The sequence below is a fragment of the Anolis carolinensis genome, chromosome 1 (assembly GCF_035594765.1).
Source record: "Anolis carolinensis isolate JA03-04 chromosome 1, rAnoCar3.1.pri, whole genome shotgun sequence".
Lineage (NCBI taxonomy): Eukaryota > Metazoa > Chordata > Lepidosauria > Squamata > Dactyloidae > Anolis > Anolis carolinensis.
In genome coordinates, this window is record NC_085841.1 from 303,389,380 (window position 1) to 303,674,682 (window position 285,303).

The window sequence follows — 285,303 nt, forward strand, 5'->3', positions numbered from 1 at the left end:
ACCCTGCCAGTATGCGCAGTTGGTCATGTTGGGTCTGTGTGCCAACTTTGGTCCAGATCCCTCCACAGCTGGGTTTAGGGCTCTCTGGATAAGGGTGAACTAAAACTCCCAGAGTCCCAGAGCAATCACCCCCAAACTCTGCCAGTATTCGCAGTTGGCCATGTTGGGTCTGTGTACCAAGTTTGGTCCAGATCTGTCAACAGCTGGGTTTAGGGCTGTCTGGAGAAGGGTGAACTACAACTCCCAGGTTCCCAGAGCAATCACCCCCAAACCCTGCCAGTATGTGCAGTTGGTCATGTTGGGTCTGTGTGCCAAGTTTGGTCCAGATCCTTCCACGGCTGGGTTTAGGGCTCTCTGGATATGGGTGAACTACAACTCCCAGATTCCCAAAGCAATCACCCCCAAACCCTGCCAGTATTCACAGTTAGCCATGTTGGGTCTGTGTGCTAAGTTTGGTCCCAGTCCATTGTTGGTGGGAGTCATATATCAGTGAAGGTACTGCAAGTCCCATCATCCGTAGCAAATCTGGTCAGATCCATCATGGCTGGGTTCACAGTGCTCTCTGGATGTACATCAAGTACAACTTCTGTAAATCATGATGAATTCTCCCCAAACCTCTTGGTCAGTTGCTGATCAATTCCTCTGTTAACTGTGTGCCATAGGAGAGGGTAGGAAAGGGTTAAGGTAGAGGCAATGGGCAGGGTCATGCAAATTAAGGAACCCTGGGATGTCCATTCTGGAGGAAAAACAGAACATCTAGGATGAAATTGTCCCACATGAAAGCCTTCACTTGGGTGGGGGGTAGTATGGTGGGCTGTATGGTGTTTGTGGAGGGCATTGTCAGGGGTCTTGTACATGTACACGGCACTCTCTATAACCTGCAGTGTCATTGGAGGGAGGGCCATTGGTGTCTCCTGAGTAGTGGGAACTATAGCTATTTGTGGAAGTGGGAATGTGTCTATGTAAGTGAGCACTCCAGCCACACACATACATACATATTTTCACTTTTATTATGTTATGTATAGATGTATAGATTATATGTATAGATATAATATAATATACTCTATTACATTACATTACATTACATTACATTACATTACATTACATTACATTGTGTTCTCCTTTTCCCCAGCTGGGCTGTGGGGAAAATGTTCACACTTCTCTATGGAATGCCTTCCTTTCCTTCAAAGAGTATGGCAGTTTTAGAGTTGGAAGAGACCTCAAAAGTCATCCAGTCCAACCCCCTGCCATGCACAGTCAAAGCACCCCCGAGAGATAGCCAGCCACCCTCTGTTTGAAATCCTCCAAATCTGAGGCAGAGAGTTCCACTGTTCTTATGACACCCTTTCACATATTTATACATGGCAATCATGTCTCCTCTCACCCTTCTCCTCTCCAGGCTAAACATACCCAGCTCTTCAAGACGCTCATAGGGCATGGTCTCCAGACCTTGGATCACTTTAGTTGCCCTCTTCTGGATACCTTCCCACTTTTCAATATCCCTCTTGAATTGTGGTGCCTAGAATTGGACGCAGTATTCTTTGACATCACGTGAACTGCCAGGGCTCAGTGGTATGAGATCATGGGATTTGTCATTTGGTGAGACACCCTCACCTCTTTGGTGGAAGGGTTTCTGATCTTTCCTTGCACAGTAACCCCTTCTGAAACTTTAAAAAAATCTGAATGCAGTTTGACATCACTTGAACTATGAACTTGGCTGTGGAGCCCTAAGAGTTGCAATTTTAGAAGGCTTTTAGCCTTTTCTGCAGAAGAGTCTTGGTGCCTCATGAAAACTACAACTCTCCATCGCTCCATAGCTTTGAGCCGTGGAAGTTCAAGTGGTGTCAAACTGCATTAATTCTGCAGTGTAGATGTACTTTGAGACAGATAAAAATTCTTTTTCATTTAAGGTGCCAAATATGTTTGCTACAGGTGACTCCTTTTCAACTTGTCTTTCCTAACCTGTCTTGGATTTCTCCCAAATGTACACATATCTGCCATCTATTTTCTCTAATGTAGTATGGGTGAGAATCAAGAAGTGCTCCAGAAATGGTTAAACTGCAAATCCCAGCAGCATAGCAAATGATGAGGACAACAACTGGAGGACCACACCATTCCTACCCACTTCCTGAAAGGCTCCAGAAAAAGGATGAGATGTAGCACAAAGGTATGCAAGTGACAAACAAAATAGAAGGGAATTTATGTCACCTGCCCTGCCTTAAACAGAAGACTAAATACTCTTTTTCATTTAAGGTGCCAAATATGTTTGCTACAGGTGACTCCTTTTCAACTTGTCTTTCCTAACCTGTCTTGGATTTCTCCCAAATGTACACATATCTGCCATCTATTTTCTCTAATGTAGTATGGGTGAGAATCAAGAAGTGCTCCAGAAATGGTTAAACTGCAAATCCCAGCAGCATAGCAAATGATGAGGACAACAACTGGAGGACCACACCATTCCTACCCACTTCCTGAAAGGCTCCAGAAAAAGGATGAGATGTAGCACAAAGGTATGCAAGTGACAAACAAAATAGAAGGGAATTTATGTCACCTGCCCTGCCTTAAACAGAAGACTAAATACTCTTCGTCGTCCCAGCTAGAGGGCACCCAGTCTGCCAAGGAGATTTACTTAAAAATGTTGACATATCAAGTTTTAATTGATTCACTTGGGTCTTTTGCAGCTGGGATTAACAATATTGGATTTAGGCCTGAAGCGGCATTAGAAGGATTTGGGGAGATCATCCAGTCTTTGTCTAGTAGCCCCTTGTTCAGTGCAGTATCTGCAGTGTAAGATGTACCACAACAACTTGCCCACACAGTGCTATTGTAGCTTCCAGGGCACTGCACTTAAAAATACTACACAAAAGCAGAAATTAGTAATTTGGACACTGATTTGAGATTCTCAAGAAAGCTCCAGCAGCCCCAGTCATCAAAGGCCAGTTAACATATCATCCCTGGTGTATCTTAGATATTCTAAAAATTATTTCATCTGTATAGCAGTCCCACTACATTTGCAGTTTTGACTTTTGCAGATTTGATTTAAAATGCTGTTTTTAGATATCTCTAGATCCTTCAATGCACCTTGATAGTCATGCGCCAGATAGACCTGGAGATTTCAAGAGAGAACAACTCTTTAATAATCTCTAGGTCAGTGATTCTCAACCTGTGGGTCCCCAGATGTTTTTGGCCTTCAACACCCAGAAATCCTAACAGTAGGTAAATTAGTTAGGATTTCTGGGAGTTGTAGGCCAAAAACACCTGGCGACCCCAGGTTGAGAACCACTGCTCTAGGTCGTCAAATGTACTTCTATGGTCATCTTCCAGTGGAAGATGACTATATGGCCATGCTGGAAGACACAGAAATTCCTAGAAATGTGTTCTCCAGGTGAAAAAAAAATGTGATTTGTTTGGGTTGCTGTGAGTTTTCTGGGCTGTATGGCTATGTTTCAGAAGCATTCTCTCCTGATGTTTCTCTCACATCTTTGGCAGGCATCTTCAGAGGTTGTGTGGTCTGTTGGAAATTGGCAATTGGAGTTTATATATCTGTGGAAAGTCCAGGGTAGGAGAAAGAACTCTTGTCCATTTGAGGCAAGTGTGAGTGTTGCAGTTGGCCATCTTGATTAGAATGGAAAAGCCTTGCAGCTTCAGTCTGGCTGCTCCTTGCCTAGGGGAATCCTTTGTTGGGAGGTGGTGATTTGTTTACAGTATTTGTGTTTTTTCACTTTCATAGTGGAGGTGGCTTTGTCCCAGCTACTGCAAACATGGAGAGCCAACTGTATAATTATATTTCAGAACTGACAAAACGTCTTCTGAGTATTCCTTGCTTTTAAAAACCCTACTAAATTAATGGTGCCATCAGAAGTCAGCAAAAAAATTGCAGGTGTCCACAGAGCCACAAAATATGTGAATAACGGTGAAGACTCAGGACAAGTTCTTCAACTTTTTGCTGCTGGCAGAATGACAGAGATGAGGAGTCCCTTATAACAAAGCCAGCTGTTGCCTCTGAAATCTAGCATCACACAATGGTTTATTGCACTTATGAAACCATAGCTTCCATGCTACAGTGTTTAGGGTGTTAGGATTCAGAGGGACCTAGATTCAAACACTGATAAATTATTAAAATCCTGTATGATTACCTTGATTTCATCAATCTCTTTTTTCTGCTGCGTCTCTCTTATAGAATTGTAAAAAATCGTTGGTTTAAGTTTTTGGTAAGGAGAGAAATGGAATAGAAATGTAATAAACAAATTCAACGTGATAAACATCAGTGCTGGAGAAGCCAAAATTCCCTTTAAGAAGCTGCATTTTATTAGTGGAGACTTCTGGTCTGCATTTATAATAACAAAAGAGCATGTCTGCATGTGCGTAACTGTCTGTTGCAGCCATAACTCATTTAGAGATCATACTAGATGCTACAAAATTTGACAGAGTATTATTGGTTTCACTCTGAATTGCAGTGCTAAATTTCATATAAACATTCTAACTGGGGGGCTTACAAAAAAGAGTGAGCAGTTATAAATCATAATGAAATCATTTCAGAAAACACCACAATGGCATTTTGTTGTCATCCAAGTGGCAATGCCAAAAGGGCAATATTTTTTGAAGCCAAAAGGGCAATATTCCAAAGGAAGAAAGCTTCCTGTAATAAAAAAATGAAAGGGGTGCTGCTATAACTAATTAGGATATATAATTGTTAAAAAAGGATTAGAAAACAGAAAAAAAGTCTCTCTGAATCATTTCTGCTAAGCCTCTTGAGACAAGTGTGGGTGGGAAAGGAGGGAAGCTGAAGAGAGCTATGCCCCCCCCCACAAGATTCTTGACCTTTTTTTTAAAAAAAAAAGTGTGAGAAAATGGGAGAGGATCTTTTGAGGTATTGCTGGTGAGAGTCCTGAGATTTTTGTGTGTGTGTGTCAGGAGTGACTTTAGAAACTGCAAGTCACTTCTGGTGTGAGAGAATTGGCCGTCTGCAAGGATGTTGCCCAGGGGATGCCCGGATGTTGGATGTTTTACCAACCTTGTGAGAGGCTTCTCTCATGTCCCCACATAGGGAGCTGGAACTGACAGGGGGAGCTCACCCGCTCTCCCTGCATTCAAACCGCCAGCCTGTCAGTCAGCAATCCTGTTAAACCCACAAGGGTTTAACAGGAAAACAGGAGGCTCAATTTACCCTTCTGAAGTGCTGGGTATGGATTCAGGCACCACTACAGTATTTATGTTTCAGATAGTCCCAAATACACAAAACAGGAAATTTATTTGCTGGAAGTATTTCTGTGAGGAAAGTATCCTGGGAGACCCAAATGAGATAAATGGAAGCTGGAATGACATTAAGACTTTCCACCTGTTTGAATTCTAGCATCTTTCAAAACAGAAGTAAAATGCAAGTGTGTTAATGTGTTCTTGATTTTTTTTTTTACTTAAAATTCCTTGATATTTAGAGTACTTAGTAGACAACTGAAAAAACTGGTTCCAGACAGTGGGATTAATCATAGATTGACTGACTGGCACAGTAATAGGCAACTTTGAATACTCTTAATAGCTAGTTAGCCACAGAGAGAAGCAGTTCAATTGCCATAATCCATGTAGATTCTCCCTCACATACAACAGCACTCCATGTTCATGGAAAAACAAACATTCATTTTTCAAAACAAAAAGCAATCCTATACCACTGCAAAGATTGACAGATTTATTGTGACATAAAGGTTTTTTTTTATAGATTAGAGCCTACTTAATCAGATACACACAATTTTATCTTCAGTTGACAGATTTACCTGGTTACCAGGCAAGGAAAATATTTTGTAAACAGTGGGTTCAAAAGGACACGAAATCTGTGCCAAGATCTCTTTGTGAAATTTCTGTGCTAATGGACCCAAGATAAGAACAGGTGACCCATTCACAACAGTGGTGATAATGTTATCTTTTAGACTTCAATGTGTGAAGTTAGCACCTACAGAAGTTACAGTAAAGTTTGAATATAGTAAAAACACTTTTTGCTGAAGAATTCTTCTTAGGCACATTTATTTATTTATTTACGTTTATTGTTGATATATGTCGATTCTAACGTTCGTAGCAAAGTATAAAGGGAGTTTCAAATTTCGCTCTTTAAAATTATTTATCCTTTTTTCATGTTAGTGTTGTGTCCCTTCATTCTCTCATGTAATGACTGACTACAGGCAGCACGGTGTATTAATTTGAACACTAATGCACTATGACCCTGGAAACTAGGGTTCAAATCCCTGCTCAGCTATAGAAACCCATTGGCTAACTTTGAGCAAGTCACACTCTCTCAGCTTCAGAGGATGGCAAAGGCAAACCCTTTCTGAACAAATCTTGCCAAGAAAACCCTATAATAGTTGTCATAACACGGAAACTCCTTGAAGGTAGTTCAACAAAAAAAACAACAGTGACTTACTATGTTTTGTATGAATTGCAGAAGGGCGTTTATAGTATACAGTGGCTTATTATCACACAAGGCCAGGTCCAATGTAACATATGTAGTATAATATCTGAGCTGCATTACCAACCAAACACTGATTGATGCTGTGTCAGTGAGTCCTATATGTGCACTATCTGCCCATTCTTTTACTCTTTGGTTTCTTCCCTCACTTCCAATTTAGTTGCAAGCCATAGTTTATGAGTAAATTCAGAGTATTTTGGTGAGACAGTCTGCAAACTAGCTCACAAACGAGTGCAACTAAGTTTCAAATGGACTTGTTATTTATTTGTGAGCACAAACCATAGTTTCCCCACCCTATGTATTCAGGTGTGATGGCAAATTTGTAAGGGAGGGAAGAAGAGTTCACCAGCATGGAACACTCATTCATGCTGATGTTTGATCTTTATTGTATTTACTTTTACATCTGAATCAACCCACAAAAGAATGAGCAGATAAGTGAATGTTATGGCTGATGTTATTAAGTCCTGTAACAGTATTCCCTGAATGTGATGTGGGCAGAGCTAACCTCAAGATGTGTTGCAGGGCCCAGCTGCTAGGTTTAGGGCTCCTTTATACATACCAGGTGTTGCTGGTGAGTAATTTTAGATTTGGCATCTGCCTATAAACAAGGGCAAGGATGGCTGAGATGATTGATAATCTACTAAAGGGGTTTGGCCTGGGCACTATCTGATGTTGAGTACTCACATTGCTTTGACACACAGCTGATCACTGCCAGGAGTTCCACAGGCTTATAGAAAACCCTGAATTTCCACTCCAAATAAGCTCTAGTCACTCAGAAACATTGTATCTCCTCTTCAAAGCAACCACAATAGCAGAAAACCCTCAGGCAGCCGCTCTCAATCAAGGCTCCATTGTCCTTTGCTACATTTTAACCAAGGGTAATAAATTGTATCTGCTTTCTGCTTTCACTTCCTGCCTGCAAAAGAGCTCCTTTCGTAGGCTCTTTCTGCAGCCCAAAAACCAACAATAAACTCCTTCCCAAGCCGCGGATCTCCGCCAGCTTGACCAAGGCGGTCAAGAACTGCCTTGGGAACAAGGGAACACAGTTTTTCCCACTGCGGATATGGAAACCCACCGGGCCCCCGTATCCAGGCCTTCACGGTTTTGAATCGGACCAATTCCATTTCACTCTGAAACACTTTCTGAACTAAACTGCTATCTTGCTTTTTGCCGCAAAGGCCCCGATTCCCCTCCTGACAGATGAATTGGCTCTCCTTTATGAATGAGCTGCCCTTTATGAATGAGCATGGGCAACGCGATCTGAAATGTTATTTTTGCGCCTTCCTATGAACTCCCAAGGTATCAGGGACCCCTTTCCCCCCTCCTGCATGAACCCCTTTGTATCCCTTGTGCCATCTCCCAGTTCTAGGGGAACCCCAAAAAGCCTTTTGCCTGCTGGGCTGCTGGGGAACCTCTGGGATCCCTTGCTTTGTCCCCCATAGGAAACACAGGGGAGATTGAAGCCCCCCGAAAGTCCCATGGATGAAACTTGCGTTTGTCTCCCAACACAATGGGGATGCTGGATCTCCTTTCTTTCCCCCATTGTGAGTCCCACATGTGTCTCCTATCAATTATATATATTTTTATTATTGCATTTTATGATATCTTGCCCACATATAAAATGAAGCACAGTGACCCCATTGTGAACTTTGGGGCCAGCATTCCAACCTGACCTGGGTGCCACCAGCCTGCCCCAGGCCCATATCCTGATTCAATGGACTTCATAATGATCATCATCTGGAAATTAACAATGGACTCTTTCTTAAGCCTCAGAGGGCAAAGCCAGACCACTTGAGAATGGAGTAACCTTTGGACATTCTAATCACTTCACGTAAATGACATATCTCCTTTGCGGAGAAGCAAGGTATGTCACAGCTGTCAAGACAATGCCATTTCCCCTTCCCAGATTCTGAATCATATAATTCCATCAAGACTGCCGATGTTGCTGCCTTTTGGACAATGGAACTGATATCCAGGTGTCAGACCCCTATTCAAGGGACTTGTTGCTTCAATCATTGTATCAATAGAACAGGTCTGGCTGGCAGGGCCCTGGGGCTCTTGCTGGACCACTTGACAATAGACCCAGTATAGGGTCACTCATTAATCCCTTCATCAACATATTATTGCCTATGTTTCTCCTGCTGCCGCACCTCCATCTCCCCCATTGGCCAGCCAGGGAGAGATGTTACAGGCGGGGGTTGCGCTCTCATTGGCTGAGGCATGTGAGCCCCCGGACCGCTCCTCCCAGCCTCTGACATCAGGGATATCCCTGACCAATCAGCACCGAGCCAGTCAGGTGAGCAGGAGCGGTAAATTCAAAATTTAAAAAGTATAAAATGTGGATTTTCTTGTATTATGGTATGCCGGTTCTTCTTGCATCCTATTGCGACCGTCATCCTGCTCCAGCTGGACCAGATTAAACTCGATAGCCTTTGCTTCAAACTTGGTGAGCCATTTTATTGGGGAATAGAGAAATCTTTATTTGCTTCTCGCAAGCTCGCCAGGTGTTGTGCAACCCTCCTTCTGGAGTCTTGTGCTGGTCTCCATTTCTGGCGAGACCCCCAAATCTTTGATCTCTATATCAGTATTTGACAACATCAGCATTTTGTCAGTTTTTCTCCTGAACCTGCCTATTAATAGACAACAGATACAGATCTGGCTTTGGTGACTGGTTTCTTTGCTTAATTGGGTGAGTATTGTGGCCTCAAGAATATTTAATGTAAATCTTTCAAACTGGAACAAATATGATATCATAGCGTTTGGCTGTACATCTGGAGTGGGGAATCCCCAGGCCTCAGCACATCGGCTATATCCAGCTCATGGATTTCATCCAGGTCACAGCATCAGTCTCTGACAGCTCTGTCCCTTTAATATGCTTCAGCAGGAATCAGACCAGGAACACAAATCCCAGAATGAAGCTGATGCCTTACCTGGAAAGCAATGGAGGTAGAGAAGAAAACCTGTCCTTGGCAATGATCAGGCCCTTGCTACTTCTCCTGAATGATGGAAGGATGGGATGGCAGTCAAAGTTAGTCCCAGGCAGATCCCTAACATATGCTGACCTCCTTGGAAGAAGTGGCACCAAGAAGGAGTTGAAGCTAAAGGGCTTTCAACTCCCTATTTCAAGTCAGTGAGTGAGTGAGAAAACATTTTAAAAACATTGGGGTGTGTTCACCTGATGAGCTCTTACCTTAAACAGCCTAACTGGAGGAGGTTAAACTGGCTGTGTTTAGACACCCCAGGTTAATATTAGGAGGTGGTTGGGAAGAACAATCCCCATATTTTAAATGTGAATATAGAAATATTTATCTCACTGTTCAGGGCTTCATGACTATCATGACCATGATGGAGATAGGGATGCCCCAAAATATGATAAGTTATATTCTTTGTTTTCTGTCCTGAGTAGATTTGCTCATGTATGGATCCTTTCCTGGTGTGACTTGTATTTCCAGATTCTCTCACTTTCCACAAAGCTGATACACAGGATTGCCAGTTTTGTCACATAGACTCATAAAATTCGAAGAGGTCTTGAGGATCATTGAGACCATCAAGTTCAACCCATTGCCCAGTGCAAGATCTCCAGTTAAAGCATCCCTAGTAGATAGCTGCCCAGCCTTTTTTGAAGACCTCACCACTTCTTTAGATAATTTGTTGTATTGCCAAAGCACACCTAGTGTCAAGACGTTCTTTCACATTTTCAGTTTTTCAACCTATCTCCTGTGATCTAAAACCACTAGCCCTGGTTTTTCTCTGCGGGGAAGCAGAAAACCAGAATGCCTTCTCTTCTCTGTGTCAGTCCTTGATGACAATTCTTTAAACATGATTTTTCAACCAATTATGGACCCAATGGATAGTGTTTCCATCTGTTTCATATTTAATACCCACAATTTAATATTATGGGGAATCTTGTAAATACTTTGCTAAGATTTTATGGGGGGGGGGGGCTTTATCAAATGCTTTACAGAAATCCAGATAAATTATGTACACAGCATTCCCACCATCTAATAAAGTAGGGATCTGATAAAAAGATATAACATTAGTTGGGCAGGATTTGCTCTTTTAAAACCAACATTGAATCCTATTGTGATGCCTCATGGGCCTTGCAGTCCTGTTCCTAGTACTATTGTGGCAGATGAAGATGAAAACATGGGGTTTTCGCCAGTTCAACAAGAGCCGGAGTCCCTTCACCTGCCGGATGTTGATGTTTGCCCTCAAGAATTCAGTAAAACAGGCCTTGGGCATTACTCCCCTCCATTTCCCAGGAAAGAATCTTATTCTAGAGACAGAGGAATCAGAGAAGCAAATCGGAGGAGTTTACGGATCGCTGCCAAACAACAGGCTGATTAGGCCTGCTTCCCTTGGGAAATTCTAAGGAGTCTTGCATCTGGACAGAGTTGGGTTTCGCTTCTTGTTCTCTAGGGAAAGAGTTCTGTTGGCGGGAAAACGAGACCCAATATAGGTGTTTGACGCGGGAGATTCTTTGCGGAGTCAATTGATCAGCTTCAGGAGAGAGATCGTGTGTGGACTTCGTAACCCCAGTTCCTTGCTTCCCGGATCAAGCATTCAAGCCTTTGCCTTGCCTTGCTGTTTAACCACGGACCTTGTTCCACGCTTCACGTTTTGCCTTGTTTGTAGTCACGGACCTAGTCAAGTACCAAGTTTATTTCCAGCCTTGTTGTCAAGCTTCATTGGACTTCTAAGACTCTGACATTTCCCCACACTATTGCTTGGCAAAAGTGTGTGTTTCAGTCAAGTGGATTAAAACTTTGAACTCTAATATCATTTATTGGACAATACATTTTTGGACTATATTTGACCTCATTTGAAAGGTCTGCTTCTGAACTATATTCTTCACTTGTTTTTATTGCTTTTATATATTTCCTTAATAAAGATATTAGATAGAGATTGGCCTCCGTGTAAGGTTTTTGGTGCCCAGCGGCCAGGGACCTGACACCTATTGATCACTGCATTGTCATCAAGATCTTTGCACACAGACTCCTGAACAATTCATTCTAATATTGTTCCCAGTATTGAGATCAGGCTGATTGGCCTGGAATTTTCTGAATCGTATTTTTTGCCTTAAAAAAAAAAAAAGGGGGGGGGGACCCAATATTTGCTGGTCCTCTGGCACTTTTCTCATTCTCTAAGATTTTGCAAAAATGATGGAGTACATGAGCTAGCTCCTTCATTCCTCTGTGACACAGTTCATCTAACACTGCAGATTTGAACTCATTTAAATTAATTACGTGATTCCTGACTAACACCTTATTTATCTTGCTTTGCAATCTGGATTCCTTGCCAATGTCTATGCTGATACATGGAAGCACAGTGCTCTTTTGGGAAAAACTAAAGCAAAATAAGTATTGAGCAGTTGTGTTTTTCCTTTGCTAGCATTTTATCATGCTCACTGAGTAAAGGCCCCACCATTTGTTTAGCCATTCACTTGCAGCCACTTAAACAGATACTTTCCTTTTCCTCAGTAGAAGGCAGAGTTCAGAGAGCTACAGTTTTCAATGGAAAACAGCAGCTTGTCTGATTTGTTTCTCAGAACCTAATCTATAATTTAAGTACTATCAGTGAAGTGTCCTGCGTTCCCAGCATGGAGTAACTTCTTTATTAAATATGTACCTAGAAAGGCGGGGACATACGACATTTAGCAGTATGACAAAGTGCCTCCAGATTGTGTTGTTGAAGGCTTTCATGACTGGAATCACTGGGTTGCTGTGAGTTTTCTGGGCTGTATGGCCATGTATTTCTTCATATTGTTTGAAATCTCAGAAAGGACCTAAACTCTCAAGTTAATGCTGTTTTGATTGTACCTGCATACTTGTACAGGATCTTTCTGGAAAAACCATGGTTTTCTTTCCCTTATGTCCTTCCCCCAATCTCATGTCACATCCAATCTGATGCAACATTTCAAAATTAATTTCCACCAGTTTAATCCTCCTTCTCCTTCAGGTCATAGCTTTAACAATAGTACACTAATTAAGATGTAGGATCATTTTGTTTCAGTGCTAATATTCCTCTCTCACACTCACTTGTGCCCCTGTTTCATCTGTGTCCAGGAAACACTAGCTGTTTTTACTGGGAGTGAAAAACATAGGAAAGTATAGATATATTTCATTTTGGAAAGCACAGAATTAATTTAAACTGATCAGTAGAATGGGAATAAAAATGCTGGGAGCACTCGGGAAATATGGTACTCTGGAATGAGGAAAATACCATATGTATCTCAAAAATTGCTTTGTACATAAACAAAACCTGATATTTCCAAATATGCCTTTCCTAAGGGCATATCCAGATGTGAGCGTAGATATATCATCTGAAGTTAAATTCCGGAACTCTGTTGTGTTTTGTAAACTGGGTATGCAGAAGCTCTGGGACTGCGATCCTGATAATATTATTTTTCTGCTTCTTAAAGTGTTGCTGTACATTAACCAGATCTAGTGTACTGTTTATATTACCTATTGAAAGTTATAGGCACTTGTGTCTATACTGTATTATTTAAAGTGGATAAAATCCGTATGAGGTAAACAGAACTAAAAGTGAAGCTAATTTGTCCCCATTTTAAAAGCCAATTTTAATGCTACAACTCAGTCACAGAATATACACAAAATGCTTTCCTGAGAAAAAGGCACATGCACCTAAAATACGTTTAGGATTACATAATTAGAGTTATAATGAAATCAATGGGTCCTATGCCCATTCAGTATTTTGAGAAAAAACTGACAATATGTTTTTCTATAAAATTAAAATTTTTGTTTCTATTTGTGGTTTCACAATTTCATTATATGAAAAATTACAATGTACATTTCCTTAGCATGTAAGAAAACCAATACTATTCCTCACTGAAAAGCATAACATTTGGCAACACTTGAGTTAGTCTTTTTGATACAAAAGGCTGCTAAACAGGAAACGCTAGGATGCTATCAGCAGTTTCTTCCCGTAATTGGAGCCCTATGGAACTGGGCAGATGGGTATGGCATGCATTTTGGCTCTACTGATTCAGAACAAACACATTCATAGGAGCTTTGAGGGAAATCAGCAGTGTCAGCATGCAGAAGAGTGTGTCAAGTGTCTGGCTTTTTACCATCATCTGACTGAGTCAGAGACATCTTTTCACACATCTTTCCTTCTTCATATTACTCTTGATTTAAAAAAAGGATAATTGCTTCTTACTTGCTTTAAATCATAGCTCCACAAAGAATACTGGGAAAACAACTTTAACAACCCCACCCAATTCTCCAAAATGTCTCTATATCTAGGCTTGCTGAATGCTGGCACTGCACTTAGGGCAACTTGTGTGATTGCCTCCTTGCCTAAATTTAAGAACACATACGGCCATTCTCTGGTCTGCTGAGATGTAATGTACTGTTTGCATTTTTATTGTCTAGGGCCCCATAGGGCTGGGTCCTGTAGGGCCACAGGGATTTCCCCACCCTGGATATATCAGCCACAGGTTTAATTGCACTCACTAGATTTTCTGCCACCAAGCACTTTCTTCCAAATGTAAGGTTTTCTTTGCATGTTGATTTAATTGTTTAAAACTGCCAGCCTACACATGTTAACCCAGAAATATGACATACTAAATTAAACAGGGCATCTTTCCTTGAAAGTATGCATAGGATTGCTTCTGGATAGATTGCTTCTTGGTAGAGAAATCATATGTGGGAAGAGGAAGGAGAATCCATGGAAAGGAACCCCTACCACTTTGGTGTGCATTTTGAGGAAGGGGATTTTTTCCTTTATTGTTCTGTCAGTCATTTTGACATGTTGCACTTTCCCTCCCAACAGATATGCCAGTTTTCGGACAGATGTTGTGTCACTCTTTAACAGGGGTGTATGTGTGGTCAGAATATTAAATAAATATCAGCTCTGATAGCGAAGGAAGAATGATAGCAGAAAGAGGCTTGTGACAACAGATTTACTTCACAGGCAGTGCCTGAGTTACAAACATCAGACTTACAAATGAGTCATAGTTAAGAGGGGGGGGGGGCACTGGGAAGTGAGAGACAGCTTCCCATAGGAATGGAAATTTATCCTGAAAGAGTTATCATAGGGAAAAGGTATCCACTGAAACTTTATCGCCAATCCTTTTTTCCCAACAAGCCAAATGGGACAGAAAGTGAGGTGAAATCTTCTGAACAGGGCACAGACAGAAAAACAAACACCACAGAGGTGTTAACCCTTCCCTATGCTTATCCAAAGCTAAAACATATATACTTTTGGCTGGAGTTACACGAAAAATGTACCTGTTCTGGCTTACAAACAAATTCAACTTAAGAACAAGCTTACAGAACCTATCTTGTTCATAACTTGGGGACTGTTTGTATTAGCAGGAAGCCACTGACATGATTATGACTACAGGACAGGAATAACATGGTGCAAGTTGCCATGCCAGCAGCATCCTGTTCCCTTAATCTGCCATTAAAAGGAACACAAAGAAGGAATTGTCCTAGCTTCCCTAGGGAAGGAGCTCCAAAGTTTGGGAGCAGCCACAGAGAAGGCCTTCCCCTATATTCCCAACAACAGTGTTTGCAGATAGAGAGCAGTGCCTCCTCTGCAGGTCTTAAAGCTCAGACAGGCTCATAGGAGGAGATATGTTCCTTCAAATAGCCAGAGCCTAAGGGCCCTTCCACACAGCCATATAACCCAGAATATCAAGGCAGATAATTCACAATATCCACTTTGAACTGGGTTATTTGAGTCCACACTGCCTTATAATCCAGTTCAATGTGGATTTTATGCAGCTGTGTGGGAGGGGCCATAGAAAGCTTTATCAGTCATAACCAGCAGTTTGACGTGGCCAGAAATAGACTGGCAGTCAGCAGAGCTGTTGCAACAACAGAGTCGTGTGCTCCTTGTAGGCAGTCCCAGTTCATAACTTAGCTGCCACTCTGTGGACCAGTCAACAGTTCTGAACACTCTTCAAAGGCAGCTCCACAAAGAGTGCATCACAATAATTCAAATGAGATGTAATTAAAGCTTGTAACACCATGATTAAAACAGGAGCATGAGGCACAACCTTGATCAGTGTTTGAGCCATTTGATATTCCTCTTCCACCATTTAGTGAAGCCATGGCCTTATTAATACAACTAACTAAACATTACCATTGTGGTACTAAAATCAGTTGTTATTGCAAACCGATTTACAATCATAATGTAACTTTACTGTGCTCTTACTTATTGTGAGAACAAAAAGGGTGAGGGAAAATAATTACTTACTGTGGTCAACTAGCTGTTTGTATTTATTTGATTCTAGAAGTAGTATTAAAGGAACCTTTAAGCAAGAAGTCTCTGGTTCCAACTAGATTTTTAAAAAGGTGACATCTAGTTTATTTTTTATGACCAACTGGCAATTGTATTCAGATCTTACTTCCATCCAAACATTGGAGGCCTAATTTTTTTCCTTTGATGAAGGTGTCAGGATAGGAGGCAATGAGTCACTGTTGCTTAGTAAATGCCTTCAGTTTCTTTTTATTACTATGTACTTTTCCTGTTTTATCTTACTCTTATCTGGCACATTTTATAGCCATAATTTTACTGTTACATTGCGTTTTATGTTTGTACTCTAAGAAGAGAACTTTGATTACTGAACAGTTTAAAACCATAATAAACTATATTTTTTGATGTGAATTGAGTCTTTGAGGTAAATATACTGTATTGCATTGTATATCATCGTTGTGGCGGAATGCTTTGTAATGTACCGTTGGAGGTGTGTACATTTTATCTCTACCCAATAAAATTTATTTCATTCTTATCTATATATTTTTGTTTCTGGACAGAAACTCTGCATAATCCTTATGAAGTTTTCTCCGACACTGTAATATTACTTTTAAACTAGTCAGCTCTCCGCATTCACTGGGATTAGAAGTGTAGGAGCCCCATGAAAGTGGGAAAACCAAGAAGTAAAAAACACATATTCTTTAACTTGAGAAACCACTAGGGGCACGTTTATACTGGAGTATGTTACACTAACTATTCAATGCAGCTTGAAGCCATCAGTGTTCCAACATTTACAGAAATGACCAGCCACTGCCAGAAGGGACATGGAGTTTCATCTATGCCGCCCAAGCAGGGAGCTTTGAAATGGTTGAACAGAAGCTCTACACAGCTTTAGGTGCTCTTACTGCCTATTACAGGGAAAACCAACGGATTCCTAATCTAAAATGTAGACATGTGCTTTTCATCTTAAGAACAGACAAGCATCTCGAGCTTTGAGGATTACCCAGGAAGGAATCCCACTGGAGCATTGCAGCACACCAAAATACCTGGGAGTTACTCTGGACCATGCTCTGACTTATAAAAAGCATTGCTTGAATATCAAGCAAAATGTGAGTGCTAGAAATAATATCATATGAAAGCTGATTAGCACAACCTGGGGATCACAACCAGATACAGTGAAGACAGCTACCCTTGTGCTTTGCTACTTTGCTGTTGAATATGCATGCCCAATGTGGAATACATCTCACTACATTAAAACAGTGGATGTGGCCCTTAATGAGACATGCCAAATTACAGGATGACTACACCCAACACAACTGAAGAAATTATACTGTTTACCTGATATTGCACCACCTGACATCCATCGGGAAGTAACAGCCAGCAATGAAAGGACCAAGGCATTGACATCTCAGGAATGTGGAGAAGAGCAAAGACCATAAACCACTTATAACCTGCCCCCTGCCCCGTGCACAATGGAGGACCTTCTCACAGTGACACCAGAGGCACTCCAAGTGGCCAGCTTCTGTTCAAAGGAAATCTAGTATAATGCCAAGTTTTTAACTTTGTATTTTTCACTGCATTATAAGTGTTCTCTCGCTACTTCGCAGTTTGCTTTTCGCGGACTCGCTGTTTAGCGGTTTTTAAATAAATACTAAAATAATAGTATAAATCATAAAATAATATTATAAATTCCTCTTTCTACTTCCTTCCTAAGGAGAAGCCTAAGGAAGGAAGGAAGGAAGGAAGGAAGGAAGGAAGGAAGGAAGGAAGGAAGGAAGGAAGGAAGGAAGGAAGGAAGGAAGGAGAAGCTGAAGGGAGAGAAAAGGAGGCTGAAGCAGTTTTGTTTTCGCCTCACAATGCAGTGGCAGAAACGCTACCTGCCAGTGAGATTGTAAACAACACCAATATAGCGTCCCTACTTCACGGATTTTCACTTTTCGCAGGTGGTCTTGGAACATAACCCCCGTGATAAGTGAGGGAACACTGTATCTTCAGTTCTCTCCAGGCACAATGAATAAATAAATAGCCTGAAGCCAACTTAAAATTGCATCAGCTACAAAACACATGCTGCCAAAGCGCGGTGCAGTGCAAATCAAGACGAGTAAAGTGTGTTAAGCAAAGTCAGGGAAAGTCTTATTAAAGCCCCTTAATGTGCATAAGTGAGCCCTAAATCTACATCACCTCATATGGCAAAATTTATTTATTGCATTTATATACCACTTTTCTCACTCCTGAAGGGACTCAAAAAGTGAAGTGCCTATAGACACCTGCCCCATGGTGAAAGAGTACTGGATTACCTCCACTACTGTAACTTTCCTATTCCCCCCCCCCCCCCATCCCCACTCACATGCCTCTGAAGTGCTGGTGTGAATCTCTCTGGGAAAGGAGTCAGAAAGGCATTGGGGTCTGAAGCCAGGTTCAATGATAATCACTTTCTGACCTTGAGAATCTGTTCCAGGTATGTCGGTCTAATCACTTGCACAGCAAAACTGGTTTTTGCTGAATTGATTCCAAACTGACCTATGTGGTCATTGTAGATGTGTCCTAGGAATCTCTTGGTCCACCAGCACAGTTCTATGATCATATTCCAGTTGAAGTGACATTGGAGAACCTAGATATTCTTACAGAGAACATTATAAAATCTGTGAATAATGAAGTCTGCAGAAGGCAAACCTTCAAATGTGAAGGTCTGATTGTATGGTATTTATATTACTTGCTACTCTGTACTCCCAACAGATCAATACTTGTTACACTTATGGTTAACTCATAGCAACTTACTGCTAACTAGTTGCTATTTCTAATGTGCCACGGAGCACCCAGACCAACAAGCCAGTTCAACACCCCTCTTTCCGTGCACTCACATTGATATTTTTCTCTTTCTAGAAGCAGCTTGCTGTCTGTTTTTCTCTGCTGCTCACTAGCTGCTGCTCACAGGCACAGTGAGGAAACTTTGAATTCAGTCATTTTGAGTATGATGTAAGCATTTGAAAGTGTTTTACATCCACAGGGTCCTGCATCCTCCTCTTCCTCTCACCATTGCTTAGAATTGCCCCATAATGCCTCAAATGCCCCCCCTCCCCCCCGGATCTTGGACACACTTTCTGCACAGTTTTGGTCCCTTGGGATATTTTAGGTCCAGGACCAACCTTTTGCCAACAGGAAGGATACCATAAGTTTTCATCCAGACAACCTTTGTTGGAAAAAAGATCTCTCCTGGTCTTAAAAAGGACCAGAGAATGTTAAAAACTAGGGCAAATTGCCCCCGTCTCCCCCAAGGAGTACTCTGAGGGCAATCAAAAATTAAAATATGGCATATTGTTGGGAGTGCAGCCTTTCAGGACTCCATGAAATAGATTCCTACTCTATTTATGCATTCAGGTTGTTATCCTGTCAAGTATCATGCAATCTTAAGATGTATTTAAAAAGGAAACTATGAATTTAAGTGTGCCCCTTCTCGTACCACAAGTACTGGTATAATGCTACTGCACTATTCCCCCCCCCCTTCCTTCCTTCCTTCCTTCCTTCCTTCCTTCCTTCCTTCCTTCCTTCCTTCCTTCCTCCCTCCCTCCCTCCCTCCCTCCCTCCCTCCTTCCCTTCCCTTCCCTTCCCTTCTTTTACAGTATGATCCCTTTATCCATGGACTGAATATATACCATTTCACTTACACTCCCCAAAATACCCCCTTGAAGTGTTTGTGGTCCTCTCTAGATCCTTCAGTACAATTCTATGGTATGCTTCTGGCCCACGTTTAGCCAAAATATAGGATTTGTAATTATCCATGATTTCAAATATCTATAGGGGTGTGTGTGTGTCTTAGAACAGATCTCTCACAGATACTGTATTGGCTCTCTGCCAAAATGAAATTAATTGCTTCCGAGTCCTGATTTTTTTCTAACAAAGTGCTTTTTCCTTCTTTCTCTGTCTCCCCAGAGGCTAACCTTGAGTCCTCTTCCCATTATAAAATCTGTCTGTGTGCCTTATTGTAATATTCCACCAAATGTCTGTGTTTTGCATTTAATCTATAGGATATATCTACTTCTCTTTCAGTTTCCACAATTTAGGTAAGCAAATAAGTAGAGGAAAATCTATCTCATGTTTTGCTCATTGCATGCCAATAAATCTTTTGCCATGGATTTATTTATTTAGCAAACTGAAGAAACCTCTTCACATTTGTATCTTCCCCTGTGGTCTTTCTAATATTTATTTGCTTTCTCTATAACATTTCATTTATAGTTTACTGAAGTGGGATAATGGACTAAACTGTAAATATACAAGTCATCAACCCCTTTGCTATTAAGTCCTCCCAAATGAGGATGTACAAACAACTTATGGAAGCATTATGATAGTTTCTATAGTCCACTCATTTCCTAAATATCCCTCAGATTACATATCATTACTCTTCTATCCACAGCACTTTAAACTAATGTCCACAGGAAGTTTTCTACAAATATTAATTTTTTGTGTGGAAAGATAACGGGAACAGGAAATTATGCTGGAATTCAATGTTAAACAAATTGCGATTGCTCTGCTGAAATTCACCACTTTGCACTGATAAGCTTTGAATTTCATCAGTCAATTTGAATCCATTCTCCCTGTACGAAGATGTTATTCAGAGGTGGTTTAGAGGCCAACCTTTACTCTGATTCCTAAGCATAGTTACATAATGTTGTCAACGCATTAGTGCATAAGATCTCAGCTTGATTGAGGTGAATCATCTAAACCATTAAAGGGATTTAATATTCCCTACCATTTACCTCTTTTCCCTTTCCCAGTGAGATTTCAGCAGATATACATACCCTAGCATTCAGACTTGCAAATTATGCCAGTCTTTACCTTCCAATGACTCATGGCAAAGGAAAATATGCTACATTCAAAATAACTACTTGGGAAAGCACTTCTGTAAAAATTATCTCCTGATCTAGTTTGATTCCAGTTCATCACAGTTAATTATTTCTGAAGGGAGCTGACTTTATTGCATCTTTTGCTTTGACTGCAAAGACATTGATCTGGTTTAGTTTAGCATTACGTATGTGATTTTGGGCACCTGTGTTTCCCCTTACCTTGTCTTCTTAGGCACAGCTGCGAGAAGGAGACTGATAACTTCAATTTCCATTTCCAATTAAATGTGGCTTATTGTTATGTCTTTTCCAGAACAGTGATTAATATTAACTATGATTTAGGGCTGTGAGCCAGGAACATAACTCACGTTTGAATAGTTTTTTAAAACTACTTTTTCCATCTTGCCTGCGGAGACTTCTTTCCATACCCACAAGGTCTCAATCTCTTCAAATGCAGCCCCATATTTTAAAATCATTCTTTGATGGCACAGCTTCAAAGCTAAACACTGGCAAGGTTCCAGCTGCCCATCTTTTTAATTTCTTGGTGAGCCCAGTGGTGTACTTTGGAAATGGAATATAAGAGCAGCTGGAACTTCGCTGGCGTTTAGCTTTGAGGCATATTCAGATGACCTGTAACAATCTTCTTGAGAAAGAAACAGAAAAAGGAACTAGTACCATACCACTGGGTAAGTAAGTGGACAGGAAAGTAGTGTAGAGACAGGTTAGAATAGCAATAAAAGAAAGCAACTCAAAATCAATAGGTCACTTCTGTGTCCATAAGGTAAAGGTAAAGGTAAAGGTAAAGGTAAAGGTAAAGGTAAAGGTAAAGGTAAAGGTTTTCCCCTGACATTAAGTCCAGCCATGTTCGACTCTGGGGGTTGGTGCTCATCTCCATTTCTAAGCCGAAGAGCCTCCAAGGTCATGTGGCCGGCATGACTGCATGGAGGGCCATCTGTGTCCATATATTATGTGATTTGGTTATAGGTGTGCACATTAAAATTGTGTAGATTCATTATTATATATATATTGGTTTAATTTACTTGATACAACTAAAAACCTGCTCTATAACAGCGATTTTTGGAGGAACCAAGTTATGGACTCTGGCTCACAACCAGACTTATTATTAACCATGGGTTATTTAGCACTGGGAAGGATAACAAGCAATCCCTGTTGGTTTGAACTGGTAGTTAATATTTCCAGTTACCTAACAGCCATTTTAGAGAATGAGCAGGAAACTCATTAGTTGGAGGCCTAATCATGTTATATTACAGCCAGATACAGCCATGGAGAAAAGAACAAGTTGCTTGGCTCCAAATGAATAGAATCATCTGTAAAAACAACTCCTTCATCTTTATAATCAAGTAAGGCAGAAGAATTCTCATCCTTAATTTGGGAAAGATTACATTTTATACACCCCCCATCTTATACATTTGGGAGATGGGATGACTTTCTCTCCAGGTGGAGCTCTTCTTTACTAGGGTTATCTCCCCAAATAAATATTGATAGATGACCATCACAAAATAATTCTCATCCAAACACCCAAATCTGTCAGCCTGGGGATTTCTTCTGTTGTTGCATATCACTACCAAAATATGAAAATAAATGTCTTTCTGCAATGTTTGTCCCATTATTCAATAATCATTAATATACTTTTCTTGAACATGGGAGCACATTTAGCCATTATGAACAGCAGTTGTTGATACAGCTGTCCCTTGGGATTTTGTTTAATTCTCCTCATTGAAGGCATTTAAACCAATAGCAGCCATCACATCTTATTACTTAATGTCCTGTTGTGAAATTGTGCTTCTGAAAAATGTATGCCATGTTTGTCTTCTCAAAGTGCAACAGTGCCTTTAAAATCTAATATGTGTCTAATATCTTTGTATTAGTAATCTCAGACTGACAATTCTGGAGTGGTTGCTTCTTCAATATGGGTCTCTTTGAAGGCCTGGTCTTAATCCTTTCTCACACTGCCATTCCCTTTCCTACTGTGTCATATGTTATTTACCATAGATTGTAAGCCCAAAGAAAATAAATTTTCACATCAACAATTTGTAAACCACTCTAAGAGCTTTTGTGGTTGAATGGAAAGGTACATATACTCTAAATATACAAATAAAGAGCCCTTGGAGGGAGGGAGGGAGAGGGAAGGAAAAGCACAAGTACCATACCCCTCATATGCAGGCTTAACTTTTGTGAATTTGGTTATTAGCAGATTTGGTTAATATGTTCTCTTTAGGAACCTCAAAGTGCTCCAGGATGATTCTATGATCAGCTTCTACCACAAGTTGTCCGAAGAGTTGTTCTGGAGGATGTAGAGATTCCTCAAAAGGTGTTATCTCTGGTTTAAAAATAGTAAGTTTTTATTTGCAGTTTTCCTACTTTTGCAGGAGCCTTGCACCCCTAACCCCCATAAAAGTGGGGGGTCAATTTTAGTTTTTAGAAGACAAATAAAAATACATTATAGCTTCTTGACTTGATCTACTCCATTGTGAATTTGCTTTGGCCATGCATGCACTAGCACTCATATATAATCATCTATAACATTCTCCACGGTGCATATATATTGAACAGTATCCCAGTATTTAATTTCGTACATATGGCTGGAGCTTGGTGAATAACATTTTGGTGGCGTACGCATGACAGAGCATTTGCAAGTGGTTATCTGGCTTTTCATCTATTTGTTGAATGCAACAGCCTTGTGGTCCTTTAGTTTTGGCATCTGATGGCAATATATTTCCTGCTGTTGTGTGGAGTTTGCATTAGAATAATTGTTGACATCTTGCATGCAGTCTAAGGATTAACTGGGAGTACAAACATCCTGGCTATATATATATGGTGGGTAAACAAATTAAAAAGGCCGGAGAATCTAGAAGCTTTTTGGTAAATGCTGCCCATTACATTTTATAGAGTTGAAACAGCATATTTAGGATGGAGGTTTTTATATTCTTAACGCCTAGAGCCTTCTGCACACATCTGCTGCATTTTTAAATATGCAGATTGTCTGATCTCAGTGAAGAGGTTGTGTCATTTTTGCTTTGTTCTATACAGAGCTTATCAGTGTGCTGGTAAATAATAAATATGGTTTCAAGTCACACCATTTAGATTTGTATTTGATTTCTATCACCAAAGATGAGAGCTCATAATTAATTTTCAAAAAGATTTCCCCCCTAACTGTCATTAACATTTTGTGGTGTTAGTGAGATTTTAAAATTCTGGATAGATTTTGTCCAGGATTTGCTTTGTTGTTAAAAACTTAAAAGGCAATTTGATTTTGATAACAGAACCCGGACTAGGCAATTTAAACCAGCTTTTCCCAGCCTGCAAGTCTTCAACTACAGTCTCCATTAGCCACAGCCATCATGGATGTTATAGGCTAATACATCTCTAGGGAACCTAGTAGGGATCTTTTGGTTGTTATGTGCAGCAAAATCCACACATGAGAAGACTTAAATTCAGAACTAAAATCAAAAACAAAAGATTTTCCTTTTGGTTTTGGGGTGAGGATAAGGTAGGGGCTGTAGCCAACAGAAATATTAAAAACATCTCATTGTTTGACATCTTCTAGAAATACCCTTGAAAATTCCCCATGGTTTTGACGCTCCTCCCCATTTACTTTGCTTTCTTCTTTGTTATTGATTCTCATTTTGACCACCATCTTCTCATCTTACTCTCTAGCCTCAGATAATGCTCCAAACCTTCTAGCCTTCACATTTTGTACAGCTAACACCATAAACATTCTTAAAAGTGTCCCTAGCTGCAACTTACCCTAAAGGAAAGGACAGAGGAAACTACTTTTCTGTATTTAATCTGAAATAATGTTTTAGGGGTGAAAAATTACAACAAACATGTAGTTGATCCTGCTACTGTAGTTCAAGTAGTCCTGACATACTGGTAGTACTTATACTTCAGCCACTTATTAGAGCAGGGCTTCTTTAAACCTTTTCCACTTGGAACCCCTTTTGGCCAGGTAATTTTTACCTGACCCCAGGTATATATAATAGGTATAAAAATTAGACATTTACTGAAAACAAATGAGCACTTGCAAGGCTTGCTAAACAGGGTGATTTTCTTTTTATGAAGTACAGCCAAAGCATTTTCTGCAGTCCGTTTCAGATTGTTGCTAACAGATTTGTGTAAATGGCAGGCATTCAAAAACTTTTTACTGTTGCCAACTTTTTCATGACCCTGCAGAGTCCAAACATGGGGTTCAAATTCAGAATAGCCTTATCAACTCCAACATTGGGGCCAACAGAGCACTTAAAATACTCTTTTTACACTTCTCTTGCTTCAACACTCTTTTCCCCTTCTCTGATCCTAAATATTTCCCATGGCTTTTTTCATACCCTCCAGTTGTCCCAATTTAGCAAGGACAGGCAGCAAAATCTTGACTTTGACAAAGTACTCTAGTGAGAGCAAACTCCAACTCTCTCTCTTTCCGATGTGTTCTTCTTCATTAATAACTTTTGCCACCTTGGCCTTACTCTTATGTTGCATGGCCACACGTGTCCTAGGTTGCATCTACCTTAGGTTTAATGCACTTTTAATACCATTTTAATTACAATGGTTGGGTGCTATGGAATACTAGAAGTTGTACATTTTACAAGATTTTTAGCCTTATCTGCTGAATAATGCTCGTGCTTCAAATAACTACAAATCCCAGGATTCCATAGCATTGAGGCAAGCCAGTTAAAGTGGAGTCAAACTGCATTAATTCTACAGTGTAACTGCACCTTTAGTTTCCATTCTATGGAACAATGGAAGCTATGCTTTTACCTGTCTGCAATACTGTATCTTCTGTGTTTTTCTCTGAAGACTTCACAGCTACACAACTTGTTTTAGCACATAATTAATTTTTAAAGACTTTGCATATTGAAAACATGCTTCTGTTTGAATATTATTATTTAGGATACCAGTGGATATATCTAAAAGGATACAGTAGCTTTCATATTTGCTATGTTTCCCCCCCTTCCTCATCTTATAGGCAGAAACATCCATGTCCACACATCTGGACAAGAAGACAGACACAGTGCTGGACTACAAGGGATTTTCAGCAAACTGGGATGAGAAGCCCAAGACTTCCTGACATGCCCCTCAAGATGAGCTCAGGTTTGGCTGTCAGATAAGCTTTCTATGCCCGGATTTCCAAGCAATATTTATTTTGACCAAGCATTTAAAAACTTTTAGTCTGGCAGAAATGGCTGTTTTTCTTCTCTGCATCATTAGTGAGGCAGCCTTCCAACAGGAAAGGGTCATTTGCTCATACTCAAGTACTTTTAAAGATGTGTCCTTTTCCATGCTGAAGAGATAATTTCAACAGAACCCACCAAGAGACCTCGCGTTGTTTTTTTCCTCTAAAAAATTGGCTTTCATCTGTGATGGTTTGGACTCAAAATGGCCATAATATGACCATAATATGACCTCCCCTGAGTTTAATGTAATCACCAGCCAGCACTGGATGATTTTGTATATACAACCTGCCTTTATATGAACTATGTGACTTGGCAGTTTACATCTTCCTATCCTGAACCCAGCACAACGATTTTAAACTCTGCATTGCAGCGAATGCATAGTACCGACATATTTGTTTCTGTATTAGATGTAAGGGAAAGGCTAGTTTGTGGGGTAAAGATTACCAGAAAATTTCAAATATTTATTGCTAAATCAGGATGTGTTCAGTCTCAATATTCATGGAGGCTAAATGTTTCTTTCCTCATAGGGCTGCCAGAGTGAAGGATTATGTAGAAGAGGGGAGTTTTGTAGGTATTTCTTGTTACCTGTTTGAATGCCAAGTCGTATCTGCTGAAACCCCTTCTTCAACCCAGCCACTAAAGATACATGAGCCATATCCAGTTTTCAATCTGGCCATTTAAGTCCAAAAACATCCTTTAGTTTCCAACAGAATTTGAATGCTTCCGTCATGAAATATACTGCAGTCATAAGTAAAACCTTGTTTATACACAGTCTAGGCTTTTGAGGAATAATAATAAATATTAAAAACAGCTATATGGACTTTTTCTTAAGAAATAAAGTAAGCAGAGTCTTCTGCAGTGGTTCTCAACCTGTGGGTCCCCAGGTGTTTTGGCCTTCAACTCCCAGAAATCCCAGCCAGTTTACCCTCTGTTAGGATTTCTGGGAGTTGAAGGCCAAAACATTTGGGGACCCACAGGTTGAGAACTAATGGTCTAGTGGATGCTGTGGCTGTAGCATTTCATGAATTCAGGATAGCAGAGCTTTTCAAACATTTCATGTTGGTGACACGCTGTTTAGACATGTATCATTTCGCGACATAGTAATTCAGTTTTACTAGCAAGCTGGAGGTTAAATAAATCCCTTGAAAGAAATATGAACACACACTTAAACTGTAATGACAAAATGTATGGAGGGACAACATGTCTCATTAAATCCTTCCATTTATATATTTAAAATATAAGATTTGTAAGATAATCACATATATTTTCAAGATTTGGGTCCTTTATAAATAACAATTTGTTTCTAATATTAATAATGTTACAAATACTAATCGGCACCTTTGCTGTGTTAAAATGCATGCAAAATGTATAGCCTATTTCAGATAGACTCAGAGGTTTCTTGTTACATGACACACCTACAGATTGTAGCCATGATGCCGAGCACACAAGCCCCTGCATTCACATTGCTTTGACACCCAGCTGATCACTGCCAGGAGTTCCCCAGGTTTAAAGAAACACTGTATTCCCACTTCAAAATAGCTTCAGCAGCTCAGAAACCTCAGGCAGCCGCTTTCATTGTCTCAATGAATTGCATCCACTTTCCGCTTTCATTTCCCCAGCCTACATGCTCCCTTTTGCACCATACCCTGTGCAACCTTAAAACCTCCAGAAAACCCCTTTTCGAGCTGTGGATTCCCACCGGCTTGGCGGAGGCGGCTCAGGGCCAGCTCGGAAACTAGGAGATGCAGTCCGCAAATCGCAGATACGGAGTCCCCACAATAAACCCCCATATCTGCATCTCACAGATTCGCACCAGACCAGCGCAATTTCACTCTTTTAAAAACAAACTGCTATCTCACTATTTGCTGCAAAGACCCCAGCTCCCCTCCCTCAAAATAAATTGATTCCCCTTCCATGAATGAAATTCTCTTTATAAATGAGCATGGGCAACACAATCCAAATGGTCCCCTTGCACCCTTTATGAACTCCCAAGGAATCAGGGACCCCCTTTCCCTCTCCTGCATGAACCCCTTGTTTTCCTTGCACCGTGTCCCAGTTCTAGGGGAACCCCAGAAGCCTCCTGCCTGTCAGGCTGCGGGGGACCCCTGGGATCCCTCACTTTGCCCCCCCCCCATGGGAAGCGCAGGGGAGCTTGAAGGCCCCGGTAGCACCTTGGATGAAACTTGCATATGTCTCCCACCATGATGGAGATGCTGAATACCCTTTCTTCTGCATTATGAACCCTATATGTGTCTTCTATCAATTTTATTATGTTTTTATTATATTTTATGATTTCTTATAAAGTGAAGCAAGTGACCTCGTTGTGAACTCTAGCCAGCATTCCTTTGACCTGGGTGCCACCAGCCAGCCCCAGGTCCACATTCTTGCTTAATGGACTTATCATGATCACCTTCTGCAATAGCTCAATGGACTCTTTCTTAAGTTTTGGAGGGCAAAGCCAGACCACTTAAGAATTGAGCAACCTTTGGACATTTTAATCATCTTTCATGAATGGCATATCCCATCTGCAGATAGGCTGCAGCTGTTCCAAGACAATACCATTTTCCTTTCCTTGGATCCTGAATCACCTAATCCCACCAAGATCTTCGATACTGCTGACTCTGGAACAATGGAACTGACACCGAGGTGTCAGACCCCATTCAAGGGACTTGTTATTCCAATCTTCTTATCAATAGGGCTGGTCCGGCTTGTAGAGCCCGAAGGCTTTTGCCGGGCCACTTGACAATGGACCAGGATAGGGTCACTCATCATTCATTCATAAACATAATCTCCTTTGTTTTCCCTGCTGCCACGCCTCTATCTTCCCCATTGGCTAGCCAGGGAGAGACGTCACAGGCGAGGCTCGTGCTCTCATTGGCTGAGGCGCGCAAGCCCCCTGGCTGCTCCTCCTGGCCTCTGACATTAGGGATTCCCCTGACCAATCAGCATGAAGTCGGTTGGGTGGGTGGGAGCAGGAAATTCAAAAGGAAAAATGTATAAAATGCAGATTCTGTTGTATGTGGATATGCTGGTTCTTCTTACATCTTATTGCAACTGTCATCCTGCTCTAACTGGACCAGAAATAAACTCGGTGGCCTCTGCTTCGATGCTTGGTGAGACTTTTTATTGGAGAATAGGAAAATCTCTATTTTGCTACTCAGGAGCTCGCCAGGTGTTGCACACCCCTCCTTTTGAGGTAGTATGCTTGTCTCCGCTTCAGGCGAGACCCCTAAATCTTTGATCTCGACTTCAGCCGACACACTAACCTGTTGCGACACAGAGTTTGGAAAGCTCTGCAGTAAGGCCTTTGACAAAGTCCCACATGACATTCTTGCAAACAAGCTAGTAAAATGTAAGTTAGACAATGCTGCTGTTAGGTGGGTTGGGAATTGGTTAACTGGCCAAACTCAAAGGGTGCTCAACAATGGGTTCTCTATTTCTCTCCAGGATGAAATTTGTGGGGTGCTCCTGGATGCTGTCCTGAGCCCAGTGGTGTTCAACATCTTTATCAATGACATGGACAATGGAATAGAAGACATGCTTATCAAATCTGCAGAATTAGGGGGGGCAAGTAATACTCCAGAATACAGGATCAGAATTCCAAATGACCTGAACAGATTAGAGAGTTGACCCAAAAATAACCAAATGCATTTTATATTCTGGGTTCATTTTGATTGTATGTTATTGTGCAATATTCATTTTCATCTTATTCTTTGAGTTATAAAAGATTCTCTAAAATTAGATTAAGAATACTCAATTTTGATTCACTTACCAACCTCTGCAGTAGATCAGTACATTCTAACTGAGATTAATCATTATTTATTGGTCTTTATCAAAGAAAGCATTTGAAGAGTAAATGAAAATATATGTTGGTGGAAAGAAAAGGAAAATGCTGATAAGTTATACACTTAACTGAAGAGTCTGTAAGATTAGATTCCATGCTTTGAGGCAGTCTTCCCCAATCCAATTTCTATCATTTCCAAGCAACAATCATATTATTTTCACCATTCTCAAGCAACAGTAATGTCATGGGCTTTGTAGTCCATGTGGCGAAAATTCAGCGTTGGAGGAAAGCAACATTAAAAAGTCCAAAAGAATCATTTTGAAGGAGCCAATATTAAAATGTGCTCCCTAAGATAAACAGTGACTACATTCCATCCCATTTCCTGTCAATTTAATGATTTGGCCCAATAGCAAAGTTTTGGTCAACAATAGTTAATAATTTTCTGTCTTCAGTAATTATGTTACTGAATTAATTTTCCATTTCCTAAGGTTTACCAATATCAAATTAATTTTCAAATTGAATATACCAAGCTGTCCTTGATATCCCCTTCCAGTCTTGCAGGTGATTTCAATAAGACAGAAACGTGTGTTGCATTTTGTGCAACCAAGACGTACAGAGTGATGAGAAGGGCTGTGTAGTCTGAAGCTCTAATAGAACTAATTTATGACAATTTTAGAACTTGAATAAGTTGCTGAGGAAAAAAAAAAGCTAATGTATTCTTCTGTATGTGCCTTATTGTGGAGGAAGATAAGGTATAACCTTTTTCATCTAGATTCGTCTTCATGTGCCACCAATTTATGTTTATTTAATAAGGTTCAGATCACCTGCCAACATTGTTTCTACCCTTTAAATTTATTTCTGGGATGCTGTTTGCAAAAACATATTTTTGAATTTGGCCCAAGTAATTATTCTTATGTGATTTATTTTTCTTGTTGGCTTTCCAATTAGAACAATAAATCTTTCCATTGTGTCCCTTTTAATTTTTCTATCAAAAAGTATTGCTAATAATATTGTTTCCTCCATTATTTGGAACTACTGAGCCATTAAAATATTTCCTCTATTCCTAGAGGACCAATAAGTTTTAAGTTTTTTTGAAAGAGGGAAATGAGTGTCTTAAAGAAATATAGGATCAGGTTTTTGTTTTTAATTTCCCTTAAATTATTTTCCTTTCCACTTGTATTCACAACATTCATATTAAATTAAAATATGCTTTTCTCTGACATTTAATAACAACATGCTCTGTACCAGGGACTATAGGATTGCACTTTAAGTGATGTTTTGGCAAATTGATTTGGAACTGGGAAAAAGTGGTAACCTGCGTTCTAAATCTGAATCATTCAAAAAAAACAAAAAAACAACAACATGTGATTTATAAATGTAGTAATTAAAAGTAGAAATGCTTGGCTGATTCCAGAGCATTTCCTTTGTGTAGCAAAAATTAAAAAAAGGGAAAAAAAAGAAAAAGAAAAAAAGAAGAAAAAAAAGAAAAAGAAAAAGAAGGAGGAGGAGGAGGAGGAGGGGGGGGTCTAACTGAAAAGCAAAAGGCGCAGGTAAAATCTCAGAGTGCTGCCCAAAATTAAAGTGTAATATAATATTTTTTACTTCTACTTCATTTTTCTCCGGCGCTAAAACTCATGAAAGGTTACAGAAATACTGGAAAAAATCCTTTAAAAATCCCAGTAATAAAAAGCTAACACACAATTAAGCAATCATAATATAAAAGTTATATTAAAGTTCTATTAAATGTTAAAGTTAAAGCACAGTTAAATAAGTTCTCATATGAAAGTCATAGAACAGTCTTATTAAAAATTTTAAAGGGTAAAATAATTTAGGAATGCAACAGTAAAGTTAAAAATATAGGATATACTGCCACGAAAACCACTCTCAGCAATCAATTAATCTCTGTTTGAATAGAGAAGTATTTGCCTGCACTTGGTTAAAGGGGAGTAGGGATGAGGTTAGTAAATCTGTAAATTGTGAGCATCACATAGGAAGTTATAGCAGATCATATTATTTATCTATCTATCTATTGTAGTGTATCATCTATTCTGACAGTGCCTCTGCAGTTTTAAAAAAGATGCTTTCTCTATCACCTCCTTTTAGCTAGAGATGGTAGGAATTGAACCTGGGGCTTTCTTCATATAAACCATGTTAGTAAAGGTAAAGGTTTCCCCCTGACATTAAGTCTAGTTGTGTCCGACTCTGGGGGTGTCACTCATCTCCATTTCTAAGCTGAAGAGCCAGCATTGTCCATAGACAACTCAAAGGTCATATGGCAGGTATGACTGCATGGAATGTCGTTACTTTCCTGCCAGAGTGGTACCTATAGATCTACTCATATTTGTATGTTTTCGAACTGTTAGATTGGCAGAAGCTGGGGCTAACAGCGGGAGTGCACTCCACTGCCTGGATTGGAACCACCAACTTTTCAGTCAGCAAGTTCAGCAACTGAACAGTTTAACCCGCTGTGCCACCGAGGGCTCCTATAAACCACACTACCGTTTCTAATCCCATAATTTCTCATCTGTTTTAGCTGTTGCACAAAGGGTCTTTTGTACCTAGAATCATAGAGTTGAAAGAGACCACAAGGGTCACCTAGTTCAACCCCCTACCGTATACGGTACAGTCAAAGCGTTCCTGAGAGATGGCCATGCAGATTCTGATTAAAAACCTCCAGAGAAGGAGACTCCTACACAGAAGCATCATATTCCATTGTCAAACAGCTCTTAACATTAGGAAGTTTTTTCTCATGTTTAGGTAGAATGTCTGAAAAAGAAAATAGCATTTGAAACTTATTCGGCGCATTAATAGATTTTCAGGGTGAGTAGCCATCTCGTGTCTCCCTTTTTTTGAGTATTACTCTGAGCCACCTGCATTTTCCATAATTGTACTAATGGGATAGTTTAGTGCTTGCTTAAACTGAAAAATCTCTGGGACAAATGTCTTCCCATCCTTTACTGGAAGCCTCTAATTATAGAAATTCAAGAACTTTCTTAAATATTTTTCTTTCATTTATTTGTTTTAGCATATAGAATTCTCCTTTCACTCCCACTTTACATTCATGCATATATGTGCTGCTACATCTCATTTGCACTCATGTTTATCTATGCTGCTGCATCCCATTTAGTGTGCTTACTACAAAGCTTTACAACAATAGTTTGTGGTTAGATGTTCTGAGTCACCAAGGCTGCAATATGTGCTTACCAGAATTTCTCCAAAAAGCCACAAAAGTAAAAAGTGGGAATTGCAGGCCCAATTTAGTTCACTGTGGTTAGCATGGGTACAGCAAACACTGACTGTGAGATTGGCCTAAGAAACCAGAACCTTAATTATGGTTCTTCTAGAATACAATATCCCTCATGGAAGGCATGACAGAGCAAGGTCAAAAGGGTATAATGCCCCTTGTTTCAGGACTTTTGTCAACCTAAGCAACATCTGAATACCTTCAAGCTGCTCCACTGCATTATGGTGCCTCTATCATTTATTGCATACATAGGAAACTACGTAGTACACATCCAAGGGTTGTAATATTTGACTCCCTCAAACCCAGGTATATAATTTGCAAATTTGCACTATGTTTCAAACTTCATAACATCCGTATATAGTTACAATGGATCTGAGGGAATTAGTAAAATATTTAAAGACTTGGAAGAGGAAGACTCAAATTCAAATCTCTACTTAGTTGTCATGAGCCAGGACTCAGACTTGGAATCTGAAAAGAGCCCTGAGCTCTCCCTGTTGAAGGATAGCCTTAGGAAACACAAAGCAAAGATCTACAAGGAGGTGACTTATCAGAGGAATCAGCCGAGGAAGCCTCCAAGTCCACAGATGCAGCAGGTGGAGAAGAGAGCCGGGCAGAGATAGTCAGTAAGGCTCCTTGCCAGGCACCATGACAAGTGCTCTTGATTAGGAGGATCTGGTTGCAAGTGGAAGTGACTTGTCTAGTTTCGGCCTGGCATTCTTGTTTCATGACTTCTGTGACTTTGATCCTTGGATTGCCTTCCAACCCTGCTGGATTCCTAGAACCTTGATTGCCTGACAATGCTGCTTACTTTTCTGTATCCAGATCAGTCCTGCCTACACTTTTACCAAACAGACTCCCGCCAGCAAAAATTATTTTTGAGCCCTGTTGACATATCACCCTTGCTTGAGTTATCTCTGAACTCTATGCTAATTGCTTCCACTCTCATTTGGTCTGTGGGTGGGTACAAGCCAAGCCAGGACATTAATCGTGAATTCAGCCACCACTCCCCCCACCCCACAATAAACCTGCCTTACTGTACAGATTAACAAGGCAATGGGAACCATGTAACGTGAGCAAACACATTTCTAGTGTAATATAAATAAAAGAACAATAATATTAACGTTATGCCTTGCACATACACTTTTAGTGGGATCACCTTTTTTCCATCAGTGTTTCGTTCATGGCAAAAAAAATAATAACTGATCTATAAAAACACCACAATAAGCCATCAATAGCCGGGGATGGGTTTTCACAGGGAGGTGTCAGAACGGCAACAAGTTGCGTGTAATGTGATAGCTGTCCTGCTTCAATGCCAATTAGCCACCTTCATGCAAGAATGTTTTTCAGTGTAGGCATTGTTGCCTATATACGTGTAACACAGCTACCTCCTAGGAAATAATAAAAGGTATTAGTTGGTGGAAGAACAAAAGTAAAAACAAGTACTAATCTAGTGTGACAGATGTGTGTTGGCTTGGGATAAGTGCTAAAGTACCTATATACTTGAGTATAAACCAAGTTTTTCAGCCCTTTTTAGGCTGAAAAAGCTCCCCTCGGCTTCTACTCGAGTGAGGGTCCTGGCTGGCTAATATTCGGGTCAGCTTATACTCGAGTATATAGGTAATTAAAGTTGGACAGTCTTATCTCATTAAAGTCTTATTATTATCTTAAAATAAGTTTTATATAAATATTCAAAAACATTTAACCTACTGATACCTCAATTAATGTAATTTTATTGGGATCTATTTTTATTTTTGAAATTTACCAGTAGCTGCTGCATTTTCCACCGTTGTCTTACACTGAAGTCTATAGGTTTTCCCATTTTTTGTGGTAAAATTAGGTGCCTCAACTTATATTCGGGTCAACTTATACTCAAGTATATATGGTAATTTTAACTGGTTAAATCTTATTGTTGGCATTAAGGTTTTCACTACAATGCATGTGGTAGTTATCACTAGGATGATTCTCCATGATGGTATGCTTGCGGTTATCATTGTCACCCATACTCCAGATCTCTCCCTCTCCGCCCTTCCTCAATCTGGGCATGAGGCATGACATGATCTCTGTGTAATGGCATGGCAAAATGAGTGTAGCAGGCATTGCATTTGCCACTTAGCCAGACACCTGCTGATACCATCCCCTCACTTCTACTGACCCAAATTATGCCAATAGCTGCAGTATAAAAATAGCACTGTTCTCCACATCAGTGCTAATTACCTCATTTCAATATTCAATATGAGATTGAAAATATATCTTTGTTATGGTTAACATAATCAGTAAACAGGTTTACAAACTGTTGCATTCTGTTGGTTTTTTAAACAGTCTAGTTAATATTGAGGGAAGAGCATGTCAGGAACTTTAAATGTCATGGGCTAAAATGAATGGAAAAGTTTAATTATCGTGACACACACACACAAGGGCAGAGAAGTCCTTGTGCTTTAAAGATGGGAAAGGAAAGGAAAGCTAGGGAGCCGGTCAAGGAGACCATCCAAGAAGAGTTGCAGGTGGGTGGTAAGATTGACTGAAAACAAAGAAAGCTACTGATTGAAAAGATTATATGAATGGATTTGGTTCCAGGACCAGAATCCAGGGGTACCAAAATCTAGGAACATTAGAGTTTCATTATAAACAATAGCATAGTGAAATTGTGCACTTACATACAATGATAATACAAGTTCTGCTTTTTGGATTAATTTTTTTTTTGAAAATGCAGATGTTTGAATATGTGAATGCAGAATCCGTGGATCTGGAGAGTGACTCTATACAATGAGAAGGGGGTAAAAAGAACAGCAGTTACTGTTGTGTAATACAGTGAACACATGAACAAGTAAAATGCTATTTTGTACTGTGGTAACTTCAGGGAAAGGGTCCCATATGGTTGTCCAAACGGATCTCAGATTTAAACTGATGTGTGAGGCAGTATAGGAGTCAAACTGGGGCATGCTACTGTGCAATGGAACTGGGTTACAGTCCCCGTGTGTCGCTCACATTTCTACTCTGTTAAAAATTTCAATGCATTTGTTTTGTTGCAAGTCCCCTATGAGGTCAATAACTATTTCTTTGCTGCCAGTTGCTATGCGCAAGGTTGGGTTGGATTTTGAGCATGGATCTCCTAGTTTTAGCATTCCTTCCTGTTACTGATCTATGGGACAGTTCACTCAAATCTTTTGGGATGTCAGGAAATCAGTTGTCAAGATCCAGGCTGCCATTCTGTTTCTGAAGAAGTTAGCAGGCTGAGAACTTCATAATAAGCAAAGACTGCAAGTCAGCCTGCAGTTGCTAAATCTTCTTTCGGAGGATTAGTGATGGCACATTGATCAGCATTCTGTGTTCTTGCTGTGGAAACACGTGGAGACAATATACAAACAATCAACTTTCTAGGAGCCACTTGAAATTCCTGAGCAGATTTGATTGATGTCCTTGGCCAACTTGTGGGGCGAAGTCACCACTACAGTAGTCCTAAACTCTCTTTGCCATGATGGACAACTAATATGTATTTATACAATTCTGTGGCAAATGTTTCATCTTGGTTGTGACTGGTTGGTCACAGGCAGAGAGTCAATAAACAGAAGAGTTTGAAGTGATAGTATGAACTTGCTAAACAATTAACACGAATTTGATGGACAGGCAATGTGAAATGGCAATCTAGATAGCTTCAACAGTCTTCCTAACACTCTTAAAATGGCATATCAAGTGAATTTGCCCTGAAATGCAGAGCACGTATCCTTTCTTGTGTCTTGATTTGTAGTCAGTATTTTTGAGAGACAGGATTATGAAACAACAACATAAGTGCTGTAGATCCATGACAGCCTTAGGAAGGAAAAGCTCCTAAAACTCGGATAAACCTCTTAACTTGCAGAAGGGCAGGTGGTTTTGGCAGTCAATTTTGTAATAACTAATGTGAGGCTCTGGGAGACCAAAGGGAAGTGATAATAAGCAGAGTAAAATGTGTTAAGGGCTCCAGAAGCAACATCTTGTTTTTATTTGGGGTTTTTAAGAGTCATTAACAGTCAGGCGCCAGTAGTGCTGAAACTTGTCATTATTACAACCACAAATGGGCTTTGCATCCCAAAAGAAGACTTTAGCTTGTTTTAAGAGGGAAATAAAACCCTCATATTAGCAAACCATACATTTTTGGGGAAATGGCAGAAAGAAAAGTAACTGTAAATACCCAAACATGACTTTTAAATCTAGATCTAGAACTTACAAAATATCTTTTTTGGGCTTAATGGAACTCCTAGTTTGGGGATTCTAGGAACTGTAGTCCAGAAATAACTTTTCCAACTTCAAGATATAATACAGTGTGCATTTTGAACAATCTACGTCATGTAAACAGGAATATAATGTTCAGAACACAGGTCTGTGGTTTGCTTTGTGTAGTATGAAATCATTAAATGGAATGGGGTATGAAAGTCACTGGGTCATCTCATTGGTGCTATTGTCCCAACTGTCTAGTACTGTGGTGTCAACATGGCCCATAAATACCTATGTCAATCAGAAAATTATTAGGAAGTCAGCAGTGTGATAAAGTAGCTACAAAAGCCAATATGATTCTAGGCTGCATCAACAGGAGTATAATGTCTAGACTGAGGAAAGTCATAGCCCCATTCTACTTTGCTTTGGTGATACCTACTTGGAATAACACCATGTCCAGTTCTGGGCAACACAATTCAAGAAAGATATTAATAAGCTGGAAGAAGGGCGACCAAAATGATAAAAGATCTGGAAGCAAAGGCTCATGAGGAGTTGTTTAGAGAGCTTGGTATGTTTAACTTGAAGAAAAGAAGGTTGAGAGAGGACATGATAGTCATGTTCAAATATCTGAAATGATGTCATATCGAGGAGGAGGAGGGTCAAGCTTGTTTTCTGCTGTTTTAGAGAGTGGGGCATGGATTCCTAGACATTAGGAAAAACTTCCTGATGGCAAGAACTGTTTGTCAGTGGTATATGTCTCAGAGCGTGGTGGAGTCTTCTTCTCTGGAGGTTTTTATAAAGCAGCTGTATGGCCATCTGTCGAGAGTGCGTTGATGGCGTATTAATGCATGGCAGAATGGGCTTGCACTGGATGGTCCTTGTGGTCTCTCCAAATCTATGATCCTTTGAGGAACTCTGAAGGAGTCCACAGAGTTGTATCTCGGAGATATATATAGAAGTAAGTATTGCATATGGCCAAGCTGCTTCCTCCAGGTGCACATTTTTAGCAAACAATGACAGTAATCTCTTTTAAATGTTTGCTTTACTGGTAGCCTAATTTTGAAAAGCTGCTTACAGTGCAGCAACTCACAGTATTCTGTTGAAAGCAGAGAGCTGCACAGCATTTTTGAAAATAAAGCAAAACAACCACCCTTAATCAGGGATTAAGATTTTGACAGTATGATTGACAATTACAGACCAAGCGAGGAATCTCTTGACTTAAAACAGCTCTGCAGGGTAGAAGTGAATAGATTTGCTGTGACCAAGGGTTCTTTCATACTGTGTAATTGCAGCAGAATAATAGAAAATAAAACTTCTTCTGAAAGGTTCAATGACCAAAAACGTTTGGGAACGCCTGCAGTAGAGTATAAGGACAACCTCTGCCATAGATGTAGGCCAAACGTCAGGAGAGAATGCTTCTGGAACATGGCCATACAGCCCGGAAAACTCATAGCAACCCAGCCCTCCAGTTGTTTAGGATTTCACCTTGATCAAGTACCAGGGATTTGGCGGGGATGAAATCCAGAACATCTGGAGGACCAAAGTTTGGGCATCACTGAACTACCGCTGTGTCTTGGCTCCCCAGGTGTTTTGAACTTCAACACTCAGAATCCCCGATAGCTGACCAAGATCGCTGGGGGTCTGGGAGTCGAAATTCCCCCCAAAACCTGGAAGATGAGAGGTTGGGGATCACTGGACTGCAGGATATCAGTTGCACCAACATTTCAAGGGACAGCAAATGAATGCAGGGAGGTTGGGGTGGCTCTTGGGTGCTTTGCCAGGGCCGTGCAATCAAAGTAAACCAAGGCACCGGTGACTGCAAGGTGCCTGGAACAATAGAAGGGGAACCATTTCCGGGTGCACCCCAGATGCGCCTTCGCTGCCAGGAACCTAGCTGCGTGGGGGAGTGTTTCCGGCAGGAAGCCATTTCCCCGGACGCAGCGTCTGGTGTCCTAGAGACCAGAAGAAGAGGCGGCAGCGCATTGGCTTTGCTGAGAGGATGCTGAGCGCAGATCGCCTCTCGCAGTCAGGGCTGGAATATCTGGGTGAGGCTTTGGCCGGAGCGGGGTGCGAGGCCTCTCTTTCCTCCCGGCCTTTCTCCAGAGGGGCCCGGGGTTTGTGCTTGAATGCTCCCCTCCCCTCCTTGCCCATGTCGAGCCCGGCCCTCTCCTGGCTGAGCCAAAGCACAGAGGCCCTCCTTACTCTATGGCCCAATTTAGGGAAGGGGTCTCGGAAAAAAGACTATTACTCTTCCTCACAGAGGGTCTGGGGATAATGGGAGATATGAGCTCTGAGCCCACCTTGGCAATCACTGGGTGACTTTCATGGGGAAGTCATAGGCATTGAAAGCCTAATATATGGTGTTATATAAATAAATGAATAATAATAATAATGGAAAGATGAAACCATGCTGCTCTGGCTTTGAAAGCCTAATACATGGTGCTATATAAATAAATGGATAATAATAATAATAATAATGGAATGATGAAACTATGTTGCTCTGGCTATGAAAGCCTAATACATGGTGCTATATAAATAAATGGATAATAATAATAATGATAATAATGGAAAGATGAAACCATGCTGCTCTGGTTTTGAAAGCCTAATACATGGTGCTATATAAATAAATGAATAATAATAATAAGGGAAACCATGCTGCTCTGGCTTTGGAAGCCTAATACATGGTGCTATATAAATAAATGGATAATAATAATAATAATAATAATAATGGAATGATGAAACTATGTTGCTCTGGTATTGAAAGCCTAATACAGTAGAGTCTCACTTATCCAACACTCACTTATCCAACGTTCTGGATTATCCAACGCATTTTTGTAGTCTTTTTTTTTTTTAAATAAATTTTTATTTTTTAAAACACAAAAAATACATACCGTAGACATACAAAACATTTACAATTCCCACCACCAACACGAGGATTGTTTTCTTTTTACATATTCGTTTCTTTATGAGACAATTTTTATATCTTTATCTTAATCCATTTCCAACCTATATACTATATAACATTTGTATCTTATTTCTTAGGGCTTGATCTCCAGATTGATTCATGATATAGTTCTTTACCATTGTTAATCTTTCTTCCATTTCTCTTGTTCTATTTTCATTAGTTTTTACAACATTTAGTTTCACATTCATAATTTCAAATTCCATTTGCTCCACCATATATTGGTACCATTTATTTACTGTCCATTTTGATTTATCTTTCCACCCTAATACTATTACTGCTTGTGCACATTCAATTATTGCTTCTTTTATTTCCCTTTTATTTCCCATTTCCTCTCTTTTCCCTAATACCGCTATTTCCTTTGTTATGACCCACTCATTTCCTAGTATTTGATTTGACTCATTTTGTATAGTCTGCCAAAAATATTGTACATGTTCACATTCCCACATCATGTGCATAAACCGCCCTTTCTGATGACATCCATGCCAGCACTGACTACTCCCCTTTTTATAATAGTATGCTGATTGGCAGGGTGTACGATACCATTTGTGCAATATTTTCCTCCTCATTTCTCGTACTCTGGTATTCCTTTTCACCCCTATTGTCTCTACCACATTTCTCATCTCTTGTTCTGTGATTTGCAGCTCCGTTTCCCACATACTTTTCAGATCCCGTATTATACATCCATCAGCCTCTATGAGCATTGTATATATTTTGCTGGCCTGTGCCTTCTTTCCTTCCCCCTTTTCTCTTATTATCTTTTCAAAGGCGTTATCTTCTCTCTTAACCATATTAATATTTTCTTTTATTTTGCAATATGCACAGATTGCTCTTATCTGTAACCAATTTTCTTCTCCAAGCCATTGTTTAATTTTATTTTCTCTTACCGTTCCCTCTCTGTCATATAGTTGTTCTAGTCTCTCTATTCCTTTTTCCTTCAATGTTTGAATATTTCTATTCATATTTGATTCCTTATCCTTATTGATTATCCATACTGTTGACATTTTAGATTTTAAGCTACTTATTCTCCCTTGCCATTTCTTCCACACTTGCATTGTTCCTTTCATTGGTCCTATTAATTTATCTATATTTCTCTTATCCCATTTTCTAAAGATTATTTCTTCACAATTAACTCCATTCATTTCCTTTTCAAATCTCACCCATTTTTTATTTGTCACTTGTAATTCTATTGCTCTTTCAATTTGGAAGGCATCACTATATAGCTCTAGGCATGGACAGCCCCATCCCCCTTTCATTTCTTTTGCAATTATCAATTTTTTCCTTACTCTTGGTCTTTTCCCTCCTTCAACCCAATAATTTAGTTTCCTATCCCATTCCTTTAATTTTGCCATGGGAGGAATTCCTGGGAGAGCCTGAAATAAATACATCATTTTTGGAATTATCAATATTTTCAATGCCCTTATCCTAGACATCTGTCTCAAATTTTTATTCTTCCACCTACTCATTTGTTTTAACATGCCATTCTATAATTTCTTCCATGCCATTCTATAATTTCCATCTATTATTTTATCAAGTGTCTTAAATATCCAAATTCCCAAATACTTCATCTTTTTAATACCCAATTTTAATCCTGATTCCTTCCTTATCTCTAATTGTTCCTTCGGTGGCGTATTAATAAATAATATCTCTGATTTCTCCATATTTACTGATAGCCCTGATACTTTTTAAAACTCCCTCAATATTATTTTCATTGATTTAATCATTTCCCTTGGTCTCTGTGTTAAAATTATTGCATCGTCCGCATACAGGTTCAATCTCAACTCCTCCTTCCTCCCAATCTTATACCCTTCCCATGTTTCATCCATCCTTATTTTATATGCTAGGGGTTCTATTACCAGAGCAAATAACATTGGGGATAATGGACAACCTTGTTTGGTCCCATTCTCAATTTGAATGTTTTCCGTTCTTTGTCCATTCACTCTAATACACTCTAATACGCATTTTTGTAGTCAATGTTTTCAATTCATTGTGATATTTTGGTGCTAAATTCGTAAATACAGTAATTACTACATAGAATTAATGTGTAATGGACTACTTTTTCTGTCAAATTTGTTATATAACATGATGTTTTGGTGCTTAATTTGTAAAATCATAATCTATTTTGATGTTTAATAGGCTTTTCCTTAATCTCTCCTTATTATCCAACCTATTCGCTTATCCAACGTTCTGCCGGCCCGTTTATGTTGGATAAGTGAGACTCTACTGTACATGGTTCTATATAAATAAATGGATAATAATAATAATAATAATAATAATAATAATAATGATGATGATGAAATGATGAAACTATGTTGCTCTGGTATTGAAAGCCTAATATATGGGTGGAGATATATAGGAAATATTCCAGTTAGGCCAGTCGAGGAAGGAACCTTACAGTGCAATCTTAAATACTGTTACTTGGGGAAATGTGCACTGATGTATAGGACTGGTATTTTATCAAAACTTAGGAAATTGCATTTTTTTTTGGTAGCATGTGTTGTTATCTGAGGAACTAAAAAAAACCCTAGAAAAAAGCAACATGAAGCAGATCAGGCTTCTCTCTATTCTCAAAAGATTAGAAGTGCCCTACTACCTTTGAGGTATTAGGAAACACTGTCTGGCATTTGTTTCAGTAATGTTGTTCTTGTTTTTTCTTGTGATGGGACATTGAGGCTATTAAATAGCAGCTTGCCTAAAGGCAGATACCAAGTGCAAGACAAGTGAGCTTTAAGATATTATTAACCTGCACTCTTTTCAATCTTAGCAAATAAAGCTGATTGTGAGGAATGCTTGAGATTGCAGTCAAGAAACAGTTGGAAGACCTCTGACTGCTTATTCTTGCACAATAAATTAAAAAATAAATAGATATTTTCAATTGTACACATTGCTTTGTGTTATCTTTTTTCTTGATGGAAATCCACCAAAGCTGTTGAGTTATATATATTTCTGAAGGAAGATGTGCTTTGACCGACTGTCAGTCATAGGATGTATGAATCTGATTATTCAAAAATGCAAATTCAACCCAAGCTTTTTTATTCTTGGCCCTAGGAAAGTGGGGAGGAAGAGCCTTATCCAAGAGTGTTCTCAGTTCAAATACTTGTCTCTTTAGGCACAGGTGGGAGAAGATTTCTTGCTTGGGCTTTCTCATTACTTTAGAATAAAAGATGCCATTTTATGACACCACTTTGGTGGTCAGGCTTTCCAGCATATAAACTATTGTCCCTTATCTCCAACCTGTTTTCTTCCCATAATGTAAGCTGGGGATAAACTAGTGGATAGGTTTGGTGCGCTCATCTGTTTAGGTGGTTATTGTTGTTACTCTTGTGCGTATATTCAAAGAATATTGATTAAGGAACAAGCTGAAAAAATGAGCTGTAACTATTCTGTTCCGTTTTGCATGGAGCAGAGAAACTTATGAAGTGGGCCTCTAGTATAATAAGTAAAATGGTGATTATATAAATGGTTCTGCCTCCATTCTTGTCCTGTTTCTGTATTTTATGCTCACATGCTATATACATCTCTCTCTACATATGCATGCACATGCACATTTTTATATAAAATGACCCAACTATCTGTCTATGATGTGCTTGATCACAAAGAAGGGAAATTCTGTGTATTTTTCACAAAAGCTGTTGACTAAGACTTTGTTTGATTAGTAGGAATCCAGTGAAAAGCACTCCTGAATCTCTTTCTGTGTTAACCTGCGTTTATTTAAACACAATAAATCAACTTCCCTCCAGGTGCTTTATTGTGCTTCTCAAGGTCTAATAGCATTATCTGGCTGTGAGGCTACAAGTAATTGTGATTAGAGAAACCAAATCATATTAATCTCATTCAGATGTCTGTTTGTTGCCCCAGGCTGTCATATCAGGTGCTCTTTGAAGAGGCTCTTAGCTCAGCTTTCTCTATTTTGAGATTGGCAAATTATTGCCAAACTCAGGCACGTCTACTAAAGGCCAGTCAATCCTTTTAGGGGATGCTTTCAAGGAGCTTTTCAGCATCTCCTAATGTGTGTTGGTGAATATGCCTGTGTCAGTTTGTTCCACACTATTATAGTGGTTTGAATGTTGGACAGTGAATATGGGAATCATGAAATGAATGCACACTCAGGCATAGCTACCTATCAGATTATCTTGGGCAAGTCAATCTCAGCCTCAAATGAAAGCTAAGTTAAATCCCCTTTGCCATGGTTGCCATAAAAAAGAACTTGAAGGCACACAGCAGCAAATTTTCTATGCAAGGTCTGATAATAATGGTGACATATTTCTAGGACTAGGTAGAAAGGTTGTATTTTTAGACCCTTGAACAGCAAGTACTTTCCTCAATATTTAGACATTTCTCTTTGTCATTATTGACATTTATCTTCCAATATACCATATATGAAGCGAGAAGCTGCTGTTGCAGTTATACAGCTAGTTGTATGGCTGGACAAGGAATAGGGCAAGTTGAACTTTCTTTCTCCTTCTTGATATACATTTTATTTACAGCATTTCTACATATGTTCTTGGCCAACATTTTTATGTTGAAACTCTCCCTCTCAACATGAACATTATTAAGAATAGAATAGACCCAGAAAATTAAGACAGTTCAAGATAGAAGAGAAACACAAAGCAAACATGAATGAAAACTGAAAACTGATTATTTTGAAATAGAAGCTGGATGGATTTGACATGCCTAATTCAACTTGAAGATGCTCTTTCTCAGAGTAAAATATCTAGATCAGTGGTTCTCAACCTGGGATCCCCAGATATTTTTGGCCCACAGCTCCCAGAAATCCCAGCCAGTTTACCAGCTGTTAGGATTTCTGGGAGTTGAAGGCCAAAAACATCAGGGGACCCCAGGTTGAGAACCACTGATCTAGATCCTTTCTGAGGTGAAGACGGAAACTGTAGTCTAGGAAAAGGGTACTTGTAATATTACTAGGTTTGTTAAAAGTGCTTTCCACAATATGTTCAGTAATACTTACAATACTCTGTCAGGTTAGTCAGCATTATCTCTGTGTTATAGGTTTTAGGCTAGTGGTTGTTCTAAGGCCATTTTGTGACTTTGTAGCTGTTTAGCAAGAAACTTCTCAGCTCAAAGCTTGCTTTCTTAGCAACTATATCAGGACCAATTATGTGTCTCAGCCGTAATTTCTTGGTTCCTTTGACAAAAAGCTGCCCTTTCAGTGAAGTTCTTTCCATATTCCAGCTCTAATTGAGGGCTTACTGTTTTAGAGCAATTTTGAAACTTTTAATTATTTTTTCTCTTGAGTTACATTCTTCTCTTTCCCCTTTCTAGCCAAACCCTTTCCCCTTCATCTTGTGCCAACTGAGGACATGTGAGAACATGAGCCTCCCTGCCAGGGAAACTGCATTTTCTAAAACCAGGACACACTGATGCCACAGATGTTATGCTCTCTTATGAAAGGGAGGTATAGAGGATTGGGATGATTTTACTATTACCAGATAGAGATTCCTTTCCTTTTAGTGCATGAAAATGAGCTGCTGGAGCACTGCAGATGTGTTTGATGCACTATAACAGCTGCAGTTACAATGTCCTTCAGGACCAGCTGTTTGCCTTCCTAACAGTTAATAATTTAGTAGGCAACAAAGGTACATGGACTGGATCCTTATTTTAGTTAAAGAAAGTTAGTAATTCACGTTTCTGTTTCAGTTACATTTAGAGACTGGATTGCAGCTGGGCCAGTTTACTTATTCACATGGCATAGTGGTTTCAATGTTGGACTAGGATGGTGGGTGAACAGGGTTTGAAATTCTGTTTGTCTGTGGAAATCTTCTGTGTGAGTAAGTCACACACACAGCCGTAGAGGAGGGCAAAGGCAAACCCCCGAACAAATTCTGCCAAGAAAAGCCCATGATAAGGGTCACCACAAGTCAGAAACATCTTGAAGGCACACAACGTTTTAGTCACAGTTAAGTCACTACTAGCACTATGCATTATTTTCAGTTGTATATAAGTAAAATTAACATAGCTTGTAAACCTGAAATGTTTGAGACTAAAAAACTAAGAAAACCCCCCTCAGCCTAAAAGAATAATTTGAATAGAAAAGACAAGAGAAAGCAAAGGTAGCTACACTGTATTGCAAACCGCCAGTACATGTGAAAAAGATCCAGAACAAGGATAAGTGTAGCCATTCAGAGGTTAGGCTGCAACTCCCATCTGGTTGTATAGTCTTTGTTAATGAAGAAAGAGAATGGGAGTTGCAGTCCATCAACATCTGGAAGTCTGGCATGTTCCCTCTGCTTGAACACAGTATGATTGGTAGAATTTTAGATTGCATAAAAGTATCCAGATCATGAAATGTATGAATTGTAATCTGCTTTGCTTAGGAATACTGTGTCTCATTTCTCAGCTCCATAGCTGTAGGGTGTTTTCAGCTCTGAGTCGTGATTTTATAAAGACTGATGAGTGCATAACAAGAGCCAGTTTATTAGAAAATAAGGCATAGCATAAAGTGTTCTGTCACAGCAATACAAAATATTACTGTGACTACCAATGTACATATTATGTTACTTCTCTTCTCTTGCTGTCATGAAGGAGAACATTCTACAGGCATACCTCTGTTAAGAAAGCGTCTAGACAACAAAGTTCCAAAGAACTTTTGGTTTGTTGTTATTTTGTTCACCTAGCTCTTTATTTTTCTTACTTTTTTTCCTTTGTCTAGTTGGATTTTTTAAAAACAACATTAGAATTGAGGAGACCGGCTCTTCTTTTTGAGTTACAGAAATAAACAATGCAATAAAACTTCAGCTGAAAAAGAATAGGATTTTACCCTAGTCAGTGTTACTGTAGCTATGTATTCTTGGCATACAACAGGCAAGGTAAGCAACAGTTGCCTCTAGACTCCCTTACTGAGTATGTGAAAACAGCAAATCAAAGAAAAAGGGACAAGCAGACCTCACCAACTCTCCCAAGGATGTTAATTAACCAGATCTAGTATATACGTTTGGCCACCAAAATGGAAATCATAAGAAAATTGGGGGCTGGTGAAAGGAAAATACCCTGTGCATTTTTGAAGAAACCTTTAAATATTCTCTAGTGGGTTCAAAATGTTTTTGTCTCTTCTGCAAGGCTTATCTGACTTGGTTGTCTCATTTTATATGCGCAGTTTTGAATAAAAAACCTTTCTGAAAATGTACAAGTGATCTGTTTTGCACTGTAGGAAATTATCTTTATTCTTTCAATGTTATTTCTGCCTCTAGTACCAGGAACATATCTAGTTTGTTAACCAGTGTCTACCTATATTTTGTATGTAACACTAAACAAAAAAAGAGAGAGAGAGAGACACTAAAAGATGGTGGTGTTCTCAAAATGGTCTGTCTGCAAAGGTTGCTCTTTCTTAATGCTAAACTTGGAGCCCCCAGATGGCGTAGTGGACTAAGTGACTTGAAGGTTGGGTTGCTGACCTGAAAGCTGCCAGGTTCGAATCCCACCTGGGGAGAGTGTGGATGAGCTCCCTCTATCAGCTCCAGCTCCATGCGGGGACACGAGAGAAGCCTCCCACAAGGATGGTAAAAACATCAAAACATCCGGGCGTCCCCTGGGCAACGTCCTTGCAGACGGCCAATTCTCTCACTCCAGAAGCAACTCCGGTTGCTCCTGACACGAAAAAAAAAATGCTAAACTAGTTTAACACAAAAATGCTTGTTTTCAGTTTAACTCAAGGCTGAGAAATGTTTTTGTTCTTAATTTAGATTCCATTTGACCCATGTTGTCCTTAGTGGTAAAACTCTGCCAGATTGTATAGTCTTACAACACATGTCGTAGATCAGCAACATGTACTCTGCATAGTAACACTATCTGTGGAATGACATGCCAGACCAGTGCATTTTTCCAAAGTATATAGAAGCCCCCTGTAAATAGTTATAGTGGGGTTAATAAAGTGTTACAGTTACAAAATCAAACAAGACAAAATTATGTTGGCAGGAAACTAGATATGTTTTGTTTGTCTTGGTTAGTTACTTGCTTTGCCTTCCTTACTCTTTCCAATAAATATAAAAGACAGTGCCAAAAATCAGTTGTATTGAAGAGACAAAAGTTATGTTTGTGTATCTGATATTTTAATTTCTGGAATTGGGACATTTTAATCAGTTGTAGCAAAAAACGACAAAGTGTCCTGGGGAGACTTAGAGGCTAGCAACTTTTATTTGACAAGAGTCCATCTGATGAAATGGCTGTAGTACACAAAAACATATGCTTAAATACCTTCCCCCCCCCCCCAAGAAGTTAGTTATTAAGTTGCCACAAGTTTCTTTGTGTCAGAAATTTTAAGTGATTTAAAATGATAGTTTTAAAAACAATGTGAGAAATGTGATATTAATGTGATATATTTCAGTATAACTCTGCCCACCATTTGATTGGAATGAGCAGAGTTAATCAGCAGGAGCCTATCCATAGCTGAAAATGGGGTTTTGACACTGAAGCCTTCTGTATAGCTAATACCTTGTGGATTATAGCAAATTGCAAACGCTTGTTGGGGTGGCCAGTTTCCCATAGATCACAGGAACAAACTTAAAATTAAAGAAATTGAACTATAAAGCTTAGTATTTCATCCTAGGAGCATATTAACCTAACTTTTAAAAACACCTCTAATTGTGGCTTTTGTTTTCCAATCATCTGATGCTAGCCAGATTTCAGTGGGTTCTGAAACAAAAACATGGTGAATCTTATACATTTCTACCGTGTCTAATAGTTGTATTTTTAGACCTTTCAAGGCAATGCTAGAAGTCTTTTCATAAGTAATTTTCATTGAATTCACCAAGGCTTATTCCCAGCTAAGTGGTTTTAGAATCATAGCCTCAGTTAGTGAAGCATACAACCAACAAAGATTGCTCTTATTATTCAAGGCAGCTTGTTCCTGACTATCAGCACCTTCAGCTTTGCCAGCATGGGATCATCTGCCAAGACAGAACTGCCCTCACGCGCACGTCTCCCTCTCGTTCCCTCTTGGCTGACAGCTTGAATAGTTCAGTGGACTGTAGCTGTTGTGGCAGGACATGTTTTTTGAGTGTCAGCCAGAATAGCCTGGCTACAGGCATTTGAAGATAAGGTCTGAAACCTTGAAACAGAGGGGGGAAATCAGCACTAAGAAAATGAACCGTAGCAATAATGTGCTCCTGGCAGGCTGTAATGTCAACCAAATGTAATGCTCAGCTAACCTTCGCACTTGCTAAAGAACAGTTTAAGCTTTTGGCACCAAAGCTGCAAAATATTACAGCAGTGGGAAAAGGAAAACATTTTGTGCTAAACTGTTAGCATGGAGGCTTTGTGTGTATTGAGGCACGTTGATGTGATCTGATAATGATACAGCACACAAAAACTAAGTTTTCTATAATATGCGACATTGTTGTCTGAATTCGCATACATACAACTATTTGCTTGTTTTGTTTTGATTAGTTTTTTAAGGTGGCACCTTCTATTGAACTTAAAATAGTCTGGTGTTAGTAAACGTTATCTGCCTACTGCAAGATAACAGGAAGTGTATTTACTAAATTAGTTGAGAAACTTTTCAAAAGATCTCTGATCCATGTGCAGTGGTCTTTTTCATCTGTATTTACATTGTAGAATTAATGCAGTTTGACAGTACATTAACTGCCAAGGTTCAGTGCTGTGGAATCCTGGAGTTTGTAGTTTGGTGAGGCACCAGCACTCTTTGACTGAGAAGTCTATGTATGTTGTAAAACTACAATTCTCATGATTCTATGGCAGTAAACCTGATGCCAAACTGCATAAATTCTAACAGTGTAGATCCACCCTCAGATAAGGGCAGTAATATCAGGAGACAGAAAGGAATGGTGAAGTGTAAAACAATGGCCAGCTACATAAGGCAGAGTATGCTGTAACACCTTTCTTTCTTACTGCTGCCACCATGCCTGGATTTTATATCTGGATCTTGGCGTAAAACAATTGAATGTATTCAGAATGTATTCAAGTTTCTAAGATCAAATGAATTACATCTAAGAATATAAAAAGAACTTGCAGAAATAATTCCAGAACCAATGGCAAGCATCTTTCTAATTCCTGGAGAACAGGAGAAATCCCAGAAGACTAGAGGAGGACAAATGGTTTTGTGGTCTCTTCCAACTCCATGATATGCTAAACTCAGGAATGTGGGTTTAGTACTAGAAATTAATTTGCATTTCTTTCTCATGGGATCCATACCTACATTCTTAGTATTTTGCATTTCATCAGACTCTTTGGGGTTGGGGATGGGAGTTTCAATCTTTTTCTTGTTGCTGTTGTTGAACCACAGATCTGGAAACCTTGTGGAACTATGCGAGATTATGTGGTTACCTTCCAAATTGTCTTCTGTCTCTAGATACAGTATAAAAAGGGTTTGCTGGCTGTGATTTCTTCCCCCAAGCCTGCCACTGGATTTGACATGTTTTCTTTTAAAATGCATTTCTAAAAAATAGAGTTCAAGTTTGAGTCTTTCTGTCCTATAATGGAAGCAGGAAAACAGCTATTAAAAGATTGGGGAGAACTTATCTTTAGTATGTTCAACTGGAATTGAATAGTGGTTGATTGTCCCAGCTTTATTGCTTCATCTACTTGGTTACTTATTTATCTCAGATCAACAGACCCTTTTAATCATTTTATATCATAGATCAGTGTCGTAATAATCACATCCTCTCAGTTTTCTGAGAAATATCAACATTGCTCCTAAATAACTTTATCAGTAACAAAACCATATAAAAGGAACAGTTGAACTATAAAATGTTGATTAGAATTTCCCCAAATCAGATCAATCACTTAACTGGTAAATCTCTATTATTGCCTGGGAGACTTCCAAGAAATAAGGTGTTGATTAAAAATTGGGGTTACAAGAAGCCATTGACTTTCCCAGAATCTAAACAAGAGAAGCAGTTGCTTCGTCTTCCTCAGTTTTTTTTCTCAAAGCTAAATACAACCATATCCCATTTGCTCCTATCTGTCCCCTCATTCTTTAGATATCTATGCCTGAATGTGTTATCTGCTGTGGTTGATGTATTAGTTAACACGGTGTCGGCCATCAGCTTAAAAGAAAAAGGAGGGATGGGGATACAAAAAAGATGGGTAGAAAATTTTCAGAAGGAATTAATTATTCAAAATGTTCTGCAAAGCAAAACAGTTTATTTAAACAGGTGACTTAAATACATTTTTGCTGTGATCTGCATGAATGATGATTGATTACGAAGTTGTTACTGAGCAGATACCTTTACATCAATCTGTAACTAAAGAATGGATTGTGCCTTCAGTTTTCTTGAAAGGTTAGCCTTCTTGCCTCCAAGTACTTATACAGGGATATGTTCTGTAGGTTTGTTCTTAAGTTGAATTTGTATGTAAGTCTGAACAGGTACATTTTAAAGTGTAGCTCCAGGCGAATATATATTAGCTTTGGATAACATAGGGAAGGGTTAACACAACCTTGGTGTTTATTTTGCTGTCTGTGCTCTGTTTGGAAGATTTCACTTCACTTTCTGTTCCTGTGATAATTGGATTTGAAAAAATCGGCTTCTGTGGAAACAAGGATTGGAGATAAAGCTTCAGTGGATACACCTTTTCCACATAATAACTTTTTCAGGGGATAATTTCCCTTTCTAGGGGTAGATTTTTCTCACTTCCTGTTATCTTTCCTCTGTTCTTAACTATTTGTTCTTGACTATCCCCTCGATGGATTGTCACCTTGCCGTGGTGAGGGGGCTTGGTGTTCCAATGAACCTGCGGGCACAACCACTGGAGTCATTTACTCCCAGGAGGGGCCACAGGGGAGGATCCAGACCAAGCACAATCCGAAGACCCTAAGACCTCAACGGCGGAGCAGGTGGAGGATAACATGGTACATGTTACAATGGCTGTGAAGGCGGAAGAAGGCTGCAACAGACTGAGAAGACACTGTCATTGTGCTAATCACACCACTGCTGGGACTTCACTCTGTGAAGACTGTGTGTTGACTGGCCGTGCACCGACCTCCACACTTAAAAAAAATCTCGCACAGGCATCTTCCGAGAAAAAAAATTAAAACAAACCAACAAAAGTCCCATGGCGATCAGTGAGTAGCGACTGGGGCAGGACTGTGAAATCTGGAAGCCCCTAGTCACAGACTGGCACATGGGCGGTGGATACAGACTCAGTCGCTCTACCTCAAGGTCCGAGGCAGTTGAGTAGTTCGGCAGCTGTATCCATGACTGAGCAGCCCTTTTTAGGATCCGCTCTGCTCACCCCACATGGGGAAGGGGCTAGAAAAGGTGCCCTAAACATACTCTGCCTCTCTTATCCCTGACTGGACTGCCACGTCCAGGGGTCACCACTCTGCGGCCAAAAAAGAAAAATGAACTTTGGAACATGGAACGTACGGACACTGTTGGATAACACTGACAGTAAACGCCTCGAACACAGGACTGCTATCATTGCAAGAGAGCTGGGACGTTTTAACATCGACATAGCAGTGCTTCAGGAGGCCTGGAGAGCAGGAGAGGGACAGCTGAAGGAAGAAAGAGGAGGCTACACCTTCTTCTGGAAGGGACTGCCTGAAGAAGAGCGAAGAATACACTGAGTTGGCTTTGCTATCAGAAATAACCTGGTGAAGCACCTGACTGAGGCACCCATTGGCATCAACGAACGACTCTCAACCCTCCGAATTAACCTTGCCAAAAACCAACAGGCAACCATCATAAGTGCCTATGCACCAACACTAGATGCTGACGAAGACATCAAGGAAAATTTTTATTGTCAGCTGGACACTGTCCTATTGGAGATACCTAAGTAGGACAAAATCATCCTCCTGGGGCACTTTAATGCAAGAGTTGGACGGGACTCCGATCTGTGGCCAGGGATCGTAGGAAAGGATGGGGTCGGAAATAGCAACTCGAATGGCATCTTGCTTCTCACCAAATGCTGAGACACACAGCCTTGTCATCACCAACACACTCTTCCACCAGAAAAACAAGCTCAAGACATCATGAAAGCACCCTCGGTCAAAGCATTGGCACCTCTTGGACTAAGTAATTATACGTGTCAGAGACCGCCGTGATGTGCTTCTCACAAGAGCCATGACAGGTGCTCATGACTGCTGGACAGCCTACAGGTTAATCCAATCCACGATCGCTATCAAGATCGTCCCCAAATGCAGACTCCAAGGAAGAAAAATAAGGCGCAAAATGAACACCCAAGCCCTTCAAGAGCCCACCAAACAAGCCCTTCTCCAAACAGCACTCAAGGATCATCTACCTACAGAACACCCTGAAAATGTTGAGGAACATTGGAACAAACTGAAGACCTCCATCATCACAGCCTGCAAAGAAACCAAAGAAACATCAAGACTAGTTTGACGATAATGACAAAGAAATTCAACAGTTAATTGATAACAAAAGGAAAGCCTTCCAGACTTGGCAGAGAGACACCAACTGTGCTGCTAAGAAAAAGATCTATGCTAGTGCAAAAACTGAGGTCCAAAGATGTACCAGAGAACTCAAGAACATCTGGTGGACAAAGAAGGCTGAAGAAATCCAACACTTTGCAGATACCCATGATGCTCAGGGATTTTTCAAAGCTACAAATCTACGGACCAAGAAACCATGGCATACAGCCTCATTAGATAGAACCAAACTTCTGAAGGACAAAACATCAATTGCACTACGTTGGAAAGAGCACTACCAAAACCTTCTGAATCGCAGCTCCAATGTGGCTGAAGAGACCCTCTCACAAATCCTGCAACAACAAACCAGGGGTGAGCTTGCAGCACTGCCTAGTTTGGAAGAAGTCAGCAATGCCATCAGCCAACAAAAAAATAACAAAGCCAGCGGACCTGATGGGATCCCTGCTGAAATCTTCAAAGAGGGTGGACCTGAGCTGATACAACAACTCCACCATCTCATTGAAAAAGTGTGGGTGACCAAGAAAATCACAGCAGACTTCAAGGATGCCACCATCATCACCCTTTTCAAGAAAGGGGATAGAACAGATTGTGGAAATTATCGTGGTATCTCCCTTCTAATCTTCGCTGGGAAAATCCTCACAAGAATCCTTGCAAACCGCCTTCTCCCTGTTTCAGAAGACACCCTCCCAGAATCCCAGAATGGCTTCCGCTCCTCCAGAGGAACAGTGGATATGATCTTCACTGCACAACAGCTCCAAGAAAAATGCAGGGAACAAAATCAACCTCTGTACATGGCATTCATTGACCTTGCAAAGGCATTTGACACAGTGAATCGCAGCGCTCTCTGGACCATCCTCCAAAAAAATCGGGTGCCCTGACAAATTTGTGAACATCCTTCATGATAATAATAATAATAATAATAATAATAATAATAATAATAATATTTATTTATACCCCGCCACCATCTCCCCAACGGGGACTCGGGGCGGCTTACATGGGGCCATGCCCAGAACAATACAATATAACAAAATATAATAGAACAACAAATCATAGCACATTAAACAACACAATAAAAGAAAATACACACTACATTAAACAAGATCAAAAGAACAATAAAACCAAGGGTGGGCCACATGAACACTAGATTAAAACTCGAGGTGAGAAAGGAAGTAGGAGTAAAAACCACAGAGGACAGAGTCATCAAGTGGCGGTGCGATCTGGAGGACAAATATTGAAGGAGAGCAGCAAAAGGGATGTATGTAGTGATTACTCTCCAAAGGCACAACGGAAGAGCCATGTTTTCAGGTCTTTCTTAAAGGCTGCTAGTGTGGGGGCTTGCCTAATCTCACCGGGCAATGAGTTCCACAATCGGGGGGCCACAGCAGAGAAGGCCCTCTCCCTTGTTCCCACAAGGCGGGCCTGAGATTTTGGCAGTGGTGACAGGAGAGCCTCCCCTGATGATCGAAGGGATCGGGCAGGTTTATGATAGGAGATACAGTCACGAACGTAAGTGGGTCCCAAACCGTTTAGGGCTTTATAAGTGATGGTCTGCACCTTGAATTGGGACCGGAAAATAAACGGCAGCCAGTGGAGCTCCTTGAACAAGGGAGTGGATCTCTCCCTGTAACTCGCCCCAGTTATTAGTCTGGCCGCCGACCGCTGGACCAATTGTAATTTCCGGGCCGTCTTCAAGGGAAGCCCTACGTAGAGCGCATTACAGTAGTCCAGTCTAGAGGTAACTAAGTGCAACCCCGTCCAGCACAGGCTGCCACCCAATACCCCGATCAGACGAGCGACTGACCAGGAGGGCCTCTGTCTTGTCAGGATTGATCATCAGCTTGTTCCTCCTCATCCAGTCCGCCACAGCGGCCAGGCACTGGTTCAGCATCTGAGGGGCTTGCTTGGAGCCAGATGGGAACGAGTAGTGGATTTGCGTGTCATCTGCGTAGAGATGGCAACGCCCTCCAAAACTCCGGATGACCTCTCCCAGCGGTTTCATGTAGATGTTGAATAGCATGGGGGATAGGATAGACCCTTGCGGGACCCCACAGGTCAAAGGCCAGGGGTCCGAGCAGGTGTCCCCCAGCTTCACCATCTGGGAACGACCCTCCAGGAAGGACTGGAGCCACAGCAAAACCGTGCCACCAAGCCCCATCCCGGAGAGCCTCCCCAGAAGGATACCATGGTCGATGGTATCGAAAGCCGCTGAGATGTCCAAGAGAACCAGCAGGGTCACACTCCCCCTGTCCAGCTCCCTGCGGAGGTCGTCCACCAAGGCGACCAAAGCCGTCTCGGTGCTGTGCCCAGGCCTGAAGCCAGACTGCGAGCGGTCCAGAAAATCAGTGTCATCGAGGAATTCCTGGAGCTGCGTGGCAACCACCCGCTCCAGAACCTTGCCCAGAAACGGGAGGTTGGAAATTGGTCTGTAGTTGTTACATACAGATGGGTCCAGGGAGGTCTTTTTTAATAGTGGTTTTACCACCGCCTGCTTAAAGCAGGATGGAACTGTCCCCTGGCTCAAGGAGGCATTTATTATAGCCACAAACCAATCCAACAACCCATCTTTGGCCAGCTTAACCAGCCAAGAAGGACAAGGATCCAGAGCGCAAGTGGTCGCCCTCACAGACCCAAGAATCCCCTCCACGTCATCAGGAAGAACAAGCCGGAAAGAATCCCACAAAATCGGACAGACAGGTACCTCGGTTACCTCCGCTGGAACTACAGTTAAGCTGGAGTCCAACTCACGGCGTATCTGAGCAACTTTGCCTGCAAAATGGTGCGCGAAATCGCTGCACCGAGTTGCCAAGTCATCAGGAAGCCCCTGGGTCTCAGGAGCTCCCCTACAACTCGGAACAACTCCGATGGCCTGTTGGCCGCAGACGCTATGCGGGCAGTCGTGAAAGCTTTCCTGGCTGCTCGCAAAGCCACGGAGTAAGCCTTAATGGCGGCTTTAGCCCGTGCTTGGTCAGACACATCCTGAGATTTCCTCCAGATGCACTCTAGTCCGCTCCTTGCACGCTTCATCACAGCCAGCTCCTCAGTGAACCAAGGAGTCGACGTGACTCTACGCAGCGAGAGGGGACGTTCGGGAGCGATCGTGTCAAGTGCCCTTGACAGCTCACTATTGTAGTGATCAGCCAGGACATCGACAGGATCGCCAGTCTCCAGAACAGGAAGATCCCCAAGAGACATCAGGAGTCCATCCGGATCCATCAGCCTCCTGGGGTGGACCATCTTAGTGGGTCCACCACCCCTGCGGAGATTAGAAGACACGGCGAAACTTAAACAGATCAGATGATGGTCAGACCATGACAATGGAAGGATGTTTTGCTCTTCCACTCTGACTGTCCCACCGTCCACAATAAAGACAAGGTCCAGCGTGTGTCCCGCCTGATGTGTGGGCCCAGATATAACTTGAGTCAGCCCCATGGTTGTCATGGCAACCATGAAATCCTGAGCTGCACCTGTCAATGTGGTCTCGGCATGGATGTTAAAGTCTCCCAAAACTATGAGTTGTTGGGAGACCAGGGCCGAATTGGAGACCACTTCTGCTAGCTCAGACAGAGAGACTGCTGGGTCGCGGGGTGGACGGTACACCAGCAGAATCCCCAAGCTGTCTCGGGCTCCCACCTTCAAGAAGACACACTCAAACCTCAAAGATTGCGGAACAGCGCATCTGATCAGGGCGATGGACTGCCAAAAGATCACCGCGACTCCTCCTTCCCGCCCCCCAACCCAGGCCTGCTGATGCACCCCGAAACCCGGTGGACACAACTGGGTGAGATTCACCCCACCCAGCTCGTCCAACCACGTCTCGGTGATGCATGCCAGATCCGCCCCCTCATCCAGGATGAAATCCTGAATGACAGCTGTCTTACCGTTGACGGATCTGGCATTCAAAAGCAGAACCTTAAGACCGGGGGGTCTGTCATGGAGACTACCACACCTATTCCTCTCCAGGGTCGCAAGAACTCTGTTGCGCTTCTCCCTGGGCAGCAAGTGACCGATCTTCCTCCTCCCCCACACCACCTCGATGGTGCCCCACCCGTGTGACCCCTCTTTCCCCTGTTGGATTGGCTGATTGAGGTTGCCTTCTGAAGGGGTTAGTCAGCTGTCCAAAGATGGAGAGCCTCCAAATGTACTTGTTTGTCTAGGGAAAGAGCCCATCTCCACTGGTCGGAGAGAAAAGGAGTCATCTGACATGGAGTCATCTGATGTGGAAAGGGGACTGAACAAGGGTAGTGTCTGTGGGCGGGATTGGGAGTTGAAGCAGGCAGGACTCGAAATTGGGGAGGGAGTCTCAAAATGGAACTCTGAGAAGGGGGCCAACACCGGCGAACATTCAAACCCATTGTTGGACATTATTGAATCTTGTATATCAGATTTCAGCCCGGTGACCAAAGGGCGGATCAATGGGTCTACTAATACCCTTCTAAGAGTGATGCCCCACTGTTGTAATTTGGGCCCAAGTGAGAACAATTCCTCCACTAACAATCTGTCTTCCAGTCCAATAAGACACGAGGAGCAGTTCCAGGATTGATAATCTCTATGAAGCCAGTCAATAGTCCTGATCTTCACTTCCGACCAGCTTACAGATAGAATTTGCGATAGAGATATCTGGACCGCTCTCTTAGATGTCCATCTGCCTCTGTTCAGTAGTGAGTCTGAAACTTCCACTGCCACATTGTTTGTTCGTAGCAGATGTTGAAAATTGCAGGGAGTGTCCAGAGATTGTCCAAACAATTCAGATGTTAAAGAGTTGTTTGTCCTCTGCAAGACTCTGCTAGTCTCCTTCCAACCATCCCTCCCCTGTCCCTCCCCCCCCAGGCACAAACCCCTCCCCTCCCCTAGCAACTACAGATCCTAGCCTACCGGCTACCTTCTGCCCCTCCAGCCTCTTCCTTCCCTGGCCTTCCAAAGCACTTGTTTCCTCATCAATGTTAATAAAACTGGCTGGTACAGTTGTTGTAATGTCTATAGGAGTAGAGTTTTTCACAATCAGGGAAATTCCTTTAAAAAGATGGTCAATTTTCTTGCTCAGTATCTCCATCTGATGTAAAACCGTACTGAACGATTTCCCCAGAAGATCACATAGGTAAGAGAGATAATTATTCCTCAGAGTTTCCTGCATACTCATTTCCTATAACCTTCCAAAAAGCCTTCCTATAGTAAACCACTCTTGACCTTCAAAAATTCAAAGTTGACACACCGTTCCTACTGCCTATTTCAGTCAAACTTTCAATCAACAATATATCAACAAACATACACAAACCATCAATCACATTCCAAAACCATCAGTTCAGCAATCAATTAAACTCAAGGTGCTCTCAAATCCTATGTGATCACTTCCTATGATCTTTAATACCAGTTTCGCAAACCCACTTCCTATCACAGTCAAATATCTCCTCCCCTGTTAAATTAAATTAAAACTTTCTCACTCCCACATTTAAAACTAAAATAAAAATCAAAGAAAGGAAAAAAAATAGATAAAATTAAAAGAAAAGAAAAGGGAAAAGAAAGGATAAGGGCTAAGATGGCAAGCTGCAATGTAATCGGATGGTAGACAGTGTAGGGACTTCTAGCGCTGCTAACACCTCCCAGGTCGGTGATGTTGCTGAATAGCTTGATGGTTGACGAGACACCTGATGGTGCGCAGCTGGAACTCTTGCCGCCTCCCGGGACAGCGAGGTGGCGCGTTGGGCCCAAGGAGGGCAAAGGCCTTTGGAAGAAGATCTGCTAGGCTCTTCGGCCACCTCCCGGAACGGCGAGGTGGCTCAGTGGTCCAAAGCCGCAGCCCACGGCAAAGACTGGAACTTCTGCAGCCTCCCGGGACGATGAAGTGAGACGTTGGGCCCAGAAAAGCGAGTGCCTGCTGGAAAGGGCTGGCTGAGTTCTTCAGCCACTTCCCAGTGGTCTAACGTCCGCTCAGCAACAGCCCATGGCAAAAGACTGGGGCTCCTGCTGCCACCTGAGATGGCAAGGCAGCACTTCGGGCCCAGGAGAGCGAGAGCCTGCTGAAAAGGACCAGCTCTGCTGGGAAGGGTTGGCTGAGCTCTTCGGCCACCTCCCGGAACGGCTCGGTGGCCTAGCGGCTGATCAGCAGGGAGGGAGGGAGCCACCTCCCAGGACGGAGAGATGGCTCGTAAAGTCAGCAGCCTCCCAAACAGCAGCGTGCCGAAGGAGCAGAGCTCCTGTCACCTCCGGAACAGATGGAACAGATGCAAAGAAGCAAAGAGGCGAAGGATGGAGGGAAACAGGGAGGGCAGGGAGCGAGGAGTCTCTCTCAGCCAAATTAATGGCGGCCGTGCCCCATCTTACCCTCCAGATCTTCTTTTCTCTTCGCCTACCTAATCCTCCTGAATTCCTCTGGAATCCACCCTCATTCCAGTCCCTCGGAAGGTTGAAGGGATGCTCAGATTCAAATTGAGCTCAGGGGGGGCCAGGCAAGGACGATTAGAGCAGATAGAATATTTTGCTTCTCAGAGCTCCGTACGAGGCTTATTGCCTCGGCGCCATCTTGTGGAAAAGAAAAAAAAAATGATGGCATGATGGCAACAGTCTTGGACAGCAACGGCTCCCAAAGTGACCCATTTAAGGTGGAAACAGGTGTCAAGCAGGGATGTGACTTCAAGGATGCCACCATCATCACCCTTTTCAAGAAAGGGGGCAGAACAGACTGCGGGAATTATCATGGTACCTCCCTTCTAACCTCCGCTGGAAAAATTCTTGCAAGAATCCTTGCAAACCGCCTTCTCCCTGTTTCAGAAGACACGCTCCCAGAATCCCAGAACGGCTTCTGTCCCTCCAGAGGAACAGTGGACATGATATGCCGATGACAACATAGTCTGTGCGCATTCAGAAGAAGACCTACAAGCCACTCACCTTTGCAGAAGCATACAAAAAACTCAGCCTTCTCATCGAGAAAACCAAAGTGCTCTTCCAACAGGCACCAGCTAATCCCTCTGCAATGCCAGGAATACAACTTAATGGTGTCACATTAGAAAACGTTGACCATTTCCGCTACCTTGGCAGCCACCTCTCCAGAAAAGTCAACATTGACACTGAAATACAACACCGCCTGAACTCTGCGAGTGCAGCATTTTTCCGAATGAAGCAGAGACTGTTTGATGATCAGGATATCCGTAGAGATACTAAGGTGCTTATTTATAAAGCCATTGTCCTCCCAACCCTGCTGTACGCCTGCGAAACGTGGACGGTCTACAGATGTCACACTCAACTCCTGGAGCATTTCCATCAGCGTTGCCTCAGAAAAATTCTGCAAACCTCTTGGGAAGAAGCAAAAATCACCAGCATTGAAGCGATGCTCCTACGCCATCAACTCTGCTGGACTGGCCACGTTGTCCGAATGCCTGATCACCGTCTCCCAAAGCAGTTGCTCTACTCCAAACTCAAGAGCGGGAAACGTAATGTTGGTGGGCAGGAAAAGAGATTTAAAGATGGGCTTAAAGCCAACCTTAAAAACTGTGACATAGACACTGAGAACTGGGAAGCCCTGGCCCTTGAGCGCTCTAATTGGAAGTCAGCTGTGACCAGCAGTGCTGCGGAGTTCGAAGAGGTACGAATGGAGGGCTTAAGGGAGAAATGTGCCAAGAGGAAGGCCCGTCAAGCCAACCCTGACCGAGACCGCCTTCCATCTGGAAACTGATGTCCTCACTGTGGTAGAACATGCAGATCAAGAATTGGTCTCTTCAGCCATCTACGGATCCATCCCCAAGATAGCAGAAATGGAGGACCATCATCCTCGAACTATGAGGGATCGCCTAAGTAAGTAAGTAAGTCTTAATTATGAGTTATTTGTAAATCGGATGTTTATACTCGGAGAGTGCGCATACTTGCATTTTACTTGATTAATGGCACAACATTGTAACCAAGAACTAGTGCCTGTGCTTTCTTTTCCCATCCAAATTCCTTCTTTTGGTGGTGTCGTATAGGAGCCATTTTTGGTGAACAGCACAGCCCAAAAACATTCACATCAAAAGTAATTGATTAAAAAGTGCATTTCAGCATTAAAAACAGCTATTGTAGCAGAACTATGAGACTAAATATCAGGATTTTAAGAGTGTGCCTAGCAAATTAAACTCCTCTAAATACAGGTTGAACAGTATAATCTTGTTAAGTACAGCTTTTCTGGTGCTCCAATTTTAGTTGCATGCTTGGCATGAGTTTGTATGTGTAACAATTCACTGATGTTCAGAGGTCAGGGCTTCTTAGGCAAAAGACCAGGCCAAACAAGAACAGCATTTCCTTTTGCGTGGCCTTAGACAAATGAACAACAAAGGAGGGGGTGGTGAGACTGGCAGTGGGGAAAGAGGTGTGTAAGTGAAGGATCAATCCCATTGATTGGCATGTTGTATTTGGATCAAATTAACACTGTTGGATCGGTTCATTTCTGGAGGGGGGGTGATATCTGAGTACAGAACTTGGGCACGCAGAAAAAAGGATGGGGAGAAGATTAAAATAACCTGGTTGTTGTTAACTTTAGGAGTGCGACTGAGTTGCACGACTCGTTCCTCCCTAAGGCGACACAGGTGCACAGAGTTATTTTTCTTTAATCGCTCACATAAATTAAAAGTTATTCCTTTGCATCAAAATAATTAAATAAAGCTACACCCTGTGCCTTTTATTGCCAGATAATATCTTTGAACCTCTGGCTCAGTCTTGGCTATCGGCTCCAAGGTATTTTCCTGGCTGTGCTTTACCCATCCTGCGGTTGTGCTAAATAGTGTTCTAGACAGAGAAAATACCTGATAGTAACCTGAATGTATCTGAAATTTTAATCATAGTGACCACTAGCTAATTATTTTGATGGTTCTTGATTTAGAGCCATTAATTACTATTTCTGCCTGGTTGTTTTTTTTGGTTTTTGTTTTGTTTTTACTCTAGTCCAGGGGTCCCCAAACTAAGGCCCGGGGGCCACATGCGGCCCATCGAAGCCATTTATCCGGCCCCTCCCTGGCCCGGTGCGTGCCTTCCAGAGTTTTTCTTGTTTATAATAGTATTTGAATTAGTATTTAATTAATAATTAATTATCAAGGGGGGTGCCTTGCTAGTGCTTTTGGTGCAAAGAGGCAGAAAGGGGCTGGACTAAATGGCGCAAGGGGTCTCTTCCAATCCTCTTTATTATTATTATTATTATTATTATTATTATTATTATTATTATTATTAGCACAAAGACACAGTATATATGCAAACAAGCAAACACAGCAAACAAGATATATATGCTGGATTTTGTATCATAAAATCACAACTTCCCAAGCGTTTAGGGCTGTGTGATGTATTATTATTATTATTATTATTATTATTATTATTATTATTATTATTATTATTAACAACATTGAGTCTGGGTGGCCATCTGTCAGGGGTGCTTTGCTTGTGCTTTTGGTGCACAAAGGTAGAAGGGGGTTGGACTAAATGGCCCAAGGGGTCTCTTCTAACATTCTTTATTATTTTTATTTTGATTATGATTGTTATTAACATTGAGGCTGTATTTGTTCCCGTTTGGGTTTTTTTAACTTCAAAATAAGAGATGTGTAGTGTGCATAGGAATTTGTTTATAGTTTTTTTTTTCAACTCTAGTCCGGCCCTCCAACAATCTGAGGGACCGTGAACTGGCCCCCTCTTTAAAAAGTTTGGGGACCCCTGCTCTAGTCCCTTAATTACTTCACAAAACTTTTCTCCCAATGTAAAGTCCTTGCATATTTGGTACAAATATTAGCAGGTTACTGAATCAAAAGCTTAATATACATCCAATTTATTATCAGTAATTTCTCTTTTTCTCTTGTTGCTTGGTTGACACAGGGGAGATCTGTGTCTATGAATACAATTTCAGACCAGTATAATATGAGTTGGTGGCACTAATGGGGTGAATCCAGGGCTGCTCTGGGGCAAAATAGTCAAACAGTAGCTGAATTATTTTGGTGATATAGACAACCCTGAAGTTACACTTGTCCAAGACATCTATAGGAAATGAATGGTATCCTTTGTTGAGCACTCTCAACCCTTACACCAGCTCTTTAAATATATATGCTGTTTGGTGAGCCACTTGGGCTGTGATGTGTCAGCTTATATAAACATTGCTTTGATGTGTGCCCAATTGTTCCTGGAAAAGTATCCATTTGCGTATCTTCAAAGGACAAGTATGTTGAACTGTTCAAAAGAGCTGTCCACAAACCAGCATTAAAAAGCACAGGCTAGTCTATTCTGAAGTTGTAGAATAAGCAAAACACCAAAGTCTTTTTTTAAGTGCAGCCCCTTGAAGCATAAATACAGTAGACTTTTACAGTAAAGTTTTGAGGGTTTTAAAATTAATTACTAGTAAGTAATGTTTATAACCCAACTGTGGCATCACGATAGTTATTAGTGACATGTGAAAAATGGTCATGTAAATCAACTCTCAGTACCTGTGTATCTAGATCTAGAGAAAAAGCCTGCCAAATTTCATCAACTTGGATACATCATTAATCATTCATGTTTTTTACAACACGTGTGATTTCTCTAATAACTTAAGGGTACTGATTACATGATCCAAAATCTAATGGCATAAAACAAGGACAAATCTAGAAGTGTTTAACTGTACTGAGAAGCTAGGAAAAGGAGGCAAGTGCTAGGAAGAGAATTGTCATTGTCATTAATAATATAAAAAATGCTTTGTACCATGTATTGATAGGCTGAGTGCAAATGTAATGGTCCATAACATTTCAGATTTCTTGAATTCCTTCTATTTTATATTTTAGCTCAAAGACATGTCATCACATATATGGAAGATGCTGTGAGCCAGCTTCTGGAAAGCAGAGAAGATATTAGCCAATATGGTATTGCCAGATTCTTCACTGAATAGTAAGTATGTGGGAAATATTGCAAAAGGAACAACTTGAAAATGTCTCCTGGACACAGACAGCAAATGCCAGGTGGACAGGTCTCGATTAAAGTAAACCATGAAGTCCAGTTCAGCTTAATGAAAACATTTATACAATTAGTTTATGGTTACTTTACTATGAGAAATATGAAATCATGTCACTAGTAAATTGTTTTTAATGAGGATGAATTAATCTTTCTTTCTTTATTCTTTCTTTCTTTCTTTCTTTCTTTCTTTCTTTCTTTCTTTCATATCCTACCTTCCAGAGTGAGATCCAAGGTGACTTCAAAGGATAGTAAATTAAATACATTTGTGATAACATTTTAAAAACAATTACAATCATTTAATAAAACATTTTAAATCAATTTAAAAACATAAAAATGTTAAACTCTTTGTGGTAGCCAATGACACTGCAAAACACAGCCTTCAGGATAACATAAGAGGATTGCTAGGCTCTGGGTAGGAAGCGGGAGGGTCTTGATGCATAGGTATCATTTTGTCCCTTCTCTCAATTGAAGGGCATTGCCCAGAAAGGAGAGTAGATGTGACCAACTGGCTCCATCGATGGTGCTTCCAGAGACACTTTGGCTTCTTGAACCATGGTCTTCAGTTTCATGAAGATGTACTTTTGGCAAGTGAAAGGTTGCATTTCAAAGCAGTTGGCAGGAATATTTTTTGCTGAGAGCCTTAACATCTAACCAGTGTTATGAGGTGAGAAAGACAGTATTCTTAAGTTCACCATGTGCTAGAGATGATAGGTTGAATGTTATACAAAGAACTATTAAGACTTCTTGTGCCAGATTGAGGGCTTAAGATGATGCCTTCCTGGAACAGATGACCAAACATTCAGAAAGGAGAGCTGTAGTAGTGATGGGAGATTTTAACTATCTTGATATATGTTGGAAGTCAATTTCTGTCAGCAAATTAAGTCCATCAAAATTTTCACTTGCCTTGTAGAGACTAATGGAACCGGTCAGGTTCCTGAATGCTCTAAAAGCCATAGAACCTGTCAGCGACTCACTGGAGGTGCAAGTGGATACATGGAACACCAAATTATCCAATGCACTCGATGAGATCGCACCTAGACGCCTTCTCCGACCCCGTAAGAATCAGTCTCCTTGGTTCACTGAGGAGCTCCGTGCGATGAAACGGGAGAAGAGACGGCTAGAGGTCATGTGGCGGGAACGCCGTGATGAGGAATCGGAATCAGCTTATAAGAAGTCCAGAGAGTCTTATGAGCAGACTATCACCGAGGCAAAAAAGTCGTATTATGCTTCCTTGATAGTGTCTGCGAGCTCACACCCAGCACAATTATTTAAGATCATTAGATCCCTGACCAAGGTCCCTTCTGTTCCAAACAATAATGACCTGGCTCCTTCTGCTGAGGTTTTCCAGAGCTATTTTGCAGACAAGATCTCGCTTCTTCGCCGGGAACTCCCTGCCACGATGGATACAGTAACTGAACTTGAGACTCCGTGGCCACTCTCTGGGCCCATCCTGGACCGGTTTACCCCGCTGGATGCAGAGGCTGTCGACAGGATCATGACTGCAGCTAGGCCGACCACCTGCTCCCTCGATCCGTGTCCCTCCTGGCTAGTAAAATCCTGCCTAGATGGATTACGTGAACCTCTGTTGAATATAATAAATAGCTCCCTTGAGCAAGGAGTTTTCCCAGAGGGTTTAAAAGAGGCATCGGTATCTCCGTTGCTGAAGAAACCAGACTTAGATCGTTCGGTTCCCGCTAGCTACAGCCCAGTGTCGAACCTTCCGTTTCTGGGCAAGCTGGTTGAGAGAGCAGCAGTGGAACAGTTGCAGCAGTTCCTCAATGACACAGCCGGACTTGATCCCTTCCAGTCCAGCTTCCAGTCCAGTAGGGGGCACGGGACGGAGACTGTGCTGGTCGCCATCACAGACCAACTTCGCTGCCAGAGGGATCAAGGCGGATCAGCGCTGCTCGTGTTATTGGATCTCACAGCAGCATTTGATACGGTCGACCACAATCTACTGACCCACCGCCTAGCCATGACGGGGGTTAGGGGGATACCCCTGAAATGGGTGTTCTCCTTCCTCCAAAATCGGGGACAGCGGGTGGTGAAGGGAGGGTTGGTTTCCGCGTGGTCTCCGCTAACTTGTGGGGTCCCACAGGGAGCTATTCTCTCTCCTCTATTATTTAACATCTATATGCGACCGCTTGCCCGACTGGTGCGGAGCTTTGGGCTCGAGTGCCACCAGTACGCTGATGACACTCAGCTCATTCTGAGGATGGAGGGCCAGCCGGACTCCGTACCCGATAGTTTCCATCAGTGCCTTGAAGCCGTTACTGGATGGTTGCGTGCCAGCAGGTTGAGGGTGAATCCAGCGAAGACGGAGATCCTTTGGCTGGGCCGTCCGGGTGGGAGGGAGATCCAGCTGCCTACCCTGGATGGTGAGACACTACGTCCGTCATCTTCGGTAAAAAGTCTTGGTGTCTTATTGGACCCTCTGCTCACAATGGAGGCCCAGGTCTCTGCTGTGAGCAGATCTGCGTTTTTCAATCTATGTCAGGCTAGGCGACTGGCTCCCTACCTATCTAGGAACGACCTGGCGACGGTGATCCAGGCGACTGTTATCTCGAGGCTCGACTACTGTAACGCCCTCTACATTGGCCTTCCTCTGTCAGTGATCCGGAAACTGAAGCTGGTGCAAAACGCGGCGGCTCGTCTTCTCGCCGGGGTGCCAGCGAGGTGGCGTATCACCCCAATTCTTCAACAGCTGCGCTGGCTACCGATTGAGTACCGGATTACTTTCAAGATACTATTACTAACTTTCAAGGCCTTACATGGTCTGGGGCCAGCGTACCTGAGGGCCCGCTTATCACCCTACCAACCCCAGAGATTACTTCGGTCTGAAGACCAAAATTTGCTTGAAGTCCCTAACATACGGACTTATCATTTGTCTTCCACTAGGCAGAGAGCCTTCTCGATTGTAGCCCCTCAATTATGGAATGCCTTGCCAGTGGAAACTCGAACCACCCGAGACTTACTTGCCTTTCGGAAAGCCTGCAAAACCTTGCTCTTCCGACAAGTGTTCAATGGGTGAAAGACTCGGGGCTATGTCTGTTTTTATTGTTGCTTTTATTGTTGCTTTTATTGTTTTTATTGCTATTTTAAAGCCAAGTGTATTGTTTTAATCTATTTTTGTAAACCGCTCCGAGCCAAACCGGGAGTAGCGGTATATAAGTTTAATAATAATAATAATAATAATAATAATAATAATAATAATAATAATAGATAATAATAATAATAGATAATTTCATCGTTTAAAAGGTGGAAGAGGCAACAAAGGGGATCAGCTATTTTAGATCTGATCCTAACCAACAGCGATGACTTGGTTTATGGGATGGGAATGAGCATGTTGTTCTGGAACTTATACTTACTTAGGCGATCCCTCGTAGGTCAAGGATTATGGTCTTCCAATTGTGAGGGGGGTGGATCCTGGAACTTATGTGTGTGTGTGTGTGTGTGTGTGTGTGTATATATCTGCTAAAAATAATAATCCCTACACACATTTGTGGTCGATTTTCAGATGTCTTCAGGTAGTACAGAATGTTTTTGTTTATTTGTTCAAAGATTACCTGACTTGATTGTTTCATTTTACAAGTATATATGAGTAAAAGGTAAAAGTTTTCCCGTGACACTAAGTCTAGTTGTGTCTGACTCTGGGGGTTGGTGCTCATCTCCATTTCTAAGTCGAAGAGTTGGCATTCTCTCTAGACACCTCCAAGGTCATGTGGCCGGCATGACTGCATGGAGCGCTGTTTCCTTCCCACCGGAGCAGTACCTATTGATCTCACATTTTCATGTTTTCAAACTGCTAGGTTGGCAGAAGCTGGGACTAACAGCGGGAGCTCACCCCGCTCCCTGGATTCGAACTGCCAACCTTTTGGTCAGCAGGTTTAGCAGGTCAGCGGTTTAACCCACTGTGCCAGCTATGATTAGTTTTGCATTTAACAAATTACTGAAAAACATCAATTCCCTTTCTTTTTCTGGTACAGGACATTATCCTTGTTCTTACCATGCTATTTTTGCCTCTGATACCAAATTCTCTGTTAACGAAGTATTGCACTGAAACATATCCTTAGATAACTGAGGTATTTCTATATTTCCAATTCTCCTTGTCTGGAATGGCACTGCCAGAGCAGATATAAGTAAGAGAAAGATTTTTGTGTAAAGCAGGATGAGGTGATGATGATGTGGTATATGTTGGATTGTAACCTTAGCCAGCATAGTCAGTATTGAGGATGGTGGGACTGCAGCTCAGTAACATCTGAAGGAACACAAATTTCCCACTCCAGGAGTAAATATTATTTTCATTGTTAATCCTTGGATTAGAGGACCTGTTGATACTTGTAGCATACTTAACTTTCTAATTTTTCCTTTGTCTTTTATTTTAAATAATAAAATAGAGAAAAGTAATTGACTGTAATTGTGGGCTGTTTGGCTTTTTAAAAATTCAGAATAATTATAATGCTTAAACTTTTATGTTCTTAGAATCTGGAGGATTTCATATAGAGGAATTTTTAAAGGAGCAAAAAGCTCTAATCAAACTAATTGTTTTTGGAGAGTTGGGTAGGAATTTTCTCTTGATTCCTTAATGTACCTAAGACAATGTGAAGATCACTTTGAATAACACAACTACTGAACAGGAATTAATTAATTATAATTGCAAGAATGATGTATTTGTCTTCAGGTCAGTAGGGATAAGGGAGGTCATAGCTTGTGAGAAATGACAGTGTTGGGAAATGCCATGCTGTGTGTGGCACAGGTGGCTGTTTGTGTAATGAACATTGCTGGCATTCCTAACATTCCATTTTGTTTCCAAGTAAATTCTTTCATCCAAGCAAAGATATGAAATAGAGAATCCTTCCGATGACTTCTGTACAATGGGATTGAATGGCAAATTAAGCGAAGTCTCCACATTTAAAAATGTTTAAATAGATGAGGAAAAGCTGCAATTGGATGGATTCAATTGAATGTGGGGTGGGATTCAGAGTGAAAGATGAACATTTCCCCAATTAATCACTTTGTTCAGTTATAATTACCCCTCTCTAGCAAATAGTTCGATCATTTGAAAAAGTGAGGAATTTGAGTAAGTTTTTGTCATCTTCCACTTTGGTGAAAAGACAACTTGGAGAAGATTGTTTTCAATTGGAAGGGGCTAAAAAGCAGAATTCTCCTCATCTGTACGCAGATGATGTCAAACTCTTTCACTCCTTCCCACCTGTCACTAAGGAGGCTGTTCATGTCCTGAACCGGTGCTTGGCCGCTGTGTCGGACTGGATGAGGGTGAACGAATTGAAACTGAATCCAGACAAGACAGAGGTCCTCCTGGTCAGTCATAGGGCCAAACAGGGTATAGGGCTACAGCCTGTGTTGGACAGGGTCGCACTCCCCCTGAAGACACAGGTTCGCAGTCTGGGTGTTCTCCTGGACTCATTGCTGAGCCTGGAACCCCAGGTTTCAGTGGTGGCCAGGGGAGCATTTGCACAACTAAGACTTGTGCACCAGCTGCGCCCGTACCTTTGGAAGTCTAACTTGGCCACGGTGGTCCACTCTCTGGTTATATCCCATTTGGACTACTGCAACTCTCTCTATGTGGGGTTGCCTTTGAACACGGCCTGGAAGCTCCAATTAGTACAATGGGCGGCAGCCACATTAATAACTGGGGCGGCATACAGGGAGCATACCACCCCCCTGCTAAGGCAGCTCCACTGGTTGCTGATATGCTACCGAGCCCAATTCAAAGTGCTGGTTTTGACGTATAAAGCCCTAAACGGTTCTGGCCCAATCTACTTGTCCAAACGTATCTCCTCCTATGAGCCAGCAAGATCCCTAAGGTCATCTGGTGAGGCCCTGCTCTCGGTCCCACCTGCCTCACAAGTGTGGCTGGTGGGAACGAGGGACAGGGCCTTCTTGGTGGTAACTCCCTGGCTGTGGAACACGCTCCCCAGAGATATTCTACAAGCTCCAACACATTTGGGCTTCAGAAGAGCCCTAAAAACATGGTTATGTGCTCAGCCTTTTAATGAATAATGGCAAAGACGACACGGACTGACTTATGGCTAAAGCACGAGGTTTTTTGGACAAATGGATCTGACTATATGTTTTTTAAAAATTATACTGTATTTAATACTTTTAATTGATTTTATGTACTGCGAGATTTTTGTTTTGTGTAGGCATTGAATTATTGCCATTGTTGTAAGCCGCCCTGAGTCCCTCCGGGTGGGAAGGGCGGGATATAAATGTTGGAAATAAATAAATAAATAAATAAATAAGAGCAGGGGTCCTTAACCTGGGGTCCATAGACCCCTTGAGGGTCTGTGGCAAGGTTTCAGGGGGCCCATAAGTGTGAATAGGAAAAAAAATCAATTTATTTTTATTTCCTCTGATTTCTAACAGAAATCTAGCATTTTCTTCTTATGACTCTATGCAATCAGTTACTGTAATGTTCATTTCATATCACTTTACAGTTGTGCCATTTCTCTAAAAATTGCTTCCACTCGTTCATATTTTGAAATTACAGTAGTTGTTAGGCATGAAGCTACATTACACATGATAACAGTTCTGCTGTGTAGAAACTATTGTGTGACATAATTGGCCAACTATGGCAACACGGAATAGGAAAAAATGTTCTTAAAAAGGATCTGTGGTTTTCACCTCACTGGTAAAGGTGTCAGTGGAACAAAAAAGGTTAGGAACCCCTGCCTTAGAGTCACCATAAGTTGGAAATTACTTGAAAAGGCACACAATAACAACAGATAAAAGCTTCTTCCAATCTACTCTGTTTCTACACCATCTCACAGCTTGCTTGGGCTACTTTTTATGAAAGAGACTGAATCATGGAAGTCAGTGGGTGTGTTTCTACAACTATCTGCAACAATTCTGTCAGCTATTCAGTGATTTCCACTTGCAATAATTAATAAAACTATGAAAAATCTTGTGGGGTACAAATTAACCAAAATAGCTTATTGGCCTCACTAAATAGGATCAGAACATATCTCAGAGATAGAACCTTTATGACTACAATGAAGAACTGAAAGTCTATGGTCTCTTTTCACAACCTTTGCGTAGAGGCAGAGAGAGGACACTCAGTCTTTCTGCCAACATGAAAATACTCACCTGTAACACCCAAAAAACTTAGTCATGAAGAGGCCTTGTATATACTATACTGAATATGATGTGATGGTGTTGGATGCCATTTATAAGACTTGATTTTTCAAACGTAACATACATTTATTTCCTATGTGTACTGTATATGATGCTATGGTATAGTAATTTTTTTAAAAATGGAGTTATTAAATATTGGTGCTCCTCTGCAACTTTGGCTTACCCTGTATAAGATGTAGACTTGCAGGCTTTTCTGTCTCACTTTTCTCTCCTCTGCATGATTTCCTTTTGATCATCTTTGCCTGATGAAGATGTCAGTGAACTTCAAAAACCAGCATAAATCTATCACTAATGTATATTTTTAACAGTCCACATGGATATTCCAACAAATTTACCTATATCATTTCAGCTTTGGTACAGAAAAAAAACATTAATCAAAACATTTAATGGCTTTATCCCAGTAGTCAGCTGACTGGCACAACCTGGGGATCACAACCTGACACAGTGAAGTGCCCTTGCACTTTGCTACTCTGCTGCTGTATACGCATGCCCAGTGTGGAATACATCTCACCACATTAAAACAGTGAATGTGGCTCTTAATGAGACATGCCGGTAGGTAATTAGTGAAAATATACACGTATCTAAACTTCCTAACATTGTCAAGAAATCATGGAAATCAGCAAATATATGTGTGTGGTTAAAAATATGCCTATTTGAAATATGACTACAAATATGTTTCAGATAATGGACAAAATATGTTAAATATAAACCGTAAGAAACGGCACACCAGAATATGCACACATTTCAGTTTGATATTTGCAACCCAATAAAGAGCTTGGATGGCATGAGAATGTTAGATGGATTCTGAAAAATGCAATGAATATGCAACTGACAAGAGTTTCCCATCCTTATTTGAATTTCATTTGAGCATTTATTTTGTCATTGCTGTGGGCAAGGAGGCTCTTGAAGTCATTGCTTAGCTCTTCAGGACAAGCATAAACATAAGCATCAATTGTATCTCCTTTAACATTTATGTTTTATAATTGTTAAATGTAATGTTTTATGATAAGAATGAAAGCACTCTCTTAAAATCTCTAGAGTCTCTCACTTTCCCCAACTTTGTAATTCTTGATTTGTTTGGTTGTCTGTGTGTTTGAGTTTGGTCAAACAAGCCTACAATTGTTTCCATGAATATGAAGCCAGCATAGAACATGAGTGAATGATTGTCAGAGTGCTCAGATTTTATAGATCAAGTCTTTTTGAAAATGGGATTGTATTTCTCTGACACTCTTGAAGAGGGAATATGGAATTCCAGAAGGGGTTTCTGTTGAAACTGAATGCTCCCTTGTGTCTCTGCAAGATTTGTGCAGAAGAAGAACACTTTTTCAGGTGCTGCTAGTATAATTTTCCTTTTGGCAATTGTAGCTGGACATGCCATTATCCCAAGGGGATGGGACACAGAGTGGGAGGAACCGTTTAAATGTTTTTGTTTTTTGCTCCTGTGTGTTTCTTGCCAGAGAGCTTTTATTCAGCCTTGCGAGTTGGTAAGAATGCAGTTTGGAAACTACATTTTTTTTCCTAAGGAGAAAAGACAAATGTATTTATTTGTCTATTACCTTCCTCTCTTTATGGATTCAAGTGGGTACAAACAAAAGATTAGAACAGAGCAAACACAATAAGCATGGTTTAAAATGCCAATTGAAAAACAGATAAACCACTTAAAACACATAACACCACTTAGAAGAGCATGTACAGCCAATATATATACTAAAACAATCAATTTATACTTGTAAAACCTACAATTTAAAAATTGTCTGGATAGAGGTGCCAGAAGAATGGGTTTTTAGTGCTGTTTTAAATGCAGACAATGTACATAGCTGTCAAATAGTTTCTAGCAGGACATTCCACAAATGGGATGGCTGGAAAGAAAGTTCGCTGAGTGATGATTGCCAGCCTAGTATTGATAACTGAAATAAATGTTCCCTAGAGGTATAGGGCTGATTATAAGAGAAAAGGCAATTCTGTGGGTAATTCTGTAGGACTTTAAGGGTATCTGTGTGGAAGCTAATTGGCACCCAGCAGAATGGTTTTTATATTGGTGTAAGATAATTTCTAGATGTGTCAGTACCCAATCTGCCTGTCATGTTTTGAGCTAACTGAAGTTTCTGAACATGGTACAGATGGGTAGCTTATGCATAGTGGATTGCAAGTCCAGCCTAGGGGGTATCAGTGTATGCATCACCATCCTTAGAACCTCCAGCTCTAGGAAGGGGCGCAGCTGGCCTAACACCCAAAGGTAATAGTAGACATTGCATCTGTCCGGGTTCTCATTTGGAGAGACGGACCCAGAAGCATTCCCAAGCTGTGAATGCACTCTCTCAGGGGGAATGTAATCCCATCCAGGACAGGAGCACCTCTTAACTCAGGTTAGACCCTTGACAGAAAGCACTTCTGTCTTGTTTGGATTCAACTTGAGTTCTTCTTCTTCATCTAACCCAGTATCTGCTCCAGGCATTCATTTAGAGGAGACACATTTTCCTTATTTTTGAAGTCATGGAGAGATATATTTGGATGTCATCAAGATACTGATAGCATCCATAGAATCTGTTTTTGCTCAGGTTTGGGAGAAGGGATGGTGGTGGGGTTCAGTATAAGCCTGATTCTGTGGCTTCTTGGGACCTACGTTATTTTTCTAACATGACATTTTACCAGAAAAGAAAGCTCTGCTGCTTTTGGGTGCCGATGACCAAACCGAAGTACTTGAGTGTGCCTAGTGAGTTTCGCTTCTGGATTGGCAAAAGTGGAGTTTAAAAAACTTATTTTGGGATTACAACTTCCACGATTCTGTATGCTAACAAAGATCGCTGGATATTGAAATTCCCAAAATTTATTCGCCAATTAAAGATATGTAGAGGAGTCCATTTTTACTGGCAGTCCACATTGATACATTGTTGGAGCACTGAAAATGATGTCCTATTTTGGCAACTTCATGACCAATTTGTGGGAAGAGATTCAAGAGAAAAGGAAGGTTGATGTGCTGATGTTAGGTAATTTTGGGGTGAAAGGACTATGGGAACTGAGAGCAAAGGGTAGTTCTGGGATGGCATGTGGCCTGCACTTTCACCATCCCTGGGGGTGAAATCAAATCAGGGAGCCATTTCTGGAAAAAACATACTGGTGTCTAGATTTTAATACATGTTGCTATGAAGATGAGACTGAAATACTGAAACTTTTAAAGAGGCGAGTTTCTACACCACTGGCAGGAAAATGACTTATTTATGTGTATGTGTTTTTCATCTTAATTTTTTTAGGAAATGCAATGTGTTCAGTGAAAGTATAGTAAATTAAGTGTCCCAACACTCCCCTAGCTTTGCAGAAAGAACAGTAAAATGTTTATACATGTTTATCTGATCAAAAATATTGTTCTGGGATTTCTTAATTTCCTCTAGATTATTTTATAAGAAGGGTGTTTCAGTGAGGTGGATATGGGGGAGTCATTTCAGAGTAAAAATAGTAATTGTAGTGACAGCAGAATCATCCGGTCTGTGATTGAGCCACCAGACAACAAGCTGTAAAATAGCCCTAAGGCCAGGGAGTCTGTTTTTTTCTCTACCTCAAGCTCAGTCAGAAGGATTTGGTGACCATGGATCAGATTTCCATTATCTGCAGAGCTTCTTAAGACCCTTTTTTGATACTTGCTTTCTGTAGCTTTCCTCCCCCTGCCCATGACTCCTCAAGTGTATTTTCTTTCTTCCTTTGAGCCTTTTATGTATGTGTTTTTAAGTTATCTCCTTCCTTACTCCTCTCCCAGGCCTCAGCATTGTCCCTGATCCAGTGTGGAGATGACAGTGTTGTCTCACAGACACTAGCTGGCTACAACAAGCAGTGTGACAGGTGTGAAGCTATTGCTGTCACCATCCTTGCTATGAAGTGATCCCTTCAGCTCGAAGCGTCCACTGGGATTCAGTGTTGCACACTCTTGACAGGTCTTCAGTGTTATTCAGGGTTCCTTGCTCCCAACAATACTTGAAAGGAACCTTAATTAACAAAGATGTACCTTGATATCCTAGGGATTCATGTAAGGAATTGAACGGTGGAACATACTTCCCTGAAATTGTGCGTAGTGTCAGAAGGAACAGTAAAGATGCATGTGTAAAATGCATGCTGCAGTAGATCCTCCAGTTTGCTTGCGATTAGAAGTGTTGCACACTCTGAGATGTCACAAATACGCATTTCTCTGCACATGCATGGGCACACAAACAATGTTTCTGAAGGTTTGACACTGACATCTATGAGATGTGAGCAATTTCTAAAAGATAATCCACAGCCAAACCCCTTGCTGCCTTTTCTTCCTTGCTCTTACCTGTATTTTTTGCTGTCCTGATTTGCTTACCAGAAAGGTTTTGTTCATGATCAGAGACCTATACTTACACTTCTTGGGCCTAATTCAGGTTATAAAGATAAAGGTCTTGATCTATTTTGTGCTTGATGACATTATATTAAACTTTCCCTCTTTAGATCAATATAGCAGTGTACCTACTATACTTGACAGATAATTTTTAACACCCCATTCCTCTCAACAACAAAATTATTTTTAGTAGTAATTGCAAAATGAAACAAATAATAATTATGGCTAGAAAAGAAATCTGTTTTTCTCATTGACTATTGTAGTTCTTTTTGTCCCTGCTCAGAGGTTGCTGAACAGTTGAGTTCAGGAATTTGATCCTATTATTACCTTTTACTTTTGCTTCTCTCTCTTAACTGTTTGAAGAGTTTCACCTGTCATTCAATTAGGACAGGGATCCCCAAACTAAGGCCCGGGGGCCAGATGCGGCCCATCGAAGCCATTTATCCGTCCCCCACGGCACAAGGGCAGATTGGGGTTGGGCTAAATGACCCAAGGGCTCTCTTCTTCTCTTAAAACCCATTATTATTATTATTATTATTATTATTATTATTATTATTATTATTATTATTTGAAACACAAGATGAGTCCACAGCAGACACTCTGCTGGCTGTTGTATTGGATCACATGTCGGACACTTCCCAAGTGTCTAGGGAAGTGGTAATTTTGTTAGCGCCGATTGTGTTTAAGTGCAGGCCAAGGTCTTTAGGCACTGCGCCCAGTGTGCCGATCACACGATTTCCAGTTGTTTCTCCTCAATCCTTCTGTCACCTGGGATTGCAACATCGACAGTCCATACTTTGTTTTTTAACACGATTGTGAGGTCAGGAGTATTGTGTTCCAAAACCCCATACTATTATTATTATTATTATTATTATTATTATTATTATTATTATTATTAACATTGAGGCTGGGTGGCCATCTGTCAGGAGTGCTGTGCTTCTGCTTTCGGTGCACAAAGGCAGAAGGGGATTGGACTCAATGGCCCAAAGGGTCTCTGCCAACCCTCTTTTTTATTATTGTTGTTGTTATTATTATTATTAATTATTATTATTATTGCTCGGTGGCCAACTATAGTCCGGCCCTCCAATGGTCCGAAGGATCATGAACTGGCCCCGTTTAAAAAGTTTGGGGACCCCTGAATTAGGAGAAGAAAGTAATCAGCGGTGCTGTCATACTGCCAAACTCTCAGCTGCTTCAGTATCTTTATTTACATGTATGGTAGGTTTGTTTATTCTTTTCCTACTGAATTTCTTTAGAAAATATTTCACTGTCCTTAGACAATGGTAAAATTTGGTGTACAGTAGTGGTTTATCATCTATTTTTCTGATTCTGAATTTACAGTCATGCTGTGGTATGATTGATAGCCAGAGATGATCTGCAACCACATTCTATTTCTTCCACTAATTGGGACTCCCTTTCTGTTAAGGAAGTGCAAAAAGGATTTGAGATAAATGTAGGCTAAAGCCTCGAGTGTTGACATCTTCTCAACACTCTGCTCTTGGGGGCCATTTACTTATGCTCAGTGAGGCAAAGCTGCACCATCACTAGTTGGCATAGAGTAATCATATAGCATAAGAATTAATCTGCTTATAAAGTAATGGCAGGAATATGCAGTTTGTGGTCTATCCTGTGTTTTGCTGATGACATTTAACTTATATTTGCATTAATGTTGTAACAGTTGGGATTACAATTTCTTGAACTACCTCCCCCTGATTTGACACATTCGCCCTTTGGCCTAGACTTGTGTTTTATATCTGTTTTTAACGCTTTTTCCTGCAATATTGTTTTTATGATGGTTTTACTGATATTGTTGATTTATTGTTGTAAATTTATGTGTTTTGGTTTGTTTTTATATTGTGATGTTGGGCAAGGCCCCATGTGAGCCGCCCCGAGTTCCTACGGGGAGATGGGGCGGGATACAAGAATAAAATTATTATTATTATTATTATTAAATGTGTGAGGGAGAGAAGTGGGAAAGGCTATTCCTTTAGCCTCATTTTGCAAAAAAGGAAATTTTAGCTCCCCTTTTTCTAGAACTCCTTACATTTCACCAGGTCATTAATTATAGGAATTTTGTGACTAAGAACTATGCCTGAATTTTATTTTCTTTCCTTCTCCCTTTTCCATCTGCTTTCTTTTTGTGTTGCATCTTTTAGACTACAAATCCGATAGCAGGGACTGTTTTATTAATGATCTTCATAAGCTACTATGGAAGCCTTTTTATCTGAAAACGTGGATTAAAATGTTTTTAAGGGTATTTTAATAAAAGAAAATAAGGAACCATTGCTGGTGAGCAATTACTGATACACTGAAGTGTGTGGGAGGAAATTGGACCATGAGAAATTAGATAGAAAGTTTCAGGATTGCTTTTTGTGATGCTTGCTGCCTGATTGAAAGTGTGATGGAATTCTTAACTGAAATGGAATATGCTATGTTGCTATCATGATAATAATTATGAAGAGAACCTTGATATTTACAGCGGAACTAATCTGTTGTATTACCTCTTTTGGAGATGGCTTAGATTTCATTTCTAGATTTTGTAGAATCCAGAATTTGTGTTATTGGGAAATATTTGTTTGCAAAAAGTTGTCTTTTCTTACCCAGAATAATACTTTGACTTCAGAATAATTTCATTTGGAAAGAATTTGATGTTTTATTTTGGTACTGCTGTGTCCCTCAATTGTGCATATTGAATAATACTTTCAGCTGTATAGATAAATCTGGCTTTAATCATGTAATGAATACAGTACATTTATAAGATTGAATCCAGTTTTTTTAGAAAGCAAAATTGGTGTCCAAAATGTTTTCTGGTATCCTTCCAATAATAAGGCTTGTTTAGTTGTAAATTAAGCAGGTGTTTCACTGGGCCTTTATATAATTACTAGCTTGGGGACCCGGCGGTGCCCGGGTCATATGAGAAAGGCATTGTTTGCCTGTGTTCCAAGTTTAGTCAAGGTCCCGAGTCAGTGGGGTTCAGTGGGTGCAGGTGAACTATAACTCCAATATGAAAGTCCTATCATCCCACTCTAAACAGTGCCAGGATGTATAGTAGGTCATGGGGACTGTATGTGTCAAGTTTGGTCTTGATCAGACATTGGTGGGGGTTGCAGTGGTCTTGGGAAGTGAGTGAAGATACTGCAGTTCCCATCATCCATGGTCAAAACTCTTCCAAACCACACCAGGATGTAGAGTGGGTAATGGGGCCTCTGTGTGTCATGTTTGGTACTGATTCGTCATTGGTGGGAGTCACAGTGCTCTAAGGAAGCCAGTGAAAGTATTGCAAGTCCCATCATCCATGGTCCATCCTCCTCCAAACAGCACCCAGGTGTAGAGTAGGACATGGGGGCTCTATGTGCCAAGTTTGGTCTTGTTGAGGCATTGGTGGGGGTCGCAATGTTCTCAGGAAGTGAGTGAAGGTATTGCAATTCCCATTGTCCATGGTGCATCCTTCTCCAAACTTCACCAGGGTATAGAGTGTGTCATGGGCGCTCTGTGTTTCAAGTTTGGTCTTGATGAGTCATTTGTGGCAGTTGCAGTGGTCTCAGAAAGTGAGTAAAGGTACTGCAAATCCCATCATCCATTGTATATCCTCCCCCACTTACCAAGGTGTAAAGGGGGTCATGGGGATTCTGTCTGCAAAGTTTGGTCCAGTTATGTCACTGGTGGGCATCACAGTGGTCTGTCGGAGTCATAGCGATTGAAAGTACTACATATCCCATCACCCATGGTCCATCGTCCCGCAAATGGCACCAGGACATAAAGTGCGTCATGGGGGTTAAGCGTGTCAAGTTTGGGCCAGGTCCGTCGTTCCTGGTGGTCACAGTGGCCTGTGATAGTGGTGGCCAATCGGAAAGCTGCCACATACACACATACATACCGTGTTTCCCCGAAAATAAGACAGTGTCTTATATTAATTTTTGCTCCCAAAGATGCTCTAGGTCTTATTTTCAGGGGATGTCTTATTTTTCCATGAAGAAAAATTCACATTTATTGTTGAACAAAAAAATGAACATTTATTATATACTGTACAGTAGTTGTCATCACAAACCAGCATAACCAAACAAACTGTGAATCCTATCAAGAATTTCTTGTTACTACCATTATTTCCATGTACAACAATCTATGGTACGTACATTTACCAAACCTGCATGCTCTGGTGTTCTGTTCGGCGGGCATGCTTCCAAACACAAACGGTGCTAGGTCTTACTTTCGGGGAGGCCTTATATTTAGCAATTCAGCAAAACCTCTACTAGGTCTTATTTTCTGGGGATGTCTTATTTTAGGGGAAACAGGGTACATACATACACCGCCCGCTGCATACAAACATTGACTTTTATTATATATATAGATCTAAAAATGATTATAGCCAAAGATTCCAGTATAATTGAACATATACAGTATGCAAAGCATGTTTCTATTATTTTTAAAAAATGATTGGTATACACTGAAAGATTAATAGTGAGTTATTAACAGTGACTTTTAGTAGGTATGGATACAGTAGAGTATTTAGAAATTGTATTAGTAATATCAACTTCACATTTACTATAGCAAAGGCAGACTGTATAAAAATCTTATCTTATACCTGTTAGTCTAAAATTCTTTGACTTAATCTTTTGTCCAACCCTAAAGAGTTATCTCTTGAGCCAGAACTTTGATCTGTAACAAAAGCAGTACATTAGTATATGTAGATCCATTCTGAATGGATCCATTCTGAATTAACCACAAGTAGTGCAGTATAGAGGCAAAGTTTCTCTAGTTTTGCCACTGCTCTTTTTAAGGATCTTTATGATATTTTTAATTGGCAAATATGCTGCTCCAGGCAGCTTTCAAGTTAAAACAAATGTAGTGCAGATACAAAAGATTATCATTAAAATGCAATTAAACTGAATTTAAAATGTCAAATTAATATTATTAAAAACAATTAAATGCATTAAAAAGAAACAATTAAACATAGTTGGAAAATTGTACATTACCCTATTAAAAACCTATTCTTTTAAAATATTGATTCCGTAAAGCTTGTCAGATAAAATCTGCTAATTGTTGGAAGGATAGCAACTGGGGGGCTCATTCCAGCCTAGGAGTGGGGTTTCGCAGCCTTGGAGCTATCACTGAGGATAGAAACCTCTTTCCTAACTCCCAACAGATGTGCCTGTGTAGGTCCAAAAGAAGGGCTTCTCCTAAAGATCTCAGGATCCATTTTATCTTGTTTGGTGGAATACTGTCAGTCAAATGGCTTTGACCTGAACTATGCTATGCCCTTAAGCTAGAGCCTTAATTTGCGGGCTTTACAGGTCAAAAGCAATGTTGGTGTACAGAAATAGACTGGTAGCCAGTGGAGCTGCTGTAACAAGAAATCATGTGCTCCCTGTAACCAGCTCCAGTTAACATGATGCTGCAGCTCTTTGGAACAGCTAAAGTTTCCAAGCATCCTTCAAAGATAGCCCCATATATAGCACATTACAGTAATCCAAACATGATGCATCTAAGACATGTATTTCTATGCTCAGATCTGATATCTCCAGGAATGAGCATGGTTGGTTGATTATCTACCTAAATATACATCCAGCCATATCAGAAATCCAGGCATTCAGGCATCTAGGATCAAGCTGCAAATCTGCATCTTTAGCGGGAATACAACCTCATCTAGGTAGGATGAATATATATTCCTTGATTTGCCTTTTGACTGATCAAGGACATCTTTATCTTGCCTAGATTAGTCTTCAGTTTGTTTGCTCTGATCCAGTCTCTTACTTATGCCAGAAATTGATTTGTAATTAATGCAGCTATTTTACTATTTGGTGAAAAGAGGAGGAAATGGTGTGTCATTTTCATACTTGTAATGGACTCCAAGCCTCCATTCCCTCTCTCACATCTAGTTCATGCATGTGTGCAATACCTGATGCATGAGATACAAAACAGAATTCTGAGGGATGCCACATACCTGTGGTCAACTTGTTGAACAGGAATCCCTCAGCACCACGTCCCTTTAGGAAGGAGTCACATCTAAGATACCATGGATGATTCCAAAAACCACTAAGAGGTTCTACAAAATCAAGAGGGGTACATTTCCTCTCTCTGGTTCTCTGTCGACTGGATATCCACCAAGGAAATCAAAGCTGTCTCTATGCCATCGCAAGACCTGAAACTAAACCAAAGTGAACTGGAGCATTGAAAACATGTCTCTTCCTGGAGCTTAGGGTGTACCTACACCGTAGAATTAATGCAGCCTAACACCACTTCAACTGCCATGGCTCAGTGCTATGGAATTGTGGGAGTTATGGTTTTAAAAAGTTTTTAGCCTTATCTGCCAAAGAGTGCTGGTGCCTTACCAAACTACAAATCCGAGGGTGCCTGGATATTGCCGCACACTATAGTTACATATCCCAAAATGCTGAGTGAACACTGACTGATAGTGATCTAGTATGGTTTGATTTAGAAAGAGCCGAAAAAAACAGAATGGGCTTACAACTGCCTCTGTTACACATTAGAAACCTGCTTTGCTGTAAAAAGACATTGACCACACCTATCAGTCAGTCTCCTGGAGACTAGGACTGGGAGCAAATGGGATCAAATTGCAGAATAGGACATTCCATCTAAACATAAGTAACAACTTCCTGACTGTAAGAGCTGTTCGGCAGAAGAACTCATTGCCTCGGAGTGTGGTGGAAGCTCTTTCTTTGAGGCTTTTAAACAGAGGCTGGATGGCCATTTGTTAGGGGTACTTTGATTGTGCTTTTCCTGCATGACAGTGGGTTGGACTAGACAGCCTATGCAGTCTCTTCCACCTCTGTGATTCTTTGATTCAACCATGGCCACTTTATAAACCATGCAAGATGAGCACAAGCTATATGTTTCTCTTGTTTTATTTTTGTCTTCCTTGCAAAAATCCTGAGAGATAAATCACTGCTCTCAATCTGGAGATGAAGGACTTGACTGATTTCCATCTCAGCAGGAGCTCTTCTTTGAATTTCTCTTGTAACATTATGTTTTATGCATAATGTATATAATCAAGCAATTGGCACCTCGGAAGCTTTTAAGAATTGGGGCGAAAATAAAAAATAGCATATTTGCAATGCTGTGTAACTATGTATATGTATGTATATACATTATTCATTTGCAACTGCAGGATTGTGATTAGGGGTACTTAAAATGCAAATAATGCTTTTCTGTGGGCATGTGCATGTGGGTCTCCATAGTTCCTGGGTCTTAAGCAGTCCTCCCCCTTTGTATTCCTTTGAAGACAAAAGATATTCAGAAGTGATGAATCTGATTGTTAATGTTCTAGATAAAATATTACTTCTTTTGTATAGGAAATGCATGAATTAACTTGCCCATCTAGTCAGCACTACTACTTAATCTTAATAAGTGATCAGCCAGGTAACATGGTTATAGAAGATAATCAAGTAGACATGATTCCTCTTCCTTCCTCCCTTTTTCTTTTAGAATACTGTAGCTAGGAGAGTGCTTCAGTTCAACTACACTCATTGGAGTCCATAAAAAGTTTAATGCTTATATATAGTGTAAAATTGCATGTAACACTGGAATCCCATTGCAGAACACTAGACTAATTTCAGATGGTCTATTTTGAAGAAAATATTTTAATAATAGTTTGCTTTTCTAGTATACAATGTTTTATTTTTAATTTTTTGCTTCCATGTTTCAGAAATTCAAAGGTCCACACTTCATAATTTAGAAAGATAATTTAGTTAACAGCAAAGTTACTAAAACATCTATTCCACCCTTGATTAAAGTGTGAGGAGTGTGACATTCTGCACATACAGTTCTGCCCCAGCAGCTGTTGAGTCCCAGGATGCTGGCATGGCCATTTACTGGCAGAGAAACTGGGGAATGGGGGAAGAGTAACCAAGGAGTACCTGCCCCGACTGCAGTTGAGCAGTCTTTTCTGACAACAAACTGGAGAACAACTGCTTGATCAGCCAGTGAACCAACAGCTTGGATAATGTCTAAAAAAGATAAATCAATTCATAATGTGGAATTGTGTGTGTCTATCACTAACAAACACATTTGTTAGCCCCACCATCATTTTCCATTCATATTGTTATTCAGAGGTGAGTGCTAGGGTTGCTGAATATTGCAGCATCCAAAGGATTAAATGTGGAACATTTGGACAAAGTTATATCCATCTTTGCACTGACAGGATTTCAGCCAATATGTTTTTTCAGATGTGCCTCTATACTTTTTTTTTAAAACAGTTTAATATCAATCTGATAAACAGGAGTTTGAAAACTCTTTTATCATGCATGTGGACTTCTTAGAGAACTGGGATTACCTAAGGCACAATGTTGAAGTGTATATGATGGCAAATTGCCTTTTGGAACTATGCAATGTGTGTATTGACCCAGTTGTCTCAGTACTTATGGACATGCTTTTTGTTGTGGATTATACTTTTTTAATTAATTTTTATTTGGGGGCTCCATTCATTGAACATTCCAGATGGCATAGTGAACTGGATATTGGATATTCCTTCAATTATGTGTTCCTGTTCTTTGAGCACTGAACATTATCTTAATATTTCACTTTGCTCGCTTTCTGGCTAATATGACCATATTATTTACAGAATGAATACATAAAGGGTGGTGGTCATAATAGTGATAGCCTAACATTGAGTGATAACAACTTTTTTCTTTCATATTCATGAAATGCTTTGGAAAACTCCTCAATTAAAAATGGAAATTCCTTTCAAATAATAGTAATCTTACCATTGTAAAGCATATACTGTGAAATACTGAAAGTCAATTGCAAAATTACACTTTTCCTTGTGGATAAATAAATGTGAAACCTGTCACATTGGAATCTATAATCCACATGGGTTTTCCAGAAATAATTCTTAAACGTAAGGATTCTTGCTTGCCCTTGCTCATAGATCTTTTCTCCATATGGATTTTGCATCTCAGTCTAATGTTTTTTATATGTATTTGTCAGCAGAAGAAAAATGTTGGAACAACAGAATTTACCCTTGGGGAGATCTGTCCAGCTGCGTTGCATTACAAAATGGTAGTAATGGTGGATCATAACAGATTGTAACCTATCATAGCATTATCTTTACACCTGCAAAAGAATTCAAATCAACTCTATCTTTGGGTCATTTGTCTGAACAGAAACACATATTGTATAGTGTTCCTGTTGAAAGTCTGTTTTCTGGTCCCCGAGAGAACTTCAGACAAGCAATATAATCTCTCTCACCCCATCGAAGATTGAGTATTTGTTATTTCCATTTTATAGCAGAGGGAAACTGAGGCATGAAGCTATAGATGCCCCAGCTTGCTTTCTCATGCAATTTCTCCTGTAGTCAGCGAAGCATGGAAAGAAGAGTTAAATGTCACGGTGACTTGGGCTGAAATGTCACTTATTGAAAACCAAGGCAAGTTGATACTCTTGGGAAATGTAATGTAGTTTAATTTTGGTCCTATTTTCGCAGAACTATCAGTAATTAGAAGGTGATCTAATATTCTTCCATAGTTCATTACAATACGTTTTTAATATTCACATGGAAGGCTGGGTGTCTTTGCCAGTTACACAGGACTGCGGTGATGTGGTCTATATGGAACATAGCAGTTGAAAACTGGTCTATATAGAACATAGCAATTGAAAACACTACATCTTAACTGTTGATGTATTGCTGGGAACTCTTCTTTCTTTTTCCTTGAGCTATCTCCAAGCATTTCTCCATGGCTACTTAGCCTTTTGTATGATAGGCCAGCTATCTATGGCATACTGGATTTCCCAACTCATAACTCTAAAATGCTTTATTTCAGAGTAGAAAGGGTGCACTATATGTGGCCTATTATATCCATATCAGCTTGCTTATCCTTTTCAAGCAGCCATTGTCTTTTAATAGGCCTCTGCCTGGCAGGGGGAGCCCTTAATTCCTGCCACATGAGAATGGCCAGCTTGAATTACAGCAAACTGTACTATGCAACTCTGATCAAAAGACGTCTGTTGTTTTTAAAAAGTCTCTTTCTTTCTTCTCATTCTTTGTTTGTTTCGCTCTTTTGTTTTTAAATATAGTGGTCCAATAATTTAGCACAGAAAAAAATTTCGTGAGCTTTGGGTGGAGTGATCAGGCTATTAAGTAACTGACCTACTTCTCCATTCTATCTCTTGACCTAATATAGAGGTGACAAGGAAAGAAAAATAAAAAGGGGACCATCAACAATCAGCTGCACTGTTGGTTGTAGCTCTTGGGTGTTGGGAAAATGGTATATCTCATTTTCAAAAGCCATAACTTTGCTAGAACAGTGCCTAACAAACTGGAAGCATAAAACACAAATAGTAAGGCACAATCACTGTTGCATGTCTCCTTGATGATAGGCTTCTGTATATGCATACATTAACGTTATGTGGCCCATCTGATAGCAGCATGAAGTCAGATTTTGCTACAGTAGCCCACCAATGTTAGTGAGGTTCACCTGTAGCCAATATGTTTTAAACCATTAGTGATGAGGAGAGTGTAAAATGAGAGATGGGTCAAGGCTTGCTCCTGATCTTGAGCTGTTCTCCTGAGTCACTGAGGCCCCTTTTACACTGACATATAATCCAGTTCAAAGCAGATAATCTGGATTTTAGATGGCAGTGTAGAAGGGGCCCAAGAACTAATTCACCCAAATTGAAGGCACTCAGAATTTCTCCAAATATGTGTGACTACAGGCCACAAGGCCTCTTTCCTTTCTCAGTTACCCTGAGTTTTGAAATGTAAAAGAAGTACAGAATTTAGCCAGTTGATTGCAGGGGGGCATTTTTCTCCTAAACTATTTGATTCCAAGGGATTTACCCTCTAGTTAATGCTTTGTGTGGGGACACTTGAAACAGCAAAAAAACAAAAAAAGCAGCAGCTCTCTTTTTATTTTAGTTAACTAAGACATCACTTCTGAGTGTGGTGTTGCAGTCCATCTTGGAATATTAGAGGAAACAAAAAAAATGGCTGTCTGATCTTGAAGTGTGTGTATCTTACTTTAGTAAGAAAAGGAAACATGTTTTTTACACTGGAAACTCTGTTTTCATATTCAGATCTGGCTATGGAAATACAAGCAACAGAAGGCACTGGTCACGGTTCATTAACATTACTGTTGAAATATCACTAGAAAAAAGCCAGAAGGTAGTAGAACACCTTTTTATTCATACATCTCAGTGTTTTCTGGAACAATGCAATTTTGCTAAGATAGGATGCTTGCTTTCATTTATTAACATTCAGTTCACTGGAGAAGTCCTAGGAAGAGAGGGTGTTGAACCAAGGACGGCAGAACTGACTGAAGAAACAGTTTCATTTGCAAGTGAGCGTGATAACCAAATGTATACTTATTAATAACTGCAAGATCAGCTCATTGTTTAGTGTATGTTTATGTGTGTGTGCATAAGGTAAAGGTAAAGGTTTCCCCTGACGTTAAATCCAGTCGTGTCCGACTCTGGGGATTGGTGCTCATCTCCATTTCTAAGCCGAAGAGCTGGCGTTGTCCGTAGACACCTCCAAGGTCATGTGGCCGGCATGACTGCCTGAAGCGCCATTACCTTCCCGCCGGAGCAGTACCTATTGATCTACTCACATTTACATGTTTTCAAACTGCTAGGTTGGCAGAAGCTGGAGCTAACAGCAGGCGCTCATTCCGCTCCTTGGATTCGAACCTGTGACCTTTCGGTCTGCAAGTTCAACAACTCAGCGCTTTAATACACTGTGCCACCAGGTGCTCCGTGTGTGTGCATATGCATACACTTTTCTGCTGGTTGATAATAATTGATTCAATTAATCTTTATATGGCAGACCAGTTTATTAACGGCATCTCCACAAATTTGAAAATGTAAGCATGTAAATATGTAATCTAAGATAAGCATTGCTTATCTGAAATTCTGAAATCAAAAATACTCTGAAAGTCATTCACATGAGTGGCTGCAATAGTAATGCTTTCCTTTCTCGTGGTTCACTGAACACTAACTTTGTTTTAGGCACAAGATTATTAAAACTATTATGTATAAAATTATCTTAAGGGTTGGTTTGTACATAAAAATAAATAAATTTTGTGTCTAGACTTGGATCCATTTACAAGATATCTCATTATGTACATATATGCAAACTCACATATACAAACATCTGAAAAAATCCAAAACACTTGTCTGAAGTATTTCGGACCCTCAACCTCTACTGAACAGTATCACCTTTCAGCACTTTCTGTCAATGGACCTTGTTCTCTGTTCTTTTTGTTTGTTTGTTTTCATGTCATTGTCAAATAATTGCTGTTGTTTATTTGTTCAGTCACTTCCGACTCTTCGTGACCTCATGGACCAGCCCACGCCAGAGCTCCCTGTCGGCTGTGGCCACCCCCAGCTCCTTCAAGGTTAAGCCAGTCACTTCCCTTTTCCTTCCATTTTCCCCAGTATCAGTATTTTCTCCAAGCTTTCCTGTCTTCTCAAAGTACTTTCTCAAAGACCAAAGTACTTCAGCTTTGCCTCTAATATTCTTCCCTCCAGTGAGCAGTCAAGCATTATTTGCTGGAGTATGGGCTGGTTGGATCTTCTTGCGGTCCAAGGCACTCAGAATTTTCCTCCAACACCAAATAATAAAGTTTGGCTAACTTGGTCTGGGATATTTCCTTGCCTTTTGCATTTGCACAACATATTGGTTCATCCTATATATTTCAGGTTCTTCTTTCCTTTATCTAGTTCTCAGGTCTTCTGAATATGTTCCTTCACCCTACACAGAGCTTCCCCAACCCCTCCCCTCCCCACTACCACAGCAGGAGAACTGATAATATGGCAGAGAAAATAGCTAACTACTACTCAAGTGGTTTTTTTATATGAAGGTTATCTCCTCATCAGGGAATAAATAATGTGCAATGTGACCCTCACTTTAATGAAAAGCCTTGCAAACTGAAGAACCAGACATAGTTAACATTCCCTGCTGCTCCTTTGATATGGGGACACATCCTATAAATTTGTTCAGTGCTTTACTCTGGAGCTGCATTTACTAACCTCTGAAGGAAGGGGTTTAGATGATCTTTCCAAGTGCCTGGCCTTCTCTTCAAGCCAAGGTCAGCAACAAATGTCAGGGCCTGGTTACAATCCCATCCCAGAACATTACAACTTACTTTTTAAAGTCCAGAGATTTCAAAGGAGTGCTTGCAAGTTTCTGAGCACTGGCAGGTTGCCGAAATGTAATTAGTCAATGGCAGGCAAGGCTCTTTTAAGAGCGTAGTCTGTTTTCAGAGAAGCAGCACCTGAGCAGTAGTGTTCTCCCCGTATGTTCATCAAACAAAGAACATTGGCTTCATGATTCCAGAGTCCTCAATCTTTCTGCTCTTATTCATGTGCATAGAGTAAGTATGCTGCAAGGCATGTCTTTCCCACTCCTTGGCATTCCAAGGAGATTCCTGTCTGGTTTGTCTTCTCTCAAGCATGCAAGGGCAAGGTCTGTGAGCGTGGAATTATTTTGCTGTTAACTGCTGTTCTGTAAAGGCCTTTTCACAATTTTCTATATTAGACTGGATCCTGTCTCCTCTCCTCTCTCTCTACCACTGTCTCCTACCACTATGATGTGTAAGGCAACCACTTCCATTGAACTGAATGCCCATCAACTTAGAAAAACCTTTGAGGGAAATGCAACTGCTTGAAGTATATTAATGAGGGCTTTAGTTTTAATTGCTAGTGCAAGTAGACAAGTTGGTAATTGTGTCCATGGTAACTTCAGTTTAATGTGCTAATTTGCCTGTCTTTCCTGAGTGGTTCTGAGGCGGACCAGGCAAATGTAAAGTCTCTTGCTTCACCAGGAAGGTTTGATAACATAGTAGGGGCTGTCATTCTGACATTGAAAGGGCTACACCTGTTGGCAATGCTTATGGTAGAGATTTGTTCTGCTTAAAGAGATCCTTTTACTACTTTTCTGTACTTCTTTATGAAAATGCACAACCAATTGCTGGGATTCAGAGTTTAGTGAATCTAAAGAAGTGGACAAAAACAAAAACACAAGCTAAAATAGAAATCAGTCAAAGGTGTTGCTAGATTCTGCCCCCCTTTGTAAAGTTGTCAGGATTGTTTCAAAACATTTTGAAGGGAAATGATCTGTATAGAAAAATAATCTATTCCTTGGGTGGTAAACATTATATGGCATTTGATATAAGCTAGGTTTTTTTTCTACAGTGATGTCTGATATAGCTCATTTTGGGTCAAATGGTACTTATGGAGGCTCAAAAAGTTGTAGGAGAGCTGAATTGAAAGTCATATCACATGCTTGTAGTTTTTATAATTCTTTTTTCCTAGAAAAGGTATTGGGAGAATGTGGCTTGCCAGGTGTTGTTTAACTCCCAGGCTGACGGGAGTTGTAGTTCAACCACATCCCGAGAGCCATGAATTTTCCAGCTTTGCGCCACCCCAGAGATGGCAGATAGTTTAATGCCATTTGGAACACACCTAGCACAATCCCTGGCCTTACACTATACTGGTAGAAGTTTATGGCAGTTGCAGTCAAAAATCTGTACTGTCTCATTTCCCATCCCTAGTAGGGACTGTGAGCTGGATTTTCTCCATATAGATGTTTATATTACATTAGTGTTGCTTATGATTGCTGCCGTGTCCCTCTTTAAATTGGAGATTTACATATGTTCTATGTCTGTAAGTGGGATAGGGAAATTCCCATTTATGGGAATATACACCTACTACAAAACTCTACGAACGAAATAGTACAGTTTCTAGGGTTGTGACTTTTTAATTAAGGGCTCACAAGTCACTATATTTGACATGGTATACTAACAAACTCCATGCTTTTGGACAATATATGGAAAATCAAGATTTAGCATAATCTACCGGCTCAAAAACTGTGCCTCCTTCCCGATTATTCATTTTCAGCTGAGTTCTGTCTTGCCTATTATTTTATGGGTTTTTTTTTAAAAAAAATCCCTGTCTGTGATCCCAAATTGTGATATCATGATACAGAAAAAAAACCCAACAATTTAAGAGTTTGTTGGGAAATCACCTTTCCTTCTGATCTGTCCAGAGAAAGGTGTTCAGTTGCTTGTCTCAAAGGCATAATTGGTGCATGGGAAAAATAGTTTTTGTTAACTTGGTTAATGAATTGGATGCAGTTTTGTTTGTTTTGGCAGGAGCATTTCCTGAGTAAAATTCTGTTCAGAAAACTCACACCAGTGGGAAGGAAAGAGCAGTTATTTTCACTAATCGCTGCTCATGTCTTTAGCCCCAGCTCATGTCTTTTAGGATTTTAAAGCAATATTTGGGAGGAGAAGATATAAGATTGCAAAGGAAGGAGAAAATCATAAACTTATAGCTGAACAGAAAAATGTATTCTAAATATTAACTCTACAGAAGATACAGTTCAATATGTACAGTATGTGACCATTTACAGTCCAACTTTAAAACAACCAATCTTCCATGACTTAGATAATAGATAAAATAATAAATGTACAAATCAAATGGCATAAATATAAAAATACATAAGCATAATAGCATATACCAGAACTAAAAGAAAACCACATTCCACCAGTACTTTAACAGTCATTTGTGGCCATTGGGAAAAGGCAATTCCTTTTCTTTACCTCATGTGTTTATTGCAGTTTGGAGTGTCCAGTGGACTATGGTGCAGTGAAAGCCTGGGGGCCAGTTGCCACTGACATAATTGGTGACAAGGCTTTCAAAAATATTTATTGTAATTTGATTGTTATTATAATTATTACTTAATGTACTAATATAATAGAGTGCTTAGGTATCCTTTTACAATGGGAGAGGAAGGGAACCCTAGTAAGGCTACCTTCTCCTCAGCACTAGACCACTACTATTTAAATCGACGTTGACATTTTCGGTCTCCTCTGTTTGTAAAAACCTGTGTGTGAATGTGTGAACAATGTAAAAATATATCTAACTTGTTTGGTGGCTTTGTTTATTCGTTAATTATAGTAAAAGTAAGCAATACTTATTAAAACAGTAATATCTAATGAAATTTATCTCTTGTTGTATAATTACGGGTGCATACAAAGGCAGCATTACAAAAAAGGATTATGACTTTTCCTATTCCTTATATAAAATACAATGGGCCCTCAGTATTTGCTGGTATTTGTTTCCAGGACCAAACTGACATCCCTTATATAAATTGACAAACAACTCAAATGAGTGCCAGAAAGAGTCTTAAAAAATGGCAGAAGGCTACAGCAAGATATGCCTATGTATCAGCATAATACTCAGTATATAACAAAATCAAGGTTTGTATTTTTGGAGGTTTTCCCCTCAAATAATTTTGAACCATGGTTGGTTGGATCCATGGATGCAGAACTCATAGATACGGAGGGCCATCTGTATTGGAATGCACCAAATCTACTTTATTGCATGAATCACATTTTTGAAATGAAAAATTACCAGTCAGAATTCTAAACCCTTCAATTTAATCCTATGTTTTCTCAAATCTACTATTTTAAAATATCAGACAGGCATAAAGATGCCTGAGAAGGAAAATGGTAGCAGTGGCCAGGGGTGGCTGCCCTCCTGAGGCAGCATTCCTGCTTTCCCCTCTCCATGAATTATATCAGAATCCATAATTTGGGCCCCAAACCTGCTCATGAAGTCAACTTGTATATGAGTGTATACAGTAATCTTCTATTCAGAAACAGGTGCTCTCTGTGAAGTTCTCACAGGGAGAATTGGTGTACGAGAAAGGCCAATGTACTCCCATAGATAATCAGGCAGTTTAAGATTATGATAGTATGATGCCAGTACAGACATCAATTTATTATTAATGTAGGTGTGTATTACCTATGAATGTTTTTAGGTAAATGCAGAACTGGTGGATTGATAGCTGTTTTATTATACATCTTTTACTAACAAGCACTGTGACAGACCTTTTCAAATCTTTTTTACACCTTTCTGGGCACTGCGCAGTTTATAGTACAATAAAAGAGTGATGTTTTATTATATTACGCTCAAGAGTGATCATCCAATGTCAAAGAAACATCATAACTATGTCTTTTTAAAAACAGAACTATATGATTCAACCATTGTGAAGTTTCTGGAACTTGATCCTATGCTTGGTGAAGGTGGAATATTTTTTTATTAAATTCAGTAGGTTTTGAACCAGGCCTTTGGGGCATTGCAGGCAGATTCTGGTTATTTCTTTATCTTGTCCTCTGCTACTAGGTAACAACATGTGTCTAAATTGTATAAAACAGAAAATACCTGATAATTATAGAAGAATTTATAATTATTTTTACTATTTTAGGCAAGTAATTCTGAACAGTTATACTTACTTGCCTAAAATAGCAAAAAAGTTGAAGTGAAAGGGAGGAAAATTAAATCTAACTGGTTGGTATTATTTTGATGCATAACCAGACAAATGAGCAATTTTGAAGTAAGTTAATATATTTTCAATGTGCAGAGAATTTTTGTCTTCATAGCAGAAATTTAAATTTTATGTTGTTAATCTTTTTGAGTGTGCGAAATCAGTTCAAGAAAGAACTTGAAACATTTTTGAAAGTTCTCTAGAGGGGAATTGACTTGTAACTGAACCGTTAGTGTGTCAAATGTTATTAAATGGATCTTACTGTATGATGTGCAACAGAACTAAGAGAGACCCCTGTTAGCCCATAGATTGTGGTTACTGTGGAGAAGCTACCTATGGAGAAGATCTGCCCCCATGGAGGATAAGCATGCATCTTTTCATTAATTTTCTCACAGAGACTCAGTAAGCGCAACTCTCCCAGGGAAATGCTTTCATGATCCCTCTGGGGGATTGGAAACTCTTGCCAAATTTAAGAGAAGTACAAGGTCATGCACAGGATGAATCCTTTTTTTTCCTTTAAGGCACTTCTTATTGTGCCTTTGCTTTTCATTTTTGTTTGTATTAATGTTATTGTTTAATTTGTATGTTGGACTTTAATAGCATCTTAGAGGGGCACTTTCAAATGCCCATGAAATTTGATATTGCTGGTTTCTAAGATCCTCTCAAAGAAACAAAGAAACTGCATCAGATACCAAAAGCCTTATTAAATGACATTGCCTGCAGTGTTCACAGCTAAGAAATTGAGGCTTTGTAATAGGCTCTGGAAGTAAAACTGTCCAGTTACCAGATGGCTCTTATTTCAAAGAATTCTTCCTAATTCACAAACATCTCAGCTCTGCAAAATCTAACAGATGTGCCTCATTTTGGACATTGCAGTTCTGTACACAGATATTCCAACACCAAAACATCGCCTTTTCAAAAGATCATTGTCACAATAAAGAGTCCAAGTCATGTTCTTAGACAGATCTATTTTGAGGGCAACATTTCATAAACAAAAGAAATATTCTCGCATCCTTTCATCCTGGTGTCTGTTCATTGTGATGCAACCTTAGACCAAAGTTTCCGAATAACTCAGGGATAGAAAAACTATCCCATTCCTATAACTGTATAAATATGCTTTATACTTGAGAGTTTAATATCACTCTATACTGCATCAGAAGAAGTGGATCTTTACCCATGAAAGCTCCTTCTAAAAGTGCTACATTATTATTTTCTCTCCTCCCCCCCCCCCCCATACTCTTTTTCTTGGGAAAACTAGGAAATCTTAAGAGAGAGGAGGGAAATATTAGGTAAAAGTAGAATATAGAATCAGGTAAATGAAGAAGCAATTAGCATACTATTTAACTAGAACGAAGCAAGACATGTAACATGCAGTGTCAGGCCAGGATAATTAAAATGGGTGTCAAGGAAGTACATTTATTTATTTCCAGACAGTCATTAGTTCTTGTCTGACAGAACATACATACACACACACACACTATTTCAAGTTTTCCTTTTCTACATCACTGGTATGTTCAAATCCAGACAATCACCCACATGCTGCTTTGTCATGGAAAAGCCATAGCCTCCATTGTATAAGAAGGAAACTTCTATTTCTCATAATAGCCTGTGAAGTTAATAAGCAAGTGTGAGTGAGATTCAGTCAAAGCATTTGGTTACAGTTCAAACTAGAGAAGCTACTTAATACAGATTTTATCCTAGTTGGGAGCCAGGAAGGGGAAAAAAAAGGAAAACCCACCAGGTTCTTGCAGTGGATTGTTTGCAAAGAAACACCAGATAGAGTGATCTATTTACACGAATTACCAGTAGTTATGGGAGTATTTTTGTTTACATTCTAGAGCAATTGTTCTTCAACATGCAATCTTAACTTTGTGTTCTTTCGCATTTGACATTGCAAAAATATACCTCGGTGTAGAGACTAGCTTTCATTTGGTAAAAAATCTGTTGGAATTGACATATAGCGACCCCTCTTCATGCCCTTTCCCCCCACCATCCAGTTAAGGCTTATACTGAACAAGTATTTGTTATTATTACTATGTTATGTTTATTTATGGCCTGCTTTTTCTCTTCAAAAGGATACTCAGTATCTGAAATTTGTAATGAAACACATTTCACAGATCAAATGGCATTTTCACTTTAAAAAATATAATATTGCAAAGATGCTATGTCTAATGTACATAATGAGTAAAATATGGACAGCCATCCACATTTGCTGAGCTTAAGGGCACAGGACCTTAACGAAAGTGGAAAAAGCACATATTTTAAAATATTATCTGAGAAAATATCTCTCTAGGAATCTCTTGGTTCTCCAGCATGGCTCTAAAGTTGGCCTGTACAACTTGTGCCCTGCAGATATTTGGGCCTTCAACTGCCAGAAACACTAGCCAGCTTATTTGATGGGCATGATTTCTGGGAGATGAAGTCCAAAACACCTGGAAGATTGCAAGTTGTGCAGGTTTGACCTAAAGTCAACCTCTGGTGGAAGTTGACGATACACTGGAGGACCTAGAGAGTCTTAGAAATAACATTGTAATAAAATCTGCAAATAATCAAATTCACAAAAGTCAACCCTACAGATGTGGAGAGCTGACTTTATTTTTTATGGTTGTTTATGCTAAATTATCTTTGTGAATAAATTGGGCCACAAGTCAGCAGGCCAGTGCCATACCAAGAACGTGGAGATCCAAACTAACCATGTCTTTTCTGAAGGGCCATTCTTTGTGCTAACATTATTTATGTCAATAGCGTAACCAAACAATGTGGAGGTAAATGCTTGTAGAGTATCCAGCTTTAGTGCTCAAAATGTTCATATATTATCTGTTGGAAATGTGATAATGCTTTTCTTCTCATATGGAATATAGGGCGGACTATAGCATAACAACTGGATGGGGTTGTTTGAGGCATGAATTGGGAAAAGGAAAGAAAGGAGGAGGAGGAACTCCTCAAATACATAGAAATATGCATTTTTACTTGATTCCAGCATGGTTCAGGAGCAGTAGGGTTGCAAAATTACTTGTGACATAGACTTAAAACTGATTATCAGTCCCAGCCAGAGCAAATTGAATCAGTAGAACATATGTAAGTGTTGACTTAGCAAGTTCCCATTGATTAAATAGGTCTGTTCTAGATTACACAATTAGATTTCCTGTGAAGAACAACTCAATACTGGCTGTTAGGAATAGTGGGAGTTGAAGTCCAAAACATCTGGAGAGCTGAAGTTTGTCCATGCCTGATCTAGATCCATTTTACCTAACTTTGGACCTAATTATGGAACAACAAAGCTTTTGTCACATTTGCTGGGCAGACTGGATCAGGAACTGGACAGAGGGAGTTTATTTGTTGGTTGTGCTTGACCAAAAATTCTAACCCTTTCTAATCTTGGTGCTAAGGGATTCTGAATGAATGTTGTGGCTAGCGGACTATCAAGTCGCTAGCAAGAGTTTTGGTAAAAGCAAGAATTTCTTAGACTAGTGCTTCTTCAGCTATGGTGTGGTAGAGCGGTATTTTATTTTCCCTATAGCAGTGGTTCTCAACCTGTGGGTCCCCAGATGTTTTGGCCTTCAACTCCCAGAAATCCTAACAGCTAGTAAATTGGCTGGGATTTCTGAGAGTTGTTGGCCAAAACACCTGGGGACCCACAGGTTGAGAACCACTGCCCTAGAGCATCTGGGACCAGCACCATATTTGTGCTCATTGGCTACAACCGAGCAAAAATAATTTCTTTTTTGGAACCTTGCTACTGGCTGGTACTGGACCATAGCCATCACTTTGAATAGCACTATCCTAAATGTTCTCCTCTTTAATGGAGATATACTACAGTTTTTTGAGGGTCTATAATGTAGTAGTAGTAGTAGTAGTAGTAGTAGTAGTAGTAATAATAATAAGTCAAAAATCAGAAACTCCTCAAAGCACAGCAGACAAAAACCAGTACAAGAAAGCCACACTACAAACTAGAGCTGACAGCTGGACCAACAAAACATTGCATGGAATGTTCCTTGACAAAATTGAAGGAAAAGCTGATAAGGAGAAGACCTGGCTATGGCTCACGAATGGGACCCTGAAGAAGGAGACAGAAGGCCTGATCCTTGCAGCCCAGGAGCAAGCCATCAGAACAAATGCAATTAAGGCCAAGATCGAAAAATGACAGCTGATGACCCAAAATGCAGACTGTGCAAGGAAACCGACGAAACCATTGATCATATCCTCAGCTGCTGTAAGAAAACTGCACAGACAGACTACAAACAGAGGCACAACTATGTGGCCCAAATGATTCATTGGAACTTATGCCTCAAGTACCACCTCCCAGCAGCAAAGAACTGGTGGGATCACAAACCTGCAAAAGTATTGGAAAATGAGCACGCAAAGATACTGTGGGACTTCTGAATCCAGACTGACAAAGTTCTGGAACACAACACACCAGACATCACAGTTGTGGAAAAGAAAAAGGTTTGGATCATTGATGTCGCCATCCCAGGTGACAGTCGCATTGATGAAAAACAACAGGAAAAACTCAGCCGCTATCAGGACCTCAAGATTGAACTTCAAAGACTCTGGCAGAAACCAGTACAGGTGGTCCCGGTGGTGATGGGCACATTGGGTGCCGTGCCAAAAGATCTCAGCCGGCATTTGGAAACAATAGACATTGACAAAATTACGATCTGCCAACTGCAAAAGGCCACCCTGCTGGGATCTGCGCGCATCATCCGAAAATACATCACACAGTCCTAGACACTTGGGAAGTGTTCGACTTGTGATTTTGTGATATGAAATCCAGCATATCTATCTTGTTTGTTGTGTCATAATAATAATAATAACTTTATTTCTATACCGCCCTATCTCTTAAAAGGGACTCATGTACCAAAATCTCAGATGCATAAAGTATATATAGGTAGTTTCAAAAGGTGGAAACACCTTTGGATGTTGTATATTTTCTATTTGAGTACAGCATTTCTCAGCTGACACCAATATTTTATTTTCTCTTTGTAGCTTTAGCAGTGTGGGTCAAGGAACTCATATTTTGTTCCGAGAGTTCAGCTTTGTTCAAGCTACGCCGCATAATCGGGCATCCTTTCTAAGGACCTTCTGGCGATGTTTCAGGACAGTGGGGAAAAATGGAGGTGAGTCTAAAAAGAAAATCTCTTTCCCTCTTTCTTGGTAGGCTTCCTGTACTCTTCTAATATGTTGATTAGAACTTAAGACTAGAACTTTGTTCTCTAATGTTTTTAAGTTACTGACTGAACCTTTTGATCATATAAACATTATCTGCATGTCCACTCTTATCTCTTTTGTCCATGGCAGCAAACATTCATCATTAATGTATGGTGTTTATCTTGATTGCAATTTCACTTTTCACCTAGGAAGACCTTTTCAATTTTATTTTTCCGCAGGGCTTTTTACTGGCTACTCCCTGGTAGTTTAGGTAAAACAAGTCAAGCAGCTCTTGTGATGGGGGTTTTCAGGAGGCAAGGTTGCAGATCAAAGCCTGTCTTATGTTCAGGAAAATTGGGTGTGGATCGATCTGATTTATGACATGTATAAATAGAAACAGCTCAAACATATATTAAAGCATTAACATGAAAAGCAGCATTTAGTCAAATTTGTTAATAAACAGCTAGTCTACAATTCTGTGGTTCTGAGACTGTGTTTTCTTGGGCTGTAGGATTTATTGGATCTCTTTCTTTGAGGGACAAAGATCTAACATCACAGCCTTCTATGAAGCATCAGAAAGGTTTTTAGTCTATGCTCTTCCATCATTGAGGTTTGTGGGATGTGGGAGCATTTTGGGAGGACCCACAGGATCTCAAACAAACTTCTGTTTTTCAGCTGCATATTCAGTCAGAAGGGAAAACTATGCTAGCCTTGGAGCTTGCTAAGTTTATATCAATGTTTTTAAACTTTGAAAATCTCCCAGAACAGGAGAAAAGGAAAAGGAATAGAATCCCTACCCTGCAAGGTATAGTAAAATGCCTTCCCCTGACTTAGAACCTCCATCTCCTGCTACATAGGATTGCTCTGCTTGAGAGACAAGAGACTCTTATTTGAAATCATCTGATCCTCCCAATCTTTATAGATTTTTAAGTAGAACCTGAATGAAGTCTTTATCGAGCTGTAGTTATTATCCTGATGTTATGTCCAGCATATTTGAGATTGCTACACCCATGGTTCATGTGAGTCACAACATACTAAATAGAGGTGCACAACAGCAGTTAAGAATGCAGCATCTATTTAACACACCACTCCTCCTTCGATGAGAAATGGTGTACAGCAAGGATTCAAAAGAAAGGAGATATGATGGGGTGCAAGCAGGGCCCTTTTATTAATAAATAAAAATAAAAGAATGCACAATTGTTTATCATATAGACTTTGCATCACTTATCCAGAATTCCAAACTCCAAAATACTCCAAAATCGACATGGTCCTCATGTGTGGCTGTGATAGTGACACCTTTGTTTTCTGATTGTTCATTATGCACAAACTTCGTTTCATGCACAACATTCCTAAAGATACTATGTTTAAAATATCTGTCTATGAAACATGAATGAATGTCATGTTTAAACTTGGGTCCCATTTCCAAGCTATCTCATTATGTACATATATGCAGATATAGGTATTCCAAACTCTGAAAAATATCGAAGTCCAAAACACTTCTGGTCCCAGGCATTTTGGATAAGGTATACTCAGCCTGTATTGTATAAAATATTAATATTTGCGCCTCTGTAAAAAATAAAAAATCTAATTGAAATAAAAGCTTAATTCCCTTCACCCCATTCCAATTCATCTTGCATAAGCATTACAGGCTTGTCTGTCTTCTTTAATTAATTTGTTTGAATTACCGCTCTCTCCATTTTATCTGTAGCACAATTATTTTTCTTTGTTAGTCTAAACAAGTTTATTTAGAACATACCTCAGTTTTTAAACCTTAGTACCAATTATAAGCTTTAAAAACTTGGGCATTTGTTTTTCTACAAACAGACATTGGGGTCTGGAATATTCTGCCTGATGTAGTAGCTTTGATTTGGGGTAGTGGTGGCTTATTTGCTTAAAGAGTACCTGAAAGTTGTTCCCACATGCCTGTATATTGCTTAAGAATCATCACTTGTTATTTTTTATAATTCTTGACACACAATTAAATGTGTAAATTAATTCAGTTGATAATTCGATCTGACATTATGGTTTCATTTGACGAATTCTATTTATGGTGGGAGACCACTGATGATTTTCATAAATACAGACTCTCTCTAGATTGTAAGGAACATCAGCATAGACAATTTCCATGTTTACTAAGGGATTTGGGAAATTATAATCCAAAAACAACATTTCCAGCTTTGAAGCTAGGCTCCTCTGCAGGACCGCTTTCACCTGTATGAGCCTGTCCAAGTATGAGCATCAATGTGAGGCCGCATTCTGACTAGACATGTTCTTTGTTTGCTTCATAATAGTTTTAGAAATGAAACTTCAATGGAAGGGGCAATCTTAATACTATATATATTTACATACTTTAATATCTATTTAAATGATGTAGCCTTTCCTCCTCTGGGAAAGGTAGCAATGAAGATATGGCCTCAGGTATAATTTCAAGTTCTGTGTACAACTTTAATCAGAAAGGGGATATTATTAAAATGATGTGTTGTAGCGGCATAAGCTTTCTTTATTCAGGAAATGAGGATTTGACTCACCCTGCCTAGAAATGTAGCAAAGGACTGACTCACCCATTCAACCAGCTTGCTGTTTGTACAATTTTGGGATAAATATGGCATGTCTTGGAGAATGCTCTTTCTTTGTTTAGAACCTCCCCAATTAAGGCTAGCACTTCAGACCCACTGAGCCATGAATGTTGGATGCTGCAAGAAATATACAGACAATCCAATCCCTCCCATCCAGAAATTCTTGTTGGCTTTTGTCATTTGCTTATATAGCAGAATGTTAATGCTAAAACTTCAGTTTCCAGTATTCTTCTTTTTTAGTTCCTTCACCTTTGCTGCTTGTTAGCTTTTAAATATGGTGTAGTTGTACATCTGGGCAGCTTACTTTGTACCCTGAAGACTGCCCCCGTAGCTATGTTTTATGTTGAAGGTGAGATTTCTGGCCCCTTCTATCACTTTCTATGTGGTTTTTAGAGTATAACCAAACTGACTGCATAGCACACCCTGATCAGGCAGTCCCGAAGTTACGAACAAGATAGGTTTTGTAGGTTTGTTCTTAAGTTGCATTAGTTTGTAAGTCAGAACAGGTACATTTTTAGTGTAACTCCAGCCAAAAGTATATATATATTTAGGTGTGGATAGCATATGAAAGGGTTGTTTGCTTTTCCATCTGCACCTGTTCTGAGGATTTTACCTCATTTCCTGTACCTGTGATAATGGGATTTTGAAATGTTGGGCCTGTTGTAGAAATGTTCAGTGGAAACACCTTTTCCCCATAATAACTTTCCCAGGAGTGAATTTCCCTTCCGAAGGGTAGATTTCTTTCACTTCCTGATGTCTCACCTCTGTTCTTAACTACAAGTCATTTGTAAGTCAGATGTTTGTAAGTCAGAAACTCCCTGTACATATAGCAATACAGAATATTGCTATATGCGAGCTGAAGGCAACAGCTATGTACCAGATGTGAAGTTCATGCCAGTATTTTAAATGGCAGAGTAGAGAGTGGAACGTTCCAAAAGGGTTTGTTCTGGTGACTTGGTCTCTGTTGAAACACTGCCTCATTCTTTTTTTTTTTTTTTGTTTGCCCCAATCACAGTGTTCTCAATGGCTAAGGTGTTATAAAATTCTATATTTTCTGAACAACTCTGATACATTATTTTTTAAGACAGTTGCAAATTTTATCCATGAGATTAGTAATGTTTAAGTATGTTTTCTTTTTATCTGTGATTTCCTCTTGTTGTATATACCAGTGTTGTATGCCAATTTTGTTGTTGTATGCCAATAAAGGCTGTGTGTGTGTGTGCGTGAAGTGGCAGAGCATTAATCAATGATTTTGAAAAGTTGAATGCTCCAAGAATTTTGAGGAGGGGAACATGCGCAGGAATCAATTTGCCTTTGCTATTTGCCTTTGCTATGAACAGTGTCCTATGTCCTGAATCATGGGACTGTGTGGAAAATAATGTACGTGTTGTTGTTTATGTGACTACTAAAAAGGCTACTTTATTTATAATAATACTTGGAAGCAATTACCTATAGCATTTTGCTTATGTTTCTGACTGTATAACACCATATCACAGAAAACAGATATAAATTGGTTGCATTACATATACTGTTGTGTGTATTTTAATTTCCTGATGAAAGGGTTTGTGCTGTACATAGGAACCTTTGCAAAAGAAGGAAGTGTGATCAAAAAGCTTTGTCTCCTTTATGCTTTCTCTTCATTTGACCTTTGAAGTCTAGGTGACCCGCTCTTTAGAGTTTGTTGTCTGTTCCTCGGGACTGTTTAATTAAAATGGTATTTCCCAAGTATAAACAGTCCCTGAAAGATCTCCTGTGGAGTTTCATGAGGTCAGCACGTGCCTCTCCCAATCCCCATGCTTTGCAAGACTTGGCAATTCTCTGGTTTTAATTATTATATTTTTCTTTTAGTACTCCTCATCCAATCCAATTTAATATATTTTGCTTGAGAAACTCTTCTTTCTTTTGTTTCCATTTCTCCCCCTACCCCTTTTCATCACATATGAAGGAGGAATTCTCTGTGAGGACAGACAGTATCCTGATCTTTTGCAGAGAGTCAGGTGTTCTCCCCTCCCCTGCAAAAATAAAATTCCATCAAAGGCACAACCTATCTAATGCTGACCATTATATTGCATGGGTTTCAGTGGGGGGGGGGGGGTGTTAATGTAATCTTCACTCTCACATTTAATTCTCTGGGGCTTAAAATATTTTGGCTGAATGCTGTCCTATGTTGTAACATCAGGAAATACTTTTAAATTCATAATCCCTTTCCAAACACTAACCATCTTTGTTTCTGCTAACACACTTCATAACACATTTTCACATTTCATCTAGTCCAGGCCCAGAAGCAGATGAAAGGCCCTTCCTCCTATCCTCCTTCCCTCCATTCCAGCTGTACTGCTCTGGCCTCAGAGTCAGACAGAGAAGTAGTAGTAGTATCTGCTGGACTTAACCCCCTGTTCAGCTGCCATTTCCTTTTCCAATTGTGGCATATCCTTTGGTCTTTGGAGCCTCCAAACCACTTTTAGACCATGAGCTATACCTTTCCCCACCAAGGTGAAGACGATTTTAGCAGTTTTATATTATAAACCAGTCAGGGTGGCAGGTGGCAAAAGTACTTGCTTAGGATGATAGATAGAAACTCCTTTTCCACTTAAGAGCTCTGGTGGCCTCAGGCAAGTGAAGTTACTGTGTTGATTTATGCATGTAGCAAGTTCAGATACTGCCTTCACATGAGTTGAGCCTAGTAATGTCTATATTGTGGGGGTGCCATTTGATACATTTCTCCCTAGTCAAGCCAGGCACCAGGCATTACCTATCCCCATACCTATGTATGGATGGAGGCAGCTTTATGAACAAATTGTTCTTATCTTTCAGTCTAATCTCTCTCCCAGATTTGCTAGGCAGTTAAAACCCTGCTCTAAAGGCATCAGAGAAAGGATAGAATGCATACATAGCAATAAATAAAGATTTGCTGTATTCTGTAATCTACCTTGTCAAAACTTATACTCTGTAATGTATTGTTCTCTTTGCTATGATTATAAAGCAGAATTTGAAAATGGAATTGTAGCATGTTACTAAACAGGCTGTAGTTTTTATAGTTGAATCCAGCTGGGATTTTTATAGAAGAATAAAATGTACTTTTCTCAAGCAGAAAGGGTTACCATTGCTTTAATGTAATATTTATACAAATGGAGGAAAATCCCTAACAACCAAGAGACAATTTGGCTGATGAAAGTTTTCTTTGGCTAAACATCTTTGTGAAATAGATGCTTACTTTCCCTTCAATGGGAACAGATTATGAGGTAAAAGCACAGGTGTTTGAACAAGAAACCACCTGTTAGGTGTTCTATCTAAAACTTTTATATCGTCCCCTAATAGGATTTTTAATTAGTGAATTTGTCTCCCTGGGGTGACTGGGACCTAAAGTTTTTCCTTTCTTCTCTGAAAAGCAAAATGATTAATGTTAGAATAATGCATGATTTATGTTCATCATACCTTTTTTGCTTGTTTGTTAGAAAATGTGATTTAATTTAATGACTATTATACTAAGGCAAGAAAGGGGAAAATCTTTGTCGAGGTATCGGTTGTCTCAGAGCACTGAATTTCCAAGTCCCTTGAAATTTCTTCACAGACTTTCATACCTTTGGACGGCATCCAGAAATGCTATTGAAAGTTTTTGGTAAGCTTTTTTTCTCCCTGCTAGACCAGGTATACAGCTGTATACAGCTTTTGTGTAACAGCTTTCAAATATGGAAATGCTTTTCCTTATGCCAGTGAAAAGAGTGTTCATTCCATCTTGTTCCCTTCTCTGCCCATCTTTTCACATGCAGTTCTGTAAGAATGATTGACTTCTTGGGAAATAGCAGGATAATACCTTTTGGAATGCTGTATTCCGCAACCGAAGCTTATAGGATTGCATTGAATCCCAAGGAGGGAGAGTCTGTCCCTTTATTTTCTTGGAGTATGTCTCCCACCCTTTAACTTTATGAATAGTCATTGAATAGAAGATCTTACTGGCTGGAAGTATGCTTGCATGAGCCTATTTAAGGCAAACCTAACTTGTTTTATACCTAGATCTTACATACTTACATTATCTAGCTTGCTGTTTAGCATAAACAACAGAGAGTTGTCACACCTTTAAGATTAACAGGCATACTATGGAATGGATTTTTCCCGACTATATGAACTATTGGAAAAGTGATGGGGTTTTGCCCCCATTCAAGTTCCCTCTTGTTACTCTCTCTACCTACTACAGGGGCCAAATTGGATAATAAATTAAACTGCCAAATTTTAATAATGTAAATATTTTTCCTGAGAAATCCTGTCCAGCTGGATTGGCAAAACAAGGAGCCATGTCCTTCCATAACGTAAACCCAACAGTAATTCCTCCTGCCCAAAAGAGAAGTTGGATCCACATATCTTAAAGATTTGCATGAATTTGCATTTGAAGGCAAGCAAACAAAATAATATATTATCATCTAGTTTGGGCTTCAACAGAGGGAAGTTGCTGCATATTGACAGATTGATGTTTTTATCTGGTCTATCTGTTAATTTAGGAGAAAAGAATGCCCTCTTGATTCTTCTGGATTTCTTTTTGTTTCTTTCCAAGGCCAAAGCATTCTGTAAGACTTTTCAAGAAGTCACTAATGTTTGACACATTCTTTTGAATACTTTTTGTACCCATGTAAAACAGGAGATTTCATGCATATAAAGCTAAATGTGTTGGGTGTGATAGGAATGTGGCTCTCCAAGGTCTCCAAAACAGGGTTAGTAATGAATCCCCTAGTTTCTTAAAGGTTCACATCCTTCCTTTAGCAATATAAGTAAATTCAAGTTAAAGGAGATTAATTGTGGCATGTTTTATTTCTTATTTGTGATGATCACAAGTTACTTGGTCTGTGTAAGTTCAAGAAAATGTTCAGCTAATGCTATATTTAGAACATGTGGTGCGTGTTCATTTATAAGGAGTGAAAGAAGTCAAAAGTTGTACTTGATTATCTTAGGAGTTGGCAAAACAAGGTGTGGTAATAACTTCTGGTGTTGGGAGTGCCTGACTTCTAATTCTGGTAGTGATCACGCCCTTGGGGAAGTAGTTTAAGCATGATGTTGATAGGTTACTTCATTTGTAATGGTGATAGTATGTATGGAGTACTTTCCATTCATGATTTTAGTCTGATACCTGACCACTAATACATAATAAGTACTTTCTTGGTTTTGGGTTTAGTAAAATGTTATTTGCAAAATTCAGTATGCATACAAAGTTATATCTCATTTATCTTGTCAAAAGCATTTCAATCTAGAAATTGTTTTAAATAAAAGCATATTAAAATAGTCAGTATGTTTGCAGAAGCATTGTTATTGCTAACATATCTTTTTGTTTTCCACTTTCAGTAACAGACAAGTTTAAGGAAGTGATAGATTCCATATATATCTGTGGCTCAAACTCTACTGCTAGAAGTTGTTGGCATAGCACCCAGATACATTGTTTGTTTTGAGATATAGCAAGTGCTTTTCAGAGTAAGCAAACTATTATATTTACCTTTTATGTCCTCATTGTCATGGCACAGGCTGATTGGAGGGGGGAGGGGAAGCTTAATTTTCAGAAGTATCCAGTAACCAAAGTGGATAATAATTACAGAGGAAAGGGTAGAAATAATCAGGGAGGAAATTACCATGTAAAGGGGATTAGCCAGGTGTTGCTCAGTATTCAGTGATGTCATTTGAATTTCATGGCTTTGCCTGGTTTGATCAAGTTATTTTTCAACTTGGAATAATGGCATGGTAATTCTCAGCTATGAATAGGTGGTGTGGTGATGACAGCCACAATAGATGAAACTTGTTGACATGGATTGGCAACTTTCATATTGGCTGCTTTCTTATTCCACCCCCTAATTTTTTGGGTGAATTGTCAAATATTCTTTGGGAAGAACATTTTAAAAAGTCTGTAGCAACTGTATGTCATAAAAAACATAGCAACCCAAATACACATTGATATTGCCTTAGGGCTTCATCTCGCTTTGATTTCTGTATCCAGGTATATATGCCTGTGTGGAAAATGTATGCATGCCCGATCAAGTATGAGGACATGCTTATATCCCGTTGGGTTCATGTCTAATTTAGCCATGCAGATTGTGAAACTGTCCTTTTTAAAAGGACTAATTCTAGACATATGTAGCTTTACCTTCTGTTGGGCAAATGTATTTCCTCATTTAATAAAAATTAAACTGGTATATTTCTCATCCTTTCCTCCTTAATGTTTAGTCTTTTTGCTAAATAAATCATAGATCAAGCTGAAATCATGAGAAAAGTGCTACTGTATGGCACACAGAAATACATATGGAGCTGCTGTCAGATCCTTTGCTTGGCTTTGCTGCTATTCCACTGAGGGAAGATAAAATACAGCCAGCCAGCCACATATGCGAGTTTGACTTTTGCAGATTTGATTAAAAATGTTCTCTCTAGGAATCTCTAGATTTTCCAGTGCAACTCTATAGTCAGCTCCAGCTAGAAGTTGACCATAGAATCATACCAGAGGATTAGAGATTCCCATAGAGAACACCTCTCTCGGAATCTCTAGAGGTGCAGCTACACAGAAGAATGAATGCAGTCTGACACCACTTTAATTGGCATGCCTCAACACTATGGAATCATGGGGGTTGTAATTTTATAAGATTTTTCACCTTCTCTGCCAGAGCACTGATGCCTCACCAAACTACAAACCATAGGGTTCCATACCATTGAGCCATTGAAATAGTGTCAAGCTGGCTGCATAGTGGTGAAGATGCCAGGATTAGTTTATCACTAGGCAGAGGGAAGCAGCTACCTTAGGCCCCTTAGAATCATAGAATTATAGAATCATAGAGTTGGAAGAGACCTGGTGGGTCATCCAGTCCAACCCCCTGCCAAGAAGCAGGAAAATCGCATTAAAAGCACTGTCCTTCTACAATGTCCTTATATCCCAGGATCTGATCCCAGATTATCGTTTTATCCCAGATTACATTGCAGTGGAGACTCATAATCTAGTTCAAAGCAGATAACCTGGGATCAGATCCTAGGATATAAGGACAGTGTACAGGGGGCCTCAGATAGCAAATTGAGACTATATTATGATTATGTAGCAAATTGTTAGTTATTACTCTGTTACTCTGTTTTTACTGCCAGGGAATGAGGAGATGTATTTGTAAGATTTCCTGCTAAATGCTGTAAAATTATTTGTTTGATTACACCTTTACTGGAATAATTAGAATTTTCATTTTTGTGCTCTGCCAAAAGCAGCAAAAAACCAGCTGTGCTGCAGATTCCTGTTGCCCATATCACTGGTGGCATCTATGCCATCATCCATGATCTAATAGATTATTTGCCCAGCTGTTTTTTGGGAGCTTGAATAAGAAGCATTGACTTACATTGCAGCATTTCTCACTTTGATATGTTACAGATGTGAGAAAACCTGCATATATAACATGTTGGATACATGTTATAATGTTAGAGGAGCGCATACCTTTAAGAGTTGGTAAAATATTTACACTTTCAGTGGCTTCTGTGGATAGATTGTCTTCTAACAATGGTACCATAGATCATGAGAATCTTTGAACAATACCCTAAAACATGAAAAATATTTTTGAACTTAATTGTTAACCAGCATTTTCTCCTCATGTGCTGTCTGCTTGTACAAGTAGACCAGTTGTGTTTAGCTGGAACAAGCCACTGATTATTTGCTTATTTAATGGCTGAATTGGGCCTTAGTGTACTACCAGCTGCTCTGTAAATGTGCCAGTGGATTATTTCATATTTAAAGTATCCTTTTGAAGGATGTTAATGTGAATACAGTTGTTCACTATGTTTACATAAGCATTTTATTAGAACTTTGCACTCTAATCCTATAGTCATCTAGTCCAACACGTATTCAAGTGGAACATATAGGTAAAGATGCAAATTTCTACAACCCTATCCTGTGCATGTTCCCTTAAAAGCCAAGGCCACTCTGAAAGGTTTACTTCAAAGCAAGTATTCAGATTTTTTTTTTTTCATGTCAGGAGCGACTTGAGAAACTGCAAGTTGCTTTTGGTGTGAGATAATTGGCAGTCTGCAATAACATTGTCTAGGGGATGCCTGGATGTTTTCGATGTTCTTACCATTCTTGTGGGAGACTTCTCTCATGTCCCCTCATAGAGCTGGAGCTGATAGAGGGAGCTCATCTGTGCTCTCCCCGGGTTGGATTCGAACCGGCAACCTTCAGATCAGCAACCCAACCTTGAAGTCATCAGTCCTGCCAGCACAAGGGTTTATCCCACTGTGCCACCGGGGGGCTCGACAGAATTCAGATGACTGTCTCCTTTTTGTCACCTTTGGCTAGTTCAGAAGGTGGCAAACAAGCAAAGAAGGGAAGGAAAGAGAAATACAACCCACTTCTGCAACTCAGAAAAGTTTTGTTCAGGTTATTTTTCATTAACCATGTTCAACTCTCTTTTGCCTGATTCTCCAACTGTAGAATTGTAAAAGCAGATGTGCCAAATATTCTACAAAGTATAACTGATGGTAATATAGGCTTCTGTGTAAATTGGACAAAAAGTATTTAAGACTTACAGCTGTAGTAGAATCTGGCAGTAGCCAACTTTATCCAGGACATCTCAAAGCAGGAATATGGCAGTTGCACAGAAAACAGCTGCTTTGTAGAAGCACAAATTAGTTTAACATGTCATTTATATCTAATAGCCAATAGCAAAATGTATAATAAATCCTGCCCTTCTAATACAATAGGCATAGTGACTTACCTCCATATTAAAAACATAGATATGAAAAACTTCAATGGCATATAATTAACGTTTTTTGAATGTTTGACTCTTAATTTTCTGGCCAGGGCAAATTTGTAACCCAAATTGTAATAAAAACTGATTCTTAAAAGTGCACATATCTGTTCCAAAGAGATCTGTTTGGCAAGGAGCAAAGGATGCAGACACAAAAACTAAGCCTTTGGGACTTACACAATTGACATCTAAATAACTAATGAGAAATGTTCTCAATTTCACAGGTCATGAGCATTGCAGATGTAACTATTTGTTCAGTGACTGCAGTAATAGCATATTTATTTCTTTATCTATTGTATTATTTTTTATCTGTCATAACATTTTATTGTGTTAAGACTTCCCTGAGTTTATAGCATAAGATGCTAGAACCTGATGAAATCCTTATATGGTAGGGAACTTTGAATATGTTCAGAAAAAAATTGCAACACGTTTGACATTTAACATACGAGTATTTATAATCCTAATTAGCCAAAGTGATCCAAAAGGGAAAAGACAATGAGATATTCAGGGTAAGGAAGAAATGGCATGCAAGATTTTCCATCTCAAAGCAATTTTCTTTCCACATACCTTAAGATTCCTGTCCAGAGAGACAGGAATTTAGATCCCTGCTCAGCTAGAAAATTTATCAGTTTCTCATGTATGGCACTTTGTATTTGTAAAAATACAGCAAAAATGTGAAAAATATGTTTGGGACATGAAGCCAAGATCCTAGCTAAACGAAGAAGGCACAGAGCAAAAGCAGGGCTTGCTGATCAACAAACATCAAATTCGGTTATGATTTTACAAATTAAGCATCAAAACATCATGTTATTCAACAAATTTGACAGAAAAAATAGTTCAATACACAGTAATGCTATGTAGTAGTTACTGTATTTACGAATTTAGCACCAAAATATCACGATGTATTGAAAACATTGACTACAAAAATGCGTTGGATAATCCAGAACATTGGATAAGCGAGTGTTGGATAAGTGAGACTCTACTGTATTGTCTTCATTCTCTATCTAGATGATATGCTATTAGATGTATTACTATTTTATACAAAAGCAGGGAATTAACAAACTTCAATATAATGTAATACCATAACAATTGTTTGCACAGACACTCCTGCCCTTCCCTTATACTCTGCCTTGATAGTCATCAATTACACTAATTAATTCAAACTTGCCAAATTCCTCTCACACACTTGCCTCAGGTAAATAATTTTGCATGGGTGGATAAACTATAATTTTAAGCATGTTCATTAGCACCTGGGTTATGATGAAGAATGGGCCCCTAAATTTGTTCATGATCCAGTGATTTTTAAGGGTAATCTTGCAATTTGAGGGAGGAATTTTTTTTTTTCTTTTCAGCATATACTGTGGTTTCTCAAGCTTTTCTGCTACATTGACTTCATTTGAAATAGCAATGTTTATGGGTAAGGACCTAGTCTGGAATGTTCTTGACTAAAGTCATGCCTGGATTTGTTTCCATACTTCCTCTAAGGCTATTCCCAGATGTTTTTTTAAAATACTAGTTCTACTAAGATGCTTTGTCAGACCATGCCCACTGAATTCCAAATGTTGGAGGTAAGTATCTATAGCAGAATCACCTTCCTATTTGCTTTGAGATCCCTGTGTTCTTTAGTTCTTTAGTAGCATGATAATGTGTGTGTGTGTGTGTAGCAGTTGCTACATTTTTCTCCAGTCTTCCCCTTTACATGTTAAGTCTATACACAAATATGACGGGTACTAATCAGGGAGTCCATTGAATTGTAATCTATTTGTCTTCTGTCAAGAGTTTTCAAAGGGAGTACTCTCTGGTTAATCAAGTGTTTGGGGGTTCTGGATGACTGCCTGTCCTTGCAAGCCAGCTCCTTGACTTGCAACCATATTAGTTCTCATCTTTAATTCTTATCCTTCTTTATCACCTTCCCCTTATTTTTGAACAGCCTTTATTATTAAATGAAATACACACTTTTTAAATTGCATGGGTAAACCCCTGAATTATCAAAGTGTTTATCACACATGCACACAAAGCAGTGTGCATGAAAGTATGTCCTTGTCATAGCTCCAAGACCATGAGACCACCTGAAACTTTGCTTGCATATTTTTGTGGTGTGCACCTTTGGTTTTTTTTTTTTACTTTTAAAAACATAATCAGTGATTTAAATCTATAGCCTTCAGTGCCACCTTCAATCACTAGAAGGCAACATAATAAATTTAAATGTATCTAATCTGAAGCAGAGTCTTCAGTCACAGACCTCAATTGGGTGATTTTAGTTGTTCTATTTTTGTACCATTTCAATCAATCTAGGTTGTAGCATGCAAAGTTGTATAGTTATAAAGAAATATCTCACAGTGACAGCTATTACCATGCCAGACTCTTTGGCAACCTCTTGCTCTGGTATTTGTGTTCTAGCTGTCTAGTATATATTTAAGTTACTGGCATACAACTGACATTATTGTAGCTTAGGGCCAGGCTTATGGGCACTTTCTCTGAAGTTTTGCTGAGGCAGATATTCTTGAGGAGATACGTAGTTTTTTTTATATATAAAAGATTTTTCTTCCTTTGCAACTTTCCCAAATGGTATTAAGCAATCTAACAATCATATGCTGGTAGAACTCCTGCTGAAATCCAAAAGAAAGCTAAATCTCTATTACAAATTTGAAATGAACAGCTCTTTCTTTCTTGGGCAGTCTTGAAAACTGCTGCCAAAAGAATTTCATAAAATGTTTTGGCTCAGCATATGGTTTATCTCTTTTTTTTCTGTGTACTATATATCCTGATTTTAGATTATAGGTAAGCTAAAGCAAGAAGTTATACCTTTAAGTATATGGTGCCTTTAAATGCTAAAAAGCTTACAGTTTTATATCTATTTTCTCAAAAGTAAGTCCCACTGTATTCTAGTAGATGGAGTTAAGAGTGCAGTTATAATAGTTTGTTATACTGTGAGGTTTTGTTATAAATAGTCAACTTGAACAAATGTTTGAAATACATTGTGTGTAAGATAGGCACCCATATGGGCATAAAATAGAGGAAGCATACTCCTTGATCCACATCAGAGACTCTATTCACCTGCCCATGTTTGATTAAGGTTAAGTAAGCACATCAAAGAACATCTTTGCCATAGCAGGTACATCTCTGGAATAACTTGCCATCTAATTCCATAGATGGGACATTTTGATGGTGGTGGGGGAAACACTCTGGGAAGACTAACTTGTTTTCTTTGGCCCTTCTCTGAATGTATCTTTGGACAATTCTTCCTTTTGGCATTGATTTTTTCAATGTTCATACTATTTGGCCTTAGTATTTTATTCCTGGTGCTCCTTGGTTTTATTAAATTTTGCTGTTTTGTCATTTAATAGATTTTTCATTTATTGTTTTTGTTGTGCCTATTTGGGGAAAGCTTTGATCCTCAAAGGTAACATTTTATGAATGAGTGAATACATTTCTGCTTTACAAATTTAAAATTGGCTTCATGAGGATATACAACATATGCCAAAAAGTTTCATGTCCATGGTTGACTATTACGTTTAAGTCTTCCTAAGGACTTAATTTTTGTAAATGGATTAAAAAATCCGTTTCTATTCAGAATCTCTTTCCCAAAACACATGCATGTAAAATCACTTTCTACAAATGAAACATTCCAGTCAATCTGAAATAGATCAACTGGCTCCCACTCAGTTTCTGAGTGAAAGTGGAAGCCCACTGTTGTAATCCCTAATACCTTTTTCCTTGTGCTTCTATTTCCTCTATGGGCCCACCTTCATGTGCAAAATATAATTGAGAAATGTGAAATTCATGCTATTCCCATTTTTTGGTTAATATGACATTCTTCACCAAGAAAATTCCAAATGGATGATATATACAGAACTCTGTTTACTAACTTTCATTACTGATAAATTTGAGCAGGCATCACCAATATCTTTGGAGTTTCTCATCAGCATTCTGTTCACCTTTTTTGGAAGGCATACCTTCTCCATGGAAAGATGGACCCTGCATAATGAAGAGGTCCCCTTTGTTTACTTTTTGCAAAACTAATGCATTTAAGGACTGTGTATGTTGTTTCAAATGAGTATCTGAATTAGCCATATTCTTGGTTCATGTTCTCCTATACAGATGAGATTATCTTCTTCTTCTTCTTCTTTTTTTTTTAAAAAAAAGCTTGCTGTAAGACATATTTATATGAACAGGTAAAAAAATAATAATCTGTATTTATTGAATGAAAGTTATTACACCCTGCATTATTTCATGACCTAATTTCAAAATGTACTGTACATGCATAACAAATACATAGTGGGAGTTGAGATTTAGTCTGGAGGTGGGGGTTGATCACTTTCTGACATTTCTTTGTCCTGAAAGTATGTGATGCGATACATACTGTACTATAACATAATACTCTGTATGTGTGTCTAGCTTAAGACATTTTGGTAAGCTTGCAGCTGGGTCCTATACCCTATAAAATTGCAGGCATTCTTTTCACATCATTCTGCTCTCTCCTGAATTCCCACTTCTTGGCTCCAGTCCCTTGTTGAAAACTTCTGTTTCAAGGACAGAGACTGCCAAGACAGAGACTGGCAAGAGAAGCGAGCTTTCTTTCCTTTGAAGAGCCAATGTCCTCATTAGCATTTGAGAAGAATAGTAGTAAATAGACATGAAATTATGTGGAGTACTGCATAGTTTTAATATTAATAGTCTCCTCCAAGGGCTCTAACAGACTAAGTGCTACACAATTGTACTTGGCAGTTGTGTTATTGAGAATCTTGCTGCTGAGAAGAAGGCATTATTCCATTACTCCCAAGAGAATGTTTATAACTCTATCCCAACAGTTATGTAGTAACTAAGATGTCTTGATGGCAAGCCAAGGCTCAGGGATCAGGAATAGGCCATGGGCTCATGTGTATTCTCCTCCTCTACTTTTCTTGCCAGTATATCCCTCCATCACATTGTGTATTAGTCTGTCAACTCAGATTGAACTGAAACTAGATTTACAGTTAAGGAAAGTTACTTTTTGAACTCTTAGCTCCCAGTGTTCCAAAAAGAAACTTTATCAAGGTCTTCTAAACTCATTGTGAGCACCCTGATGAAATTCGTAAAGTGAGTTTGAAGTGTACCTGATTTCTTTTGGATTTGGAATAGTTGACCGATACTACGTAATGACAAAATAAAGATTCAGAAGGAGTGAAGAGGCAACATCATCTTGATCCCTAAATGTTAACTTCTGAACTGGATCCAGGTCTTCCTGGCTGATAACTGTAACATGCTTTGATCTGTGAGTTACATGAAACAACATATTTCTTGAAAATGTCATAATATAAGAGCTAGCTTCTGACGCCCTACTTAGGATACATTTTATTCCTGTTTTTCATCATAAAGGTAAAGGTTTCCCCTGAAGTTAAGTCCAGTCATGTCTGACTGTGGGGGTTGGTGCTCATCTCCATTTCTAAGACGGAGAGCCGGCGTTGTCCGTAGACATCTCCAAGGTCATGTGACCGGCATGATTTCATGGAGTGCCGTTACCTTCCCACCGGAGCGGTACCTATTGATCTACTCACATTGGCATGTTTTCGAACTGCTAGGTTGGCGGGAGCTGGAGCTAACAGTGGCCGCTCATGCCGCTCCCAGGGTTTGAACCTGGGACCTTTTGGTCTCCAGCTCAGTGCTTTAACGCACTTCGCCACCGGGGCTCCGTTTTTCATCATACTCTGCCAAATATAATAAAATATGCTGTGACCTTTATGTAAGAGTCCAGCGGGGGCGCTCTCTGATAAATATGCACTAAGTAATGCCCTATCTTTTCAAAGAGCCTTACCTTGCTCTGTAGATTATTTGGCTTTGAGATTGATTCAGTCAGGCTTTTGATATATATTGAAAATATAGATGTACAGATCTCTGTCTGAAATACAGGATGTTGATGTTGCATCCTGATAGGCATATGTATACCAGCAGGGAATTCAACTCCAGCCTATTATATTACCACATTGTACTTTTGAGTTACGTGTTATTGTCAGAAAAGGCTGCCTTCACATACAAAATTATCATTAAAAACTATACTATAAATATATGTATACCAAGGGCTGCAAGATGTAACTGATTCATCTATTGATTTTGGTGTCTGTTCAGACATTCTTGACTTCCTGGTTATCCCCGGAGGAACATTTTGGTTATAATTAATGAACAGAGAAACGTAAAAAAAGGAAAGTATGGTATATAGTATGTAAGTACTGTAGATGATGTAATATTATCTTCTATATAAACAACTTTTAGTGGCACTTGTTATACAAGCTGCAAACGAAGAGAATTATGGTGTCGTATTTAACATCAATATAAACTGGGTTTGGCTAGAAACAGTGGTAGATCATAGCCCCGTCCCTATGGAATCTCTTACATTTAGTAGTAGTATATATTGCAATGAATACTTTACTCAAGGTATCCACTATTTGTATTCTCATCCACTACATTAGTGTAGTTCTTTAACACAAAGGAATACATTTAGCAACACTTGCAAAGGTATTATGGAAAAACAATTCCTATTTCTGGGGTGTTTTTTAACATGTCTATTTCGAGTATGGTATATATTACTTTTACTTTACCTTTGAAGTGTATACTAGATAGTTTCTCTTTTTAGTTTTATATGTATAGAAGAATTAAGAAGGCAGAGCCTCACCACTCTCTAACCCAAACAAACAGTGGGAAGACTAGTTTACCTGAAGAAGCAACGAAACTGGCCTATACCCGGGAAACCAGTCGTAACTATCCCCGGCACAACAGATCATTTGGCCATCCCAGATACCCCACAACGGATTGGTATAAACACCTAAAAACAACAACCCTAAAGATATTGTTAGATGACTGGTATCCAGGAGCTACTCTAAGAAGAACTTATACAGATGCTATATCAATTACTGAACTATCTTTTTCCATGCTCCAGCAACACTTGAGAACACTATCAAGAGGGCAGTAAATTCTGCTTATTTTTCATTTACTCGATTTGACAAGATTGATATCATACTAGAAACTACAACAGCTTTATGTTAAGGCTTATGTGAAGGGTTGCCTTATTGTACATTTGCATGTTAAGAACTGTTTATTTGATTCGATTCAATACTGAGAGCAATTTTGATTGTTATCAAGTCAACTATAAGACTTTGTTTGGTTTTTATTTCTATTTGACAGTATTGGCACTTAAACCAGAAATAGGAATTGTTTTTCCATAATACCTTTGCAAGTGTTGCTAAATGTATTCCTTTGTGTTAAAGAACTACACTAATGTAGTGGATGAGAATACAAATAGTGGATACCTTGAGTAAAGTATTCATTGCAATATATACTACTTCTAAATGTAAGAGATTCCATAGGGACGGGGCTATGATCTACCACTGTTTCTAGCCAAACCCAGTTTATATTGATGTTAAATACGACACCATAATTCTCTTCGTTTGCAGCTTGTATAACAAGTGCCACTAAAAGTTGTTTATATAGAAGATAATATTACATCACCTACAGTACTTACATACTATATACCATACTTTCCTTTTTTTACGTTTCTCTGTAGATTATAGACACCTGCGTTTTTGAGTTATAATTAATGAACACCATGCCTTTCTCCTGGCAAGGAACTTAAAAGTAGTTGACAAAAATAACTCATAAAATTAATAAATATATGATATATATATAATATATATGAGTATACATTTAATCAAATTTTGATAAGAGTATACCAATTACTCAACGTCCTTAAAAAAATCTTTATTTCATAGATGTTCATATGAAAAGAGCATGTTGCAAGCACACTCCTAAAAGAAAGCATTCCTTCCTTTTTTCACCCTGATATGAATATAGCTTCTACTATGATGCCTGCTACAACAACTACATGTGTCCTTTAAAGTACCCCTTTAGAATCATTGGCCGATTTGTTTCTTTTTGCTTATTTGTGCATTAATCTGCTCAACTTTATTTGCATAAACAGATTAACTAATATTTATTTAATTGGGAGAAACCCCTGATATAGAAGGAGAGTGCATTATATTTATTATCACATTTACTGCTTTCTGGTCAGGGTCTAGTGGTGTACTTTCTTTAGTTCCAGTTTCCACCAGTGTGGAACCAGTGGAACTGGGACATTCTTCCTCTCCCATAGCCCTTTGTGGTGCTAAATCTGCTCCAAAGGTCTCCTACTCACTGCTGCAAGTTTTTGGTAGAGAGAGTGAATCCTGATTTCATTGGCAGAAGTAGCATACCTGGGTAGAAGTTCATGTTTGGATCCTGGCCTTTTATTGTAAAAAAATCAATATTAAATTTAAACTATGTTATGAAACAATGTTTACTTTAAAAGCTGGACTTCAATGAATCAGTAATAAGCCACTACTGATGCTTTTTTTTTTGCAAAAGGTATTATTAAAACATGGCATTTATTCCTACTCTTGTTATGTTTCACATCCCACTGTAAAGATGAGTAGTTTTCTAAAAATATCTTTTCATACTTCAAAGAGATAAGTCATACTGTTATACAAACACACTTTTGTACTCATGTAGGAGACCTTTAGGCAGTTATGGCATTGACTGAAGGAGATACACCTTTCTCCACCTCGTTTCTAGCAACAACTGGGTGGAGCTGGCTGCAATGCTTTCTTGCTCAAGGCAAGAGATGTTCTGTCCTGTTTAATAAAAATATTAAAATGAAAGAAAGCAAGGAAACATTTGGACGAGAATTGCACTGAATGATTCAGTCCTAACAATTGTTGGCTCATTTTAAAGGAAGGAGACCCCCTATAAGAGAAATTAATTTTAATATAAGGGAATTGGAGCATCTATGAGTTTTTCTATTACAGGAGTATTTGATTACAATAATCATTGCACTGTAGTTCTGTGCAGGTGCATTGTCAGACTTCCTTTTGAGCTAGTTTAGGATGGACCTTTTGTGAGACAGTTTAATTGTAGTTTATGTGCTCTGCTTTAAGTTAAATTGAAACAGGATTGGGCATGCAGAAGTATTAAGGGCTGATATCCTGCTCTTATTCAAATATGCTAATTTTCCAGAACATTGATGAAAACAAGATGGGCATGCGCCTTTGTCCGGGGGAAATAAAAGCTGTTTTAGCAGAAATGTATTGCAGTATGTTTTGATAGTTACAGTCCTTCAATTGGCTTCACTTGCAGCAGTGTCGTGGTGAGCAGAATGCATACCAGTATACCTCAGTTAACAAAGCAGATATACTTTTTAACAGAAAATTTGCTACTATCAGAAAAACTGTGAGAGAGAACACTTCAATTTATTTCAATAAATATTTTAATCAAAAGTAGCAATATTCATATGTGAAATGAAGCAATCAGGTCAAGTAAGCCTTGCATAAATAAACTTTCTATTCAACCCAAATACACCCAAGGATGATGTTTCTTTCTTTCTGTCATCAGCCTCCAGTTTGTTTTTATGTGCGATTTCTCTTTTGGTGGCCAGAGCTGTGTTTCTTGGTATGTGTGTTTTTAATATGCGGGTAAAGCTGGTGAAGCAGATTTATCTAATTCCCCAATTTCTCTCTATTTTACTGATTCCACGTGTTACGTAAAGGATTCTGGAAGCAATGGCTGTTTGTCTTGTCTGTTGTATTCAGGTAATAACTTTATTTTTATATCCTCCCACCATCTCCCCGAAGGGACTAGGGGCGGCTTACATATGGGACAAAAAGTCCAACAAACATAAAAGCAAACAATCCATTAAAAACAAAACCACCACTAAAATAAGAACATCATAAAATACAACAACCCATATAAAACAATTAAACATAAGAGAAAAAACAGCAGCATTGAGGCTCCATCAGACAGTGTTCAACAAAAACCAATGACCATAACTACAAAGATGGATGTGACCAGGCTATAAAAGGATCAGGCATGGGATCATGCAAAACAGCATACCATAGAGCCGGGGAAATGAATGAGGTGCAGAGAACAGAATACTATCTGGAGACCTGGGGGCTGGGCATTTATAATTAGATACACATAGCTACAGTAGGATCAACTACAGTTGAATTCCATTCTTTCCCAGCCTAAGCTTTCTTGTATTATTTACTGTAGACACACTGCTTCAACCTGATATTGGGTGTTTCTGAGTCCTCCTTCACTATCATCCCATGCAGCTAAAAATCTTCTAGCAAGACAGCACATAAGATGGTAAAGGGGGCCTGGTTGGTGTAAAACAGGGGTCCCCAAACTAAGGCCCGGGGGCCACATGCGGCCCATTGAAGCCATTCATCTGGTCCCTGCGGCGGCAGCTCCCTCCTCCTCCACCGAGGAAGGTGCATGCGGAGGGGAAGGTGCCCACCTTTCCCGTCTCCTCCCTCACCTTGTGCGTGCCTTCCAAAGCTTTGCTTGTTTATAATGGTATTTTAATGATTATTCAATTAATAATTAATATTAAGGGGTGCTTTGCTAGTGCTTTTGGTGCACAAAGGCAAAAGGAGGTTGGACTAAATGGCCCAAGGGGTCTCTTCCTCCTCTCTTTATTATTTTTATTATGATTATGATTATGATTAACGTTGAGGCTGTATTTATTCCTGTTTTGTTTTGTTTTTTTACTTCAAAATAAGATACGTGCAGTGTGCACTGCATAGAAATTTGTTCATAGTTTTTAAAAAAAACTATAGTCCGGCCCTCCAACGGTCTGAGGGACCGTGAACTGACCCCCTGTTTTAAAAGTTTGGGGACCCCTGGTGTAAAAAGACTTTGTAAAAATTAGTTTCTGTGTCAGAGGCTTTTTAAATAGGTATGCCTATAGTTTCACATTGGTGACATACAAAATTTATAATTCACTCACAGGCCATGGAGGAGACAAATCCCTGAGAATGTGAGGCACACAAAATTATCGCTGCCTCCCTCTGTGTAGTTAGTGATGCTGTACTGAGAACTGGCTGAGCTAGTGATTCTCACTCCTTGGGTTGGATAGCATTGCACCTTTCATAATTGGCTTGAGTGTATCCGGTTATATCAAAGTGCTTTCATGTGAAAACACAAAACAGCTCTGTTCAGACTACTTTGCACCCTCTGTTGTAATTGAGCAGCCATCATTAAAGCCATTTCTGTTTTATTTCCCTGTGAGTAATTCAGCAGGAGTGGGGAGAAGCGACTTTGTATTTCCGTACATTTGGTTTAGCCAAGACGTTTATTCACTGCTGCTTTGTACTTTGAGGAAAACTAGAAAACTCAGATTAATAGGTTGTTTATTCTTCCCCGTGTTCTTGGAATCAAAGGCACTGGGTCGCATTATTAAAGAAGTTGAGTGTGGCAGGCCTGGAAGGTTCTTCACTGAGCTCCACATTAAGAGAAAATATTGCTTTTCATCCTCTACTCATTACGCAGCCCGGAACAGGAGCACTTTTAGATGCTATATCAAATAGCTTTGCTGTAAGTCTTCCCCCCCCCCAATGCAACTTTAGCAGATGCTAATTATGTATGCTGATTTAGGAAAGGAAATCTTTGGAAAAGAGGCCGCATGTCCAATGTAAAGCCCAGCACTGGAAGGGATGTTTCAGTTGCCTTCTGCTCTTTCAATGTGAACTTGTACACAAATGCTCTTTTGGCAATGAGGGGTTCATGTGTTCATGCACGTACAGTCCACACAGGAATACTTGCTTCTACCTCAGTCCATTTTATGTGATTTTGAAAGACTATTACATAATATGTGAATATATTCCTTTAATTCCTACAGTGCCACACAATGTTCTATAATCTCGTCGTGTAAGTCTGCATGGTCTTATGTAGGCATTTGAAACTGTCTTGTTGCATTAGCCCAAGGTGAGCAAACTATAGCTCTTCAGATGTTGGACTGGAATTCCTAGCATTGCTAACCCATTGATATACTAGCCAAGGTTAATGAGGATAGCTGTCTAGTATTATACCTCTAGGTAATACTGTTATGGAACTGATAATAATATTATAATGGAATACAATATTATACTACTAATAATACAATATAATAATATTAATTATATATTATATATTAAATGTAATATTACTAATAATATTAGCATGTAATGATATAGTACAATATAGTAATTTAATGCTTATATTGTTCTATGCTAATAATATATTGTATGTTCATTTGATTTGTAAGCCGCTCTTGAGTCCCCTTCGGGGTGAGAAGAGCGGGATATAAATGTAGTAAATAAATAAATAAACTGATTACAAAGGCTTTCTTTCCATGTAGAAAAAGACTTCAGACCCTCTCTTCTTTCTTAGGGCTATATTTTTAGATAATGGAATGGAATAGAATAACTTTATTGTCATTGTATATTGTACAGCGAAATGAAAGGCTTTCCCCAGCACACACCATAAAAAAGACACCCATTCCTCCACACTCCCACCACCACCCCACAACTCCCAATGCCACATCAGTGCAAAACCATGGAGTTCAACATAGCCACAGCTCTAGGATAAAAGCTGTCTCCCAGTCTGTTTGTCCTGCCTTTGTCACCCTTGTCGTCTGCCAGATGGTAATTTATTTTTTTTAAAAAAAAGAATATGCCGGGTGAGATGGACCCAAGAATGCTCTGAGATTTCTTAAGGCTGCAGGACTTATAAAGTTCTTCCAAAGAGGGGAAAGGGCAACCAATGATTCTTTGTGCAGAAGTGGTGACTCTTTGGAGCGCTTTCCTATCTGCCACTGTGCCGTTACCAAACCATGCGCAGATGCAGTAGGTTAGGACACACTCTATAGCATAGCAGTAGTCACTTGCAGTTTTTCTTTCAGTTGTTGATTCTTTAAAAGTCTCGGGTAGTACAGTTTCTGCTGGGAACTCTTAACTAATGTTGCTTCATGGGTGCCCCAGGTCAGATCTTCCTTAACAATAACACCCAAGAACTTGAAACTTACCACCTGCTCCACTTGGTCTCCATTTATGACCAAGGGCTGAATTTCTGGTCTGTTCTTCCTGTAGTTCTATGAGCTCCTTGCTCTTATTAATGCTAAGAACCAGATTGTTGTCCCTGCACCAAGAGAGCAACCGATCCACTTCATTCTGATAGACAGACATCCCCTTCAGAGATAAGCCCCACCACGGTTGTATCATCTGTGAATTTGGTAATGATATTGTTATGATGGATGGGGGTACAATCATATGTGTACAAAGTGAAAAGCAGAGCACCCAACACACAGTCCTGTGGTGTCCCAGTGTTGAGAGTGAGATCTGAAGAGGTACGATTACCTAACCTAACCTTCTAGGAATCCATTCCATGTTGATTTGACCCCCCTGCATGATTGCAACCAAATCCTTGTATGTTGTATAAGGCTGTGAAAAATAGCCACAAAAAAAAATACACATTAAGCAACAACCAGATGTGTTGGGCCCTATTGATACACTGTATGAGCGGAAATATACCTACCATTCTGTTATGGTTATGCATTGCTGGGAATGATTGCTGATAGTAAGCATGCCGTTTATCAGGGATAACTATAACTGTAATTTCACAGATGCTATTATGGAACCAGTCCCATAGCTTAAACCCACAATTGGGAAGATGAAACACATTGTACCACTTTTATTATTTTTATATGCTTTCCCCCACAAACTAACATTTACTAGTTCTGCTTTTGTGTGTTACTCTTAAAACCTGTGTATATTTATTCTTTATTTACTGCTTGAACTTTTCTGAACCCTGTGGTTTCTATGGGAATTAATTTTTAATAGGATTATATTGGATTCACACTATTGTGCCACTCAGGTCGTTTAGAAATAAAATAGTGTGAAAAATCAGACCAGAGAATGGAGTATAGCCATTCTCTTGAGAACCTAAGTGTCCTCCTGTTTCAACCACTGGAAGTGGGCTGGGATTTCCCTGCTGGAGATCCCCAGAAATCCCTAAGGAAGGAGCAATGAAGCCACACTTACATCATGCCAACAACATTACAAGCAGGGAATGTGGACTGAATACCAGTTTGTTTATTCTTTCTCTGGGAGTAAGATGAAGATGCTATAATATTCCTTCATTATACAAGTGTCCCTATTTATTGTACCCCTGCAAAGTTTTAGAGAGTGGTAATGCAGTTAATAAGATGCATGGGATCTGTTGCTGAGAATATAGTTCTAGAAGCATTTTTTCACTATAATTGAAAGGTGTTCATTTGTGTACTGGATAGGAATATATTTTAGTACACAAAAGATATAATGGTGATATCCTCTCTGTCCCTATTTCTCCCCCATTGTACAGACCTCTAGCTGCCATTCTATACATGCATCCCTGGAATGAGTCACATTAAACCCAGTCGAACATATTTCTTGTTATGTAATTTTATTGGTTTTAATGAAAATTATCTACCTCATAAAAAACAAAGCAAAAGAAACAGAAACAAGGGGGAAAAGATAATGATATAGAAAAGGAAATTGCCATAGGCATCAATACACATACACACACAACTAAAATTGAAACTAATGTAAGGTTAAACATCATACTAAGCACTACACCAAAGATCTTAACTAAAATAATAACCTCAAGGTAATAAGCAATCTAGTGCCCTTAACACTAGCTGAATAACTAAAATACAAAGGCCTCTGATCCCCGTTCCAAACTATAATAAAAAAACAAAAAGAAAAAGTAGAGTGTTCTTCTATTACAGATCCAAGAATAACCATAGATTATTACATCATTAGGGTTCTGGCTGTTCAAAAAGTCCATAAATGGTTTCCATGCTTTCAAAAAATATCTTCAGTGGGTTTATATCTTAAGGTACACATTAATTTGACAATTTGGGCTAATTCAGCAACCGTGATCATTCTTCTGTTGTCAGTGCTTTGGTGCATTTTCATGTTTAAACAAACTTACTTCTGAGTAGGTAGCTATATACGATTGCTCTGTATTTCTCCAAGCATCTGGCTAGGTTAGTAATTTAAAAAAAATAATAATTTGGAAACCTTTTGAAAAAGACCAAGGTTTTTTGTTAAATTCTTGGTGCAGATAGATAGCAGTGACTTCAAGAGTTGTGCAGAGCCTAGCAAATTATCAAATCTATTTTCTCCGAAATGTGATCCTATATGGAAATTTGTACATCTGACCAAAAATGCACGAATGAAATTTTTCAATGGTTTGATATCTCTACTAAATACTGTATGTATATTTGAATGCACCATAGACTCTCAACCCTGGAAGTAAAATGCATGTACTCATCTCAGAGTCTCTTGAGAGTAATTTCAATCATTATCTCATTATGTTCCTTTAAATCTGTCCACTTTCTTTGCAGGCTTTAAAATATGTACCAAAATATTATGAAAGAAACACTGTTAGCAGTTTGGTAAAAGAAAACAAATCACAACTCATTTCTGTGTGTGTGTGTGTGTGTGTGACAGTGGTACATATAATGCAGCATTTCCACCTCTCAGTAAAGAAGCATCAGTATAATTTCATAACACTATGAAATTTGTACAACTTTTTCTTACAGTTTGTTTGTATCTCCTTTAGGTCTTTAATACTTCTTGTGGTAGAGTAATTAAGATCCCCATTTTCCCTATGATGCTTCTTTGATTATCACTCTGTCAGCCATACAGAAGGGAAAGTGCTGATAAGTGCAGATAGAACACAGTAAAAAGCTCTCAGGGACCAATTTATGAACAACAGTTAAAGAGTGTGAATACAATTCATTACCAGTATTGCCAAATAGATCCCTGGAAGTAATGTGACATAGCTTTCTAAATCTTTACACAGTTGTGGGTGTTTTGTTATTTGGTGCTTATGATCTGTTACCAACATTTTTTCACACAGACCTGGAATGTATGTTCTATATACCTGATAGCACTTTGATACCATTTTTAGTGTCTTGGCTTCAACCTGTGGGTTCCTGTAACTTATAGTTCAGTGATGTATATATTGGACTTCTCTACTAGTTTGATGCTACTCAGACAACAAAAAAGTGGTTGGTTTGGGCTCTATGCGAAAGGAAGAGGAGGGGGTGCTTTCTATTTGTGAATGTACCCTTTTCCCCCACCTTCAAACTACCAGCCAAGACCAACTACTTCCTCATCTGAATTGTGCCCTCTTCCCCAGAAGAAGCAGTAGCAGGGTCTTCTTCTAGGACTTGACAACTAGTAGTGTGAAGCAATTATGATTTCCACACACTATTTCTTTATTTGAAAGTTCTTTGTCATAAAGCTATCTGTATCTAAATAAATTTCCTGGTATTTATCATCTTGGTTACCTGAACGTCTGTACAGATGTCAGTCTGACTGTTGCAAGGACCAGCAATCAGGTTAACTTTCATATTCCCCTTAAAATCCCTTAAACACTGGATTATCCAGATGTTATTATTAGAGGAAAGGGTTACACATTTATAAATTTTAGTATAAATAATTTCATAATCAAAATTGCAACATACACATATACACATTCACCTTGGGGAGGCACATAGATGTCTCAGTCTAAGTACATCCAATATAATGTAGAATTAAGCATCTTACACAATGTTCATGTGTAATCTGTTGAGACACTAGGCATCTCTAAAAAGACCTCTTATACATCTCTATACTTTTCTCTATATCGGAAATGGAGAGGCTTAGAGCAATTGCTACCATCAGATCAATAATGATTTGGTCCTGCTGTAAACCTAGTACTGTAATTTTGAACAGAAAATTGAAAGTAATCACTAGCATAACTTACTTTGCCATACCAAACTGTCAATAGGGTGATCAGTTACAGACAATTAAAAAGAAAGAAATGACGCCAGTTTACATGTGCAATTTTGTGTTTACTGTATATGCAAGTGAAATTTCAGAAGGCAAAACAATTACAGGCAGTCCCTGTTACAAACATGTGATTTCTATACAATTTATAGTTAAGAATGGGGGTGAGACAACAGGAAGTGAGAGAAATCTACCCTTAGGAAGGGAAATTCACTCCTGGAAGAGTTACCATGAGGAAAAGATGTCTCCACTCAAGCTTTCTCACCAATCCTTGTCTCCACAACAATCCACATTTTTCAAAACCTAATTATCACAAGGACAGAAAGTGAGGTAAAATCATTTGAACAGGAGCACAGACAGCAAAACAAACACCTTCCCTATGCTATCCAAAGCTAATATAGATATTTTTGGCTCGAGTTACACTTAAATAATGTACCTGTCCTGACTTACATACAAATTCAACTTAAGAACAAATCTACAGAACCTATCTTGTTCGTAACTTGAGGACTGCCTATAGTTCGTCATCACTTTTAATCAGAAATCAATTTATTCTGCACCCTGGTAAACCTAAATCAGTTCTCACATTCATTTCCAGATTATGCTTCAAAATCATTCTTTCTTCAATAGTTTCTCATATTTAGTTCAGTTATTTATATCACCATCTCTTCCCACATCAGACTTATCTGTGATAAATAGGTTCCCTGTCACAATTAACTTGTAAAGATGGTGAGGATTCTTACTACGAGATATGAACATGAGGAGATGATGGGTACCTTTTCTGTCCTTCCTTCTTCTTTTAGCATAATTAAGACAGATAAAGGGCAGGCCAGCAGATGTGATGAGCTTATTTGCATTCCACATGGTATTAACTGAAACTTCACATGTCTCAGCATGAGAGGGAAATGACATTATTCCTATTCTTTTCAAAGGTGTTGGATGGAAACTTAATTGGTTCCTCCATGTAGAAACAGACATTTCCTTTTCTATACATGCATCCCTGGAGGGAGCATGCTAAAAACAGCACTTTCCTTCCTACTTGGAGAAATGTAAAATTTCATCTTTGGAGCCACTGTGGGCAGTTTTTTTATAGCCCTTGGCCTAATTTTATTAAGATAAAGAAGACAAATTTATTGGTGGCCATCTTTTATTCTTTATGCCCAGTATCAGGTATATGCTGGGGATTTCTCAGGCAGTCCTTTAAATGATGGTTTGTATAGTAGAAAAGAAATTTCTAGCCAGATAAACCTCATAGCATCTTTTTACTTGCCTGGTTGAATCAACATTTCTTTTGTTGTGGTTATTTACCATCAAGTTGGAGCCCCCGGTGACGCAATGGGTTAAACTCTTTTGCCGGCAGGACTGCTGACCAAAAGATCGGTGGTTCAAATCTGGGGAGCGAGGTCAGCTCCCGTCTGTCAACTCCAACTCCCCAAGCAGGGACATGAGAGAAGCCTTACATAGGGTGGCCAAACATCAAACATCTGGGCGTCCCCTGGGCAATATCTTTGCAGACTGCCAATTCTCTCACACCAGAAGCAATTTGCAGTTTCTCAGGTTGTTCCTGACATGGAAAAAAAACATCAAGTTAACTTTGACTCTATGAATGAAAGACCTCCAAGAACCCTGCTGTTCAGATCTTCCAAACTCATGGCTATGGTCTCCTTGATTGAATCCATCAAATCTGTTATACAGCTTTTTCCTACTGTCTTCCAATCTGCCAAGCCAGGCCCATAGCCAGGATTTTGTTTCGGGAGGGGCTGGGATTTTGGTTTGGGGGGGGGGCTGAGTCTGAGCGGGAGAGGGTCTACTCCAGGAAACCTTTTGTATCGTTATCTCAATACCCCCATGCATATGGGATATATTGAGCATGGTGATCAGATCATGATATGAATAAATATAACAATTTAAATAATAAATGTAAGGCCTTCTCGCGGACCACCCTGAGAATTTGGGGGGGGGGGGGGCTGAAGCCCCTCCCCCCCTGGCTACATGCCTGTGCCAAGCGTTATAATCTTTTTCAGTGAGTCACCTTATGATATGTCTCAGTTTAATCATCTTTACATCAGTCTCAGTTTAATCATCTTTACTTCTTGTGAAATTGTAAGACTTACCCTGAGTCTGCATTGATAAGGTGACAAACTCACCTTGAAGTCATTTTTGGCTATTCTCATGACATTCACTTATTTATGGTGCATTTTGCTGGTTTTACAGGGTTAAACCAGTTTTGCCCTGCTTTGGGAAGTCAGGAATTACTCCAGAATTTGAAGGAAAGCCAGGAGTACCCTATAGCTTCAGTGTAGTCTGAACAACGATATTGCATCCAGTTCAGACCAGTCTGCTGTCTAGCTGGAATGTCAGATGGACTGTGCCTGTGTCACCATGGCCACTGCTCCCAGGTATCCATACAGCTTTGTGTTTGCTCATGGTCATAGCAGGTGCCTAGTTCTGCCATCAATGTAGAAGCAAGGTGGCGGTCCAGTACGGCTGATGCAGTCCAGCTGGACTGTATAGATAACAATGTGGCGCCACTGTAGTTGATTTGGCCAGGTGTGTCTGCCTTTGGATTTATCAGTGTAAATGTGCCCTCAGACATAATTGTTTATCTTTTTCGCAGTCCATGGTAACTCTCCTCTTCCGATACCTTAGAATTTCCCTTCAGGACATGTAGAGTCTTTATATAGTTAATGTAGCAGATCAACATTATAGGTATCCCAGATTAGTTTATGAAGTAGTTTTAAGAGCATTGGGTATTTCTTCAGAAGGGATTGGTACCCAAGTCTTTCCCCATCTCATGCCTGTCACTTTACACTTTCCTTCAAAACGTAATTGTCAAAGTTTCGTGTAAAACATTCTTAATTTTAGGAGAAACTAGAGCAAAACTGTGGCCATTTAAAAAAACTGCTAGTGACACATATGTCTTTTCCTACACATTGATTTGACTCTTTAAACCCATTAAGAATTTTTTTAAACTCAATGTGTGTTTACCACATGTTCTTGCATGTGTGATGGAAATTTGTCATATTTGTTTTTGTTTATCTTCATGTTATTGCTGAAGGAAATTATGTCTGCCACATGGCAATCTACTTTTGAAAACGAGGTGTCAGCAACCTTCCAAAGCCATTTGTATTATGCCATGGTGGTCCGCCAGCTAAAAGAAGAAACAGACAAAAATTATACTTGGGGTGCCCAAGTTTTTAGATTTGCTTAAAGTAGGAGATCCTACTAAATTTTGAAAAAAGTGAGACTTCGATAGAATGAGCCCTAGCACAGATGGAAAATATTTGGTACCCTGGATATGGAAAATATTTGGTTCCTTTTTCCCAAGCCACAGAATGTACCATTTAAGGGGAGAAATATGAACAGATGTTAGCCTGTCTACCTTCTCTTCCATCCTAAGGTTCGCACTGCTGCCCATTGCTGCCTTTTTGAACTGAATTTGGCTTTTCATTGATCCAGTCAAATTACTATATGTGGTAGAGTACCAGGGTATAGTGGTGAAAGTCACACATAAGATCAGAATTAAACCAACAACTTTTTATAAAAAGTTTTGAAAAGAAGCAGTTGTTTTCATGTATTTATTTTCTTTCTTTCTTCCTTCCTTTCAAAGGGAAAATACTCCAGAGTTTAAAATAATTTGAGCAGTTAACCATAAAAGTAAATAGGATATAACAAAGAGCATGGCAATTTTTTCTAGACTATTTCTCTAATTTAATCAAGCTCCCTAGCAAGCAATTTATCCTAATCCATGTAATGTAGTCTTTTTGCTTTCCATATATCTTTTTTGGCCTCTGGACTTTTGGCCTTCTGGAATACCCTCCATCCTATTTCCTTCCAGTTTCTGATTCCCCCTTTTAGCTTCACTCATCTGTCTTATATCAGTTCCTCTTCCAAAGTCTTACTTAATTATAAGAATCGAAGATTCTTCTACCTTGGGTTGGCATTGTTGGATACTGGCTGAGAGTCTACATCCCAGCAGAGGCCCACTAGCAAGAGTCTCATAGACCTGCTCTCCCTTTTCACCATTACAACCTATTTGTTCTTTTCTTGATGAAGAGGTAGAGTAGTCTTCTTCTGAGATAATGTATGTGTTTAAGTGAAGCTGATAAGCAGGTAAAGAAGGAAAAGGACAAAAGGCCTCTTGCATTGGCGATGACAATGGTAGTGAGAAAGAGGCACACTAGAGGCCACTGCCTGCTTGTTCACTGGCTCTTCACCTCCTAGCCATGGTAGCAATGGTAAAAAAAGGAGCGGCAGCTGGTAACAATGTTGACTCACCATTGACATGTGTTGCTCAAGGACTTCCATAAGCATGGAGTGGCACCCATTCTCTCAATAGTACCCCACCCTTTAGGTTCTCATTTCCTAGGGCAATCCAGTAGAGTCTCGCTTATCCAACCTTTGCTCATCCAACATTCTGTATTATCCAACGCAGTCTGCCTTCCGCCCGGATCCACATCTATTTCTCTAGGTAGCAACGCGCAGTGGGCCAACACTCCCAGCAACAACACAAGTATAGCCACACTCTCAAACAGGTGACCGACTTGTTGTAAAACATGATATTTTGGTGCTTAATTTTGTAAAATCATTTGACGTTTAATAGGCTTTTCCTTAATCCCTCCTTATTATCCAACATTTTTGCTTAGCCAACATTCTGCCGGCCTGTTTATGTTGGATAAGCAGGACTCTATTTAAAACTTCACAGCAAAAACAGCCTTCAGACAAATGGTAACAGTTTTATAACACAGAACAAACACAACATGACAAGCTTCATTGTTTCATAAAGGAGTGTTACCAAAAACACTTTTAAAGTGGGATTTTAAAAATAGAGCAAAATAGGGGCAAATGGGGATTCATTGAAATATATTCGAAGTTTGCTTTTTCATAGACTCATAGAATCATTTTCATTTAGTCAGTAAAACATGGAATTAATATTCAAATAAAATATCATGCAATTTTATTTTAATACATATTATTTCTCAATATGAATTACAAATATGTGAACTGTGTTAATTTGTCTTTTTGGCTATGTGATGTGCTATCTAAAGCTTGTGTACATAGGTTGTTGCTACACTGATTAAATAGCTGAGTTATATTTAGCCTTAATCTTAGACAGAGTAACCTGATGTTAGCCTCGTAAAATATGTCCATTGCTTCTCACATGTCTGTGTAAGTTCCTCCTCTGTTTACATTTAGCTATTGCTTAATGAGATCGAAATGAGTCATAGTAAGTTCAGACTTTTATTTCTTTTTTGGAGAAGGAAAAAAGTGCTGATCAGGCCATTGCATACGTTGGGTTATGTGCATAATGTTGTTATCATGCATGGCATTATCTGATGGCATGTAGGCACACCACCCAACAACTGCAGTGCCAGTTAAGGAGTGGTTTTGCAAGTTAATATTATTAGGAATATATTCATAACCTGTTAGGATTATGATACCAATATGGTTAGATATTGGTGCAGAGTAGCAAAAACGACGACTAGGGGTTTATGTGAGCAGAGGTGAGAAAAAGCAAAAATAGCCAGTCTCCCTTTCCCTTTAAAGAGTCATGTACATAAAATAAGCATCAGAAACATCAAAAGTAAAATAGTAAAAATATGTTTACTCACAATCTTGTATGATGGTGGTCATACAGATAAAAACATCTTAGTTCCAAAAGAATACAGTTCAGGATACTACATATCTCTTAACAAAGTAGTAACATCAGCATGGCATGGCTGGATCAAGAAAACAGGAAGGGCAGAAGAGCCAAAGAAAGCCAAAAAGAGAGAACAAAGGAAAGTCTCTCCTTTTATGCCCCAAATTCTAAAGGCATATGTCACTTCCTGAAAGTCTCCAGGAAGTATACTCCCATTTCCCACATCACATGCAAAACCTCAAAATGGTGCCATCAACTCTGGAATGCAGCTTGGCTTCAGGTTACTAAGCAACAAGCAAAACTAACTACATAAACCATCCTACATTGAAAATGCATGCATGATTGCTTAGATAACCCAACAAATATAGTTCATAAGGGGAAAAGGCTTTGCTTTGTCCCACTGCTTCTGAGTATACAATGTTCCTCTGCTTATGCATTTGACAAAATATAAGGATTCAAAATACTGGACTGAAGTCTGAAGTGGCAGAAAATTGCATGTCAGGGCAAGACGCTCCAAGTCCACAAAAATACACACCACCAATAAATAATAATAACAAAGCACAGACCCATTCTAACCCCTCTCCCTCAAATTGTGACAAATTGAAAAGTGCATACCAACATATGCAAAACCAAGCACTCAATAACTCCCATGGACAAACCTGTGCTATATAGGGTGGGTACAAATGTGCTACAGAGATAACTGCCCCATCTCCCAAGCCTCTGGACCTTTAAAGTTCAAGGGCTGACCTAAGTGAGAACCTCAATTCTCACTCTGGCTGTCCCCCTCTGCCAATCAGATTGAGCCTGGCAGTCAAATCAAATTGGCCTCCACCTTCCCCCTCTCCCCAGCACGATTATGGAGCTTGCTGGGAAGAGGCAAGTTGGATGCTCCCACGTGGCAAGCTCCCCATTCTCTGTGCCAGGGCACTTCTCAAAATTGGCCCCAGTATGGTAAGTCATGCAGGAAATTTTCTAAGAATATTTCATACAATTAAAAAATATGCACACTGGCATTTTCTAATGCTGGTTGCTAGAATGAGTGGACTTTTTTCCCTAGCATCTCAAGTCCTTCAACTGCCAAAAACTTGCTTGAACCTCTTCCAGTGCTTTTATTTAGATGATGATGGAAAGCATTGAAATGGGTTAGAGACCTTTGTGGAATAGTAGTTTTCCAGCATCCATTTTCTGAGAAAGAGCCTCTATGAACTTTTGGGTCTTCTTTTATGTGGATCTTATGCTGGGTATGTATTTTAACAGGTAAAGTTAATGGGCAAAGGAAGACCAATTTGTTTAAATAAGCACATGTGGCTTGTAATTTGGAATGAAGTTGGTCTGTGATTTACACTCATATCAGATGTTCTTATTGTTTTCAAGAAGTGTCCTGCTCTGGTTATAACAAGAAGAGCTTACCAGGAAAAGCAGTTTAAAGGACACACATTTTCATATTTCCATCACAGCAAGTAGATTTTTTGAAGCAGCAATGAAATAACTTTAATTAAAAATAACATAGAGAACAAGTTGCTGTTGGAAAAGCCCATCTTATTCCCTTCGAACGTCTTGGAAAACAACCTATTTCAGACATCGAAACAAAATCATAACTACTTTCCAGATATACCTATATACAAATTATACATGATACATGATTAGGAGACCGGGCTTTCAGTATTGCTTCAGAAAGGTTGCATTGTTGCTGTCCCTCACCTTTGCAGCCTTCAGCATTGCCAGTCTTGCAAGAAGTATCCGTTTAATTAGCATAAACATTAATGTAGGAATTTCATAAATTCACTCAGATGTCCAAAGAGAATCTTACCCACTTGCTTGTCATGTTTTTTAAAAATGCTAAATTTACAGAATTTTAAGAAGAAGGAATGATAGCAGGACAGAAGCCAGAAACCTTTCCTCATAAGGGAAACTTTCCTTGGGTCTTTGGGTTTTTTCCCCTCCAGGGAAGTGATAGTGGAATTGGGCTTCACATATTTTTTATGGAGCATACCTTTCTACTAGGGAGCCCCTGATGGCGCAGCGGGTTAAACTGCTGAGCTGCTGAACTTGCTGACTGAAAGGTCGGTGGTTCAAATCCAGGGAGCGGGGTAAGCTCCCACTGTTAGCCCCAGCTTCTGTCAACATAGCAGTTTGAAAACATTCAAATGTCAATAGGTACGCTCCGGTGGGAAGGTAACAGCACTCCATGCAGTCATGCTGGCCACATGAACCTTTCTACTGACAGTCTTGCCTCCTGAAACATGAGAGTCTGTTTCTTCACTTGCCCAGTGCTATGTTATTATTGGCTAATACTGTGGTGTTACAGCAAATTATCCATATACTGAGGTCCTTGACATGATAGGATGGATGAAAGGTAGTGTTGGGTTAGCTCCGGTTTCTTTTAATTGGAGAGGTTTTTGGTTGTCCTTTCTTTTGTTTTTCATTTTCTTTACTATGGATGTTGACTCAAGATTTAGCCTTGATGTTATAAAGGGATATCTGGGTGGTTTTATTTCCTTGCTTTTGTAGGAAAATATTGTACTGTCTAGTATCCATTCATAAGACCTCATAATTAGATGTTAGGCCAGAGGCACTGTTCCAGACTAGTGGGGTCAAGTCTCAAGGACTGGAGGAAGCTTTATGATACAGTTGTTGCACATAATTATTATTAAGCTCTTGCCTTAAGCAAGAGTTATTAAGCAGCAGAAATGCTGGCCTTGTTGCCAAGCCTTAGGAGTCAGATTGGCCTCTTCAGATGTCACGTTTACTTCCAGGAGAATTGCTGCAAACATCCTCATGAAAAAATATGTCTTTTTGCTGTAAACATCTTGCATGCCAGATGCTTCTGTGGTATATCTGAATGGTGTTTTTTTTAAATTATGGAATAACTTTGATTAATTACTGGTTATGATTATTAACATTGTTTTAACATAATGGTCAGATACTGGGAAATTGCTCACTCAGAAGAGCCATCTTCTCCTTCATCCATTTCCAGGATTTTTGAAACTGAAGAGATGAGTGGGAAAGACAGATGTGTAAGGAAGATAATTTCCCCTGCCTTGTGCGCCCTACTGTCTTGCTCTTTTCTTTCACAGCTGGATATGGGATGGAAAATCAAGAACAGAGGGGAATGGAAGCAAAAAGAGTGCAAATTTCTTTTATTATTGTCCTTCTAGTGGTGCCTTTTTAGTTGAGAAATGACTTGAGAAATCAGAAGGAGATGGTTATGCAAAAAGGTTTCTCCTTCTGTTGCTTGCATGCTTCCCTTCCCCTCAGATGTTTCATGTCTGTATAGAAGGGAAAGGGGGAGAGAGGAAAGAGAGTGGGGCTAGACTTGTTGACAGACCACTGAGATGGGGAGTTTGGCTCCTTGCCCTGCATTCAAAGTGGTGCACCAGTTAAACTAATTGCTGGCCACATGTCGAGGCACCCAAGTGATTGATCAAAATCCCACTGTGGTAATCACCTCTCCCAGAGTGACAGATATTTCCTTCCTCAAAAATCTTGTCCTATCCATAATGATTACTCTTCTGTCAAGTGGAACACTTTGTACACGATTGCGTAGCTTGGATTGCCAAGTCCACAAAAAAAGAAAGAAGAAAAGAGAAGGATACTCAAGTTGCAGGAGTGGTGATGCCTTGAATGGATCCACCATATTTTGGCACATCTAAAATAATAGCAAAATTATTTGTTGGATTAAACATTGCCAGCTGTTCTGGAATCTAGCGTAAACAGTTTGCAATGTATTTCAGGATTGGTACTTTTCTCAATATTATCTATTTAGACAAGTGTAAAAATCAAAGTTGTTTTGAATGGGTAACTGTACCTGTGCAGTTAGATCTTTCCATCCTTATTACTTCAGAAATAACTAACTGATTTTGTAGCACTTCACTTGATTGCTGTTGTCATTTTGACATCACCTACAGCATTTTCTGGGGTGTGTTTTTATACAATATCATTTCAGTTTGTCCTCGTTTAAAGTTCAATCTCAGCGGTGGGAACAATTAAGGCAACTGCTGTTTCAGTTTTTGTGTGCTTGGAAAATGAGTTCTTAAAAGTTCCACAAGTGTACTCTCTGCCCCTGGTCTGTATTTATTTTAGAGCTGGCCTTGACATTCAGAAAGCAAATTAGTCACATAAACAGTCCATATATTTCATTCAGATCTTTCATTTAAATAAACCCCATCTAAGGAGAAAAAGATCTATATACTGATAGCTCATAATATTACTAAATAACAAAGTATATAAATAGTGAATTGTAGACCTAAATCTGATCTCTTAACATTGTGTTTAAATTAAAGCAATCTTTTCATCTCCTTTGTTCTGGAGGAGCTTGAGACATTTTCCCCCTGTGGCTTGATTTCCACATTTTTGTTACTTTATAGCTCTATTCAAATGTTAGAGCCAAACCATGGTTTGACCAATGAATATGCTCTATGCAATTCTCCTATTTCTATTGTGTTCTTACAGTCCAATGCTCTTCGGTATAGTTTACTTAATGGGAAACATTTTTTTTGCTCAATGTATGAATAATGTCTGCTTAGTATTCTTTACTTTCAAGGCAGATTTGGAAAGTAATGTCAAAGCATAGTTGTAATTTGAGAGGCAAACTATGGTTAGTTCTTAACATCATTTGTATAATTCAGATGTCACTTCTAAGGACAAAATATGTATCTCACAAACATGAAAGCTGTTGCAGACAAAAAGTATAACTTAGAGCTCTACACACAAGTCTGTAAAATAGGCCTACTGACTTTCCACCGACCTCTTGTAATTCAAGCAGTGGTTTGGTGATTAATTTGGACAATGTGTGCTGCATTAGAAGATGAAATGTTGATATTAGAGCAGTTCGGGGCAGTTACTGTACAAGAGAACCACATTTACTTATCAAAGAACCCAAAAAAGCACTCACGCTTCAATAGTGACCCCATGTCTCTCTTGGACTTTTTGGGTGGTATCAGAAGCTTGGAAGTCCAAATAGAATGATCTGTTTTGAATTGTCTGTTGTGTGTCACAAGTGTGACCTTTTGTAAAAAATGATAATTTGTAGCACTTGTGCATTCCAGTTTTTATTTGTTGTGACCAGTGTCTTTCTTCATCCTGCCACTGTTTTCCTTGTAGAATAGCATTGAGGATTGTTGATTTGACTGTGGCCTGGCCAGTGGCCTAGGGCCCTAGGGACAGGAAGGAGCAGTGTGGTCATGTACCCAAATTGCCTCTGTTTATTCTGGGCAGCCCTTGGCAGACTGGATAGGTCAACAAGGAACAGCCATTTTCCTACATGACCTTTATGACTTCATTACAGTTAACTGGAAACCAGTAATCACAGCAAATGGCACAGATCTCTTAAGGACAGTGGTGAACCCTTCTTGTGCAATGAGTAATTAACTTAGAAGATGATCTTTCTTGTTTGTGAATCCTGCCCCACATTCCTATTGTGGCAGGGGTCTTTATTTATTTATTTATTTATTTATTACATCACTTCTACCCCGTCCCTCTCACCCATCAGGGGACTCAGGGCGGCTTACAATATAAACATCATATACATATACATCAAAGAGACAGTTTACATCAAATTTAAAAGTCCATTAAGATTAAAAATTACAATAACATTAAGAGCATACATTAAAACCATACATAATTATACATTTAAATATACATTTAAGGTGCTTTTCATGTCCAGGTGGGGTCTGCCAGTGGGTCATATATTCATATCTCATTTCTGCTGCTACTCATGCTCAAATGCCTGGTCCCATAACCACGTTTTTATTCTCTTTCAGAAAGACAGGAGGGAGGGAGCCTGTCTAATTTTGTTTGGGAGGGCGTTCCATAGGCGGGGGGCCACCACGGAAAAGGCCCTGTCCCTCGCCCCCGCCAGCCGCACCTGTGAGGCTGGTGGGACCGAGAGCAGGGCCTCCTCGGAAGATCTTAGATTCCGTAATGGGTCATAGCGGGAGACACGTTCGGACAGGTAAGCTGGGCCGGAAATGTTTAGTGCTTTATAGGCTAAAGCCAGCACTTTGAATTGTGCTCGGTAGCTAATCGGCAGCCAGTGGGGTAGTATGCTCCCTGTACGTTGCTCCAGTTAACAGCCTGGCTGCCTCCCCTTGGACTAGTTGAAGCTTTCGAACAGTCTTCCAAGGCAGCCCCACGTAGAGTGTGTTGCAGTAATCTAATCATGATGTAACAAGAACGTGGACCACCGTGGCCAAGTCCAGCTTCCCAAGGTACGGTCACAGCTGGCGCATAAGTTTTAATTGTGTGAAGGCTCCCCTAGCCACCGCTGAGACCTGGGGTTCCAGGCTCAACGATGAGTCTAGGATCACCCCCAGACTGTGAACCTGCGCCTTCATGGGGAGTGTGACCCCGTCCAGCACAGGCAGTAACCCTATATCCTGTTCGGCCTTGCGACTGACCAGGAGGACCTCTGTCTTGTCTGGATTCATTTTCAATTTGTTGGCCCTCATCCAGTCTGACACAGCGGCCAAGCACCGGTTCAGGACCTGGACAGCCTCCTTAGTGACAGGTGGGAAGGCATGACAGAGCTGGACATCATCTGCATAGAGATGACACCGCACCCCGAAACTCCTGACGATTTCTCCCAGCGGCTTCATGTAGATATTAACAACAAGGGGGACAGTACAGACCCCTGCGGGACCCCACAAAACAAAGGTTGTGAGACCGAGCAGGTGTCCCCCAGTGACACCATCCAGGACCGACCCTCCATGAATGAGTGGAGCCACTGTAAAACAGTACCTCTCAACCCAAACCCTGCGAGGCGTACCAGAAAGATACCGTGGTCAACGGTATTGAAGGCCGCTGTGAGGTCCAGCAGAACCAGCAGGGACAAATTCCCCCTGTCGAGTTCTCGGTGTAGATCATGCACTACGGCAACCAAGGCTGTCTCAGTACCATGTCCCGGCCTAAAACCAGACTGTGCCAGATCTAGAAAATCAGTATCATCCAATAACCTCTGGAGTTGTGAGGCAACCACATGTTCCATAACCTTGCCCAAGTAGGGGAGATTAGAGATAGGCCGAAAGTTTCCGAATTGAGTGGGGTCCAGTGATGGCTTTTTCAACAGCGGTTTGATCACAGCCGTCTTTAGGCTCGCTGGAAAAATGCCTTCCTGAAGGGAGACATTGACCACCACTTTCACCCACTCGGCCAAACCCCCTCTGGCTTCTCTCACCAGCCAGGATGGTCAGGGGTCTAGGATGCATATGGTTGGTCTCGCTTCTCCAAGGATCTTGTCCACATCCTCGAGTTCAACCAATTGAAATGAATCCATCAAACTGGACAAACAGATGTTCTTGCTACATCCTCAGAGACTGCCGTTAATATGGCATCAAAGTCAGAGCGGATCAAAGCGACTTTGTCCTCAAAGAACCAAGCAAATGCTTCACAGCGGGCTGCCGAGTTGTCTGGAGAGATGGGATATAACAAACCTCTGACAACTAGGAACAGTTCCGCCAGACGGTTCTTTGCGGACGCAATATTAGCTGCAAGGAAAACGTTCTTTGCAGCATCTATTGCCGCGGCATATGCCCTAAGATAGGAACATAGCCATGTTCGGTTTGGCTCACTCGGCTCTGAACGCCACACGTACTCTAGTCCCCTCTTCTTTCGCTTCATCGCTGCCAGATCCTCTGTGCTGATCTGTGAAGAGTACCGCCGGAACAGTGGTGAGAACATGGGGAAAGAAGCTAACTTTGTGTCTTTGAGTTTGCCCATTGTCAAACAAAGGCTACATTATACTTGGAAGATCCATGCAACATCAAGGCAGAGTTTGATTGTCCAGAGTTCTAATTGTAACCAGGAGCAATCAGAAAGACCAAGTACTTGACCAAAAATGATTTCAGACTGTTCCTCAAAGCAGGGTGCTATAATTTCTCCAGACTGGATTGGAGAAGAATGTGGGTGAACTGACTCTCATCCTTTTGAAGTATTTTCAGTGAGGCCACTACACCTCACATTCTGAGTAATATGAATTTATCTCAGAAGAAAGACTCAAACATGTGGAAATATAAATTGTTTAAACATTTGGGGGTTTTAAGTTGCCCTCTGAAGAAGCTACTCCATCCTGCTAATAAATGGGTCAAGTGGGTTTCTCGATCTTGGCGTCATGTTTTCAATTTTCTGCTATATTGAATTTATTTCAGTAAATGGAAGGGAGTCAATGGAAAACAGAATCCCTCATCCAGTACTTAAAGTGCCCATGCTAGATAGGATCTCTGCTCTCCTAGAGAATGATTTGGACTAATGTAGTACCAATATCGCGTTTTGTTGTATGTGACCAGAATTGGCAATCAGAAATTTACAATAATAAGGATGGTTTCTCCTCCTCGTAAGTTTGGTCTTCTCTGACAAAAGAGTTCAGAGCAGCTGGTTATTGTGAAGAAATGACAGAATTGTTAAAGGGAACTGGATATAAGCCCCAGAATATTGATTCAGATGGGGTAATCACAGTCGAGACCTGAAATCCAAATCATTCTCACTCAAGGGTTCTCAGCTTGTTGTCTTGGGTTTGCATGTGTTTCTTGGTCACTCCCTGTGTGGTCTCCAATGCCAGCAAGAAACCATCCATGTTTTGCCTGTTGTTAGTGGGGGAAATAGTGTTTGTGAGCCCTGATGTCTGAGATTGCTATTTTCTAGTCACTGTTAGTGACAGGAAAATAGCAATTTAGGAGTTTGCTGGTTTCAACTCAACCCACAGCAACCTAGATTCCAAGATGTTTGTTTACCCACTGTTGGTAGCAAAGAAACAGTGCTCTTAGTGGCAAACTCTGGCAGATGGGAGATCGGGAAACTAGTTGTGTATGTATGCACACATAATGCTCCCAGATGAAACCAGAGATGCTCCTTTGGACTGTAAAGATTGTATACCCATGCTATAGATGTATTTCAGTCATATTTGGTGATTGCCACAAGACAGGTAGGAATAAAGCTTCTGATAACTTTTAAAATGTTATTTGTTACCATTCCAATTCTTCATAGAAAACTAGTCAGAAGGGTTGTCTATCACTGACCCAGCTATTTAAACTTTCAGACATATACCTCATAATATCCATAAATGAAGCTGTATGCCAGAATTCAAAACCCACAGTATTTATTATAGCAGTCTTCTTATGAAGGGAAACCTGGGAAGTCCTCCCTATTGCCACCAATGGGCTGTATTGAAAACAAATCTTTTGGCTTCCTGAATCAAAAATGGATTTTGGTGCTACTGAATTTGGGAGGCTTCTGAAAAACAGATCGAGGCCCCCACTGAAATTCGGGACACCAAAACGGATATCGGTTTACCTGAATTGCATAACTCTAATTATCACTTAGATGTTTCTGTGGCAGAAATCCTGTTTTAAGCCTGTAAGACTTTCTTCATCCTCTTTGCCAAAATTGCTGCAAAAATCTTGTAACATGTTTGGTTCTGATGGAGTTTGCCTTAGCCTTTCTCTGAGGCTAAGCGAGTGTGAATTGCACAAGGTTACTCAGTGGGTTTCCATAACTGAGCAGGGATTCGAAGCCACACTGGCTCACTGTCATCGCTGTATATATGGGTATACAACAATGGCAATCTTACATCATTGTCTCCATTAGCTTTGATGTCCCCAAAATAGCCAGAACACTAGCATTATAAACTAAAGAGTCATGAATCTTGGTCAGACAAATCTAGTATGGTTGTGTCATAAGGCTTTCTAGATAGGAGAAAATGTATTTCCTCTCAAACAGAGATTCCCAGTCTTTGGCCCTTCACTGTCTTGAATGTTCAACTCTCAGAAGCCCCATCTAGCATAGCTAGTGCTCAGTGATTTGGGGAGTGAAAGTCTAAAGGGACAGAATTTGAAAACGCAGTGTAACTGATAATGGCAATGTTAAAAATTCAAGGCCAACAAATTTCTGCCTAAGCTTTGAAGCAATTCAATCATGAGATCTGTATATTGATAACAATGAAAATTTATTTTTGTTCATCCTTGCACAATTGCCTTTATCAGTTGAAATTTCTATAAGCCTTTCCCCCTTATTCAAGGATACACAATAGATTTGACATTATCTGAAAAATCACAAGAAAACGTCTGGATATCTTTCAAGGCTTTTTTCATAATACGTCTTAATGATGTCTTATAACGATCCAAATTCCTATGAAAGATTAAAATCTCTGTGGAATTCACCTGCAGTTGTAGAGCTAGCTTTATTTGCAGTCATAAATTGTGTCATGAAGATAAGCTGTGCCCACAAGATAATTGAACAATGAGTGATGACTTTATTCTAGAATGATCACATGATAAAAAGTTTGATGAGTATTTTAATTTGTTGTAAAATAAAAGACGGTGAGCAACTATTACAGTTAGCTATGGTTTCTATAGTGTGTCCCAGTGTTAAGCAGCATGTGGTATCTTTGATCTCTGTGTGTTCATACACAGTTTGAGTTCACAAACTATAGTAATACAGAGTGGGATATAATTTTTTAAATTAAATGAATAAACAAAATGAGATGGATCTATGTGTGCTGGCAAGATAATTAAGATGCAAATGAAGATATTATTCTTGTCCCTGATATTAAAACCTCTTTTTATAGGTGGCCAGGGATGTATGGCCGACTCAACTTCAAATCAGATATTCTCTCCTCAGGGCTACAGAAGACTCTAAACAAAATTGCTTATGGAATTTCTGTGGATGAATCAAAGAGGCCTATTATTCCCCAAGTCATACCACCAAGACTATAGAAATGTTTTATGTTTTCAGATAAATCTGTCTCAAGATTCTCAAGATTCTTCTAAAGCAGCTTCTTAGCCCTCATCTATAATGATAGCAATCCGAAAACATGAAACAGTGGCTCATTTCAGACTTTTATGAGATAATATGGCTTTAGGCAGTTCAGTTACCATGTTTTTTCTCCTATCAGCTTGTACTATGGTAAAATACATAATTCTTTGTCATCAGGCTTTTATCCTGAGCTGTGATGGAGAGTATTTTTTTTCTTCCTTTCCATGATATCACATCTCATTGGGTAGATGCTAAGTTCACACAATTCTTCCCCTCCGTTAAAGGGAAATATGACAACATTTGTGCAAATGGAAGGGAAAAGATCCATTTTCACTACCCCACCATGCAAATACACTCATTGGTCTATGTTTCCATAGTTTCATCGAGTATTTTGAAATTACTTTACTCCAGGCGTGTCTAATTCGCTGCCCATGGCCCACATGTGGCCCAGGATGGTTGTTAATTTAGCCCAACATATCGCAAACTGGGCCCCTGGTGGCACAGTGTGTTAAAGCGCTGAGCTGCTGAACTTGTGGACCGAAAAGTGCCAGGTTCAAATCCCGGGAGCGGAATGAGCGCCCACTGTTAGCCCCAGCTCCTGCCAACCTAGCAGTTTGAAAACAAACAAATTTGAGTAGATCAATAGGTACCGCTCCGGCGGGAAGGTAACGGCGTTCCATGCAGTCATGCCGGCCACATGACCTTGGAGGTGTCTTTGGACAATGCTTAGAAATGGAGATGAGCACCAACCCCCAGAGTCGGTCACAACTGGACTTAATGTCAGGTGAAACCTTTACCTATCGTAAACTTGCTGAAAATATTATTATTTTTGCTATTTTTTGGTGTAAATAGTTTGATTTTTGAGTGCAGACTTTGCAGATGACAAAGGAACAGAATGAAATAATAAGAGTATGTTATACCCACAATTATTGGAGTGTTATCTGTAATTTGCATTATAATTACAAACAGTTTGGTCAGAAAAAAAATAAACTGTTGAAATTTACTAATAAAGAGCAAGAGGATTCTGTTGTAAAATTGTGTAAAATGAATAGTGAAAAAGGATTCAAGTGTGTGTTCTGCACTAGGCATAGTACTTCTATGCACCATACATTCTTTCTTGTTATTTGAACACATGGGAGGCTTCAGTTTTATGGTAGTGCGCAGCACAAGACAATTCTTCTTCCAGTGTGGCCCAGGAAAGGTAAAAGATTGAACACCCCTGCTTTACACCAAAAAAGAACTGGATTGGAGCTTGCCAGCAAGTTTGTGCAACAAAGGAGCATTCATCATTTCATTGTCTTGTATTCCTCAGCGGTAGATCTACTGAACATTTCCCAGATAATAGAAAAGCTTATATATCTCTGAGGATTGATACAAAAAACTGGAAGCAATACTGCAGCTAAAGGAAAATCCTTTGATATCATTTTACTGAGACTCAGTCTCCAGGAATTAGTGTTCAGCATGGGATAATACATAGACACACACAGCTGCTGCGGCTTGGAGGATACTGCTTCACAACCACACCTGCTTCTATAAACTTTGCTGGGGTGAGCATTCCCCCCCCCCCCCCCCCCGGCCTCTCTGGAGATGGTGTCGGGTTTTCAGATTCCTTAGTCATGGCTGCTTTGTGCAGTCATTAGAACCCAGGAAATTAATATTTATTAAGATTCAGTGTGCAGGGATTGGAGTGAAACTGGAGTCCACGGAGATTCATTGCCCATGGGGAGCATGAGTAGCTGCTAGAGAAGGAATAGCTTCGTCTTCTGTCTGCAGAGAACTCAGTCATCTTTCATAACTTGCCACAAAAGAAGTCAGGACAAGTGGAAACACTTCTGTTAATAACCTTGAAAAAATCTTGTATTCTTTCTGCTGATCATTCCTTTAGCATTTTTGTACGTACAAAAGTATAACATAAGTCGGCTTGGAAAATTGCCAAATAAGAACTGTGATAGAATGTGGAGTCCACTGCAGTCTGGTAGAATGGAGCTAGAACTATAGCAGTGGTTCTCAACCTGTGGGTCCCCAGATTTTTTGGCCTTCAACTCCCAGAAATCCTAATAGCTGGTAAACTGGCTGGGATTTCTGGCAGTTGTAGGCCAAAAAATCTGGGAACCCACAGGTTGAGAACCACTGAACTATAGAATGAAAAGGAACACCAAGCATCTTCTAGACCAACCTTTGTCAGTATAGAAAAGCCACAGTTAATGTTGGCCATTCAACCTCTGCTTAGTCCCCATACATTTGCCCACCCCAGCTCTAGACTAAGCAGTTTTATATAAGGCATGATGAACTTCAGACAGACTGAGAAATGGGTTATCTCCATGTTGTGCATTGGTAATACTTTACATGCATGCATATGTCTCCTTTGGATCCAATCATATTAATTATTAGAACAATATGTTTAGAGAAATTAAGGGCTAGCAGAAAAGTTTCATCCATATCTTCTTGTTGTGTGCCCTTTGGAGTCACTCCGTGCCTGCTTCCTGGCCCTAGTTCTACTAGTTCTTCTTCCAAGCTTTGCATTCTTCTGTATATAGAAATACAGCAAAATTACTGCTGTTCAGCCAGCCCTCTTCTTAACTTCAGTCCACAGGCTTTTGGACAGGGAACATGCAATCAAGAACAGCGTTTTGACATCAGTGTGTTTCCATTCTCTTTAGATCTCATAAATGTCCCTGAGCTTCACCTCTCTTACCCCTCCCCCTCAAAAACCCACAGAGGCAGTTCTTTGCCAGTCTCTCACAAAGCAGATCTCTGAGAGATGAATCATGGGGTTGGCTGCTTTGTGTGTTTTGGATCGTATCCCTCTGCCTTCCTTTAATATAGTGACCAGATTTGCACATCCAAAAGGGGCCATCCAGCTGCCTTGCTGGATGCCAAAGAAATAATGCCTGTGGCTTTAAGTTCCACACTTCTTCATATATGTCCCTCAAACTTGTTTGCCTTTTCAAAGGCTGCCAGATGTTGCCTGGATGTTTTTCCAAGCACGTGGTAGTAGATGTTACCATGCCAATGATTTTTAATATATTTCAGCAGCTTTCAGGACTTTTCAGGGCCAAACTAGATGTTGCATACAGATGTGTGTGACATGGCCATCATGGCCTCTTTTTAATCAGGAAAAGCTGTGTCCAGAGGGACAATTGGAGAGCTGTTGTGTTCATGTGTGCATAAGTTGGAAGCTTAAAACATTATTTTTGGACTCCTAGAAGCTGTAGTCCAAAAAGTAGCTGGGACCGTCCACTTTTCAACTTTCATCTTGACTTTCTCAAGCAGCTTTTACCTCCTTAGAGGGTTTTCAATGTGCCTTGTCCCTTGCAAATGCCTTAAGAAGAAGAAAAAACAGTTGGGAGGCAATTAGAAATGGTGAAATACCTAATGAAGGAAGAAGTGTATTGCCGCTCCCATTTCTGTCCATCTTGAATCCCAATTTCCCTTTATTCTTTTCCTGTTTACAAGGAGTCATTGCTATAATTCTACAACCCACATCAGTGAACTGCACACATGCATTTTTGTAGATTTTCTTTTGGTAGTGTGATAGCGGGAGTTGATGTGCAATTAAATAAGGGGCATTTATATAGTATGGAATATAGATTGAGTGGGTGGGGGATTTCTTCTTCTGAATTGCTGCTAGTCTTTCTGAGCTCTGTATAAACAAGTGCTTCTGAAATGCTCCAGTTGTTAATCTCAGTGGTGTAGACTTGTTGAATCAATGGAAACTACATAAGCTGGTAGTTTCAGCATTTGTAGACCTGTTGAATTGCTGGAACTTACATAAATTGGTAGTCCCAGCAAGAGTACACCTACTGAATAGAAATTTAGTCTAGTTGGAGCTATTAATTAGATTTAGAACTGCATAAAGTGATAGGGCACATTATCTGACAGTTTCTGGTTGTGACTTATTGTAGTAGTCATCTCCACAAACATAGCATTTTTATCATGGACTTTCCATATATTATCTGATTAAACTTTTCAGAAAATACGTGAAGGTATTCAGTTTTATTCTGCCTGTATTACAGATGATGGGAGGTATATAATACTTGTCCACCCACATTGTATTTCAGCTGAGAACAACAACTTCCTAGTTCAGGTTATTAGCACTATGCTAACTTTAACTCCTAACATAAAATCTCTCCAAGGGGACATCCCAACTTCAATTTTGTTCTGATAAATGAGCACAATCTACGCCATATTCTACGACCTGTTTATATTTCACCTTATGAGCTTTGTTTTTATTTTGCATGGAAGAATTAGCTGCATGATTGGATTCAAGGCTACTAACATTTTTTTTTTAAAAAAAAAACAAGTAGAAATAAAACCACAGTGAAATATACTGATTTTTAAAGATTGGAATCATAATGCTGTATCATGTTCATTCCATCCTGCCCACAAGGAATGCTCATGTAGACAATTAATATGTCAAAAGCTCTATTTTCATGTGCATTCTGTTGCACAAATGCAGCTGGCCATTAATTGTAGTGGTTAAAGGCTTTTTAAAATGGCCAGCTCAAGAAATAATCTCTCATACTTAGATCACTGTCAACTCATCATAGTTTTGGTGTCAATTTTGCTGAACCATTGAAATGTATAGAATTTTGCTTAGTTAAATGCCTTACCCAACTCTAGATTAAACTCAAATGAAACAAAATGTAATTAAAGTGTTTTTGGTATGAAGTAGCCTAGAAATAATTGGGTATCACTTTATTGTTGTTATATGGCAAGTCAACTTCAGTTTATGACTTTCTCCCAGGGTTTTTTTTTACAAGGAAGAGTGTGTGACATGCAAAACATCTAGTGGTTTTTCATAGTTTAGGGAAGATTCATACCTGGAGTCCTAATCCAACACTCAGACCACAACACTATGCTTTTTCTCTATGTGACAAACATGAAACAAGGAACCCCATTGCCCAGTTGAGTGATGCAGGGAAGCATCCATTTCAAAGAAAAATTCTTCTATTTGTTTTTCTCTTTCTCTTGCAGATCTTCTGACAGCAAAGGAGTATCATTGCCTGCTGCAGTTGCTTTGCCCTGACTTTCCCTTGGACCTTACTCAGAAAGCAGCAAGGTGAGTTTTTGTGATTTCCCTTTTCTCTGACTTTGGTTATACAGAGAAAAATTCTCTTTTTATACTTGTCTAATAAAAAGAATCTGAATTCACTAGCAGCTGTGCATCCTGTGTGTCCGTTTGAATGGAGCAATAGGCAAAGATGTAATTTATTTATTTATTTATTTATTTATTTCCAATATTTCTACCCCGCCCTTCTCCCCGAGGGGACTCAGGGCGGCTTACACAACTGGTAGGATCACTACCAGTACATCATAATACAATAAAATAAGAAAAAAGTTAAAATAATTAAATAACATAGTAAAATACAATATATAAAAATTTAACACAATGCAACACCAAATATATATACCAATCATCCATCATACCTTGTGTAAGAATATATCAGTTTCATCCCTGCCAATTGGTTTTATTTAAGGCAAATGTAAACATTATTATTATGATTCACTATTGACATAGCTGTTAACCACCATTTAAATTTAACCACCATTAATACTTTCAGATATTGTAGAGGTGGAGCGAACTGTAATAATAAATATATTTCTGAAAAAGATTTTATACTACTTCTGGAGATTTAAGCAATTTCAGAGAGATGCACTCCTTATTTCTACTATATCCTGCAAGCAAGTTGCCATTTCATATTTATCCACCATCACAAAGCAAGGGATTTCTTCCTGGTTCGTTTCCAGGGCAAAATCACCTGAAGAGTAACTATGGCTGCCTTAATTCTTAATTTGTAAAAAAAAAAAAAAAAAAGCCAGCAGGAACACCAAACTGTCAAAATAATACTGTAGTGGATTTTCCTTCTCTGTAAGTTTTTAAACAGAAGCTGGATGGCTATTTGTTGAGAGTGCTTTGATTATATATTTCTGCATAGCAGGAGGTTGGACTGGGTGTCCCTTGCAGTCTCTTCCAACTCCATATTTCTATGATTCTGTGTATCCTCCTTGGTCAAGATGTGTAGAAGCCAAAGGCAACTCATAGAATCATAGAACCATAGAATAGTAGAGTTGGAAGAGACCTCATGGGCCATCCAGTCCAACCCCCTGCCAAGAAGCAGGAAATCGAATTCAAAGCACTCCCGATAGATGGCCATCCAGCCTCTGCTTAAAAGCCTCCAAAGAAGGAGACTCCACCACAGTCCGGGGGAGAGAGTTCCACTGCCGAACAGCTCTCACAGTCAGGAAGTTCTTCCTGATGTTCAGGTGGAATCTCCTTTCCTGTAGTTTGAAGCCATTGTTTCAACTGAGTTGAATTGGCATGAAAGGTGGAAAATTATCTAAGTGCTTCTCCCTACCCAGCAGTAAAAATGAAATAATAAAACATTGTAACGTTTTGCAACTTCCAAAATCTGCTGCCTGAAGTGGTTGCTGCCAGCTGTGGAGACCAGACTGAGGTTACAAGGAGCTGTTCACAGCTGTGTGTTCAATTAATATTCTCAAAGAAAAGAGATTGGAGACTGGGATTCACCGCTGACACTGATTATTTCTTCAGAAGGGGTTGACTCCAAAGACACTGGATTCAAACTTCCTCATAGTGACTTGTTGTTGAGTTTATCTCTTCCTGTACCAATGAGCCAAAAGGGACATTAGTCTAGGACATGTGATGATCAAGGGCTTGACAAGCATCTTGTTGATGTGCAATGGTCATAGCTAAACTATTTAAGGACCAGTGAGCGAGTGCCTGTTTAGGTCCCCTAAAATTATTGGGTCAGCTATTTGGGTAGGGGGATATCGTACCCTCCCAACATTTCACAGTTGAAAACAAGGGCATTGTGACCAAGAAATATCAGTGTGTAGTTAAGAATTGTACAACAGCCATTCAGGACTTGATGACTTTCATGCATGCTGACTTGGCTTGTGTAGTTAATCACTCTCAGCTTTGCTTTGTGTTGGCGCAAGTTAAATTTTAGAAGGATTGATGTGTGAAATAGCACTTTTTTTGGGGGGGGGGGGGTTCCATCCAAATCCTATCTCTTAATTGGCATTGTGTGAATATATATATTTGAAGGTAATTGGCTAGGACAGATTAGGGAATCTCTGATGTAGCACTCATCCAACTACTCAGCCATTCTCCTTCCTGAGCTAGCCAGAGTGGTCTTGGGGGTGTTGCTTGTGCTGCTGAGTATGACAACCATAATTTTCTTCCAAATGATGTATGGCCCCACTCATGCTGCTGGCCATGCTCCAGACCAGGCCTGCACAATCGGTAGCCCTTTGTGTATTTGGGCTTCCAACTCCCAGTAGTCCTAGATAGCTTGCCCAATGGTCAGGAATTCTGAGAGCTGAAATCCAAAACACCTGGATGGCCTCAGGTGATGCAGGCCTGCTCTAGACAGAGTAAAACCCACAGGTTGCATGATCCTCTGGATTCCACTGTTGTGGTTCCTGAAGCCCTAACTCAGTAGTTCTCAACCTGGGGTTCCCAGATGTTTTTGGCCTTTAACTCGCAGAAATCCTAAGAGCTGGTAAACTGGTTGAGATTTCTGAGAGTTGTAGGCCAAAACACCTGGGGACCCACAGGTTGATAACCACTGTTCTAACTCCTCATTAAAATGATGAAATTTTGGTCGATTTTTGCCCATTAAACATGCAAAAAGGGCCCCATATGTGAAAATGTGCAGAAATCATTTGACCCGCCCTGCAAGCACCCCAGAACCCCACAGACATCCCACTCCTATGAACACCTCAACACTAACCCCTAAATATCTCAATGTTCCATAAGCCACTGAACCAAATCACACCAAATCTGGCCACAAAAGACATAGTCATCCAAAATATGTCTTTCAATAAAAAAACAAGAAAAATAAAGTCCTAATTAGAGGACGAGGAAGAACCGATTTTTCCCATTGCTGCCAGTTAGAAGGATAAGCTCCACACACTTTGTCTCCTAGCAACCCGCTCAGCCATTTAATGGCACCCAGGGCCCCTTCAATCAGGCCTCTTCCACACTGCCTATAAAATACAGATTATCTAATTTGAACTGGATTATATGGCAGTGTAGAATCAAGGCCCTACCACACACCTATATAACCCTGAATGCCAAGGTAGGATAATCTGCTTTGAACTGGATTATCTTGAGTCCACGCTGCCATATAATCCAGTTCAATGTGAATTTTATACAGTTGTATAGAAGGGGCCTCATATCACTATTCTGTTCTAAGTAGATAATATAAGATTATAAATATAATATGTAATAATTACTATGGTATAATAATACAGAACAATATAATCTCTAAAATTATATAAATAAAGTAAATAAAGAACAACACTCAGAAGACAGGGGAATTCCAGACAGAAAACAATCAGGGCCAGCTAACACCTCCCAACAGGCAAGAAGCAGCCAGGCTTTGAAGCTGCAAGGCTATTAATTCTAATCAAGGTAACTAATTGCAGCATTCATACTTGCTGCACTGAGACTATTAATTGCTATTCGACCTGGCCAAACAAGAATTCCACAAGATAGAAAACCCTCAGGTTTTGAAGCCACAAGGCTACTCCGTCCCATTCAACCTGCCAAAGGAAGGATGCCCCTATATAGAAAGCGGCCAGGCTTTGAAGTAGCGAAGCTATTCAGTGCAATTCCAATTGGCCACAGCAACTTGTGGCAGGGCAAAGCTAGTCATAGTCTAAACATAGCAACAAGAAGCAGAGGAAAAAGGAATCATTTGGACTTGTTGGGGGTGGCCTCAGGGGATGGTGGGGGACATTGGCCATCCCTGCTATAGTAGATGATAGTGATCAGAGAAGAGAGGATATTTCTGTTATTCAGTTGCCATGGACAGATTGCTTCTTGGTCAGGATTAGAATGCTTGGTGTCAAGAGTCTCTGTGGGGTGAGTGACCAAATAAGATGGCCCACCACAAGAGACTGATGGATCTAGATGGTTTCCTGTTAATTCTTGGGAATTTTCCTGTTGCCTTGACAGGCATTTACCAAAACCATCTTTATTGATACTACTGGTTTAAACACTACTCAGCCTGTGAAACTTGTCTAGGGGATCTTTTGCCTCGAAGCACAGTGTAGAAATAGTTCAAATGAATGAATAAACTGAACAAGTCACCCATATAGCTGAATTCTATAAAAAATGAGAAATTAACAACAGCCAACCTCAGAAGCTGGTTGTGAAGAGGGCTGGGGAAACTTATTGGGAAGAACATTATTGGTCCACAGCCTCCACAAGTCAATCTATAAATCTAAATCCATGACTCTGAGACCTAAAGCATGTTGATGATGATCCTTTCGAGGAATTTAATCTCCAAAGCCATTGTAAACCTGAGTCCTCATTGAAGGGTAGCCTTTGCACAACTCCTTTGTTGTGTGGGTGTGCCTTGGAGACAGACAAGCTGGGGGTGTGGACCAACAGGTGTGAGAGAAAAATGAGATCTGGGTGTCTCTGGCACAGCCTAGTTCAGGTGGAGATGATCTCACTGCTTTTCCTTTTCCTGGGCTTAGAGTCCCCCCCCCCCCCCCCCGACCGAACGTGCTGCTTTTGCCTCCAGAGCTAGTCAACGGAGGTTACTTGATATAGCCTCAAATCCGGCACTGTCCTCTTCTCTCCTTCCTCCTCTATACCTTTTGAGATCCTTATCTGTGGCTTTCTCATCTGCCCCTACCTACACATTGCGCTTTTCTGCCACAAGCCCCATTTCCTCTTATGCCATGATCCATTATCTCACTGACAGAGGGGAAAAGGATGAACTTATAGGAATGGGATATTTTTTCTTTACAACGCCATATCAATTTGCACTCACTACATACTTTTCCAGAGGTCTCTACCAGCTGAGTATTTGCTTCTATAGTGGGTTATAGGTTATATTTACTACACAATGACAGGACATATTAATACACGTTGGGGGCTATGATTTCACAGGCAGGGATCATTTTGAACCTTCCAAGTCTTTCAGAAACCTTGAGGCTGCATGGCTGAGATGATTCCACAGCACAGCTTACTCTTTCAGGGGCTGTTGCTATGTGCTGATAACAAACACTAGAACAGAAAGAAATCATGAAACGTTAGGCTGGAGAGGAAACATGGATGCAGATGGGATCCTGAGGATCCTAGAGCTTATGCACAACAGCAGAAAGCTGGCCTGAACACAGAGGGGGAGAGAAGAGAAGGGCACAGCTCCATCAAACCTGGACACAGAAACCAATTAAAAGTTCTTTTTTCACCCCCCTTCCCCTTCAACTGCCCTGGCCATAGAGGGAGAGGATGAAGGCACAGTTCCATCATGTAAAGGTCCAAAGCAGATGAAAGCCTCCCTCCGTCCCGATTTTCAGTGCTCTGATCGCAAAAGAAGATCACAACTACATCATGTCTTGTCCAAGAAGCAGGAAAGCCCTCCCCCCATTTCTCAACTGCCACTGCCCTGACTGAAGAGAGAGAGAGCAGAGGAGTCAGTATCTGCTGGACTTAATCCTTTTCCACACTGCAATTTCCTTTTTTTCTTTTTTTGTCAATTGTCAAGGCAGGGAACCGCTATGGTCTTTTAATTATAAAGGTAAAGGTCTTCCCTTGACATTAAATCTAGTCGTGTCAGACTCTGGGGAGTGGTCCTCATCTCCATTTCTAAGCCAAAGAACCGGCATTGTCCATAGACACCTCCAAGGTCATGTGGCCGGCATGCTGCATGGAGCTCCGTTTACCTTCCCGCCAAGCCTGTCCCTATTGATCTACTCAAATTTGCATGTTTTCAAGCTGCTAGATTGGCAGAAACTGGAAGTAACAGCGGGAGCTCGCCCCGCTCCCTGGATTCAAACCACTGACCTTTTGATCAGCAAGGTCAACAGATCAGTGGTTTAACCCACTGCGCCACGGGGGGCTCCAGTGATGATGTTATATTATTAATATAATCATATTCTTTAAATGAAGATGTGCCCTATTTACAGGTAATGTAATGGTGGATGTGTTTTAAAGGGCCAAAAGAATGGTGGAAGATATTAGAACATGTGCCCAGTGCTCTAAGGAAGTAAGCTTGGCTGGAAGAAGGTTGTTTGTGTGAGTGTGTGTGTGTGTGGGGGGGGGGGGGGGGTCTAAGTGGGAAGGAGGTTTCAGCAACTCTCACTCACATTCCCTTTTTTACATTACAATTTACATTCTGTCTCATCAGTTGGGCAGACAGATACTTAAGGACTCAGGCTTACTGTAATCATACATAATTTACACTTAGCCCTGAAAGATGGGCTAGGTGTTACATTTGTCATCAAATAATTAGCCACAGCCAGATTGCAGGATTTATCTTTGTTTGCACTGTGTGTGACTTTGGTTTACTTTTATTTTGGAGGTGTGACAATTAAGAATGTGCTGTTCAGAAGCAACATATCAGGACATTAGAATCATAAAATCATTGAGCTGGAAGAGACCTCTTAGGCCATCCAGTCCAACCCCCTGCCAAGAAGCAGAAAAGCCTATACATATTAGAAATGTATGTACACTGCGTAGTTTATATGTGCATCCATCATATTAAAACAAGGGTTTGTGACTACTTCCTACATCAAGCACCCTCTATAATGCCTACCCTGCCTAATTTACATCACAGGAAGTTAGAAAAAAACAGAATATAGAGACATGTATGACTTGTACCCAGTTGGTCTTGCTCTTGATTATATGCCTAGTTCATCAGCTGCTTATCAGGCCTTTTAGCAATCAGAAACCAGGCTAAACTTACTTCCAGGTGGCGTCCTTGATGCTTGAAGTTGTTGGGAGCTTTCTCAATACATATTGGAGCCGTCCTTTTGGGAGGAGCAAGAAGATTATTTCAACTAGAACCAGAACATCCTTTTGGTTAGCAACCAACCACTATTACTACCACTACTAAAGCTGACATTTTCAGTGTCACTGTTGAAAAGTAATTCATGGAATATCATATCATTTCTCTCTGTGAGACTCTTTAAATGATCTAGATAGAAAAATAAAAACTGAGAGGACAGGAACTGATAAAAGAGCAGAAAAGATGAAAAGAAAGGAAGGGGAACTTCTAAAAGTAAATAATTACATTTAAGTCACAGCTAATGTTTGTTGTGTACAAAGAAAAGGTCATACCAAAGAAAGAACTAGTACAGTATTCATTTTCCGCAGTTCTCTTCATTCCACTTGGTTTTTAATTTTGCCCACTTGTTTAAAGCCCAACTGGCATCAGCATATGATTATATCTCTCTTCCCAAGTGTCTCTGGCATGTGTTTCTTAATGTGTCCTCTTTGACTGACTATCATGTTCAACAGTATGTTCTACTGTGGACTCTATCCTGTGCCATTTGGACAATCAAAAAATGTTTTGACCTGCATCTCCTATAGATGATTTATCCTAAACCAGATATTTCCCATCTGTTATCACTTTTTTCTTCAGGATCTGTGTAAAAGTCATTCAACCACCCATTTGATGTGCAATCTAGTTCCATTCAGGTTCAAATGCAACCTGTCTCTTTTGTAAAAGCCTTGTCTCAGAATGTTCCCCAATATCTCACAACATCATTGCATTTACATGTTGAGATCCCTTACCTTCTACTGTTATCTTTGCATTGAATGGATAGCATACCTGAAACGGCTACCACTGATTTTCAACCTCCTACATCTATATATATAAAATGATGAAGTTGTTTGCGCAGTGACTATAACAACAAAACTAAACATCCCAGAAATACGAAATTTGGCAACATAATGCAAAAGGCTTGCCTCCAGGTTACAACAACACAACCACACCACAAAACCACAATCCAGACCCACAAAAATCACAACAACGCATCATGCGATAACAACACAACTAAACGCCCCAGAAATACAAAACTTGGCAACACAATGCAAAAGCCTTGCCTCCCAGTTGTAACAACACAACCACACCACAAAACTACACAGGACCCACAAAACTCACAACAACGCATCGTGACTATAACAACACAACTAAACGCCCCAGAAATACGAAACTTGGCACACAACTAAACGCCCCAGAAATACGAAACTTGGCACACAACTAAACGCCCCAGAAATATAAAACTTGACAACACAATGCAAAAGCCTTGCCTCCCGGTTGTAACAACACAACCACACCACAAAACCACAATCCAGACCCACAAAACTCACAACAATGCATCATGACTATAACAACACAACTTAAACTCCCCAGAAATACGAAACTTGGCACACAACTAAACGCCCCAGAAATACAAAACTTGACAACACAACACAAAAGCCTTTTCTCCCAGTTGTAACAACACAACTACACCACAAAACCACAATCCGGACCCACAAAACTCACAACAACGCATCATGAATATAACACAACTAAACACCCCAGAAATACAAAATTTGACAACACAACGCAAAAGCCTTGCCTCCCAGTTGTAACAACACAACCACACCACAAAACCATACTGGACCCACAGAACTCACAACAATGCATCAGGACTATAACAACACAACTAAACACCCCAGAAATACGAAACTTGCCAACACAACACAAAAGCATTCCCTCCCGATTGTAACAACACAACCACACCACAAAACCACAATCCGGATCCACAAAACTCACAACAGTGCATCGTGACTATAACAATACAACTAAACGCCCCAGAAATACAAAACTTGCCACACAACTAAACGCCCCAGAAATACAAAACTTGGCAACACAACACAAAAGCCTTGCCTCTCAGTTGTAACAACACAACCACACCACAAAACCACAATCCGGACCCACAAAACTCACAACAACGCATTGTGACTAACAAATACAAAATTTGACAACACAACTCATCCACCTCCCCAATCCCTACATTCACACTTGGCCTCCAAAAAAACAATTACAATAATAACAATGACAACAACAACAATAAGAATCAACACCATCACAGGCAAGAAACAGCCAGGCACTGAGGCTGAGAGGCCAGTCAGTGCTACACTGGGTCTCCAAAAAACAATACAGTAGCATCTAACTTATCCAACCTTCATAATCACTACAACAACAACAATAATAAACACCTACACAGGCAAAAAAAAAATTATTGTACCACAATAAAAATGTAAACCGCACTCAGCAGAATCAGACATTACAATTAACAACAAACCAAAGACAACAGGGATCTCAAGCAATTATCAATCAACACAAAAATTGAAGAAGGTAACAGACTTCAAATACTACTACTAATGTGAGTATAAAGAAGGTGGAGGTCACAGCATCAATACAAGCTAATGTAGACTGACCAACACCACCAGACTAAGCCACAGCAACGCGTGGCCGGGCACAGCTAGTATGAACTAAATTTGTCTTCCAAGACCTATTATGGCCTCTTCACATTGAGAGGGGAAAGCATGGGTGACTGTCCCTTTAAGAGTAGAGAATCGCCCCTCTTGTATCGTCAACAGTCCCCTTTAGAGTTCTGCCTACCCATCACACTCATACGTGGAAACTTGAGAGCTGGTAATACATTCATCTTACATTTATCACAAGGTCAGTATTACTTTTTTGTTTTTAATCAGGAGAAACAACAATATCCAAAAACCAAGAGACCCCTTGCCCTGCTCAAAGCCCTTTACATTAAAGGAGATTGACACCAGTTTAAAACCTCATCTTCCCATGGGAAAAATTATTCTGCCTCAAACCCCAGAGGATACAAGAGACAGTGATTCAGGTTGAAACCATTGCTTTCCATGGGATCCCATTGATCTGCATGGAACTCAAGAGGATACAAGAAGTAGTGGTTCAGGCTAAAATCGTTGCTTTCCATAGGATGCTATTGATATAAATTGATCCCCAGAGGATGCAAGAGGCAGTGATCCAGGTTAAAACATTGCTTTCCATGAGATCCTATTGTTCTGCACTAAACCCCATAGGATTCAATAAACTGTTGACAGTTGGGCAATGAAACAGGATGGGAAACTTTTAATGGTTTCCATCACACCTGCTTTTCAGTTGTAAAGTCTGATAAGAGGTAGGAGCTCTGAACATGATTGTTGGCCCGTGTTCAGAGTTCCTGCCTTTCAGAACATTTCTGCCTCTTTTTAACACTGGAACATGTGATGAGCTCTGTGCCTCTCCATGCTTGAAAAGAGACTGAAGTATCCTACGAGGGGGAAATTTCCTCAATATGATGAAGTTTGGGGTTGGATTTCCCCCAATCCTTCATCCACTCCAACCTCAGCAACATGGAGTGGATGAAGGATTGGGGGAAATCCAACCCCAAATAGGGAAATAAGTCATCTAGGAATACCTGGCTGCTCTAAATGAATTCAAGTCTCCAGGGCCAGATCAATTACACCCAAGAGTATTGAAGGAATTAGTGGAAGTTATTTCAGAACCACTAACAATAATTTTTGAGAGTTCTTGGAGAACGGGAGAAGTCCCAGCAGATTGGAGGAGGGCGAATGTGGTCCCTATCTTCAAGAAGGGAAAAAAGGATGACTCAAACAATTACCGTCTGGTCAGCCTCATATTGATACCAGGCAAAATTCTGGAAAGATCATTAAGGAAGTGGTCTGCAAACACTTAGAAACAAATGCGGTCATTGCTAATAGTCAACACGGATTTACCAAAAACAAATCATGCCAGACTAATCTGATCTCTTTTTTTTTTTTGATAAAGTTACAAGCTGGGTAGATGCAGGGAATGCCGTGGATGTAGCGTATCTGGATTTTAGTAAGGCCTTCGACAAGGTCCCCCATGACCTTCTGGCAAACAAGTTAGTCAAATGTGGGCTAGGCAAACCTACGGTTAGGTGGATCTGTAATTGGTCAAGCAAATAAACCCAAAGGGTGCTCACCAATGCATCTTCTTCATCTTGGAAAGAAGTCACGAGTGGAGTGCCGCACGGTTCCATCCTGGGCCCGGTTCTGTTCAACATCTTTATTAACGACTTAGACGAAGGGTTAGAAGGCACAATCATCAAGTTTGCAGATGACACCAAACTGAGAGGGATAGCTAATACTCCAGAAGACAGGAGCAGAATTCAAAACGATCTTAACAAATTAGAGAGATGGGCCGAAACTAACAAAATGAAATTCAACAGGGACAAATGCAAGATACTTCACTTCAGTGGAAAAAATGAAATGCAAAGATACAGAATGGGGGACGATGCTTTGCTCAACAGCAGTACGTGTGAAAATGATCTTGGAGTCCTCATGGACAACAAGTTAAGCATGAGCCTACAATGTGATGTGGCGGCGAAAAAGCCAATGGGATTCTGGCCTGCATCAATAGGGGTATAGCGTCTAGATCCAGGGAAGTCATGCTCCCCCTCTATTCTGCCTTGGTCAGGCCACACCTGGAATACTGTGTCCAATTCTGGGCACCGCAATTGAAGGGAGATGTTGACAAGCAGGAAAGCGTCCAGAGGAGGGCAACTAAAATGATCAAGGGTCTGGAGAACAAACCCTTAAAGAGCTGGGTATGTTTAGCCTGCAGAAGAGAAGGCTGAAAGGGGACATGATAGCCACATACAAATATGTGAGGGGAAGTCATAGGGAGGAGGGAGCAAGCTTGTTTGCTGCTGCCCTGGAGACTAGAACGCAGAACAATGGCTTCAAACTACAGGAAAGGAGATTCCACCTGAACATCAGGAAGAACTTCCTGACTGTGAGAGCTGTTTGGCAGTGGAACTCTCTGCCCCGGACTGTGGTGGAGGCTCCTTCTTTGGAGGCTTTTAAGCAGAGGCTGGATGGCCATCTGTCGGGGGTGCTTTGAATGAGATTTTCCTGCTTCTTGTAGGAGGATGGCCTGTGAGGTCTCTTCCAACTCTACGATTCTATGATTCTAGGTTGATTGCTGGAGTTCCCTCCTTTCAGGACACTTCTGCCTCTTTTCAACCACGGAGGGCTATGCATGACTGCCAGAAATAGTTTAACTCATGTGATGGGCTCAGTGCCTCCATCTTTGAATAGAGGCTGAAGAGTCCTACGACTGGGAAATGTCTCAATGTGATAAGGTGGTTTGTTGCATTTATGCACACTACAGGTACCAATGTGCATCACAACTGCTAACTCTACTTCAACACTATCTACCAGGCTATCTTGAGATAATGCATGGCCTCCATAACTTTTATACAAACATATCACCATGGGATCCTCATAGCCACCACAACGCAGCTGTCTGTGTTTCTAATTATCAAGTTGCTCATCAACAGAAACCCTTGCTTTCAAATGTGTGTCCTCAGCACAAGAGATTATCTACTCATTCACTGAAGCTTGTGTCTTTGCAAAGGATTAAATGAGGTAGCATGTCCATTCCTTGTTTTAGTGTTTAATAGCAAATTGATTAAATGAGTCTCTCAGAATATTGTAAGGACCTCAAATACTTGCAAATTACAATCCACATAGTGCTACTCCTGGAAATCAGAGGGAGATGAGGAAACTGTAATCCGCTCCAGTGGCCGGCCTGCTTGGCACTTATGTCTGTTTCAAACTGCAGAATATGGTCATATTAGGACTTTGTTCCTTGGTTGCAGCTTCTCTCTGTGTTTAGTCTCTTTTCCCATTCAACACATTAGGACAAGCATAAGTGTAAAAGCTCTTTATGGTGCAGAAAGATGGTAGAGTTTCTTGTCCTACCAGAGAATTGCCTTTTCCTTCCTTGCAGCAATGAAGTTGCCATTATCGGTGATTTGGAAGCTGGTGGTGATAAATGATTCTGTGCTAGTGAGAGAGGCCTCAACGTGAGTGCATGGTCCACATGTTCCACATTCCTGGCATAACAAGATGCAGCCATTTTCCCAGAAATGTCTCTTTCATCTTTTTTTAAAGACTTCCTTTCCTGCCCACCCCCTGACCCAGGGACAGGACTGTACTGACAACGCCTGTGCTGATGGACAGCCTGGGCAGCAAAGAAAGGGACAGAGCTGTGAGTCAGCGATGTGGCCTGTAGCAATTCAGGACTTGAAGAGTGGTTTCAGATGCCAGTGGCTGTGCTGCATTGCCTGGGAGATGGAAGATGTCCTGTCTGCCAGCTTCAAAGCCAGCTTCTTGATGTGGCCACTGACAGTCTCTGTAATGTGCTTATTAGTGGGAATTAAGAACTGAAGCTGCTGCTGCTGCTGCTCTAGACAGGAGGAGGAGGAGGTTTCTAGGACATAATAAATAAAACAGAAGCATGTTGACATCTTCAAAGCGTTTTGTTTTAAATAGTGGCTTTTCTCCTGGGGACCCTCTTAGCCTTAGCCTTTCTTCTTTGCAGTAATTAATTCAAGCTGCTCTGAGGGCTTGAATTTGCTTCACTGAACTGAGCTGGTCCAAAACTCAGAGAGGAAAGCTTCTCTCGCAGAAATGTCCTGTAACACTTCCATTTCGTCCTTCTTCTGTGCAGTTTCTTTGCCCCTATTCTGTAAACCATCTTGACTCAGGGCCAGTGAGTATGAGGAATCTTACACCCAGACTCTCCCCAGTAAAGTGAGTTCCTGTTTGGATGATTACAGTTCACTCTGCATACAACTAGACACTGACAAAATCTGGTGTGTATGCCTTCTACTCATCAATTAAGTAGACGAATTGAAGGCTTTATCCAGTAACAAGAAACAACTTTATTTATCCCCTCCCATTTTTCAGAACTGGGACTCAAGGCCACTGTTGTTTTTATTGTGTGCCTTCAAGCACTGTAATTCATCTTATAATAATCACCACCATATATTAGTTGCCCCCCCCTTTTTGGGGAAGGCAACATGGGACTTCTGCCTTTCTCCGCATAATAGTCGCACCCTTAGTTCACTCACCTGGGCAAGTGAACCAAATGTGTGACTGGACTTTTGGCGTTGTGGGTCTTGAATCGGATGGGAGCCAATCTAAGACTCATGGCACTTGGGAAAGACCGCTGGCGGAGGAGTTAATTCACTCCCCCCCCCACTGCCCGCCGCCTGCCCTCTTTCCCTTTTGACAAGGGGGCAGCCCCTTTGAGACTGCACCCATGCAGACACTTCTTTAAAGGAGCATCTGTGGAGCATCACCCACTTACGCAGCTGTCCCTTTAAAAAAGCAGCCACATGAGCACGTGAAGCATCACCCAACTGGGTGGGTGCTTCTTTTGAGGGTGCAGCCACACACGTGGGTGAACCATCATTCAACCAGGGGGCCGTACCCTCATATTGACCATTATGTAGTAAAATAAGCCCCTCAAATGGGTTTTTTTTTACCATGTAATAGTCGCCATGGTATAATAGTTGCATCCCTCTTTTCCCCCCAAAAGGAGGGGTTGCTTCTATTATGTGATGAAATACAGTAGTTTCTGACTTATGGCAACCCTCAGGTGAACCTATTATGGGGACTTTTTGGCAAGATTTGTCAGAGTTGGATTGCCTTTGCTTTCCTCTGAGACTGAGAGGAAATTGACTTGCCAGTGATCACCCAGTGGATTTCTGTGGCTGAACAGGGATTCAAACCCTGGTCTCCAGAGTTGTAGTCCAACATTTGAGCAATCATATCATGCTAGCTCTGTAAGGTAGCTTACAAATTAAATACAAGATTTCTAAGATTGTACAAAAGATTAACATTAAAACAGAATTAAAATATCAACAGCATTTAAAAACAATTAAAAACATACCATTTTAAAATAATTGTTTAAAAACAATTTTAAATAATGATAAAAAGCAGTTTTAAAAGTACCATTTTCAAAATACATTCACATATCTATATAAATAAAAATGCAGTGTCCATTTGTGAGGACCTCATATCTCCCAAACAACTTCACTGATTGCTACGAAATTTGGACAAAACATAGCATTCAAACTGATGAGTGTTTTATGGTATTTACATACCTACTATCACAAACCTGTCATACCTGAGACAGGTAAAACCATGCCCCTTAGCAATGGCCAATCGGTCTCCTCCCTTCATAACCATTGTAGCAGATTGTTCCTCCCCTTAGCAATGGCGCTAGCAACAGACAAGCAGTCTCCTCCCTTTAGCAACCGGCATGAGTGGGACTGCAAGGGATGGCAAGGCCCGTCTCCTTGCCACTCAATTTGGCCTGACGAGTTATGCAAAGCCGAGGCTCTGTGGCCACAGAAAGGAGGGATACTAAGAGTGGAAATCCTTTTCGTGGACCCCAGCGAGGTGAATGAGAGATAACACTACTTATTATATTATTATAATTGTTTTGCATTATTATATATATATATTATAGTGTTATAATATATTACACTATGTAACACTATGATTTTTGCTCCTAGATTTATCAATGTCATTATTTCCTAGGGTTCTATCATAAAAACATGGGGAAAGGTTTATTAAGCCCCAAAAACTTGTTGTGGGACACCCTGCAATCTATATATATAAAAGAGTGATGGCATCACGGCGACCCACAAAACAACAAAACTACAGGTCCCCCAACCTCAAAATTTGACGACACAACCCATCATCCACGGCTCTAGGTTGATACAACAAAAAGAAAAGAAAAATAAAGTCCTAATTAGAGGGAGAGGAATAATTGTTTTTATCCAATTGCTGTCAGTTACAAGGCTAAGTTCCGCCCACTTGGTCTCCTAGCAACCTACTCAGCCCAGGGGACAGGCACAAGAGTTTGGAGAGACCCCTAAGGGCCATCCAGCCCAACCCTTTCTACTATGCAGCAGGACACAATCCAAGCATTCACAACACATGGACAACATATAAATACTATACAATACTACACAGGGACATAAACCCCCTCTATCCTCACCACTTTCACAGTACACAAACAACCAAATGCATACTAAACATAAGGACAACCATACAACAGACATTCAATACCACCACTACCTCAGCAAGTTCTCACCAACACCACTAGACAACGCCACAGCAACGCGTGGCCGGGCACAGCTAGTACATTATATTATTATAGTATAACTATTTTTTAAATTATATTTTTTCCATGTCATTAGTGACTTGAGAAACTGCCAGTCACTTCTGGTGTGCGAGAATTGGCCGTTTGCAAGGATGTTGCGCAGCGGATGCCCGGATGTTTTACCATCCTGTGGAGGCTTCTCTTTATTTATCTGTGGAAGATCCAGGGTGGTAGAAAGAACTCTTTTCTGCTTGAGCCATGTGTGAATGTTGCAGTTGGCCAGCTTGATTATCGTTGAATAGCCTTGCAGCTTCAAAGCCTTGCTTCTTTTTGACTGGGGGAATTCTTCCTGTCTGGAGATTGTGTATCACATGGATTGTGTATCATATGTTCTGTTTTCCAGAGTTGCCAAACCAGACTATCTCCATATCTGTGCAAACAATGGAACCACCGCAAATATTGCTTACCCACAAGCATTGTGAAATCACATATATCTGAAACCTACTCTTTCTCTATCCTTTCTTTCCCATTGAACCAGACTGGGCCACAGCAACGCGTGGCTGGGTACAACTTATATATATATACATGAGACTAAAACTCTTAGCATATTATTTTTTAATTTTTATCAAATGACAGATGATAGTCTATTACATTGTTGGCATTTCCTCCTATATACCTACCATCTGCCTTTTAATAGAATTCAAAACATAATATGCCAAGAATTTTAGTCTGGAGGAAAAGCTCACACTCTTGTCTAAAATGTTGATGAAGAATAAGAGAAAATCGATATTCTGAGAGGATGGCAGCTGTCATTTACATCACCAGCTGGTTGCCTAGAGAGAAAACAAGGCTAGCCCTGTTATCATGCCTCTGTAGCTGCAACCTTGTTAATGCAGTAAGCTGGTGCAACTATCTGGGTGTAAGCAGCAGTGGAAGGAGGAAAAAGCAAGCAAAACGTGATGAGCACAGAATAAAATTAACAGGAAAAAACACTGGACTTATGTCTCAAGGTGCTCAATAGGTGAAGAGGTTTATTCATTGAACTTCTTGAGATGTGTCTCCCTTTCATTTCTGCTGGTAGGAGGAAAAAGGCTGTGCTTGGGAAATAAGGTACTTGGAGGCAGCTCATTTTTGTCTTACAAAAAAGAGTAATCACTGTCATAGTGGATTAACTATGTCCTGAGGCAGCTACGTCAGGTAGCAGATGCTACATATTGGAGAGCAGACAAAGCTTTGGCCAGCCCTGAAGCCACGAAATTGGCCTGATCCCGTCAGTTGCATTGGAGGACACTGTCTTGCCATTAGGGTTGAAATAAGGTTCTGGCCATGTTTGTATATGGGGTAGAGGGTGACGCTGTCTTATCTTTCACCTCAGGCAGGAAAACATCTTAGGAAAGCCCTGAGGGAAACAAAATACATATAGGAGACATGAAAGTCCTCTTTGGCTTGAGAGGTTTCCAAGACCGAAAATACACTGGTTGTGCTGACTGGGAATTCGAATTGTACTCCACAAGGAAACTTTTCAAAGTTCTGGGAACTTGTGCCTGTCTGTACTAAACACCGCAAACAGCATTTTTTATGCGCCAGATACCCAGCTGAACTCTAGAGAGATGGGTACCCTCACACATACTCCCCAGAAAAGACATATCCCTCCCCCCTTCACTTTGCAATGATATATATGTCACCCACTGACCTTGGTGGGTTTCTTTTCATTCACCCAGGCAACCCTCACAAATTAACACTCACATAAACTTGTGGAAATTCTTTCCCCTCCACTCACATATGCCCTTTTAATTCGCCCCAGCTCACTCCAGCTATTCTTGAGAGATGAAGGGAACAAAAGGATTCTTCCCTGAATCCTTTGTTAAGGGCATCCCAGGTTTAGCTTTCATCTCATTCTGTTGGTTTAATAAATATCAAGCGCTGTTTGGAACAGCAACCTAAATCGGCACAGTAAAGCCTTTTCCCTGCCCGCTGGCATTAGTTGTGTTTGTCCAGGGTCAAAGCAGCAAAGAGGAGGAATTTGTTGCTGTAATCTTGTTTTACTTTTTAGCCTTTGAGTGCAAAATGCATTTCCATTTTGTGCCAAAGCTAGATAGCAAAAAATGTTGCATCATTTGTCTCTTTGGGATTCCAACACCACTTGTCAAAAATGAGTCTACTTCACCTTTAAGCAGAAGTGAGTGCAGATTGTTTTTCCTGCTCATCAGAATAACTATTTTTAACTGATTTTTGAAATAACTGTTTCAATCATCCGTTTTTTATCTTATAAGTTAATGTCACATAGATTATGATGATTTTGTCACTTTAGGACTGGATGGTTGAAATGTGCTGGGGGAAAGATTGCCTTAATATCTTCCTTGCATTGCATGCTTGTGAGTTTTCAAAGTACAGAAGCCATATTTCCCCAGCTCCACATCATCACTCTTCAGTACTGCCTTCGAAAACCAGAGATTTTAAAGCACATGTGTCAAATTCAAGCCCACAGGCTGAATCCAACCCACCGTATAATTTTACGCAACTCCTGTATTCCTTATCATTAGACATCGTGACTAGAGCCGATGGGAGTTGGGATACAGTATCATCTGAGAGACTATACATTGTTCTGTTTAGTCAGGATAGTGGTGTTTGTATTTAGATACAAGGCCTGTGGATATAATGCGTGACTTTAAAATGTCCTTTAACCCTTCCCCAACATCAGAGCCACAAGGGCTGTAGAGCTGCAGTTCCCCAGCTAATCAAATGTGATAGGAGTTGCCATTCAATAAGTTCTGGGGACCCAATTGGGTAAAAACTAAAGAGCACTGACTGGCATAAAATTAATGTTTTAAATTTGTTTAACTCCTCTTTTAAGCTGTGTGTACTTCACATTGTTTTAGCTCTGTTTTGTTTTTAGCTGCCTTGGATATCTCATTGAGAGAAAGGCAGGATATAAGTCAATTGGTAGAGATAGGCAGCTAGTCAGTTATTGATAAAGGGATTTTTACCATGCGAGTGCACTATTTACTTTATCAATGTATTAGAAAATAGTATTAAATAACACTGTAATAAATTGTGGTTTTGTTTAATTGTGGTTTAACATTTGGGGGTTTGTTTGTTTTTTTTAATTATATTTTGTTCAACATAGTTGTGACCTGTCCTGAGTCCCATAGGTAAAGAGAAGTACATAACTGCATAAATAAATAAAATAGGCCAGTACAAAACAGAACTTGAGCTTACTTTGTCAGTCTCCTTTGTGACTCTGCTTCCTTCCATTAAATTGTATCTTAGTGACAGGTTAGTTAGCATAGCAGGTGGTGGTTGTTGAATTGTCTCTTTCCTTCTTGTTTCCAGGATTGTTTTGATGGATGATGCTGTAGACTGCTTGATGTCTTTTTCGGATTTTCTGTTTGCCTTCCAAATCCAGTTTTACTACTCAGGTGAGCCCTTTACATATTCTCTTGTTTCGGACCACAAAGCTGCAGTCGACTGGGCAGAAACTACAAGGTTGGGCTAGAGTCTTGCTCAATAATTTGAAATTCTTGGGGCAGAATAACTCAAGGGACATACAGTTGCAAATGTATGAGCCAGAGGATTACTTCAAACTCAACTCATTTGCAGATCACAGCCCAACCAAAAAAAAAATCTTGATTTCTTGGTTTCTAGGGTTATTTGGGTGCTGAGTCACAAAATTATATTGGATAGACCACATCAGCACAAGTTTCTTAGATATGGTTATAATTATTTTAAATGGGTGGGCAGATTACATATGTTCTACATCCCAAAAACTAGAGCTAATATAGGAGGAAACTGGTGCCATTTTTGAATCAGTAGGTCAAAAATACCTGGAAACATGTCTAACATTTGAAGCATTCAAATGTGTGTTGTCCAGTGTAATGCTTCCATGGAAGATAGAGCATAAAAATGTCATGTGTGAACATTGGATACCTGATTCATTTGTTTGTGTCTTTATATGTTTAAGTTATGTCTGTGATGCCTTTCTATTTAATCACCACATTATTGTTTTTTGGTACTATTAATCAGTTTAAATTTTTACTGCTGACAATGTTTGTTTGTTCTGATTGTATTTTATTTTGTTTTATTGTGATTATTTGGGCATGGCCCCATGTTAACCGTCCCGAGTCCCTGCTAGAGGTGGGATATAAAAATAAAGTTATTATTATTACTATTTTATGGTAAACTCTCATAAAGCAGCTTAATGAAAAAGCTTAAGTAAACAAAACATGAGAGATTTCTCCATTAAAATAGTATCAGTCCCTAAGCCAGTCTTGAAACTTGGGCAAGTTCCAGCCTCAGTCCGTGTTCTCCCGACCTGCCTTCAGCATCATCCCATGCATTCACTCCACTGTCAACCTTCTCATATTAAGTGGGATAGTCCTAAGGGGGATTATAACTGTGTTCAGTTAAACAATAGTAGAATCCTCCCTGTAATCTGGCATCCTGATAGTGCTGGGTGGAGGCGGAAAATTCACTTTTCAGATTATAGCTTCATCCCAGCTGGTCACAAGCCCTGGTTGCTTGATTCAGAAAGAGGTCTAAGGACATTTTTCTGAGCATGCAGGTGTTTCTTTTGGAATGAAGTCTGAATGTTGTGGAAATTGCTTACACACACTCCTGCTCTCCATGTATGATTGTTGTTGTTGTTTATTCATTCAGTCGCTTCCGTCTCTTCGTGACCTCATGGACCAGCCCACACCAGAGCTCCCTGTAGGCCATGGCCACCCCCAGCTCCTTCAAGGTCAAGCCAGTCATTTCAAGGATACCATCCATCCATCTTGCCCTTGGTCGACCCCTCTTCCTTTTTCCTTCCTTTTCCCCCAGCATCATTCTCTTCTCCAAACTTTCCTGTCTTTTCATTATGTGGTCAAAGTACTTCATCTTTACCTCTAATATCCTTCCCTCCAGTGAGCAGTCGGGCATTAGTTCCTGGAGTATGGACTGGTTTGAACCATGTATGATTAGCCCTGAGGAATACCCCTCCAACTCATCCCAAATCTCCAGTTTTTTAGTGGGAATGTAAAACCATACCAAAGGACCTGTATATAAATAGACAGTAACCACATATGTTGAACTTTATATGATTTTCACACCTCCTTCATCAATAGAATTGCATATAAGTAATCTGAAAAATGCGAAGCAGGGCCAGATCTTTTTGAAAGCATTTATGTTTCTGCTTGTAACTCAGTGAAAACAAGAGGCTGAACAAGGGCACTAGGGGCTATCTAGCGAGAATCCTTTCAATCACAATTTAAGTTGTGATAACCATGTGCAAAGGTCATATTGTTTTTAGAAATGGATTAGTGCTCAGTTGTTTGCTTAAGACTCATCCTCAGAACCAGTCTTTCTTTTATTTGTCTGGGGAGGGATGAAATCTAGCAATATAGGCATTTAATACCTGCTTTGTAGGCTTTGTCCCCAACTCAATCATGCCATGATTCAGAGTGTAATTCATAAGCAGAGCTAGAAGGAGAATAAAGGAGTGACTTGAAAAGTTGCTAGCCATTAAAACGGCCTTAACTAGACACCCCTCCCTTGTGTACCTATTCCAGGTTGTTAGGACATGTGTAGAGTTCTACAGACCAAACCACAGAACCCCATGTTCATTCTTCTGCCCATTAACTACACTCAGCACTTTTCCATGCTACCCTACCAACCCGCATGGACGCAAACCACTCTTGAGTGGAATCTACATCTGTAAATGTCCCGCCAGGTCCATAAACAAACTTGTTTAAATTTAGATTCTAGGAATAAACAGCAAGAGAGGCTTGGAGTCTGGAGGAGAGTGCATTTGGCCAGTTTCTCCCCTCATCTTCCCTTTGGGCCCCATGTTGTATTTACTTTGGAACTGTACTGAAGAAGACTGGGGTGCCGACTGGAGCCTGCTGAATCCACCTCCTTTGGCTTCCCAACAATTCTAAACAGCCCAGTTTCTGACTCCGTAGTGTTTATCTCTGTGACCACAGAGGTTTGCGTGTTTATGACACTACTCTGATTGGGTGGCTTTGACTTTCACTTGCCTCCTTAGAATCAACAAGGAAAGGAACAAAAACAGTCTAATTTAAACCTTTGGTCACAGAACAAGATTGACACAGTCCATCCACAAGGCCCTTAGAGATCAACCTTTGTAAACCTTGAGTGGACCTTTTTGTCCAATTTTGAATTTGAAACAACATCTTGAATTTGTTACTAGACTATATTACTGTGAGATTTGGGATCATCTCGTTGCATAGCAAGGCAAGGCAAATCGCATTCTTCCATACAATCTATGCTGTCATGAGGATTCCATGGGTACATAATTGCAAAAAGAGAAATAGCATCTGTTTGCTACACAACCCATAATATTTTGGGCTAGGTAATTTTGACCATGTAGGCTGATGCCCATGATTTCTATGTTATTGTTCAGAGTTCCTGGAAAGTGTGGCTGCAATTTATCAAGAGCTCTTGACGGGTAAGAATCCCAACACCGTCATTGTGCCTACGTCATCCTCAGGGCAACATCGTTCACGCCAAGCTCTGACTGAGAGCAGCCCACTCGATGGGGTGGAGGCACTTGTATTTTACCAGTGCCTTGAGTCTCTATGTGACCGGTCCAAGTACAGGTAAGTTGGAAGCAGGCCAAGTGGCTTGCCTCAGGTGTAGGTTGGAGCTCTCTGAAGTATTGAGTATTGGAATCATCCAGGCAAAGAAACTATTTTACAGACTTAATAATAGACAATTACCATATTGCTTTGTATCTTCAGCTGTCTTTCTGCTTCCTGAAACAAGGAAAATGGAATAGTACATGTTTATATAGGTATCAGAAATGGAAGTCATGGCTAATATTGGCCGGATTTGTGAAATGTCCTTCCTTAGTCTTCTTCTTTGAACTTACCAGCTATTTATGTTACAACTCTGCACAAATGCTGGTGCCAGAAATGAAACCTTTAATATTTTATGGAGAAGAATGCCTCTGAGAAGAAGCAAAGTATTGTTCCCCGTTACTTAGTAGCCATAGTCCACTAACAAATATCTAGACTAAGGAGGAAAGTGTATGTTGTCTACAGATACTTTTCAATTTTTATACTGTTATGATATAGTAAAAAAAATGGGTTCTGAGGAAGTATAGCTATATATTACAACATGGAGGCTGTACCATGGCAATCATCATATGCTGAATGTGCCATCAGTTCCTAGTATTTTTCTATATTGTATTCTCCTTCATTTATCCATACATAGCCAAGGAAGGGTGAAGAATGAAAGAGAAAGAAAACACACACAAACACACATACATAAAACCCCACAGAGAATATTTTCTTTGATATGTAAGTCAGTTGGAGAAAGTGAAAACTTGGTGGGCACCTTATCAACAGGATAAAGGAAAAAAGTCTTTAAAAACCCCTTTATCTTTTATCTGTTGCTTTTACCATGTATTTGTAATTAATAGTCTATTGATTAATGAAATCACAGGAGTACTTTGAGGAGAAATCGTTTTCATTTTGGGTTCTGTTTGGAAGCATTCAGATCTACTGTTAACCAAAAAGTAGGATGGAATCACATGGTGGTTTCATACATCTATATATATAAATGAGTGATGGCATCATGGCGACCAACAAAACTACAGGCCTCCCAACCTTGAAATTTGACAACACAACCCATCATCCACGCCTCTAGGTTGATACAACAAAAAGAAAAGAAAAATAAAGTCCTAATTAGAGGGAAATTAATAATTGTTTTTATCCAATTGCTGCCAGTTAGAGGACTAATCTCTGCCCACTTGGTCTCCTAGCAACCAACTCAGCCCAGGGGACAAGCAGATTTAGGCCTCAGGCCTCTTCCACAGATTATCTAATTTGCACTGGATTATATGGCAGTGTAGACTCAAGGCCCTTCCACACAGCTATATAACCCATTTATAAACTTATATTATCTGCTTTACACTGGATTATCTTGACTCCACACTACCATATAATCCACTTCAGTGTGCATTTTATACAGCTGTGAAGAAGGGGCCTCATATAATCCAGTTCTAAGCAGATAATATAAGATTATCAATATACAGTAGAGTCTCAATTTATCCAACATAAACAGGCCAGCAGGATAAGTGAATATGTTGGATAATAAGAAGGGATTCAGGAAAAGCCGATTAAACATCAAATTAGGTCATCGTTATACAAATTAAGCACCAAAACATCATATTATACAGCAAATTTGACAGAAAAAGTAGTTCCATGCGCAGTAATGCTATGTAGTAATTACAATAGAGTATCCCTTATCCAACGTTCTGGATTATCCAACGCATTTTTGTAGTCAATGTTTTCAATATATTGTGATATTTTGGTGCTAAATTCATAAATACAGTAATTACTACATAGCATTACTGCATATTGAACTACTTTTTCTGCCAAATTTGTTGTCTAACATGATGTTTTGTTCTTCATTTGTAAAATCATAACCTAATTTGATGTTTAATAGGCTTTTCCTTAATGCCTCCTTATTATCCAACATATTCACTTATCCAACATTCTGCCAGCCCGTTTATGTTGGATAAGTGAGACTCTACTGTACTGTATTTACAAATTTACCACTAAAATATCACAATGAATTTAAAACACTGATTACAAAAACATTGATTACGAAAAGGCAGACTGTTTGGATAATCCAGAACATTGGATAAGCGAATGTTGGATAAGTGAGATTCTACTTTAATATGAAATAATTACTGGGATAGAATAATGCAGAACAATATAATCTCTAAAACCAGGAGAGTAAATAAAAAGCAACACTCTGAAAGCAGGGAAATTGGAAATTTCACAAAGGAAACAATCAGGGCCAGCTAACACCTCCCAAGAAAGGATTCTTCCAGAAAGGAAGCTGAGAAGAGAGTAAGGCACTGTGTATTACCAAAGTCGTCATTATTATTATTATTATTATTATTATTATTATTATTGTGTTGCGGTCAACCGTGAAAATGAATACAATCTGGCTCCAAGTATTCAAAAACACTAACATCAGAATATATAAAAATTAATGTGGTATAATAAAACAGAACAATACAATCTCTAAAATCAGAACACTAAATAAAGAACAACACTCTGAAAACAGGGGAATTCCACACAGGAAACAATCAGGGCCAGCTAACACCTCCCAACAAAGTATTCCCATCATCAAAGTCTGGCAAATCCTCTGTTTTCTCAGGGCCACAGACAGTAGAAGCACATAAAGTATCACAAAGAACACCACTCTGAAAACAAGGGAATTCCAGACAGGAAACAATCAGGGCCAGCTAACACCTCCGAACAAAAAATTCACTCAGGGAGGAAACAGCCAGGCTTTAAAGCTGCAAGGCCATTACATCCTAATCATTTTCCCTAATTGCAGCATTCATACTTGCCTCCAACAGACAAAAAAAAACAATCAGAAATATTGTATATTCACAACCTTTAGGAAATAATATCGCGATGGTGCAGCGTGTTAAAGCGCTGAGCTGCTGAACTTCTGCACCGAAAGGTCGCAGGTTTGAATTGGGGGAGCGGAGTGAGCCCTCACAGTTAGCCCCAGCTTCTGCCAACCCAGAAGTTTGAAAACATGCAAATGTGAGTGCATCAATAGGTACTGCTCCGGCGGGAAGGTAACGCCGCTCCATGCAGTCATCCCACATGACCTTGGAGGAGTCTACGGACAACGCCGGCTCTTTGGCTTAGAAATGGAGATGAGCACCAACCCCCAGAGTCAGACATGACTGGACTTAATGTCAGGGGAAAACGTTTACCCTTTACCTTAACTACCACCAATTCCTCAATACTATGTTTCCCATACCACCATACTTGGCCACAGCAACGCATGGCCGGGCACAGCTAGTTATATCTAAATTACCAGAATGCTCATGAGATTTTTTGAAATGCACATTGCTACTTCCAGAAAATCCATGGTGACTACAAAAAATCTGGATGAGTTTGGCAATGCCCATGGCTTTCTCTGTAAACATGTTAACCTATTCCATATGTTATTTGCAATGCAAGGCTTGCTGGTAGGAGTTTTTAAGTACCATAGAATCAGGAGAGGCAAGAGATGCCCAAGTAAGAAAGTAATCAAATTGGTTTCAGGGCTTATGGAGTTTACAGGTATATCTTGAAACACGGGACCAATGTACTAACTGATTCCACATTGCTATATTTTTCCTATATTGCTCATTGTTTGTTTAGCTGTCCTCCATCTGCTGTTATCAAGGAAATTCTGAGCAGCATGCAGAGACTGACTTTCTATGAATTTCTGATGGCTCTTGCAAAGCATCAAGGGATCAACAGAGCTCTTGGTAAAGAAATGTCCCTTCCATTGTTATGTGTTTGATTATAAGGAAATGATCGCTGGTTTTCAATATCTGTACCGTTTTCAGGATTACACTATCCTACAAGTACAATGTAGAGGCATTGTAGAGAAGTGCCTGAGGAACAAAGAACCTTTGATGGCTCAGGCAAGAAACCCAGGCCTCCTGGTGCCAAGCAGTACAGAGAAATCACTTTCAAAGTTATTTTAATTCTTTCTCCAGGTTTAATAAATAAAATTTTAGGTGTCACAGCAGTGTATCATAATTAAATGCATCATTACAGGGTAAGTGTGACATCTAAAAATGTAATGTTTAAGCATTTAGAATCCTTAAATGTCTACTTTTTCCATCCCAGTTCTTCCAAATTTAAATCTTGATGCAGTCATTTCAGGGGCCAATCATTTGGGTGAATTGAATATCAGCTCTATAAGCATGCAGCAGATGTGCATGACCATGATTGGCCAGTTCCTGTGATGTCACCATGAAACCTCCCTCTGCCTTTAAAGGTTTTGCACATTAAAATATTGCCCTTTTGTTTGAAGAAAGTGTAAACATTAGTGACTTACTGTTCACACTGAGAATAAGGGTGATGGAGCAGGAGCTGGTGGCTCAGTTGACATTAGTTTTTACTCCTAACATACCCCATAACTGAAGCCTATATTCTTACTATAGCCTTTTTGTGCCTGACTCTTCCCAAGGCAAATATATATACTGTAGATTTTGGCGCCTTTTTGATTGCCTATAATGAACATGTAGTTTGGTAAAGAGGACTCCAGTCAACATCTTGGTGCATTTTGCTAAAATAGGCTTGAAATTGTGGAAAGAATTGATTTGTCCCTGCATTCCCTCTTTCCCAGACTTTCTATAAAGCATATCAAAGTAAGAGAAAGGAACTGAATCCTGCTTTCCTTTGTTCGATGTATACTACACACAAATGGGCTTGTGCATTTCATCCCCGATTGCAAAAGTCTGAAAAGGAGAGAGAGAGACAAAGCTTCCCTCCAGAGGTCTTTCCATTATTTCCCTGGTTGATAGTGGGGAAAATGTGCTCAGTAAACATGTGCATTTCCTTCCATAGCCTTACATATACATGTAGCAGAATTCTGCTTCTCTTAGTAATAAACACTGTTTTAAGCACCTGGAAAGCACATTTGTCTCTGAAAGAAGCACCAAGTTTCTTAATCAAAATGGGCTGAATTCTAGTCCTCTCCATGATCAGAGCTGCATTTGTCCTAAAACCACACCATCATTTCCATGAAGACCCTGCCCAATGCAGTAGTTTTCCAACTAGGTTTGGTAGTATATGGAGGGATGTTGCTGGAGATTGTTACTGATCCTTTTGAATGTAGCTTTGAACATGCAGTCCTGAGTGCTCCCTTTTTTGGACATTGCAAAAGGCTATCCAGAGCTGCTGACGGTTGCTTTGTTGTCAAAGCAGCATGTCATCATCACAACACAGACCAGTAGTGTTCTTCTCCGCCTCCCAGTGCCCCAGGCTCCTGCTGACCATTTGAGCTGCTAATGCTCTCGTGATGGAGGGCTGTTTACCCAGCAGCACCACATAGATTATATATCAAAGGGGACATGCAGACAAGCCTGCAATCCCCTTTGCAAACAGGCTTAGAGAGCAGTGCTTTTACCGGCCGCCTGGATTGCACCCAGCCAGGCTTTTCTTCCTGGCTTCTCGCAAATTTCACTTCCAGCAAGGTGCAAAGAAAACAGATGGGTTGAGAAAGCCCTGCCCACAGTGCCATGTACAAAGTGCATGGGTTTCCCCTTCCATTCAGGAAGGCCTGTCCTCCTGGCCCACTGCCAGTCTCCTGCTGAGGCCTCGGGGAGGGAGGGGCAGCTGCCGCAAGTTGAACAGGTGCTCTCTCCCTGGCAAGGCAAGGCAGATTCTTCGTTTGGTGTCTTTTCATCTTCCCTGCTGCACGCAGGCTGATTTGAATAGGCTTTGGTCTGCGGGGGATCACAGGCTCCCCAAAGCCCTGCAGCGAGGGCAGTTCCAAGCGAGAGCTTCAGAGCGGGAAGGGGTTTTCAGGCAGGGGCCCACGCTCCCTTGAGTCTCAGCAGGGCCTGGAAAGGGAAGAGCAGGCTGGGGATTAGCACAGGGCTGTGATGAGTGTGTCAGGAGGATTGTGGTGCCCAGCCTAAAGCCTGTGTCAATATTGATTTGTCAGTCCACCTTAAGTATTGTTTACCAGTGCTCCCGAGAGATTGGAGCACCCTCCAGGTCTTTCGATCCTCCTTACAAAGGCACGGAGTAGGATAGTATTGGAGTGTCTTCATGTTAGTGAGGAAGAGGGCGCCTAGTAGTGAGCAAATGCTTATAGGGCTTCTGTGACTTAAGACCTGCAGCGTGTTCTCAACCAGCATTGCCAAGGAACTACAGAGAGTGCACGAAAACACAGTTTAAATGCCAGGTGAGAAAGATCCAACCAACAATTTGGCAACAGATGGAGACATGGTTGTGCCCTTTGACACCATCCTTCCTTTAGAAGAATCCAGCCTGGCCCCCAAATGATTCCCAGTGTTGGGTTTAAAGAGTGAACAGCTGTGGCCCTTCCAGAGTCTTTGGCTTATAGCTCCCAGTTGCCCTAACCAGAAGACTCCACAATGGGTAAAATGCAGCAATGGTGAAAAGAAGTGATTTGTCAGCTAGCAGGGTAAATGTGGGTCTACAAAGTCTGTTATTTTTTGAGACAGGTTAACAAACACGCCCAAAAATTAGCTGATTGTTATCATATGGAATTAAGTGTATGATACACTGCACAGAGAATTGTATTTGAACCACCAACACTGTTATGAGCAATTCAGTTGAAGCGCAAAGCTATACACATAATTTGTACTTCTTCTTGTATGTGGCAATTGCTTTGGCTCAACATTGATCCTTTCCTTACAACTGTTTTTAGGAGCCCTCCCAGACAAAGCTGAGCTGCTAGTTGACCCACTTATGGATCAGGAACTAGAGAAACTGTGAGTTACTTTAAAGGTTTAAGAAACAAGGATAATGAGTGTTTTTACTGTTTTATAGTTGGATGGGGTATGTTTTTATTGTTATGTTCACATGCAACATTGAATTTTGCTGGTGTCTATAAGTTGCCTTGAGTCCCCAGCAGGGTGAGAAAGGCGGAGTATAAATGAAGTAATTTGGTATCACATTTTCTTTATTCTGTTCCAAAACAATGGTGTGGCTGAGAAGCCAGCCACTGTCTCTCTGCGGTTATCATAACACATCACTAGCAAAAGGGTTGGTATGAATCCTAGAAGAAGAGTTGCAACATCCAAAGGGGGCCTGGGCTGGGCAAAATATGTCCTTCCAAATATTGGAGTACAACATAACCCATGTCAGTGGTTATGTTGGTTTAGGCAATTGAGAGGAAAATTTAAAGATTTCTTTTTCCTCCTCTTGATAACTGATATGGTGTTCTAAAAAACATGGATGACATTGTCAGCATACTTCACCCCAGTATTGTTAACTGGGGACACCTTTCTTACAATTCCACTACTTACTGAAAAAAATGTTGTAAAAAACCCTATATAACTTGGATTTGACTGTGTCCACTTTCAAAGACACATTTGGTGGGGCAGAAGACTAGGGCTTCTTAGCGGTTGCTCCTGGGCTCTACACTAGACTACTGACTATTCAGTGAAGACCAGTTTGGGGAAGAGGAGTTCATGGCTTACAGAAAAAGTGATGTCTTTACATGCGAAGGTCCTTATGTGGCTGAGAATTAAGTGCCTTCCCTTCATCACCACCCCAAGTGTTACCCGTTCTTTGCTCCTCTTGCCTTATTCTCCTTCAGAAAAAATACATGTAACCAATGTCAAACCCTTTTTTCTTGGCATATTATTCTTTCAGAATAACCCAGGTATCAGGGCTCTCTATATCCAACTCTGCCAATGCTAGTGGGGATAATGCAAACTTGCCTTCCCGACCCCCTTCCCGGATCAGTTCCCCATGGAGGCCACTTCACCATCGCAGGAAAATTGATGCTGAAAGTGATGGCTCCACAGAAGAGACAGATTCTTCTGAGAACTGATGGACAGCATGGGAGTGCTCACCCATTCCAGGTCATTGTGATCAAAGTAATGTGGGCTTTGAAGAAGAGGGAGAAGTAAGAATGCATGTACTTCTTTCCCCACCCAGTCTCAAAACATTACTCATAAGTCTCCCTCTTGAGAAGCCTGACAATCTTTGCCTAAACAAAACAAAAGTTTCCTCTTGTATAATACTGGTAAAGGAATATTCAGTTATGTACTGGGTAGACCTTAAATACAGCTGATTGCTGATTACAGTTGCAAGATTATATTGCCCTCTTGTGGCAAGCAAATTAGTTCTTGCCTTATAGCTGGAGTGTTTCTATTTTACTTTCAGCTTTGAAAGAATTAAACCTAATTCTGAAACTGTGCTCCATACAGCATTTTCTTCATCCTCAACCAGGATAGAAGAAAACCTGACCAGGAGTCTGCATTCAACATATAGCCATGATGTTGTAGCTCTGCTTTGTCCCCATTTGAGCCCTGAAGCCCACCTTGAAAGCCAGTCAGCCAGAGAAAGCAATGGGGAGGGAGTCTGTTCTGCTGGCAAATCCTGCAGGATGTGACCAGCCCTCACCCATCAGTGAACTAAGTTGCAGTTAAGTTGTAACAGCCCCCTGCAAATGGTGCTTCTTCTGCTTCTCAGTGTCACTTGCTGGAGGGTGTTGGTCATTTGTCCAACAGTGACCCCATTCACTGACAGTGTAAACCTTTTTTCCTCCAGACGGCAGGTTTTTAAGGTGGAGTTCAGGGTAATTTCTACTTGGAGCAATAGAATTACAAATGAGAACATAAACCTGCCAGTGTCTATAACTTACAATCTCAACCTGTTTTTAAGAACATAGCACCTTGACCCTTGCTATCTAAATTAGGCTTACTGTAATTTTCCTGTATGTGCCATTTCCTACTTACTCTGACACCTTCCAGAATCTCAGTTCAGTTTAAGACAATGCTGCATGATCTTTGCAGAACATCTCGATAAGAGAATTCTGTATATTGTGTGAAGGGTTTCTCACTGATGGATAATTTTCAGCTCATTCTTATTGGCCTTTGTTTAGGAGACACTGGTAGAACGTTATTTATTATTACTTTCTAAATCTTTAAAATGTGAATGTGAACTATAATAAAGCATGTTGAACAAAGGAAGTTGTCTGATTTCCATGATAAATAAATAACAATGCAGTCTGAGCCCTGCTACAAGCACAATGGAGGACCTTCTTATAGCAATACCACAGGCACTCCCAAGTGGCCAGCTACTGGTCAAAGGACATTTAGTATAATGCCAGGTTTTTAACCTTGTTTGTGTTTTTAAATACATTACAACTGTACCCTCGGTTCACTTCTGACACGATAAATAAATAAACCACCAAATAAATAAAAACTCCAAAAAGAAAGAGATGCAATCCCACCTTGAAGGCAAAATGCTCTATGTAGGATAATTATGGGAGAAATTTAAGGTTGTGTCTCAGTGGACAAAATCACTTCCACATAATTATCACAAACTATTGCCAGATGATGAACTTTGTCCTCCTCCCTTCAACTTGCACACTCATCCCTAATGTATAGGAAAACAGGTTCCTGTTTCCATAAGTCTAGGAATGGCTTTCAGAACTACATAAGAAGAAAAGAACAGTCACAGCAATTGAACACACAGGTATTTGATTTTATTCACTTGAGGGGTTGAGGGGGAAACCTACATCACTCCCCTTCAGACCCCCAAACAGCAGAGTCCCAACCCTGGCCACACAAAGCTCATTAATACTACCATTAACTCAAAGTACATGAAGCCCAAGAAGAGAACCCTCTTCCCATCTCCGAGTAGACAGTAATGGGCCAAACTGAAGTTCTGCAACTCTTTTGCCCAAGAAAGGAGCAAGTGCTTTAAGACAAATTTGCAATAGTCAAACAGTGCATTTTCAGAACTGAGGGAGCAAAAACTGAAAAGTGGAGCAGAGCCTAGATTTCCAGCAAATCCATGCAGACATTTACCTTCTTAGGAAGCACGAGAGGTCAACTGCACTAACAAATACTAATGAATATGAAAGTGGGCAACGCAGTTTCTTAAAAAAAAAAAAAGTCAAGCTACACTGGTAAGCTCACACCCTCTCCAGCCAGGGGATCTTACTGAAATCCAAGGTATTGCTCCACTGCACTGCTAGTGGTCACTCCCCATTTAATGGTTTCGTACTCTATAGAATACAGCAGACTGATGAAAGCTTCAAGATGAACCCACAACTGCATGAATCATGCAATGTTAAGTGCAAAATGGTTACAACAGCAAGCTCTGTTTCACATGGGCTTAGCGCTCCAGTGCATTGAGAATATTCCACTTACAGTGGAAAAGTATAACCAACTCCAAGACAGGATAAAGCATGCAGACGCAACAGGGTGTTCTCAGGGTAGAATGCTTTCACCCAAGTGGGAAAGTAGCCTTGAAATATGGAAAGGGGCACTAATTTTAAACCTGCTTCAGCTCCTCTTTCACCAACAGAAGTAGAACTGGCCTGGTTTGAGAAAAATCCTAGAACTCTAGGTTAGAAGTAGCAAAGGGACAGCAATCAAACTTGAAAAGGAGAAGCATTTCTTGAACCTACTTCCTTTCTTCACACAAGCACACAGAAAGGCTGTGACATCCAGGCAAGTCAAAAGAAGAGAGGGCAGAGTAGCAATGGTTGCATGATGGAAATAGTGTGCAAGTGAGCAGAGTAAGAGATAACGACTCACTCATTTCATTCTCAATTTCCTTAAAGATCTAAAAAAAAAATCAGAAGCCACCAATGAGGCAAAGCAGCCAGGTTACATGAAACGACACATCTGATGATCGCCCCTTCCTTCCCACTCTTTCCATGGCGGTGTGGTGCCGTAGTGGGGTATAATTCTCCAGCCATCTGCCATGGTTGCACAATACAGTGAGGATTTTCTAAGCCCAAACATGTCATGACCTGTTACTGCTTGTTTTAGGTTTTGTCTTTTAAGTCATAGTCCTCAAAAGGGCTACATCTGTCACATCAGTTCATAGAAGCAGTAAGAATTATCTTGGGCAGAAGTGGGAACTTCCCCTTGTTCTAGAGGACAGCCTGAATGCTAGGCACTTCCCCAGCAGTGCACTGCTTACTGCCCTTTCTCCCAATGCAGAAATGTGAAGTGTATTAAAGATGACCTCCTGCTTCCACAACATGCATTACACCAACAGCAACCAGGGAGCAGTTTAAAAGCACAAAGAGCAGCTCCACCATGGCCCAGTGTCAGTGGCACAACCACAGAGGGATGTTCTCTGGAAGGACCCATGAACTCCATTTACTGGAAGCTGGATTTTGAAGGAATACTTCTGTCTATTACAAAACAATGTCCACAGAGATTTTGAGCAAATGCCAGCCATGTCCATTTCTCCTTCTGTTTGCAAGCAGCCCCCAATCATGCTCAGCTGAAAAATAATCCTTTTGAATTTTTCCAGGTGAGCTCAAGGGGCAAGTGGTGTTTCAACAGCAGCTATGAGATGCACATTCCCCTGAATCATCAATATGAACCATACCGATCCTAAACAAACAAAAAAAGGGTGGGGGAGGGAAAAAAGAAAGAAAGCTTAGCAAATTGCCTTGAAACCTGATGGAAGATGTCTAGGTGTGTGCACACAAAATCCAGTCCAAAACCAATCAGCTGAACATCACACCAAGAGATACATTTCCAGGTATGAAAAAATAAGTCTACTGAGATGAATTCTTACTAAAGGTTCTTTGAACCTCATTATTGGAGAATCCCATGATTCAATCTTGGAGTAACCCCACTGCAAAGAGCCTTTAGAAGCAAGAGAACGATTGAAAGGAAAACTTTGCTTCAGAGCCCTGTTTTAATGGAAGGTAAGACAGTGCCTTCAGTATAATAATAAAAATAATAATTATTATTATTTTATTTTTATACTCCGCCACCATCTCCCCAGAGGGACTCAAGGCGGCTCACAGATATAAAACAAGCATACAATGGTATCAAATACAAAAAACACACAAATAAAATTAAAAGGCATAAAATAAAATAACAGTCATTATAAAACACATGATAAAACACAGTAATAAAATCATACAATGGACTGGGCAAAGTGCACTGAGTGAAACTTGTAACATGAAGGAAGTTAAGGTGCTATAAGATCATGGGGAGAACCTTAAACTGGGATGAACTCTGTGGCTATGTTGAGGAGTTAACCAACAGGTATAACTGGCCAGAAGTAACCGCTAGTATAAGGGTTTAGCATACAGTGGGCGGTACTTCTTCAAAGGCCTGTGTGAAGAGCCAGGTTTTCAGGCTCTTCCTGAACACTTCCAAGGTGGCAGCTTCCCTAATTTCCCTAGGGAGTGTGTTCCAGAGCCGGGGGGCCGCCACGGAGAAGGCCCTCTCCCTCGTCCCCACCAACCGCACTTGTGACGGAGACAGAAGCGAGAGGGCCTCTCCCGACGAACAGGTTCATAGGGGGAGATGTGGTCAGAAAGGTAAGTGGGTCCCAAACCGTTCAGGGCTTTGTAGGTCAACACCTGCGCCTTGAATTGGGTCCGGAAAATAAACGGCAGCCAGTGGAACTCCTTAAACAAGGGAGTAGACCACTCCCTGTAATTTGTTCCTGTTAGGAACCTGGCTGCCGCCCGCTGAACTAGTTGGAGTTTCTGGCCCATTTTCAAAGGCAGCCCCACGTAGAGTGCGTTGCAGTAATCCAACCTAGAGGTAACTAAGGCATGGACCACCGTAGCCAGATCAGACTTCACGAGTTATGGTCGCAGCTGGCGCACAAGTTTTAGTTGTGCAAAGGCCCTCCCGGCCACCACTGACACCTGAGCATCAAGCGTCAGCGCTGAGTCCAGGAGGACCCCCAAGCTGTGGACCTGCACCTTCAAGGGGAGTGCGACCCTGTCAAGCACAGGTTGCCACCCAATACCCCGATCAGACATGCGACTGACCTGGAGGACCTCTGTCTTGTCGGGATTAAGCTTCAGTTTACTCACCCTCATCCAGCCCATCACAGCGGCCAAGCACTGGTCCAGTATCCGAGGGGCTTCCTTGGATTTCAGTGGAAAAGAGTAGTAGAGTTGGGTGTCATCTGCGTAGAGATGGCACCGAACTCCAAAACTCCGGATGACCTCTCCCAGCGGTTTCATGTAGATGTTGAAAAGCATGGGTGAGAGAATAGAACCTTGCGGGACTCCTCAGATCAAAGGCCAGGAGTCCGAGCAGGTATCCCCCAGCTTCACCAACTGGGAACGGCCCTCTAGAAAGAACTGGAGCCACTGCAAAGCAGTGCCCCCATGGCCCATCCCGGAGAGCCGTCCCAGAAGGATACCATGGTCGATGGTATCGAAAGCCGCTGAGATGTCCAAGAGAACCAGTGCGGACACACTCCCCCTATCCAGTTCCCTGCGGAGGTCATCCACCAAGGCGACTAAAGCTGTCTCGGTACTGTGCCCAGGTCTAAAGCCGGATTGTGATGGATCCAGAAAATCAGTGTCATCCAAGAACCCCTGGAGCTGAGAAGCAACCACCCGCTCCAGGACCTTGCCCAAAAAAGGAAGATTCGAGATTGGTCTGTAGTTATTTAGGATGGTCGAATCAAGGGAGGCTTTCTTCAAAATTGGCCTCACTATAGCCTGTTTTAGGGCAGATGGAAATTTGCCTTGAACCAATGAGGCATTAATTATACTCACAAACCAATCGCCCAATCCTCCTCTGGCCGATTTGATAAGCTAAGAAGGGCAAGGATCCATGGCACAAGTGGTCGCCCTCACAGCTCCAAGGATCTTGTCCACGTTATCCAGGTGAACAGGCTGAAACGAATCCCACAAATATGGACAGACAGGTGCCTCGGTTACCTCGTTTGGCATTGCATTTAAGCTGGCGTCCAACTCAAGGCGAATCTGAGCGACTTTATCTGCAAAATGGTGCGCAAACTCGCTGCACCGAGTTGCCGGGTCTTCGAGTATCCCTTCCCCCTCAGGAGGGTGGAGGAGCTCCCCGAAGACTCGGAACAACTCCCATGGTCTATCTGTTGCAGACGCTATGCGGGCAGTCGAGAAATTCTTCCTGGCTGCCTGCAAAGCCGTGGAGTAGGCCCTAATAGTGGCTCTAGCCCATGCTCGGTCAGATACGTCACGAGTAATCCGCCAGATGCATTCTAGTCTCCTTCTCGAGCGTTTCATCACCGGCAACTCCTCCAAGAACCAGGGAGCCGAAGTGACTCTGCGCAATGAGGGGGGACGTTTGGGAGCGATCGTGTCAATTGCCCTAGACATCTAGTATGAGAGGAGGTATGCCTCTAAATACCAGTTGCTTTGGAACACAACCAGGAAATAATGATGCATGTTCACTATGCTTATGCACTTTCCACAGGCACCTGGTTGGCCACTGGCAACAGAATTGGCGAAAGACTGCAAATTGGTGGATATGCATAGGGAAACAAGCCAAATGTGTACATAGAAAAGTACAAGACTGAGCCTGAGACTTAGCTCACAGAGCCATAAGAGGAAGTGGAGGCTGTGCAAAGAACATACGAACATTAGAACATACGGTGCATGTATTTTCTCCTGGGGCCTGCCATTATATCCTTCTTACATAGCACAACAGCATGCAAATGGACTTTAACATTTTGAAGATTCACTTTGAAATTCTAACAAAAAGGTGAGACATTATCTGCTAGATCAGGGTGGAAAAGCCCACATTGTCCACCCTACACTTTTACTACCTTTCTTGTAAGAACATCATAGCCTTAAGTGAAATCAAGTTACATCTACAGCATTACCTTCATCTACCAAGCTTGTATCCAAGAAAGAAAGAAGCCTGACATGATTTAAGAAACTCATGTGGACTTTTAGTGATCATGGCACTCCTTTCTAAGTGTTTACAGATTATTTAATGGTTTGCTCTAGAATCTTTTATAACAACAACAACTACTACTTTATTTTTATATCCCATCCCATCTCCCAAGGGGACTCGGGGAGTATTTACTGGTACTGATGCCAGGCTGGGTGGACAGTAATTGCTTCCGTCTTCCCCACTTCCATCCCTTCTTTTGTGAAGATGGACACAACATCTAACTTGCTTTGGTCTACTGGGACTTCTCTTGCTTTTCAAGAATTCTCAAAGATTATTGTCAGAGGATCTGAGATTACTTCTGCTAATACTTTTAATAATCTTGGATGTAGATTGACTGGCTCTAGACTTGAATTCATTCAGAGTAGCCATGTGATATTGTATTATCTCTTTGTCTATTCTGTTGTGTTTCCCTCTTGTATCATCTGTTCCACTTTCCCCAGGTGCAGCACTGTTTTCTTGTTAGCATTTTGCCATCTTCTCCACACAGTGGCAATACCATTTCTTTGTTCTTCCTCTAGCTGTGGACATAGCCAAAAAAGGCCTTTAACATCAAAAATTGTTTTAAAAGTTTTTTTAACATATCTAGCAGTCCTAAGCTCATTCTGTGCTTTATGTTTTCTGACTTGCTCTCTATATACGTAAGCTAGTAATTTGAATTTCTTTGGTGATTTAGCACTTTTTCAGTTTTTGTACATGGCCCTTAAATCTTAACTCACTTGAAACTCCTTCAGATGTTGTTTTTCACATATATTGTTCTGAAACACGCTGAATTTTCTTTTTGTGTAAATCCTGTCCCTAGTCTGTTCATATTTTTTCTGCCTCTGGTACTAAAGTTTCTGTTAAAGAAGAAATACCTAGGAGCACATCTGCTTCTTTAATTTAAGTATATCTCTATGTTGTAAGCTGCTAACATTTGAACAAGAGAAAATCTGTAGAACTCACATGGTGATTCCAGCATTGTGACATTGGACAATACAATATATATTCAGTGGAGTACATTATATAAACTCACCTGCCATTATTACACAGATTACACAGCACATATGCAGTATTTCCCCATATCTCACCTGGAGAGAGTTCATCACACCATTGGCCAGAACAGCCATCTTGCCAGCAACAGATTTCACTCCTTGCTTGAACTGGGCAATATCAGCAGCAGGCAGTACATTTCCAATTGACACACCACCTATTAAAATTATTTATTTCCATTAAACTATTAGAATATTACCTGATATTTAAAGATTCAGGAGAGAATACAATAAAATCAACTTGACCAATGTAAACATGGGAGACGCTATCCAAAACAGCATAGCCCTTTGTCTCACAAGAGCACACAACACACATTTTAAACAATGTAAACAATAAAAAATAGTTTAGAAGGCTAAAATCATATTAAACAATTTAACAAGTTAAAAGAAGACAACCAAAAATGAGTTATAGTAGTTTACTATGTACATGTGTATGTGCATAAAAGCAATTAATTTGGCTCAAAAACATTCAGTAAATGGTGCTGTGCCCCACTTCAAGCCAAAAGGAGCAGCGGGTATTAAATAAAAATTATTATTATTATTATTATTATTATTATTATTATTATTATTATTATTATTAACCATGATTTCACTTGGTGCTGGAATGACAGCAACGTTAGCACCAATTGAGTCTTAAGGTGAGGCATTTCACAACTGATGCTACAGCAGAGAAGGCCTTCTCTTCCCACCAGCACATTGCCCTGACTGATAGGACACAGAGAAGGACCCCTCCAGCTGATCTCAACGTCTATAGAAAAATAAGAATGATGACAGGAGCATATCAGACAACTGCACTAGATTAAGAAGTAACATTTCTTACAAAAACCTGGTCCACCACGTGCATGCCTCTGTTCAGATTTATTCACATTTTATAACCCCAAGTTCAATTTAACTCAATGTTCCATGCCAAGAGGCAAATGAAAGGAGCTGTCCAAACTGACTAGCTTCCCACAACATTGATAGAAGGACTGTGCTAGTCGCTTGGCTACTATCCCCCAACACAGGGCTCCCAATGAACACTTCTATCAGACAGTTTGCTGACCTACCCGAGTTCATGGCCTCAGATTCTCCAAAGAGATCAGCAGAACTGATGGCGTTGCTGCCTGAAAGTTGCTGGAGTCGAGATCTGGCTTCATACTGGAAAACAGAAAAAACATGAGGTACAGGAAACCGTTTTGAAGGTAGCTTGAAAGAGACTAAAGTGCAGAGGAATCACACAGAACTAACTTCAGCATCAGCTTCCCGTCCAAAGAACATATCAGATGAGATGGCTTTGGCCCCTGCAAACTTCTGCCGAGCTTCATTGGACTCCACTACCGATATCTTGCTCTCTGTCTCTCTTCTGTTAATGGGTCTGAGCAAAAGACAAGGAAGGAGACACTGAAGCCAACACATTTAGTGCAACAGTAAAGAACATGTCTTGTGCCCTGCCTGATACAGACATACAACCATAACTAGGACCCACCTGTTCAGCTGCAAATTGGATTATGCCTCTGTTTAGACCATATACTTGTTCATAAAGCAGCCTTTCCAATCTAGTATACTTTAGATGAATTGGAACTACAACCCACACAATACAGCATGCTGGCTGGGGATAACGGGATCCACAGTCCCATCAAAAATCTGGTTTAAATAATTTTATTTTTTCCCCATTTTACAAGTACATCAATGTGTTTTGAATCATTTTGTTATTTGGACTGTGCTCAGGACAGATGCACTGGGAAGCAGGAAGGGGTGGTATTAACCGCTGATTGAAGAGCAACACCCCCATGCCCATAACTTCAGGATTCTAGATGTAAAGGGGGCTGCATCTCACGCACTCTACCTGTCACCAATAGGCCGGATGCTGGAGATGGCAATGTCTGCCTCCTCTTCCCCTTTGTCCATCCCCCAAGAGGAGTTGTCTGTCTCCCACTGTGAGCTGAAGGCATCACCTAATGAAAAGGGATTATCCTTGTACCTGGAGAGCAAAGAAAAGAGTGGGATTTCTGCAGGCCAGATAAAGAAGCATAAAGCAAGACCAAAGGAGTCGCCTACAAAGCTGTCTTACTTTGGTGGTCCAGATGTGAAGCTTCCGGTGTCTTCAAAGAGATCTAGCTGGGACCGTGTGGACTTTGCAGTCACTGGCGTTTCTTGTTCTATCACTTGCATCTCAGAGAGGACAGAGTGAGAAATAGAGCTGGGGGAGGGAAGCAGCATGAAATTAATGCCTGGCAGAACTCCATATATACCAGTACTTCTTCCTCAACACTAATAATAATAATGCTAATGCTAATAATAATAATAATAACTACTACTACTACTTTATTCTTATACCCCACTACCAACTCTCCAAAGGGACTCGGGGCGGCTTACATATGGGGCAAAAACATTAATACAAATACAAGCAATCAATCAAAGCAAAAACAGAATTAAAATATGAACATACTGTAATAAAATATAACAATCCAGGCAAAACACAATTAAATAAAACATCAGAATATAAAACAGCAGCATAAAGCTAAATCAAAACAATACTCAACAAACTAATTTCCAGTAGTACAATGGGTGTGGACCAGGTTGCCACATAAAGGGGGTCCAAATTTATTATCCTTACACCCCACTTTCCTTTCAAGACTCCAAGGTGGCGAGCACCAAGTGCAAGCATAACGTTGAACTCTGTTCTTGCATTAAATAGAACAGCTTGGCTTCAGAATGGCATCTACACTTTTTTTTAATAAAGTGTGCCTTGAGCTAGGCCAGCTCATACAGATCATGGCACAAACACATACAGGATTCTGACTGTAGTGTGAAAAGCTTTGTCATTAACTCTATTCTCAGGAGTGTCAAACACTCAATTTCATCAAGGGCCACACCAGCTTTGTGGTTGCCTTCAAAAGGCCATGGAATCCATGGACAGAAAATCTGTGAATACAGAAGGCCAACTATCCTTTTTTTACATAGTGGCCAGCGCTCAGTTTGGGCCCCAGATGTTACAGAACAACTACCCCATCATCCCCATATGGACTGAGGATAATGGGAATTGCAAGGACATTTTAAAAGTCAGCCATCATATCCACAAATAATAATAAAACTTTATTTTTACCTCGCTCCATTTCCTTGAGGGGACTCAGAGTGGCTTACGGCTTATCTAAATTCAACCCCTTTCCTCTCCTGACTAACCAGAACAAACTACAGCCTCCCAGATGTTACTGCATCCCAACTCCCATCAGTTCTAGTCATGATGTCTAATGATGAGGAATACAGGAGTTGTATCTGGCAATAAAAGAGCATCTGGAGATAAAATGACATGGATTTGGCCTGCAGGTCTTGAGTTTAACACATGTACCGTATACCATCCAGAAGCCTTCTAAATTTTCTGTATGGTAGCTAGAGCAGTACTGCATATTGCAAGGACATGCAGTCTTCTAATACATCTGGATTTTCTATGTTCTATAGGACTCTAGTCAGAAGTTCTTAGTTTCACCCTCCTTGTAAAGGGGCTATGCTGTAGTAAGACAGACTCCTTAGGAAGTGCTGAAGCAGTGATACAGATCATATTTTCCAAACAAGGCTCACTTTTCACAACTTCAAATGCTCTGTTTCCTCAGCATGGTTTCCTAAACTACAACAGTCATACATATTGAGACAGGAGAAAAACAGCTACCACATGCCCCCTCCTCTTGTTCTTCAAGAACAGCAAGTACCTCCTGGACACCAAGCCCATGCCCAGCCGCTCTGCCTGCTCACGCTTCTTCCCTTCCAGGTTTTGAAGTTTCTTCTCTTCCTTTTTCCGATCAATCTGTAGCTCTTGATATGCCAGTCTCATGGAGGCCACTCTGAAAGGGCAGCAATATCAATTAGCCATGGAGTTCAAATGTACTTTCTCCATAATACATATACCTTATTCTCAGTATCTCAAATTCTGAACAAAAAGGTTTGCACTGTTAAGTGGTTTATATATTACTGATGTTTTTGCATGATTTGAATATGTTGTAGTGTTAATATGTTTAAAGCCATTTTGAGATTCACCAGAAGCTGACCACAGAATCACACTGGAGGACCTGAAAGATCTCCTCTAGGAATTTCTTCCTGTGTGCATCATTATGTATGTATATCACTTCCAGAGCAACAATATAGTCAATTGCCACACAACACTTATCATAGAGTTGTGTAGGGGGATCTACAGATTCCTAGGGAGAACACATGAATTAAATCCACCAAAGCCAAACAGAAAAATGTGGAGAGTCAACTGTAAAAGAAACAGTGCAGTATCATGACATATCTGTGGAAAGAACTAGCCATTTACAAATGTTCAGGTCAGGCCTGAGAACCCTTTTATTTTGGCCTGCTTCAAAGCAGCAACTCTTGAGATTAATAAATACACCCATTTCTTTTTTAAGTTATTACAGTAGTTTCCACTCACAAGGATTCATCTGCTTGCTTCTTGTACTCCGCAGCCTGTTGCTCCTTCAGTTTCTCAGCCACCTGCGCTTGTCGTTCAATTTCAGTGAAACTCTGGCTGCTCACTTTTTGTGCTCCAAGGCCTTTTTTGGCTCCCAGCTGAAAGAACATTAAGCAGGAAGAAGGCTGAAAGCATAAACAAAACTCCACAAAGCCTGTGAGCCATTAAAATTGTCACACCAGATTTACAAAGATATCTTAAAATGAAGCCATGCTAGGGGCCTCATCAAAGGGCCCAATCCAGAGGTTTGTTTATCTAGCTATTTTCAGATCCATTTGAGTAGTTCACTACCTCTTGAAAAGGAAGAACAATTGATAATTGCATTACATCATAAGGACTGCTAAACTGAGGTTTCACTGTTCCCTTGCCTGCTGTACCTAAGCTACTGGAAGAAGGGATATGGATACTTGAAATGTTGAGTGTTTGCTTTGGCACATACCAGGTTTCCCAATCTCACTTCTTTATATAGAATATTTTGTCATGGGAAGCAATAGAGCTACAGTGTGGTATAGTGATTTGAGTGATGGTCTAGGACTCTGGGAGACCAGAGTCTGAATCCCATTTAGTCATAAAAGTCCTCTGGACAACTTTGAGGAAGTCACATTCTATAACCCTAAGAAGACAGAAATGGCAAAACTCCTCTGAACAAAATTTTCCAAGAAAATCAGAGTTTATTTGAAAGGTAAACAGCAGTCACTGCCAACTGTAATGAAATCCAGGCAAGAATGAAACAGGGATCCTCGACAGACTATTTGGCCAGCAAATGTCTGGATCTGCCTTTTCCAGATAAGAGGCTCACAGCTCTCAAGTGACCCTATCTATATATATAATAAAAGTGAATGTTTGTATCGGAGTATGTATCAGCGTTTTGACTGGCCTGGCGGAATATGTGCTTGCGTTTTGATTGGCCTGGCGGAATATGGATCAGCTTTCTGATTGGCCGGCCGGAATATGGGCCAGCTCTGATTGGCCGCCACTTTCACAGGCCACTGGGATTGCTGAGGGAAAAACTACTACCAACTGGCTTCGTTCGGCCTACTTATCTCCTCAGAACGATGCTAGCTTTGGGACAGTTAACAGCTTTCGGCCTACACTTTGGTAATAAAAAACACCACTGCCACCACCAGGAAGGCCGGACCAGGACCAAACTTGACACACATCACCCCTACGATCCATGAACCCACTGACAACAGATGGCCCCCTTTGGCCCCTCTGCTGACATGTTTAAGGCCTTCCAGGCTGGCCCCACGCCGCTAGGCCCAAAAGGGGACGCCATCTTGCCTCAGCTTTCAACTTCTTTGTAAGGCCCTACTTTCCTCAAAAGACAGCAGAGAACATTGTTATTATCTTTTTAATAATATGCTTATGAACACTTCTAGCCCCCAAAGCCCCAATCCAAGCCGCCTTTGATCATTTTGCTAACACGTTTCAGGCCTTGCAGCCTGGCTCCATTGTGCTAGGCCGCAAAAGAGGCGGCCATTTTCCCTGTTTCAAACAGAGCAGCTTTTGCCTGTGTCTTTTGGATACAGCACTCTCCTTCAACAAGGTCAGGCAGCAGTACGTAAATAGGTTGATCCACTGTGACGGCACTTCCTCATTCCAACGTCATAAATTAGTTAAATTTGCCTCCCCACTTTATATGTGGTACCTTATTTCCTACTTGATAGATGCAACTATCTTTCGGGTTGCTAGGCCCTTTGGCTCTGAGAGTTATAGTTCACCCTTATATAGACAGCACTGAACCCAGCCAACTTCGGATCTGGACCAAACTTGGCACACTGCCTCATCATGTCCAACTGAGCATACAGGCAGGGTTTCGGGGTGATTCTCCTTTGGCTCTGGGAGTTGTAGTTCACCCTTATATAGTTAGCACTGAACCCAGCCAACTTCGGATCTGGACCAAACTTGGCACACTGCCTCATCATGTCCAACTGAGCATACAGGCAGGGTTTCGGGTTGCTAGGCCCTTTGGCTCTGAGAGTTATAGTTCACCCTTATATAGACAGCACTGAACCCAGCCAACTTCGGATCTGGACCAAACTTGGCACAATGCCTCATCATGTCCAACTGAGCATACAGGCAGGGTTTCGGCGTGATTCTCCTTTGGCTCTGGGAGTTGTAGTTCACCCTTATATAGTTAGCACTGAACCCAGCCAACTTCGGATCTGGACCAAACTTGGCACACTGCCTCATCATGTCCAACTGAACATACAGGCAGGGTTTCGGGGTGATTCTCCTTTGGCTCTGGGAGTTGTAGTTCACCCTTATACAGACAGCACTGAACCCAGCTGATGACGGATCTGGACCAAACTTAAGTGATATTTCCTCACATCCCCAAACAACTCAATGCCGTCTACTAATAACCCGGGCACCGCCGGGACCCCAAGCTAGTATCCAATAAACTTGAAACAGCTGGATTGAATTTACAAAGACTGCTAGGCATGTTTCTTACCATCAGATTCTGGTAAGAAATCTGACATTTCTGTCAGTTTAGACATTATAATAACCATTAAGTGCACAATTCTCTGCTGTGAAATCCTAATTTCCATATTAGGAATGTACTTTCCTGGAAAGTCTAAAGAATATCAAATGATTAGTCAAATCAAAATGGCACTGAAATTGAACTGACCATTTGCAGGCTCTGCTGTTGGTTGGCTCTCTGGATCCTCAGTTATGATTCCAAATTGGATCTTGTTGTACACTGGATTAAACTTTATCTCTGTTAATGGACCTAGCTTTATTTCAGAACATCTCCAAGCCCAGTGCTTAGGCTGTTTGATGTGAAGAACCAGAACCTTTTTTCCCATTGCACCGACAGACACCATATTTTTGCCCCTTGGCGACAATTTCTTTTTTATTTCCTGAACATTTGCTAGGGATTGGCACCAGTCTAGAGACCACCACTTTAAGTGGCACTCTCCTAGCCTATCCACTGTGGCTAGGGTAGGCTCTCTGAGCAATGTCACCAAAACTCAGCAAAAAGCAAAAGGAAATAAGTTAACAACGACTATCCTATGTCTTTGGAGGCTAGAGTCTCTGCATTTCTGGGATGATCCTTGTTTGAGTTGGCATTTAGTGGTAAAGCCTAAATCATAAGCAGTATAATGCCTTAAGTTTAGAAGTCATGGCAAAACACAATTAAATGCATATGATTCGCTGTTATATCCAGTACTTTGTCATTTAATACTTTTTCTCTATTTGCCAATATGTTATAAACATTACAAACTGAGTGCTGTGATAATTACCTAAGTGGTGACACTGTTCTCCATTGAATCTTTAAGTGCTGTACAGACATATTGTCTATGTATAGAATACAGAAGGCGTAAGGATGATAAAACAGAAAATGAAATTTTCAATGGAATGCACTGGCAAAGAGTGACACCAAAGAATCACTGAACTGTGAATGGGCTAAGAAGGAAAACTCCACTAGGAGAAAGTGGATGCTTGCAGCAAGAGAGAAAACCCCCTTTAGGGGACATACCCCTTTCTTTGTAGCCCCAGGCTTCTTCTTTCCAATGAGGGAAGGTTTTATTTCTGCAACAAGAATAATGAAGAATGAGCAGGGTTACAAAACAGCAATAGATAAGATGCTGTTAGTATTGACACCTGCAGCAATAGTTTAAAGGTTGTACTGCACAGGGGCTGCTAGACTACGTGTGCCATATGCATGGTTAATGTACCCAGCAGCAAAGCCCAGGAATGCACACCCAGCCTGACAGCCCACACCATGCAATGCAAGAGTAACTTCCTCTTGGGACTTTTCTCCTGGTCAAGAAAGCAGCAAAAAAGGTCATACCAAGAAGCTGTGCTCCAGAGAATACAGTCTAAAAAAGAAACTTCACGCACTACAGTAAAAACGGATGTGTTGGAATTCAGAGTTTGGGGGAATGGGATCTCTCAGTGAGAAGAGTCCAACAACAATAGAGCGACACTGTAAAAGCTGTTTTCTGGGAGGTTTCCCAGCAACTGCAGAGAGCTTAAAGCAGTTATCAGGTTAAGGGCCTCCCAGCTTTAGCCACATACATCCAACTAACTGAATGCAAAAGTAGAAAGAGAGCAGGATGTATCCTTAATCTCACTGGTGAGGATATATGTAGCAACTCCCTTCTCATTTGGAATAAAAACAGGAAAACACTGGGCTGTAGGGCAGAACTTCAGAAAGGGAAGGCAAAGGCACCACAAGTAGCCAGTGTAAGCTATTAGCCAGTTACCTCTGGCAGGAGCAGCCCCTTGTTGAGACAGACACATGGATGCGTCTGAAGGAGAAAAAGACATGCATATATTGGATACTAGATTTAAACCTTTAAATGCATACCCTTTACTTAAGCTCAAAGAAAAAAAGAACCTAATGGTATGAGATATTTAGTAAAAAATAGAATGACATGGATAGAGACAGACTCTTTTTTGAAAGTTTGTGCAGCTGGGGAAGCTGTAGCTATTGATTTCCTACTTTTCCAAGGATTCTGGCTATGGGATCTTTGAATGCCCTTCCATACTATGATTCTACAGTTCTGCAAAGAAAGGCTACTGGCTCAAATCCACCTACAGTGCCAGAAGAATCAGATAAAGTTGATATCAGAAATGCTGTTTATCCTATACAGCACTTTTAAATTAAGTAGCATTGTTACTGGAAACTACCTGCTGAAGTTGAATGGTGAGGCACTATGATTTTAAAAATACTTACCAAGAGGCCCCTTGGGAGAAGTGCTCAGTAAATCAATAGAAGGACCATGATCAGACTCTGCAATGAAAAATATGCAAGTATGTTTTTTAAAATGGAAGTTGACTGCCAGCAAGGAAGCCACAGTTCCTTGGACACTTGTAATTGCATTTTAGAATCACTACAGCAAAGTGGGAAATATGAATCCACAGGCTTTGCGAAGAGCCAGGGCCCCACTCTTGTATGCTCTAAAAGTGGTCCCCAAATCATCTCCCAAAAGTTTAAAAATTGTTTTCAGGTAATTACCAAAAAAATGACACCCAAAACCCCACGCTGTGCACAAATGTGCCAAAAAGTCTCAAAGCCCAACTCCCACAAATGCCTCCATTTTCCTGTTTTCCAGTACAATGGCTACATGAACTGGCATGTTGTTGCCCCCCCCCCCCTTTTTTGGAGGTTGTTTTTTTTTTTGTGTGTGTGTGTCAGGAGTGACCTGAGAAACTGCAAGTCACTTCTGGTGTGAGATAGGAAAACTGAGGTATTTTGATGGTTGGTGGTGCAGCTCATGGGGAGTCAGGGCATGAAATGACCCTAGTTCACATGCAGTTGCCCATCTCTAAATTAGAAGTCCCAGTCTCTTCTTTTCTCTTGAAACTGGTGTTCTAGGTATATTGCCAATCTCTAACAATACCACAATTCAGAAAACACTGGAAGCCATCTTGACAAATCAATTTATATGTATCAAAATCACTGAGAACCAGGAAGAAAGCAGCCAACAAATTGCTTTCCAAACACCTAATACTTTCTCCATATGGATGCAAGACTCTTCACCTCTACTTTTTAATAACAAAACTAATTCTCATCAGAATGTTAAAAGTTCCTGAGGAGATGCTATGAAATGCATCAATCAATAAGGCAATTTCCTCTTCTCCTTTAATCATACTACGTAAAAGTTTTAATCACTGTCTATTCCCAACTGAAGCCTGTTTCCACCCAGGCCTAGGGAGATGCAGTGCAAAGAAAAGCTAAGCATTTGCTTTAAGTAAAGATACTCACGTAGGGCTTCTTCACTGTTTTCAGGTGGTTTTGATGCTTTCTCCAGCTCCAGTGAAGCCTCTGTCATGCCCTGGCCTATCTCAGTCACGTCCCATGTGTTACAAGCCTTAAAAGAAAATGAGCCAACGTTCAGGAAGAATAAATAATGTTGACAAATCATCATAGTTAGATCACAACCCAATGGAGCAATTGGGTTATTATAAAGCCTGGCTTAATGAGGTACTAATTTAAAATGAAGTAAACAAGTAGCTAGTAATTATCATCAATGCCCTTTATATGCTGCAAAGCAATCACAACGTAGCTGCTGAGAAATAGAGGAGGCGACTATATCTAAGGATCACACTGTATTTACAGACTGCTTTAAATCCAGTGGTATTTCCTAGATGATTAACAGCCGTACAGTATTCTCATGACAAGGCCCCTGGGACTAGCAATACAGTTCTATAAATATTTACACCGAAGTGCCACTTAAATTAATGGGGCTTCCAGCTGAGGGGTCAAAACAGAAACCTGTCTATGAGGATTCTTGTTTCTATCACAGAGAGGAAGTATTCCAGACGCAAAACACATTACTGCCCTGTGCAGTAACTGCCTCTTCACAAGTATGGATCTGTGCAAGCTCCTAATTATAATAATAATAATAATAATAATAACAACAACAACAACTTTATTTTTATACCCCGCCCCATCTCCCCGAAGGGACTCGGGGGTGGCTTACATGGGGCCTAGCCCAATAAAACAATCAAATATCAATGATACAACAATAAAACAATTATACCAATAAAACCTCAATTATCAGTAAAACAATCGATAAAATCAACATGAAGCATACAATATTAAAACAGGATTCATAAAACCCAGTACAGAATGTGCCGGAATGGGGAAGGTATTTCACGGTTGAAATGGACAATAAAGTGCAAAATAACATTGGCAACACCTCAAGAATGGGGCTATTATAAAATGGGCAGATAGATCAGTCCAACAACAAATTAAGTGTCCTAAGCCCTGCTACAAATATCACTCCCAGATTTCTAGATCTTTGCACATTGAGTATGAGGTCTATATACATGTTACAACTAAACATGTAAGATTACACAGTTCTCTAACTCTGACCATGCAGAGACATCTTGGAAGCTTACAAACAGGACATGCTGGGGGGGGGGGGGGGTGAGCAATCATCTGCTTTGCTTCTACTACTATAAAGGATGACTACATAATATGAGAAGTTATCTATCTCAATGGAAAAGCATAGATTTTGTGAGCGTCCTGTCCCACATTCAGCCCCCAACATCTTCAGTCAGATTCTTGAAATAGCAACTCTGCCTGAGACACGCTAGCGCACCACTAAGCATAACAGACCACCAGTCTGACTCAATACAGTGCAACTTCATGTATGTCAATGTAGTCCACAACCTTTGGAGAGCAAACCTAATAAATATGCCAGTCTCATACAAGATTAATAATCCAAACTGATTTTGAACAACAAAAGCAGGCTTTAAAATCAATTCATAGTTTTATGCACTGCTCCCAGATAAGCAATCAAAAAGCCCTGTAAGAAAGTGAATCTCCAGCCTGATGCATCTCACCTGTGTATGTTCTAGGAAGAAATCAGCATCACTCTTTTCTGGGGAGTGGCCTGGAGTTCCACTCAGCCCATCAATTAAAAGCTGAAACAGGAGAAGATGATCCAATGAATTTACAGGAAGCAACACGATCCTTTCTTCATTCTAAGGATAAACTGCCTCATCTGCACTTACATCATTCCCATACTTGGCCATGGCAGCACTTGCCAACTGCCGGATCTTCTCCCGGTACGTCTGAGCTGCACGGCTATTGTACTTGGCACTGGCATCTGTAGTGGTGCAACCATGCTGGCGGAAAAAAGCAATCTGGGCAAAGGAGGAGGAAATGCAATTGGTTTTAAAAAAATTAGTCAAAGTGAAAATAAAATCCTTGCAACTAAAGAGCCCAATTCCAGTCATGTAGCTGCAATGAATTAGCATTTCACTGGAATTAATCAACTTGTTTCACTTTATAGATTGACAGCTTTTGAGTACTTCTTCAATAACACAATACCAACATCCTTCCCAATCATGGCATCCTTCAAAAAGGAACATGCTCCAAAAGTCCAAGCCAATAATCAAAGAACACCAACTTCAAATGACTCCTTACCGCATTAGCATTACTTCCCACTTGCATACATCTCAGCTGAAACCAGGTCCAACTGGAATCAAGCTCTGTAGACCTGACAAGAGAAGAAAAGTTGAAATCATGGTTTCAGACCAGAGTCAAAGATTTGTTTCATCTTCAATTCAAGGTGTTACAAATACTATTATTTAGCCACTAAAGTGTTCACATTAGGCAACACATGGATTTAAATATGCCCAACTATTTTGGATTACAAACTTTCTTCTCCACCATAAAAAGTCAAATAGCAAACTACCAAAAATACATATGGCAAAGCCCCAAATTTCTAGATGGGTAAATTCAAACATGTGAACAAACATTAAAGCTGTTTGTTAAATACATTATATTCTTCAGCACTTACTGAAAACCATTTGCACTCTCAGTAATATAGCATAGATCTTATGGCTGTTGTCAGCTACTCCACATCAACTTCTTATACATGTTCCTACAATTTTTGTCTAAATCTACTATCTATACTTCAATAAGAACACAATAACTTAATTATACTGGGCTCTCAGTATCCACTGGGGTTTGGTTTAATAGCCACACACAGACAAGAAAAAAACCAAATGCTCAAATCTCTATTAATGAAATTGTATAGGACAGCAGGAGAGGTGGAACCAAGTGTCAATTGCCATTCTTTGGGCTACCTTCCCTCTGGGAAAATGCCAGCCACCCATTTCTGCCTTCAAGGTAGCGGTTCCAGTCTTTCTGCTTGTCCCTTGCAGGACAAATTGGCAGGTTCACCAGAAGCAGGACAGCCTGAAAAATGGCAACCAGGATTTTGTGATGCCTTCACTGTTGCCTTACCTCCAGTTCATAGGGGTTGTTTTCTGGTGTAGAAGGAAGAAATAGGACAGAACCTTCAGAGAACTCATGTTCCTATTGAAAATGCTGTGACCTTGTTTTGCACATTTATTTAATTCCAAGAATTCAGAGGCACAAGAAATTGGCTGTCACTCATGATATTTGCCCTCACCCCAAGATTCCATTTATCTCAATATGGACCCATCTACTGTAAGAATTTCTTTACTGAATTTCTCACATTTCTGTCACATGATCTAGCAATGAGAAGAGGTTTATACAAATTCAAAATGCCGTAAGTCTCAAGAGGATAAAGGCCTTCTATTTACATGATTCAGTTCAAACACAGAATTTAACCTATTCATTAAACGAACAAGGTATGAGCATTTCAAATAGAGAACAAATCTAAGGGTTAAAGAGATTATGCTACAAGATCAAGGAGTTAAGTAGAAATAGTGCAGGTACTCTTGCCATCTTTATCTGACCTACTTCTGGGACACCAAGTGCTAGCTTTCAATCTCCACAAACACAGTGAAATGAAATAAACAGGTATAAAAAAGGGCAAGCAAAAGGATCAAGGGATTAATTCAGTTCCTTATGTGAAAAGATCAAGTCAGGGTTCTTCAGCTTAGAGAGAAAAAATGAAAAGAGTGAAATCAGAGAAGACAGACACTAGTTACAGCTCCATACCTTTTATGCAGAATAAATGTAACAGTTAGTGGCTACTACATTCAACAATTATGGCAACATCAGTCATTGTCCCTAAACAGAAGTATGGAAGATTATTTACCTAATAATTGGAATAGTTATGTCATGACATTCCAAGTTTTGTATAGGTAGAAACATGTAAGACATCCTCTATAAAATAAAATAAATGCTGCACACAAGAAACAATGTTTCTGAAGCGATTTTTAAAAAATTCTACTGAATCAAAGCACGTTTAGGACAACAAGAAATAGATTTTACCAGGAATTGCTCCAGAAATCATCCATGTACTACTTCTAAATTAATGTCTGTTTTATTGGACTCTGATTGGTGATTCTCGGGTTCAGGTAGATCTCACAAACTTATGTTCTTCCCAGTAAACTTTGTTCTCTATTCTTCTAATGACAAAAACCAACATCTAACCATCCCTTTTTTGGCATCATACTGAAGAAGGATTTTGATATAAGAAATATATATTTGCTAGGAATCCTGTGTCAATATAAGGATATGAGAAGGATTTGGCTATTTTTATGGTCCTCAAAGATGAACTGATTAAACATGCTAAAATGGGCAAAAGACTTCAGACAACATGTAAAACCAATTCAGTTACAATCAGACAAAATGTTGGAGATATACAGTAAACCATGGCAATAATCTGTCCCAAGTTGAAGAGGTTAAAGAGAGCCCTATGCCTGATACAATATTCATCCTTTCAGAAAACCAGCACTCACCGGATGAAGCTGAGATGCACACCGAGAGACCTATGAACTCCAGAACAGTCAATACAGAGAAACACTCCATATGTAACACTGGCCCAGCTTGGGTTCTTTGCGCTGCAGTCAAAGCAGGACTACAAGAAAAAAGAAAGGTTTAAAAGACAGCAATGTAGAACCATGGGAGCAGGGGAGGGGGTGTACATAGCAGTGTGTGTATACTGAGCCAAACCACTGAATTATCTAACCCAGTATCCTTTATCCTCACACCACTCTCTGGAAACGTTCTCATTAGCCAGGAGGGCTGGATCTATCATTCAAGGAAGAAGATTTTTCTCTATCTAGAAGCTTACCAGTATGGAACAACACTTAACAGTTTGCCTTTCTTTTTGTTTTGTTTTGCATCTTGCTGATATAAAGACAACCATATTGCTTTTTGTTTCTATTCTAGATTAATTCAGAAGCCTCCAATTTTCAACAAGAGCAGTAGTTCCCAGGCTGCCAAGGTCTCACCAGCAACCTGAAAGCTGGTACTTTGACACATTTGCACTGTACTGCAGTGACCATACAGATGGAAGCAGGAAAATATAAGAGATTAGTTGGACAGGCATGTGGAGAAGAGAAACAACCTAAAAGAGAATAAGGTTGGAAGGAGAGAAACGAGGCCATTCACTGTTCACAGAGAAAGGCAATCCAGAGAATGAATATCAGAATTTGGGTATTGATTATGAGAATGAATGAGCTCAGCCTAGCTAATCCACCAGGACAGATTTTCAGAGCTCTGGTTTGTTTCTCCTAATTTTCCCTACTACAGGTTGAACATTGCTTATCTGGAATTCCAAAATCTGAAATACAGGCAGTCCCTGAGTTACAAACATCAGAATTACAAATAACTTATAGTTAAGAACGAGAGTGAAACAACAGAAAGTGAGAGAAATCTACCCCTAGGAAGGGAAATCCACTCCTGGAAGAGTTACCATGGTGTCTCCACTGAAGCTTTCTCAGCAATACTTATTTCCGTAACAAGCCAAATGTTTCAAAATCCAATCATCACAGAGCAAAGCAAACATCACAGGGGTGTTAACGCATCCCAATCCAAAGCTTGTGTGTGTGTGTGTGTGTGTGTGTGTGTGCTGGAATTACACTTCAAAAACGTACCTCTTCCGATTTATAAACAAATTTAACTTAAGAACAATCCTACCCATCTTATTCGTAACTTGGAGAGTGCCAGTATTCCCAAATCCAAAACTATCCAGATGAGTGACTGAGATAGTGACACCTTTGCTTTTTGGATGCTCAATGCACACCAACATTTTTTCTACCCACAGAATAATTAAAATATTGTGGAAAAGTACCTTTAGGTTATGTATCTAAGGCCCCTTCCACACAGCCCCTTATCCCAGAATATCAAGGCAGAAAATCCCACAATATCTGTTTTGAACTGGGTTATCCGAGTCCACACTGCCATATATTCCAGTTCAAAGCAGAAAATATGGGATTTTCTACCTTGATATTCTGGGATATAGGGCTGTGCGGAAGGGCCCTAGGATGTATATGAAACATCAATGAATTCTGTGTTTAGGTCTGGATTTTGTCTCCAAGGTAATTTGTTATATACCATATTTTATTGATTGTAAGATGCCACTGATTGTAAGATGCACACTAAGTTCAGTATCAACAGGAAAAAAACAGCCCCTGTGATTCTAAACATGTAAAGGGTTCTGGCACAACTTACCTGTCCAAACGTATCTCCTCTATGAGCCAATTTGAGAGTTAAGATCTGCTGGGGAGGCCTTGCTTTCGATCCTACCCCCTCGCAAGTGCAACTGGTGGGGACGAGAGGCAGGGCTTTCTCAGTGGTGGCCCCTTGACTGTGGAACTTCTTCCCCAGCGACATTAGATTAGCCCTCTCTCTCCTGGTGTTCACGAAAAAGCTAAAGACCTGGCTCTGGAAACATGCATTTGGGGAGTAGTGCAATATGGAATTCGACTTAAATGCAGCACCACAAATAACAACTATGAGACTATGCACTATGTTTTAACCTGTTTTAATATGTTTAAATTATATTTATTTGTCTTATTGTTTTATTGTTCAATGTGTTGTATTTGTTTATTTGCACTCATAGCACAGCATTGAATTTTGCCGTAACTGTAAGCTGCTCTGAGTCCCCTTCGGGGTCAGAACAGCAGAGTAGAAATACAATAATAGTAAATAAATAAATATACCCCATTGTTATATGAGAAAAAAGTGCATCTTAGAATCATAGAGTTGGAAGAGACCTCGCGGGCCATCCAGTCCAACCCCTTGCCAAGAAGCAGGAAAATCGCATTCAAAGCACCTGACAGATGGCCATCCAGCCACTGCTTAAAACCTCCAAAGGAGGAGCCTCCACCACCACACTCCAGGGCAGAGGGTTCCACTGCTGAACAGCTTTCACAGTGATAAAGTTCTTCCTAATGTTCAGGTGGAATCTCCTTTCCTGTAGTTGAAGCCATTGTTCTAAGTCCTAGTCTCCAGGGCAGCAGAAAACAAGCAGCTTAGAAGCGAAGAAATCCAGTATATATATACAAATACTGGTTTCTGAACATCCAGAAAAAAACCATTGAAAATATGAGGTATATTCAACCTGTATTAGACCTGATGGGAGTCTTAAGAGAACACTGCACTAGGGGTCCATATACTTGTTGTTCTGTATTAATTTGTGTTCCGCATTTGCCTTTGTAATTAGGCAGTTTGACACCACTTTAACTGTCATGACTCAATGCTATGCAATCATGGGAATTGTAGTTTCAAAAGTTCTTTAGCCTTCTCTGTAATAATAACTTTGCCTCATTGAAATATAAATCCCAGGGTTCTATAGCAGTGAGCCATAGCAGTTAAAGCAGTGTCAAACTGCATTTATCTTACAGGGTAGGTGCACCCCAGGAACCCTGGAGCAGCCCGAATTCGGGCTACCATCCCTTTTGTGTTTTTTATCTAATACTATTATTGCAGGTAACTCAACAAGACAGATGGTAAACATTAGCATGACTCAATAAAAGTGAGCCTTCCTGTCATTACAGCTATGTATCCTCATCAAAAGCTTGTGCAAACAGGACGGCCTTTAGCTGCTTTTTAAAAAGATGTCAGGGAAGAGGCTCCTTGGGGAGGGAGTTCCAAAGAGGTGGAGCGGCCACGGAGAAGACCCTCTCTCTCATCGCCACCAACTGCATTTACAACAAGAGGAAGGTCTCACTATAAGATCTTAATGTTCGGACAGGTTGGTATGAGAAGATGCAGTCAGATACGTAAGTAGGACCTGAATTGTTCAGGGCTTTAAAAGTCAAAACCAGCACCTTGAACTGGCCAGGAAAGGAATTGGCAACCAGTGCAGGTATTTTAGCAAAGGGGGGGGGGGGGAGGTAGTATGCTCCCTGGGTCCAGCATCTGTTAATAACCTGGCTGCAGATCTCTAAACTAATTGAAGTTTCTGGACACTCTTCATGGGCAGCCCCACGTTGAGCCCCTCACTGTAGTCTAAATCGGATGTAACCAAGGCATGGACCACCATGGCCAAGTCCGGTTTCTCAGGGTACGGTGGCAGCGGGCGCACAAGTTTTAATTGTGCGAAGGCCCTCTTGGCCACCGCCGACACCTGGGCCTCCAGGCTTAGCAATGAGTCTAGGAGCCTTTTAAAACTTCAAAGCCTTTTAAAACGAAACAACGAGGATATAAACCCGGGTACTATGAGAGGGAGATGCTGTGCTGCCCCACTGACCAACGATTTTTCCCAACCCATAGGCCGGCTCTATTCTTTGCCTTCAACCTGCCCACAATGTTGCGCTGTGAAAGGCTATCTGCTTGCAATGCAGAACGGAGGAGGAAGGAGAGGCGGGCCGGGAAGCGGTTTTCCGCAGAAACGACCCACAGAAGGGAGTAAAGCAGAGGCAACCGTCCCGTAAACACGACCCCTCCGCCTTCACCCGCCTCTCGAGGTACCTTGTTGGGCGGCAATGCCCTCAGCCGCTTGAACAGGGTTTGAACTTCCGTCTTACTGGGCCCGGCCGCCATGTTTTCTTCCTCCCAGCAGCCACCGCAGCCGGCGACGGGTCACGGCAAGGAGCCAATCCGCGCGCGGGGCGTTCCCAACAACGGGTCCTCACTAGGGTCAATCCGGAGCGTGCCTTCGCCGCCGCCGCCATGACACCTGAGGCAAAGTAGGCGAGAGCGCAAAGCGGGAGCGATGCCCAAAGCTTGCTCGGCCATTAACTGCCCCAACCGGGACACCCGGGAGAACCGGGCCAAGGGCCTCTCCTTTCACAGGTCAGGATTTTTGCACACTAGGTCCTTATCACACTATTATATCGCTATTATTCCGCTTTAAATGGCATGGCAACATTCTGTGGCATTGTGGAATTTGTAGTTTAGCGAGGCTGATGAATCTAAATGCCCCAGGAATCCATTGAACGTTGTCATGGCAGTTGAAGTAGAATAGTAGTGGTATTCTAGAACTGAAGAAACTGAGTATGCATCTACACTGTGAAGTTAATGCAGTTTGACACCGCTTTGATGGCTGTGGTACAATGCGATGGAATACAAAGATTTCTAGTCTTTTTGCTTTTTGGCAGAGAAAGCTAAAGACCATGCAAAACTATAAATCCCATAATTTCATAGCATTTAGCTCTGGCACTTAAAGTGGTGTCAAATTAATTCTACATTGGGTGCATCTCCACTGTAGAATTCATTTTGACGTCGCTTTACTGCTGTGGCTCAATGCTATGAGGTTCGTAGTTTGGGGAGGCACCAGCACTCTTTGCCAGAGAAGGCTAAAGATCTCATAAAAGCATATCCATAGCATTGAGCCACGGCAGTTAAAGTGGCAGTTAAAGTTGTGTCAAACTTCATGAATTCTGCAGTGTGGCCATGCCCCCGTAGTGAGCCTTGTAGGCCCCACTGTTGGGCTGAGGCTCCGTGGCACTGTCTCAAGAGTCTCCTTGTCTTCCCTGCAGCTTCCCCAAGGCCCATGAACTGAGGAAGAAGTGGATGTTGGCCGTGAACCGCATTGAGCCCGGCTCCAGGAAGCTGTGGATCCCCGGTTCTGGCGCCTGTATTTGCTCAGAGCACTTCAACCAAGAGGAGTTTGAGGTCTATGGAGGGCAGAAGAGGCTGAAGGCCGGCGTGATCCCCTCTGTGTTCTCTTTCAAGGTATCCCAGGTAAAGGAAGAGAGTGTAGGTTGAGTATCCCTTCTGTGAGAGGAAGAGAGTATGAATTTAGTATCCCTTGAATAACACCTTTGTTGGGATTCCCCCAGGCAGGAATCAGTCAGGCCTTGAAGCTGCAAGGCTTTTAAATACTAATAAAGGTGATTATGGCTTCAAACTGCAGGAAAGGAGATTCCACCTGAACATTAGGAAGAACTTCCTAACTGTGAGAGCTGTTCAGCAGTGGAACTCTGCTCCAATGTGTGGTGGAAGGTCCTTCTTTGGGGGCTTTTAAGCAGAGGCTGGATGGCCATCTGTGGGGGGTGCTTTGAATGTAATTTTCATGCTTCTTAGCAAGGGGTTGGACTGGATGGCCCACGAGGTCTCTTCCAACTCTATCATTCTATGATTCTATGATTAATTGCAACATTAACATTTGCCTCAAACAGACAAGAGTTCTTTCTCCCTCCTTGGATCTTTCACAGCTATATAAATCTCCCTTGCCTAATTTCCAACAGACTTCACAACCTCTGAGGATGTCTGCCATAGATGTGGGCAAAACGTCAGGAGAGAATGCATTTGGAACATGGCCATACAGCCTGGAAAACTCACAGCAACCCAGTGATTTCGACCATGAAAGCCTTCTACAACACATGGAATATCCCTTCTCAGAAAGGAAGAGAGTATAGGTTGAGTGTCCCTTATCTAAAAAGAAGCTAGTATTGGTTGAATACCCTTTATCCAAATGCTTGGTACTAGAAAGGTTCCATATTTTTAGTACCTGCATGGCCATAACTTGGGCATGGGACCCAAGTCTAAAGACAAATGTCATTTATGTTTCATGTACACCTGGAGGTTGTTTTATACTTCCACTCAAGGATATTGAAAATACTCAACAGCCCTGTAGATGTAATTTTTGGATGGATTGCATTTTAAAATAATAATCCAGTCCCTAAGATTGCTTTACATTGAACCTTGTTATGTATTTTTCAGCTCTGCTGTATTTTCCTTGTCTCTACAGTAGTTGTTGCACCGATTTCTGTTATAATTTTAATTGGAGATGCCAGGAATATAACATGCAACCTTCTACAGATAAGTCATAGATAGGAAATTGCTGAAAATTTTCCAATGCACTATAATTATGACAAACACCAAAAATGCTTAGTGAAAAATTCCTCTAAATTATCTTTTCACTCTGGGTGCCTCTACACCAGGCATGGGCAATCTTGGACCCTCCAGGTATTTTGGACTTCAACTCCCACCATTCCTAACAGCTGATAGGTCTTTAGGAATGGTGGGAGTTTATTTATTTATTTATTAGCGGCATTTATATCCTGCCCTTCTCACCCCGAAGGGGACTCGGGGCGGCTTACAAATTATATATACATACAATATATTATATTATTAGTATAGCACAATATAAGCACTCTATAAGCATTATATATTATTATATTGTACTATACGACTATATTGCAATATTATTAGTAATATTACATGTAATATAAATATACAGTGTATTATTATTATATTGTATTATATCACAATATTATTATCAATATCATATGTATATACAATATATTATAATATTAATATAGTACTGTATAATGAGTATTATATATTATTATATTGTTAAATTGATATAGGAGACATGGTGAAAAGATGTCTTCCTGGTCCCGCCTTCTTCATTCTGGTGCAAAACACCTGGAGGTCTGAAGTTTGCCCATGCCTGATCTTCACTGTTTAATTAATGGAGTTTGACACCACTTCAGCTGCAGTGAGTCATTGCTATGAAACATGGAAGTTGTGGTTTTACAAAGTCTTTAGCCTTTTTTGGCAAAGAGTGCTGATGCCTCACCAAACTACAACTGGCATGAATCCATAGCATTGAGCCATGACATTTAAACTGTATTAATTCTACAGGGCAGATGCACCCTACTCCCCTCCCCCCCAAAGTATGCTAATTGAATTCATATTGAAAGGAGGTAACTTATTTTAAATTCACCTAATTCTGATCCAGCATTTACCTTTACATAACATTACTGCATTAAAAATTTTACCTGAATGCAGGTGAAAAATCCCATCAATGGTTTCATTCCCATATATCTTGATTTTGATATTGGAGAGAAGGAAATAGAAGAAGGAAATGTTGTTTTTTTAAAAAAATCCAGTCTCTCAACTGAAAGGAAATGAGTGACGTTAAAAGGAAATGCACCTATAGACAGGAAGGATGCAGAAAACAAAAAACAGACCTACCTCATACCCAGATTTATGACCATCCTTCCCTGGATTGTCTTCTTCTGCAACCAGTGGATGGCCTCTTTCTCTCCCTCTTGCCAACTTCATTCCCTTTGAGGTTATCTCACTTCTTCGTCTGTCCAGCCAATCTCTTGTCTTTCCCTTCCTCCATCTGCCCCCTCTTCTGTCTCCTGTTTTGTATGATTCCCACTTTGTACTCTCAACGTATCTCTCTTTGTCTGTTCTGCCTTATCTCTTTCTGCTGTCATGTTTCCATCCACTTCCTTCCTTTCTCTCATTCTGTACCCGAAGATAATGCATCACAGACTTCCTTTTCCTACTTTCCCTTCCCTCCCTTCTGTTCTGTGCTGCACATCCTTCTTACTGCTCATCTTCTATAGCTGCTGCTATAGGGGAAAAAAAACCCAAAACTATAAAACTGAAATAAGTAGGACGAAAGAGGGGAGGGGAAGAACAGTGAAGAACATCCCAGCCTTAAGAGTTTCACTGAGTTTTTTTAAAAGAGGAAACCTGATTTTCATTCACCCCCCCCCCCAAAAAAAACACCGTAATTTCATATAATTAATATGAATACATTATTTCCAATTTCTGGATACAAACCGTGCACTACTGTAGTAGTTTCCACCAGAACTCCTTAATATTACAGTGGGGAAACTGTACTTTCCTCGATTAATATGCTTTCTGTATGTTCTGAAATAACATCTCAAGTAGAGAGTTGTACCATAGCCATTAAACTGACATGCCAGTTTGGAATCTGTGTATGGAGTTTGCTGTATGCAGTATACGAAAGAATTCAGCCACGCTGTCACCACCTGCTGTTTGAAGATTTAGTTGGGTAGGTACCGTATATACTCTAGTATAAGCCGTCCCAAATATAAGCAGAGGCACCTAGTTTTACCACAAAAAAATTGGGAAAACCTAATTGATTTGAGTATAAGCCAAGGGTGGGAAATGGAGCAGCTACTGGTAAATTTCAAAAATAAAAATAGATACCAATGAAATTACATTAATTGAAGTATCAGTAGGTTAAATGTTTTTGAATATTTATATAAAACTGTATTTAAGATAAGACTGTCCAACTCTGATTAAATCATTATTCTAACCTTCTTCAGTGTAAATATGCTTACATATCATTCCAATAATTATAAATAGAGCAAAATAATAAATGTAATAATAATAATAGAGTAAAATAATAAATGCAGTAACAATAATAATTGAGAAAATAATAAATGTACCATATATACTCGAGTATAAGCTGGCCAGAACATTCACTCGAGTATAAGCCAGGGGGGAGGGAGGTTACTTATACTCGGGTATATATGGTAAGCACTTTGGGTTCTCTAGATGTTTTGGGCTACAGCTCCCACAGACTCATTGGCTATGATGTATATTGTGATAAAAGATGTAGGCCAAAACTTTTGGAGGGCAAAGTCTTCCCACTCCTACTTTATATCTAAGATAGGCAAAGTCATGGGAGATGAGGCTGTGGGCAACTATTATACATTGTATCACATTTATTCTTCTCATTCAAAAGCAAGAGGCGTCTGCATATTTATTACTGGAGAACAGGAGCAGGGATGGTTGTTCTCCTCATAACTTCCTTCTAATATTTTTCTGGGCATCTGACTGACCATCATGCGACATGCGGGGCTTGAGGAATCCAGGGCCGGAATTAAAATTGCTGGAAGAAACATTAACAACCTTAGGTATGCAGATGATACAACTCTGATGGCCGAAAGCAAGGAGGAGCTGAGGAGCCTTATCACCAAGGTGAAGGAAGAAAGTGCAAAGGCTGGGTTGCAGTTAAACGTCAAGAAAACCAAGATCATGGCAACTACACCTGGCAAATAGAGGGAGAAAACGTGGAGGCAGTGACAGACTTTATATTTCTAGGTGCGAAGATCACTGCAGATGTAGACTGCAGCCAGGAAATCAGAAGATGTTTACTTCTTGGGACGAGAGCAATGGCCAACCTTGACAAAATAGTGAAGAGCAGAGACATCACACTGGCAACGAAGGTCCGCATATTCAAAGCAATGGTATTCCTCATAATAACCTATGGAATGCGAGAGCTGGACCATAAGGAAGGCGGAGTGAAGGAAGATAGACACTTTTGAACTCTGGTGCTGGAGGAAAATCCTGAGAGTGCGTTGGACCGCAAGAAGATCCAACCAATCCATCCTCCAGGAAATAATGCCCGGCTGCTCACTGGAGGGAAGGATATTAGAGGCAAGGCTGAAGTATTTTGGTCACATCATGAGGAGACAGGAAAGCTGGGAAAAGATCACGATGCTGGGGAAAATGGAAGGAAAAAGGAAGAGAGGCCGACCAAGGGCAAGATGGATGGACGGTATCCTTGAAGTGACTGGCGTGACCTTGAAGGAACTGGGGGCGGTGACGGCCAACAGGGAGCTCTGGAGTGGACTGGTCCATGTGGTCACAAAGAGTTAGAGAAGACTAAACGACTGAGCAGCAGGAGACTGACCGCTCCGGAAAGCAATAAGCTACACGAAATTGGCCTTTCCAGCAAGTCTCTTCTCATAGAATACTGATTATGGGTGTATCTACACTGTGGAATTAATGCTCAAATCTGAATGCTAGTTCTAGCTAGTCTCAGGGTACATCTATACTGTAGGATTAAAGCTGTTTGACTCCTCTTTAACTGTCATCGCTCCATATGAAATCCTGGGATTTGTAGTTTTACAGGGACTCTAGCCTTCTTAGTCAAAGAGGACTGGTACCTCACCAAATCACAACTCCCAAAATTCCATAGCATTGAGCCATGGCAGTTAAAGTGGTGTCAAACTGCATTAATTTTACAGTGTAAATCAGTGGTTCTCAACCTGTGGGTTCCCAGATGTTTTGACCTTCAACTCCCAGAAATCTTAACAGCGGGTAAACTGGCTGGGATTTCTGGGAGTTGTAGGCCAAAACACCTGGGGACCCACAGGTTGAGAACCACTGATATAGATGCATCGCATATCACCATTCAGCCTTTCTGCATTTCTAGATGTCCTTGTTCATTAATTAGACCATGCTACCTCATTACATGGAGCAATGGAGTTTCAATTGATTTTTGCCAAGGCAGAACAGAGTCAATGTCATCACAATAAAATACAATGTCCCTTTAGTAAGATACCAGTGAGCTTATATAACACCAAGATCTGAAGGAATTTCCTACAGATACGCAAGTCTAAATCTGCACAGTTACCTGCAGGAGTAAAATTGTTGGATTGAAAATGAGAGAGGCTACCTGTACCTTTAGTGTGGAAGAAGAGGTTTGTCCTGTTGTCATGCAACCAAGTAACAAGCTGAAATTTTCTCATCTACACTAAGGTACAAGAAACCTTCTTCAGGTTTCATTCTGGCAATCCTACCCAGAGGCCTTAACAAAATACCCAGGCAACCCTGTGTACCCTATAGTTTTTTGAGCTTGAGTGTAATCCATTGATATGAACTTCTTTCTTAGATCATATGCTGCCAAGTTAGTCTTGAAAAACAACTGACTTCCTAAAGAAATTACAACTCATTGTAAATCTAGAGCAGGACCAGAAACCAATTATCATCAGATGTTGATGAATTACACCACTGACCAGGCTGACTGGATCCAATACAAACTGGAATCTAATGTTATCTGGGAGGTCCACAGAATCCTCAGCCTTGCGTTAGTAAATACTGCCATTATTACCATGGAGGCTTTGAATGCCAAAGATTTCAAAAAATTCATGATAAAATAGCAGAAATATTCCTCAGGGCCATAATAAATATGTTAGGTTTTTAAGATACTGCAATAGAATGCTCTTATGAAATTTTATTAATAAGCTGATATAACCTCAATGCTGCATTGATGTTTTGCCAAGAGTTCAAAAATTTGGTTTTGAATCCTGTGAGCATCTTCTGATTTTGCTTTGATACTACATTGAGTAGCATGGAAAAGCTGATGATTAGCTCCACCTTTTTGCTCTGCTTCAAAAGCTGTGTCCAGTAGGTGGAGCTCCAGTGGGAAGCTGCAGATATATATTCCTGTCTTTGAGTGTCCTTTCCTTTGATTCCTTGGCCAGTTTCCCTTCCCTGGGTGGACTGCATGGGATTTTGGGGCTAGGTGAACTTCGCCCAAGCTCCCAGTGACTGCATGAGCAGATTGCTGTCCGGGTCCTTCTCGCTTTTTTTGGATTTAGTATGATGTGTTTTACTTCACCTCCTGGTTTGAGCATGCACTGGACTGTCTGCCACTAGTATAGAAATTTCTTCTACACATTACATAGTTCCCATGTTCAATTGTTTGGCTTCTCGAAAGTATGGCTGCAATAAGATTATATAATTGTAAATTGAGGATGTGAGAACAGTAAATGCTTATTATAAGCTAGTCAAAAACACCCCGAAGAGATTGAGTAGTGTATTGACATTTTGTCACTCACTTTCATCCTAATAGGACAATCAGTCATGGCTCAGGAAAGTTGAGGAGAAGGGCTGAAGGGTAACCAGATTAAATAGACAGATGAGGTTTGAACTGGCACTGATAGAGTTTGAAGGTGTTATAGAGAGGGTTTTGGCTGATAGAAACAGGGTTTTATATAGAGGAGGGGAGCACGACCTATGGGAAGCTAAAAGAATAGAACATTAGAGGTTAATTTATTGTTCTACTTTGTTTAATAATGTATTATTGGTGTTCTAAAACTTTCTCTGGCTCCCTGTCAAGCCTGAATTGAATTCAGGCGACACATCCCAAAACTGAAGAACTTACACAAAAACACAGCCACAAGACACCCTTTAAGGGTCTCACCCTGAAGGCCAGGGACCCAATCCTGCAAGGAAATAATTGGGGGAACAATGGCATGGTGATGGGCAGGATTTCTAGGGGTTTTGCAGTCAGCTTGGGTAAAGGAATCTGTCACACCAGCTTTGTATTATTTCCAGTTTTTAAATTGCCCACTCTTGGGAATTCCTCCAAAATGTTCTGGTACCAACCAAGCAGTATTCATTTCAGGGAGGACTTTAAATATATCTCACTAGAGATTTCTCTTTCACTAGAGTGAACCTTTTCTATTGGGATGTCTGTGAATGCTGAATTTTCTGGTGGTTTATAGGGAATGCTAAAGTGCACAAACCCACACATGATGGGTAAGCAAACAATGACCACATTGTGTGAAGTTTCACTGAGCTTGCAGTACAGTTCACCACACCCCTGGTTGTTGTGTTTCCAGCTCCATCTTTGCTGGCTTAAATTAAATAGGAATTTGCCCATTTTCTGGAAGCAGCAGTCATAACAGCTGCATACTGAGCAAATGCAAAACTAGATTTGTTAGAAGCATTTGTTGTTGACACTAGTCTATTTAACAACATGAGGTTTGTTGTGTAATGAATGATAGCATGAGGAGAATTACGCTGAGGATATGTTACCTTTTCACATTTCTTGAGGGCTTAAAAGTCTCATTTGAAGCTGTATAGCTTATGGATTTATATATAAATTGAATTAAAATTGTGTTTCACATCTGTTTTGCAATTCTTATTAGTGTTGTCTTCTAATGCAAAACAAAGATGACGACGACAATGATATCAATTATGTTTGATTTCTTTTTCTTTTCCACACAAGTTGTAGGTTTGTTGTTTTTAATAAACCAAGTTTAAAACAGTAGGCATAGAATACATGTTTGATTTTGCCACAATAGGGAATATCACTTATACTTGGCTTCTATGTGGGACTTTCCCCTTCCTTCCTTGCACTCTCTCTCTTCACCAAAGTATGGTCCTCTGAAGCTTCCTTTTTGGCAGCTCTGGGTTTTTTCTTTTTCCTTTGGAAAGAGTTATTTGTGTGCCTCTGTGGGCATGACAGATGTCCTCTGTTCTTAACTTACAAATGTTTATTTAGGACAGTGTCCTGCATTATGTCTCATTTCTAAATAATGCAAGCTGTGTCTGTTAGAAGGAAGCTGCCTTATTCTGCAATACTTGTCCGTTATGTACAGAGATGGGCAAAGTGCAGACTGTGGGCCCATATACAGCCTACAGAGCTTTCCAAGCATTTCGTGTTTGTGATACACTTTTTAAACATGCATTATTTTGTGACACAGTAATTCAGTTTTACTAGCAAACTGGAGGTTAAACCAACCCCTTTTAAGAGATACGGACTCATACATAAATTGTAATAATGAAATGCATGGGGATACAACATATCTCAACCTTTTATTTACATATATATTTAAAAATATATGACTTACTGCTTATTTCACATAGACTCATTACATTTGCACAGCACACCGACACACTGCATCTGACACACTAAAGTGACATGACACACAGTTGGAAAGCTCTGGTCTGGAGCCTCCAGGGGTCAATTTTGAAAAATATGAAACATGTTTTGGGGAAAATGATCCAAAATAGTCTGTATTGAGGATGGGGAATATTTTTGTCCCTTGGACTATTTTCAGCCCAGGAGAATCTTTTTATTAAAAAGAAAAAAAGAAATGAACAGGGTGTGATTTTTGTTATCTTCCTGTAGCTAGAAAAGAGGCCTCTTCGGGACCTGAAATGACCTTAGAAGAGGCAAATGCATGGTGAAAGGGCCCTACTTTCCCCCCACCCCCAAGGGGTGTTTGGCTACATTTGGGAGCAAATCTTGATTAATATTTTTTTTAAATGTAGGGAGGTGAGGTGGTGATGTATCTGTCCAAGGTCTCTTGGTGGCAAGATTGCACCTCCCTCCCTTCCATCATTTCCCAGCTCTGCTAACTCAGTACAGTACGACTCCCATATCCGCAAGGGATACATTCATGGACTTCATGTGGATATGCAAAACTTATTGAAATGAAGGACTTCTAGCCTAAGAATACCATAGAATGGCGCTAAAGGATCTAGAAAAGTACTATAGATCAGTAGTTCTCAACTTGGGGTTTGGGGACCCTTGGGGATCTGTAATGTCATCACAGGGGGTCTACAAAGGATTAAATGATTAGTTTTATTAGTGTTGATACTATTATTTTAAATTCATGTGGAATCATTATAATCAAAACTGTATAATAGGAGTGTGTGCATTAACAGATTAATTGATATCCTCTTCTCTCTAAATTTGAAAGACCTTTATGAGAAAATTGAAATAATTATTTGATGCAGTCTAGTGCCTTAAATCTTGAGTTAAGTCTTGGGGGTCCACAACCACAAAATATATTTAAAAGCTGTTTCATGGTGAATAAAAAGTTGAGAACCACTGCTATAGAGGATATATTTTGTCAGGCAAGATAAATGAAATTGTGGATACTGCTCCTATGAACTTTATTGTATCATCAACACTGGTTGGGAGCAGCTCCCATAGGATTCAGGTTGTATTCTTTCCTATCTCTAGCTTGTGATGCTAGAGATTGGCCCAGTATTATGGTGTTGTTGGTTTATATATTTGAAAACTCTTATCTGGAAGACACGAGCTATTTCAATATCTGCTTACGATGTCCAGATAGCAACAATGGAACAGGTAGGAAAATGAGGCCAGACTTTATGGAACACATAAGGCATCTCAAAGATACACAACAGCCTCTGGAGACAAATGCATCCTAGTATTCAGTTATGTATGCCTTCAAGGCTACAAAAGAAATTGTTTTATAACAATTTTGATAGCATATTGACATCTCTGAATGAAGAATTCAACAGGTGTGAACAGTTCCCTGATTGGTATTGTTCAAAATTTCTAAGGGAGATGACTAGATAACTGCATTTAGAATGCAAAAGACTCCCAAATGTTCAACATCTGGGTTGGATTAGATATATAACCATAAGACTCTGCAAGAAGGCACTAGTACTATGCACAGTTTGCTATCTCAGTCCAAAAATGAGTGCCTGAGGAAAGTCTAGTCTCATTGCTTCCTCCTGAAACCTTTAAGTAAATTTACTGAGATGGGATGCCCGTTGAGTATTAATAACAAAAGGAAAATAGTACAGTATTGAATAGTTCCTAGAAGCACAATAATTTTCCATGAGCTTGTCTCTCATGTGTGTTGGAAAGACAACGCAACCTGCTGCCCTATTTCTAAAGAGGGAAAGGAGTACTCATGCAGGAACAAAAGATTTGGTTGTCTTCCCCAAATCCTTTGCTGAGTCCCTCAAAAGACCTATTCCATCAACAGCCCTAGACTTTGGCAAAAGTGAGCAGCCGAGACAGCTGCCTCCTGATCTCATCCCTGCCTTTTCCATGAAAGCAGCAGAAATGTGATAATTACTTCTTTGAACAGGACAGGCAAAGCTTCCTGTTGATGGCTGTTCCCTGGCAGAGAATACTGTCAGGCAGCACAGAGAAACCCATCTTGGTGTTTCTGGCAGGTGATGGACTTGAGAAATCTGTCATATGCAAAGGTTTCTGAGCGTCACATTTATCTTTGCTTCCTGACCTCCAAATTCCTTAAACTGGAACCTGTTTCTCCCTAGACTTTCTGCTGAGACAGATCATGAATCAGTTCAGGATTTTCAAGAAAAAATAAATTCCTATTGCAGCAGTACCAGGGCCTCTCCAGGATCTAATGGATTCCCACAGAATCTATTACAATGTAACAGTTGCATGAAATGAAATAAGCTATGGTATGTGCTGTGGTGTTTATCCTTGAAGCCCAATGAGTATTGGGAAACATTTTCCAATATAAAACCTATTTGAGTGGCAAACGTGAGGAGAGATACTGAATGATGATTGTGTGTGTGTGTGTGTGTGTCTGTGATCTGCTTCCATTTACAAGTTTGTGTCTTAAGAAGGAAAACATAGTAACCAGAAAGGAAGAATTAGTATTTAGGATACAATATTAGGCCTTAGGTGGGGTGTTTGTGTGGGAGAGATCTAAATCCAATTCTGACTAAAATAGATCCAGTGAGTTACCTAAGTGTTGACTCACCACTGGATAGTTCATTCTCTTAGGCTGCATCTACACTGTAGAATTAATGCAGTTTGACACCACTTTAACTGCCATCCATCAATGCTGTGGAGTCTTGGAAATTGTAGTTGGGTTAGGCACCAGCACTCTTTGGTAGAAAATGCTAAATACCTTGCAAAACTACAACTCCCATGATCCCATAGCATTGAGCTATGGAAGGGTGAACTGTTATGGTTATGATTGTGCCAAATGTCTGCATGGTGCTGTCAAAAATACAAGAAGAACTTATAATTTACACATTCCCTGCCATGAGGTACTTACAAGGTATGCTTTGACAGTTTAGGACAATAAAGGAAGGGGAGATATCAGAGTTTAATAGGGTTGCAGTGGCCAAGATTATGTTCTTGCCAATAACATTATTTGATAGTCAGACAACAACAACAACATCATCTCCATTTTGGACAGATCTTTGTCCTTATGGTTGAACTGCCATATCCAATTAATTGAACTTTTTCTTAATGCAGGAACTCACTGATGGGCAACATCCATCAAAGTCTCTTAAAGCCATGCGCATCCATTGTCCAGCAGTCAGTGTCAGCGAGACGGCTTCATGGGCTGACGCTTCTCCAGTACAATCCAAAGTGGTATGTATGTTGGCAAAGAGTGCTTAACGTTTTCCCTAATTTAGGTTTTGTACTTTGAGCCATGACAGATAAAGTGGTATTGGATTGCATTCATTCTATATTTTAGATGCACCTTCATTAACAGAGGCCCCGGTGGTGCAGCAGATTAAACTGCTGAGCTGCTGAACTTGCTGACCGAAAGGTTGGCGCTTCGAATCTGGGGAGCAGGCTTAGTTCCTGCTGTTAGCCCCAGGTTCTGCCAACCTAGCAGTTCGAAAACAGGCAAATGTGAGTAGATCAATAGGTACCGCTCTGGTGGGAAGGTAACGGCACTCCATGCAGTCATGCCGGCTACATGACCTTGGAGGTGTCTACCGACAACGCCGGCTCTTTGGCTTAAAAGTGGAGATGAGCACCAACCCCCAGAGTCCGAAACAATTAGATTTAATGTCAGGGGAAAACCTTTACCTTTACCTCCATCAACAACCTGTGGAGGGCCACAGATTCATCATCTCTATCCTATCAAGCATGTGGTACAAGTTCCAAAAGCTGACTCATGACACAATTTTCTGAGATAAGCTTTAAAAAGTGAAGATACTATCTGTTTATAGTCAACAAAGATTTTATAATGGTCAGGGTCATAATGAAGGACTGGGAGAATCAAAGTAAAGCAGATGAGTTATATTCCAAGGAGTTAACAAAAAATACATCTTTGTGGAACAACCTAAACACTCTGATAAACATTTCATATGGAAGGACATGGATGTTACGGGGAGGGAATAAAATGGCTGGATAACCATATTTCCCATGTTGCTTTGCAGGTGGAACTTATCCAAGTTGAACATCAGTACAGTCTGAATGAACCAATGGATGGAAGAATGAAATCTTTTGGCTCCTCTGGCCCAAAGCTGGGGAGTGACAGGGGGAAAGATGCAGCCCAGCGCCGCCTCTCCTACTACCAGCAGGAGCTATGGAACATGTTAGGGAGCCTGCGGGAGAAGCATCTCCTCCAGGAGGAGGCCGAGCACATGCTGAAATCCCAGTTCAGTGGTGAGCCAGAATATGGGTACAGGAAGCTATAAGGATTGCCAAAATGTCTCCCCTTCAATGTCAGGATGTATTATAATGAAGCTGGTACTGTTCTGCAATTATTCAGGGTTCCTAAGTGGGCCATTCAAAAAAAGGCAAGGAAACCTAGATCCAGCTTTCAAAGAGGAGCTTATCATACAACACTAAGTGCAATTGCACTTAGTCCCATCTTCAACTGAAGCTTACTAGATGTTGTTCCTGCTCTCCCAGTGCTGTACCATGCTGTAGTACTGTTGAGTTATTTGGAAATTGACTCTTTTCCTACTTGAAATAATTACTACCACCTATTTATTGAAAATATCAATCATGGAGCAAGAATGGGTGGTGTAGATGACTTAGTCATATTTCATGTACAATAAATCAAGCATGAGAACTAGCACCATTGAAAGACAAACATATTGATAGTGCAAAAGAATACATTACCATTTTGGTCTCTTTCAGAATATAGAAATGGTTTTAAAACGGAACAACTAAAAACAACTGATTTGTGGGATGAGCACATAAGATACCTGAAGTATTCTCTTTGTTCCACCAGATCTGCAACTCAGCTTGCAATGTGAGGAAACACAGTGTGAAAGCTACCCAACTGTCACCCGCAACTTCGCAGTCTCCCTACATTTGTTTTCTGCCAAGGCCTACGAATTCATGAAGAAGACATTCCAACTACCAGAAACTGCAACCTTGCACACGTATGTATTTTTATGCATATGTTTTAGTCTTTGGGTTACCTGAAATGAGAGTGTCAAACCCATAAAATGATAATATACCAGTTTATTTATTAGATATGAATTTTTACATGGTAAAAGATACTCATTTTCATTTATACGGCATTTTAAGACAAGAGCAAAGAAATAAGAATAAAATGTCTGAAAATGTGTGTTTTGACATGCCAGAACAGTGAACTTGAGCTCTTGAGTATGGAGTGTTTAAACTTCCGATATATTTGTGAATGACATCTCTCCTATGGCATTGTGCCATCAAACAACAGAGTACAATACTTAATATACCAGAAGTGTTGTTAGAACTAAGAAATCTATCGTGACTATTCACTGTGGGGTTTTCCTTACTTGCGTACTGAGAGGGCTGGGGAGAAAACAGATTTACATCTCTCCTGAAGGTATGTATAGAATTCCTGTCCTTGATTTCAGCATCAAAAGCAGAATCCATCCACATTCTGCCTCCCTATGTGGAACGGTTATGTCTCTAGCAGAAGTCCATTTTGCCCAGTTAATATGAGAATGAAAGAATGCAATTTTGGAGCTTGTTAATCAAGGAGGGATTTTTGTCTGAACTAAGCACTAGGGCTTGACCCTTTTCTTTCCCAATGCTTCTTCCATAATAGGTGGCTCTCAAACTCTGATTGCAAGCCGGGATTCAGCGAACAAGCCTTCATTGCTTTGGCAGAGAGATCTCAACCAGCACAGCAAACCTGCAAGAAGTGCGCTCTCCTTATTGGCACAATGCCTCTGGAAAAGAGAATCTATTATGACCCATCTACCAGAAGTCTCCAAGGCCTGGTAGACTTTGGTGCTGGGAGTTATGATGCCGATGAGGTTTTGGCAGCAGGAGAAGCACTCTTGTTTGTGGCTGTTGGATTTCAACATCAGTGGATTGTGCCTCTGGGCTACTTCCTCCTTGCTACTCCTAGAGGTGACATACAGGCCCAGCTCCTCCGGCACTGTATCCTCAAACTGCATGATGTTGGTGTGCAGGTAATTTCAGTGACATCTGATGCCACAGCTCCTAATATTGACACAGCCAGGCGGTTGGGAGTGGTGGTAGATGGTCTCACTGTCAAGTCCACATTTTTCCATCCAGCCACCCCCACGCTGGAAATTGCATACTATTTTGATCCTAGTCATCTCTTGTCACTAATCCATAACTTTCTGCAGACTAATGGCAGCCTGCAAGTGAGCAGCAAGGCTGTCTGCTGGGACTACCTTCTACATCTAGGGGCTTTGCAGGAAACAGGATTGCTCCAGGCAGCATGCCAGACTGGAGGGGTCAGGATGCAGGATCAGCGAGTTTGGGTAAATGGCACCACACAGGTTTTTAGCGAGGGAACAGTTCAGGCCTTGGATTTTGCTGCCAGATTAGGCCTGCCCCAGTTTCAGGGTCACGAGGCAACCACTCAGTTCATTGGACTTCTGAGTAATGTTTTTGATATATGTAATAGCTGGAGCATTTTTGGGAAAGGCTCCAAAGCACCACTATCCTCTGCCAGTGTGGACATCCTTGGTAATCTCTGCAATGAGTATGAGAACCTGCTTCGCAAACTACACACTGCCTCAGGGGAGTTAGTGGAGTTGAGTAAGCATCGATGGGGTTTCCTGGGCTTCCTGGTGAATCTGCGCAGCTTGCAATGGCTGGTGCAGGCCCATTTATTGGCAGAAGAAAACCCCATTCCTTATCTGTTTTCGTGCTGGTGGAGCTTGGATGCTCTGGAATGGTGTAGAGGAGCCTTACGGAAAGTGTGTGGGACCAAGAATATTGCCACAGCAGGAAATTTCAAGGATGCATATAAGCTGGTCTTAAATAAAGCTGTTTCTGGTCTGGGTCTTGACCCCCCAAACCTGCTTGACATATCCTTATGCAGGCGGGCTAGCCTCCAGTTGCAGGCCTCTTGGCCTCTGGGACAGGGACAAATCTGGCAGTTGCAATGGGGGTCTGGGTTTTCCCAAAAAATGAATGAGGTAAGTGTAGCCCCAGCTTTTCTGGCTGAGTTAGAGGAAGACACAGTCACCTATATTTCTTGTGCCATTTTGAGGAAGCTGCTGCCACTCCTGTCCTGCGCCAAATGCCGTGCTGCCCTTTTGCGCCCTTGTAGAGGAGTGCCTACAGACTGTGCCCTGATGTTTGTGGAGAGCAAGGGTAGAAAATATCTCCCAGCAAAGTCTGTGCAAAGAGTGGTCTGTAGAGCAAAGCAAACTGTTGGCCTTCCTTCCTTGTTTCTCAGAAACTCCTGGCACCATGGGCACCTAGCACAGGAGTTGGCCATTTTGGCAGAAGTGAGTGAGGAGCCTGATCTTTTCCCATCCCTGGTGGATCACCTCTTTGAGAGCAACACTTTGGTTTCCAACCATTATGTCACTTTGTTACAGGCTCTTGTAAGAACCTTCCTGGAGCTCTGGTTTAAGTTAGTGCAAGGACCACAATGCATGCCAGTGGCTCAAGAATATCACTCCATAAACTCTCTCCCAGATGAAATTGGCTTAAAGGACGTTATGAAGGAGTTGCAGAAAATCACTGAGAGCCAAAAAATGCTCCAAATGGATATGACAACAATGAGAAATGAAATGATCACAATAAGAAAAGAATTGTCGGAGGAATTTATAGAAATGAAGAGAGAGATGCAAGATCTCCAAAAAGACATCTAAGAGATCAAGGAGGAGAAACAAAAAATGGAGAAAAATCAAGACAAATTTAAAAACAAATTAGAAAAATTGGAGAGCCAAAACGCTAAAATGGAAGAACGCCAGGAGAGACCTGAGAGAAGAGAATTAGAATTTCAAGTGCGACTAAGAAACATAGTGGAAGATCCCAGAGAAGACATAAAAGGAATCATGACCCAACTACTAGCAGACCTGCTCCAGGATGAAATGGATATTAGCATAGAAAGAGCATACCGCATCACCACAAACTTCTCAGAAAAACAAAACACCCAGAGATGTTATAGTGCACTTTGAAAGGACTAAAATAAGGGATATTGTGCTGAGTGCCAGCAACAAAAACCCCATCAGATACAAAGGAAAAAAAGTGACAATACTAAAAGAACAACTCAAAAGTACCCTGCAGAAAAGAAAGAAATACCTCTTTCTTACAGATGAAATCAAAAGGAGACAATACGATTCCGCTGGGAAAGGAAAGAGGGAATAATGACGACCTACGACCAAGTGAAGCACTGGATAACGTCGGAAGAAAAGACCAAGGAGTTTTATAAAAGAATTATGCAAGACAAAGACAAACCAGCCCCTCCAGAGGACTACTCAGACAGAGAGAGGAAAAGGGCAAGATCCGTCTCCCCAGAAAAAGCCATTTCCCCACAAACATCCAAACTAACAGATCTCATAGCTTTAGAAGAAGTCGAATAAGGTTACGACATGGAGATAAAATGCTACTCCAACAACATTAATGGTATTAAGTCACCTAATAAAAGAAAAAGAGTATTCACCCAATTAAAAAAGTCCAGCCTTGATTTAATTGCACTTCAAGAAACTCATATCAGCCACAGACATATATCGCACTTACTCCAAAAAGATTTAGGCAATGTTTATATCTCCTCAGCATTGGAAAAAAAAGAGAGGTGTTGTATTATACATTAACTCTAAATTACACTCAGAGCTAGCCTTCAAGGATGATGAGGGAAGAATGATCAGAGCTAAAATGAGGGTGGGGAACCAGTCAATACTAGTCTGCAACATTTGCGCCCCAAATGGATCAAAAACATCTTTTGTAGGAAAATTAAGGGAATAAATTACTGAGCAAACTTTTGATGAATTAATAATACTGGGCGATTTTAACGAGGTGTTAAACTTAGAATTAGATAAAAAAAGGAAACACATTAAAGAAGAAAAAAGTTGATCTATAACGGAAACTCCCCGAAAATTTCATTAAGCTGATGCAAGATTGGAATTTACTTGATGCCCGGAGAACATACCATGGCAGGGAAAAAGATTACACTTTCTATTCGGAAAGCCATGGTTCATGGTCCTGAATCGATATGATTTGGATGTCAGACTCGCTAACACCTAAAATATCAAAAATAAGAATTCTACCCAGATATATATCAGATCATTGCCCAATTGAATTTGTAATAAATAAAGTGCAAAAAAATTACAATTGGAGACTTAATGGAAATTTACTGAAATATGAGGCGGACATCCAAAAAAATAAGGCGATTCTAAAAGAATATTTTTAACTAAATGATACCGCAGATGTCCCCACTCATATAACGCTAGCAAAGCGGTCATGAGCGGCCAATTTATCTTGCAGAGTACCCATAAAAATAAAATAAAGAATAAGCAAAGGAACAAACTGAATGAACAAACTGAATATGGGGGAAAAAATTAAAAAGCAATCCAAATGATAAAAAAACAAAAATGGAACTAGAAATTCTGAGGAATCAATTACAATATTTAGATTTGGAAGATATGGAAAAAAATTAAGATTTTTGAAACAACAACACTTCCAGAACGCGAATAAATCAGGCAGATGGCTGGCATGGAAACTTAGGGGAAAAAAGCAATCCCAATATATTGCAGAAATTACCTCAGGTAGAAGATGCTTCGCAGTAGAAAAGGACATAGACAACCAATTTAACAAATTCTACAGTAAACTCTATTATAGGGACCAAATTAGGAAAGAAGAAATCAATAAATTTTTAGGTAAACAAAAACTATCTAAAATAACAGAAAAACAGTGAGACCTATTGAACAAAGAAATTACGCAGAAGGAAATTAGGACTGCAATTAGAAAACTAGATGCAAATAAAGCAAATAAAGGTCCCGATGGTTTTTCTGGAGTATATTATAAGGTTCTAATGGATGTCCTGATCCCGCATCTCCAAAAGGTAATGAATGGAATTCTGGAAAATCAGACAATCCCAAATTCTTGGCGCTCCGCCACAATTATAGCTATTCACAAAGAAGGTCAAGACCCAAAAGAAGTGAAAAATTATAGACCAATATGCCTTTTAAACTATGATTATAAAATATTCACAGGCATAATGGCAGATATGATGAAGGAGTTCTTGAAGGACTGGATAGGGGAGGAGCAGACAGGCTTCCTGCCTGGGAGTCAAATGAAAGACAATGTTAGGGAAATTATCAACATACTGGAACATTATGAATTCAATAAAAAGGAGGAATTGGCATTACTCACAATAGATATGGAAAAAGCTTTTGATAATTTAAATTGGGATTTCTTTAAAATACTAATTAGAGAACTAGACATGGGTTATAAATTCACAAATGCAATAAACAAAATTTATAAGAAACAAGAAGCTAAAATTAAAATTAATACACTAGAATCCCAAAATTTTAAAATCTCTAAAGGTACCAGACAGGGTTGCCCTCTGTCTCCTCTCCTGTTCGTCTTTTCAATAGAAGTCCTTCTTAAAAGTATCAGGGAAGACATCCAATTAAAAGGCACTAATGTGAAAAAATATAAAATAAGAGCTTACACTGATTATTTAATTTGTATCATGGAAGAGCGCACCAAAACAATTAATTATTGGCTAGAGAAAATTAGAGAATTTGGGAGTGTCTCAGGTCTCAAAATTAATTTAGATAAAACTATGCTATTAACCAAAAACATGACAAAAAAGAAACAGGAAGAATTAAAGGAACTTTCGGAACTGCAAATTAGACATAAAATTAAGTATTTAGGCATAATGTTAATGGCAAAAAATAACCAATTAGTAGAAAACAATTATGATATGGTGTGGAAGGAAATAAAGAAAGACCTAGATAGATGGAAATTCTTAAAAATCTCCCTCTTAGGGAGAATTGCGGTGGTAAAGATGGTTTTTAAGCCTGTTTATGGGGTTATTTGGGGCATTGATTCAGAAAATTGCATTGGCTAGACTGCATCAGCTGTAGTTTCATAGATAGGGTTATTATGATTTTCTATGGCCAAGCAGATGAAGATTGTTATATGCCATATGTTCTGTATCTCAAAAACAACAGCTAATGGGGGAAACTAGTGCAATTTTTGTGATCAGCAGGTCAAATATATCCCCCAAAAGGTCTAACATTTGAGGCAAAATGTGTGTTGGCCAGTGTTACTGGTTTCATTGTAATCTGAAGGGTATAACCCTGATTATGTTGATTGTATGGTTTTGAGTGATGCTACAATATTCAGGCTTTATGTTAACTCATATATCCTGTAAAAAATGAGTTTGGAACAAACCTGTGAAAAATGAGTTTGGAACAAAGTGGAGGTATTAGTAATATAGTTATGGGTTCTGCTGCAAAATGCTTGTTTTGTGCTGCATACCTTGACATAAGATGTGTGGGAGTTCCAAATTTGAGAGATCCACAGTCAACAAAGCTGTTTGGCTACAGAATCTGCCATGCGGGACAGGTAGAATCATAGAATCATAGAGTTGGAAGAGACCTCACGGGCCATCCAGTCCAACCCCCTGCTAAGGAGGAAAATCGCATTCAAAGCACCCCCGACAGATGGCCATCCAGCCCCTGCTTAAAAGCCTCTAAAGAAGGAGCCTCCACCACACTCCACAGCAGAAAGTTCCACTGCCGAACAGCTCTAACCGAAGTTCTTCCTAATGTTCAAGTGGAATCTCCCTTCCTGAAGTTTGAAGCCATTGTTCCGCATCCTAGTCTCCATGGCAGCAGAAAACAAGCTTGCTCCCTCCTCCCTATGACTTCCCCTCATATATTTGTACATGGCTATCGTGTCTCCTCTCAGCCCTCTCTTCTGCAGGCTAAACATGCCCAGCTCTTTAAGCCCCTCCTCATAGGGCTTGTTCTCCAGACCCTTGATCATTTTAGTTGCCCTCTTCTGGACACTTTCCAGCTTGTCAACATCTCCCTTAAATTGTGGTGTCCAGAATTGGACACAGTATTCCAGGTGTGGTCTGACCAAGGCGGAATAGAGGGGTAGCACGACTTCCCTGGATCTAGACACTATACTCCTATTGATGCAGGCCAAAATCCCATTGGCTTTTTTGCCGCCGCATCACATTGTAGGTTCATGTTTAACTTGTTGTCCACGAGGATTCCCAAGATCTTTTTCACACGTACTGCTGTTGAGCCAGGCATCCCCCATTCTGTATCTTTGTATTTAATTTTTTCTGCCTAAGTGGAGTGTCTTACATTTGTCCCTGTTGAATTTCATTTTGTTAGTTTCGGCCCATCTCTCTAATCTAAGATCGTTTTGAATTCTGCTCATTGACTTTTCTCAGCACATTGTATAAAAGGCGAATTTCAATCGGTTGCTCCAGGAAACCTGCATCTTATGGTGTAGTTTCAAGATATGTTTAATTTTAGCACCAGAAAAGGGCAATGGTGATTTTGGAATGAAAGATCATACCCAGGTCATTAAATTAAACTGAGTTCAGCTTTGCTTGGTGCCCTTCCTCGGGTTTCAAATGGTGGAACCATGGCACATTTTCTAAGGTGACCTTTGGGGATTTTTTTTGTCTGTGTCTGTTTCTGAATGCTGCTTTGGTATTGATTCTATTGTGTCATGTTTTGTTGGATAGCTGCTGGGGATAAGCTCAATTTAAATGAACTGAAAGAGAAAATGGTGATTATTGGTAGGACCTACACAGGGTCTTTCCAAATCTGAAATTATTCTATATCGTTGCAACTTGTGCAGCATGTCCAGGGCAAAAACCCTTGATTTGTTGATCAGAAAACATCACAGGAATAGCTGTGTTAGGCACAAGACAAAGGACCCCAATGAACTCCCATCTCACCACAGGATGGGTTTTGAAAAACTGCCCACCTGTATCAGGCATGTTTCAGAAATGATGATATATTTATTTCAATGGTTCCTAAAGCTGGGAAAGTAGAACGGCTTTTGGCAGTAGTCATCCAGTTCCTTAGACAGGTGTCACAAAAAATTGTTGTGTGAAATTTGTGCCCCATTTCACCTATTGTTAATGATTTTTGTATGGCTAAATATATGTACGTTTTTAAAAATAAACACCTTTCAGATACCATGCTCTAATTTATCTGTTTAAACCTGGGTCAGACAATACCTTTTTAAGGTGCCATGAAATAGGAAGCCTTGAGTTCTGCATCCGAGAGGATGAAGAGGAGAACAGGAGCGAAGAAAAAGGTTTGTACCAGTGCATTTGAAGTGAAGAAACTTGTGTTGTGTTAATATAGTTCTGGCTCTGATGTTTCTAGAACCCTTTATATTTTAACCGCTAGTCCTCCAAATTATTTCCTCCCCCACTCCTCATTGCCAAGACCTTTTTAACTGCCAACTCCACTCTGCTCTGTAGAAGCAAAACTGAGGCAGTAACTCAAATTAGACCAAAGCTCTGACCTTTGGATGTCGAAAAGCAAAGTCTAGCAAGTGGCTCAGGCCTTGGGCCAGGTCAGTAAACAGGACAGGAATGCAAGATTGCTTGTACAACAGCTGCAGTTGGGATTTCAACAGACCAGCACCTGCTCCAAAATTTCAACCATGAGACTTTGCACGTCTGTTGAGTAAGACACCGGCTATAGCCAGTGGCCTGTGCAGCTTTTGGCAAGCCTGCTAGAGAACCCACCCACTGTAATTTACTGTTTGATTTTCTCTGAAATAGTTGCATAGGCCAAAAGGAAGAGAGCTGAAGAAGGCAGCTCAAACATTCAAACTGCGGCATAGCCTGGAGCGCAGCACCTTTCCTTTTGGAGGGTCAGTACAGCTGCAGCCTTTGAGTACCTCTGGAAGCTACATTAATACTTCTCTTCATAAATTCCATAGCACAGTACAGAAAATGTGCATCTCTCTTAATGCATGTAGATGTGTTCTCCGGTGCAACTATATTTCAAAATACACATCTCCATTCCACCCGATTGGTTGCTTATAACTAAAAAACGACTTAAGACTAAATTGGAGCCAATATTATATGACATCTAAGTCCTAAAACGAGTTTCAAAGCTACAGTGGGAATAAACTATACACTATCATTTCAATCTCTATCTCTACTACCCTTCCCCCTCCATATTCAAGGCAATTACATGCCATTTTATTATTGCATTTCCGTCTTCAAAAAAAGTAGAAAGGGCCCTTGAAATATGAGTCTCCATGCTATATCTGCACTTTCCTATGTGTTTGAGTCAGGTGCTTTCTTTATTGGATGAGTGTGGCATTCTTCTTCAGAGTTGTGGCCTGTACTCCTATTAGCCATCTCTAGAGTTTTGTTGCAGAAGCATAAAAAGGAAAAAGCCTTAACCCAAGATTAATAATACCATGATAAGTATTCTGAAGTTGCTTATGCTTTCCCTGCATCTACCTCCCTGTTCCTAGTGCAAAATACAACTACCAGTAGGACACTGAATTTGTAAAGAACTGGATAAAATGACCGTGTACTTCTTGAAAATTATAACATTCTATAGAAATCTCATGCCTTTTAGGATAACCATGTTTAAAATCAATTGCTCGGTCTTGATACAGTTCAAGTAAAAGGTTCCATGGTATTGCTAATGCAGTATAGTGGTGTCACAACTATATGTTTATGTCTAGGAAGGATACTCTCAGTCTGTCTTGCAGCTGTGGCAATATGGAACATTGCTTCAACAACTTAAAAAAGAAAACTAAATGTGTAGATATCTAGTTCAAATGCCAGTGGCCATAATAAATCAGTCAGTATCAGTTCTAATTCAGTGGTCCTCAACCTGTGGGTCCTCAGATGTTTTGGCATACAACTCCCAGAAATCCCAGCCAGTTTACCAGTAGTTAGGATTTCTGGGAGTTGAAGGCCAAAACACCTGGGGACACACAGGTTGAGAACCACTGCTCTAGTTAGACAGAAAGTCATTTTGTGGCATACTTCAAGGTTTCCACACCCTGTTTCTTTTCTTCCTAACCACCTCTCATGTCAGTTGCTTTTAGTTCAGTGCTATTTGCACAATATTTTTTCTCTACATGGGAATAGGGGTTGGGTTAAAAGTAATGACAGAAGATTTCAAACTTAATTTCATAGCTTCAAGCAAGCCAGTTTTTGCACTAATCAACATCTGACCTATACTGTTTTTTGAAAACCAGATATTGACCCAGGAGCCAATATACTTGACTAATGTATCCTGATTTATTTCTTTTGCATGTCACTAAGGCTGAAAACAATTTGCAAATAATAACAGTTTCATATGGTATCTTCACATGAACCAGAGTGTGAAAAAAGTCAGGATCAGAAACTGAATTGATTTTAATTAAGGCTTGGCATGTTGTCAGTCATCACAAGCTTACTTTAACTTATTTAATGGGTGTAGGTTTTATGGTATCTTACTGAAAATAGAGTTGAGTGTTTAGAATGGATACTTGGTCAACCAACAGTAGTGAGCATATCATAAAGAAGGCTAAATGTAATCCTAACCTAGGGTTTTATTAGAGGAGACCTATGGTTTTGCAGCTGTTTTTAGAAGTCTTTAATATTTGCCTTTATTGCTATACGGAGTGATATGGATGAAAACATCACTATTTATCCAGCCCCCTCCCCATCCCCATCCCACATGCTAATTTTGCTCCTCAGGGACTCTTTCCCATTTTTATTCCCCTAACAGAACACACAAAAGAGCCAGAACATTTTTATATACTTTATTAGAAAAAAAGATCACCATATTTCTAGATATTTAAAATGAAGTACATGTTACAAGAAAAGAATGACCGCAAAAAAGGTCCAAATTTTTGCACATGGTTTTTTGATGCAAGTTAGAGGCCAATGATTTGGTGACCTCTGGAGAAATTGCACACAGGCTACACACCTTAAGGTCGTTATGGGGGAGTGGGGAAGCAATCATGAAACGACCTTCTCAACATAATTAGCAGGATATAGTCCAACTTGGCCAGTCAGAAGCCGCCCTTTGCACCATCCCTGTTCGTCCTCTTCACTGATCTTCATGAGCTCTTCTCCTAAACGGGAGAAAACATCCCAGCTGAAATGAAACAAACCAAGGACCCACCAAGCTTCTTTTCAGTGTCATTTGGGCATTCACTAAAGTGGGTGGGAAACCTGTGCCTTTTTGGGTATGTGCTGCTATTTCCATGTAGGCAGGGAGAACCCAGAGGAAAAGGTGAACAGAAGTGAAAAATGTAAGAGAGCAGTGAAACGGAATGGTAGAAAATAAGTGTGGGGCCTTTCTCTAGATGTGCTAATTCTAACTGTCTGATGATAAAGGAGGAGAAAATGGAGGGTAATGGGAAGCTAATATGGATAGTGTGTGATCTGCCATTTTTGTCCTTTTATTTTAGGACTCCCCTTGCCATTGAAGATTTCTTGGAATTCGCCAAAAGTTATTTTTCTAAGTTTTGAGAAGGATGAACAGAAATCTATACAGACTTCCTTCAAGAGCTATCTTACTCTTCCCCAACTTGCTTGTGTAGCAGGCAGGAAGGATGAGAGTTAGACAAGACGGAAATGTAAAGAAAAAGAGGATTGGCATGGATTTCTTTGGGCTCTGCCAACTACTGACATGAAATAGGTTTTCCGCCTCTGCATTAAAGTGAGCCTTCTACTTTCCTGCTTTTCAAAATGCCTGTTCATGCACAGAAATGAATCTAAGTCTGAGGCACAGCATACAGTCATATTAAGTGAATTCCATGTGTCTCATTTTCAAAATTAGTATTTGTGTGTCTTCAAAACGAACAACATTGTGACCTATTGTAAGAGTCTTTCTATAGAGGCACATCTTAAGAAGATACTAGGATCTTGGAAATGAGCAGATGGGAGACATTTTCTTGTCCCTGCTTCCCTTTTGGTGCCCATATTAACCAATATTTACTCATGTTGCATAGTCAACCTTCTAGTTCACAAGGCATCATGCAGAACTCAAACACAGCAATTAGTGAAGTGATTAGTGAGAAGGGTGTAACCACTCCCCACCAGATAATGTGCTAGAAATCCAACCACTGTTGCTCCAATGTTCTGTTCACAGAGAAGTGTTTATTTTAAGATAGTTCCCAGGAGCAGCAAAAACCTTGCATACTTATTGGATAGCCATTGGGAAATGGCTAATGTACAGTGTTATCAATATGGACGCAGTGACATGTATGTAGGAAAATATGCTTCCAGTGTGCCAGCAGGTTTCAACAAATGAGTGACTTAGTTCCCTTGGGTATATCCTCTGAAGCTTGCACAGCAAACACAAACTGATAGTGTATGTTCTTTTCCTATCCTTCCCTATCAAACAGGAAAGGGAAGGCTGACCACAAGAAACAATGAAAAAGCACCTAGAAGGGTTTTGCATTCCAACAGCCATTGGTTCATTCTTAACCTACCATAACAGAAGTGGCATTTGGGGAATGGGCAGAAAAGGCAACCCGAAAGGGACTTGGTTCTTGCACAATCATCCTTTAACCATCACACTATAGATATTTCCATGACACTTTAGTTTGAGTTATGTCACTGCAAGCACTTCTACTAATAGCATGTCACAGATAAAACTCAGTGACCCAGATACAGGCCTCGTGCAGTCCCAGCATTGGGTCTGAAAGGTTTTAGTACCTGAAAAAGGAAAAGTTCACATTTCTACAGAACAAAATTGTTTTTAATAGCATGACTGAAACACACTTCCAGATGGCCCCTTTGGTACATGTGCAATTTGCACTCCTCCCCAATAGAGAAAGTTCTTATCTTCTGGTGGGATCACATTACACACTTTTGTACTATACAAACTCTAGCGTTCCACAGAATGGCACCTTCTAGTTTTAGGAGGCGCTAAACTTCTGGCAAAGATTTCTAAATACGCTTCCATAAAACAGAAAGGATATCCACCAACTATACTACTGGCTAGAAGCCCAGAAAGCTAGGAGTATGTCGCTGATCTGCTCAGGGCTTGAGGAGAAAAATGCTCTGGTTAAAGCAGTGGTTCTCAACCTGGAGTCCTCTCATGTTTTTGGCCTACAACTCCCAGAAATCCCAGCTAGTTTACCAGCTGTTAGGATTTCTGGGACATGAAGGCTAAAAACGTCTGGGGACCCCAGGTTGAGAGCCACTGGGTTAAAGCTTATACAACTGAGGACCAGAGATTACTGCCTCTCCCTTTAGTTTGGCACATAGAGCTGCGACTGATGGAAGATACCTGCTCCCAGTTCTCCATTGGTTTTATTTCTTGTTTTTGGGCTCTACTTTATTACTATCAGCAAGGGAATAAAGTCCCAGAAAATCAAGCAATGATCACTGTACACCCAAATGAATAATGTATACACGTGGTGAGGAAACAGCCTGGAGATATATATATATATATATATAACAGGTGCCTGATGAACAGAAACTTGAAGCAACTGTGCCTCTTCTTTATAGAGATTTTTAGAACAGATTGCCCAAGACATCTTCTACTTCAGTCTATGCTTTTTCTCATCCTTCTCCAAATGACTTTAAATGAATTGCTTAACATTTTTCCTGCCCTTCTTTACAATTCTAAAGTGCCAAAATTATAAAATGTCCCTCTTCAACTGCACATGGGTGGCTTCCTTTCGGAACAGCTTAGCTAGCACAGGATTCTTCCAAGACCTGAAATGTTTGGTGAGCTAAGTCCTAGGGCCATCCAGATCTTTCTGTGAACTTTCCATCTATCAGCCCAAAACACAGTAGCAAGCAAGTTAGAAGGTTAGTGCATATGTACCTGCTTTAAAGCTCAGCTCATCAGCCTCTTGTCCTGTATAATCATACAGGGCTCGCACCCGCACGCCTGGTACCTTTATGTCCTCATGGCCATTAACGTCCAGGCACTTCTTGGGAGTGTCCTCATCTGACCACTCTGCGATTTCTTCTTTCCCTCCACTATGCAGAAGAGAGTGAAAAAGAGAAGGGGAAAGGAAGTCAATCGAAATTTCAAGTTCATGGTTTATAACAAGTGCTCCACCACCCAAATCATGCAGTTTTCTAGAATTGAAATAAGAGGCAGATGCAAAAGAGGAAAGACAGATATCCCAGTGAAGTCACTGTTAGCCCTGTTTGAAAAAAGCAAGAAAGCAAGCAGAAAGGTAGGTTTTCAACAACTCGATTTTCCAGGAATCTGGACTTGTGTTGAACAACATAAAGAGTCCCACATGTGACTCCTTATTTTAGCAGGATGGAGACAAAGTAGCCATATCCATTTGGGTAGGGAGGAAATACACTGCATTGTTCCTTCACTAGGAAACACTGGAAGAGCTACAGAAATGAGAAGCAAAAGGACAGCTACCCTAAAAAATCTTAGTTTCATACTAACTTCATACAAGCTGAGGCTCTCAGGGTGTCATAGAGGTGGTTGTTTTGTTCCTCTTGGTATGAAAACCTGTGAATTGTCAAATAAACCCTTTAAATTAGGAAAGAGATAAGACTGGGTCACAGTCCTCTTCTTCCATCGATACTCACGTCAACAAAGCAGATTTTACATTCCAGTTAAGTGTTACGATAGATGAACAGAGGGCTGTAAATTCCTATAATACTTTTATTTATTGTGCAATGTTGGTCAAATAAACACTAATATGCTTAGAAAGTCACATATAGTGGAGACAGAAGACATTTTTTTTTTAAAAAAGAATGATACTCATTTCTGATGACTTAGCCTATACGGGATTGTGCTGATGGCAACATTTACCTTTGCTTTGTTGGTGGAGGGCTCTGTTTCGCATCGTCTCCTGCAGGTACAATGCTGGTCAAAGTCACATCTTCTGCACTCTTGCCACTTTTCTCTTTCTTGCTGATTGGCCGCTGTGTCTCTAAAGACCACTCCTGGAGAGAGAAACATGTTGATCCTCAGCTTCATAAAAGTCCAATGCTCACTGAAATTCACACACACCCAAGTAGCAAGGGAGTAACCATTTTTATTTAAATTAAACAGAAACTTTTAGGGCAGTGGTTTTCAACCCGTGGGTCCTCAGGTGTTTTGGTCTACAACTCCCAGAAATCCCAGCAAGTTTACCAGCTGTTAAGATTTCTGGGAGTTGAAGGCCAAAACATCTGGGGACCCACAGGTTGAGAACCACCGTTTTAGGACTAAACTACAAGTGATGTCAGCAGTCCCGGTCTGCTATATTCAAAATCACATTGTTACTGAGTTCCAATTAACATGTATCCTTGAGTGCGAAGATGGGGTCATTGGGATAAATAGGATATTGTGACGTCACAGAAGTCTACTTTAAGCACTGCTTCTTTCCAAACACATAACAAAAGAACCCCATATGTTTGGAAGGAAGGAGTGTTTGAAGTAGAATTCTGTGATCCCACAATATCCTATTTACCACAGTACTTACCACAAAAAAGCAGGTGGATACGAAACCTGAAGTTGTGAAAGTGCATAAGCATTTTACTATTCATTCATCCCTGGGAGGACTTTAAATGACCATTAAAGGACCATTCACCTCCACTCATTATTTAAAAAGAGTAAGACCACAGTCAGCTTTATGTTGCCTGTATCTCCTACTTTATTGGGCTTTCTGTAGGAGTCCAGATGGCCACTATGGGAAACAGACTAGTTGGATGTTTGCACAGTCCTCCTCAGGCTGTGCTGCCATGACATCAATAGGCCTGCCGGCAATTTGCAGCTTGGTATCAAAAGCAAAAGGGATACGACTAGGAAGATATAACTGCTTATTTTTATAAAGCACATATTTTACATACAAAAATGCCAGCTTCAGTTCCTGACATCTTCACTTTAAAAGTGCGAGGAGAAAATGGAAATCTTGGAACCTGCAACCTTGGAAAGCTGCTGCCATTGGGAGAACATAGGATGACCAATGGTTTGTTTGGCAGCTTTCTTAATTATTATTGTGCTTATATTATGATGCTTCCTGTTTAAGAACTCTGCCATAGCTCAATAATTTCAGTAAATGGCACAAGTCAAGACAGAATTTGTACTCCGAGGAAGATGTCATTTCATGGAACTTACTGCTGGAGAGAAGTAGCCTACCTCAAACTGAGGCCAGTTCATAGCCATGCCTGGCCCATAGGTATTACGCCACCACTTCAGATCCTCTTGGTCATCTGCACTCATTATACCCTGATGCAAATCCCGGTAAAGTGCATGGAAGCTGCAGTTTGATAAGGAGAAGTGGGAAGAAGGAGACACAACACAACAGTAAGTGTAAGAAATTGTACTGGAGAGCTTTACTGGCATGTAGAATAATGCATCGTTGGAGCAGGGTTTTTTTCCATCTTATCTGAAACAAGCCGTGGTTCGTCCACTCCTTAAAAAGGTTTCCCTTGACTCCACGGTGCTGAACAACTTCAGACCAATCTCCAACCTCCCTTTCTTGGGTAAGGTGCTGTAGCGGGTGGTTGCCTCCCAGCTCCAGGGCTTTCTAGATGACATCAACTACCTAGATAAGTCACAGTCTGGTTTCAGGCCTGGTCACGGCACCGAGACAGCCTTGGTCGCCTTGGTGGATTACCTCCGTAGAGAGCTGGACAGGGGGAGTGTGACCCTGTTGGTTCTCTTGGACATCTCAGTGGCTTTCGATACCATCGATCATGGTATCCTTCTGGGACGACTCTCTGGGATGGGTCTCGGGGGCACGGTTTTGTTGTGGCTCCGATCCTTCCTGGAGGGTTGATCCCAGATGGTGAAGCTGGGAGACGCCTGCTCGGACCCCTGGCCTTTGAGCTGTGGGGTCCCGCAAGGTTCTACTCTGTCTCCCATGCTCTTTAACATCTACATGAAACCGCTGGGAGAGGTCATCCGGAGTTTTGGAGTTGGGTGTCACCTTTATGCAGATGACGCACACCTCTACTACTCTTTTCCACCTAATTCCAAGGAGGCCTCTCGGGTGTTGGACAAGTGCCTGGCCGCTGTGTCTATCTGGATGAGGAGGAACAAGCTGAAGATCAATCCCGACAAGACAGAGGTCCTCCTGGTCGATCGTAAACCTGAACGGGGTATAGGGTGGCAACCTGTGCTGGACAGGGTTACACTCCCCCTGAAGCCACAGGTCCGCAGTTTGGGAGTCCTCTTGGATTCATTGCTTACGCTCGAGGCCCAGGCGTCGGCGGTGTCTGGGAGGGCCTTCGCACAATTGAGACTTGTGCGCCAACTGCGACCGTTCCTCGCGAAGGCTGATCTGGCCGGGGTGGTCCATGCCTTGGTCACCTCCAGACTGGACTACTGTAATGCGCTCTACATGGGGCTGCCCTTGAAAACAGCTCGGAAGTTCCAACTGGTCCAACGAGCGGCAGCCAGGATGTTAACTGGGGCCCCTTACAGAGAGAGGTCAACCCTCCTGTTCAAGGAGCTCCACTGGCTGCCATTTATTTTCCGAGCCCAATTTAAGGTGCAGGTGCTTACCTACAAAGCCCTGAGCGGTTTGGGACCATCCTACCTCTATGACCGCATCTCTATCTACGAACCCATGCGTTCACTTCGGTCATCTGGAGAGGCCCTGCTCGTGATCCTGCCTGCGTCGCAAGCGTGGTTGGTGGGGACACGAGACAGGGCCTTCTCCGTGATGGCCCCCCTACTCTGGAACACCCTTCCCAAGGATCTCAGACAGGCCCCTACATTGGCAGTCTTCAGAAAGAACTTGAAGACCTGGCTGTTCCAATGTGCCTTCCCAGATTAATAGGAAATCTCCAATACCAAGTCCCATAAGCACTTTATTAGAATTAAGATCGCATATCGCACACTGCACTTGCCCTATAAGCCTTATATATCACCTGTCACATCAGCACTTTTAATCTTGTACCCATTACTCTGGCCCGGCCCAGTTCTATTGTGTTTTAGCGTATTGTTATTGCTTGTTGTTTATACTGTTTTAATTGTTTTAATTTGCCTTTGTTTTGTATTGTTATATTGTGTGTTGAGGCCTTGGCCTTTGTAAGCCGCATCGAGTCCTTCGGGAGATGCTAGCGGGGTACAAATAAAGTTAATAATAATAATAATAATAATAATAATAATAATAATAGAATAGGAGCCTGCACTGATGGAATGATAGTTTTCTGTAACACAGAGATGCAGCCTTTTATGGAAAAGATGACAGATTATTCTTGGCTCACAGTAGGTTGTAAAAAGAATTTTTAAAAATCCTTGCATATGTGAGTTATTTTGCATAGAACTTATACCTTTCATTGGTGGACAGGTTAAGATGATTGTGCAGGTCCAATAACATCTCTTTGAAGAAGCACAAGCGTTTGCACTCAGCATCCTGGCAGCTCTCAAAGACCTGCTCCATGTCCTCCATGTAGCGAGGATTGTAGCGGTTCAGCTCCTCCAGCATCTTCTCATATAGGTCTTTGCACTGCAGAGAACCACCTGGTCAATTCCTAAGAGATGTGACACTAAAAAAAATCCTAATATCCCTCTAGATCTCAATTTTATTTTAGAAATATCGGGGACTGATGGTGGACTAATATTCAGCAAATAGTATCTTCCTGGTTATCCCACTAGTTTCATCCTTTCAGGAAAAACCAAACAAACTACTTATCTAGACTCTATTCAGTGTGTGTATCTGTGTGTGAGAGAGTCTCCTTGGTCCCTTGAGTCCTATAGCTGGTTAAGATGTGGCAAGTAATGCATTCATTACCAAGGATTTAAAGACTTATTCATTAAACTGCATATGCTCCCCACTCACAGTCCACTGCCATGCACTAAAATCCAAGTTGGTCTCTCATTCCAAACCTAGTTTAGGATTTGCGGTCACCCAGACACCATCAACAACCTGACCTACCTTCTCGGCTTCTTGTGTACATTTCTCCACTCGGTCCTGCAGTTTACGTGCCTGCTCTTGTGACAGAGAAGAATCTGCTTTGGCATGATTCTCTCTTGTCTGTGCAGTCTTCTCCTCTTTCCGAGCAGTGTGGTAATTCTTTTTTGCCATTTCCACCTAACAAAGATATTGGATTGAATGTTGTACTGCTTTTCATCATATGCAGAGACAGCCCTTCTGCCATTCAACAGGAAGTGACTTCCTAACTTTGTTTACCACTCATACAGTGAACACATCAAGCCAACATGCACAAACATAAGCTATGTTTTAGCCATTCAACCTGAATACGTACAGTATATTCTTTATGTCAGAACGGTGCAAGGGCATACACACCATTACCAACTTTCAAACTGCCTTGAATCTCATTCTAAGAGAAAGACATGATATAAATTCAACAAATAAATAAAATAAATATTATGGATGTTGTTTCATTGACCAGCATGGCCTGAAAGGTGCTCTGCTGACACTCACTTCAATGTGAATAGAAAAGTGTGATTGTGGACTGCACTTTAAAATAGAATTATCTAGCATGACTGAGAACTATTCATATTCAATTGAATGCAGGGGGTAGGATTAAGCATCTATACTTTCAGACACAAGAGGTAATGCTAAAAAAAACTACACCCTACTTATGCAAAAACTATACCATATTCAAGTTGGAATACATGAAGAGTTTGTCCAGCTTCAAGATCATACCACATCTCAGCAATAACCATCCTACAACTAGCAGCAAATTGAGCATATCCAACATGCTGAATGCACTTTAATCCCCTGTGAAGCCACAGAATATTCATCTTATTATTAAGATGTTGATGCCCAGACTAATCATCCTCAGGAATCTTAGGAGGTTCTCCATTTGCATACAATACCAATCTCCTGGTTGCATTTTCACTCACATCTTTTAGTTTTTTCACCCAGGGCTTCTGGGCCTTACGAAATCCATCCTCTGCTTCCTTTGTCTCTTTGAAGCCACCCATCATCTGCTTATGGAAGGCTTCCTTTTGCCATGCCTTTACTTTGTCCGAGTCTACACCAGCCAGATGGTTCCGGACTTCTAGGTGGATCTCACTAAGTTTGTCTGCAGCAGTCAGGAACGCATGCCAAGCTTTTTCGAGAGTGCCATACTGAGGGCCTAAAGGAACCAACAAAAACAACATGATCGTACAATAGTACCAGGCACAATGGAACTAGATTCAGAAACTACACTTCTTCTATCCCCAAAACTGTTTATACTACAAAGGCTTGTGGAATGTTTACTGCCGAAGCACACATGGGGCAAATGCATGCTCTGCAAGTCAGTTTTTGTAGATGCCAGGAACCAAAATATTTTTGGATACAAAGTTTTCCCATTTTTTTTGTCCCCAGACGTCTCTAAATGAGGCTTTTGTTTCACTTTCTGTTGGAGAAAAGCTCTCTTCTGGGCCTAAACTGCACTGAGGATCTCCAAAAGCATGGCAAAATTGTTGTCACATTCCCTAGTGGGCGTTTGGAATTAGGGGTGTGCGAAACAGCAGAAATCAATTTTCGTTCTGTTTTCATTTCAAATCTCGAATATACCTGATGGTTCTGTTAAAAGGAAGATTCCTGGAGATTAGGAGAGGGGCTGTTCAGATTTGTAATTCAGGATCTGGAGTTCCGTTTTCACTTCAGGAAGAATCTTCCCAAAACAAAAACTGGGAGGGGGCACCCAAAATTCTAAACAAAAACAGAATGGATTTCTGCCATTTCGCACACCTCTATTTGAAATGTTTAAAATATTCTCCTAGGAGACTAATCTAGCCCGCCACCTCCTGACAGGTGCTTACCTCTGGTCTAGAACAGAGCTTCTTCAACCTTTTGCACTCAAGACCCCTTTCCATCCAAGAAATTATTAGGCAACCCCCGGAATATAAAATAGGTATAAAAATCAAATATTTATTTATAACAAATCAGCATTTGCATGGCTTGCTAAACAGGCTTATTCTCCTTTTTGTGGAGTACAGCTGAAGCATTTTCTACAGAGCCCAATGTAAACATTGCATGTTGTTGCTAATAGATTTGTGTAAATGGTTCAGAAACCTTTTACTGTTGCCAAATATTTAATGACCCCAACACTGGCCTAAGGGGACCTCACTTGGGGTTGAGATCCACAGTTTAAGAAGCAGCAGTCTAGAGAATGAGAAGTCTGAGGGAGGAACTTATGCTGACAGCAGAAGTGACTACTACCTACATACATATGGTTTGTTATTCTCAGCAATGAGAGTATGTTAAAAACCTATCTAATTTCTATGTCAAAAAGGCTTGTTTGACCTGCAAACTTTGCAATTCAATAAAAAAACATTCTGCTCCTGAGAAATGATCATTCAATTTAAAATGACAGTCTTCTCAGGTCTTATTGTTAGAAGGGCTTCGCCCAAGACTGTGTACTTATAGTAATGAATAGCCTTTCTATTATGCTAGGTTGTTATTATTCCTTTCTCTAAACCTTGTATTTTGTGAGCTGATAAAATCTTCCTAAATTGGGAAAACTGGCATTCATCCAATTGCTGAAAGCCACTATATATGAGGTTCTTATAAGAAGGAACTGCTTCTCTAAATTGATTCAATTGCTGTTTTGAAGAGACCCTCAGAACCAAAATCTTTAATGTACTTTTCATGATGTAAGAAATCTACTTCTTGTAGAGTAATTATTAAGGGAGACAATTCTTTCGTGTGATATTAAACATTGGAGAAATGGAACAAAACATGTCTGTTTTGTGAACTACTTATTTAGCAACATGCATCTCAGTGTCACAAGGAGCTTTTGAATACCAAAAGGCAATAGGTAGTCCCATCCTGAGGGATGTACATCTTCTACTTCACTAGCTGGGAAATATGGTGACCTGAGAAAAAACCCGGTAAGAACCATACTTCTGGAATCTAGCGTGGATCAATACTGTACTCTGAATTTGGTTAGAACCTGGGAATGTTCCCATCCAAAGCATGCATTTTGATTCCCTCAAATCAATCATTATTGTATGCTACTATTTGGTGTTTTTTTTTTGTTCTAATTATATCGAACTATTTGTGAAGAATGTGTGGCCTCTACTGGGGGTAGAGGCAATCTAGACCCACCAAAGTTGTCTACCCCTGTACTATATACCCTTCTCTACAGCACTCCTCCACTTGCGAGACCAGTCTGTTAGCTGCTGTGCATAGTTCTTCTCGATTTTGGCTCTCTCTTGGAAGCAGGAGACAAGGTCGTTACACAGCCGGTTCCCATCATCCACTCGCTTCACTGTCTTCTTGTAGTTGCCAGGCTGAAATTAGACAGTAGCATTAGTTCTTCTTGCAATGATCACAAATTTATCTTCAGAATCAGAGGCAATTCATTATGCTCCTATGTAGAATACACATCCCTCTAAAGACTTCTAAACTGCAGAAACATTCCCATTCACAACCCTACCCAAATTCTCAAAATGTGTTGGGAATAAGGAGTGGTAGTTGGGTTAGATGCTGTGGTAATAGATTCCAGACTTTTTATCACTATACAGCACTAAATATAATTATTACAAAGCACTAAAGATCTTTCTGAACAGCTGGTGCCAGCTTTTCCTAGATTTCCTTCAGGCTTGCTCATTACCTTCAGGAGATATTGAGACCATGAGGAATTAGCATTTCTGAGCATTGCTTCACTCCCCACCCACCCCCAAATGAGCACCCTAACCTTCATTCATCATTCACATACCTCCCAGAAACTGCCACTGGGTACTTCCCCACCAGCATCCTCCTCTGCTGACATCACTTCGGTTTCTTTGCAGCAAAGAATTTTTGCAGATTGTGATGCAGCTGTAAAGACAAATGACAAAAATGTACATGTAGCTTTACATACTGTAATATTTTAACTGTGGTGCTGAAATCAGGAAATCCACTGACTCCAACAAGGTGGCCCTCATTTTCTCCCCCCGCCTCATCTTCACTTCCTTGGGTTCGATGTTTTCCTTTCTCTCAAAAATGGAAATCAAGGTAGCTGAATTATAATATGGAATGAAGAAGTTAGATTAAAACCCCAAATTAGATTAACTATTAAAAATGAGTTTCTGAGGAAAACACAACATCCAACTGATAAAAAGCCTCTTCCGCAAAAACTGGCCAGCTGGCTGAACATAAAGGATATTTCCTTGTTGGCAGATGGATAACAGGAAGGGCCCTTTTCTGGGGAGTTCCAGGTCTATAAGCACCACCAATATCACGTAACTGAGAAGTCTTTCATTTCAAAAACTTATTGTGCGCTTCAAGACCAGAATGAGACATCCAAGTTGGGTGGAAGCCTTTAGACACACACATAAATGGAATGGACAGAGATGGCTCATAGGATCTCTCAAAACCAAGTGGGGATTGGTAGAAATGCTATGTACAGTACTTTGATTTAGACTTCCAAACCCAGGAATTTGGTTTGAATACATAAATTGCATGTAGCTCACAGTTCTTCCACCTAGGAAAATTCACTTTCTGGCTATCTGAAGCTTTTGCCATTTTAGCCATTTAATCAAGAGAAGGATAATTATTTTGTTATTGTTACTGTGAAAGATTTGGAATCAGAAATTTAGCACATCCATTGGTAACCCTTCAGAGATAACTAGTAGAAACTAATCTATCTTCTGTCTGCCCCTGTTCCAGGTGCCACCCACCCATGTACTTCCTGATTACTTTGCAGGAAATGAAACATCTATGGAAAGACAAGTATATTTCTATTTTATATGCAACCTTATGTGAAAAGCTGGGGCCTGGTTTTACAATGGCCCTATCAGCTGAAAAACACATTCTATAGATGTTTAAGGGACTGAATGTGTTGTTTCAATCTGGTCCAAAATAAATGCTGGTGGGTTCTCATCCTATAATGGGAGACATGCCATCAGTCATCCTCCATGATTTTGCAAACTATGATACTCTCAAATATTAGAACCATGACATGCACCTCTTTCCTTTTTCAGAATCACCAGGGCATATAAGAAACACAACAGGCCATGGATAATGCTTCTGACAAGTAACATTTGAGTCAGAAATAAAACTTCAGGCTTCTTAATGCAAAGCCAAGAGGATTAAAAATACCCCATATAACAGACAGCAAGATCTATGAGATACAAGCCATGTAATTTAAGATGCTTATTAGCTTATTAAAACGGTTTAGAAAGTAATATAGACAAAAAGAAAAGTCTTTCCTCTACCCAAATAAATAGTCAAGTGAGACTAATATGCAGAACATTGATGTTTTCAAGGCTGTTCTTTATTCCTAAGCTTATTTCTAATCTTCATCACTGAAGAGAAACACTTCCAACTCCTGGGGGCAGTAGCCACCAGACATTTAAAACCATAAGGAATTTGAACAAGATTTTCTGTATCCAAGAAACCTCTTCCCTTACTACTCTAATGGTCCTATACCAAGTATCGGGTTGTTTTTTTTAGGGGGGGGGGAGGGAGTCCCCATCCACCCAATACTACTTAAAAAGAAAAAAGAAAGTGCAGACTTGAGTAATGGTATTTTTCTATAACTTCTAACCTATCCTAACATCAGCAGAGTGCTTGCATTGCAGTGCACTTGGCTATTTTTCAGACTGCCCCATATACACTTGGATGGTAATTTTGGAGCCTTGCTAAACCACCTGCTGCAGATATAATGCAATTGTATTCATGGTCATATCACACACGATTTGGAAAAAATGCTTTGCTTACAGGAAATAGAAATGCCCATGCATCCATCACTGCCTGTCTTAGTGACAGCAGAATCCCCTTTGCCCCCTTATTAGTGAGCAACCCATTAAATATTAGCTCTTAGTTAATGACTGGCAGACATGCTTGGTTGCTGCTCATTGCCTCTTGTGCATTCCTGGCTATAAAAAGCTCCTCCGCACCCTTTAAAGGTATCCACTTGCTCCCATTGGGAAGGCAGAACTCCTACAGCACAAAGGATCCATGTTTCACCTTTCCTTGCACACATTTTGCCAAAGTTTTCATGAATTTAATTCCTCAGGGGGCCTCCTTAAGAGAGAAAGACTCAGAAACAGATAAGCCAGTTAACACAACACTACCTGCCACATCAGCCCTCTCTTATTACACAAGGAAGGGTTTTTAAAAATGCATGCCCCTTCCTTTTGGATATTGACAATTCGAACAGCTTTACAAGAAAGCAAAGTCATCTCTGAAATTAGCAGAGTGATATAGCTACATGGGTTCATTTCCCCTGATTTCCACAAACCAGACAGCTACATTCCCATCTTTGGTCACCAGTCTGCATACCAGAACCAAAAGTAGGTACCAGAGGTCGCAGGAAAATCTCTAGGCTCTTGCAGGAAGAAGTAGTGTCAGGACAGTTTTATAACTAATTCTAATTGGTCTGACCCAAATAGTTACTTGATAACTACAACTGTCCTTTTTGCTTTTTGTGGAATTCAGGGAGGGGCACCCCAAAAATAACAGCAATAAATAACCCATGCTCCCCAAGGAGTCATTATCCAGTATCCTGGAAAGATGACAGATCCCAGTGTAAGAAGATATGACCCCAGCGTTTAGACACATTGGGATTGCATGACGACACGTAGCAGGAAAAAGGCCTAGTCATAACAGCTGAACAAAGCAACAGTCCTTCATCAACCGGAAAAAACCAACACAGACATGGATCTCCTATCAAGGCAGGCAGTCCTGGCAGCAGACCCAGGTTTCCCACCTGCCCCTATTAATCCTCATTACTTCCTCCTCTGGGTATTCTGCTGCCACAGTGCAAGTGTGATTTATGCAGATATATATCTTCAAAACTTGAATATAAAATACTTTCATGGCAGCTAACCATAAACATGTGCCAATGACCAGGATTAAGTTAAAATATACAGGTCACAATGACCAGAATTAAGTTATAAATACTCTGAAAAAATATTCACAAAGGGAAATAAAAGTAGTTTACACCTGACACCGCTTGAGCCTATATGGAAGGGAACACCATCCACAAGTCACCACAGTCAGTGGGGTTCTTATGATTCTGGACTTTACCCCATTCTTGCATCCTTACAGAAGGGCTGTGTTCTTCTACAGTGAAGGAAAAATATCAGTGGAGGGAAGGGTAATTTGGAGAGGGACTTAAGTGAGGAAACCAACTGTTTGTTTGTGACACCATCAAGATTTCCTAGAAATTTTTTATTCAGTGTACAATACACAGTAATTATTCAAGTCCCGCAACTGTTAGAAGCATTTTATCATTATTTTGAATTTTTAAATACAAAGTGAACATGTTCCCATTTTGCCGGATCTGGATGAAGAAAATCTATCATCTAAATTCAATTGCAAGTCTGCGCTAGAACGGACTCACTGAAGGAATTTACATAAAGACTGAGTTACCATTCAGCAACTGATTCAATGGGCCTATTCTAGTTGGAACTGGCAATTGGATTTAGGCCTACGCTCTTAGGAATAATAAGATGCTTCAAAACAGTCATCTTTATTACATAAGTGTTCAAGTACCAAACGTGACTATAATGTAGAAAAACCCAGAAAACTACATCACATGCTTGTCACATGGGAGGGAAAAATATGCTCAGCAACTATCTACCATACATTTCTTCTACAAATAGAAAGGTTATAAATATGATTTAAGATGTAGTACATCTCCAAAACTATGACAAAATATGATAGATACAGATGGTCCAAGGTAGCATTTGGGGGCTGGCAAGTTATGTGTAGATTCATCTATCCTGCCAAGTGGGGCAACGATCATCAACCTTCTGATTGAAAAACCAGACTGACTGTCCCACATGAGAACAGGCACAGAAAATAGCTGAATGTTTTATGGGTCACCCTCAATTTGGAAAGAAACCTGAGCCAGAAGGCAGAAATAAAGGGCAAGGAGGATTACTGGTCATTCCTTCTGTGACTTCCATGTCATTACTCCTTAGTGTGATTCAGCAAGTGGATTTCTTCAATCACAGAGCTTTTCCAGCTAAACATGCACCATTTTCATTTCTGGTGTCAGTAAAGTTCAACAAACAAAGAAATAGATGAATGGTGCACAGTAACACAAAGGAATCCTGAAAAGGGGGAACACTTTTATAGCCTAACACGTATCAATAACTGCCGAAATACCTATTTCTTGTAAACTTTAAAAAATGATAACTCACAGGCTAATTATTAAGAAGTAATGTTATTTTGACAGATTAAATCCGGAATGTGTTGTCAAAGGCTTTCATGGCTGGAATCACTGGGTTGTTGTGAATTTTCTGGGCTGTATGACCATGTTCCAGAAGCATTCTCTCCTGCCGTTTCACCCACATCTATGGCAGGCATCCTCAGAGGTTCAGGGGTCTACTGGAAATAAGGTTAGGTTTATACATCTGTGGAATGCCCAGGGTGGGGGAAAGAACTCTTGTCTGCTTGAGGTACGTGTGAATTTGCCACCTTATTTAGCATTTTAATGGCCTGCAGTTTCAAGGCCTGGCTGGTAGCTGTCTGGAGGAATCCTTTGTTGAGAGGTGTTAGCTGGCCCTGATTGATTCTTGTCTGGAATTCCCCTGCTTTTTTAGTCTTGTTTTTTATTTACTGTTCTGATTGAGTTTTTTTTTTAATACTAGTAGCCAGATTTTGTTAATTTTCATGGTTCCCTCCTTCCTGCTGAAATTGTCCACATGCTTGTGGATTTCAATGTCTTCTTTGTGTAGTCTGACACAGTAGTTGTTAGAGTGGTCCAGCATTCTGTGTTCTCAAATAATATGCTGTGTCCAGGTTGGTTCATCAAGTGGAATCTGGAATTCTTCAATCTTAGTTCATGTAAAAATCTTCTTTGTTAACCTTAAACATTTCAAATTATGTAAATGTAAAATGTTTGTTGTTCTATTGAAGGTTTACTTCTTAAAAATGTACTTGTGGGGGGGGGGGGGGTCTATCACAGACCTCAAAGCCAAACTGAAGAGCTGGATGAAGCCTTTTTTGAACAAATATGCAGAAAGAAGAAATGTAGTAGAAATGGGAGATTTCAACTATTCTGATATTTGTTGGAAAACAAACCCTGACAAGAGTACAAAGTCAAACAAATTCCTCGCTTGCCTTGCAGACAATTCTATTGACCAGAAGGGTGGAAGAGGCAACAAGGGGATCAGCTATTCTGGATCTGGTCAAAACAGTGTAAGGCGGAAACTAAGAGAAGTCAGACATGCATTCTAGACTTCAGGAAATTGAAGGAAATACTGAGTATGATCCCATGGACAGAAATACTAAAAGAGAAGGAAGTTAACAATGAATGGGGTTTTCTTAAAAGTGAAATACTGAAGACACAATAGCAAACAGTGCTAGCAAGGAGGAAAAAAAATAAAAGTGTAAAGAAACCAGAATAGATGTCCAAAGAACCTTCAGCTGAGCTAAGATTTAAACGAGATATGTGTTATGTTAGGTGATCCCTTGTAGTTCGAGAAAGATTGTCTTCCATCTCTGGTGTCTTGGGGGTGGGTCCTTAGGTGGCTGAAGAGACCTATTCTTGATCTGCATGTTCTCCCACAGTGAGGATATCGGTTTCCAGGTGGAAGGCGGTCCCGGTCAGGGTTGGCTTGACACGCCTTCCTCTTGGCACGTTTCTCCCTTAAGCCCTCCATTCGTGCCTCTTCAAACTCCGCAGCACTGCTGGTCACAGCTGACCTCCAATCAGAGCGCTCAAGGGCCAGGGTTTCCCAGTTGTCAGTGTCTATGCCACAGTTTTTAAGGTTGACTTTAAGCCCATCTTTAAATCTCTTTTTCTGCCCAGCAACATTACATCCACCAGATGTTCTTGAGTTTTCTGGTCCTTCTTTGGACCTCAGCTTTTGCACTAGCATAGATCTTTTTCTTAGCAGCACAGTTGGTGTCTCTCTGCCATGTTTGGAAGGCTTTCCTTTTGTTATCAATTAACTGTTGGATCTCTTTGTCATTATCGTCAAACCAGTCTTGATGTTTCTTAGTTTGGTATCCAATGGTTTCTTCGCAGGCTGTGATGATGGAGGTCTTCAGTTTGTTCCTATGTTCCTCAACATTTTTGGGGTGTTCAGTGGGTAGATGATCCTTGAGTGTTGTTTGGAGAACGGCTCGTTTGGAGGGCTCCTGAAGGGCTTGGGTGTTAATTTTGCACCTTATTTTTCTTCCTTGGAGTCTGTGTTTGGGGGTGATCTTGATAGCCATCATGGATCGGATTAACCTGTGGTCTGTCCAGCAGTCATCAGCACCTGTCATGGCTCTTGTGAGAAGCACATCACGGCGGTCTCTGACACGTGTAATTACTTAGTCCAAGAGGTGCCAATGCTTTGACTGGGGGTGCTTCCATGATGTCTTGAGCTTGTTTTTCTGGCGGAAGAGCATGTTGGTGATGACAAGGTTGTGCTCTCCGCATTTGGTGAGAAGCAAGATGCCATTCGAGTTGCTGTTTCCGACCCCGTCTTTTCCTATGATCCCTGGCCACAGGTCGGAGTCCCGTCCGACTCTTGCATTAAAGTCCCCCAGGAAGATGAAGGTAAAGAAGTAGTCAAGAAATACCTGTTAGTGGCTACTCTAAATGAATTCAAGTCTCAAGAATCTAACAAGAGTCATTTCAGAACCACTAGCAATAATCTTTGAGAATTCTTGGAGAACGGGAGAAGTCATAGCAGACTGGAGGAGGGAAAATGCTGTCCCTATCTTCAAGAAGGGAAAAAGAGGACATAAACAATTACCATCCAGTCAGCCTGACAATACTACCAGGAAAGATAATAACAACAACAACTTTATTCTTATACCCTGCCACCATTCCCAAGCGGGACTCGTGGTGGCTTACATATGGGACAATGCCCATGGACACAATACAAACAACCCATCAAGGTAAAAACATAAATCAAAATAAAAACAGTACAAAATAACAAAACAGTTAAAAACACAGTTTCAATAAATCATCAGAATATCAAACAGCCACGTACACAATACTCAGCAAAATCAGTTGCTGTAGTACAATGGGCGTGATTAGGATACAAGGGCCGGGCAAGGGCATAGGGTAGTGCAAGCAGCATAGATAGGGCCAGGTATAGAATAACGTGAAATAGCAGCATAATCTTGTGGAAGCTGTGGGACTGGGCATTTCTGATTAGGGACTAGGTGTTGTCAAAAGCAAGCTGAAACAACCAGGTTTTCAGGTCCCTACGAAAGGTGGCCAATGTTGGGGATTATCTAATTTCCCGTGGGAGGTAGTTCCAAAGCCAGGGGACCACCACCAAGAAGGCCCTCTCTCTTGTCCTCACCAACAGAGCTTGTGACGGAGGCAGGAACAAGAGGAGGACCTTCCCAGCAGATCCTAGTTCCCGCGCCAGTTCCCAGCGGGAGATGCGGTCTTGAAGATTCGGGAGCAGATCATTAAAGAGGCAGTCTGTAATCACTTAGAAAAAATGCTGTGATCACTAAAAGTCAACACAGATTTCTCAAAAATGAGTTACGCCAAACTAATCTTATCTCTTTTTCTGCTAGAGTTACTAGCTTGGTATATATAGGGAATGCTGTGGATGTAGCATATCTTGATTTCAGTAAGGCCTTCAACAAAGTGCCCATGACCTTCTTGCAAACAAATCAGTAAAATGTGGGCTAGATAGTACTACTGCTAAAAGGATTTGTAATTGGTTACGTAACTAAACCCAAAGGTTGCTCACTAATGGTTCCACTTCATCCTGGAGAGAAGTGATTAGTAGAGTGTCGCAGGGTTTGGTCCTGGGCCCAGTGCTGTTCAACATTTTTAGTAATGTCTTGGATGAAGGTTTAGAGGGCATGCTTATCAAGTTTGCTGATGACACCAAATTAGGAGGGATAGCTAATACTCCAGAAGACAGGATCAGAATTCAAAATGACCTTAACAGAGTAAAGAACTGGGCCAAAAGTAACAAAATTAACTTCAACAAGGAGAAATGTAAGATACTACACTTAGGCAGAAAAAAATTAGTGAATCAATACAGGATGGGTGATGTCTAGCTTGACAACAGTACATGTGAAACAAGCCAATGGGATTTTGGACTGCATTAAAAGGAGCATTATGTCTGGACTCTATATCAGTGGTTCTCAAAGTGCGCTGTGCGGAGTCCTTGGGGCTCCGTGAAGCATACTGAAGAGCTCCATGGTTCCTTCCTCCCCCTCCAAGCTTTCCTTCCTCGTTCCTGCTCCTCCCACTCATTCTGCCTCCCTCACCCCCAAAAACCTTCCCCACCGCCACCTTCCTGGCCTCACAGATTCTTTCCCCTTGCCTTGCTCTCTTCCAAAACCCCATTTCTCTTCCATGCTTTTCCTGCATGGCAGAAGGGGATTGGACTGAATGGCCCCTGGGGTTTCTGCTGCTATTATTATTATTACTATTATTATTATTACAAAGACTGGGTGGCCATCTGTTGGGGTACTTTGAATATGCTTCTCCTGCATGGCAGAAGGGGGTTGGACAGGATGCCTCCTGGAATTTTCCACTGAAATACTGTTAAAATTTATGTTGGTTAAAATTGTTCTTCATTTTAAATATTGTATTGTTCTTTCTCCCCCTCCCTTTTTTTTTGCACTACAAATGAGATATGTGCAGTGTGCATAGCAATTTGTTCATATTTTTTTCAGTTAGTTCACACAAACACTTTCCATCCATCTGCCCGGCCCATCTGTCAAATTTTAAAACACAGTGCGTCAAAAAGTTTGCCCATGCCTGATATATATACATTACATATAAAATGATACAGTATATAATATATAAACATTTCTTGAGGCTCCATGAGAAACTTTTGCTTCAAAAGGGGCTCTGAGGCTGAAAAGATTTGAGAACCCTTGCTCTAGATTAAGGGAAGTAATGTTGACCTTTAATTCTGCTTTGATCAGACCTTACCTAGAATATTGTGTCCAATTCTGGGCACCACAGTTTAAAAGAGATATTGACAAACTGGAACGTGTCCAGAGGAGAGTGACTAAAATGATCAAAGATCTGGAGACCATGCCCTATGGGGAGAGCCTTAAAAAGCTGGGTATGTTTAGCCTGCAGAAGAGAAGGTTGAGATGAGACATGATAGCCATATATAAATACAGTATGTGAAAGGATGTCATAAGGAAAGGGGAGCAAGCTTGTTTTCTGCAGCCTTGAAGACTAGGACTTAGAGCAATGGGTTCCAATTACAGGACAGGAGGTTCCACTTGAATATTAAGAAGAACTTCCTGATCATAAAAGCTGCTTAGCAGTGGAACTCTCTGCCTCGAAGTTTAGTGGGAACTGCTTCTTTGGCGACTTTTAAGCAGAGGCTGGATGGCCATCTGTCAGTGGAATTTTGATTGTGCATTTTCTGCATGGCAGGGGGTTAGACTAGATGGCCCATGAGGTCTCTTCCTATGATTCTCAAACTATAGTAATTATGCCTGCCCAAGGCTTCCCACCCCAGGTTTACACAGGCACTTTGAATCCATTAAGGCTTCTTGTTTTTCAAACTCTTTTCAGGTCCAAAAGCATGAAACTGCATAACATAGCACCAAGCCCCGTAGAAGCATAGTCAAACTTTCAGCTCAACTATAGATGCATCCAAACTGTAAAATTAATGCAGTTTGACATCACTTTAACGGCTATGTCTCAATGCTATGAAATCATGGGAGTTGTTTTGTGATGCACCGGCAGATAAATGTGCTCTTATATTGTTTGTGCAGACTGAACTTCTGGATTTAGTTTGAGAAGGTACATGCATGAGACAAACACAGAATATGCTAAATTTGAAGAGGGAAAAATTATTCTGAACAGGTTTGAAGATCTGTGAACTGTTCTGACCCTAAATATTCTAGGAAGCCTGTCCCGTAATTATCCACCTCCGTAGGTTTAATGAAAAACAGCCTCACCCAGGGCACCACCCTGCAATGCTTCCACTCAGATGCCCAGGCACTTTCTGGGTGTATTCTAGAAGCAAATCCATTCTCTGCCAACAAGGCAGTGGACTCCTTCAGAGTAGGCAGGAACACCAATAAAGCAACAGATAAACTTCCCCCGGGGACACTCAGTCCAGGGAAGATATTTATATAGCCCTTCAGGAACTATTATACATACAGAAACTGTTATTAGACAATGTTACATCTAAATATATAGTGCAGAAACAAATAAAAGGTTTGCTTTTCAGGACTTCGGGTCTTGGTTTAATTAGATGATTATCTGCATTCTCTCTTAAAGACCAATGGATTTCCAAACTAAGGTGAAGTGGTAGTGGTAATGGTCATCATCATCGCCATCTATATTCTGCCTTTTAAACAAAACAGAATACAAGGCAGCTTAGTCTGACTTGGTTTGACTTGGGAACTGAACAGGATCTCAGAGTAATTATCATTTGATTTTCCTTTCATGTCTCAAGACAAAATATAAGCTCAACACCAATACTCAGTAATATAAACACTGGTGACACCAACATTCAATTATACTGCATATATAATGGTATTTTGAATAATGAATTCAGAGACAAGAAACCTTTCTTTGCCCTGACACATTATCTAGGGACAACAGTCCTTTATCTTTCCTGACTATTTGAGTTAAAAGGGGATCTGCTTATCATATTAGCCAAGATGTCAATGTAAATTACTGGGGATTAAACTTGCATTGCATTAAGGGGGTAGTATGAGTTTGGTCAACGAAGGACCTAACATTGCAATTATTCAAATTTCTATTGTCGCCACTTCAACTACAACTTTTAAAAAGTCTGGCGAAAAGGCCTGCATTGTTGCTATCATCACTGAGTTTAATGCAGAGACCAAAACAGTACTCACCCTTTTTCAGTGCCCCAAAATTCACTTCCTTTCCAGTGTGTTTACTGCAGTGTGGCTTTAAAGAGGAGCTTCATCATCTAGCATTCCACAAAGCAGGCTTTGTTGCTATGCTGAACAGCAGTAAGAGTGTCCTATGCAAATGTTTGCAATCATGGTTTTTTTTTCCTTCTGCAGGGGGAAACTCCTTTGGAGGAGTCACCTGGTTGAGAAGGTATTCAACCTTTTCCCGGCCTCTCCCTAGAAACCTATGCCTCTCTGAACCGCCTAATCCAGTTTTAGAAATGCTCTAGCCAAATGCTGCAGCCCATAGGTTACACACTAGATGACATTTCCTCAGCAGAAACATTGGTGCAAAGGTAAGGCAGACAACAGTAAACTTAGATACATAACAGGTTTCGGGAACTCTATTTTTAAATGCCCCAAAAAGCTGGATACTGAATGAAATTGAATGCCTATGGCTGAGAGGGTGTATCCACCCAAAGCAGCTCACCTATGTGCCCATGTACTGTCCCTGGCTTATATCAATTCCTGGGCCACAGTTCATATGCCCAGCCAAGCTCCTGCTTTCCAAGTTAAATCTTTAGAATGAGGTTTCCTTTCCAAATATTAAGTACAGTATATATATTTTCCTACATTATAGTATACTGTGATTTGGGCTGCCAATAAACAGAACCACTTTTATTTAGAACAGTCCACTGAAATATTATCCATTCATTTTCATCACACTGTTACCTAGGCATTTATGATGGATGCTTAGATTCAGAGATTTCCATGGCCACATCTACCATGTGACCAGTGAACGCGAATCAAAGCTAGCTTCAAACATCTGCGACCAAACAACAAAATCCCACAAAAGCAGATGAAAAAGGAAAGCCCTTAATGTGTATCAATGCTCTATGGTTTATGTAATTACCATCCAGATCTTAAACAGGTTCCAGGTTTTCCTATGTAATCATCTGCACGGTGAAACCGCTATTTTCAATACTGAAACTGTATTAAATGGTCAGTGTAGATGGAAGCTATTCTGACCACCAAATGTAATGATCCAAAGATATGACTTGCTAAAAAGAAATAGATCAGATAGGAAGAAAGGAGTGGCAACCTTGCATATAAAAGATATATTTATCAGGATATCCATATATTTGAGTGTGAAACGTCAGTGTCAGTGGAGAACATGACGAGCTTTTTGAAAGGAAAAAAAAGCATATAATAGTTTATGTGCATGTATGTGTATTTGTGTATTGTAGAACATTGTTCCAGACTGCCAACTCAGGAGAAATCTTGCTTGATACCTTCCAAGATCAGATGGCTAACCATTAAAAGATGAAATCGGAGTAATGGAGACTTCAGTCACCCTGAAGTCAAACTCTGCTGCTTCTTTTTTAAGATCCCTTGGACAGAAACTCTTGTGGGGATATGAATTTAAGGTAGATATGAGTGACCCAGAAACAAAATACTGAAGGCACAACTGCAAATGGTTTCAATGAGTAAAAAAAATGGGAGGCATCTAAAAAAGAAACAGGGCAGCTACCTAAAATCATTCCAGCTGATCCAGTAGATTAAAATAAGTAAAGAGATTCTATCTAAACATTAGTAAGGTAAAGGTTTCCCCTGACGTTAAGTCCAGTCATGTCTGACTCTGGGGGTTGGTGCTCATCTCCATTTCTAAGCCGAAGAGCCAGCGTTGTCCGTAGACACCTCCAAGGTCATGTGACCGGCATGACTGCATGGAGCACCGTTACCTTCCCGCCGGAGTGGTACCTATTGATCTACTCACGTTGGCATGTTTTCGAACTGCTAGGTTGGCAGAAGCTGGAGCTAACAGCAGGTGCTCACTCCGCTCCCGGGATTTGAACCTGGGACCTTTTGGTCTAAAAGTTCAGCAGCTCAGTGCTTTAACAGTGGGAACAGGTGAGCTCTCCTTTGGACATTTTAAAACATAGGTTGGATGGGCATTTTTCAACATCGCCTTTGGCAGGGATCAGGACAAAACAGCTCTTGCAGCACAGTCCAACTCAAGGATTCCATTAAATGTGAAAACTTCAACGGAAAATTCTGAAAAGAAACAATTACTAATTGGTCCCCTTGACATTACGATTGGAAAAGTTCTATAGATATAACCATACAATTAGAAAGGTATTTTGGGCTCATCAAGTCCAACCCCTGACCAATACAAGATCTCCAGCTAAAGAATTCTTATGAAGGTATCTAGAGAATGAGACCCCACAACCCTCTAAGCCAGTGTTTCTCAAACTCTGCTCCTCTGTGTGTTTTAAACTTCAGCTCCCAGAAATCCCGGCCAGCTAACCAGCTGTCAGAATTGTGAGACTTAAAGTCAAAAACATCTGGAGGAGCACAGTTTGAAAAATTCTATTCTAAGCAATGGTTTCATTCCTAAACTCTTACTGTCAAGAAGTTCCTTTTAATTTTCAGATGAAATCTACTCTCCTGTAACTTCAGATAATTAGATGTGACCTGACACTCTGGGGGAATAAACAAATCAGGCCTCTTCTCCATGACTACTTTTTAGGTATTTAAAGAGTGTAATCATCTCACTCCTCAAGCTTCTCTTTGATGAACTGAATAAGTCCAATTCCTTCAACCTTTCCTCATAAGTTTCTTTCTTCCTATCGCTTATTGTCCTTGTTGCTCTTCTATGAACCTGCTTCTACTTTTCCACATCTTTCTTAAAATGATGCATATAGAACTGAATGTAATACTCCAGATTAGGCCTAACCAATGCAGAATATACTGGGACTATTACTTCCCTCAACTTGGAAATGCTTCTATTAATGCAGAATAAAATGGCACCCACCTTCTTTACTGCAACATCATAGTGCTGACTTATGTTCAACTTCTGAACAACAGTAATCTCAAGGGCTTTTTCACATGTAGTACTGCTTAACAATGTTTATACTTGTGCATTTGGTTTCTGTAATCCAAATATAGTATTTTGCATTTGTCTCTATTGAATTTCAATTTATTAATTTCTGTTTAATTTTCTTGTTCATCAAGGTTCTCCTGAACTCTGTTCATAACTTCTAACATGCTAGCAACCCCTCCCAGATTTGTATCAACTGCAAACTTGATACAGATTACCTCCACCCCATCATCTAAGTAATTGATGAATAATGTTGGAGAGTAATAGATTATTAAGCAGTTAGATTATGAACATTTGGGAAAGAACAAGTGATGACAGACTAACTTTCTCTCCTTACTAGCTTGGAGGAAATGCAAATAGTTGCTAGCTTGGTAGATAACAGTATGGTTGGTTTATATTTTGATTCCCAAAAAGCTTCCAAAAATTCCCTTACAATATTCTTGTTGGCATGCTTATAAAATTATACTGGCCTTGTTTGTGATACTATTACGTAGAGTTAATAGAGGGCTGAATCACTACACAGGAAATATGACATCCATGTTCAAGTATTTGAATCACTGTTACGTAAATGATGGAGCAACTTCATTTTTTGCTTCTCTAAAAGATAGAGCCTGAGCCAACCGGTTCAAACGGTGAGAGAGGTATTTTGACTAAAGGTACTTCCTGGTCACCCATGCTATTTGATAATGGACCATTGGGCACCATCTTAGAAAGAAAGTAGTCATCCAGCCTCTGTCATAGGTACTGGTGGGCTTCCTTCAGTGACAGGAAGTTGGACTGTGTGACCTACAAGATATTTTACAATTATTGAGATCTCTCTCTGACTTCGTCCTTTATAGAGAACCATGACATTTAAAACCATGGTCAAGTATGCCCACGCTAGAGGAAGAAACACAAGTATCATCATTTAGAATTCCCCAAAAACATAGTGTATCATAACAAGTGACAGTACAAACCTTCAAACTACGAGTCTCAAAATAGGACAGTTATCCATGATTCAGAGCATATATAGCCACAATACTTCCTAGTTGCTACCCGAATCAGCTGAAATTTTACATATCAAAGTTAAAAACCCCATTATCTTTAACTTTTGATATGTAATGTTATGGTCTATAATGACTCACCTCCACAGTGTGACTATATGATTTCCTTCGCGATTTCTGCTGTTTACATTTCTAATCTTTACTGAACACAACACTAGCCTCTAAAAGAGACTTTGTTCAAGGTCCCTTAAAACTGGCCAAGTTTAGCCGATTTGCCTCCCTCCCATTTCTGTGTTGTGACAGGAGTTATTTAGTCCCCATACCATCTTTTCTATTGTGGACTGTTCTCCTATTATTTGGCACCATATGCCAGGCACTAGAGAATTTTCCTAATATTAAATCTACATTTTTCTGGTTCAACATAAACCACCAAGGCTTTTCTGTACTTGATCAGTGATAGAAATTGTCCATACATTCCTTGGCCTCTATTTTTTCAAGTGCTGAACCAGACAATTTAATCTCCAAGGAAAGATGTATTCTTGTGATCCTCTCAAAAGTGTAGAATGCCTGTTTCTTGCCTTGGTTTTCTCTATGCTTGCAAATACTTTTGTGAACAATTATGCCACAAACTGAGAACTGTCCCCCAGCCAAGGAACAAGCTGGGCCAAGTAGAGCAGAAAAAATGTGCATTAACAAAAACAAAAACCACCCACCCCCCAAAAACCAAACCATGAAGCTCAATGAATATTTTATTTCAGCACATAAAAATGAAAAGTAATTTCAGTGCTTCACTTTTCATTGTTGAAGCACTGAAAGAAAGAAAAAAGGACACATGTCAGTAAATAAATCCTGTTCAGAATCTAATTCATTGTGAAGATAATGTCTATGAGTTTCTCTGCCCCTTTCAATTTGCTCGGGACTCAGAGTTTGCATCAGCCAGGCTACCAATGCACATTTTCCAGCAGCCCTGCCATGTTGGCACAATTTTCACTAATTCCCTTTACAGTGCTTCATTTATTATGATTAACGCAGAAGAGTACTGTTGATAGATTTTTATCCTCAGCAGCTAATCTTGGTATACAGTATGGGTTCCTATATCCACAGGGGATGCATTCAAAGGCCCCTGCGGATACCTGAAACAGTGGATAATAAGCAAACCCTATATTTTGACTATACGTAGAATGGAAGCACACTATAGAACTGCACTGGAAGAACTACAGAGTCCTAAAAGCATGTTTGAAGGACGGGATATTTTTGGAGCATAAGTAACGGAAACCATGGATATTGAACCCGGGGATAAGGGAGAGGGTCATATTGTATTCAGAAAAGTATTAATAACTCTGAACATCAAAGTGACTGCTTGTGTTATACTACTTAGTGGAGTAAGTCATATGATTGCAAAACATCTCCAAACTCCTACGTACCAAAAAAAAGAAGTGTCCAAAGAAAATTAAATAACAAACTAATGGACTTTTTATGATTTGCTTTTGAAGACAAAGAGGCAGATTTCTTTGTAGATTCCTGAATCTGTAGGAGTATTTTACTATTACACAACATGACAGAGAGAAAGGGAAGAACCGACGTCTTATTTCTGTTACTCATTGTGATCAGTTCCTCCACTTTGATGATGGGAAGAGATTCATAGTTCCCATGCTGGCCATTGTAGTGAGTGTATTAATTTGCTTCCTTGAAGAAGAAGAAATCAAACCAACATGAAAGACAAAGTTCAGAGCCACCCAGATGCAGCAATTCTAGGGGTCACCAGATGTACACCAGCCTGTCCTGAACAATTTAGAAGCCCAAGGCCTGGGAAAGAGCATGTCAGGAAAGAATAGACAGGAAAGGTGCAGGGAGGGGCCACCTATGAGCAACTATGATGATGTTTCTATAGCAGCCCAGATATAAATGGTTTATCATGGCTTCTTAATATTAAACAAGTTGTACTATCTACTCTTGCAATAGAAATAACATCCCATGGATGACTAGAAGATTTGGGAGTGTTCTAAAAATCCTGCATAGTTAGCTTGAAGCCATCATCTGAAAAGTATACAATTAGACCACTCGAGTGTAACGAACATTTTCTGTAAATGGCACTGAAGATACATGTCATTTCCTCAATGCACAATCCTGACTAGGCCCCAAGGCCCACTGCCCCTCTTACTACCTCCTTTCAGTTTGGTACAACAGACCTCTGTATCCCAAATCTTCTTGTTGACTGATCAGAATGTACTGATAATTAGCTTTACATGCGTGTGTACCTTCAAGTCACCTATTAATTTATGGTGACACCATGAATTTGATAGGATTCTCTTAGGTAATAAATGCTCAGAGGTGATTTTTCCCATTCCTTCCTCTGAAATGTAGCCTACTGCATCTGCATTCAATTATAGCTTGGTGGAATCCTATCCAACTATTAACCAGGACTGACATTGCTTAGTTTCCAAGATCATACAGGATCTGGTGCCCTGAAGGTATTTAGAGAGTAGTATAATTTTTTTACTTCTGTTTAAATTATGCCCTGATGCCGGTTACAGCTTTTTCTTTATAATTTGCCTGCCTTGAGGTAAAGGGATTGCTACAAGACAAACCTGTTTATGCTTTGTGGGACAGTATGTTCAACATTTTCATCAAGAGGGGCTTTTCATCTAAAAGTCCAATAAAGTTCTTCACTACCTTCTAGCCTGGTTTATATGATCAGCAGTAACAGGTAGCAAATTTTCCGTGGATTGTATCAGTTCAGCTTGCTTGTCAAGCTTTGTGTTTCTGAACATCCTCTAATTTTTCAAAGTGTTCACAAAACAGGCCACATCAGAAAGAAAGCTAAGCTAGATCCTTTCTTCCTTACATTTACAGAAACATGGTGTTTGAGCATGTGGCAACAGCTAATAGAAACAACCTAACTTTTTTAACAAAATTGTATACCATGCCACATACTAACAAAGCTTTGGAGACCTCATTATTGCTCAGGAACCCAGGATGCATAGAGGCATCTATGTTATTTCTGCCCAAAATTTTCCTCCTTAAGACAATGGACATAAAGAACCATTTTAATTTTAAAAAATCAAGCAGTGATTCTAAAACTGCTCCACTGGTAGACTTGATTCCCTCTTAAGAAAAAAAATATTCCCACATAATGCTCATCAATCAAGCACAACTGTGTAATGTAAAGCTTTCTCTCAAAGTGTTTCTTTGATAAATATTTACAGTGACTTAATAAAAGACAGGATTTTTGCACAGAAAACAAACCATAGTATATTCTCTCCTTGGCAATGTAGTCACATGTCCTATAACTAGAGAACACAGTTTGTCTACTTTAAAACAATCATATTGATCAAGCACATACATATGATGCGCACGTTAGAAGAAGTGTGACACTAAGAAGTGTGCAATTGATAGGCTCAAGAGGAATGATATCACCAGCATTCATCAACTGCAGAAAAACTTATACCAAAACCATTCAAATTGACAGTATTGGTTCAAATTATATAATTACCACTCTTGACAAGCACACTCTATAGGCCCTTTGCCTCCTGTCTTGTCAACACTGGGCCCGGTTGCTTGCTGAGGTTTGGTCTAGGATGCTGCCAAAATCCATGGATGTTTATGTTTCATATATACAATACTGTATTAAAATGGCATTCCTTTTATAAAATGGCAATCAAGTGCTGAAGAAAATCTGTGGATCTGCGTAATGGAGGGTGGCTACACCAAGGTATGCCTACATATCAGTATAGTGCTCAGCGAGCAGCAAAATCAAAATATTCTTTTTGTATTTTTCCCCTGAGTATTTTAGAGTCATGGTTTGCTGAATCCATGGAGGAGAATCCATGAATATGAAGAACTGGCTGTATGGCTCATGCAATGCTGTCAATTTCCACAGTGGCCACAACCGAGCCAAACCCTGGGTGAGGGGTTAGTGCAGCCCCAGCGACTCTAAGTCATCCACCCTCACTTTGGGAAGAAATTTCAGCCACTTTGCATTGCTATCACATTGCTCCCACTCCCCATCCCACCTCGCCCAACACATACCGCTTATAAACGAAGACTCATGATCTCATACCAGAAGCATAGCACGTCTCTGTGGGCTGTCCAATTCACAGTTTTAATCCCAGGTTTTCTATTTCAGTCACCCACTCTCTAACCTTCTGTCAGCCAGCCATTTTATAAATGGAGGCATTGCTTCTCAAGAAGGTTCTAGTTTTGGATCATTAAGTCTGTTCATGAGTGCAACCAGCTCCATTTAGATGTTGGCAGGAGAGCGCAGATGTAGAGAGAGTAAGCTCTGTGTAGTCATCTAGCAAGTTCTGTGACTTCCTAGAATAGCAGTTGCAGCCAACTTTGGCAAATGCCAAAGACCTCAGCCTGGAAAAAGCAGTATCTATGGAACCCTTAACAACAGAAAACCCACACGATAAAAATATCAGAGAAATAATTTTAAAATGTAAAAAGAAATGTATGCCTTCTTTTGGAAATATCTACAGTGTGCTACTTTGTATTAAAAATTGTATTCTTTATCAAGGAATTTACAAAGAACTCCTTTTCCAATCTCCATAGAATTGGGGTTGCATTGTTGTGTTACATCCCAAATTCCCAAGTACAGACACTTAACAAAACAATCCCACAAGAAAGCCAGCAATAAACAGAATCGGAAGCTCTTGCAGAAGAAATTGTTTTAGTTTTGAGCTGTTGCTCTCCTCAAGCAAAGTCCATTTGGTAGTTAAATATTTCAAAATGCCGAGCTGGATAAAAACCATGTTTAAAGCAATTCTTTCACCAACCAGAAAGTTAGCTACATACTATGAATTCAGTTATAACTGGACTGTGTACTGACCAACTTTGACATTTCTTTTAGCATTCCAGTTTACTCACGCAAATCAGCAGGACAATTCTTTTTCAAAAATATGACAACCAAGAAAATATTTACGTAGAACTATCCTACAATTTCTACTAGCATTTGAGCAATTTTGGGAATTACACCTATACATTTCTGCTCACTCTTACATAGCTCACCTAAGACTGTTGCTAAACCTATTAAATCAGAATTATCTCAATTTTCATTTGGAAATACTTGAATATCAAGACTGGAATGTACCAAACTAAATATTGTATGGGCAAATTGTATCTCAAATTTTGTTTACACAAGTACCCAACCAATAGTATTATACCAAATCAATTAAGGGAGATATAAGGGAAAGAGATACTTGTAACAATTACTGAGACAGTTTATGTAAAAAAGCTTGATAGGGCAACTTACAAAAGGATGAATATGTAAGAGTTCCTATCAACCTGAAGACTATAGTCTGCTAGGTTAATTTTTAGAATAGAGCACCATACAGCCATTTTTAAATTCTCACTTTCATGACTTGTGCAAGATATTTTGACAAGATTGTTCCTGGCACAGCTATTTCAGATGCCACAGAACACAGATCTTGCCTTAACTTGTAATGAAGTTATGGCATGTCAGCCTATCAGAAAAGCACATTTGCACCATTGTGGTAAGCTACAGAAGAAATGTCAATACTATAATACTGTAAAACATAAAAACAAACATTTCAAGGCAGTGCTTTCTCTTTAAAACATGCATTACTTAGGCATTTTCCAGTACAGTTCTGACACAAACAAGCTAAATTATGTCTCTGCTCATCTGCTGACATGGCAGCTCAATATTATGGGTTAGTACTGGGCCCGTAATTGGCTAGAAACAATTCTGCAGGAAGCATTTTGTGGTCAGCATTGGGCTCAAAGACTGTGGATCAAGCAAGACAAGTCTTAGCACAAATGACTAGCAGGGCAGGCAGCCAACATTCTCACCTCTCCCTTCTTCCCATCAGAAATACAAAATGCCAAATAATATGTCAGTGTAAAAGGAGAGAGATGGGAAGGCCAACTTCTGCATTCTCAAGAGCATTTCTTCCAATGTTTGGAAAAAGCATGTGCCAATTTATGGCAACCCCAAGAATTTTATAGGGTTTAAAGGCAAAGCATACACAAAAGTGGCTTTGCCCGTTCCTTTCTCTGAAAAATATTCAATAGCACCTGGTATTCATTGGCAGCATCCCATCTGAATACTAGTTTCCAAGATCAGGCAGGATCTAGTGCCTTTGGGATACAGTACTTAAATGCCCAAAAAGTACCCTTTAAACAATACTGTCTCCAACTGGTCATGATGGCTGGGGGAGTTTGGGAGCTGCAGTTTGAGAAGCAATATTTTGCATTCCACGAAACCTTTGTGCCATTCCAGAAATTTATTTGCCAATCAACACAAATATAATTGCTAATCAGGCCTTCATAACATAGCTAGTGGTCCCAGACAGTACCAGCATCCAAGTTTGGAAAACAAAGCTCAGAACTTTAGCCTTTTTTATTGCAACAGTGTGAAGTTTCACAAAGCCATTATCACTGTATCTTCAAAGGGAGGCTAATATCTTTCACAGTTAAAGGTTACAAGCAGGTTAACAAAAAAGCAAAACAAAACCCCACATTAGCACATGCTGTTATGTTGCAACTGTGTTCTCCAGGATAAGACACCATAAATGAATCTTCCTGTAGAGCTACAGGATGGTCTTAGCCACCAGGTGAAAACTACTGAAGCCTCTGGAAAACCTTGTAGGCGAAGTTGCAGCTTCTGCCTAAGACATTATGTCCTATGTGGACCACAAATAGCCTGTTTAAGTTTGAACTTGTTGTTCACTTTTACTCATTTGACATAACCTTATTAACTAAAGCACGACAGAGTAATGTTTCACTCTTCCCTATAAAAAGACCCATCAGGAAAAGATGAGCTACCCTTTCTGTGATGGATATAGATGTTAAATAGCTGACTACTAGAAAACAGAGTCTATGAACTATTACTGTTTATATTAATAACAGTATATTAAACACACTGTATTATTTAGGAAATACAAAAGTGTATAAAGTAGAAGCTTTCACCTGAAAGATACATCAGAATTAGATGAGGGCAGGATCAAATTCACTTTTGCATTAACACTCATGCACCAGAAATGTAAAAACCCAAACTTTTAATAAGTGAGTTATGACTATGCTGAAGTTACAACATATCAAAGATTAGAGATTTTTTTACTGTTGTGATCAAGAAAGTAACAGGATTTAGTGTACAATACCCCCAGTGGCGCAGCAGATTAAGCTGCTGAACTGTTGAACTTGCGGTCCAAAAGGTTGGCAGTTTGAATCTGGGGAGTGGGGTGAGCTTCCGTTGTTAGCCCCAGCTTTGAACTGCCAACCTAGCAGTTCAAAAACAAGTAAATGTGAGTAGATCAATAAGTACGACTAGATTTAATGTTAAAGGGAAACCTTTACCTTTCTTTTATTTCCTGAATCCACTCTGAATTCTGGTGTTACCCCAAAAGGGGAGACCTACTAACAATCAGAATATTTAACTTATGGATTCTTGGCATCATGGTTTGCAGAAATATAGCATGAGATTTTTTTTCATCTCAATACATTACATTGAGTGGTAGACAAAATATTCTGATACTTTAAAGCAAATTGTTGCAGTATTTTTCCTCACCTTTGCCTAAAAATTGTACATGGCAAGTGGCTTAGATTAGAGATCATGTTTACAATTCGTCAGGGACATAATTAAATAATATCAACATTGTAAATCTACTTCTATGTGGATTGTGCTGAACGGTGGGACTCAGGACAATGTTATGTCCTAATACATGAGAGTTAGGACCATGCCACTACATATACCCATTGCTAATGGGGGGCAAACCAAATCACCATATTGTAGTTCTTAATGCTTAGGCAGGTCCTTCGGAGTATTAAAGGAGCAAACAATTCAGTTTTCTGACATCTGGCTCAATAATAGAGTATTAGATACATGGCAGTAATTGCTCAAGATTACAAGAGCTCACATAAGAAGCACCCTAGATCTGATAGATTTTAGTATTTAAAGGATCTGTAGTAAGTGTCCATCTTTAGGAATCTTTTAAATCTTCCAATAATAACAACAACAACAACTTTATTCTTATATCCCGCCACATTCTCCCTGAAGGGACTCGGGCGGCTTACATGGGGACCAATCCCAGCATAAACAAAGGTTGTAAGGTAAACACAATTTAAAAATATATAACAAATTAACATTATAATTAAAACAATTAAAACCAGAAAGCAAAAACATCATAAAAACACATCAACCAACATCAACAACCAGTAGCCAGAAGAAGTGGGCATATTCAGATTTGAGCGGGCAGGACAAGGGCTAGTGCAAAACGCAGACTATAAGGCCGGGGCTGGGAGTAAAGTGTTGAAAAAGCCAAGACAATAAATTAGGGCTAAGCGGACATGATCAGGAGCTAAATTGTCATTCAAATGGAACATTGGAACATCCAAGTTTTCAAGTCTTTTAGGAAGGTGGACTGAGTCTAATCAAATTATACAAGTCTACAATACAACAGAAACAACCAGAGTTCTCACTCTAACTTCAACAAAATCTTGCATTCTAAGCTGAAATTAATGAAAATTATTTTATAAGCAAAATGCAACACAAGTTTCTAAGACTAAGCCTTTGTATATTCTGTCAATTGATTCCAAAGGCTAAGATACATAAAAGAAAAGAGAGGTGAACAAAATAAAGAAAAGGTCTTAATTGCACAAAAAGGGCCAACTGACTGGCATTCCACAGACACAACAGGACCAAGCTACAATCACAACCAGAAACTGAATCCTATCCCTATTTTAATGACTATTTATGTAATGCTCTTCACAAATGTTCCCCCACTTGTATTCACACTGTTGACCAAAATATTAATTTACTGCAGCTCACCAAGAAACAACCATGCCTCTGAGATTAGGGTGAGGGCATATTAGTTGCCCTTAGCAGAGACCCGGGCAGAAGCATGTTTCTTCAGCAGGGAGAAGTCTACAGGAAACTACCGGAGCCATCAGGAAATCTTAATATATCAGACCCAGAGCTAAGATCCGAACAACAAGTTCTACACCTGTCAGATGGTCAAATTGTAAACTTAAGTCTACCCATAATTTAATAACTTCTGGTCAGTAAAGAAGACAAGGTTGTACATAATGCTGGATCTGAGGGGGTTTTTTTCAGATGGCAATGAGCTTTTTCCTCCTGTCAAGTGGTGATATTGTAAACTCAGCTCAATTGGAGACCTTCTCAATCCTCTTCTCCTGGTCCTCCTTCACAATTTTTAAGCAAGGCTTCAGTCAGTCATCCACTTAACAAATTCAGTAGTCTCACCTTGTTTGTGAATAGAAGTGGGTCTTTTCCTCTCCAATGAGAGAAACAGTTCTCTTTGGTGTTGCAAAATTCCAAAGCAGATGCCCAGTCTGGGCACTTTCTCACCCTCCAGCGCCTGTGCAGTGCGCCAGTGCAGCTACTCAGTCATACTGCTCTCTGCTTCTCAGGCTTCCCACACATTACAGCTGATGGCTCTAAGGCAGTTGCGTGGGAGAAGAGAAAGCAGGTGCAATCAGGCCACCAGTCTCCTGATTCCCAATTCATAAAGCCTTCTGTGGAAGCCCAGAACATAGCAGCCAACTCAGCACTAAAGCCAACAACAAAGCAAGACTAGAAAGTCCATGTCAAACTAGTAGCCCCTGCAAATAAAAAGAGAGGCAGAGAGAACACAAGACCAACGTGTGACCCACTACATATGTTGGGCTGGATACAATTTCAATGAAGCCTCTAGTGCCCCCATTGCTCTCAGTTATCCGAAAGATTGAAGAACGCATACCTCCCTGTGTAATCAATGGGAAATCTGGCAACTTAGCTCAAGTACATTTCCCCAGCCAATAAAACCATTTCCAGTAAATATTTGTTTTGCTAATGCATTGCAGTTACGTGTGACACATAGAGGCAGTGATATTCTACATTTTACAAAGTGGTATATTGAGCTTATAGTGGACACAACCATGGCTCTCCAAATAATCCAAGCCAGTTTATACCTCAGAGTGGCTAGGCTTCAACATATAAGGATGACAAGCAGAAGCTAGTGGTCTAATTTGCTATAAGACTTAACATACTAGAAGCATGTAGGTGTCATGCATTTTCGAACTCAGGCTATTGCCAAAACAAGAAAATAAAGATGATATGGCTCAAACTGGTGGCTGATTCAGAAATACACTGAAAGGAGAAATATTAAATATTTCTTTAACAGCCATTCATTAAAAGACTAGGAAGAAAAAAGAAATCTCCACTAAAGCATAATATTCTAGTTGTGCAAAGGGCTCAGAGGAATTCAATTCCTAATCCTTCCAGAGATTAGCTTACACCTAGAAACAGGTAGTTCCAACCAGCAGTTTTCATTTAACCTCCTTGTATCACAGTTCCCGCTCCTCTGAATGTCAAAGTCAGTCTAATTAAATGAACACATGCTTTTTAATTAAGAAGATGGAAGCGAGACTCAGAGATGTGTACTAACAATCCCTAGAACACCAGACATTCCCAAAGACATTCAAATAGGCTCCGATAGATTTTAATATGACTCTGGTACGTTATTTTTAAATGAGAAATGCGGGAGTAACTTGGAGCCTTCAGTCTTCTCTCTTTGACCAACCCCTCAAAGAAACATTTTGTTAAGTGCGACAAGCAAGGAAGGATTTAGCTGGCAGAGAAAGCTGTCAAACTGGTTCACAGCATGTACAGTTTGCAAAGCTCTCTGACATTTATTTTGAGGAGCTTCTGACCTCTTCTGTGACCAAGAAAGGACAAACCACAGATGGTCTTTTCCCTTCGCCAAATCAGTATTAAGTTCCCCTGTGCGAGAATACCAGGGCAGCACATTAGCATCTTTCCTCCACAGTCGAGAATAACCCAAAACTTCTAAAGCTAGATAACACAGTCACATAGGAAATATGTGCCCATATTTCAGTCTTCAACTGAATGCTAGTCAATCTACAGATTAATTACAAATTACAGTATCTGCTGTTACAGACACACATGTCTTAGCATCACAAGGGGTAGTCATGATCTATCAGAACAAGACTACAATAGTGTAGTTCTTCATCATGCCCTTCATCATGTGCCAAAAAGTGGACTGTTTACACAGAATTCACATCTGTACAAGGTATAGTTTGGAATCAACCCCCTCCACCATTCTCTCCTGCCTTCTTTCCCCTTTTGTCCATTTTCCCAATATCTCTTCTTTTCCAAGGATAGCTTCTTCTGATTTTAGACCCTGAAACAGTTTGGTCCTAAGTGCCAGTTCCCAAAGCATGCCAAACATGAAATCAGAAAAGCCAAGTACCTCTTCCAGTCTGCCTCTGTCCTTGCACTGATTGCAGCAATGTGAAATGCTATTGTGGTTGGAGTTTCCTATGTAGGCAAATCAAACCACCCCCCTCTATTGAAAAAAAAAACAACTATTTTGCTTCTCTGTGGGTAAATTGGTACAGATATGAGCTTCTGGATGTGTATTTTCCTACATGGTAGGGAGTTGGGCTGGATGACCCTTGTGGCCTCTTCCAATGCTCTGATTCTATATGATCATGGAATCATAGAATCATAGAGTTGGAAGAGACCTCACGGGCCATCCAGTCCAACCCCATTCTGCCAAGAAGCAGGAAAATCACATTCAAAGTACCCTCGATAGATGGCAATCCAGCCTCTGTTTAAAAGCCTCCAAAGAAGGAGCCTCCACCACACTCCGGGGGAGAGAGTTCCACTGCTGAACAGCTCTCACAGTGAGGAAGTTCTTCCTAATGTTCAAGTGGAATCTCCTTTCCTGTAGTTTGAAGCCATTGTTCCGCATCCTAGTCTGCAGGGCAGCAGAAAACAATCTTGCCCCTCCTTCTTATGACTTCCCCTCACATCCTGATACATGCCTATCATGTCTCCTCTCAGCCTTCTCTTCTGCAGGCTAAACATGCCCAGCTCTTTAAGCCGCTCCTCAGAGGGCTTGTTCTCCAGACCCTTGATCATTTTAGTCACCCTCCTCTGGACACATTCCAATTTGTCCACATCTCCCTTCAATTCTGTGGCACCCAGAATTGGACATAGTATTCCAGGTGTGGTCTGTCCAAGGCAGAATAGAAGGGTAGCATGACTTCCCTAGATCTAGACCAGGCATGGGCAAATTTGGACCCTCTGGGTATTTTGGACTTCAACTCCCACAATTCTTAACAGCCTACCTGGAGGGCCCACGTTTGCCCATGCCTGATCTAGACACTATAGTCCTATTTATGCAGAACAAAATCCCATTGGCTTTTTTGTCGCTGCATCGCATTGTTGGCTCATGTTTAACTTGTTGTCCAAGAGGACTCCAAGATCTTTTTTCACCTGTACTGCTGTCGAGCCAGACGTGCCCCGTTCTTTATCTTTGCATTTCATTTTTTCTGCCCAAGTGGATTATCTTGCCTTTGCCCCTGTTGAACTTCATTTTGTCCTTCCCACTCACATCCAAAATGCAGCCCCTGGAACTAAAGAAAATGGGTTCTGGAATGGGCCCAAATCGCCTCTCTCTCTCTTCCTGGAGCTGCCAAACTCCACTGGAGGCCTGCAGCAGCTCTGACTCTTTTCCATTTGGGAAGGAGAGAAGGAAGGAAGGAAGCTCACCGCAGAGCCTCCACAAAGGAGCTCTGTGGCCTTCTCTCTCTCTCTCTCTCCCATTCCCCACTAATCAAAAGAGGCTGTTCCGGAAGAGAGAAAGAAAGAGGGGTCCCTACTTCAAGAGAAGAAGAGTTAGGGAAGAGGGAGAGGGCATAAAGGAGGACGCTGCTGATTCACTCCTCCCTAAGAACAACTCCCAACTGGGCGCGCCTCTCTGTCCTTTGGGGAGAGAAACTCATGCCCGAAGAGCCTTGGGCAGGCATGGGCAAACTTTGGCCTTCCAGGTGTTTGGGACTTCAACTCCCGCCGTTCCTAACAGCTTAAGCGGCTGAGGGGAAAAAGGAAGGGGCCCGAGGCTGTTAGGAACGGCGGGAGTTGAAGTTCCAAACACCTGGAGGGCCAAAGTTTGCTCATGCCTGCCCTAGCCACTGGTCACCCAACTCCACCACCCCTCGAAGGGAGCAAAGGCGGCGCAGAAAGAGAGTTCCTCCAAGCAGCAACAGCTGTCTGCCCCGAGGAAAGACAATCTCCCTCCGCCTCGTGGGTTGCTAAGGGAGCAAGCAGAAGGCACAAGGCAAGGGGGGGGGCACCCGAATCCAACTTCTATCTCTCTCTCTCTCTCTCGCTCTCCAAACTCGAAGTGCACTTACCTCTCTCGGAGGCTGCTCTGGAGTCTCCCGCTCAGGCCGAGAGAGAGCCCCGGGGCTCGTCCGGAGCCGGGAGCTGCCTCTTTATCCGCGGGTGGGGGCCGTCGGGGAGGCTCTGGCTCCAGCGCTTCAGTCCGCCTCCCGCCCGCTCGCCTGCCTTGCCTCCTCCCTCCCACTCCCTCTCTCCCTCGCCCCTCCCCCGTATTTCAAGCTCTAGGGAGGAGGGGGGGGTCTGGCCCGAGCCAGCCCCCTTCCCAAGCGGTGGGCGGGTTCAGGCAGACCCCTTGGAGGCTCTGAGGGGGGCTTGGAAAAAGAAGAGGAGGAGGAGGCGCAAAAGGAGCGCCTGGGTTTCTTCTTCCACCCAGGAAGGAAGGAAGGAAAGAAGGAGGGAGGGAAGAAGTCTAGGAGCGCCTGATCCAATTAGCCTGGGGATGAGCAGAGGCCCGGCCCAGCGGGGGCAGAGCTGGACACTCAGAAGACTTTTAAACCGCGAGAGTGCTTCTGTGCGTGGCAAGAGTCCACTATCCTCGGCAGCGCGGAGCCAGGACTCGGCTTTCTCAGCTGGTCGGCTGTGAGCGAGGGAAGCTTCCACTCCTCCCTAAGGCACAATTCATGGAATCACAGAGCCGGAAGAGACCACAAGGACCCTCCAGTCCATGCGGGAAAAGCACAATCAGACCACCCTCGACAGATGGCCATCCAGCTTCCGCTTAAAACTCCCTACTAGGCTCTGAGGCAGCTCAGAAAGTTCTTCCTAACACTCGTAACAACAACCCTTATGTCAGACTACACAGAGAAGCCACTGAAATCCACAAGCATGTGGACAATTTCAACAGAAAGGAAGAAACCAGGAAAATAACAAAATCTGGCTACCAGTATTTAAAAAAAACCCTCTAAAATCAGGACAGTAAATAAAGAACATCACTCTGAAAACGGGAATTTCAGACAGGAAACCATCAGGGCCAACTAACACCTCCCAACGAATGATCCCCCAGGCAGGAATCAGCCAGGCCTTGAAGCTGCAATAATAATAATATAATAATAACTCGGGCAGCTTACATATGACACAAGGTGCCTAAAACAACACATAAAATAAACACAGTACAATATAAAACAAAACTACTAGTACAGTAGAGTCTCACTTATCCAACATTCGCTTATCCAATGCATTTTTGGAGTCAATGTTTTCAATACATCGTGATATTTTGGTGCTAAATTCGTAAATACAGTAATTACTACATAGCATTACTGCATATTGAACTACTTTTTCTGTCAAATTTGTTGTATAACATGATGTTTTAGTGCTTAATTTGTAAAATCATAACCTAATTTGATGTTTATTAGGCTTCTCCTTAATCTCTCCTTACTATCCAACATATTCGCTTATCCAATGTTCTGCCAGCCCATTTATGTTGGATAAGTGAGACTCTACTGTATATAAATAAGGCCTTTCAATGCTAATCAAGGTGATTAATTGCAACATTTACACTTGTCTCCAAGAGACAAGTTCATTCTCCCATGCTGGACCTTCCACAGATATATAAACCTCCCTTGCCTTGTTTCCGACAGACCTCACATCCTCTGAGGATGCCTGCCATAGATGTGGGCGAAACGTTAGGAGAGAATGCTTCTGGAACATGGCCATACAGCAACCCAGTAATTCCGGCCATGAAAGCCTTCAACAACACAGTTCTTCCTAATGTTTAGGCTGAATCTTTTCCCCCTGAAATCTGAATCCATTGCTCCCTTGTGTCCTAGTCTGCAGGACAGCAGAAAACAAGCTTGTCTCCTCCTCAATGTGACATCCTTTCAACTATTTGAACCTGACTCTCATGTCCCCTCTCAGCCTTCTTTTGTCCAGCTGAACATATCAGCCTCCCTCAGCCCTTCCCTTTCTCATAGGGCATGACTTCCAAGCCTTTGGTCATTTTGGTCTCCCTCTTCCCTTCAATCTCCTCTTAAAAAAGAAAAGAGAAAACAAGTGGTGAGATTTTAATTTTTTTACTCAGAAGTAAAGGAAATACAGATAATACAAAGAAAGCCGATTTTCATCCTATATAGCACTAGCTGTGCCCGGCCACGCGTTGCTGTGGTGAAGTATGGTGGTATGGGAAATAAAGTATTGAGGAATTGGTGGTAGTTAAGGTCAAGGGTAAAGGTTTTCCCCTGACATTAAGTCCAGTCATGTCTAATTCTGGGGGTTGGTGCTCATCTCCATTTCTAAGCCGAAGAGCCGGCGTTGTCCATAGACTCCTCCAAGGTCATGTGGGATGACTACATGGAGCGGCGTTACCTTCCCGCCGGAGCAGTACCTATTGATGCACTCACATTTGCATGTTTTCGAACTTCTGGGTTGGCAGAAGCTGGGGCTAACAGTGGGGGCTCTCTCCGCTCCCCCAATTCAAACCTGTGGCCTTTTGGTCCAGAAGTTCAGCAGCTCAGCACTTTAACACGCTGCGCCATCAGGGGATATTATTTCCTAAAGGTTGTGAATATACAATATTTCTGATTGGTTTTTTTTGTTTGTTGGAGGCAAGTATGAATGCTGCAATTAGAAAAAATGATTAGGATGTAATGGCCTTGCAGCTTTAAAGCCTGGCTGTTTCCTCCCTGAGTGAATTTTTTGTTGGGAGGTGTTAGCTGGCCCTGATTGTTTCCTGTCTGGAATTCCCTTGTTTTCAGAGTGGTGTTGTTTGCGATATTTTATGTGCTTCTACTGTCTGTGGCCCTGAGAAAACAGAGGATTTGCCTGATTTTAATGATGGGAATACTTTGTTGGGAGGTGTTAGCTGGCCCTGATTGTTTCCTGTGTGGGATTCCCCTGTTTATTTACTGTCCTGGTTTTAGAGATTATATTGTTCTGCATTATTCTATCCCAGTAATTATTTCATATTAAAGAAGAATCTCACTTATCCAACATTCGCTTATACAATGTTCTGGATTATCCAACGCAGTCTGCCTTTTCATAATCAATGTTTTTGTAGTCAGTGTTTTAAATTCATTGTGATATTTTAGTGGTAAATTTGTAAATACAGTACAGTAGAGTCTCACTTATCCAACATAAACGGGCCGGCAGAACGTTGGATAAGCGAATATGTTGGATAATGAGGAATTAAGGATAACCCTATTAAACATCAAATTAAGTTATGATTTTACAAATTAAGCACCAAAACATCATGTTAGACAACAAATTTGTCAGAAAAAGTAGTTCAGTACACAGTAATGCTATATAGTAATTACTGTATTTATGAATTTAGCACCAAAATATCACGATATATTGAAAGCATTGACTACAAAAATGTGTTGGATAATCCAGAACGTTGGATAAGCGAGTGTTGGATAAGTGAGACTCTACTGTAATTACAACATAGCATTACTGCGCATGGAACTACTTTTTCTGTCAAATTTGTTGTATAATATAATGTTTTGGTGCTTAATTTGTATAACGATTACCTAATTTGATGTTTAATTGGCTTTTCCTGAATCCCTTCTTATTATCCAACATATTCACTTAACCTGCCGGCCTGTTTACGTTGGATAAGTGAGACTCTACTGTATATTTCTAATCTTATATTATCTGCTCAGAACTGGATTATATGAGGCTCCTTCTACACAGCTGTATAAAATGCACACTGAAGTGGATTATATGGCAGTGTGGAGTCAAGATAATCCAGTGCAAAGCAGATAATATAAGATTATAAATGGGTAATATAGCTGTGTTGAAGGGCCTTGAGTCTACACTGCCATATAATCCAGTGCAAATTAGATAATCTGTGGAAGAAGCCTAAGTGAGGCCTAAATCTGCCTGTCCCCTAACTGAAACCTGGCTGTCTCTTGGTTGCTAGGCAACCAAGTGGGCAGAGATTAGCCCTCTAAACTGGCAGCCATTGGATAAAAAAAAATTATTGCTCTCCCTCTAATTAGGACTTTATTTTTCTTTTCTTTTTGTTGTATCGACCTTGAGGCGTGGATGATGGGTTGTGTTGTCAAATTTTGAGGTTGGGGGGCCTGTACTTTTGTTGTTTTGTGAATTGCCGTGATGCCATCACTCTTTTATATATATAAACACTGCTACATCTTACAAAACTAAAACAAACTCACTAACCTAACACATATCTACATTAACAGTTTCCACTCGTGACCTCTTTCTGCTTGAGAAATTTTTTTATGATCCCAGGTATAAAAAACAAGTATACTGGTAATAAGCCAACATTTGCAAGGCTTTCTAAACAGGCTGTTTTGTGGAGTACAGCTGAAGCATTTGCTGAGTCCATTGTAAACACTGCATGTTGTTGCTAACAAATTTGTGTAAATGGGTCAGAAACCTTTTTCATGACCACCACATTGGGGGACCACATTAAAGCATACTTTAAGAAACAGTGTTTTAGATAATACTATATAACCACACTTTTCAATAACATTCCTCTAATTAATAAATCGAACAGTTGAAATCAGGGTGGAGGGGGTGGGATTAGCAATGGCTGCCACTGTCACACAGGGTCTTCTTCTTATGCTGGAGCTCATGAGGCAACCAGGCAGCAGGGAGGGCCAGTGCTTCTCTCTCGCCTGCAACGGGCAGGAGAGTGCCAAGGTGCATTGGCTCAGCTTCTCCAACTCTTTCCCTGCCAAAGAAGGAAAAAGCTGTGATTCATCCAGGCTCCCTCTCCTGAGTCATTTCAAGCTGCTTTTAGTGGTGTGACTGGGCTGGCAAAGGTGAAGCTGTTGGCACTGTCCTCTTCGGAAGCCAGCTCACCTTTTCTGCAGCTCAGTTGACTTCTCCATTGGCAATGGGTATCAGCCAGTAAGTTGGTGTCCCAAAGCAAAGGATTAGACGTATGGCTGAAGAGAAACCACAGGTGTTGCCTACATGTCTTTTTCCACCCCTTCTGTCTCCACTTCTTTTGCCATGTTTAAACAACCATCTGAAATGTGTAGTAAACAACTTCTGCCCTTAAATGGCCCAGGTTTCCTCAGTTTGTGGCTTAAAATCAACAGCAACACTGCAGAACGCCCTATGAATGTTTTGACACATCCTAAACATTTTCATTTCCAACCCTTTACAGCTATTTGGGCCTTCTGGACTGGTGAGACATTTTCTACTTTCCATGAACTAATTTAACTATCATTTGACATTTTTAAAACTCATGTCCGTATTTTCATGTTTAGTCTTTTTCCTCTGCTTATGCTACCCATTACAGTCTTGACTATTTCTTATTGCATATGGCACAGGAGCGTCTTTTATTATTTTTCATAATGAAAAAGGCCTCTGTTTCCAAATGTAGTGTTACTGCTGTTCATAGTCTGTATTAGGCTTGCTCAAATAATTCAATTTCCCCGTTACCCGTTATTAATTCGTTATTTTCGTTTGTTTTGAAGCAATATACAGCCTTGATTGTCCACACGTCTGGATATCGCGGTTTCGAATCGCGAGAGGCCGTTTTTTCTTATTTCGTCGTTTTTTTCGTTAGGAAAAAAAAGCTTTTGCAAATCACCCAAACTCCCACCATTCAGGCCCTTTCCTTTTGCCCCTCAGCAAAAGGGGCGTCACGGGCTCAGCCAATGGGAGGGGGCGAGGGGGAAGGAGGCCGAGGAGGAGGAGGAAGACGGAGGGGGGAAATGGCCGCCGCCGCCGCCTCGCCTCAGCTCAGGCCTGGTGTCTCTCTGTGAGGCAGGAAGGCGGCGGATGGAGCCGGGAATGGAGAGACCGAGAGAGACAGAGAGGGGCCCGGCGGTGAGGTTTTGACGTCTGTGCGAATCTAGGCAAGTGGGGTTTATATATCTGTGGAAGGTCCAGGGTGGGAGAAAGAACTCTTGTCTGTGGGAGGCAAGTGTGAATGTTGCAATTGGTCACCTTGATTAGCATTGAATAGCCTTGCAGCTTCAAAGCCTGGCTGCTTCTAACCTGGGGGAATCCTTTGTTGGGAGGTATTAGCTGGCCCTGATTGTTTCCTGTCTGGAATTCCCATTTTCTGGGTGTTGTTCTTTTACTGTCCTGATTTTAGCTTTTCTGTAGCTGAAAATGCATATAAAATTGATTCTATAGGGAGGATAAATGATTGGATTTCAACTCCTACAGCTTGGCTTTCTCTGCCAATAATGGTACCCATCTTGGATATTGTAAGGGATTTATTATTATTATTATTATTATTATTATTATTATTATTATTATTAGACCTTGCTCCCAGGAAGGTGCCTTCGCTGTGGCTCCCAACTTATCTATCTATCTACCTTTCCACATATTCTCCACATTGTGTGTATGTGTATGTATATTATATATACATGAGCCCCGATGGCGAAGTGTGTTAAAGCACTGAGCTGCTGAACTTGCAGACCGAAAGGTCCCAGGTTCAAATCCCGGGAGCAGAGTGAGTGCCCGCTGTTAGCTCCAGCTTCTGCCAACCTAGCAGCTTGAAAACATGCCAATGTGAGTAGATCAATAGGTACCGCTCTGGCGGGAAGGTAATGGCACTCCATGTAGTCATGCCGGCCACATGACCTTGGAGGTGTCTATGGACAACACTGGCTCTTGGGCTTAGAAATGGAGATGAGCACCAACCCCCAGAGTCAGACATGACTGAACTTAACGTCAAGGGATACCTTTACCTTTACCTATACACACACACACACAAACACACACACACATATGCAGGGACTATATATATATACACAGTATATATCACACACACACCAATTTAACAAAGTTTCAGCCACAAAAACAAAGTTTCTGAAGTAGAACAATGACTTTCACAGTAAAGACAACCCAATTTAACAGGAAATAAGACTTTCAAACCAGGAACAGATTTCTGCAATTATTAAAAAATGGTTTATTATAAAAGCTATGAAAATTCGCCAAAAATCAGAGGATAAGGGAAACGTTCCAAATTTTGGTGAGCTATCAGTGTTAAATGTGTTCTACCACTGTACCAAGTTTGAAGAAGATCACTCAAAAAATGAGGGTGGGAGAGTCCTGTAAAGTCCTCTCCCTCTGTGCTGTTTTTGGGAATTGCGCATGCGCATCCGCCATTAACGAATTAATTTTGAAGATAACGAATTTTCGTTAATTTCGAATTTTTTGGGGGGCAAAATTTGGAAATACCTTCAGAAACGAAACGCTGCCCCCCTCTAGTTTTGAAATGAGTTTAGAATCAAATTTTTCGTGGATCGATCAAGCCTAGTCTGTATACATTTGTCCTTAATCAGAAAAGGGTGAGGCCTAGTAGCTGGCTGTTCAGTGATAAGTGAAAGTAATTCTGCACACATTGTACAAGGAAAATTCTTACAACTACGAGTGCCATGCTCCTAATCCCCATAAGACTACACAGGTCTGCCCTTGAAGAGCTTCCAGAAATTGCAGTTCGTTCAGAGAGCAGCGGCCAGACTTCTGAAGGGTGCAAACTTTAGGGAGCATACTATGCCTATCCTGAAGCAGCTCCATGGTTGCCTGTCCAGTTTCGGACTCAATTCAAGATGTTGGTCATCACCTATAAAGTCCTATACAACTTTAGTTCAGCCTATCTGGAGCAACATGCCCCCATTATATCCCAGGGCGCAAACTTAGTTCAAGTGGGGAAACTTGAATCAACACATAACTAGAAAAGGCTCCTTCTTGGGTGCAGCCCCAGCCCACTGGAACTCCCTTCCTGAAGAACTAAGGCTGCTCCATCTTTGCTCAGCTTTAGGAAGGGAACCAACTCAAGACTTTCTTATTTAACAAGGCATTTAATTGAGCTAAGGCATTTAATTGAGCCATGACTGGAGTTGGGGATTTTATGATCAGGATGGAGGAGGAATATTTGGGGGAGGAGGTTGTGGTTTTAACTGAAATGTGGGATTTTATTGATTGTTGTTTTATCATGGTTTTATCTATTTTGTTCTGATTGAAGGATTGTAATGTTTGTATTCTGCTTGTAAGATGCCTTAGGTCTGCATTGCAGACCTAATCTTAAATAAATAAAATTATTTTGCAGTGAACTTCTACAACTGAATGGTTTCTCATTCCAAGGTTAGTTACAGAGGGCTTGGAAGATGGCATTATGTAAAGACTTAAAAATAAATGAAGGCAATACATTAGTTGCAGTGCTGTTTTCTTTTATTACATTTTACTATTAAGACTAATCGCTTTATGAAACAACTAATTTTTGCTTCTTTGATATTTCCAAACCAATGGAAGTAATAGCCACACTATATATGCTGGAGTACTGTATTCAGCTCTGGGCATCTCATTTTAAAAATGATATAGACAACTGTAGGAACAGGTTCAGAGAAGGGCAATGAGGTTGATAAGAGGAATTAAAAACAAGACATATAAAGAAAGGTTAAAGGAGCCGAGCTTGTTCATCTTGGTGAAGAAAAGACTGAGAAGTGACATGATTTGCAGTAATTAGGTACCTCAAGGGCTGTCACAGAGGGAAGGGGCAGGCATGTTTTCTCTTGCCCTAAAGGATAGGACCAGGTCAAAGAGTGTGAAGTTACAGGAGAGTAGATTTTGATTGAATATTAAAAGGAACATTTTGACAGTAAGAGCAGTTTAGCATTGGAACCTAAAGAGGTGAATTCTCCTTTTCTAGATGTCTTCAAAAGGAGACTGGATGGCTTCTTGAAGGGGATACTTAGCTGGAGATTATGCATTGTACCGGGGATTTAGATTCAGTAGCCTATGATGCTCTTTCCGACTCTGATTGTTTAGATTCTATGGTTACAGTCCTATGTACGTGAATTTCAGAATAAGTTCCGGGGAATATGTTCAGAAGTAAGTTATTGGGACTTACTTCTGATTGTATGTGCCTTCGTGAATCCTTTCAATTTATGTCAACCCCATTAAATTAACAGGCTTGGAATACTCAAAAGTGGTTTTGCTAGTTCCTTTCTCTGAAAAATATCCTGCAGTACTTGGTATTCATTGGCAGTCTCCCAACCAGGTACTAACCAGGGATGATCCTATTCCAAGATCACACGAGTTCTGATGCCTTTAGGATGTACATAACATCTGAATTACATATCCTCTTGAAACCAATTAACCAAATCATAATTAACAGCTGTGCCAAAGTGAATTTAAATGGACACTAATAACCACTCAATCAGCATATACAACTTTTAAAAACAGTTTAAAAATAGCCATAGACACATTTCTTCATTTTTTACTAGAGATGCCAGGGACCTTTTGCATTCAAATCATGTACACTTCCATTTCCTCCCCACCTCTCCCTGAAAAGAAGGCTAGGAACATCCTCCTTTAATATATGAATGCTGGCATTCTCTGGATTCTTTGGAGCAAGAAATGGTATCCAAAGCACAATCTGTTCTAATTAGCATGATTACACACATACAGATTCTTAGAGCTATATACCATACTATAATATACACATTTCATTAGAGTTTTAAGATACTGAAAAATAAATTCAAACAATGCAAACATGACTTTTCACTTTGCTTTCACATTCTTGGCATGATTTTGATAGACTTCTCTATGCTATGAGTTAACTGCAGGTGGTCATGAATGGTAATTGATTTAGTTAGCAGCAAGCTTGCCATGAAATGACCTTTATAAATCAAAACAGGAACTAATGGATGCCAAACACAATGGTTTAAATTCCAGAACTCTGAAAGAGGACAAATGCTCCCACCAAAATTGCATAGTACAAGCACAATTAGAGAGGGAATACCCCAAGTTAACCTTGGACTCTGACTTCATAGTCAGTCTGTTTATCCCATTCACTCAGTCGTGTACTCTGAGAGAATATACAGTAATATCTGTAACAGATGCCTGTTCAGCTTCTTTAAATTTCATGGCTTCCTTTGTTGTTTGGCTGAAGTCTTTTTGAACATGCAAAGTATGCTGTCGTTCTAGAGCTCATCAAGGCTTCCAGCAGAAGCCTTTCCTATTGTTATTACTACCTGCCTCTATTTCTTTACCACTGAAGCTGTTGTAATAGGGAAGCATATATAGTTATTCCCTTCCAGGTACAATTCAAAGTGCTGGTTTTGACCCATAAAGCCCTATCAGCTAGTCCATTGTATCTGAAATATATACATTCCTATGTGATCCTACCTAAGTTTTTTAATCCTAAAGGGAGAGTTTTCTCCCAGCTCTATCACTGTCACATATGTCTAATGAGGACACATGAAAGGATTTTCTTGATGGTTATCTTCAAGCTGGAATTTCCTGCCATGGGAAGGATAGGCTGCTTTCCTATTTTTTTTTCAGTAGGCAAAGATCATTTTAACTTTTCCAAACTTTTGACTGTTAACTGGTTATTGCACAACTGTCCTTGAGCTGTGAGTACTATACTGTGCAATTTATACATGGTTATTTTGAGTTAGTGTAACAGAATAATTTAACTTTTTAAAAACTGGTATGAATTGTGCATATTTATTTTTTCTTTTAACATATATTGTCAGGCTCCTGGGGGCCCATATTGAAAGAAAGCCAGCATAAAGGATAAATAAGTAAGTAAATAAATAAAGTTATGGGCATAAACTATGTAAGAGCTATTTTTTTAATTTGTGGTTGAAGGCTTTCATGGCCAGAATCATAGGGTTGTTGTGTGTTTTCCAGGCTGTATGGCCATGTTCCAGAAGTATTCTCTCCTGATGTTTGGCCCACATCTATGGCAGGCATCCTCAGAGGTTGTGAGGATGCCTGCCATAGATGTGAGCGAAACATCAGGAGAGAATACTTCTGGAACATAATCATATAACCCGGAAAACACATAACAACCCTATTTCTTAATTGTTTGTCAAAACATTGTTATTTATTAATTTATTTATTTAAGTCCTACCATTCTAGCAGTATGGGATCCAAGGTGGTTATAACACAGGTTGTATCGTAATACAAAAGTTAAATGATTATCTTATCAAGAACAGCACTAAATGAAAGAGTCCAAAAAAATTAAAACATAACAAGTGAAGAAAGAAAAAAAATGTACATAATCTTGAATTTTTCACTTTTAAAAAGCCACATATCTGAATCTTGAAATCATTATCTTATTCTGTTCCCAAGATTACTAACATTTATTCTCCCTCTTGTCTGACAGATGGTCCCAAAGCTACAGACCCACTATGCACATTTGATTGCAAGCAAACCATTGAACAATGTGAGACCTAATTGTGAGTAAATAAGAATTGACTTGGCCTGCAAATTCAAAAGAGTATCTAGTTTGCATATTGTATTTTCAAAGACAAAACAAGAACAAATTGCAATCTGATTGGATAAAAAGGAATTAATTATCCCTGGTAAAAGATTCCCCTTGGGCCTTTTTAAGACAATGAAGTAACTTTAACTAAGCAGCCTGTATAGCCAGTGTGTCCTTTCTAATTTACACACATAAGCTTTGATTGTAGGTCTATCTATTTGAAATAAATAATAAAGAATTAGAGCTGAAATAATGGAATTGATTAAAAAGCCAAACTAATTAAGTGCAGCATCAATCATAGATTAAAATATGCTTGATGTAATTTTTGGTGTTGTTGTTGACTACAAGAACAATGTTTGAACTTGTTGGTGTTTTCCCTCCTTCATGCTGGCATGCTAGTAATTTAACAGAGGTTGTTGATTGTTCTTTCTTTCCTAACAGAATTAAACCACTGCCCACAGTTATGTTTTTCTAAGACTGATTCAGTGCTGTGACCCCTTTGCATTTCAAGAGTGTTTTATAGACAGAATATGTAATTTTTTGATAATTTAAAAGTGTTATATAAATGCCAAAGAATCCTCAATATCTTTTGCATGCTTTGACTTGCAGAATGTAGAGGCAATGTTAATAAGTTGCTAAAATTGGTGGACCCAGGGCTTGAGAAGACATGTACACAGGCTACACGCATATAACCTGTATAAAGATTATGTGTGCACAGGAACTATAGAATCAAAGAATTTGAAGGGGCCTCATAATCCATCCAGCCCAAATCCTTGCTCAATGCAGGCTCTCCAATTTTTTGAAAACATTCAGAGAAGAAACCTAGCCACCTGCCTAGGCAATTGATTTCAAAATCTACTCTCCTATAACTTAAAACCAGAGGGCTTTATTATTAGATGCCTCAAGTCTGTGAAATGACCTGCAGGAAGAGATTTGGCAACTAAATCGGCTGTCAGAAGTCAAGATACAACTGAAGACCTATCTCTAACGGCAGGCCTATCCAGTTAATTTTAACCATAACTTTTAAATTTGCATTCCATGTCTATTGCATTTTAATCTTTGTTCCATGTATTTAAATATGTGTATTTTATAGAGTTGCGTTTTAATATATGCATTTTGTTGAATATCTTTTATGATGACGTGTTAGTGTTGTGCCTGCCTCGAACCATGAGGATAGAGAGGCAGGTAACAAATAAAATATATTATTGTTGTTATTATTTGATCTGGGGCTCATGTACACTGACCACTTAGTTTGGTTGGGAACCAGTTTTGCTGTATGGATAAGACTGACAATTATAGAATAGGTTTGAGGCCAGGAAGGTGATGTATTATTAACCATAAAACATGACCTTGAACTGGTTCCAAAAGCCACAGCATCTGCTGCTTGGCAGCATCCAGAGCATGCAGATTTCCCCCCTATTTCCTTGCTCAGAAATGTACCAGCACTCTGGAGGCATACAAGGTGGGGGTAATCAATTACTTGTCCAAGATTTTGAGCACTTGGAGATGCCTCAAAACTCAGAAGGCAGAAATTCTCAAGTGCTGAAATCCATAGGACAACTTCCATATAAGAAATTGGCACAAAAGTCCCACTTGCAAAAAGAAGCCAAGAATTAAACACAACCAGGATTTGAATTTCAGGATGTAATTCTTTCTGAATTGCACCACCTCCGCCTGTAAGGTATTTCATTGTTTGCCCATCTAAACCTCTTTCTTAAGGAACAAAGACTCTCTTTCCACTTGTTATGCCTTTTCATTGGGGAAGTAGCCTTACAAGAATCTATACTAACTTGGAACTTTCCATAAAAACAGTAGCTTTAGATGAACAAATAGAACTTGTTGACTGATATGGAGAAGTGATAGCCATGAACTGGTATTACAAATACACCATGTATATCGACTTATTGCTATAGTGGCATTTCCTTTTATGGGAACAGACTTAGGAAATGGGGAAGATATTTTAAAAAGGAGAATACCACTACAACAATAGTCAATACACATGCCATAATATTAACACCAATATGCCGTATATTTATGAGTTTAGTACACCACTGTATATAATAGTATTGAGTATTCAAGGGTTTTGGTATCTATGAAGGAGCCACAGAACAAACTCCAGCAGATACAAAGAACCCACTACATTTAGATGCTATAGCAACAAAGTAGTAGATCCCATAGTTAATATAGTGTCAGATTTACTGCTATATGTCCTAAATATACTGCAGTAGGTCCAAAAATCCACAGATGCTCAACTCTTACTGTATACAATGGCATAGTAAAATTGTGCCTTCTATTGCAAATGGCAAAAAAGAGTTGCTTTTGAGTTAAAAAATATTTTCAAGCTGTGCATAATTGAATCTGTAGGTGCAGACTTTTTGACTATGGAGAGCCACCAATATAGAGCCCACATACTTTAAGGCACCACATCTCATTTGATGGTGGAAATTAACTGGAGTCAGCCCTGGTTAGTCTTTGAATGGGATACAACCAACACATAATGGGTTCTGTGGGCTCTATTTCAGAGGAAGGAACTAGCAAAACCACCTCTGAGTATTCCTTGCCTAAGCAAACCCCATGAATGTTATGGGATCACCATAACTAGACAGGTGACCATGTAATTTGTAAATGTCTGTGGCCAAGGACTTCATCTGATGGTTTTCCTCCTCTGTTTCTACACACTTCAAAGACTATTCAAAGATGGATTTCCATGGAACCATCAAATGGGGCCTTGTGGGACTGTCTCTGCTGTGTGTAGAAATAGGATTTCAAATTGGCTCCATTCCATTGCATGCACATAGAAACTCCTAAAAATGTGCATCTGTCCGTGGGATAGGACGCGGTGGATTTCTCAGTTTACATCTGTTTTATGAAAGGCCCCTCCATGATCCTTTTGTGCATTGCGGGTTTTGAAATAAATATTTGAAAGATGTGCTGGTCTCCTCTAGCAGAGGGCTTCAATGAGGAGGGAAGATCCCATGGAAAGGAATGTTAAAAGTGAAGGGATTCACAACATACTCAATCACAAAATTCAATGCCTCGCATATATAAATATCAAAAATCAAATCCACAGCACATGACAATAGAATAACACCATTAGGACTCTAAAACTGTGACAGCAGTTACAGACACAACATAATTTAGGCCTTGCAACAATCCCAAATATCTTTCGATATTTCTGTCATTTGCCAAATTCTTGTTTGAATAACCAGGTCTTAAGTTGTTTACTAAACGCTAGGAGGGAAAGAGCCGATCTGATCTCACTGGGGAGGGAATTCCACAGCCAAGAGGCTACCATCGAGAAGGCCCTGTCTCTCATCCCCACCAGTTGCACCTGCGACGGAGGCAGGACCTCCCCAGCTATCTTAATACTCTAACTAGCTCATAAAGAGATATGCATTTGGAACTGTTCAGGGATTTATAGGCCAAAGCCAGCACTTCGAATTGTGCTTGCTAGCAGACTGGCAGCCAGTTTAGCTGACGCAACAGGAAGGTTGTATGCTCCCTGTGTACCGCTACGGTGAGAAGCCTGGATGCTGCCTGTTAAACTACTTGAAGCTTCCGAACAGTTTTCAAAGGCAACCCCACGTAGAGTGCATTGCAGTAGTCTATTCAAGATATTGTGTTTCGGGCTCTTTGTATGGAAGGTGGCTGGCCACCAGCCTGCCAAAAGCCACCAGCTTCTTTGCCGTTGTTTGGTGAGCTGTTAGGCTTTGAAAGGGTGGTGTGTGGGCAGCCGTCCACTCGAACCCATTTACATTTCTCCTGGGGATAGTATAGCAGCACTCCCATTTTCCTTACTTTGAAGGATTATGGATCACAGAGTGAGTGTGGGGCGGTGTGGGTAGCTGTCCACTGGGCCCATGTTTGCCTCCCTCCCTAGGATAGGAAAGCAGCAGCAACTCCCAATTTCCATACTCTGAAGGATTATGAATCACAGAGTCTCAGTGTGGACGACCGTGGCCAAGTCTGACTTCCCAAGGTATGGGCGCAAGTGGCACACAAGCTTTAAATGTGCAAAGGCTTTTCTGGCCACCGCTGAAATCTGTGTGCTGGGAAACTGAACTGAGGGTTGAGCCAGAAAGGGGAGGATGGGGAGAGGACATTCTTTTTCTCCTTTGCCATGAAGTGCCAGGCAAAGAAGACAAGACAGCCCTCTCCCCCAAAAATGCTGCTTGTGGCAGTCCTGTCTATATCAGGCAGGGGCACACTTCGACTCTTCTTTCTTCTTAGGCGATCCCTCATTGTCCAAGGATTATTGTCTTCCAGGTGTAGTGTTCTGGTGGTAGGTATGTAGGTGACTGTGGAGCCCTATTCTTGACCCGCATGTTTGTCCACAGTGAAGACATCGGTCTCCAGATGGAAGGCAGTCCTGGTCAGGGTTGGTTTGACGCGCCTTCCTCTTGGCACGTTTCATAGAATCAGAGTTGGAAGAGATCTCGTGGGCCATCCAATCCAACCCCCTGCCAAGCAGGAAAATCATATTCAAAGCACCCTGACAGATGGCCATCCAGCCTATCCTTAAAAGCCTCCAAAGAAGGAGCCTCCACCACACTCCAGGCAGAGAATTCCACTGCCGAACAGCTCTCAAAGTGAGGAAGTTCTTCCTAATTAATGTTCAGGAGGAATCTCCTTTCCTTTAGTTTGAAGCCATTGTTCTGCGTCCTAGTCTCCAGGGCAGCAGAAAACAAGCTTGCTCCCTCCTCCCTATGACTTCCCCTCACATGGCTATCATGTCTCCTCTCAGCCTTCTCTTCTGCAGGATAAACATGCCCAACTCTTTAAGCCGCTCCTCAGAGGGTTTGTTCTCAAGATCCTTGATCATTTTAGTCGCCCTCCTCTGGACACTTTCCAGCTTCTCAACATCTCCCTTCAATTGAGGTACCCAGAATTGGACACAGTATTCCAGGTGTGGTCTGACCAACAGGATACTGTAAATAAATAAATAAATAAATAAATAAAGGCGGAATAGAGGGGTAGCATGACTTCCCTGGATCTAG

At 40.5% G+C, this 285,303-nt stretch overlaps 3 protein-coding genes across 11 annotated transcripts; 1 reads left to right on the forward strand and 2 right to left on the reverse strand.

Annotated features, from left to right (window-relative positions):
- Positions 1 to 38,815: 38,815 nt before the first annotated feature.
- Positions 38,816 to 178,736, forward strand: cstpp1 (centriolar satellite-associated tubulin polyglutamylase complex regulator 1). Of its 3 annotated transcripts, none has more exons than XM_003214597.3 (9): positions 38,816 to 38,973; positions 64,005 to 64,107; positions 97,950 to 98,080; positions 147,433 to 147,517; positions 166,584 to 166,669; positions 169,654 to 169,849; positions 173,432 to 173,541; positions 176,466 to 176,529; positions 177,416 to 178,736. In XM_003214597.3, exons 1-9 carry the CDS (start codon positions 38,928 to 38,930, stop codon positions 177,594 to 177,596), a joined length of 1,002 nt encoding a protein of 333 aa, XP_003214645.1. In that variant the 5' UTR covers positions 38,816 to 38,927; the 3' UTR covers positions 177,597 to 178,736. The 3 variants fall into 3 exon arrangements, with proteins under 3 accessions (XP_003214645.1, XP_062824027.1, XP_008103141.1); XM_062967957.1 differs by lacking the exon at positions 38,816 to 38,973 and adding an exon at positions 59,609 to 61,039; XM_008104934.3 differs by lacking the exons at positions 38,816 to 38,973; positions 64,005 to 64,107 and adding an exon at positions 88,645 to 89,004.
- Positions 178,737 to 179,236: 500 nt separating this feature from the next.
- Positions 179,237 to 204,173, reverse strand: arfgap2 (ADP ribosylation factor GTPase activating protein 2). Of its 3 annotated transcripts, XM_062967954.1 has the most exons (17): positions 204,020 to 204,172; positions 200,059 to 200,177; positions 197,804 to 197,876; positions 197,389 to 197,520; positions 197,218 to 197,298; positions 195,632 to 195,737; positions 194,600 to 194,656; positions 193,397 to 193,449; positions 189,877 to 190,013; positions 189,158 to 189,289; positions 187,522 to 187,650; positions 187,297 to 187,431; positions 186,699 to 186,825; positions 186,518 to 186,608; positions 185,511 to 185,629; positions 183,279 to 183,398; positions 179,237 to 181,131 (listed from the first exon to the last, which is right to left on the reverse strand). In XM_062967954.1, the coding sequence occupies exons 1-16, from the start codon at positions 204,089 to 204,091 to the stop codon at positions 183,318 to 183,320; spliced, it is 1,644 nt and encodes a 547-aa protein (XP_062824024.1). In that variant the 5' UTR covers positions 204,092 to 204,172; the 3' UTR covers positions 179,237 to 181,131; positions 183,279 to 183,317. The 3 variants fall into 3 exon arrangements, with proteins under 3 accessions (XP_062824024.1, XP_062824025.1, XP_062824023.1); XM_062967955.1 differs by lacking the exon at positions 183,279 to 183,398; XM_062967953.1 differs by lacking the exons at positions 179,237 to 181,131; positions 183,279 to 183,398 and adding an exon at positions 183,452 to 184,961 and having other exon boundaries at positions 204,020 to 204,173.
- Positions 204,174 to 229,296: 25,123 nt separating this feature from the next.
- On the reverse strand, positions 229,297 to 269,535 carry pacsin3 (protein kinase C and casein kinase substrate in neurons 3). Of its 5 annotated transcripts, none has more exons than XM_003214598.4 (11): positions 269,178 to 269,533; positions 241,102 to 241,202; positions 240,517 to 240,673; positions 238,292 to 238,527; positions 237,357 to 237,512; positions 236,752 to 236,927; positions 234,608 to 234,728; positions 233,297 to 233,430; positions 232,925 to 232,990; positions 232,337 to 232,494; positions 229,297 to 229,625 (listed from the first exon to the last, which is right to left on the reverse strand). In XM_003214598.4, the coding sequence occupies exons 2-11, from the start codon at positions 241,153 to 241,155 to the stop codon at positions 229,510 to 229,512; spliced, it is 1,374 nt and encodes a 457-aa protein (XP_003214646.1). In that variant the 5' UTR covers positions 241,156 to 241,202; positions 269,178 to 269,533; the 3' UTR covers positions 229,297 to 229,509. The 5 variants fall into 5 exon arrangements, with proteins under 5 accessions (XP_003214646.1, XP_008103180.1, XP_008103198.1 ...); XM_008104973.3 differs by lacking the exon at positions 269,178 to 269,533 and adding an exon at positions 265,219 to 265,374; XM_008104984.3 differs by having other exon boundaries at positions 229,470 to 229,625; positions 232,410 to 232,494; positions 269,178 to 269,535.
- Between the last annotated feature and the right edge of the window lie 15,768 nt (positions 269,536 to 285,303).

Coding starts and splice junctions, on each gene's coding strand:
- cstpp1 (XM_003214597.3), top strand. CDS start 38,928: ATGCTGAGCGCAGATCGCCTCTCGCAGTCAGGGCTGGAATATCTGG. Junction 147,518..166,583: donor CTTACTCAGAAAGCAGCAAG/GTGAGTTTTTGT, acceptor TCTTGTTTCCAG/GATTGTTTTGATGGATGATG. Junction 176,530..177,415: donor GATCAGGAACTAGAGAAACT/GTGAGTTACTTT, acceptor TTATTCTTTCAG/AATAACCCAGGTATCAGGGC.
- arfgap2 (XM_062967953.1), bottom strand. CDS start 204,091: ATGGCGGCCGGGCCCAGTAAGACGGAAGTTCAAACCCTGTTCAAGCGG. Junction 197,521..197,803: donor TGGGAAGTAATGCTAATGCG/GTAAGGAGTCAT, acceptor TCCTTTGCCCAG/ATTGCTTTTTTCCGCCAGCA. Junction 193,450..194,599: donor TTCTCCCAAGGGGCCTCTTG/GTAAGTATTTTT, acceptor TTCTTGTTGCAG/AAATAAAACCTTCCCTCATT.
- pacsin3 (XM_003214598.4), bottom strand. CDS start 241,155: ATGTCAGCAGAGGAGGATGCTGGTGGGGAAGTACCCAGTGGCAGTTTC. Junction 233,431..234,607: donor TGAACTGGCCTCAGTTTGAG/GTAGGCTACTTC, acceptor TTCTCTCTCCAG/GAGTGGTCTTTAGAGACACA. Junction 232,495..232,924: donor AGAGCCTCAGCTTGTATGAA/GTTAGTATGAAA, acceptor TCTTCTGCATAG/TGGAGGGAAAGAAGAAATCG.